The sequence below is a fragment of the Pimephales promelas genome, chromosome 5 (genome assembly GCF_988280905.1).
Source record: "Pimephales promelas chromosome 5, fPimPro1.hap1.1, whole genome shotgun sequence".
NCBI lineage: Eukaryota > Metazoa > Chordata > Actinopteri > Cypriniformes > Leuciscidae > Pimephales > Pimephales promelas.
The window spans coordinates 36,920,212-37,208,569 of record NC_142773.1 but is presented as its reverse complement, the minus strand read 5'-3'; the positions used below and the strand labels follow the sequence as shown (position 1 = coordinate 37,208,569).

General features: G+C 38.9%; 3 protein-coding genes across 13 annotated transcripts; all 3 read right to left on the bottom strand.

The window, feature by feature from the left end:
* Nucleotides 1–78,593: 78,593 nt before the first annotated feature.
* Nucleotides 78,594–115,297, bottom strand: prkag2b (protein kinase, AMP-activated, gamma 2 non-catalytic subunit b). 4 transcript variants are annotated; one of them, XM_089131425.1, is made up of 16 exons: nucleotides 114,909–115,297; nucleotides 111,640–111,711; nucleotides 108,188–108,434; nucleotides 89,809–90,020; nucleotides 87,638–87,689; nucleotides 87,066–87,175; nucleotides 85,464–85,545; nucleotides 84,838–84,896; nucleotides 83,870–83,915; nucleotides 83,555–83,609; nucleotides 83,163–83,289; nucleotides 82,908–83,073; nucleotides 82,754–82,791; nucleotides 81,657–81,803; nucleotides 80,708–80,801; nucleotides 78,594–79,430 (listed from the first exon to the last, which is right to left on the bottom strand). In XM_089131425.1, exons 1-16 carry the CDS (start codon nucleotides 115,029–115,031, stop codon nucleotides 79,399–79,401), a joined length of 1,662 nt encoding a protein of 553 aa, XP_088987551.1. In that variant the 5' UTR covers nucleotides 115,032–115,297; the 3' UTR covers nucleotides 78,594–79,398. The 4 variants fall into 4 exon arrangements, with proteins under 4 accessions (XP_088987551.1, XP_039533193.1, XP_088987552.1 ...); XM_039677259.2 differs by having other exon boundaries at nucleotides 114,945–115,294; XM_089131426.1 differs by lacking the exon at nucleotides 114,909–115,297 and adding an exon at nucleotides 114,395–114,484 and having other exon boundaries at nucleotides 78,595–79,430.
* A 4,611-nt stretch (nucleotides 115,298–119,908) lies between these two features.
* Nucleotides 119,909–238,820, bottom strand: kmt2cb (lysine (K)-specific methyltransferase 2Cb). Of its 8 annotated transcripts, none has more exons than XM_039677731.2 (61): nucleotides 238,021–238,820; nucleotides 235,147–235,329; nucleotides 220,015–220,103; nucleotides 215,578–215,731; nucleotides 207,953–208,138; nucleotides 202,017–202,114; nucleotides 200,916–201,025; nucleotides 195,627–195,789; nucleotides 193,814–193,985; nucleotides 192,840–192,954; nucleotides 191,963–192,135; nucleotides 191,431–191,711; nucleotides 185,935–186,021; nucleotides 182,759–183,453; nucleotides 179,382–179,501; nucleotides 174,545–174,661; nucleotides 174,332–174,436; nucleotides 174,121–174,225; nucleotides 171,181–171,362; nucleotides 170,726–170,890; nucleotides 168,506–168,615; nucleotides 168,326–168,409; nucleotides 165,733–165,945; nucleotides 165,083–165,205; nucleotides 162,831–162,944; nucleotides 162,495–162,637; nucleotides 158,584–158,749; nucleotides 156,245–156,349; nucleotides 154,625–154,672; nucleotides 152,302–152,439; nucleotides 152,179–152,211; nucleotides 151,947–152,096; nucleotides 150,291–150,435; nucleotides 149,909–150,141; nucleotides 149,601–149,674; nucleotides 148,766–148,969; nucleotides 145,290–147,143; nucleotides 144,850–145,166; nucleotides 143,069–144,744; nucleotides 142,513–142,615; nucleotides 142,332–142,398; nucleotides 142,083–142,146; nucleotides 141,643–141,875; nucleotides 138,720–140,279; nucleotides 138,446–138,637; nucleotides 136,923–137,087; nucleotides 136,609–136,750; nucleotides 136,166–136,307; nucleotides 135,266–135,438; nucleotides 135,005–135,141; nucleotides 134,452–134,662; nucleotides 133,890–134,020; nucleotides 131,580–131,681; nucleotides 130,301–131,444; nucleotides 128,224–128,360; nucleotides 127,430–127,560; nucleotides 125,279–125,450; nucleotides 123,535–123,651; nucleotides 123,359–123,432; nucleotides 122,046–122,154; nucleotides 119,909–121,765 (listed from the first exon to the last, which is right to left on the bottom strand). In XM_039677731.2, exons 2-61 carry the CDS (start codon nucleotides 235,326–235,328, stop codon nucleotides 121,673–121,675), a joined length of 14,628 nt encoding a protein of 4,875 aa, XP_039533665.2. In that variant the 5' UTR covers nucleotide 235,329; nucleotides 238,021–238,820; the 3' UTR covers nucleotides 119,909–121,672. The 8 variants fall into 8 exon arrangements, with proteins under 8 accessions (XP_039533665.2, XP_088987546.1, XP_039533661.2 ...); XM_089131420.1 differs by having other exon boundaries at nucleotides 165,083–165,208; nucleotides 238,021–238,819; XM_039677727.2 differs by having other exon boundaries at nucleotides 136,923–137,090; nucleotides 165,083–165,208; nucleotides 238,021–238,818.
* Nucleotides 238,821–263,675: 24,855 nt separating this feature from the next.
* On the bottom strand, nucleotides 263,676–271,898 carry LOC120466726 (uncharacterized). Its single transcript, XM_089131419.1, has 4 exons — nucleotides 271,025–271,898; nucleotides 270,749–270,822; nucleotides 270,468–270,540; nucleotides 263,676–270,261 (listed from the first exon to the last, which is right to left on the bottom strand). Exon 4 carries the CDS (start codon nucleotides 269,749–269,751, stop codon nucleotides 265,585–265,587), a length of 4,167 nt encoding a protein of 1,388 aa, XP_088987545.1. The 5' UTR covers nucleotides 269,752–270,261; nucleotides 270,468–270,540; nucleotides 270,749–270,822; nucleotides 271,025–271,898; the 3' UTR covers nucleotides 263,676–265,584.
* Nucleotides 271,899–288,358: the final 16,460 nt, after the last annotated feature.

Genomic DNA, 288,358 nt, shown 5'->3' with positions numbered 1-288,358 from the left:
CATGCTATTGAAAATACGATATTTTCCACTTGTGAACTGGTATTTACCAATGTGTTGCGTTCAAGTGCTTTTGTTGTCGTAATGTGGTAAAAAGATGGAGATCCAGACCTGTTATTTAGCTAAAACTGTTTTAGATCCGTTACAGCAAGAAAATGATTTAGCAAAACTCAAACAGTAAATAATATGCTGTACTGTAGGTCTATATTTTCTAGATCATGAATAGTACATATTTTTCGCGTTGGTATTTGGTATTTACCATAATTACCATAGCACGTGAATGCACCATTAATTTCATGTAGTCACTGTTTCTGTAGCGGTATGGAAACCCATATTGAAGCTTTATTATCCCTCTTACATCCTACCTGGAGAGGCCATTAAAATGTATTCTGCTATTGTATTTTTATTAGTGAGAAGTCAATTTTAACATGTCAACATAACATCTTTGGAGAAAATTCATGAAACTTGGATTGGAAATGTTACTAGAGAAGCAAATGTAAGATATTAAAATGATATTCGCACAGTTTTTCTTGTAAACATCATTCAATTGTTAAATGATTTATTCTTACAGTCGCACAATTTTTCTTGTAAACATTTAACAATTTAACGAGGGTTGTTTAAACAAGAAACAATTAACCATATGAAGAGTTCAGATGCAAAAGCCTCTAAATGATTTGAAATTTTCTTCTTTAATGATGATTTTTATCAAACTTGTGTATTTAAGTTCAGTAATTTCACTTAAATGGAAATGATAATTACCTATTAATTCTTATTTAAGTGAAATTACTGAACTTAAATATACAAGTTTGATAAAAATCATCATTAAAGAAGAAAATTTCAAATGGCATTTAGAGGCTTTTGCATCTGAACTCTTCATATCCACAATATATATTCTAAAAAAAGTCTTAAAATCGTACACAGTTTTGCTTCTCAAGTAAATATCTTGTTTTATGAATTGGGCAATATTTTACTGGGAAACGCAACAATATAATGATTAATAAAATGATTTTTCAATCTTTTAATCATAAACTTCAGTGCTACAAGTATGCTAATAGGTTTCAAAAGTCTCATTTCAGATCATGGTTAAATGTTTTTCATTAATTAAATCTGTTCATGTCTCATAAATTTAAATTCAGCTTTGTTTATCTCAACTAAAACCGTCATGTTAAAATTGAGCTTTTGCTTGAGAAAATACTACGTCTTTGGAACATGCCTTTTATTTTGATGTTTGGAAAGCTATGTAATTTATATATAAATATATAAATATATAATATGTATAGTATAAACTGACTTTTCTTTGCACTATTATATTTGAGTGCACTGAAGAAATTTATATTAGTCTATTAACGAATGCATCATTCACTTGACCAAGGTTTCTCAAGTCTGGGCCTCGAGGTCCACTTTCCTGCAGAGTTTTGCTCCAACCCTAATGAAACGCACACAAAGAAGCTGATCAATGTCAGGATTACTAGACACTCACAAATTGATCCAGTGTGGAGATAAAAATCTGCAGGAAAGTGGACGTCGATGATCAGACTTGAGAGCCCCCGCACTAGACTGTACTGAACGTTAGGTGACATCTTTCATGAGCTCTTTCTGAGCAACACATAATTATAAACATTCAAAAATAAAGGTGAAAAAGGTCACAATGTAAAGTAGACACAAACTATATGTCTGTTTCTGAATGATCCTGTGTTGTGTTGTTGTTAACGTACACCTGGAGCAATTTCACTCTGAAGAAAAGCTGCTATACTTTATGTGATAGCGATGCACAGGACACACAAAGTCACCGTGCTGTTGTGTATGATCATGTGTCACTGCTTGAATAAGCTACTAGAGTCCTTCTGTTCCTGCCAAAACAAATCAAGATTCAATAAAACAAATTTAAGACGCCATTGCCTCCGTGAAATGACTGATTTATGGTGATATTTCTGTGAGTTGATTCAAACCGACATAAGGCGGCAGTGTGTTGCAGTCGGTTATTTACACGAAGATACACTACGGTAGGTAAGATGGCCACGAGCCACTGGGGGTGTTATGTATTCACCGTGTCCCCTAAACTTCAAAGACACATCTCCAATCCATCATATCCCACTAAATGCCATGCGTGTAAAAATGACTCCCGCAGGCCAGCTTTCACTTCGCACTCAATCTCTCTCCTCACACGCTCTTTCTTTTTCTTCAGCTCATGGCGTTCTTCAAAAAGACACCACTGAATCTGTGAAAAGCATGAACGAATGGCGACTGAGAGAGCGCGACACACACACACACACACAGACAGACAGAGGGAGAGAGAGAGTTCCCCGATGAGTGAGTTCATCCCGCTTGAACCGCCTTCCGTCCCCAGAGCGCTGTCTCTCTCTTTCTCTCTGTCTTCATGCATATGGAATACACGACATGCTTTGACTGGAAAATCAACGGCAAATGAGCGTGTGAGCGACATGCTAATAGTTGTGTGCTAGTTTTTTTTCCGTTCAAAGTGTTGTTTTGGACCCCATTGACTTTCATTGTATGGGCAAAAACAGTGAATACACAATTTTTCATTCATTTTTAAAATGATACTTTGATACAGTGCCCTCCACAATTATTGGCACCCCTGTTTAAGATGTGGTCGAGGACTTTTAAAAATTCTCCCTTTTTTTAAACAACATAGAACCCAAATGCAAAAAAAGAGAAAAATCCAACCTTTTATTTAAGTACATTACTTTGGTGGTAAAAAAAAAAATTAAATTTAAAAAAATAAAAACTTCAAATCACGTGTGCCACAATTATTGGCACCCCTGATGTTAATACTTTGTACAACCCCCTTTTGCCAACAAGACAGCACTTAATCTCCTCCTATAACATTTCACAAGATTGGAGAACACAGAGAGAGGGATCTTTGACCATTCTTCTTTGAAAAATCTTTCTAGATCATCCAGAATCCTGGGCCCTCTCTTGTGCACTCTCCTCTTTAGCTCACCCCACAGGTTTTCGATTGGATTGAGGTCTGGGGACTGAGATGGCCATGGGAGGACCTTGAGTTTGTGACTGAACCATTTTTGTGTAGATTTTGCCACACGTTTTGGATCATTATCCTGCTGAAAGACCCAATGACGACCCATCTTCAGCTTTCTGGCAGAGGCCATCAGGTTTTTATTTAAAATGTCCTGGTAGTTCAAAGCGTTCATAATGCCATGCACCCTAACAAGGTTCCCAGGGCCTTTGGAAGAGAAACAGGCCCACAGCATCACAGATCCTCCACCATACTTCACGGTGGGCATGAGGTACTTTTCGGCATACTCATCTTTTGTTTTACACCAGATCCACTTAGAGTGTTTGTTGCCAAAAAGCTCAATATAGTCTCATCCGACCAAAGCACACGATCCCAGATGAAGTCCCAGTGCCGCTTGGCAAACTCCAGACGTTTACGTTTGTCAGTGTTAGTGAGAAAAGGCTTTTTCCTAGCATGCCTCCCAAACATCTTGTTGGCATGTAGAGAGCGTCTGATGGTTGTTTTGGAGATTTTGTGACCCCAAGATGCCACTATTTGATGCAATTCTGTGACAGTGAGCTTAGGACTTTTTTTTTACTTTTCTTAGCATCCTCCTCACTGTGCGTTGTGGCAAGATAAACTTGGGACCTCTTTCAGCCTTGTTTGTCACTGTTCCAGTTGTTTTAAACTTCTTAATGATTCCTCTAACTTTAGATACGGGCAAGATAAGGTGAGTGGCTATTTTCTTGTAGCCATTGCCTGACTTATAAAGGTCAACACACATCTGCCTTACTTGAATGGTGTGTTCTCTTGTCTTTGCCATGTTGACAAATGGGTAAGAGAATTAGGCCTCTGTGTCATGTCATATTTATACCCCAGGGAAATAGGAAGTCATGAATTACTAATTAAAAGTTGCTAGATATCCTGACCAACATTAGCAACTACAGAAAATATATTTTTTTTAAAATCAATTAAATTTTTTAGCGGAATTGTTAGGGGTGCCAATAATTGTGGGACACATGATTTGAAGTTTTTATTTTTCTAAATTTTTACATTTTTTTTACCACCAAAGTAATGTACTTAAATAAAAGGTTGGATTTTTCTCTTTTTTTGCATTTGGGTTCTATGTTGTTTAAAAAAAAGGGAGAATTTTTAAAAGTCCTCGACCACATCTTAAACAGGTGTGCCAATAATTGTGGAGGGCACTGTATGCAATTGTGCAAAAAGTGTTATTCTTCCACAAGAAGATCTAGCGACTGCCCGACTTGGTGATATGGTGAACAGGTCATATCTGTAGGCTAACTATCATGGGATAAGAGTTGGACCCCAATTGTTCCTTCAGCTCTTAACACTCAGTAAAGTTCAAGGTCATGGGTTTGATTCCCAGGGAGTGCATTTTAAAAAAACAAATGAAATAAAATACATAAATATTAATGTCTTACCAATTAACATCGAGGACTGGAATTTTACAAATGATGTTGTAGCCACCAGCCTCATCTGAATCTGTATCTGAATAAAGGCAAAAAATAAATCTTTAAAAAAAAAAGAGTCTGGAATCTGTTTTAAAATTTAAAAAATTGTAAAATAATTTGACAAGAAATGGAATGGAAGAGAAATTCGGCACATACAAAGTTCCGTGATGAAAATCTAGATGGCGCAGGCTAATATGTCCTTAAAGTCAAGTGAGACTTGATCTCGTGTCTCCATTGCAGGTTTTGCTCCACACATCTGTGTACAGCCTCGAACCAGGATCCTCCCGACAGGGGAGAACACGCTCAAACCACTGTGCCACTTGTACTTCCGCATTTTTGGGTGCATGTCATTTTTATTTAGACAAAACCATTGAAACTGAAGCATTATAACACAAAGAGTGAGATTCAAACCCAAATCCTCCACATGATGGAGCAACACTCAAACCACTGAGCCACTGGAGCTTCCACTCTTAATGCTCTTTATTTTGGGGGCATGTCTTTTTTATTTGGACAAAACCATTCAAATAAAACATTTTAACACAAGGAGTGGGATTCGAACCCAAATCCTCCACATGATGGAGCAACACTCAAACCACTGAGCCACTGGAGCTTCCAATCTTACTCTTTATTTTGGGGACATGTCTTTTTTATTTGGACAAAACCATTCAAAATAAAACATTTTAATGCAAAGAGTGGGCTTTGAACTCAAATCCTCCACATGATGGGACAACACTCAAACCACTGAGCCATTGGAGCTTCCACTTCTACACCTCTTTATTTTTGGGTAATGTTTTTTTTTATTTGAACAAAACCATTCAAAATAAAGAATTTTAATGCAAAGAGTGGGATTTAAACCCAAATCCTTCACATTATGGAGCAACACTCAAACCACTGAGCCACTGGAGCTTCCACTGTTGATCCTCTTTTTTCCCCCTCTTTTTCATGTGTTTTTTTTGAGAATACCACATAAAACCATGTGTCCACGAACATACTATGTGTCCAATAACCCACTATTTTTGAAAAGTACTAACCCCGGCCTTCCTGCAATAAACTGCAAGTGGACAGAATCCCACCTGCAATCTATTGAAGGGAGATTCAGACAGTTTATTTGATGGACATTTTAAAGGGTTAGTTCACCCAAAAATGAAAATTAAGTCATTAATTACTCACCCCCATGCTGTACCAACGCTGTAAGACCTTCGTTCATCTTCGGAACACAAATAAAGATATTTTTGATTGAATCTGAGAGCTGGATCACTCCTACATAGAATGCCTAAGGGACTGGCTCTTGACGGCGCATAAAGTCATTAAAGAAAAGGTTTAAATATTCCATGTGCCTACAATTATAAGTTTATCGAGCGACGAGACTACTTTTTGTGGGAAAAAAACATAAATAACGACTTAATTCGACTATTCTATTTAAGTTCCTGTCATGATGAAAACCATGTATCTCCACTCAGCTGGGGCCCCTGAGTCCGTAGCACCAAGCGCCATCCCATAATTCCACCGTCCACGAACCCACTATTTTTATAATAGCATAAATGCTACGTGGGATCTCAATATCTCAGCTCTGGAAGGGTCTAGAGCCTCCATTTTTGCACTCAGGTCTAAGTCTCATGGCCCTCTATCAGAATCCAGAGTTTCAAAAAGATCAGAGAAACACAAAATTTCAGAAGTTTTTGAGAAGATTGGAGAAACGTAATTTTTCGCCCGAAAAAAAAAAAAAAACGAAAGGGGTACCACTGTCGTTTTTTTTTGGGTCGAATATTTGAGTTTCGATATCTCAGCTCTGGAAGGGTCTAGAGCCTCCATTTTTGCACTCAGGTTTAAGTCTCATGACCCTCTATCAGAATCCAGAGTTTTGAGAAGATTGGAAAAACTTAATTTTTCGCCCAAAAAAAAAAAAGAACCGAAAGCTCTGGAAAGCTCGATATCTCAGCTCTGGAAGGGTCTAGAGCCTCCATTTTTGGACTCAGGACTAAGTCTCATGGCCCTCTATCAGAATCCAGAGTTTTGAGAAGATTGGGGTAACTTGATTTTTCGCCCCCCCAAAAAAAACGTAAGGGGTACCACTGTCGTTTTTTTTTCGGGTCGAAATTTTGAGTTTCGATATCTCAGCTCTGGAAGGGTCTAGAGCCTCCATTTTTGCACTCACGACTAAGTCTCATTGCCCTCTATCAGAATCCAGAGTTTTGAGAAGATTGGGGATACTTAATTTTTCGCCCGAAAAAAAAAACGTAAGGGGTACCACTGTCGTTTTTTTTTTCGGGTCGAAATTTTGAGTTTTGATATCTCAGCTCTGGAAGGGTTTAGAGCCTCCATTTTTGCACTCAGGACTAAGTCTCATTGCCCTCTATCAGAATCCAGAGTTTTGAGAAGATTGGGGAAACTTAATTTTTCGCCAACCCCCCCCAAAAAAAACGTAAGGGGTACCACTGTCGTTTTTTTTTCGGGTCGAAATTTTGAGTTTCGATATCTCAGCTCTGGAAGGGTCTAGAGCCTCCATTTTTGCACTCACGACTAAGTCTCATTGCCCTCTATCAGAATCCAGAGTTTTGAGAAGATTGGGGATACTTAATTTTTCGCCCAAAAAAAAAAAACGTAAGGGGTACCACTGTCGTTTTTTTTTTCGGGTCGAAATTTTGAGTTTTGATATCTCAGCTCTGGAAGGGTTTAGAGCCTCCATTTTTGCACTCAGGACTTAGTCTCATTGCCCTCTATCAGAATCCAGAGTTTTGAGAAGATTGGGGATACTTAATTTTTCGCCCGAAAAAAAAAAAGTAAGGGGTACCACTGTCGTTTTTTTTTTCGGGTCGAAATTTTGAGTTTCAATATCTCAGCTCTGGAAGGGTCTAGAGCCTCCATTTTTGCACTCAGGTCTAAGTCTCATGGCCCTCTATCAGAATCCAGAGTTTTGAGAAGATTGGGGATACTTAATTTTTTGCCCCCCCCTAAAAAAACGTAAGGGGTACCACTGTCGTTTTTTTTTTCGGGTCGAAATTTTGAGTTTCAATATGTCAGCTCTGGAAGGGTCTAGAGCCTCCATTTTTGCACTCAGGACTTAGTCTCATTGCCCTCTATCAGAATCCAGCGTTTTGAGAAGATTGGGGAAACTTAATTTTTCGCCCCCCCCCCAAAAAAAACGTAAGGGGTACCACTGTCGTTTTTTTTTCGGGTCGAAATTTTGAGTTTCTATATCTCAGCTCTGGAAGGGTCTAGAGCCTCCATTTTTGCACTCAGGACTTAGTCTCATTGCCCTCTATCAGAATCCAGAGTTTTGAGAAAATTGGGGAAACTTAATTTTTCGCCCCCCCCCAAAAAAAACGTAAGGGGTACCACTGTCGTTTTTTTTCGGGTCGAAATTTTGAGTTTCAATATCTCAGCTCTGGAAGGGTCTAGAGCCTCCATTTTTGCACTCAGGTCTAAGTCTCATGGCCCTCTATCTGAATCCAGAGTTTTGAGAAGATTGGGGATACTTAATTTTTCGCCTGAAAAAAACCAACGAATGGGGTACCACTGTCGTTTTTTTTTCAGGTCAAAATTTTGAGCTTCGATATCTCAGCTCTGGAAGGGTCTAGAGCCTCCGTTTTTGAACTCAGGACTAAGTCTCATTGCCCTCTATCAGAATCCAGAGTTTTGAGAAGATTGGGGAAACTTAATTTTTCGCCCCCCCAAAAAAAACGTAAGGGGTACCACTGTCGTTTTTTTTTCGAGTCGAAATTTTGAGTTTCGATATCTCAGCTCTGGAAGGGTCTAGAGCCTCAATTTTTGCACTCAGGACTAAGTCTCATTGCCCTCTATCAGAATCCAGAGTTTTGAGAAGATTGGGGAAACTTAATTTTTCGCCCCCCCCCCCAAAAAAAACGTAAGGGGTACCACTGTCGTTTTTTTTTTTCGGGTCGAAATTTTGAGTTTTGATATCTCAGCTCTGGAAGGGTCTAGAGCCTCCATTTTTGCACTCAGGACTTAGTCTCATTGCCCTCTATCAGAATCCAGAGTTTTGAGAAAATTGGGGAAACTTAATTTTTCACCCCCCCCCAAAAAAACGTAAGGGGTACCACTGTCGTTTTTTTTCGGGTCGAAATTTTGAGTTTCAATATCTCAGCTCTGGAAGGGTCTAGAGCCTCCATTTTTGCACTCAGGTCTAAGTCTCATGGCCCTCTATCAGAATCCAGAGTTTTGAGAAGATTGGGGATACTTAATTTTTCGCCCGAAAAAAAACAACGAATGGGGTACCACTGTCGTTTTTTTTTCAGGTCAAAATTTTGAGCTTCGATATCTCAGCTCTGGAAGGGTCTAGAGCCTCCGTTTTTGAACTCAGGACTAAGTCTCATTGCCCTCTATCAGAATCCAGAGTTTTGAGAAGATTGGGGAAACTTAATTTTTCGCCCCCCCAAAAAAAACGTAAGGGGTACCACTGTCGTTTTTTTTTCGAGTCGAAATTTTGAGTTTCGATATCTCAGCTCTGGAAGGGTCTAGAGCCTCAATTTTTGCACTCAGGACTAAGTCTCATTGCCCTCTATCAGAATCCAGAGTTTTGAGAAGATTGGGGAAACTTAATTCTTCGCCCCCCCCCCAAAAAAACGTAAGGGGTACCACTGTCGTTTTTTTTTTCGGGTCGAAATTTTGAGTTTTGATATCTCAGCTCTGGAAGGGTCTAGAGCCTCCATTTTTGCACTCAGGACTAAGTCTCATGGCCCTCTATCAGAATCCAGAGTTTTGAGAAGATTGGGGAAACTTAATTTTTCGCCCTCCCAAAAAAAACGTAAGGGGTACCACTGTCGTTTTTTTTTTTCAGGTCAAAATTTTGAGTTTCGATATCTCAGCTCTGGAAGGGTCTAGAGCCTCCATTTTTGCACTCAGGACTAAGTCTCATTGCCCTCTATCAGAATCCAGAGTTTTGAGAAGATTGGGGAAACTTAATTTTTCGCCCCCCCCCCCCAAAAAAAAACGTAAGGGGTACCACTGTCGGTTTTTTTTTTCGGGTCAAAATTCTGAGTTTCAATATCTTAGCTCTGGAAGGGTCTAGAGCCTCCATTTTTGCACTCAGGACTTAGTCTCATGGCCCTCTATCAGAATCCAGAGTTTTCAGAAGATTGGGGAAACTTAATTTTTCGCCCCCCCCAAAAAAAAGTAAGGGGTACCACTGTGGGGTTTTTTTCAAATCGAAATTTTGAGTTTCGATGTCTCAGCTCTGGAAGGGTCTAGAGCCTCGCTTTTTGCACTTAGGTCTAATTCTCATTGTCCTCTATCAGAATCCAGAGTTTTGAGAAGATTGGGGAAACTGAATTTTTCGCCCCCCCAAAAAAACGTAAGGGGTACCACTGTCGTTTTTTTTTCGGGTCGAAATTTTGAGTTTCGATATTTCAACTCTGGAAGGGTCTAGAGCCTCGCTTTTTGCACTCAGGTCTAAGTCTCATGGCCCTCTATCAGAATCCAGAGTTTTGAGAAGATTGGGGATACTTAATTTTTCGCCCGAAAAAAAACAAACGAAAGGGGTACCACTGTCGTTTTTTTTTTCGGGTCGAAATTTTGAGTTTCGATATCTCAGCTCTGGAAGGGTCTAGAGCCTCCATTTTTGCACTCAGGACTAAGTCTCATTGCCCTCTATCAGAATCCAGAGTTTTGAGAAGATTGGGGATACTTAATTTTTCGCCCGAAAAAAAAAAAACGTAAGGGGTACCACTGTCGTTTTTTTTATCGGGTCGAAATTTTGAGTTTCGATATTTCAGCTCTGGAAGGGTGTAGAGCCTCGCTTTTTGCACTCAGGTCTAATCTCATGGCCCTCTATCAGACTCCAGAGTTTTGAGAAGATTGGGGAAACTTAATTTTTCGCCCCCCCCCCCCCCCAAAAAACGTAAGGGGTACCACTGTCGTTTTTTTCAGGTCAAAATTTTGAGTTTCGATATCTCAGCTCTGGAAGGGTCTAGAGCCTCCATTTTTGCACTCAGGACTAAGTCTCATTGCCCTCTATCAGAATCCAGAGTTTTGAGAAGATTGGGGAAACTTAATTTTTCGACCCCCAAAAAAAACGTAAGGGGTACCACTGTCGTTTTTTTTTCGGGTCAAAATTTTGAGTTTCATTATCTCAGCTCTGGAAGGGTCTAGAGACTCCATTTTTGCACTCAGGACTTAGTCTCATTGCCCTCTATCAGAATTCAGAGTTTTGAGAAGATTGGGGAAACTTAATTTTTCGCCCCCCCCAAAAAAAACGGAAGGGGTACCACTGTGGTTTTTTTTTCGGGTCGAAATTTTGAGTTTCAATATCTCAGCTCTGTAAGGGTCTAGAGCCTCCATTTTTGCACTCAAGTCTAAATCTCATGGCCCTCTATCAGAATCCAGAGTTTTGAGAAGATTGGGGAAACTTAATTTTTCGCCCCCCCAAAAAAAACGTAAGGGGTACCACTGTCGTTTTTTTTTCGGCTCGAAATTTTGAGTTTCAATATCTCAGCTCTGGAAGGGTCTAGAGCCTCCATTTTTGCACTCAGGACTAAGTCTCATTGCCCTCTATCAGAATCCAGAGTTTTGAGAAGATTGGGGATACTTAATTTTTCGCCCGAAAAAAAAAAAACGTAAGGGGTACCACTGTCGTTTTTTTTATCGGGTCGAAATTTTGAGTTTCGATATTTCAGCTCTGGAAGGGTGTAGAGCCTTGCTTTTTGCACTCAGGTCTAATCTCATGGCCCTCTATCAGACTCCAGAGTTTTGAGAAGATTGGGGAAACTTAATTTTTCGCCCCCCCCCCCCCAAAAAACGTAAGGGGTACCACTGTCGTTTTTTTCAGGTCAAAATTTTGAGTTTCGATATCTCAGCTCTGGAAGGGTCTAGAGCCTCCATTTTTGCACTCAGGACTAAGTCTCATTGCCCTCTATCAGAATCCAGAGTTTTGAGAAGATTGGGGAAACTTAATTTTTCGACCCCCAAAAAAAACGTAAGGGGTACCACTGTCGTTTTTTTTTCGGGTCAAAATTTTGAGTTTCATTATCTCAGCTCTGGAAGGGTCTAGAGACTCCATTTTTGCACTCAGGACTTAGTCTCATTGCCCTCTATCAGAATCCAGAGTTTTGAGAAGATTGGGGAAACTTAATTTTTCGCCCCCCCCAAAAAAAACGGAAGGGGTACCACTGTGGTTTTTTTTTCGGGTCGAAATTTTGAGTTTCAATATCTCAGCTCTGTAAGGGTCTAGAGCCTCCATTTTTGCACTCAAGTCTAAATCTCATGGCCCTCTATCAGAATCCAGAGTTTTGAGAAGATTGGGGAAACTTAATTTTTCGCCCCCCCAAAAAAAACGTAAGGGGTACCACTGTCGTTTTTTTTTCGGCTCGAAATTTTGAGTTTCAATATCTCAGCTCTGGAAGGGTCTAGAGCCTCCATTTTTGCACTCAGGTCTAAGTCTCATGGCCCTCTACCAGAATCCAGAGTTTTGAGAAGATTGGGGATACTTAATTTTTCGCCCGAAAAAAAACAAACGAAAGGGGTACCACTGTCGTTTTTTTTTCGGGTCGAAATTTTGAGTTTCGATATCTCAGCTCTGGAAGGGTCTAGAGCCTCCATTTTTGCACTCAGGACTAAGTCTCATTGCCCTCTATCAGAATCCAGAGTTTTGAGAAGATTGAGGAAACTTAATTTTTCGCCCCCCCCCCCAAAAAAAACGTAAGGGGTACCACTGTCGGTTTTTTTTCAGGTCAAAATTTTGAGCTTCGCTATCTCAGCTCTGGAAGGATCTAGAGCCTCCGTTTTTGCACTCAGGACTAAGTCTCATTGCCCTCTATCAGAATCCAGAGTTTTAAAAAGATTGGGGAAACTTAATTTTTCGCCCCCCCCAAAAAAACGTAAGGGGTACCACTGTCGTTTTTTTTTCGGGTCGAAATTTTGAGTTTCGATATCTCAGCTCTGGAAGGGTCTAGAGCCTCCATTTTTGCACTCAAGTCTAAGTCTCATGGCCCTCTATCAGAATCCAGAGTTTTGAGAAGATTGGGGAAACTTAATTTTTCGCCCCCCCCCAAAAAAAACGTAAGGGGTACCACTGTCGTTTTTTTTTCCGGTCGAAATTTTGAGTTTCAATATCTCAGCTCTGGAAGGGTCTAGAGCCTCCATTTTTGCACTCAGGTCTAAGTCTCATGGCCCTCTATCAGAATCCAGAGTTTTGAGAAGATTGGGGAAACTTAATTTTTCGCCCCCCCCAAAAAAACGTAAGGGGTACCACTGTCGTTTTTTTTTCAGGTCAAAATTTTGAGCTTCGATATCTCAGCTCTGGAAGGGTCTAGAGCCTCCGTTTTTGCACTCAGGACTAAGTCTCATTGCCCTCTATCAGAATCCAGAGTTTTGAGAAGATTGGGGAAACTTAATTTTTCGCCCCCCCCAAAAAAACGTAAGGGGTACCACTGTCGTTTTTTTTTCGAGTCGAAATTTTGAGTTTCGATATCTCAGCTCTGGAAGGGTCTAGAGCCTCAATTTTTGCACTCAGGACTAAGTCTCATTGCCCTCTATCAGAATCCAGAGTTTTGAGAAGATTGGGGAAACTTAATTTTTTGCCCGAAAAAAAAAACGTAAGGGGTACCACTGTCGTTTTTTTTTTCGAGTCGAAATTTTGAGTTTCGATATCTCAGCTCTGGAAGGGTCTAGAGCCTCCATTTTTGCACTCAGGACTTAGTCTCATGGCCCTCTATCAGAATCCAGAGTTTTGAGAAGATTGGGGAAACTTAATTTTTCGCCCCCCCCCCCCAAAAAAAACGTAAGGGGTACCACTGTGGGGGTTTTTTCGAGTCGAAATTTTGAGTTTCGATATCTCAGCTCTGGAAGGGTCTAGAGCCTCCATTTTTGCACTCAGGACTAAGTCTCATTGCCCTCTATCAGAATCCAGAGTTTTGAGAAGATTGGGGATACTTAATTTTTCCCCCGAAAAAAAAAATGTAAGGGGTACCACTGTCGTTTTTTTTTTCGGGTCGAAATTTTGAGTTTCGATATTTCAGCTCTGGAAGGGACTAGAGCCTCGCTTTTTGCACTCAGGTCTAAGTCTCATGGCCCTCTATCAGAATCCAGAGTTTTGAGAAGATTGGGGAAACTTAATTTTTCGCCCCCCCCCAAAAAAACGTAAGGGGTACCACTGTCGTTTTTTTTCAGGTCAAAGTTTTGAGTTTCGATATCTCAGCTCTGGAAGGGTCTAGAGCCTCGCTTTTTGCACTTAGGTCTAAGTCTCATTGCCCTCTATCAGAATCCAGAGTTTTGAGAAGATTGGGGATACTTAATTTTTCGCCCGAAAAAAAAAAACGTAAGGGGTACCACTGTCGTTTTTTTTTTTCGGGTCGAAATTTTGAGTTTCAATATGTCAGCTCTGGAAGGGTCTAGAGCCTCCATTTTTGCACTCAGGACTTAGTCTCATTGCCCTCTATCAGAATCCAGAGTTTTGAGAAGATTGGGGAAACTTAATTTTTCGCCCCCCCCAAAAAAAACGTAAGGGGTACCACTGTCGTTTTTTTTTCGGGTCGAAATTTTGAGTTTCAATATCTCAGCTCTGGAAGGGTCTAGAGCCTCCATTTTTGCACTCAGGTCTAAGTCTCATGGCCCTCTATCAGAATCCAGAGTTTTGAGAAGATTGGGGATACTTAATTTTTCGCCCGAAAAAAAACAAACGAAAGGGGTACCACTGATGTTTTTTTTTTTCGGGTCGAAATTTTGAGTTTCGATATCTCAGCTCTGGAAGGGTCTAGAGCCTCCATTTTTGCACTCAGGACTAAGTCTCATTGCCCTCTATCAGAATCCAGAGTTTTGAGAAGATTGGGGATACTTAATTTTTCGCCCGAAAAAAAAAACGTAAGGGGTACCACTGTCGTTTTTTTTTTCGGGTCGAAATTTTGAGTTTCGATATTTCAGCTCTGGAAGGGTCTAGAGCCTCGCTTTTTGCACTCAGGTCTAAGTCTCATGGCCCTCTATCAGACTCCAGAGTTTTGAGAAGATTGGGGAAACTTAATTTTTCGCCCCCCCTCCAAAAAACGTAAGGGGTACCACTGTCGTTTTTTTTCAGGTCAAAATTTTGAGTTTCGATATCTCAGCTCTGGAAGGGTCTAGAGCCTCCATTTTTGCACTCAGGACTAAGTCTCATTGCCCTCTATCAGAATCCAGAGTTTTGAGAAGATTGGGGAAACTTAATTTTTCGACCCCCCAAAAAAACGTAAGGGGTACCACTGTCGTTTTTTTTTCGGGTCGAAATTTTGAGTTTCGATATCTCAGCTCTGGAAGGGTCTAGAGCCTCGCTTTTTGCACTTAGGTCTAAGTCTCATTGCCCTCTATCAGAATCCAGAGTTTTGAGAAGATTGGGGATACTTAATTTTTCGCCCGAAAAAAAAAACGTAAGGGGTACCACTGTCGTTTTTTTTTCGGGTCGAAATTTTGAGTTTCATTATCTCAGCTCTGGAAGGGTCTAGAGCCTCCATTTTTGCACTCAGGTCTAAGTCTCATGGCCCCCTATCAGAATCCAGAGTTTTGAGAAGATTGGGGATACTTAATTTTTCGCCCCCCCAAAAAAAAGGTAAGGGGTACCACTGTCGTTTTTTTTTTCGGGTCGAAATTTTGAGTTTCAATATCTCAGCTCTGGAAGGGTCTAGAGCCTCCATTTTTGCACTCAGGTCTAAGTCTCATGGCCCTCTATCAGAATCCAGAGCTTTGAGAAGATTGGGGATACTTAATTTTTCGCCCGAAAAAAAAAAACAAACGAAAGGGGTACAACTGTCGGTTTTTTTTCAGGTCAAAATTTTGAGCTTCGATATCTCAGCTCTGGAAGCGTCTAGAGCCTCCGTTTTTGCACTCAGGACTAAGTCTCATTGCCCTCTATCAGAATCCAGAGTTTTGAGAAGATTGGGGATACTTAATTTTTCGCCCGAAAAAAAAAAACGTAAGGGGTACCACTGTCGTTTTTTTTTTCGGGTCGAAATTTTGAGTTTCGATATTTCAGCTCTGGAAGGGATTAGAGCCTCGCTTTTTGCACTCAGGTCTAAGTCTCATGGCCCTCTATCAGAATCCAGAGTTTTGAGAAGATTGGGGAAACTTAATTTTTCGCTCCCCCCAAAAAAACTTAAGGGGTACCACTGTCGTTTTTTTTCAGGTCAAAGTTTTGAGTTTCGATATCTCAGCTCTGGAAGGGTCTAGAGCCTCGCTTTTTGCACTTAGGTCTAAGTCTCATTGCCCTCTATCAGAATCCAGAGTTTTGAGAAGATTGGGGATACTTAATTTTTCACCCGAAAAAAAAAAAACGTAAGGGGTACCACTGTCGTTTTTTTTTCGGGTCGAAATTTTGAGTTTCATTATCTCAGCTCTGGAAGGGTCTAGAGCCTCCGTTTTTGCACTCAGGTCTAAGTCTCATGGCCCTCTATCAGAATCCAGAGTTTCGAGAAGATTGGAGAAACTTAATTTTTCGCCCCCCCAAAAAAAACGTAAGGGGTACCACTGTCGGTTTTTTTTTCAGGTCAAAATTTTGAGCTTCGATATCTCAGCTCTGGAAGGGTCTAGAGCCTCCGTTTTTGCACTCAGGACTAAGTCTCATTGCCCTCTATCAGAATCCAGAGTTTTGAGAAGATTGGGGATACTTAATTTTTCGCCCCCCCCCCCCCCAAAAAAAAACGTAAGGGGTACCACTGTCGTTTTTTTTTCGGGTCGAAATTTTGAGTTTCGATATCTCAGCTCTGGAAGGGTCTAGAGCCTCCATTTTTGCACTCAGGACTAAGTCTCATTGCCCTCTATCAGAATCCAGAGTTTTGAGAAGATTGGGGATACTTAATTTTTCGCCCGAAAAAAAACAAACGAAAGGGGTACCACTGATGTTTTTTTTTTTCGGGTCGAAATTTTGAGTTTCGATATCTCAGCTCTGGAAGGGTCTAGAGCCTCCATTTTTGCACTCAGGACTAAGTCTCATTGCCCTCTATCAGAATCCAGAGTTTTGAGAAGATTGGGGATACTTAATTTTTCGCCCGAAAAAAAAAACGTAAGGGGTACCACTGTCGTTTTTTTTTTCGGGTCGAAATTTTGAGTTTCGATATTTCAGCTCTGGAAGGGTCTAGAGCCTCGCTTTTTGCACTCAGGTCTAAGTCTCATGGCCCTCTATCAGACTCCAGAGTTTTGAGAAGATTGGGGAAACTTAATTTTTCGCCCCCCCTCCAAAAAACGTAAGGGGTACCACTGTCGTTTTTTTTCAGGTCAAAATTTTGAGTTTCGATATCTCAGCTCTGGAAGGGTCTAGAGCCTCCATTTTTGCACTCAGGACTAAGTCTCATTGCCCTCTATCAGAATCCAGAGTTTTGAGAAGATTGGGGAAACTTAATTTTTCGACCCCCCAAAAAAACGTAAGGGGTACCACTGTCGTTTTTTTTTCGGGTCGAAATTTTGAGTTTCGATATCTCAGCTCTGGAAGGGTCTAGAGCCTCGCTTTTTGCACTTAGGTCTAAGTCTCATTGCCCTCTATCAGAATCCAGAGTTTTGAGAAGATTGGGGATACTTAATTTTTCGCCCGAAAAAAAAAACGTAAGGGGTACCACTGTCGTTTTTTTTTCGGGTCGAAATTTTGAGTTTCATTATCTCAGCTCTGGAAGGGTCTAGAGCCTCCATTTTTGCACTCAGGTCTAAGTCTCATGGCCCCCTATCAGAATCCAGAGTTTTGAGAAGATTGGGGATACTTAATTTTTCGCCCCCCCAAAAAAAAGGTAAGGGGTACCACTGTCGTTTTTTTTTTCGGGTCGAAATTTTGAGTTTCAATATCTCAGCTCTGGAAGGGTCTAGAGCCTCCATTTTTGCACTCAGGTCTAAGTCTCATGGCCCTCTATCAGAATCCAGAGCTTTGAGAAGATTGGGGATACTTAATTTTTCGCCCGAAAAAAAAAACAAACGAAAGGGGTACAACTGTCGGTTTTTTTTCAGGTCAAAATTTTGAGCTTCGATATCTCAGCTCTGGAAGCGTCTAGAGCCTCCGTTTTTGCACTCAGGACTAAGTCTCATTGCCCTCTATCAGAATCCAGAGTTTTGAGAAGATTGGGGATACTTAATTTTTCGCCCGAAAAAAAAAAACGTAAGGGGTACCACTGTCGTTTTTTTTTTCGGGTCGAAATTTTGAGTTTCGATATTTCAGCTCTGGAAGGGATTAGAGCCTCGCTTTTTGCACTCAGGTCTAAGTCTCATGGCCCTCTATCAGAATCCAGAGTTTTGAGAAGATTGGGGAAACTTAATTTTTCGCTCCCCCCAAAAAAACTTAAGGGGTACCACTGTCGTTTTTTTTCAGGTCAAAGTTTTGAGTTTCGATATCTCAGCTCTGGAAGGGTCTAGAGCCTCGCTTTTTGCACTTAGGTCTAAGTCTCATTGCCCTCTATCAGAATCCAGAGTTTTGAGAAGATTGGGGATACTTAATTTTTCACCCGAAAAAAAAAAAACGTAAGGGGTACCACTGTCGTTTTTTTTTCGGGTCGAAATTTTGAGTTTCATTATCTCAGCTCTGGAAGGGTCTAGAGCCTCCGTTTTTGCACTCAGGTCTAAGTCTCATGGCCCTCTATCAGAATCCAGAGTTTTGAGAAGATTGGAGAAACTTAATTTTTCGCCCCCCCAAAAAAAACGTAAGGGGTACCACTGTCGGTTTTTTTTTCAGGTCAAAATTTTGAGCTTCGATATCTCAGCTCTGGAAGGGTCTAGAGCCTCCGTTTTTGCACTCAGGACTAAGTCTCATTGCCCTCTATCAGAATCCAGAGTTTTGAGAAGATTGGGGATACTTAATTTTTCGCCCCCCCCCCCAAAAAAAAAAACGTAAGGGGTACCACTGTCGTTTTTTTTTCGGGTCGAAATTTTGAGTTTCGATATCTCAGCTCTGGAAGGGCCTAGAGCCTCCATTTTTGCACTCAGGACTAAGTCTCATTGCCCTCTATCAGAATCTAGAGTTTTGAGAAGATTGGGGAAACTTAATTTTTCGCCCCCCCCCCAAAAAACGTAAGGGGTACCACTGTCGTTTTTTTTTCAGGTCAAAATTTTGAGCTTCGATATCTCATTTCTGGAAGGGTCTAGAGCCTCCGTTTTTGCACTCAGGACTAAGTCTCATTGCCCTCTATCAGAATCCAGAGTTTTGAGAAGATTGGGGATACTTAATTTTTCGCCCGAAAAAAAAAACGTAAGGGGTACCACTGTCGTTTTTTTTTTCGGGTCGAAATTTTGAGTTTCGATATTTCAGCTCTGGAAGGGACTAGAGCCTCGCTTTTTGCACTCAGGTCTAAGTCTCATGGCCCTCTATCAGAATCCAGAGTTTTGAGAAGATTGGGGAAGCTTAATTTTTCGCCCCCCCCCAAAAAAACGTAAGGGGTACCACTGTCGTTTTTTTTCAGGTCAAAGTTTTGAGTTTCGATATCTCAGCTCTGGAAGGGTCTAGAGCCTCGCTTTTTGCACTTATGTCTAAGTCTCATTGCCCTCTATCAGAATCCAGAGTTTTGAGAAGATTGGGGAAACTTCATTTTTCACCCGAAAAAAAAAAACGTAAGGGGTACCACTGTCGTTTTTTTTTCGGGTCGAAATTTTGAGTTTCATTATCTCAGCTCTGGAAGGGTCTAGAGCCTCAATTTTTGCACTCAGGTCTAAGTCTCATGGCCCTCTATCAGAATCCAGAGTTTTGAGAAGATTGGGGAAACTTAATTTTTCGCCCCCCCAAAAAAAACGTAAGGGGTACCACTGTCGTTTTTTTTTCGAGTCGAAATTTTGAGTTTCGATATCTCAGCTCTGGAAGGGTCTAGAGCCTCCATTTTTGCACTCAGGACTAAGTCTCATTGCCCTCTATCAGAATCCAGAGTTTTGAGAAGATTGGGGATACTTAATTTTTCGTCCCCCCCAAAAAAATTGTAAGGGGTACCACTGTCGTTTTTTTTTCAGGTCAAAATTTTGAGCTTCTATATCTCATTTCTGGAAGGGTCTAGAGCCTCCGTTTTTGCACTCAGGACTAAGTCTCATTGCCCTCTATCAGAATCCAGAGTTTTGAGAAGATTGGGGATACTTAATTTTTCACCCGAAAAAAAAAAAAAAACGTAAGGGGTACCACTGTCGTTTTTTTTTCGAGTCGAAATTTTGAGTTTCGATATCTCAGCTCTGGAAGGGTCTAGAGCCTCCATTTTTGCACTCAGGACTAAGTCTCATTGCCCTCTATCAGAATCCAGAGTTTTGAGAAGATTTGGGAAACTTAATTTTTCGCCCCCCCCAAAAAAACGTAAGGGGTACCACTGTCGTTTTTTTTTCAGGTCAAAATTTTGAGCTTCTATATCTCATTTCTGGAAGGGTCTAGAGCCTCCGTTTTTGCACTCAGCACTAAGTCTCATTGCCCTCTATCAGAATCCAGAGTTTTGAGAAGATTGGGGAAACTTAATTTTTCGCCCCCCCAAAAAAAACGTAAGGGGTACCACTGTCGTTTTTTTTTCGAGTCGAAATTTTGAGTTTCGATATCTCAGCTCTGGAAGGGTCTAGAGCCTCAATTTTTGCACTCAGGACTAAGTCTCATTGCCCTCTATCAGAATCCAGAGTTTTGAGAAGATTGGGGAAACTTAATTTTTTGCCCGAAAAAAAAAACGTAAGGGGTACCACTGTCGTTTTTTTTTCGAGTCGAAATTTTGAGTTTCGATATCTCAGCTCTGGAAGGGTCTAGAGCCTCCATTTTTGCACTCAGGACTTAGTCTCATGGCCCTCTATCAGAATCCAGAGTTTTGAGAAGATTGGGGAAACCTAATTTTTCGATCCCCCCCCAAAAAACGTAAGGGGTACCACTGTGGGGTTTTTTTCGAGTCGAAATTTTGAGTTTCGATATCTCAGCTCTGGAAGGGTCTAGAGCCTCCATTTTTGCACTCAGGACTAAGTCTCATTGCCCTCTATCAGAATCCAGAGTTTTGAGAAGATTGGGGATACTTAATTTTTCGCCCGAAAAAAAAAACGTAAGGGGTACCACTGTCGTTTTTTTTTTCGGGTCGAAATTTTGAGTTTCGATATTTCAGCTCTGGAAGGGTCTAGAGCCTCGCTTTTTGCACTCAGGTCTAAGTCTCATGGCCCTCTATCAGACTCCAGAGTTTTGAGAAGATTGGGGAAACTTAATTTTTCGCCCCCCCTCCAAAAAACGTAAGGGGTACCACTGTCGTTTTTTTTCAGGTCAAAATTTTGAGTTTCGATATCTCAGCTCTGGAAGGGTCTAGAGCCTCCATTTTTGCACTCAGGACTAAGTCTCATTGCCCTCTATCAGAATCCAGAGTTTTGAGAAGATTGGGGAAACTTAATTTTTCGACCCCCCAAAAAAACGTAAGGGGTACCACTGTCGTTTTTTTTTCGGGTCGAAATTTTGAGTTTCGATATCTCAGCTCTGGAAGGGTCTAGAGCCTCGCTTTTTGCACTTAGGTCTAAGTCTCATTGCCCTCTATCAGAATCCAGAGTTTTGAGAAGATTGGGGATACTTAATTTTTCGCCCGAAAAAAAAAACGTAAGGGGTACCACTGTCGTTTTTTTTTCGGGTCGAAATTTTGAGTTTCATTATCTCAGCTCTGGAAGGGTCTAGAGCCTCCATTTTTGCACTCAGGTCTAAGTCTCATGGCCCCCTATCAGAATCCAGAGTTTTGAGAAGATTGGGGATACTTAATTTTTCGCCCCCCCAAAAAAAAGGTAAGGGGTACCACTGTCGTTTTTTTTTTCGGGTCGAAATTTTGAGTTTCAATATCTCAGCTCTGGAAGGGTCTAGAGCCTCCATTTTTGCACTCAGGTCTAAGTCTCATGGCCCTCTATCAGAATCCAGAGCTTTGAGAAGATTGGGGATACTTAATTTTTCGCCCGAAAAAAAAAAACAAACGAAAGGGGTACAACTGTCGGTTTTTTTTCAGGTCAAAATTTTGAGCTTCGATATCTCAGCTCTGGAAGCGTCTAGAGCCTCCGTTTTTGCACTCAGGACTAAGTCTCATTGCCCTCTATCAGAATCCAGAGTTTTGAGAAGATTGGGGATACTTAATTTTTCGCCCGAAAAAAAAAAACGTAAGGGGTACCACTGTCGTTTTTTTTTTCGGGTCGAAATTTTGAGTTTCGATATTTCAGCTCTGGAAGGGATTAGAGCCTCGCTTTTTGCACTCAGATCTAAGTCTCATGGCCCTCTATCAGAATCCAGAGTTTTGAGAAGATTGGGGAAACTTAATTTTTCGCTCCCCCCAAAAAAACTTAAGGGGTACCACTGTCGTTTTTTTTCAGGTCAAAGTTTTGAGTTTCGATATCTCAGCTCTGGAAGGGTCTAGAGCCTCGCTTTTTGCACTTAGGTCTAAGTCTCATTGCCCTCTATCAGAATCCAGAGTTTTGAGAAGATTGGGGATACTTAATTTTTCACCCGAAAAAAAAAAAACGTAAGGGGTACCACTGTCGTTTTTTTTTCGGGTCGAAATTTTGAGTTTCATTATCTCAGCTCTGGAAGGGTCTAGAGCCTCCGTTTTTGCACTCAGGTCTAAGTCTCATGGCCCTCTATCAGAATCCAGAGTTTTGAGAAGATTGGAGAAACTTAATTTTTCGCCCCCCCAAAAAAAACGTAAGGGGTACCACTGTCGGTTTTTTTTTCAGGTCAAAATTTTGAGCTTCGATATCTCAGCTCTGGAAGGGTCTAGAGCCTCCGTTTTTGCACTCAGGACTAAGTCTCATTGCCCTCTATCAGAATCCAGAGTTTTGAGAAGATTGGGGATACTTAATTTTTCGCCCCCCCCCCCCCCAAAAAAAAACGTAAGGGGTACCACTGTCGTTTTTTTTTCGGGTCGAAATTTTGAGTTTCGATATCTCAGCTCTGGAAGGGCCTAGAGCCTCCATTTTTGCACTCAGGACTAAGTCTCATTGCCCTCTATCAGAATCTAGAGTTTTGAGAAGATTGGGGAAACTTAATTTTTCGCCCCCCCCCCAAAAACGTAAGGGGTACCACTGTCGTTTTTTTTTCAGGTCAAAATTTTGAGCTTCGATATCTCATTTCTGGAAGGGTCTAGAGCCTCCGTTTTTGCACTCAGGACTAAGTCTCATTGCCCTCTATCAGAATCCAGAGTTTTGAGAAGATTGGGGATACTTAATTTTTCGCCCGAAAAAAAAAAACGTAAGGGGTACCACTGTCGTTTTTTTTTTCGGGTCGAAATTTTGAGTTTCGATATTTCAGCTCTGGAAGGGACTAGAGCCTCGCTTTTTGCACTCAGGTCTAAGTCTCATGGCCCTCTATCAGAATCCAGAGTTTTGAGAAGATTGGGGAAGCTTAATTTTTCGCCCCCCCCCAAAAAAACGTAAGGGGTACCACTGTCGTTTTTTTTCAGGTCAAAGTTTTGAGTTTCGATATCTCAGCTCTGGAAGGGTCTAGAGCCTCGCTTTTTGCACTTATGTCTAAGTCTCATTGCCCTCTATCAGAATCCAGAGTTTTGAGAAGATTGGGGAAACTTCATTTTTCACCCGAAAAAAAAAAAACGTAAGGGGTACCACTGTCGTTTTTTTTTCGGGTCGAAATTTTGAGTTTCATTATCTCAGCTCTGGAAGGGTCTAGAGCCTCAATTTTTGCACTCAGGTCTAAGTCTCATGGCCCTCTATCAGAATCCAGAGTTTTGAGAAGATTGGGGAAACTTAATTTTTCGCCCCCCCAAAAAAAACGTAAGGGGTACCACTGTCGTTTTTTTTTCGAGTCGAAATTTTGAGTTTCGATATCTCAGCTCTGGAAGGGTCTAGAGCCTCCATTTTTGCACTCAGGACTAAGTCTCATTGCCCTCTATCAGAATCCAGAGTTTTGAGAAGATTGGGGATACTTAATTTTTCGTCCCCCCCAAAAAAAACGTAAGGGGTACCACTGTCGTTTTTTTTTCAGGTCAAAATTTTGAGCTTCTATATCTCATTTCTGGAAGGGTCTAGAGCCTCCGTTTTTGCACTCAGGACTAAGTCTCATTGCCCTCTATCAGAATCCAGAGTTTTGAGAAGATTGGGGATACTTAATTTTTCACCCGAAAAAAAAAAAAAAACGTAAGGGGTACCACTGTCGTTTTTTTTTCGAGTCGAAATTTTGAGTTTCGATATCTCAGCTCTGGAAGGGTCTAGAGCCTCCATTTTTGCACTCAGGACTAAGTCTCATTGCCCTCTATCAGAATCCAGAGTTTTGAGAAGATTTGGGAAACTTAATTTTTCGCCCCCCCCAAAAAAACGTAAGGGGTACCACTGTCGTTTTTTTTTCAGGTCAAAATTTTGAGCTTCTATATCTCATTTCTGGAAGGGTCTAGAGCCTCCGTTTTTGCACTCAGCACTAAGTCTCATTGCCCTCTATCAGAATCCAGAGTTTTGAGAAGATTGGGGAAACTTAATTTTTCGCCCCCCCAAAAAAAACGTAAGGGGTACCACTGTCGTTTTTTTTTCGAGTCGAAATTTTGAGTTTCGATATCTCAGCTCTGGAAGGGTCTAGAGCCTCAATTTTTGCACTCAGGACTAAGTCTCATTGCCCTCTATCAGAATCCAGAGTTTTGAGAAGATTGGGGAAACTTAATTTTTTGCCCGAAAAAAAAAACGTAAGGGGTACCACTGTCGTTTTTTTTTCGAGTCGAAATTTTGAGTTTCGATATCTCAGCTCTGGAAGGGTCTAGAGCCTCCATTTTTGCACTCAGGACTTAGTCTCATGGCCCTCTATCAGAATCCAGAGTTTTGAGAAGATTGGGGAAACCTAATTTTTCGATCCCCCCCCAAAAAACGTAAGGGGTACCACTGTGGGGTTTTTTTCGAGTCGAAATTTTGAGTTTCGATATCTCAGCTCTGGAAGGGTCTAGAGCCTCCATTTTTGCACTCAGGACTAAGTCTCATTGCCCTCTATCAGAATCCAGAGTTTTGAGAAGATTGGGGAAACTTAATTTTTCGACCCCCCAAAAAAACGTAAGGGGTACCACTGTCGTTTTTTTTTCGGGTCGAAATTTTGAGTTTTGATATCTCAGCTCTGGAAGGGTCTAGAGCCTCCATTTTTGCACTCAGGACTTAGTCTCATTGCCCTCTATCAGAATCCAGAGTTTTGAGAAAATTGGGGAAACTTAATTTTTCACCCCCCCCCAAAAAAACGTAAGGGGTACCACTGTCGTTTTTTTTCGGGTCGAAATTTTGAGTTTCAATATCTCAGCTCTGGAAGGGTCTAGAGCCTCCATTTTTGCACTCAGGTCTAAGTCTCATGGCCCTCTATCAGAATCCAGAGTTTTGAGAAGATTGGGGATACTTAATTTTTCGCCCGAAAAAAAACAACGAATGGGGTACCACTGTCGTTTTTTTTTCAGGTCAAAATTTTGAGCTTCGATATCTCAGCTCTGGAAGGGTCTAGAGCCTCCGTTTTTGAACTCAGGACTAAGTCTCATTGCCCTCTATCAGAATCCAGAGTTTTGAGAAGATTGGGGAAACTTAATTTTTCGCCCCCCCAAAAAAAACGTAAGGGGTACCACTGTCGTTTTTTTTTCGAGTCGAAATTTTGAGTTTCGATATCTCAGCTCTGGAAGGGTCTAGAGCCTCAATTTTTGCACTCAGGACTAAGTCTCATTGCCCTCTATCAGAATCCAGAGTTTTGAGAAGATTGGGGAAACTTAATTCTTCGCCCCCCCCCCAAAAAAACGTAAGGGGTACCACTGTCGTTTTTTTTTTCGGGTCGAAATTTTGAGTTTTGATATCTCAGCTCTGGAAGGGTCTAGAGCCTCCATTTTTGCACTCAGGACTAAGTCTCATGGCCCTCTATCAGAATCCAGAGTTTTGAGAAGATTGGGGAAACTTAATTTTTCGCCCTCCCAAAAAAAACGTAAGGGGTACCACTGTCGTTTTTTTTTTTCAGGTCAAAATTTTGAGTTTCGATATCTCAGCTCTGGAAGGGTCTAGAGCCTCCATTTTTGCACTCAGGACTAAGTCTCATTGCCCTCTATCAGAATCCAGAGTTTTGAGAAGATTGGGGAAACTTAATTTTTCGCCCCCCCCCCCCAAAAAAAACGTAAGGGGTACCACTGTCGGTTTTTTTTTTCGGGTCAAAATTCTGAGTTTCAATATCTTAGCTCTGGAAGGGTCTAGAGCCTCCATTTTTGCACTCAGGACTTAGTCTCATGGCCCTCTATCAGAATCCAGAGTTTTCAGAAGATTGGGGAAACTTAATTTTTCGCCCCCCCCAAAAAAAAGTAAGGGGTACCACTGTGGGTTTTTTTTCGAGTCGAAATTTTGAGTTTCGATGTCTCAGCTCTGGAAGGGTCTAGAGCCTCGCTTTTTGCACTTAGGTCTAATTCTCATTGTCCTCTATCAGAATCCAGAGTTTTGAGAAGATTGGGGAAACTGAATTTTTCGCCCCCCCAAAAAAACGTAAGGGGTACCACTGTCGTTTTTTTTTCGGGTCGAAATTTTGAGTTTCGATATTTCAACTCTGGAAGGGTCTAGAGCCTCGCTTTTTGCACTCAGGTCTAAGTCTCATGGCCCTCTATCAGAATCCAGAGTTTTGAGAAGATTGGGGATACTTAATTTTTCGCCCGAAAAAAAACAAACGAAAGGGGTACCACTGTCGTTTTTTTTTTCGGGTCGAAATTTTGAGTTTCGATATCTCAGCTCTGGAAGGGTCTAGAGCCTCCATTTTTGCACTCAGGACTAAGTCTCATTGCCCTCTATCAGAATCCAGAGTTTTGAGAAGATTGGGGATACTTAATTTTTCGCCCGAAAAAAAAAAAACGTAAGGGGTACCACTGTCGTTTTTTTTATCGGGTCGAAATTTTGAGTTTCGATATTTCAGCTCTGGAAGGGTGTAGAGCCTCGCTTTTTGCACTCAGGTCTAATCTCATTGCCCTCTATCAGAATCCAGAGTTTTGAGAAGATTGGGGATACTTAATTTTTCGCCCGAAAAAAAAAAACGTAAGGGGTACCACTGTCGTTTTTTTTTTCGGGTCGAAATTTTGAGTTTCGATATTTCAGCTCTGGAAGGGATTAGAGCCTCGCTTTTTGCACTCAGGTCTAAGTCTCATGGCCCTCTATCAGAATCCAGAGTTTTGAGAAGATTGGGGAAACTTAATTTTTCGCTCCCCCCAAAAAAACTTAAGGGGTACCACTGTCGTTTTTTTTCAGGTCAAAGTTTTGAGTTTCGATATCTCAGCTCTGGAAGGGTCTAGAGCCTCGCTTTTTGCACTTAGGTCTAAGTCTCATTGCCCTCTATCAGAATCCAGAGTTTTGAGAAGATTGGGGATACTTAATTTTTCACCCGAAAAAAAAAAAACGTAAGGGGTACCACTGTCGTTTTTTTTTCGGGTCGAAATTTTGAGTTTCATTATCTCAGCTCTGGAAGGGTCTAGAGCCTCCGTTTTTGCACTCAGGTCTAAGTCTCATGGCCCTCTATCAGAATCCAGAGTTTTGAGAAGATTGGAGAAACTTAATTTTTCGCCCCCCCAAAAAAAACGTAAGGGGTACCACTGTCGGTTTTTTTTTCAGGTCAAAATTTTGAGCTTCGATATCTCAGCTCTGGAAGGGTCTAGAGCCTCCGTTTTTGCACTCAGGACTAAGTCTCATTGCCCTCTATCAGAATCCAGAGTTTTGAGAAGATTGGGGATACTTAATTTTTCGCCCCCCCCCCCCCAAAAAAAAAACGTAAGGGGTACCACTGTCGTTTTTTTTTCGGGTCGAAATTTTGAGTTTCGATATCTCAGCTCTGGAAGGGCCTAGAGCCTCCATTTTTGCACTCAGGACTAAGTCTCATTGCCCTCTATCAGAATCTAGAGTTTTGAGAAGATTGGGGAAACTTAATTTTTCGCCCCCCCCCCAAAAACGTAAGGGGTACCACTGTCGTTTTTTTTTCAGGTCAAAATTTTGAGCTTCGATATCTCATTTCTGGAAGGGTCTAGAGCCTCCGTTTTTGCACTCAGGACTAAGTCTCATTGCCCTCTATCAGAATCCAGAGTTTTGAGAAGATTGGGGATACTTAATTTTTCGCCCGAAAAAAAAAAACGTAAGGGGTACCACTGTCGTTTTTTTTTTCGGGTCGAAATTTTGAGTTTCGATATTTCAGCTCTGGAAGGGACTAGAGCCTCGCTTTTTGCACTCAGGTCTAAGTCTCATGGCCCTCTATCAGAATCCAGAGTTTTGAGAAGATTGGGGAAGCTTAATTTTTCGCCCCCCCCCAAAAAAACGTAAGGGGTACCACTGTCGTTTTTTTTCAGGTCAAAGTTTTGAGTTTCGATATCTCAGCTCTGGAAGGGTCTAGAGCCTCGCTTTTTGCACTTATGTCTAAGTCTCATTGCCCTCTATCAGAATCCAGAGTTTTGAGAAGATTGGGGAAACTTCATTTTTCACCCGAAAAAAAAAAAACGTAAGGGGTACCACTGTCGTTTTTTTTTCGGGTCGAAATTTTGAGTTTCATTATCTCAGCTCTGGAAGGGTCTAGAGCCTCAATTTTTGCACTCAGGTCTAAGTCTCATGGCCCTCTATCAGAATCCAGAGTTTTGAGAAGATTGGGGAAACTTAATTTTTCGCCCCCCCAAAAAAAACGTAAGGGGTACCACTGTCGTTTTTTTTTCGAGTCGAAATTTTGAGTTTCGATATCTCAGCTCTGGAAGGGTCTAGAGCCTCCATTTTTGCACTCAGGACTAAGTCTCATTGCCCTCTATCAGAATCCAGAGTTTTGAGAAGATTGGGGATACTTAATTTTTCGTCCCCCCCAAAAAAAACGTAAGGGGTACCACTGTCGTTTTTTTTTCAGGTCAAAATTTTGAGCTTCTATATCTCATTTCTGGAAGGGTCTAGAGCCTCCGTTTTTGCACTCAGGACTAAGTCTCATTGCCCTCTATCAGAATCCAGAGTTTTGAGAAGATTGGGGATACTTAATTTTTCACCCGAAAAAAAAAAAAAAAACGTAAGGGGTACCACTGTCGTTTTTTTTTCGAGTCGAAATTTTGAGTTTCGATATCTCAGCTCTGGAAGGGTCTAGAGCCTCCATTTTTGCACTCAGGACTAAGTCTCATTGCCCTCTATCAGAATCCAGAGTTTTGAGAAGATTTGGGAAACTTAATTTTTCGCCCCCCCCAAAAAAACGTAAGGGGTACCACTGTCGTTTTTTTTTCAGGTCAAAATTTTGAGCTTCTATATCTCATTTCTGGAAGGGTCTAGAGCCTCCGTTTTTGCACTCAGCACTAAGTCTCATTGCCCTCTATCAGAATCCAGAGTTTTGAGAAGATTGGGGAAACTTAATTTTTCGCCCCCCCAAAAAAAACGTAAGGGGTACCACTGTCGTTTTTTTTTCGAGTCGAAATTTTGAGTTTCGATATCTCAGCTCTGGAAGGGTCTAGAGCCTCAATTTTTGCACTCAGGACTAAGTCTCATTGCCCTCTATCAGAATCCAGAGTTTTGAGAAGATTGGGGAAACTTAATTTTTTGCCCGAAAAAAAAAACGTAAGGGGTACCACTGTCGTTTTTTTTTCGAGTCGAAATTTTGAGTTTCGATATCTCAGCTCTGGAAGGGTCTAGAGCCTCCATTTTTGCACTCAGGACTTAGTCTCATGGCCCTCTATCAGAATCCAGAGTTTTGAGAAGATTGGGGAAACCTAATTTTTCGATCCCCCCCCAAAAAACGTAAGGGGTACCACTGTGGGGTTTTTTTCGAGTCGAAATTTTGAGTTTCGATATCTCAGCTCTGGAAGGGTCTAGAGCCTCCATTTTTGCACTCAGGACTAAGTCTCATTGCCCTCTATCAGAATCCAGAGTTTTGAGAAGATTGGGGAAACTTAATTTTTCGACCCCCCAAAAAAACGTAAGGGGTACCACTGTCGTTTTTTTTTCGGGTCGAAATTTTGAGTTTTGATATCTCAGCTCTGGAAGGGTCTAGAGCCTCCATTTTTGCACTCAGGACTTAGTCTCATTGCCCTCTATCAGAATCCAGAGTTTTGAGAAAATTGGGGAAACTTAATTTTTCACCCCCCCCCAAAAAAACGTAAGGGGTACCACTGTCGTTTTTTTTCGGGTCGAAATTTTGAGTTTCAATATCTCAGCTCTGGAAGGGTCTAGAGCCTCCATTTTTGCACTCAGGTCTAAGTCTCATGGCCCTCTATCAGAATCCAGAGTTTTGAGAAGATTGGGGATACTTAATTTTTCGCCCGAAAAAAAACAACGAATGGGGTACCACTGTCGTTTTTTTTTCAGGTCAAAATTTTGAGCTTCGATATCTCAGCTCTGGAAGGGTCTAGAGCCTCCGTTTTTGAACTCAGGACTAAGTCTCATTGCCCTCTATCAGAATCCAGAGTTTTGAGAAGATTGGGGAAACTTAATTTTTCGCCCCCCCAAAAAAAACGTAAGGGGTACCACTGTCGTTTTTTTTTCGAGTCGAAATTTTGAGTTTCGATATCTCAGCTCTGGAAGGGTCTAGAGCCTCAATTTTTGCACTCAGGACTAAGTCTCATTGCCCTCTATCAGAATCCAGAGTTTTGAGAAGATTGGGGAAACTTAATTCTTCGCCCCCCCCCCAAAAAAACGTAAGGGGTACCACTGTCGTTTTTTTTTTCGGGTCGAAATTTTGAGTTTTGATATCTCAGCTCTGGAAGGGTCTAGAGCCTCCATTTTTGCACTCAGGACTAAGTCTCATGGCCCTCTATCAGAATCCAGAGTTTTGAGAAGATTGGGGAAACTTAATTTTTCGCCCTCCCAAAAAAAACGTAAGGGGTACCACTGTCGTTTTTTTTTTTCAGGTCAAAATTTTGAGTTTCGATATCTCAGCTCTGGAAGGGTCTAGAGCCTCCATTTTTGCACTCAGGACTAAGTCTCATTGCCCTCTATCAGAATCCAGAGTTTTGAGAAGATTGGGGAAACTTAATTTTTCGCCCCCCCCCCCCCCAAAAAAAAACGTAAGGGGTACCACTGTCGGTTTTTTTTTTCGGGTCAAAATTCTGAGTTTCAATATCTTAGCTCTGGAAGGGTCTAGAGCCTCCATTTTTGCACTCAGGACTTAGTCTCATGGCCCTCTATCAGAATCCAGAGTTTTCAGAAGATTGGGGAAACTTAATTTTTCGCCCCCCCCAAAAAAAAGTAAGGGGTACCACTGTGGGGTTTTTTTCGAGTCGAAATTTTGAGTTTCGATGTCTCAGCTCTGGAAGGGTCTAGAGCCTCGCTTTTTGCACTTAGGTCTAATTCTCATTGTCCTCTATCAGAATCCAGAGTTTTGAGAAGATTGGGGAAACTGAATTTTTCGCCCCCCCAAAAAAACGTAAGGGGTACCACTGTCGTTTTTTTTTCGGGTCGAAATTTTGAGTTTCGATATTTCAACTCTGGAAGGGTCTAGAGCCTCGCTTTTTGCACTCAGGTCTAAGTCTCATGGCCCTCTATCAGAATCCAGAGTTTTGAGAAGATTGGGGATACTTAATTTTTCGCCCGAAAAAAAACAAACGAAAGGGGTACCACTGTCGTTTTTTTTTTCGGGTCGAAATTTTGAGTTTCGATATCTCAGCTCTGGAAGGGTCTAGAGCCTCCATTTTTGCACTCAGGACTAAGTCTCATTGCCCTCTATCAGAATCCAGAGTTTTGAGAAGATTGGGGATACTTAATTTTTCGCCCGAAAAAAAAAAAACGTAAGGGGTACCACTGTCGTTTTTTTTATCGGGTCGAAATTTTGAGTTTCGATATTTCAGCTCTGGAAGGGTGTAGAGCCTCGCTTTTTGCACTCAGGTCTAATCTCATGGCCCTCTATCAGACTCCAGAGTTTTGAGAAGATTGGGGAAACTTAATTTTTCGCCCCCCCCCCCCCAAAAAAACGTAAGGGGTACCACTGTCGTTTTTTTCAGGTCAAAATTTTGAGTTTCGATATCTCAGCTCTGGAAGGGTCTAGAGCCTCCATTTTTGCACTCAGGACTAAGTCTCATTGCCCTCTATCAGAATCCAGAGTTTTGAGAAGATTGGGGAAACTTAATTTTTCGACCCCCAAAAAAAACGTAAGGGGTACCACTGTCGTTTTTTTTTCGGGTCAAAATTTTGAGTTTCATTATCTCAGCTCTGGAAGGGTCTAGAGACTCCATTTTTGCACTCAGGACTTAGTCTCATTGCCCTCTATCAGAATTCAGAGTTTTGAGAAGATTGGGGAAACTTAATTTTTCGCCCCCCCCCAAAAAAACGGAAGGGGTACCACTGTGGTTTTTTTTTCGGGTCGAAATTTTGAGTTTCAATATCTCAGCTCTGTAAGGGTCTAGAGCCTCCATTTTTGCACTCAAGTCTAAATCTCATGGCCCTCTATCAGAATCCAGAGTTTTGAGAAGATTGGGGAAACTTAATTTTTCGCCCCCCCAAAAAAAACGTAAGGGGTACCACTGTCGTTTTTTTTTCGGCTCGAAATTTTGAGTTTCAATATCTCAGCTCTGGAAGGGTCTAGAGCCTCCATTTTTGCACTCAGGACTAAGTCTCATTGCCCTCTATCAGAATCCAGAGTTTTGAGAAGATTGGGGATACTTAATTTTTCGCCCGAAAAAAAAAAAACGTAAGGGGTACCACTGTCGTTTTTTTTATCGGGTCGAAATTTTGAGTTTCGATATTTCAGCTCTGGAAGGGTGTAGAGCCTCGCTTTTTGCACTCAGGTCTAATCTCATGGCCCTCTATCAGACTCCAGAGTTTTGAGAAGATTGGGGAAACTTAATTTTTCGCCCCCCCCCCCCCCCAAAAAACGTAAGGGGTACCACTGTCGTTTTTTTCAGGTCAAAATTTTGAGTTTCGATATCTCAGCTCTGGAAGGGTCTAGAGCCTCCATTTTTGCACTCAGGACTAAGTCTCATTGCCCTCTATCAGAATCCAGAGTTTTGAGAAGATTGGGGAAACTTAATTTTTCGACCCCCAAAAAAAACGTAAGGGGTACCACTGTCGTTTTTTTTTCGGGTCAAAATTTTGAGTTTCATTATCTCAGCTCTGGAAGGGTCTAGAGACTCCATTTTTGCACTCAGGACTTAGTCTCATTGCCCTCTATCAGAATCCAGAGTTTTGAGAAGATTGGGGAAACTTAATTTTTCGCCCCCCCCAAAAAAAACGGAAGGGGTACCACTGTGGTTTTTTTTTCGGGTCGAAATTTTGAGTTTCAATATCTCAGCTCTGTAAGGGTCTAGAGCCTCCATTTTTGCACTCAAGTCTAAATCTCATGGCCCTCTATCAGAATCCAGAGTTTTGAGAAGATTGGGGAAACTTAATTTTTCGCCCCCCCAAAAAAAACGTAAGGGGTACCACTGTCGTTTTTTTTTCGGCTCGAAATTTTGAGTTTCAATATCTCAGCTCTGGAAGGGTCTAGAGCCTCCATTTTTGCACTCAGGTCTAAGTCTCATGGCCCTCTATCAGAATCCAGAGTTTTGAGAAGATTGGGGATACTTAATTTTTCGCCCGAAAAAAAACAAACGAAAGGGGTACCACTGTCGTTTTTTTTTCGGGTCGAAATTTTGAGTTTCGATATCTCAGCTCTGGAAGGGTCTAGAGCCTCCATTTTTGCACTCAGGACTAAGTCTCATTGCCCTCTATCAGAATCCAGAGTTTTGAGAAGATTGAGGAAACTTAATTTTTCGCCCCCCCCCCAAAAAAAACGTAAGGGGTACCACTGTCGGTTTTTTTTCAGGTCAAAATTTTGAGCTTCGCTATCTCAGCTCTGGAAGGATCTAGAGCCTCCGTTTTTGCACTCAGGACTAAGTCTCATTGCCCTCTATCAGAATCCAGAGTTTTAAAAAGATTGGGGAAACTTAATTTTTCGCCCCCCCCAAAAAAACGTAAGGGGTACCACTGTCGTTTTTTTTTCGGGTCGAAATTTTGAGTTTCGATATCTCAGCTCTGGAAGGGTCTAGAGCCTCCATTTTTGCACTCAAGTCTAAGTCTCATGGCCCTCTATCAGAATCCAGAGTTTTGAGAAGATTGGGGAAACTTAATTTTTCGCCCCCCCCAAAAAAAAACGTAAGGGGTACCACTGTCGTTTTTTTTTCCGGTCGAAATTTTGAGTTTCAATATCTCAGCTCTGGAAGGGTCTAGAGCCTCCATTTTTGCACTCAGGTCTAAGTCTCATGGCCCTCTATCAGAATCCAGAGTTTTGAGAAGATTGGGGAAACTTAATTTTTCGCCCCCCCCAAAAAAACGTAAGGGGTACCACTGTCGTTTTTTTTTCAGGTCAAAATTTTGAGCTTCGATATCTCAGCTCTGGAAGGGTCTAGAGCCTCCGTTTTTGCACTCAGGACTAAGTCTCATTGCCCTCTATCAGAATCCAGAGTTTTGAGAAGATTGGGGAAACTTAATTTTTCGCCCCCCCCAAAAAAACGTAAGGGGTACCACTGTCGTTTTTTTTTCGAGTCGAAATTTTGAGTTTCGATATCTCAGCTCTGGAAGGGTCTAGAGCCTCAATTTTTGCACTCAGGACTAAGTCTCATTGCCCTCTATCAGAATCCAGAGTTTTGAGAAGATTGGGGAAACTTAATTTTTTGCCCGAAAAAAAAAACGTAAGGGGTACCACTGTCGTTTTTTTTTTCGAGTCGAAATTTTGAGTTTCGATATCTCAGCTCTGGAAGGGTCTAGAGCCTCCATTTTTGCACTCAGGACTTAGTCTCATGGCCCTCTATCAGAATCCAGAGTTTTGAGAAGATTGGGGAAACTTAATTTTTCGCCCCCCCCCCCCCAAAAAAAACGTAAGGGGTACCACTGTGGGGGTTTTTTCGAGTCGAAATTTTGAGTTTCGATATCTCAGCTCTGGAAGGGTCTAGAGCCTCCATTTTTGCACTCAGGACTAAGTCTCATTGCCCTCTATCAGAATCCAGAGTTTTGAGAAGATTGGGGATACTTAATTTTTCGCCCGAAAAAAAAAATGTAAGGGGTACCACTGTCGTTTTTTTTTTCGGGTCGAAATTTTGAGTTTCGATATTTCAGCTCTGGAAGGGACTAGAGCCTCGCTTTTTGCACTCAGGTCTAAGTCTCATGGCCCTCTATCAGAATCCAGAGTTTTGAGAAGATTGGGGAAACTTAATTTTTCGCCCCCCCCCAAAAAAACGTAAGGGGTACCACTGTCGTTTTTTTTCAGGTCAAAGTTTTGAGTTTCGATATCTCAGCTCTGGAAGGGTCTAGAGCCTCGCTTTTTGCACTTAGGTCTAAGTCTCATTGCCCTCTATCAGAATCCAGAGTTTTGAGAAGATTGGGGATACTTAATTTTTCGCCCGAAAAAAAAAAACGTAAGGGGTACCACTGTCGTTTTTTTTTTTCGGGTCGAAATTTTGAGTTTCAATATGTCAGCTCTGGAAGGGTCTAGAGCCTCCATTTTTGCACTCAGGACTTAGTCTCATTGCCCTCTATCAGAATCCAGAGTTTTGAGAAGATTGGGGAAACTTAATTTTTCGCCCCCCCCCAAAAAAAACGTAAGGGGTACCACTGTCGTTTTTTTTCGGGTCGAAATTTTGAGTTTCAATATCTCAGCTCTGGAAGGGTCTAGAGCCTCCATTTTTGCACTCAGGTCTAAGTCTCATGGCCCTCTATCAGAATCCAGAGTTTTGAGAAGATTGGGGATACTTAATTTTTCGCCCGAAAAAAAACAAACGAAAGGGGTACCACTGATGTTTTTTTTTTCGGGTCGAAATTTTGAGTTTCGATATCTCAGCTCTGGAAGGGTCTAGAGCCTCCATTTTTGCACTCAGGACTAAGTCTCATTGCCCTCTATCAGAATCCAGAGTTTTGAGAAGATTGGGGATACTTAATTTTTCGCCCGAAAAAAAAAACGTAAGGGGTACCACTGTCGTTTTTTTTTTCGGGTCGAAATTTTGAGTTTCGATATTTCAGCTCTGGAAGGGTCTAGAGCCTCGCTTTTTGCACTCAGGTCTAAGTCTCATGGCCCTCTATCAGACTCCAGAGTTTTGAGAAGATTGGGGAAACTTAATTTTTCGCCCCCCCTCCAAAAAACGTAAGGGGTACCACTGTCGTTTTTTTTCAGGTCAAAATTTTGAGTTTCGATATCTCAGCTCTGGAAGGGTCTAGAGCCTCCATTTTTGCACTCAGGACTAAGTCTCATTGCCCTCTATCAGAATCCAGAGTTTTGAGAAGATTGGGGAAACTTAATTTTTCGACCCCCCAAAAAAACGTAAGGGGTACCACTGTCGTTTTTTTTTCGGGTCGAAATTTTGAGTTTCGATATCTCAGCTCTGGAAGGGTCTAGAGCCTCGCTTTTTGCACTTAGGTCTAAGTCTCATTGCCCTCTATCAGAATCCAGAGTTTTGAGAAGATTGGGGATACTTAATTTTTCGCCCGAAAAAAAAAACGTAAGGGGTACCACTGTCGTTTTTTTTTCGGGTCGAAATTTTGAGTTTCATTATCTCAGCTCTGGAAGGGTCTAGAGCCTCCATTTTTGCACTCAGGTCTAAGTCTCATGGCCCCCTATCAGAATCCAGAGTTTTGAGAAGATTGGGGATACTTAATTTTTCGCCCCCCCAAAAAAAAGGTAAGGGGTACCACTGTCGTTTTTTTTTTCGGGTCGAAATTTTGAGTTTCAATATCTCAGCTCTGGAAGGGTCTAGAGCCTCCATTTTTGCACTCAGGTCTAAGTCTCATGGCCCTCTATCAGAATCCAGAGCTTTGAGAAGATTGGGGATACTTAATTTTTCGCCCGAAAAAAAAAAACAAACGAAAGGGGTACAACTGTCGGTTTTTTTTCAGGTCAAAATTTTGAGCTTCGATATCTCAGCTCTGGAAGCGTCTAGAGCCTCCGTTTTTGCACTCAGGACTAAGTCTCATTGCCCTCTATCAGAATCCAGAGTTTTGAGAAGATTGGGGATACTTAATTTTTCGCCCGAAAAAAAAAAAACGTAAGGGGTACCACTGTCGTTTTTTTTTTCGGGTCGAAATTTTGAGTTTCGATATTTCAGCTCTGGAAGGGATTAGAGCCTCGCTTTTTGCACTCAGGTCTAAGTCTCATGGCCCTCTATCAGAATCCAGAGTTTTGAGAAGATTGGGGAAACTTAATTTTTCGCTCCCCCCAAAAAAACTTAAGGGGTACCACTGTCGTTTTTTTTCAGGTCAAAGTTTTGAGTTTCGATATCTCAGCTCTGGAAGGGTCTAGAGCCTCGCTTTTTGCACTTAGGTCTAAGTCTCATTGCCCTCTATCAGAATCCAGAGTTTTGAGAAGATTGGGGATACTTAATTTTTCACCCGAAAAAAAAAAAACGTAAGGGGTACCACTGTCGTTTTTTTTTCGGGTCGAAATTTTGAGTTTCATTATCTCAGCTCTGGAAGGGTCTAGAGCCTCCGTTTTTGCACTCAGGTCTAAGTCTCATGGCCCTCTATCAGAATCCAGAGTTTCGAGAAGATTGGAGAAACTTAATTTTTCGCCCCCCCAAAAAAAACGTAAGGGGTACCACTGTCGGTTTTTTTTTCAGGTCAAAATTTTGAGCTTCGATATCTCAGCTCTGGAAGGGTCTAGAGCCTCCGTTTTTGCACTCAGGACTAAGTCTCATTGCCCTCTATCAGAATCCAGAGTTTTGAGAAGATTGGGGATACTTAATTTTTCGCCCCCCCCCCCCCAAAAAAAAAACGTAAGGGGTACCACTGTCGTTTTTTTTTCGGGTCGAAATTTTGAGTTTCGATATCTCAGCTCTGGAAGGGTCTAGAGCCTCCATTTTTGCACTCAGGACTAAGTCTCATTGCCCTCTATCAGAATCCAGAGTTTTGAGAAGATTGGGGATACTTAATTTTTCGCCCGAAAAAAAACAAACGAAAGGGGTACCACTGATGTTTTTTTTTTTCGGGTCGAAATTTTGAGTTTCGATATCTCAGCTCTGGAAGGGTCTAGAGCCTCCATTTTTGCACTCAGGACTAAGTCTCATTGCCCTCTATCAGAATCCAGAGTTTTGAGAAGATTGGGGATACTTAATTTTTCGCCCGAAAAAAAAAACGTAAGGGGTACCACTGTCGTTTTTTTTTTCGGGTCGAAATTTTGAGTTTCGATATTTCAGCTCTGGAAGGGTCTAGAGCCTCGCTTTTTGCACTCAGGTCTAAGTCTCATGGCCCTCTATCAGACTCCAGAGTTTTGAGAAGATTGGGGAAACTTAATTTTTCGCCCCCCCTCCAAAAAACGTAAGGGGTACCACTGTCGTTTTTTTTCAGGTCAAAATTTTGAGTTTCGATATCTCAGCTCTGGAAGGGTCTAGAGCCTCCATTTTTGCACTCAGGACTAAGTCTCATTGCCCTCTATCAGAATCCAGAGTTTTGAGAAGATTGGGGAAACTTAATTTTTCGACCCCCCAAAAAAACGTAAGGGGTACCACTGTCGTTTTTTTTTCGGGTCGAAATTTTGAGTTTCGATATCTCAGCTCTGGAAGGGTCTAGAGCCTCGCTTTTTGCACTTAGGTCTAAGTCTCATTGCCCTCTATCAGAATCCAGAGTTTTGAGAAGATTGGGGATACTTAATTTTTCGCCCGAAAAAAAAAACGTAAGGGGTACCACTGTCGTTTTTTTTTCGGGTCGAAATTTTGAGTTTCATTATCTCAGCTCTGGAAGGGTCTAGAGCCTCCATTTTTGCACTCAGGTCTAAGTCTCATGGCCCCCTATCAGAATCCAGAGTTTTGAGAAGATTGGGGATACTTAATTTTTCGCCCCCCCAAAAAAAAGGTAAGGGGTACCACTGTCGTTTTTTTTTTCGGGTCAAAATTTTGAGTTTCAATATCTCAGCTCTGGAAGGGTCTAGAGCCTCCATTTTTGCACTCAGGTCTAAGTCTCATGGCCCTCTATCAGAATCCAGAGCTTTGAGAAGATTGGGGATACTTAATTTTTCGCCCGAAAAAAACAAACAAACGAAAGGGGTACAACTGTCGGTTTTTTTTCAGGTCAAAATTTTGAGCTTCGATATCTCAGCTCTGGAAGCGTCTAGAGCCTCCGTTTTTGCACTCAGGACTAAGTCTCATTGCCCTCTATCAGAATCCAGAGTTTTGAGAAGATTGGGGATACTTAATTTTTCGCCCGAAAAAAAAAAACGTAAGGGGTACCACTGTCGTTTTTTTTTTCGGGTCGAAATTTTGAGTTTCGATATTTCAGCTCTGGAAGGGATTAGAGCCTCGCTTTTTGCACTCAGGTCTAAGTCTCATGGCCCTCTATCAGAATCCAGAGTTTTGAGAAGATTGGGGAAACTTAATTTTTCGCTCCCCCCAAAAAAACTTAAGGGGTACCACTGTCGTTTTTTTTCAGGTCAAAGTTTTGAGTTTCGATATCTCAGCTCTGGAAGGGTCTAGAGCCTCGCTTTTTGCACTTAGGTCTAAGTCTCATTGCCCTCTATCAGAATCCAGAGTTTTGAGAAGATTGGGGATACTTAATTTTTCACCCGAAAAAAAAAAAACGTAAGGGGTACCACTGTCGTTTTTTTTTCGGGTCGAAATTTTGAGTTTCATTATCTCAGCTCTGGAAGGGTCTAGAGCCTCCGTTTTTGCACTCAGGTCTAAGTCTCATGGCCCTCTATCAGAATCCAGAGTTTTGAGAAGATTGGAGAAACTTAATTTTTCGCCCCCCCAAAAAAAACGTAAGGGGTACCACTGTCGGTTTTTTTTTCAGGTCAAAATTTTGAGCTTCGATATCTCAGCTCTGGAAGGGTCTAGAGCCTCCGTTTTTGCACTCAGGACTAAGTCTCATTGCCCTCTATCAGAATCCAGAGTTTTGAGAAGATTGGGGATACTTAATTTTTCGCCCCCCCCCCCCAAAAAAAAACGTAAGGGGTACCACTGTCGTTTTTTTTTCGGGTCGAAATTTTGAGTTTCGATATCTCAGCTCTGGAAGGGCCTAGAGCCTCCATTTTTGCACTCAGGACTAAGTCTCATTGCCCTCTATCAGAATCTAGAGTTTTGAGAAGATTGGGGAAACTTAATTTTTCGCCCCCCCCCAAAAAACGTAAGGGGTACCACTGTCGTTTTTTTTTCAGGTCAAAATTTTGAGCTTCGATATCTCATTTCTGGAAGGGTCTAGAGCCTCCGTTTTTGCACTCAGGACTAAGTCTCATTGCCCTCTATCAGAATCCAGAGTTTTGAGAAGATTGGGGATACTTAATTTTTCGCCCGAAAAAAAAAAACGTAAGGGGTACCACTGTCGTTTTTTTTTTCGGGTCGAAATTTTGAGTTTCGATATTTCAGCTCTGGAAGGGACTAGAGCCTCGCTTTTTGCACTCAGGTCTAAGTCTCATGGCCCTCTATCAGAATCCAGAGTTTTGAGAAGATTGGGGAAGCTTAATTTTTCGCCCCCCCCCAAAAAAACGTAAGGGGTACCACTGTCGTTTTTTTTCAGGTCAAAGTTTTGAGTTTCGATATCTCAGCTCTGGAAGGGTCTAGAGCCTCGCTTTTTGCACTTATGTCTAAGTCTCATTGCCCTCTATCAGAATCCAGAGTTTTGAGAAGATTGGGGAAACTTCATTTTTCACCCGAAAAAAAAAAAACGTAAGGGGTACCACTGTCGTTTTTTTTTCGGGTCGAAATTTTGAGTTTCATTATCTCAGCTCTGGAAGGGTCTAGAGCCTCAATTTTTGCACTCAGGTCTAAGTCTCATGGCCCTCTATCAGAATCCAGAGTTTTGAGAAGATTGGGGAAACTTAATTTTTCGCCCCCCCAAAAAAAACGTAAGGGGTACCACTGTCGTTTTTTTTTCGAGTCGAAATTTTGAGTTTCGATATCTCAGCTCTGGAAGGGTCTAGAGCCTCCATTTTTGCACTCAGGACTAAGTCTCATTGCCCTCTATCAGAATCCAGAGTTTTGAGAAGATTGGGGATACTTAATTTTTCGTCCCCCCCAAAAAAAACGTAAGGGGTACCACTGTCGTTTTTTTTTCAGGTCAAAATTTTGAGCTTCTATATCTCATTTCTGGAAGGGTCTAGAGCCTCCGTTTTTGCACTCAGGACTAAGTCTCATTGCCCTCTATCAGAATCCAGAGTTTTGAGAAGATTGGGGATACTTAATTTTTCACCCGAAAAAAAAAAAAAAACGTAAGGGGTACCACTGTCGTTTTTTTTTCGAGTCGAAATTTTGAGTTTCGATATCTCAGCTCTGGAAGGGTCTAGAGCCTCCATTTTTGCACTCAGGACTAAGTCTCATTGCCCTCTATCAGAATCCAGAGTTTTGAGAAGATTTGGGAAACTTAATTTTTCGCCCCCCCCAAAAAAACGTAAGGGGTACCACTGTCGTTTTTTTTTTTTCAGGTCGAAATTTTGAGTTTCGATATCTCAGCTCTGGAAGGGTCTAGAGCCTCCATTTTTGCACTTGGGACTAAGTCTCATGGCCCTCTATCAGAATCCAGAGTTTTGAGAAGATTGGGGAAACTTAATTTTTCGCCCCCCCCAAAAAAACGTAAGGGGTACCACTGTCGTTTTTTTTTCAGGTCAAAATTTTGAGCTTCTATATCTCATTTCTGGAAGGGTCTAGAGCCTCCGTTTTTGCACTCAGCACTAAGTCTCATTGCCCTCTATCAGAATCCAGAGTTTTGAGAAGATTGGGGAAACTTAATTTTTCGCCCCCCCAAAAAAAACGTAAGGGGTACCACTGTCGTTTTTTTTTCGAGTCGAAATTTTGAGTTTCGATATCTCAGCTCTGGAAGGGTCTAGAGCCTCAATTTTTGCACTCAGGACTAAGTCTCATTGCCCTCTATCAGAATCCAGAGTTTTGAGAAGATTGGGGAAACTTAATTTTTTGCCCGAAAAAAAAAACGTAAGGGGTACCACTGTCGTTTTTTTTTCGAGTCGAAATTTTGAGTTTCGATATCTCAGCTCTGGAAGGGTCTAGAGCCTCCATTTTTGCACTCAGGACTTAGTCTCATGGCCCTCTATCAGAATCCAGAGTTTTGAGAAGATTGGGGAAACCTAATTTTTCGATCCCCCCCCAAAAAACGTAAGGGGTACCACTGTGGGGTTTTTTTCGAGTCGAAATTTTGAGTTTCGATATCTCAGCTCTGGAAGGGTCTAGAGCCTCCATTTTTGCACTCAGGACTAAGTCTCATTGCCCTCTATCAGAATCCAGAGTTTTGAGAAGATTGGGGATACTTAATTTTTCGCCCGAAAAAAAAAACGTAAGGGGTACCACTGTCGGTTTTTTTTTCGGGTCGAAATTTTGAGTTTCGATATTTCAGCTCTGGAAGGGTCTAGAGCCTCGCTTTTTGCACTCAGGTCTAAGTCTCATGGCCCTCTATCAGACTCCAGAGTTTTGAGAAGATTGGGGAAACTTAATTTTTCGCCCCCCCTCCAAAAAACGTAAGGGGTACCACTGTCGTTTTTTTTCAGGTCAAAATTTTGAGTTTCGATATCTCAGCTCTGGAAGGGTCTAGAGCCTCCATTTTTGCACTCAGGACTAAGTCTCATTGCCCTCTATCAGAATCCAGAGTTTTGAGAAGATTGGGGAAACTTAATTTTTCGACCCCCCAAAAAAACGTAAGGGGTACCACTGTCGTTTTTTTTTCGGGTCGAAATTTTGAGTTTCGATATCTCAGCTCTGGAAGGGTCTAGAGCCTCGCTTTTTGCACTTAGGTCTAAGTCTCATTGCCCTCTATCAGAATCCAGAGTTTTGAGAAGATTGGGGATACTTAATTTTTCGCCCGAAAAAAAAAACGTAAGGGGTACCACTGTCGTTTTTTTTTCGGGTCGAAATTTTGAGTTTCATTATCTCAGCTCTGGAAGGGTCTAGAGCCTCCATTTTTGCACTCAGGTCTAAGTCTCATGGCCCCCTATCAGAATCCAGAGTTTTGAGAAGATTGGGGATACTTAATTTTTCGCCCCCCCAAAAAAAAGGTAAGGGGTACCACTGTCGTTTTTTTTTTCGGGTCGAAATTTTGAGTTTCAATATCTCAGCTCTGGAAGGGTCTAGAGCCTCCATTTTTGCACTCAGGTCTAAGTCTCATGGCCCTCTATCAGAATCCAGAGCTTTGAGAAGATTGGGGATACTTAATTTTTCGCCCGAAAAAAAAAAACAAACGAAAGGGGTACAACTGTCGGTTTTTTTTCAGGTCAAAATTTTGAGCTTCGATATCTCAGCTCTGGAAGCGTCTAGAGCCTCCGTTTTTGCACTCAGGACTAAGTCTCATTGCCCTCTATCAGAATCCAGAGTTTTGAGAAGATTGGGGATACTTAATTTTTCGCCCGAAAAAAAAAAACGTAAGGGGTACCACTGTCGTTTTTTTTTTCGGGTCGAAATTTTGAGTTTCGATATTTCAGCTCTGGAAGGGATTAGAGCCTCGCTTTTTGCACTCAGGTCTAAGTCTCATGGCCCTCTATCAGAATCCAGAGTTTTGAGAAGATTGGGGAAACTTAATTTTTCGCTCCCCCCAAAAAAACTTAAGGGGTACCACTGTCGTTTTTTTTCAGGTCAAAGTTTTGAGTTTCGATATCTCAGCTCTGGAAGGGTCTAGAGCCTCGCTTTTTGCACTTAGGTCTAAGTCTCATTGCCCTCTATCAGAATCCAGAGTTTTGAGAAGATTGGGGATACTTAATTTTTCACCCGAAAAAAAAAAAACGTAAGGGGTACCACTGTCGTTTTTTTTTCGGGTCGAAATTTTGAGTTTCATTATCTCAGCTCTGGAAGGGTCTAGAGCCTCCGTTTTTGCACTCAGGTCTAAGTCTCATGGCCCTCTATCAGAATCCAGAGTTTTGAGAAGATTGGAGAAACTTAATTTTTCGCCCCCCCAAAAAAAACGTAAGGGGTACCACTGTCGGTTTTTTTTTCAGGTCAAAATTTTGAGCTTCGATATCTCAGCTCTGGAAGGGTCTAGAGCCTCCGTTTTTGCACTCAGGACTAAGTCTCATTGCCCTCTATCAGAATCCAGAGTTTTGAGAAGATTGGGGATACTTAATTTTTCGCCCCCCCCCCCCAAAAAAAAACGTAAGGGGTACCACTGTCGTTTTTTTTTCGGGTCGAAATTTTGAGTTTCGATATCTCAGCTCTGGAAGGGCCTAGAGCCTCCATTTTTGCACTCAGGACTAAGTCTCATTGCCCTCTATCAGAATCTAGAGTTTTGAGAAGATTGGGGAAACTTAATTTTTCGCCCCCCCCCAAAAAACGTAAGGGGTACCACTGTCGTTTTTTTTTCAGGTCAAAATTTTGAGCTTCGATATCTCATTTCTGGAAGGGTCTAGAGCCTCCGTTTTTGCACTCAGGACTAAGTCTCATTGCCCTCTATCAGAATCCAGAGTTTTGAGAAGATTGGGGATACTTAATTTTTCGCCCGAAAAAAAAAAACGTAAGGGGTACCACTGTCGTTTTTTTTTTCGGGTCGAAATTTTGAGTTTCGATATTTCAGCTCTGGAAGGGACTAGAGCCTCGCTTTTTGCACTCAGGTCTAAGTCTCATGGCCCTCTATCAGAATCCAGAGTTTTGAGAAGATTGGGGAAGCTTAATTTTTCGCCCCCCCCAAAAAAAACGTAAGGGGTACCACTGTCGTTTTTTTTCAGGTCAAAGTTTTGAGTTTCGATATCTCAGCTCTGGAAGGGTCTAGAGCCTCGCTTTTTGCACTTATGTCTAAGTCTCATTGCCCTCTATCAGAATCCAGAGTTTTGAGAAGATTGGGGAAACTTCATTTTTCACCCGAAAAAAAAAAAACGTAAGGGGTACCACTGTCGTTTTTTTTTCGGGTCGAAATTTTGAGTTTCATTATCTCAGCTCTGGAAGGGTCTAGAGCCTCAATTTTTGCACTCAGGTCTAAGTCTCATGGCCCTCTATCAGAATCCAGAGTTTTGAGAAGATTGGGGAAACTTAATTTTTCGCCCCCCCAAAAAAAACGTAAGGGGTACCACTGTCGTTTTTTTTTCGAGTCGAAATTTTGAGTTTCGATATCTCAGCTCTGGAAGGGTCTAGAGCCTCCATTTTTGCACTCAGGACTAAGTCTCATTGCCCTCTATCAGAATCCAGAGTTTTGAGAAGATTGGGGATACTTAATTTTTCGTCCCCCCCCAAAAAAACGTAAGGGGTACCACTGTCGTTTTTTTTTCAGGTCAAAATTTTGAGCTTCTATATCTCATTTCTGGAAGGGTCTAGAGCCTCCGTTTTTGCACTCAGGACTAAGTCTCATTGCCCTCTATCAGAATCCAGAGTTTTGAGAAGATTGGGGATACTTAATTTTTCACCCGAAAAAAAAAAAAAAAACGTAAGGGGTACCACTGTCGTTTTTTTTTCGAGTCGAAATTTTGAGTTTCGATATCTCAGCTCTGGAAGGGTCTAGAGCCTCCATTTTTGCACTCAGGACTAAGTCTCATTGCCCTCTATCAGAATCCAGAGTTTTGAGAAGATTTGGGAAACTTAATTTTTCGCCCCCCCCAAAAAAACGTAAGGGGTACCACTGTCGTTTTTTTTTCAGGTCAAAATTTTGAGCTTCTATATCTCATTTCTGGAAGGGTCTAGAGCCTCCGTTTTTGCACTCAGCACTAAGTCTCATTGCCCTCTATCAGAATCCAGAGTTTTGAGAAGATTGGGGAAACTTAATTTTTCGCCCCCCCAAAAAAAACGTAAGGGGTACCACTGTCGTTTTTTTTTCGAGTCGAAATTTTGAGTTTCGATATCTCAGCTCTGGAAGGGTCTAGAGCCTCAATTTTTGCACTCAGGACTAAGTCTCATTGCCCTCTATCAGAATCCAGAGTTTTGAGAAGATTGGGGAAACTTAATTTTTTGCCCGAAAAAAAAAACGTAAGGGGTACCACTGTCGTTTTTTTTTCGAGTCGAAATTTTGAGTTTCGATATCTCAGCTCTGGAAGGGTCTAGAGCCTCCATTTTTGCACTCAGGACTTAGTCTCATGGCCCTCTATCAGAATCCAGAGTTTTGAGAAGATTGGGGAAACCTAATTTTTCGATCCCCCCCCAAAAAACGTAAGGGGTACCACTGTGGGGTTTTTTTCGAGTCGAAATTTTGAGTTTCGATATCTCAGCTCTGGAAGGGTCTAGAGCCTCCATTTTTGCACTCAGGACTAAGTCTCATTGCCCTCTATCAGAATCCAGAGTTTTGAGAAGATTGGGGATACTTAATTTTTCGCCCGAAAAAAAAAACGTAAGGGGTACAACTGTCGTTTTTTTTTTCGGGTCGAAATTTTGAGTTTCGATATTTCAGCTCTGGAAGGGACTAGAGCCTCGCTTTTTGCACTCAGGTCTAAGTCTCATGGCCCTCTATCAGAATCCAGAGTTTTGAGAAGATTGGGGAAGCTTAATTTTTCGCCGCCCCCCCAAAAAAACGTAAGGGGTACCACTGTCGTTTTTTTTCAGGTCAAAGTTTTGAGTTTCGATATCTCAGCTCTGGAAGGGTCTAGAGCCTCGCTTTTTGCACTTAGGTCTAAGTCTCATTGCCCTCTATCAGAATCCAGAGTTTTGAGAAGATTGGGGATACTTCATTTTTCGCCCGAAAAAAAAAAACGTAAGGGGTACCACTGTCGTTTTTTTTCGGGTCGAAATTTTGAGTTTCATTATCTCAGCTCTGGGAGGGTCTAGAGCCTCCATTTTTGCACTCAGGTCTAAGTCTCATGGCCCTCTATCAGAATCCAGAGTTTTGAGAAGATTGGGAAAACTTAATTTTTCGCCCCCCCAAAAAAAACGTAAGGGGTACCACTGTCGGGTTTTTTTTCAGGTCAAAATTTTGAGCTTCGATATCTCAGCTCTGGAAGGGTCTAGAGCTTCCGTTTTTGCACTCAGGACTAAGTCTCATTGCCCTCTATCAGAATCTAGAGTTTTGAGAAGATTGGGGAAACTTAATTTTTCGCCCCCCAAAAAAAACCGTAAGGGGTACCACTGTCGTTTTTTTTTCGAGTCGAAATTTTGAGTTTCGATATCTCAGCTCTGGAAGGGTCTAGAGCCTCAATTTTTGCACTCAGGACTAAGTCTCATTGCCCTCTATCAGAATCCAGAGTTTTGAGAAGATTGGGGAAACTTAATTTTTCGCCCCCCCCAAAAAAAACGTAAGGGGTACCACTGTCGTTTTTTTTTCGGGTCGAAATTTTGAGTTTCGATATCTCAGCTCTGGAAGGGTATAGAGCCTCCATTTTTGCACTCAAGTCTAAGTCTCATGGCCCTCTATCAGAATCCAGAGTTTTGAGAAGATTGGGGATACTTCATTTTTCGCCCGAAAAAAAAAAACGTAAGGGGTACCACTGTCATTTTTTTTTCGGGTCGAAATTTTGAGTTTCAATATCTCAGCTCTGGAAGGGTCTAGAGCCTCCATTTTTGCACTCAGGTCTAAGTCTCATGGCCCTCTATCAGAATCCAGAGTTTTGAGAAGATTGGGGATACTTAATTTTTCGCCCCCCCCCAAAAAAAAACGTAAGGGGTACCACTGTCGTTTTTTTTCGGGTCGAAATTTTGAGTTTCAATATCTCAGCTCTGGAAGGGTCTAGAGCCTCCATTTTTGCACTCAGGACTAAGTCTCATTGCCCTCCATCAAAATCCAGAGTTTTGAGAAGATTGGGGTAACTTAATTTTTCGCCCCCCCCCCCCAAAAAAACGTAAGGGGTACCACTGTCGTTTTTTTTTCTGGTCGAAATTTTGAGTTTCAATATCTCAGCTCTGGAAGGGTCTAGAGCCTCCATTTTTGCACTCAGGTCTAAGTCTCATTGCCCTCCATCAGAATCCAGAGTTTTGAGAAGATTGGGGAAACTTAATTTTTCGCCCCCCCCCCAAAAAAACGTAATGGGGTACCACTGTCGTTTTTTTTTCGGGTCGAAATTTTGAGTTTCAATATCTCAGCTCTGGAAGGGTCTAGAGCCTCCATTTTTGCACTCAGGACTTAGTATCATTGCCCTCTATCAGAATCCAGAGTTTTGAGAAGATTGGGGAAACTTAATTTTTCGCCCCCCCAAGAAAACGTAAGGGGTACCACTGTCGTTTTTTTTTCGGGTCGAAATTTTGAGTTTCAATATCTCAGATCTGGAAGGGTCTAGAGCCTCCATTTTTGCACTCAGGTCTAAGTCTCATGGCCCTCTATCAGAATCCAGAGTTTTGAGAAGATTGGGGAAACTTAATTTTTTGCCCGAAAAAAAAAACGTAAGGGGTACCACTGTCGTTTTTTTTTTCGAGTCGAAATTTTGAGTTTCGATATCTCAGCTCTGGAAGGGTCTAGAGCCTCGATTTTTGCACTCAGGACTAAGTCTCATTGCCCTCTATCAGAATCCAGAGTTTTGAGAAGATTGGGGATACTTAATTTTTCGCCCGAAAAAAAAAAATGTAAGGGGTACCACTGTCGGTTTTTTTTTCGGGTCGAAATTTTGAGTTTCGATATTTCAGCTCTGGAAGGGACTAGAGCCTCGCTTTTTGCACTCAGGTCTAAGTCTCATGGCCCTCTATCAGAATCCAGAGTTTTGAGAAGATTGGGGAAACTTAATTTTTCGCCCCCCCCCAAAAAAACGTAAGGGGTACCACTGTCGTTTTTTTTCAGGTCAAAGTTTTGAGTTTCGATATCTCAGCTCTGGAAGGGTCTAGAGCCTCGCTTTTTGCACTTAGGTCTAAGTCTCATTGCCCTCTATCAGAATCCAGAGTTTTGAGAAGATTGGGGATACTTAATTTTTCGCCCGAAAAAAAAAAACGTAAGGGGTACCACTGTCGTTTTTTTTTTTCGGGTCGAAATTTTGAGTTTCAATATGTCAGCTCTGGAAGGGTCTAGAGCCTCCATTTTTGCACTCAGGACTTAGTCTCATTGCCCTCTATCAGAATCCAGAGTTTTGAGAAGATTGGGGAAACTTAATTTTTCGCCTCCCCCCCCCCCCAAAAAAAAACGTAAGGGGTACCACTGTCGTTTTTTTTTCGGGTCGAAATTTTGAGTTTCTATATCTCAGCTCTGGGAGGGTCTAGAGCCTCCATTTTTGCACTCAGGACTTAGTCTCATTGCCCTCTATCAGAATCCAGAGTTTTGAGAAGATTGGGGAAACTTAATTTTTCGCCCCCCCCCAAAAAAACGTAAGGGGTACCACTGTCGTTTTTTTTCGGGTCGAAATTTTGAGTTTCAATATCTCAGCTCTGGAAGGGTCTAGAGCCTCCATTTTTGCACTCAGGTCTAAGTCTCATGGCCCCCTATCAGAATCCAGAGTTTTGAGAAGATTGGGGATACTTAATTTTTCGCCCCCCCAAAAAAAAGGTAAGGGGTACCACTGTCGTTTTTTTTTTCGGGTCGAAATTTTGAGTTTCAATATCTCAGCTCTGGAAGGGTCTAGAGCCTCCATTTTTGCACTCAGGTCTAAGTCTCATGGCCCTCTATCAGAATCCAGAGCTTTGAGAAGATTGGGGATACTTAATTTTTCGCCCGAAAAAAAAAAACAAACGAAAGGGGTACAACTGTCGGTTTTTTTTCAGGTCAAAATTTTGAGCTTCGATATCTCAGCTCTGGAAGCGTCTAGAGCCTCCGTTTTTGCACTCAGGACTAAGTCTCATTGCCCTCTATCAGAATCCAGAGTTTTGAGAAGATTGGGGATACTTAATTTTTCGCCCGAAAAAAAAAAACGTAAGGGGTACCACTGTCGTTTTTTTTTTCGGGTCGAAATTTTGAGTTTCGATATTTCAGCTCTGGAAGGGATTAGAGCCTCGCTTTTTGCACTCAGGTCTAAGTCTCATGGCCCTCTATCAGAATCCAGAGTTTTGAGAAGATTGGGGAAACTTAATTTTTCGCTCCCCCCAAAAAAACTTAAGGGGTACCACTGTCGTTTTTTTTCAGGTCAAAGTTTTGAGTTTCGATATCTCAGCTCTGGAAGGGTCTAGAGCCTCGCTTTTTGCACTTAGGTCTAAGTCTCATTGCCCTCTATCAGAATCCAGAGTTTTGAGAAGATTGGGGATACTTAATTTTTCACCCGAAAAAAAAAAACGTAAGGGGTACCACTGTCGTTTTTTTTTCGGGTCGAAATTTTGAGTTTCATTATCTCAGCTCTGGAAGGGTCTAGAGCCTCCGTTTTTGCACTCAGGTCTAAGTCTCATGGCCCTCTATCAGAATCCAGAGTTTTGAGAAGATTGGAGAAACTTAATTTTTCGCCCCCCCAAAAAAAACGTAAGGGGTACCACTGTCGGTTTTTTTTCAGGTCAAAATTTTGAGCTTCGATATCTCAGCTCTGGAAGGGTCTAGAGCCTCCGTTTTTGCACTCAGGACTAAGTCTCATTGCCCTCTATCAGAATCCAGAGTTTTGAGAAGATTGGGGATACTTAATTTTTCGCCCCCCCCCCCCAAAAAAAAACGTAAGGGGTACCACTGTCGTTTTTTTTTCGGGTCGAAATTTTGAGTTTCGATATCTCAGCTCTGGAAGGGTCTAGAGCCTCCATTTTTGCACTCAGGACTAAGTCTCATTGCCCTCTATCAGAATCTAGAGTTTTGAGAAGATTGGGGAAACTTAATTTTTCGCCCCCCCCCCCAAAAAACGTAAGGGGTACCACTGTCGTTTTTTTTTCAGGTCAAAATTTTGAGCTTCGATATCTCATTTCTGGAAGGGTCTAGAGCCTCCGTTTTTGCACTCAGGACTAAGTCTCATTGCCCTCTATCAGAATCCAGAGTTTTGAGAAGATTGGGGATACTTAATTTTTCGCCCGAAAAAAAAAAACGTAAGGGGTACCACTGTCGTTTTTTTTTTCGGGTCGAAATTTTGAGTTTCGATATTTCAGCTCTGGAAGGGACTAGAGCCTCGCTTTTTGCACTCAGGTCTAAGTCTCATGGCCCTCTATCAGAATCCAGAGTTTTGAGAAGATTGGGGAAGCTTAATTTTTCGCCCCCCCCCAAAAAAACGTAAGGGGTACCACTGTCGTTTTTTTTCAGGTCAAAGTTTTGAGTTTCGATATCTCAGCTCTGGAAGGGTCTAGAGCCTCGCTTTTTGCACTTATGTCTAAGTCTCATTGCCCTCTATCAGAATCCAGAGTTTTGAGAAGATTGGGGAAACTTCATTTTTCACCCGAAAAAAAAAAAACGTAAGGGGTACCACTGTCGTTTTTTTTTCGGGTCGAAATTTTGAGTTTCATTATCTCAGCTCTGGAAGGGTCTAGAGCCTCAATTTTTGCACTCAGGTCTAAGTCTCATGGCCCTCTATCAGAATCCAGAGTTTTGAGAAGATTGGGGAAACTTAATTTTTCGCCCCCCCAAAAAAAACGTAAGGGGTACCACTGTCGTTTTTTTTTCGAGTCGAAATTTTGAGTTTCGATATCTCAGCTCTGGAAGGGTCTAGAGCCTCCATTTTTGCACTCAGGACTAAGTCTCATTGCCCTCTATCAGAATCCAGAGTTTTGAGAAGATTGGGGATACTTAATTTTTCGTCCCCCCCAAAAAAAACGTAAGGGGTACCACTGTCGTTTTTTTTTCAGGTCAAAATTTTGAGCTTCTATATCTCATTTCTGGAAGGGTCTAGAGCCTCCGTTTTTGCACTCAGGACTAAGTCTCATTGCCCTCTATCAGAATCCAGAGTTTTGAGAAGATTGGGGATACTTCATTTTTCACCCGAAAAAAAAAAAACCGTAAGGGGTACCACTGTCGTTTTTTTTTCGAGTCGAAATTTTGAGTTTCGATATCTCAGCTCTGGAAGGGTCTAGAGCCTCCATTTTTGCACTCAGGACTAAGTCTCATTGCCCTCTATCAGAATCCAGAGTTTTGAGAAGATTTGGGAAACTTAATTTTTCGCCCCCCCCAAAAAAACGTAAGGGGTACCACTGTCGTTTTTTTTTCAGGTCAAAATTTTGAGCTTCTATATCTCATTTCTGGAAGGGTCTAGAGCCTCCGTTTTTGCACTCAGCACTAAGTCTCATTGCCCTCTATCAGAATCCAGAGTTTTGAGAAGATTGGGGAAACTTAATTTTTCGCCCCCCCAAAAAAAACGTAAGGGGTACCACTGTCGTTTTTTTTTCGAGTCGAAATTTTGAGTTTCGATATCTCAGCTCTGGAAGGGTCTAGAGCCTCCATTTTTGCACTCAGGACTAAGTCTCATTGCCCTCTATCAGAATCCAGAGTTTTGAGAAGATTGGGGAAACTTAATTTTTCGCGCCCCAAAAAAAACATAAGGGGTACCACTGTCGTTTTTTTTTTCGAGTCGAAATTTTGAGTTTCGATATCTCAGCTCTGGAAGGGTTTAGAGCCTCCATTTTTGCACTCAGGACTAAGTATCATTGCCCTCTATCAGAATCCAGAGCTTTGAGAAGATTGGGGATACTTAATTTTTTGCCCGAAAAAAAAAACGTAAGGGGTACCACTGTCGTTTTTTTTCTGGTCTTAATTTTGAGTTTCGATATCTCAGCTCTGGAAGGGTATAGAGCCTCCATTTTTGCACTCAGGACTAAGTGTCATGGCCCTCTATCAGAATCCAGAGTTTTGAGAAGATTGGGGAAACTTAATTTTTTGCCCGAAAAAAAAAACGTAAGGGGTACCACTGTCGTTTTTTTTTTCGAGTCGAAATTTTGAGTTTCGATATCTCAGCTCTGGAAGGGTCTAGAGCCTCCATTTTTGCACTCAGGACTTAGTCTCATTGCCCTCTATCAGAATCCAGAGTTTTGAGAAGATTGGGGAAACTTAATTTTTCGCCTCCCCCCCCCCCAAAAAAAAACGTAAGGGGTACCACTGTCGTTTTTTTTTCGGGTCGAAATTTTGAGTTTCTATATCTCAGCTCTGGGAGGGTCTAGAGCCTCCATTTTTGCACTCAGGACTTAGTCTCATTGCCCTCTATCAGAATCCAGAGTTTTGAGAAGATTGGGGAAACTTAATTTTTCGCCCCCCCCCAAAAAAACGTAAGGGGTACCACTGTCGTTTTTTTTCGGGTCGAAATTTTGAGTTTCAATATCTCAGCTCTGGAAGGGTCTAGAGCCTCCATTTTTGCACTCAGGTCTAAGTCTCATGGCCCTCTATCAGAATCCAGAGTTTTGAGAAGATTGGGGATACTTAATTTTTCGCCCGAAAAAAAACAAACGAAAGGGGTACCACTGATGTTTTTTTTTTCGGGTCGAAATTTTGAGTTTCGATATCTCAGCTCTGGAAGGGTCTAGAGCCTCCATTTTTGCACTCAGGACTAAGTCTCATTGCCCTCTATCAGAATCCAGAGTTTTGAGAAGATTGGGGATACTTAATTTTTCGCCCGAAAAAAAAAACGTAAGGGGTACCACTGTCGTTTTTTTTTTCGGGTCGAAATTTTGAGTTTCGATATTTCAGCTCTGGAAGGGTCTAGAGCCTCGCTTTTTGCACTCAGGTCTAAGTCTCATGGCCCTCTATCAGACTCCAGAGTTTTGAGAAGATTGGGGAAACTTAATTTTTCGCCCCCCCTCCAAAAAACGTAAGGGGTACCACTGTCGTTTTTTTTCAGGTCAAAATTTTGAGTTTCGATATCTCAGCTCTGGAAGGGTCTAGAGCCTCCATTTTTGCACTCAGGACTAAGTCTCATTGCCCTCTATCAGAATCCAGAGTTTTGAGAAGATTGGGGAAACTTAATTTTTCGACCCCCCAAAAAAACGTAAGGGGTACCACTGTCGTTTTTTTTTCGGGTCGAAATTTTGAGTTTCGATATCTCAGCTCTGGAAGGGTCTAGAGCCTCGCTTTTTGCACTTAGGTCTAAGTCTCATTGCCCTCTATCAGAATCCAGAGTTTTGAGAAGATTGGGGATACTTAATTTTTCGCCCGAAAAAAAAAACGTAAGGGGTACCACTGTCGTTTTTTTTTCGGGTCGAAATTTTGAGTTTCATTATCTCAGCTCTGGAAGGGTCTAGAGCCTCCATTTTTGCACTCAGGTCTAAGTCTCATGGCCCCCTATCAGAATCCAGAGTTTTGAGAAGATTGGGGATACTTAATTTTTCGCCCCCCCAAAAAAAAGGTAAGGGGTACCACTGTCGTTTTTTTTTTCGGGTCGAAATTTTGAGTTTCAATATCTCAGCTCTGGAAGGGTCTAGAGCCTCCATTTTTGCACTCAGGTCTAAGTCTCATGGCCCTCTATCAGAATCCAGAGCTTTGAGAAGATTGGGGATACTTAATTTTTCGCCCGAAAAAAAAAACAAACGAAAGGGGTACAACTGTCGGTTTTTTTTCAGGTCAAAATTTTGAGCTTCGATATCTCAGCTCTGGAAGCGTCTAGAGCCTCCGTTTTTGCACTCAGGACTAAGTCTCATTGCCCTCTATCAGAATCCAGAGTTTTGAGAAGATTGGGGATACTTAATTTTTCGCCCGAAAAAAAAAAACGTAAGGGGTACCACTGTCGTTTTTTTTTTCGGGTCGAAATTTTGAGTTTCGATATTTCAGCTCTGGAAGGGATTAGAGCCTCGCTTTTTGCACTCAGGTCTAAGTCTCATGGCCCTCTATCAGAATCCAGAGTTTTGAGAAGATTGGGGAAACTTAATTTTTCGCTCCCCCCAAAAAAACTTAAGGGGTACCACTGTCGTTTTTTTTCAGGTCAAAGTTTTGAGTTTCGATATCTCAGCTCTGGAAGGGTCTAGAGCCTCGCTTTTTGCACTTAGGTCTAAGTCTCATTGCCCTCTATCAGAATCCAGAGTTTTGAGAAGATTGGGGATACTTAATTTTTCACCCGAAAAAAAAAAACGTAAGGGGTACCACTGTCGTTTTTTTTTCGGGTCGAAATTTTGAGTTTCATTATCTCAGCTCTGGAAGGGTCTAGAGCCTCCGTTTTTGCACTCAGGTCTAAGTCTCATGGCCCTCTATCAGAATCCAGAGTTTTGAGAAGATTGGAGAAACTTAATTTTTCGCCCCCCCAAAAAAAACGTAAGGGGTACCACTGTCGGTTTTTTTTCAGGTCAAAATTTTGAGCTTCGATATCTCAGCTCTGGAAGGGTCTAGAGCCTCCGTTTTTGCACTCAGGACTAAGTCTCATTGCCCTCTATCAGAATCCAGAGTTTTGAGAAGATTGGGGATACTTAATTTTTCGCCCCCCCCCCCCAAAAAAAAACGTAAGGGGTACCACTGTCGTTTTTTTTTCGGGTCGAAATTTTGAGTTTCGATATCTCAGCTCTGGAAGGGTCTAGAGCCTCCATTTTTGCACTCAGGACTAAGTCTCATTGCCCTCTATCAGAATCTAGAGTTTTGAGAAGATTGGGGAAACTTAATTTTTCGCCCCCCCCCCCAAAAAACGTAAGGGGTACCACTGTCGTTTTTTTTTCAGGTCAAAATTTTGAGCTTCGATATCTCATTTCTGGAAGGGTCTAGAGCCTCCGTTTTTGCACTCAGGACTAAGTCTCATTGCCCTCTATCAGAATCCAGAGTTTTGAGAAGATTGGGGATACTTAATTTTTCGCCCGAAAAAAAAAAACGTAAGGGGTACCACTGTCGTTTTTTTTTTCGGGTCGAAATTTTGAGTTTCGATATTTCAGCTCTGGAAGGGACTAGAGCCTCGCTTTTTGCACTCAGGTCTAAGTCTCATGGCCCTCTATCAGAATCCAGAGTTTTGAGAAGATTGGGGAAGCTTAATTTTTCGCCCCCCCCCAAAAAAACGTAAGGGGTACCACTGTCGTTTTTTTTCAGGTCAAAGTTTTGAGTTTCGATATCTCAGCTCTGGAAGGGTCTAGAGCCTCGCTTTTTGCACTTATGTCTAAGTCTCATTGCCCTCTATCAGAATCCAGAGTTTTGAGAAGATTGGGGAAACTTCATTTTTCACCCGAAAAAAAAAAAACGTAAGGGGTACCACTGTCGTTTTTTTTTCGGGTCGAAATTTTGAGTTTCATTATCTCAGCTCTGGAAGGGTCTAGAGCCTCAATTTTTGCACTCAGGTCTAAGTCTCATGGCCCTCTATCAGAATCCAGAGTTTTGAGAAGATTGGGGAAACTTAATTTTTCGCCCCCCCAAAAAAAACGTAAGGGGTACCACTGTCGTTTTTTTTTCGAGTCGAAATTTTGAGTTTCGATATCTCAGCTCTGGAAGGGTCTAGAGCCTCCATTTTTGCACTCAGGACTAAGTCTCATTGCCCTCTATCAGAATCCAGAGTTTTGAGAAGATTGGGGATACTTAATTTTTCGTCCCCCCCAAAAAAAACGTAAGGGGTACCACTGTCGTTTTTTTTTCAGGTCAAAATTTTGAGCTTCTATATCTCATTTCTGGAAGGGTCTAGAGCCTCCGTTTTTGCACTCAGGACTAAGTCTCATTGCCCTCTATCAGAATCCAGAGTTTTGAGAAGATTGGGGATACTTCATTTTTCACCCGAAAAAAAAAAAAACCGTAAGGGGTACCACTGTCGTTTTTTTTTCGAGTCGAAATTTTGAGTTTCGATATCTCAGCTCTGGAAGGGTCTAGAGCCTCCATTTTTGCACTCAGGACTAAGTCTCATTGCCCTCTATCAGAATCCAGAGCTTTGAGAAGATTGGGGATACTTAATTTTTTGCCCGAAAAAAAAAACGTAAGGGGTACCACTGTCGTTTTTTTTCTGGTCTTAATTTTGAGTTTCGATATCTCAGCTCTGGAAGGGTATAGAGCCTCCATTTTTGCACTCAGGACTAAGTGTCATGGCCCTCTATCAGAATCCAGAGTTTTGAGAAGATTGGGGAAACTTAATTTTTTGCCCGAAAAAAAAAACGTAAGGGGTACCACTGTCGTTTTTTTTTTCGAGTCGAAATTTTGAGTTTCGATATCTCAGCTCTGGAAGGGTCTAGAGCCTCCATTTTTGCACTCAGGACTTAGTCTCATGGCCCTCTATCAGAATCCAGAGTTTTGAGAAGATTGGGGAAACCTAATTTTTCGATCCCCCCCCAAAAAACGTAAGGGGTACCACTGTGGGGTTTTTTTCGAGTCGAAATTTTGAGTTTCGATATCTCAGCTCTGGAAGGGTCTAGAGCCTCCATTTTTGCACTCAGGACTAAGTCTCATTGCCCTCTATCAGAATCCAGAGTTTTGAGAAGATTGGGGATACTTAATTTTTCGCCCGAAAAAAAAACCGTAAGGGGTACAACTGTCGTTTTTTTTTTCGGGTCGAAATTTTGAGTTTCGATATTTCAGCTCTGGAAGGGACTAGAGCCTCGCTTTTTGCACTCAGGTCTAAGTCTCATGGCCCTCTATCAGAATCCAGAGTTTTGAGAAGATTGGGGAAGCTTAATTTTTCGCCCCCCCCCCAAAAAAACGTAAGGGGTACCACTGTCGTTTTTTTTCAGGTCAAAGTTTTGAGTTTCGATATCTCAGCTCTGGAAGGGTCTAGAGCCTCGCTTTTTGCACTTAGGTCTAAGTCTCATTGCCCTCTATCAGAATCCAGAGTTTTGAGAAGATTGGGGATACTTCATTTTTCGCCCGAAAAAAAAAAAACGTAAGGGGTACCACTGTCGTTTTTTTTCGGGTCGAAATTTTGAGTTTCATTATCTCAGCTCTGGAAGGGTCTAGAGCCTCCATTTTTGCACTCAGGTCTAAGTCTCATGGCCCTCTATCAGAATCCAGAGTTTTGAGAAGATTGGGAAAACTTAATTTTTCGCCCCCCCAAAAAAAACGTAAGGGGTACCACTGTCGGGTTTTTTTTCAGGTCAAAATTTTGAGCTTCGATATCTCAGCTCTGGAAGGGTCTAGAGCCTCCGTTTTTGCACTCAGGACTAAGTCTCATTGCCCTCTATCAGAATCTAGAGTTTTGAGAAGATTGGGGAAACTTAATTTTTCGCCCCCCAAAAAAAACCGTAAGGGGTACCACTGTCGTTTTTTTTTCGAGTCGAAATTTTGAGTTTCGATATCTCAGCTCTGGAAGGGTCTAGAGCCTCAATTTTTGCACTCAGGACTAAGTCTCATTGCCCTCTATCAGAATCCAGAGTTTTGAGAAGATTGGGGAAACTTAATTTTTCGCCCCCCCCAAAAAAAACGTAAGGGGTACCACTGTCGTTTTTTTTTCGGGTCGAAATTTTGAGTTTCGATATCTCAGCTCTGGAAGGGTATAGAGCCTCCATTTTTGCACTCAAGTCTAAGTCTCATGGCCCTCTATCAGAATCCAGAGTTTTGAGAAGATTGGGGATACTTCATTTTTCGCCAGAAAAAAAAAAACGTAAGGGGTACCACTGTCATTTTTTTTTCGGGTCGAAATTTTGAGTTTCAATATCTCAGCTCTGGAAGGGTCTAGAGCCTCCATTTTTGCACTCAGGTCTAAGTCTCATGGCCCTCTATCAGAATCCAGAGTTTTGAGAAGATTGGGGATACTTAATTTTTCGCCCCCCCCAAAAAAAAAACGTAAGGGGTACCACTGTCGTTTTTTTTCGGGTCGAAATTTTGAGTTTCAATATCTCAGCTCTGGAAGGGTCTAGAGCCTCCATTTTTGCACTCAGGACTAAGTCTCATTGCCCTCCATCAGAATCCAGAGTTTTGAGAAGATTGGGGTAACTTAATTTTTCGCCCCCCCCCCCCCAAAAAAAACGTAAGGGGTACCACTGTCGTTTTTTTTTCGGGTCGAAATTTTGAGTTTCAATATCTCAGCTCTGGAAGGGTCTAGAGCCTCCATTTTTGCACTCAGGTCTAAGTCTCATGGCCCTCTATCAGAATCCAGAGTTTTGAGAAGATTGGGGAAACTTAATTTTTCGCCCCCCCCCCCCAAAAAAACGTAAGGGGTACCACTGTCGTTTTTTTTTCAGGTCAAAATTTTGAGTTTCGATATCTCAGCTCTGGAAGGGTCTAGAGCCTCCATTTTTGCACTCAGGACTAAGTCTCATTGCCCTCCATCAGAATCCAGAGTTTTGAGAAGATTGGGGAAACTTAATTTTTCGCCCCCCCCCCAAAAAAACGTAATGGGGTACCACTGTCGTTTTTTTTTCGGGTCGAAATTTTGAGTTTCAATATCTCAGCTCTGGAAGGGTCTAGAGCCTCCATTTTTGCACTCAGGACTTAGTATCATTGCCCTCTATCAGAATCCAGAGTTTTGAGAAGATTGGGGAAACTTAATTTTTCGCCCCCCCAAGAAAACGTAAGGGGTACCACTGTCGTTTTTTTTTCGGGTCGAAATTTTGAGTTTCAATATCTCAGATCTGGAAGGGTCTAGAGCCTCCATTTTTGCACTCAGGTCTAAGTCTCATGGCCCTCTATCAGAATCCAGAGTTTTGAGAAGATTGGGGAAACTTAATTTTTGGCCCCCCCCCAAAAAAAAACGTAAGGGGTACCACTGTCGTTTTTTTTCAGGTCAAAATTTTGAGTTTCGATATCTCAGCTCTGGAAGGGTCTAGAGCCTCCATTTTTGCACTCAGGAGTAAGTCTCATTGCCCTCTATCAGAATCCAGAGTTTTGAGAAGATTGGGGAAACTTAATTTTTCACCCCCCCCCCCCAAAAAAAAATGTAAGGGGTACCACTGTCGTTTTTTTTTCTGGTCGAAATTTTGAGTTTTGAGCTGAAATATCGAAACTCAAAATTTCGACCTGAAAAAAAAAAACGACAGTGGTACCCCTTACGTTTTTTTTGGGGGGCGAAAAATTAAGTTTCCCCAATCTTCTCAAAACTCTGGATTCTGATAGAGGGCAATGAGACTTAGTCCTGAGTGCAAAAATGGAGGCTCTAGACCCTTCCAGAGCTGAGATATCGAAACTCAAAATTTCGACCAGAAAAAAAAACGACAGTGGTACCCCTTACGTTTTTTTTGGGGGGCGAAAAATTAAGTTTCCCCAATCTTATCAAAACTCTGGATTCTGGTAGAGGGCAATGAGACTTAGTCCTGAGTGCAAAAACGGAGGCTCTAGACCGTTCCAGAGCTGAGATATCGAAGCTCAAAATTTCGACCAGAAAAAAAAAACGACAGTGGTACCCCTTACGTTTTTTTTGGGGGGCGAAAAATTAAGTTTCCCCAATCTTCTCAAAACTCTGGATTCTGATAGAGGGCAATGAGACTTAGTCCTGAGTGCAAAAATGGAGGCTCTAGACCCTTCCAGAGCTGAGATATCGAAGCTCAAAATTTTGACCTGAAAAAAAAAACGACAGTGGTACCCCTTACGTTTTTTTTGGGGGGGCGAAAAATTAAGTTCCCCAATCTTCTCAAAACTCTGGATTCTGATAGAGGGCAATGAGACTTAGTCCTGAGTGCAAAAATGGAGGCTCTAGACCCTTCCAGAGCTAAGATATCGAAATTCAAAATTTCGACCCGAAAAAAAAAAGACAGTGGTACCCCTTACGTTTTTTTTGGCGGGGCCAAAAATTAAGTTTCCCCAATCTTCTCAAAACTCTGGATTCTGATATAGGGCCATGAGACTTAGTCCCGAGTGCAAAAATGGAGGCTCTAGACCCTTCCAGATTTGAGATATCGAAACTCAAAATTTCGACCCGAAAAAAAAACGACAGTGGTACCCCTTACGTTTTTTTTGGGGGGGCCAAAAATTAAGTTTCCCCAATCTTCTCAAAACTCTGGATTCTGATAGAGGGCCATGAGACTTAGTCCTGAGTGCAAAAACGGAGGCTCTAGACCCTTCCAGAGCTGAGATATCGAAGCTCAAAATTTTGACCTGAAAAAAAAAACGACAGTGGTACCCCTTACGTTTTTTTTGGGGGGCGAAAAATTAAGTTTCCCCAATCTTCTCAAAACTCTGGATTCTGATAGAGGGCAATGAGACTTAGTCCTGAGTGCAAAAATGGAGGCTCTAGACCCTTCCAGAGCTGAGATATCGAAACTCAAAATTTCGACCAGAAAAAAAAACGACAGTGGTACCCCTTACGTTTTTTTTGGGGGGCGAAAAATTAAGTTTCCCCAATCTTATCAAAACTCTGGATTCTGGTAGAGGGCAATGAGACTTAGTCCTGAGTGCAAAAACGGAGGCTCTAGACCCTTCCAGAGCTGAGATATCGAAGCTCAAAATTTTGACCTGAAAAAAAAAACGACAGTGGTACCCCTTACGTTTTTTTTGGGGGGGCGAAAAATTAAGTTTCCCCAATCTGCTCAAAACTCTGGATTCTGAGAGAGGGCAATGAGACTTAGTCCTGAGTGCAAAAACGGAGGCTCTAGACCCTTCCAGAGCTGAGATATCGAAGCTCAAAATTTTGACCTGAAAAAAAAAACGACAGTGGTACCCCTTACGTTTTTTTTGGGGGGGGCGAAAAATTAAGTTTCCCCAATCTTCTCAAAACTCTGGATTCTGATAGAGGGCAATGAGACTTAGTCCTGAGTGCAAAAATGGAGGCTCTAGACCCTTCCAGAGCTGAGATATCGAAACTCAAAATTTCGACCAGAAAAAAAAACGACAGTGGTACCCCTTACGTTTTTTTGGGGGGGCGAAAAATTAAGTTTCCCCAATCTTCTCAAAACTCTGGATTCTGATAGAGGGCCATGAGACTTAGTCCTGAGTGCAAAAATGGAGGCTCTAGACCCTTCCAGAGCTGAGATATCGAAACTCAAAATTTCAACCCGAAAAAAAAACGACAGTGGTACCACTTACGGTTTTTTTTTTCGGGCGAAAAATTAAGTATCCCCAATCTTCTCAAAACTCTGGATTCTGATAGAGGGCCATGAGACTTAGTCCCAAGTGCAAAAATGGAGGCTCTAGACCCTTCCAGAGCTGATATATCGAAACTCAAAATTTCGACCTGAAAAAAAAAAAACGACAGTGGTACCCCTTACGTTTTTTTGGGGGGGGCCAAAAATTAAGTTTCCCCAATCTTCTCAAAACTCTGGATTCTGATAGAGGGCCATGAGACTTAGTCCTGAGTGCAAAAATGGAGGCTCTAGACCCTTCCAGAGCTGAGATATCGAAACTCAAAATTTCAACCCGAAAAAAAAACGACAGTGGTACCCCTTACGGTTTTTTTTTTCGGGCGAAAAATTAAGTATCCCCAATCTTCTCAAAACTCTGGATTCTGATAGAGGGCAATGAGACTTAGTCCTGAGTGCAAAAACGGAGGCTCTAGACCCTTCCAGAGCTGAGATATCGAAGCTCAAAATTTTGACCTGAAAAAAAAAACGACAGTGGTACCCCTTACGTTTTTTTTGGGGGGGGCGAAAAATTAAGTTTCCCCAATCTTCTCAAAACTCTGGATTCTGATAGAGGGCAATGAGACTTAGTCCTGAGTGCAAAAATGGAGGCTCTAGACCCTTCCAGAGCTGAGATATCGAAACTCAAAATTTCGACCAGAAAAAAAAACGACAGTGGTACCCCTTACGTTTTTTTGGGGGGGCGAAAAATTAAGTTTCCCCAATCTTCTCAAAACTCTGGATTCTGGTAGAGGGCAATGAGACTTAGTCCTGAGTGCAAAAATGGAGGCTCTAGACCCTTCCAGAGCTGAGATATCGAAGCTCAAAATTTTGACCTGAAAAAAAAAACGACAGTGGTACCCCTTACGTTTTTTTTGGGGGGGCGAAAAATTAAGTTCCCCAATCTTCTCAAAACTCTGGATTCTGATAGAGGGCAATGAGACTTAGTCCTGAGTGCAAAAATGGAGGCTCTAGACCCTTCCAGAGCTAAGATATCGAAACTCAAAATTTCGACCCGAAAAAAAAAAGACAGTGGTACCCCTTACGTTTTTTTTGGCGGAGCCAAAAATTAAGTTTCCCCAATCTTCTCAAAACTCTGGATTCTGATATAGGGCCATGAGACTTAGTCCCGACTGCAAAAATGGAGGCTCTAGACCCTTCCAGAGCTGAGATATCGAAACTCAAAATTTTGACCCGAAAAAAAACCCGACAGTGGTACCCCTTACGTTTTTTTTGGGGGGGCCAAAAATTAAGTTTCCCCAATCTTCTCAAAACTCTGGATTCTGATAGAGGGCCATGAGACTTAGTCCTGAGTGCAAAAACGGAGGCTCTAGACCCTTCCAGAGCTGAGATATCGAAGCTCAAAATTTTGACCTGAAAAACAAAACGACAGTGGTACCCCTTACGTTTTTTTTGGGGGGGCCAAAAATTAAGTTCCCCCAATCTTCTCAAAACTCTGGATTCTTATAGAGGGCAATGAGACTTAGTCCTGAGTGCAAAAATGGAGGCTCTAAACCCTTCCAGAGCTGAGATATCGAAACTCAAAATTTCGACCCGAAAAAAAAACGACAGTGGTACCCCTTACGTTTTTTTTTGGGGGGGCCAAAAATTAAGTTTCCCCAATCTTCTCAAAACTCTGGATTCTGATAGAGGGCCATGAGACTTAGTCCCAAGTGCAAAAATGGAGGCTCTAGACCCTTCCAGAGCTGAGATATCGAAACTCAAAATTTCGACCTGAAAAAAAAAAAACGACAGTGGTACCCCTTACGTTTTTTTGGGGGGGGCCAAAAATTAAGTTTCCCCAATCTTCTCAAAACTCTGGATTCTGATAGAGGGCAATGAGACTTAGTCCTGAGTGCAAAAATGGAGGCTCTAGACCCTTCCAGAGCTGAGATATCGAAACTCAAAATTTGACCAGAAAAAAAAACCGACAGTGGTACCCCTTACGTTTTTTTTGGGGGGGCGAAAAATTAAGTTTCCCCAATCTTTTTACAACTCTGGATTCTGATAGAGGGCAATGAGACTTAGTCCTGAGTGCAAAAATGGAGGCTCTAGACCCTTCCAGAGCTGAGATATCGAAACTCAAAATTTCCACCAGAAAAAAAAAACGACAGTGGTACCCCTTACGTTTTTTTTTTCGGGCGAAAAATTAAGTATCCCCAATCTTCTCAAAACTCTGGATTCTGATAGAGGGCAATGAGACTTAGTCCTGAGTGCAAAAATGGAGGCTCTAGACCCTTCCAGAGCTGAGATGTCGAAACTCAAAATTTCGACCCGAAAAAAAAACGACAGTGGTACCCCTTACGTTTTTTTTGGGGGGATGAAAAATTAAGTTTCCCCAATCTTCTCAAAACTCTGGATTCTGATAAAGGGCCATGAGACTTAGTCCTGAGTGCAAAAATGGAGGCTCTAGACCCTTCCAGAGCTGAGATATCGAAACTCAAAATTTCGACCCGAAAAAAAAAACGACAGTGGTACCCCTTACTTTTTTTCGGGGGGGGCGAAAAATTAAGTTTCCCCAATCTTCTCAAACCTCTGGATTCTGATAGAGGGCCATGACACTTAGTCCTGAGTGCAAAAATGGAGGCTCTAAACCCTTCCAGAGCTGAGATATCGAAACTCAAAATTTCGACTCGAAAAAAAAACGACAGTGGTACCCCTTACGTTTTTTTTGGGGGAGCGAAAAATTAAGTTTCCCCAATCTTCTCAAAACTCTGGATTCTGATAGAGGGCCATGAGACTTAGTCCTGAGTGCAAAAATGGAGGCTCTAGACCCTTCCAGAGCTGAGATATCAAAACTCAAAATTAAGACCAGAAAAAAAACGACAGTGGTACCCCTTACGTTTTTTTTTTCGGGCAAAACATTAAGTTTCCCCAATCTTCTCAAAACTCTGGATTCTGATAGAGGGCCATGGGACTTAGTCCTGAGTGCAAAAATGGAGGCTCTAGACCCTTCCAGAGCTGAGATACCGAAACTCAAAATTTCGACCCGAAAAAAAAACGACAGTGGTACCCCTTATGTTTTTTTTGGGGGGGGGTGAAAAATTAAGTTTCCCCAATCTTCTCAAAACGCTGGATTCTGATAGAGGGCCATGACACTTAGTCCTGAGTGCAAAAATGGAGGCTCTATACCCTTCCAGAGCTGAGATATCGAAACTCAAAATTAAGACCAGAAAAAAAACGACAGTGGTACCCCTTACGTTTTTTTTTTCGGGCAAAAAATTAAGTATCCCCAATCTTCTCAAAACTCTGGATTCTGATAGAGGGCAATGAGACTTAGTCCTGAGTGCAAAAATGGAGGCTCTAGACGCTTCCAGAGCTGAGATATCGAAACTCAAAATTTCGACCCGAAAGAAAAAAAACGACAGTGGTACCCCTTATGTTTTTTTTTTGGGGGGGCGAAAAATTAAGTTTCTCCAATCTTTTCAAAACTCTGGATTCTAATAGAGGACCATGAGACTTAGACCTGAGTGCAAAAATGGAGGCTCTAGACCCTTCCAGAGCTGAGATATGGAAACTCAAAATTTCGACTCGAAAAAAAAACGACAGTGGTACCCCTTACGTTTTTTTTGGGGGGCGAAAAATTAAGTTTCCCCAATCTTCTCAAAACTCTGGATTCTGGTAGAGGGCAATGAGACTTAGTCCTGAGTGCAAAAACGGAGGCTCTAGACCCTTCCAGAGCTGAGATATCGAAGCTCAAAATTTTGACCTGAAAAAAAAACGACTGTTTTTTTTTGGGGGGGCGAAAAATTAAGTTTCCCCAATCTTCTCAAAACTCTGGATTCTGATAGAGGGCAATGAGACTTAGTCCTGAGTGCAAAAATGGAGGCTCTAGACCCTTCCAGAGCTGAGATATCAAAACTCAAAATTTCGACCAGAAAAAAAAAACGACAGTGGTACCCCTTACGTTTTTTTTTTTCGGGCGAAAAATTAAGTATCCCCAATCTTCTCAAAACACTGGATTCTGATAGAGGGCCATGAGACTTAGTCCTGAGTGCAAAAATGGAGGCTCTAGACCCTTCCAGAGCTGAGATGTCGAAACTCAAAATTTCGACCCGAAAAAAAAACCGACAGTGGTACCCCTTACGTTTTTTTTGGGTGGATGAAAAATTAAGTTTCCCCAATCTTCTGAAAACTCTGGATTCTGATAGAGGGCCATGAGACTAAGTCCTGAGTGCAAAAATGGAGGCTCTAGACCCTTCCAGAACTAAGATATCGAAACTCAAAATTTCGACCCGAAAAAAAACCGACAGTGGTACCCCTTACGTTTTTTTTTTTTGGGGGGGGGGGGGGGGGGGGCGAAAAATTAAGTTTCCCCAATCTTCTCAAAACTCTGGATTCTGATAGAGGGCCATGAGACTTAGTCCTGAGTGCAAAAATGGAGGCTCTATACCCTTCCAGAGCTGAGATATCGAAACTCAAAATTAAGACCAGAAAAAAAAACGACAGTGGTACCCCTCACGTTTTTTTTGGGGGGGCGAAAAATTAAGTTTCCCCAATCTTCTCAAAACTCTGGATTCTGATAGAGGGCCATGAGACTTAGTCCTGAGTGCAAAAATGGAGGCTCTAGACCCTTCCAGAGCTGAGATATCAAAACTCAAAATTAAGACCAGAAAAAAAAACGACAGTGGTACCCCTTACGTTTTTTTTTCGGGCAAAAAATTAAGTTTCCCCAATCTTCTCAAAACTCTGGATTCTGATAGAGGGCCATGAGACTTAGTCCTGAGTGCAAAAATGGAGGCTCTAGACCCTTCCAGAGCTGAGATACCGAAACTCAAAATTTCGACCCGAAAAAAAAACGACAGTGGTACCCCTTATGTTTTTTTTGGGGGGGGCGAAAAATTAAGTTTCCCCAATCTTCTCAAAACTCTGGATTCTGATAGAGGGCCATGACACTTAGTCCTGAGTGCAAAAATGGAGGCTCTATACCCTTCCAGAGCTGAGATATCGAAACTCAAAATTAAGACCAGAAAAAAAACGACAGTGGTACCCCTTACGTTTTTTTTTTCGGGCAAAAAATTAAGTATCCCCAATCTTCTCAAAACTCTGGATTCTCATAGAGGGCAATAATACTTAGTCCTGAGTGCAAAAATGGAGGCTCTAAACCCTTCCAGAGCTGAGATATCGAAACTCAAAATTTCGACCAGAAAAAAAAAACGACAGTGGTACCCCTTACGTTTTTTTGGGGGGGCGAAAAATTAAGTTTCCCCAATCATCTCAAAACTCTGGATTCTGGTAGAGGGCAATGAGACTTAGTCCTGAGTGCAAAAACGGAGGCTCTAGACCCTTCCAGAGCTGAGATATCGAAACTCAAAATTTCGACCCGAAAAAAAAATGACAGTGGTACCCCTTACGTTTTCTTGGGGGGGCAAAAAATTAAGTTTCCCCAATCTTCTCAAAACTCTGGATTCTTATAGAGGGCAATGAGACTTAGTCCTGAGTGCAAAAATGGAGGCTCTAGACCCTTCCAGAGCTGAGATATCAAAACTCAAAATTTCGACCCGAAAAAAAAACGACAGTGGTACCCCTTACGGTTTTTTTTTTCGGGCGAAAAATTAAGTATCCCCAATCTTCTCAAAACTCTGGATTCTGATAGAGGGCAATGAGACTTAGTCCTGAGTGCAAAAATGGAGGCTCTAGACCCTTCCAGAGCTGAGATATCAAAACTCAAAATTTCGACCAGAAAAAAAAAACGACAGTGGTACCCCTTACGTTTTTTTTTTTCGGGCGAAAAATTAAGTATCCCCAATCTTCTCAAAACTCTGGATTCTGATAGAGGGCCATGAGACTTAGTCCTGAGTGCAAAAATGGAGGCTCTAGACCCTTCCAGAGCTGAGATGTCGAAACTCAAAATTTCGACCCGAAAAAAAAACCGACAGTGGTACCCCTTACGTTTTTTTTGGGGGGATGAAAAATTAAGTTTCCCCAATCTTCTGAAAACTCTGGATTCTGATAGAGGGCCATGAGACTAAGTCCTGAGTGCAAAAATGGAGGCTCTAGACCCTTCCAGAACTAAGATATCGAAACTCAAAATTTCGACCCGAAAAAAACCCGACAGTGGTACCCCTTACGTTTTTTTTTTTTGGGGGGGGGGGGGGGGCGAAAAATTAAGTTTCCCCAATCTTCTCAAAACTCTGGATTCTGATAGAGGGCCATGAGACTTAGTCCTGAGTGCAAAAATGGAGGCTCTATACCCTTCCAGAGCTGAGATATCGAAACTCAAAATTAAGACCAGAAAAAAAAACGACAGTGGTACCCCTTACGTTTTTTTTGGGGGGGCGAAAAATTAAGTTTCCCCAATCTTCTCAAAACTCTGGATTCTGATAGAGGGCCATGAGACTTAGTCCTGAGTGCAAAAATGGAGGCTCTAGACCCTTCCAGAGCTGAGATATCAAAACTCAAAATTAAGACCAGAAAAAAAAACGACAGTGGTACCCCTTACGTTTTTTTTTCGGGCAAAAAATTAAGTTTCCCCAATCTTCTCAAAACTCTGGATTCTGATAGAGGGCCATGAGACTTAGTCCTGAGTGCAAAAATGGAGGCTCTAGACCCTTCCAGAGCTGAGATACCGAAACTCAAAATTTCGACCCGAAAAAAAAACGACAGTGGTACCCCTTATGTTTTTTTTGGGGGGGGCGAAAAATTAAGTTTCCCCAATCTTCTCAAAACTCTGGATTCTGATAGAGGGCCATGACACTTAGTCCTGAGTGCAAAAATGGAGGCTCTATACCCTTCCAGAGCTGAGATATCGAAACTCAAAATTAAGACCAGAAAAAAAACGACAGTGGTACCCCTTACGTTTTTTTTTTCGGGCAAAAAATTAAGTATCCCCAATCTTCTCAAAACTCTGGATTCTGATAGAGGGCAATAATACTTAGTCCTGAGTGCAAAAATGGAGGCTCTAAACCCTTCCAGAGCTGAGATATCGAAACTCAAAATTTCGACTCGAAAAAAAAACGACAGTGGTACCCCTTATGTTTTTTTTGGGGCGCGAAAAATTAAGTTTCCCCAATCTTCTCAAAACTCTGGATTCTGATAGAGGGCAATGAGATTTAGTCCTGAGTGCAAAAATGGAGGCTCTAGACCCTTCCAGAGCTGAGATATCGAAACTCAAAATTTCGACCAGAAAAAAAAAACGACAGTGGTACCCCTTACGTTTTTTTGGGGGGGCGAAAAATTAAGTTTCCCCAATCATCTCAAAACTCTGGATTCTGGTAGAGGGCAATGAGACTTAGTCCTGAGTGCAAAAACGGAGGCTCTAGACCCTTCCAGAGCTGAGATATCGAAACTCAAAATTTCGACCTGAAAAAAAAACGACAGTGGTACCCCTTACGTTTTCTTGGGGGGGCAAAAAATTAAGTTTCCCCAATCTTCTCAAAACTCTGGATTCTTATAGAGGGCAATGAGACTTAGTCCTGAGTGCAAAAATGGAGGCTCTAGACCCTTCCAGAGCTGAGATATCAAAACTCAAAATTTCGACCCGAAAAAAAACGACAGTGGTACCCCTTACGGTTTTTTTTTTCGGGCGAAAAATTAAGTATCCCCAATCTTCTCAAAACTCTGGATTCTGATAAAGGGCAATGAGACTTAGTCCTCAGTGCAAAAATGGAGGCTCTAGACCCTTCCAGAGCTGAGATATCGAAACTCAGAATTTTGACCCGAAAAAAAAAACGACAGTGGTACCCCTTACGTTTTCTTGGGGGGCAAAAAATTAAGTTTCCCCAATCTTCTCAAAACTCTGGATTCTTATAGAGGGCAATGAGACTTAGTCCTGAGTGCAAAAATGGAGGCTCTAGACCCTTCCAGAGCTGAGATATCGAAACTCAAAATTTTGACCTGAAAAAAAAAACGACAGTGGTACCCCTTACGTTTTTTTTTTTTTTGGGGGGGGGGGGGGCGAAAAATTAAGTTTCCCCAATCTTCTCAAAACTCTGGATTCTTATAGAGGGCCATGAGACTTAGTCCTGAGTGCAAAAATGGAGGCTCTAGACCCTTCCAGAGCTGAGATATCAAAACTCAAAATTAAGACCAGAAAAAAAAACGACAGTGGTACCCCTTACGTTTTTTTTTCGGGCAAAAAATTAAGTTTCCCCAATCTTCTCAAAACTCTGGATTCTGATAGAGGGCCATGAGACTTAGTCCTGAGTGCAAAAATGGAGGCTCTAGACCCTTCCAGAGCTGAGATACCGAAACTCAAAATTTCGACCCGAAAAAAAAAACGACAGTGGTACCCCTTATGTTTTTTTTGGGGGGGGCGAAAAATTAAGTTTCCCCAATCTTCTCAAAACTCTGGATTCTGATAGAGGGCCATGACACTTAGTCCTGAGTGCAAAAATGGAGGCTCTATACCCTTCCAGAGCTGAGATATCGAAACTCAAAATTAAGACCAGAAAAAAAACGACAGTGGTACCCCTTACGTTTTTTTTTTCGGGCAAAAAATTAAGTATCCCCAATCTTCTCAAAGCTCTGGATTCTGATAGAGGGCAATGATACTTAGTCCTGAGTGCAAAAATGGAGGCTCTAAACCCTTCCAGAGCTGAGATATCGAAACTCAAAATTTCGACTCGAAAAAAAAAACGACAGTGGTACCCCTTATGTTTTTTTTGGGGCGCGAAAAATTAAGTTTCCCCAATCTTCTCAAAACTCTGGATTCTGATAGAGGGCAATGAGACTTAGTCCTGAGTGCAAAAATGGAGGCTCTAGACCCTTCCAGAGCTGAGATATCGAAACTCAAAATTTCGACCAGAAAAAAAAAACGACAGTGGTACCCCTTACGTTTTTTTGGGGGGGCGAAAAATTAAGTTTCCCCAATCATCTCAAAACTCTGGATTCTGGTAGAGGGCAATGAGACTTAGTCCTGAGTGCAAAAACGGAGGCTCTAGACCCTTCCAGAGCTGAGATATCGAAACTCAAAATTTCGACCCGAAAAAAAATTGACAGTGGTACCCCTTACGTTTTCTTGGGGGGGCAAAAAATTAAGTTTCCCCAATCTTCTCAAAACTCTGGATTCTTATAGAGGGCAATCAGACTTAGTCCTGAGTGCAAAAATGGAGGCTCTAGACCCTTCCAGAGCTGAGATATCAAAACTCAAAATTTCGACCCGAAAAAAAAACGACAGTGGTACCCCTTACGGTTTTTTTTTTCGGGCGAAAAATTAAGTATCCCCAATCTTCTCAAAACTCTGGATTCTGATAAAGGGCAATGAGACTTAGTCCTCAGTGCAAAAATGGAGGCTCTAGACCCTTCCAGAGCTGAGATATCGAAACTCAGAATTTTGACCCGAAAAAAAAAAACGACAGTGGTACCCCTTACGTTTTCTAGGGGGGGCAAAAAATTAAGTTTCCCCAATCTTCTCAAAACTCTGGATTCTTATAGAGGGCAATGAGACTTAGTCCTGAGTGCAAAAATGGAGGCTCTAGACCCTTCCAGAGCTGAGATATCGAAACTCAAAATTTTGACCTGAAAAAAAAAACGACAGTGGTACCCCTTACATTTTTTTTTGGGGGGGGGGGGGGGGGGGGGAGAAAAATTAAGTTTCCCCAATCTTCTCAAAACTCTGGATTCTGATAGACGGCCATGGGACTTAGACCTGAGTGCAAAAATGAATGCTCTAGATCCTGCCAGGGCTGAAATATTGAGATCCCACACAGCATTTATGCCATTATAAAAATAGTGGGTTTGTGGAAGGTGGAATTTTAGAACGGCGCTTGGTGGTACGGACCCCGGGGGGCCTGCTGAATGCAGTAAAATAGTTTTTATCACGACAGGAACTTTAGTTAAAATGTCTATCAAATATTCTACCCGAAACCCAATTCAATAGATTGCAGGCGGGACGGTGTCAATTGCAGCATGTTTCATGGCAAGTGAGCATACATGCACTCTGAAATTTGAATGGCTATAACTCTGTGACCAAGCTGCCCAGATGCACCAAACTCGGGTCAAAGTAGGGTCCCTCTCCAACGGGCCTCAGCCCGAGGCACCCCCAAGGGCCGAGATATGGGGCCCAACATGAAAGGGGTCACTTCAGAAGGAAGGTTTCCAGAACCTCTGGACTCTGGGGTCTGAGAAGGCCCCTAGGGGCCACTCACCACCCCAAAGGACGATCCGCTGGGACTTGTCATTTCTGAGATATTGACCATTTTGTCCATTGTGAAGTGCTCCAGCAGTTAAAAAAATGGGACTGACATGTGATGTCCATTGTAATGGACACAGGGTCTGAATGGGTTAAAGTCAAGTGAGACTTGATCTCATGTTTCTGCAATGGATCTGCTTTTGCTCCACACATCCACACTTCTGTCTCCAGCCTCAAACCAAGATCCTCCCGACAGAGGAGAACACGCTCAAACCACTGAGCCACTGGCACTTCCACATGAAGATGTCTTTTTTTGGGTGCATGTCATTTTTATTTGGACAAAACCAGTGAAACTAAACCATTATAACACAAAGAGTGAGATTCAAACCCAAATCCTCCACATGATGGAGCAATGCTCAAACCACTGAGCCACTTTAGCTTCCGTTCTTAACCTTCTTTATTTTGGTGGCATGTCTTTTTTATTTGGACAAAACCGTTCAAAATAAAACATTTTAATGCAAAGAGTGGGATTTGAACCCAAATCCTCCACATGATGGAGCAACACTCAAACCACTGAACCACTGGAGCTTCCACTCTTACTCCTCTTTATTTTGGGGCCTTGTCTTTTTTATTTGGACAAAACCATTCAAAATATAGCATTTTATGCAAAGAGTGGGTTTTGAACCCAAATGCTCCACGTGAGAGAGCAACTCTCAAACCACTGAGCCACTAGAGCTTCCACTGGTGCTGATCTTTTTTGAGGGCCATGTCTTTTTTATTTGGACAACACTGTTAAAAATAAAGCATTTTAATGCAAAGATCAGGATTTGAAACCAAATCCTCCACATGATGGAAAATCACTCAAACCACTGATCCACTGGAGCTTCCTCTGTTACTCTTCTTTATTTTTGGGGACATGTTTTTTTTTATCTGGACAACACCTGTGAAAATAAAGCATTTTAACATAAAGTAGGATTCAAACCCAGACCCTCCACATGATGGAGCAACACTCAAACCACTGAGCCACTGGAGCTTCCACTCACACTCGTCTTTATTTTGGGGCCATGTCTTTTTTATTTGGACAAAACCATTCAAAATATAGCATTTTAACGCAAAGAACAGGATTTGAACCCAAATTCTCCACATGAGGGAGCAACACTCAAACCACTGAGCCACTAGAGCTTCCACTCTTATTCCTCTTTATTTTGGGGCCATGTCTTTTTTATTTGGACAAAACCATTCAAAATAAAGCATTTTAATGCAAAGAGTGGGATTTGAACCCAAATCCTCCACATGATTGGGCAACACTCAAACCACTGAGCCACTGGAGCTTCCTCTCCTACTCTTCTTTATTTTTGGGGACATGTTTTTTTTTTATCTGGACAACACCTGTGAAAATAAAGCATTTTAACGTAAAGTGGGATTCAAACCTAGACCCTCTACATGATGGAGCAACACTCAAACCACTGAGCCACTGGAGCTTCCACTCATATTCGTCTTTATTTTGGGGCCATGTCTTTTTTATTTGGACAAAACCATTCAAAATAAAGCATTTTAATGCAAAGAACAGGATTTTAACCCAAATTCTCCATATGAGGGAGCAACACTCAAACCACTGAGCCACTAGAGCTTCCACTCTTATTCCTCTTTATTTTGGGGCCATGTCTTTTTTATTTGGAGAAAACCATTCAAAATAAAGCATTTTAATGCAAAGAGTGGGATTTAAACCCAAATCCTCCACATGATGGAGCAACGCTCGAACCACTGAGTCACCGGAGCTTCCACTTTTGCTCCTCTTTTTTTGGGTGCATGTCTTTTTATTTGGACAAAAATGTTCAAAATAAAGCATTTTAATGCAAAGAGTGGGATTTGAACCCAAATCCTCCACATGATGGAGCAACACTCAAAGCACTGAGCCACTGGAGCTTCCACTGTTGAGTCTCTTTTTTCCCCTCTTTTTTATGTTTTTTTTTTTTTAGAAAACCACAAAAGCACGTGTCCACGAACATACTATGTGTCCAATAACCCACTATTTTTGAAAAGTACTAACCCCGGCCTTCCTGCAATAAACTGCAAGTGGACAGAATCCCACCTGCAATCTATTGAGTGGTGATTCAGACAGTTTTTTTTTTTGATGGACATTTTAATTAAAGTTCCTGTCATGATGAAAACCATGTATCTGCACTCAGCTGGGGCCCCTGAGTCCGTGGCACCAATCACCATTCCATAATTTCACTGTCCACAAACCCACTATTTGTCCAATAACCCACTATATTTGAAAAGTACTAACCCCGGCCTTCATGCAATAAACTGCAAGTGGACACAATCCCGCCTGCAATCTATTGAATAGAGATTCAGACAGTTTATTTGATGGACATTTTAATTAAAGTTCCTGTCATGATGAAAACCATGTATCTCCACTCAGCTGGGCCCCCTGAGTCTGAAGCACCAAGCGCCATCCCATAATTCCACCGTCCACGAACACACTATTTTTATAATGGCATAAATGCTACGTGGGATCTCAATATCTCAGCTCTGGAAGGGTCTAGAGCCTCCATTTTTGCACAGAGGTCTACGTCCCATGGCCCTCTATCAGAATCCAGAGTTTCAAGAAGATCAGAGAAACTCAAAATTTCGACCCCCCCCCCAAAAAAAACGACAGTGGTACCCCTTTCATTTTTTTTTTTTTTGGTGCGAAAAAATAAGTTTCTCCTATCTTCTTGAAACTCTGGATTCTGATAGAGGGCCATGGGACTTAGACCTGAGTGCAAAAATGAATGCTCTAGATCCTGCCAGAGCTGAGATATTGAGATCCCACACAGCATTTATGCCATTATAAAAATAGTGGGTTCGCGGACAGTGGAAATTTGGGACGGCGCTTGGTGGTACGGACCCCGGGGGGCCTGCTGAATGCAGTAAAATAGTTTTTATCACGACAGGAACTTTAGTTAAAATGTCTATCAAATATTCTACCCGAAACCCAATTCAATAGATTGCAGGCGGGACGGTGTCAATTGCAGCATGTTTCATGGCAAGTGAGCATACATGCACTCTGAAATTTGAACGGCTATAACTCTGGGACCAAGCTGCCCAGATGCACCAAACTCGGGTCAAAGTAGGGTCCCTCTCCAACGGGCCCTAGCCCGAGGCACCCCCAAGGGCTGAGATATGGGGCCCAACAGGAAAGGGGTCACTTCAGAAGGAAGGTTCCCAGAACCTCTGGACTCTGGGGTCTGAGAAGGCCCCTAGGGGCCACTCACCACCCCAAAGGACGATCCGCTGGGACTCGTCATTTCTGAGATATTTACCGTTTTGTCCATTGTGAAGTGCTCCAGAAGTTAAAAAAAGGGGACTGACATGTGATGTCCATTGTAATGGACACAGGGTCTGAATGGGTTAACTCAATCTGCTTGCAGTCCAAGGGGGTAATCCATCGACCTGAAGTTGAAGCCTCGCGGGAGCTGCCATCTTGTAGCAGAACTTCACTTCCGTTAGCATTTCCATTGACTCAGTCCTATTCATTTTGACGTCACTTTGACAGCAAGTAACTTTACATCTGAGGCGTTTGAAGACCCCATTTGTCCTTTATTTATTTCTAAAGAAACACGACAATGTATAAAATGCTACCTTGTAGCTTATGATATGGCCCCGTAGAAGCAGTTTTTTGTAAAAGTAGGTTAACGATTGCATTATATCCACGCGACTCTCTGTCGCACAGTATCTCTGAGAGATTACCATATGGATAGGAGGAGAAGCTCGCGGGCAATCGGGGAAACGTGAAGGCAAAATGACAAAATAATTAATCAGAATATCGAGCCAAAGTTTCTCCTGCTAGCTCATTTGAATGAATGAGACATTGTATCGCGGCTGCGCGCATCCAACAAATCGCAATAATCTTTGTCCTTGTTACTATTGATATGAAACAAAGTCTCAATTTTCAAATTACGTCCATTTTCTTTAGAAATTCAAAAACATAAATAGCGTTTTGCCGTTTTGGCGCTGTGGCGTGAGATCGCTCTGGCGCAGCTCCAGAGAAGCAGCAGCGCTGATCTCTCTTCCGGGTTAATAATACAAGCTACAGCGCGAAATAAACATGAATGAGCATCTGAAAGTGTGTTAAAAGATAGAGTACAACTTATCTAAATCCCTATCATTTCACATTGATTCGCTCAATCTGCGTTTCAACCGTGGAAAGACGTCAGGTAAACAGCTTGTAATCAATGTCATGTAGGCCTATCGTCATATTTACCTCAGAAAACCCACATAAACTCTAGTCCACCCTCGTTAGTGTTCTTCAATATTTAATGCATATTTGAATAAATCTGGCAAGTTTTTATAACAGCCACCATTTAAATGTTTATATTTCATATAATCTTTATTATAAAAATAAATAAAAGTGTAATTTAAGTGTTTGTATAGCTACAAAACAGTTAATTATTACCTTCATATTAGGCCAATGAAGCCTAGTAGGCCACAATAGACTATAGACCATAGTTTACAGCATTTAAGAGATTTGATTCCCTTGAGAAAAATTGCCATTTATTGTAACTGATATCCAAAATAATCGATATTGAATCGAATCGTAATCGAAATCGAATCGAATTGCAAGCTTGTGAATCGAAATCGAATCGAATTGTGAAATTTGTCTCAATACCCAGCCCTATTGACAGGCATGTGCAATTTGCAGCCATATAGTCAAACATTGAAATGTATGGACATTTTGCTTATTTTTGTGCAATTTTGTTACTGTGTTTGGTTTGATACTAGGTCACTCATTATTTAATGTGCAAAGCACAGAAGAAACAGTCAAAAACTGCAAAAAAACTGAAAGTGCTAAAATATTTACATTATATGAAAAACTAAAGAAATAAATTATATATTTACAATTCTCTAAGAAGTGAGGCACTGCACCATGTGCATGTCAAACAGCAGAGGACAGCGTCCCCTAGTGGACATCCCAAATAAACCTTTACATGGCCATTTCAAAAGAACAGTGCTTCCCAAACTTTTCTGCCAGGCTCCCCTGTTGTAGAGAAAAATATTTTCAAGCCCCCAAAACCTAAACACACAAATTTGTTTATATATATAAGTTTATATCTTATCCACATATATCTTTATTTTACTATCTGTTCTGTTGTGGCTTCTTCTGTCACCAAAACAAATTCCTTGTGTGTAAACATACTTGGAAAAAAGCTCTTTCTGATTCAGATTCTTGTTGCTTATCATACGTTCCCCTTATTTATTTTAGTGTTGCAAAATCATAATTGTGTTATAAAAGCCTATTGCTTTTTTTATTACATTTGACGTAACTCATTTGACTTCATGTAACATTGATTTGAATAGAATAATCAATAGCATCTTAATATATAGTTGTCCCACTCTTTGTTATCAAAGATTTTTGTATCCTGGTTGTTGTTAAGTGTTATCTCATTAAAATTTTCAGAATCTGTCTGTGAATGATAGTATCTCAGGGGATACTTGCCCTTTTAGAGGTATAAAAATAGACTCTGCGGTCTGTAAACTTTATACTGGCCTGTTTTAGAAAATCATTTCACAAGCTGATACTCTGAAATTAAAAATGATATTCAATCATCTAGACATTAATCATTTAGTTAGCCATTTTGAATTCATAGGTCAACAACTTATTTTTTTTTTTTCTGTCAACAATTTCAGTGTGTCCATCCGGGGCTTTATAAAAACAAAAAAAAAACAACAAAAAAAAAAAACATACACAACAAAATGATTAGAACGGTAGGATTTTTAAAAATTATTTAAAAAAAAGTCTCTTCTGCTCATCAAGGCTAATTTATTTGATCCAAAATACAGCAAAAACAGTAATATTGTGAAATATGTTTACAATTTAAAATAACTCTTTTCCACTTGAATATATTTTAAAATATATGCCCAATTTATTCCTGTCTTCAAAGCGGAATTTTCATCATCATTACTCCAGTCTTCAGTGTCACATGATCCTTCAGAAATCTATCTAATATGATGATTTGATATGATTATTTTTTTCAGGACCCTTTTGATGAATAGAAAGTTCAAAAGAACAGTATTTATCTGAAATAGAAAGCTTTTGCAACATAACAACTGTCTATACTGTCACTTCTGATCAATTTAACGCATCCTTTCAGAATAAAATACATTTCTTTTTCTTTCCAAAACAACAACAACAAAAAACCTCTTACGGACCCCAAACTTTTGAACGGTAGCGATAATTTTACAAAAGATTTTTATATCAGCTTTATCATCACAGAAATAAATTGCATTTTAAAATATATTCAAATGGAAAATAGTTATTTTAAACTGTATATTTCACAATATTACTGTTTTTGGATCAAATAAATGAAGCCTAGTGAGCAGAAGAGAAATAACTTACTTAAATAACTTACTTAAACTGGACAAGACAGCTGTGTTGCATTCATTTCCATTTATCACGATAAAGATGTGCGCTGTTTTTCCCAAAAGCATTGTAAGCACAAGAAGTGCTATTGGCACCAATGACCTCTGCAATCAACTTCAAGCAGTCACTGAAAGACACCACTCATGCACAGACTGTAACGCTAAACACAAAAGCATTAAAAAAATCATCAAATAAAAAATATGTATATAAAAAGTGCTCCAGTGACAAGAACAAACAAGCCACAAAATCAATCAAACATTAGTGACATGACAAAATAAATCCCAGACAAATATTAATGCATTATCAATATATTTTAGCTCAACCACATAAAAAATAGTGTCATTTCTGTGTACAAATATGTACATTTCTTTCTTTCAGGACAGAACAGTCTTGAATTTTGACAGCAGTAATAATAATGAAAAAAATGCAATCAAAATAATACATGATTTCTCAGTTTAGAACCCATTACATGACATGTTGTATTTACAGTAGCTCAGCGTATCACTGGGGTGCAAAGGCTTTGACATTCATGCTCTTTTAGTGCATAAGACAGGTAGTGCTCATGGTTTTCCACACAAATATAGATACATTTCACCCTAAAATTTAGAGAAATGTTATAGAGGACTATTTTTGAGGACCAAAGTTGTTGTTTTTTGCTCGTTACAAAATTCTCATGACAATTAAGTGCATTTCCCTGCTATTTTATTTGTTATCTTAAAGGAGTAGTTCACTTTTCAAAAAACTTTTGCTGATAATTTACTCACCCCCATGTCATCCAAGATGTCCATGTCATTCTTTCTTCAGTCGAAAAGAAATTAAGGTTTTTGATGAAGACATTCCAGGATTTTTCTCCATATAATGCACTTCAATGGGAACCAAACGGTGCAAGGTCCAAAAGACAGCTTCGGTGCAAACTGCAAACTGTTCAAAGGGCTTTAAACGATTCCAGACGATAAACAAGGGTCTTTTCAAGCGAAACGATCGATCATTTAAAAAAAGTAACAAAGTTTAAGTTTTATAAGCTCAAATGGTCGCCTTGCTCTGTTCTGTGAAGCGTGACTCTCCTATTCGAACTCGTTCATCAAAATGAACGAAACTTTTCCAGAGTCAACTCGTTCATTTCGTTTGTTGAATGAACCAAATGACATGAAAAAAGATTTGTTCATTTTGATGAACGAGTTTGAACAGGAGAGACATGACAGAACAGAAAACTTAAAACTTTGTTACTTTTTTTTTTAAAATGATCGATCGTTTCGCTTGATAAGAACCTTATTTATCGTCTGGAATCGTTTAAAGCCCTTTGAACAGTTTGCACTAAAACTGTCTTTTGGACCTTGAACCGTTTGGTTCCCATTGAAGTCCATTATATGAAGAAAAATCCTGGAATGTTTTCATCAAAAACCTTCATTTCTTTTCGACTGAAGAAAGAATGACATGGATATCTCGGATGACATGGGGGTGAGTAAATTATCAGCAAAAGTTTTTTGAAAAGTGAACTACTCTTTTAACTGTACACTTTGAATTGTATATTGTTTAAATAAACATGAATGTATTATACTATTTGTTCTATTGCCTGTTATTTCTGCAAAAATTAAAAAGACAAGAACTTACTGCTTTTTGACTTTCTAATGAGAATTCTGAAAATTATTTTTTGGTATTACATACCTGTTATGAAAATAATTATTCACTCACAATCTCTCACACACACACACTCTTTGAGGTGAAATATAATGGCCACATGTCTAATCAGTCTACATTTGCACCAATTTACTAGCAGGTACTCTGAACCAACAGGGATGTTTGCCTATTGCTCAAGAATCTGCTTTTACACTACATGCACATCTATGGGTCTCCGCTAACCTATACAATCAACACTCACTGAGGTCTTCATTTAAGGCAAATTTCCATGTCAAACACTCAGCCAGGAGTGGATTTCAGTGCCTGGTGATATAACGCAGACCCAGCTAGAACACAATGTCTGATATAGCACTGTCAGTGAAGGCCAGCATTTAAAGCAGTGTACAGTACAGCAGCACATTCTCAACATGGCTCACCATAAACATGTCCAGTAACGTGTGCATTATGATCACATGTCCATTCCCTCAGCTTCAGATTCAAACGCTTTCAGAATTTCAGTCCTTCAGTGAGGATGTAAAATGCTTTCAGCTGTCCTCCTCTCTGTATCTGGACTTTTTTGGTTTGTTTCTTGAATTTCTCTTTCGCCTCCAAAAATGTTGCATGTCTTGTCATTCTGTCACACTGTCCATTCTGCGTCTACCTGTGAGGCAAATAATATGAAATTCAGTGAATGAAACTTAAGTCTGTCAATCCATAGTCTTTCAAAAACACACACTCCTCAGAAAGTCAAGTTTTTAAAAAAGATGAGCATGTTTTGAACCCTCTCAGCAACAAATGGAAGTGCAAACACAAACAAGCTCAAAACTATCAATGGGTTATATGGTTTCTGCACAAATCATTTCGGTGACACGTCCAATAACTAATGACATTTTCATTTTTAATAATCACTGAACTTTTATATATATATATATATATATATATATAATTTTAGTGAATAACTGATTTTTGATTCTAGCCTATTAAATATTTTATAATAAAAATGTAAATTCAATAAATACATTTCCATGACTTACTGTAAGATTTCAGGGAATTATGATTTAAATTTTTCTGAACTTTCCTACAACTTTAAGATTTTATTAATGACTTTACTTGCTTTACTTTTTTTTTTTTTTTTTTTTACAATTTTAACAATTTCCTTCAATTCTCTCACTTTTATGATAGTATTGATTTCCAAGACTTCCCAGTGACTTTTTACAAATTCCCATTCATTTTCATAATTTCCATGAATTTTCTTTAATTGTTTACATTAGTATCATGACTTTTTCCAGGACCGTTTACAATTGTATTTGACTTTTTATGACTTTAAGGTTTTTTATTTCTATGATTTTCAACGGCTTTAAAAGTTTTTATTAGGATTTGTATTGCCATGGCTTATGATTTCCATAACCTTTCCTGGCCTGGAAATCAGATTTTTACTTGCTCTCACATTTCTTATTTCTTAGCTTTCAAAAGAGTGTTGCTTCCAGCAGCTCAAGACATTAAAGACATCATGCTGAGGAGCATGTGAGCGTTTCATGCAGTTTTCCCAGCAGGCTTCACAAGGGTGCTGTTCCACATGCTCTATTCCAATCAGTATTGAACCAGACAGCTATTTCTGTCTCATATTGATTAGTTTGCCATTGACAGAGTCTGTCAGGTCAACTTGCAGTCATATACAAGCGGTCTGCATTATAAAAGAAATGCTTGTAACGATGCCATCACGACGTGTATTATATTAAAAATACACACCTACATCCAGCACAATGAAACAAGCCAATCGGAACCCAGCCTGTGTGGCTGTACCTGTGGTCAGGGGGTCAGAGAGGGACACTCGAGTGGCAGATGTCCGAGGAGAGGAAGGTTGTGTCCGGGGAAGAGTGGAGAGGAGATAAGGAAAGTGAAATGGAGGGTTGGATTAGGAATTCTGTGCGTCTATACCTGCGGGGGTGAGTACCAGCGCCTGCAGGATGTCAGACAGAGAGATGATGCCCTCGATGCTGGAGTTCTCATCCACCACTACCAGCCTGTGCACCTGCAGATTACAAACACAATCAGGCGCCGTTCAGCTGGAGCACCGGGATTTTACAACGCTGTCATGTGTGACAGTAACACACAAAGATGTTCACAGAAAAACTACAATGTAGTCAAATTAACTCCAAATGAAATGGTTTTGAGCTTGGCATTTTAAGTGGAAGTTGCAATAGCCTTTTTTGCTTTTCATATATCTGATTCAAACAGCTTCTCAGACTAGAAAAAAAAAAGTAAGGCAGGACTTGATTTTGCTAATGGGGAATTGAATGGATGGTTGTGGTTTGCTATTGCTGTGATGTCATTTGAGTGACAGGTTGTCCCGCCCTCGGGCCTGTAAACACGTCATCGGAGAAGAGAAGAGATGCTACAAGAGGGAGGGGAAATTATTTTGATTAACAATTAAGAGGGCACATTAAATAATAAAATAAAAAAAGATGATGAGCATGGATAAAACATTTATACTGCAATATTCCATAAGAAAAAAAGAATGGTCGATTTTGATTTCATGTTGACTTTAATGAAGTATTTAAATAGATTATTTTCAATAGAGTGAGTCTGTGGCATGCCGTTGATTACCACGTAAAATATTTTTAAAATGTGCCATATGTAGACTGCAAAAACCCTAACATTTAAAGTAATGCACCCATAATGGAAGCAGACTTGAGGGTTTAAAAGCACAAATGTTAGTTCTTTATCATTAAAAAATATATATGTTACTCCGAGGAGTAAAGCATCTAAACGGTCCATCGCAAGTGGGATTTCATTTCTAGTGGGGACGTAACTCCTGTGGGTAGCGTTTGCTCTCTGTAAACAGTTTTTCTTCCCATGGGTGATGTGTGCATTGAGTAATTCTCACCTCAGCTTTGACAATCCTGTCCACTATAGTGTCCAGGGTCTCATGTCGATAACACTTCATAACACCCTCGAAGTACTGTGAGCGATGCAGCAGAGCCTGAGTCACGGTGATGTCCAGATTATTGTAGGTCTTCTCAGCAGCCAGATTCTACACACACACACACACACACACACACACACAGAAAGCGACGCTATTGAACCTCCACATACAGCTGAACTATACACTACTACACATCACTAGTCATTACTAATCAATCCTAATGAGTAAACATACATGTGATGCAGCATCACATATTTATTGTACGGAAATACATATTTGACACACTTTGTTTAAACAGCTTCAGGTGACTTACATTTACTTTATTGTACCCAATCGACCTTATTCAGGTCAAGCAGAATTCATTTCAATGTAAACTAGATTCAATGGATACAAATGGATTTGAAGGGACATATGAATAGATACATGACATGTATTAAAGAAATGAATACATTTATTCAGCCAGGATGCATTAAATTCATCAAAGTGACTGACAAAATACATTTACTATGTTACATAAGTTTTATATTACAAATAAATGCCGTTCTTTTTAACATTAAAATCTATTATGGTTTCATTAAAGTATTAAGCTGCACAAATGTTTTGAACATTGATAATAATAAGAAAGCAAATCAGCATATTAGAAAGATTTCTGAAGGATCATGTGACACTGAAGACTTGAATAATGATGCTTTGCATCACTAATATAGGAATATAGGAAACACTTCTTTTAAATGATTTCTTTTACTTTATTTAATCAAATCAAAGCAGGTTAAACTTTTTAACGGTAATGGTAGTGTTTTTGTGTAGAGATTTCTGACAGAATATTTTAAAATTGAGAACTAGAAAAAAATATATATTCAATTTAGAAATATCCATGACTTTCCAACAAAAACACAATTCTAATTTTCTCTGTCAAGTGTATTTATATAGCGCTTTTCACAATAGGATATGTGATCCTTGTATAATTTTTACAACTAATATTTTATTTTATTTTATTAATATTATTCTTTAAGTAGTTATTCTTCAACTTAAAGTAGTATATTAAAAGCACAACTTACAATGACATCAAATTTGGAGTAAATGTCCACAACCTTTCCTTTGGGAGGAAAACGATGGAAAGCAAATATGAGACATTCACATATCTGTACAGTGAAAATGTGTTTCTAAGAAAGGCTTGACAGAATAACTGTTAGAAAAGCAGTGTGTTGTTACCCGTAACATCCACCACTGGCAAGGCAGACACTCTCCTGTCCACAAACATGCCCAGCGCTTTAATAATGGGTGTATCCGGGTGAATGAAAGCAATGTTGCTGTACGTGCCAATGCCCAGCTCCTCCAGACTCTGCCTCATGAAGGCTGCTTTGGGCATCTCACACACCTACAACAACACACACACACATACTAGTTTGTATGATAATAATTGTATGCATAAAAGATCAGTAAGCCTAAAGGAAGTGGTGTACTCACAAAAAGCTGCAGAAACTTGAGGATTCTCTTGTGTGTGAGGATATACAGGGCGTTTCCTGTGACTGGATCGATCACTGGCAAGCGATGGATCTTATTTTTGATGAGTGAGTAAACAGCATCAAATATACTGGGGGGAGGGAAACAGCAAAACAACGATTGTCTTTAGATGCTTTGGTCACTTGTGAGGCTGTGTGTATGATTAAGGACTGACTACTGAATGCACATCAAATATGTACAAACTTTCAGCACCAAACAGCATGTTCTCAATAAAGAATCCTTCTGAAGATACACCAGAGTCTCCTGGTCTTCACTTCAGAGTTTCCTACAGGTTCATGCATCATGCAATAAAAATGTTAAAACAAGGTATAGAAAAATATGACCCAGTGTCTCACCTTGCATCTGGAGATATGTTGACTAAGGGTTTAAAAGTTTCTTGCAAGTAAAGCTCTGTTGATGCAAGCAGAAATGAAAAGAATCAAAGCACATTAAAGTTAACCAAGAAAGAAAATAAATCAAAATAGTGTGTTATTTACAAAAAGACAAATTTCCAAACATGGGTGTGAGTAAATAACATGATTTTCATGATCGGGTGTATCCCGATATCCCTTCAGTGAATAATAATAATAAAAAAATCTACATAAATGCCTATTGTGTGACAGTTACATAGCAAATGAGTGTAAGCAGTGGTGAACTGAAAACATATTTACCTCTCCAAGTCTCAATTTTATGCTCCTCCAGCTCATATATTTGTACCTGAGGCATATGTTACAGAATATGACTTAAAATGGAAAAACAAACAGCATTTATTAAAGGAGTGGTTCACTTTAAAAAAAAACTTTTGCTGAAAATTTACTCATCCCCCATGTCATCCAAGATGTCCATGTCGAAAAGAAATGAAGGTCTTTGATGAAAACATTCCAGGATTTTTCTCCATTAAATGGACTTCAATGGGAACCAAACGGTTCAAGGTCCAAAAGACAGTTTCAGTGCAAATTGTTCAAAGGGCTTTAAACGATTCCAGACGATGAATAAGGGTCTTATCAAGCGAAACGATTAAATAAAAAAGTTTAAGTTTTATAAGCTCAAATGGTCGCCTTGCTCTGTTCTGTGATGCGGGTTCGTGACTCTCCTGTTCGAACTCGTTTATCAAAACGAACAAATCTTTTCTCGTGTCATTTGGTTCATTCAACAAACAAAATGAATGAGTTGACTCTGGAAAAGATTCGAAGAGGATAGTCACGAACGCGCATCACAGAACAGAGCAAGGCGACCATTTGAGCTTATAAAACTTTTTATTTATTTATTTTTTTAAATGAGCGATCGTTTCACTTGATAAGAAAGCCCTTTAAAGCCCTTTGAACAGTTTGCAGTTTGTACTGAAACTGTCTTTTGGACCTTGAACCATTTGGTTTCCATTGAAGTCCATTATATGGAGAAAAATCCTGGAATGTTTTACTCAAAAACCTTAATTTCTTTTTGACTGAAGAAAGAATGACATGGATAGCTTGGATGACATGGGGGTGAGTAAATGAAAAGTTTTTTAAAAGTGAACTACTCATTTAAGTGAATACATGCAGTAGAAATGGCACGGCAAAAATGTTTTTCTTCAGATATGGCACTTCTACTTGTAGATCTGAACAAACCAGCACCGTTTCTGTGATGTGTGAATCCTTACCAGCGGGGATTTGTAGTATCTGTGCAGTATGATGATGAAATCTGTGATGGTTAACATTCCTATTGAGAAAACACACCATCATTAGAGTACAACCTCCGGTTAGCAGCATGCTGACTTATCTGCCTGAAGAATTCACCCATTATTTACAAAGTTCTATACATGACCTTTGATAATGAATAATTTGATGATTTCAGCGTCTAACAAGAGTGAACACATTTGACCATGTTTAAATCCACTTTATCCCAAAATATCAGCACAGAAAATGTGAAAAACACCAGCAAATTCCATCTGGACTGGCTGGCTTATATCTAACTGCAGTTCAAAACAATCCAGACAGGAAGTAAAGAGCAATGAATTTCAACCAATTTACATATTATTGTTAGCTTGCCAATCTAAGCATGTCCAATTATGTAACAGGTGAGCAAAAAATGTCCTGAAGCAATGTTTTAATTTCATTATTAATTATTTTTGACAATACAGGAGGTGTTATGGACTAGCAGGTTAAACATTTTCTGTCTGTATGGCTGAAAAAAAGACATAACTCTAGTGAAAAGAACGACAGAAATGCAGGTGAGAGCATGGGCACATGTCTGTGTGTCTCTGTGTGTGTATGTGTCCTTGCTCACCCACAAAGCTTTGCTTTTTGGTTTCCCATAATGGGGCAGCTCGAACTCCATTAGCAACCAAGGCAAAGAAAGCTTTCTTTACCTAGCAGAGAACAAAGGATTCATAAAACAATGCTTTTCTTTTAGATGCCTTTAAAAACACTTCTGGAGAAACTGGTCATGTGAGCCAAAAATCACAGGAGACACAATGAGTAAGTGCAACAAGGGCTCAAAAACATTTACACACCTGACAATAAAATTTGGCCTTAAAAAAATCTTACCGATTGTATTATGTGTTGATTAAAACATATTTTCCCCTATGACAACAGGATTATTACGATGTTTCCCCGCAAAGCAACAAACAGCACCAGTCCCTTGCAGTCATAGAAGATAAACATACAGTATTGCTTATTTATTGAAAAGCAACCTTGAGCTTGGGAAAGGAGCTTTATGAATAAAAACTTTTATTAAGAATAGTCAATATGTTAGGCATCATAGAACAAGACGACAATGTTAGAAGTCTATAAAATGTCAGTTTCTATATTTCACTTACTGTACATCAGCCAGTGGTTCATTCTTCATTTTACCAATAAAGCCATCAGTCCACTAGTGTGTAAGGTTTTATTTACTCACCAATGCCATTCTTTACTCACATTTGCCACATTTTTGGGCCCTTGGTGCAACATTTCTAACACAAATAGTCTCCGGCTCAGCTATCCATTAAAAATTAACTTGGAATTCATTATAGAAGCCTTTTCAAAATATGGCCCATAAACACAGCATTTTTATATGTTCACAATGCAAACAGGCATAACACTTCCTCATTTCATTTCGGAAAAGTCAGAAAGAAGTATGACTATCATGTCACTCCCCCAAACATAAAGTCCAGGCATTAAACTGCACTGATCTCCTCTTCTCTAAGCCTTTAATATTTCAAACGGGCCCTCAGCCAGCGGAAAGTCAACGAGGTCAATGGGTTATAAGGATGTGTTAGCCCAAAATCTAATAACAGCACATACCTGCACATGATTACTGATTAACCATAACAAACTAGCTTTACGACCGCTTCACATACACTTCAAAGAGACCGTGTCCATTTCAGTCATCACCACCTCAAGATTGATTTACTTATGAAACATTAACCACAACGATTTAAACAATACGTGTTTAAACTGTGAATCAAAACTGAAAGACAGTAACTATGACTTATACTAAAGCAAGTATCAGAAAAGCATAATAACAAACTGCACTCAATATGCAATTTTCTGCATTTATAGAACACCAGAATTGCAAATCAAGCGAACTGCATGGAATATTATATCCCAGAATTCAATATGCCCAATTTTACCATTTGCAGTGTGATGAATGTACCAGGTGCAATTACAGCTGTGATTTTTGACACACAGAATGAAGAGGAAATGTGTATTGTATAATTCCCAAGTTTCATGAACTATTTCTACAATAGAAGGCAGCATAGAGTGTTAACAGAACAATATGCAGGAATTAATAAGATACTTTCCTATTCTAAACATAACCCAAAACACCATAACCAAATCTTTTCTCTTTCTGTTCTAATACTGGACAACAGAAGACATTCAAGAACTACAAGATTCAAGTAGTTACCTCTAGTGTAGTGTCAAAAACCACTAGTTTGGAACTGGTGGGGATGAGGTCATAGCACTTGTGGGATTTCATAAAGCGCATGTAAATATCACTGTCTGGCTCTTCAGCAGCTGGAAGAAAAAAAAAGAAGAAATCATCAGAATCACCACCTAACTCTAATACAATTCACCCATAAATTAAATTTGTCATAATTTTCTCACCCTCAAGTTGTTGCAAAACTGTATGAATTTGTTTCTTCTGCTGATTACTTTTTTTTTTTTAAATATCTAATTTTGTGTTCAGCAGAAGAAAGAAACTACTAACTACAGGCTTGGAACAACTTGAGGGTGAGTAATAAATGATTACAGAATTTTCATTTTTGTGTCAAGTATTCCTTTTACTATAACTCAATTATACTGTATAATTAAATCAATGTACAGTGAAATTACGTTATGAATAAAAAGCACATTTTTCCCCACAATGCCATGCAAAAACTACATCCAACACACATAAGAAGAACAGATGAAAATTTAATTTAGGCTGTATAGACATAAAATAAGCAAACAATACAGAGCACGAGTGTAATCCTTTACCTTCATCGTCAAGTTCAAGTTTTTCCAGCATGCCTTCCGCAAGTACACCGCTCTAAAACACAAATACACGGGCGGATGACTTCATCAATAATCACTACCTCAAGACAAGTTAGTAGCAATACCCTGTTAGACATTATGGAATGGTAGCGTCCATTTTTAAATCTGTTCCTCCTCAAACAAGTGGTCTGCTTAAAGATAAAATAACACACAACACAGCAGTCTGCAGTCTGTTCACCACATTGAAGAGTGGTCTTATGTGCATAATGTTTTCCAGGCACAGGTTTCAGTTAGAGATTCATTACGCGCTGTGGTGAAATGACGGTCTTCCCCGCAGAGGTGACAGTGGAACAGTCCGATTATATTGTTTTTCTTTTAACGTCTGTATTCTGCCGTCAGACCAAACGAGTCGGCACATGTAGAGTAGGCAGCCTACTTCATTTTTAGCGTATAATGTCAACTCTGCATCTGAACTGAAGCGATCATTTTGCCCTAATAGTTTAAGCACTGAAGCGAACGCATCCAAACAACGCAATGCGAATTCATTGGTCATGCATAAATTAAAATGACCCACTGTGGCTTCGTCTCAAACCCTGGCGACTGAGCCGCCTACATAGTCAACATTTTAACCATCCTGAGTGCGTGACCCAATACATTGACTCCTCTTGGCAGTCGCTGCAAAAAAGTACACGACGAGGAAATAAGGTAGCCTACATACTTTAAGATATTAGTGAATCTTCCAAAAATCTTAAGGAAGCCTGGCTGTTCCAGCCACAAACACTAATAAAAAGCTTATTCAAAATTTCATCAACAATGTCACGATAGAAAATCTCTTACGACCGTTTTTTTTTAAACCTTTAAGACCTTACTTTATTTTTGTTTTCTTTGCCCATCACGTTTTCCGTTTCATCTCCACGTTGTCTCCTTGGTAAACAATTACACAAACTTTTGAATAATCTTTACAAAATTGTTGGTCATTATGCAAATGACAACACCACAACTGGGATACAATTTTATTTGGTGTAAATAATTTAAAATAAAAAATAAAATAGATTTGTTTATTCACAGTTTGTTTAGGTTATTATAGATTTAAAAATGCAATAATAAAATGTGATGGATTTCCATAATTTTAAGATTACATTCGAGTCTGCAACAGGTGTAAAACAATAATATACGTAAAGGGCACATAAAAAGTAGCAACAATAAATTAAGGGCAGCATGGTTAAACAAAGTTCTTTCTACTCAACAAAACGAAAAAAGTGTCCTTTTAAATATTTTTTAAATAATTTTTTAAACAGTTTTTTTTTTAAAATCAACCCAACATGTATGCAGTGGAAGAAACCCAATAAAAGTAAAACGTTTCGTATAATTGTGAATTTGCAACTTTATTTCTCATATTTGCTATGCAGTGCCTAACTTTTCAATTTCATAAAATGTGAATGTGCCAATTTTAAAATCATGTTCATATGGTTCGTGATTCAGGGTAAAAAAAAACATTAAAAGTGTAACTCGTTAATATTTTCTCATGTTTGTGTCATTTCATTATCTTAGGACTATATCCCACAGTCGCAAAGTTGCATTAACTCAATAATAAATGCTTTGCAGTGAACTTCATAACACACTGTCCAGCACATACTTTACAAGTAATTTTCCCAATATCTTCACAGATTACATTCATTATAGATATGCAAGTGAAGCAGACTATGCAGTGGATGACCTTTTGCTAATGATAAATACGAATATGAAATAATCAGACAATCATCATCAAATTATCAAGAACGCCTGTGCTTGAGCTCAGCTGCACCAGCAGGAGCACAAACACATTGCTGACACAAATATCAATCCCTATGACATTAACTGTCCATAAATATTTGATGCTTGAGCTACTAACATTTCTAAACAAGAAAAAGCGTTTGCCCAACAGCTTGTTGATATTAAAAGATACATCAAACTTTATATGTTCGGTGTAGAAGATTAGCAAACTCTGTTTTTCTTTTCAATAAATATGCCATTAGTTGGTTGAAGGTCCCTGCTCAAATTGATCAAGCCATTCAAACATACAGATTGCAATTCCATCTGGTGCCACTAGTGGTGCACAAATGACTTGCTTCACTACGGGAAAACGGGTAAACTACAGTAAAGCCCAGAAAGCACATGTGAAGATGTTCACTCACCTGGCGTGAGGTAGAGTTAAAGGTGTGCAAGGCGATAGGGGGTTTGGTGGTGGCGGTGCTCAGGCTGAAGCGCTGACCTGTGTCAGGGGGAGACGAGAGAGAGCGGGAACGCCGTTCCTCCACACGCTCCGTGGGACTGGGGGTCTCCGTAGGGAAGACCGGGGGAACTGGACTCTGCGTCGGGGTGGTGGGGGGAGTCAAAAGCCCAGAGCCTGTGAGACGCATCAATATAGAAGAAAATGTAATCTGTGGCATCATAGGAAAGGAAGGTGTTCCTACAACAACATTACGCAGTTTTTAAAAGAAGTTTCACCAAGGCTGCATTTATTCAATCAGTAAAAACAGCAATACTACAGTAATAACTGTTTTGTATTTCAAGTTATTTTAAAAGGGAGGGCGTTCTCACATTTAGCTCCTAAACTCTGGAATAGCCTTCCTGATATTGTTCAAGGCTCAGACTCACAGTTTAAAACTATAAAGATGCATCTCTTTAGCTAAGCATTCACATAGTGATTACCTTATACCACTGTTGAATCAGATCGAATGCATTAATATTATGAACAGCAGCTATACTAATTATTTCCCATATGCTTTTCTGCTGTTATCTCGGGACACTAGTCCCGAGGTAAATAGCGTTCGTCAGCTCCAGTTTGTCTCCAGCCTCTCACGGAGACCTCAGATGCACCAACACCTGCGGCGAGATGACTAAACGCCTGTGAAGAGACGACCCAATGCCGGCAATGTTATTCCCTAAATTAACTAACTGGATTTTTTCTATGTACATTTCTGAAATGCACTTTTTCTAAAGTTGCTTTGAAACAATGTGTATTGTGAAAAGCACTATACAAATAAATTTGAATTGAATTGAATGTGGGGTTAACACTGCAAAAGCTGGTTTCATAGTCCCAGGTCAAAAGCGATGCTAACCCCGCTTCTAAAGTGTAAAACTGGGTTTAATACAACTTTAGCCCAGAGTTAAGCGTAGTTTGAAAAGGAAAAACTTTTCTGAAAAACTGTTATTGGCTACTCATTTTTCAAAATATGTTCTTATGTGTTCCACAGAAAAAAAAGTCCTTTTGGGGTAAACTATCCCTTTAAGATCGCCTGTTCCTAGACCTCCAGGGCAGCGTCACTTCTGTCTCTAAACCAGAGGTGTCCAATCCTGCTCTTGGAGGGCAATCTTCTGTGGAGTTTAGCTCCAATTTTGAAGCCTGGACTTACAATTACTGCCGCATACGCATGTCTGTTAAGTCCATGAAACCATAGGTTTTCCCATATGTCATTTTAGGTTTATGAAGGGTGCTCGAGAGTACCCCCCTTTGTGGCCCTCGATGTGCACTTTTGCCGAGCCCACACTGAAGCGAGCTCCACAAACAGACTTCTTCCCGACAGTTGGGGTTACATCACAAAGGTGCGGCTTTCTGTAGGGATGGGCAACGATTAATCGCATCCAAAATAAAAGTTTGTGTTTACATAATATATGTGTGTGTAGTGTGTATAATTAATTTGTATATATAAATACACACACACGCATGAAATATTTGCATGTATATACTTTATATATATTTACACATAATTAATATTATATATACATATTTGATATATTAATAACACATTTTTCTTAAATATACACATACATGTGTGGGTATTTATATATACAAATTAATTATACACACTGCACACACATATATTATGTAAACACAAACTTTTATTTTGGATGCGATTAATCGCGATTAATCGTTGCCCATCCCGAGTGTTTAGGGTGCCATTTGAGACAGAGCTTTTCAGTCCCAGTAGTCCCATTTACCCACTTGTAAGCAATTGCCTTTTTCAAAACAAGTAAAAGCTTTAAAATATCAGGAGGGGGTATTACTGATGTATCTATGCCACAATAAACCCAAAGCGCTTGCGATAACCACAGACCATATTTATGTAATTTAACCAAAACCACTTCAAAATACCCACTGACCTCAGGTTGATGGAACTGGAAGTAAAAAAAAAAACATGCTAACTTGTTTCTGGGTTTTGGCCTACAAACTATTTTTTTTTTTTTTTACATTTTTTATCCTTGCAGCACACATTGACAATGGACCTTTTTGCCTGACCACATCTTAAAGGGTTAGTTCACCCAAAAATGAAAATTAAGTCATTAATTACTCACCCCCATGCTGTACCAACCCCGTAAGACCTTCGTTCGTCTTCAGAACACAAATGAAGATATTTTTGATTAAATTTGAGAGCTGTATAACTACCACATTGGCTCCTAAAGGACTGCCTCTTGACGGCCCAGAAAGTCAAGAAAAGTCATGAAGAAAATGTTTAAATATCCCAAGTGACTACCGTGGCTCAACTATATGTTTATCAAGCGACGCGAATACTTTTTGTGCGAAAAAACAAACAAAAATAACGACTTTATTCGACTATTTAAGAGAATTGCAATCTGCTCGAGAATTGCGAGAATTGCGAAATTGCGATCTGCTCACACCAGCTTACACTACTTCAGATCGCAATTCTCGCGCATGCGTCGTGGAAATCTAAGGAAGTCTCGTTCTGGCCTACAAGGAAGAAAAGAAATAGTCGAATAAACTCGTTATTTTTGTTTGTTTTTTCGCACAAAAAGTATTCGCGTCGCTTGATAAACATATAGTTGAGCCACGGTAGTCACTTGGGATATTTAAACATTTTCTTCATTGACTTTCTGGGCCGTCAAGAGGCAGTCCTTTAGGAGCCAATGTGGTAGTTATACAGCTCTCAAATTTAATCAAAAATATCTTCATTTGTGTTCCGAAGACGAACGAAGGCTTACGGGGTTGGTACAGCATGGGGGTGAGTAATTAATGACTTAATTTTCATTTTTGGGTGAACTAACCCTTTAAGGGCCAATCCCAATTCTACCCCTTACCCCTTCACTTTCCCCTTCCCCTCCGTTTTGCGCGTCCACGTGAAGGGGTAGGGCTGTCCCAATTCTCTTTTGGTTGGAGGGGGAGGGCTAGGGTGAAGGGCCAGATAGCCCTTCAAACGAAGATTTTTCGGGAGCACACTTCAAACGAAGGGGTATGAGAAGTGTCACTGCTAACCCAGACTGGCTGCCCAAGCGACAAAGGAGACCCATAAATTTAAGTATTTGTGGCTTTAATAAGTATTATAACGACAAATAATGATTTGCTTTATGTTACATTCAATATTGTGTTCATATTTACGGTCAGTTTCTTCACAGAAACGTTTGTAAAAAAATCGCTAAAATTACTGTAGTTTGCTAACGATAGTCCCGCAACATATTTTCGTCGTCTCCGTTGTTTCCTTCGAACTTCACAAGATGCAAGAAAATAGCTGTAACCCACGCAACTGAGATAACTGCAGCTGTCGACGGGATCTTGGAAGTTGTGATAAACATCGCCGCATATCCTGTGACGTAGGCGCTAGCGACGACTTATAATGACGTTTAACGGAGGCGTAGTGGTGTCCCATTTCTTAGGGGAATATTTTCACCCCTACGCATTGCCACTCTGTTTCTAGGGGTCAAGGGGAAGGCGAAGGGGTAGGGCTAGGGGAAAGGGAAGGGGTAAGGGGTAGAATTGGGATTGGCCCTAAGTCTTCGTCATAACAGCCTCTCCATCCTATCCATTCAGGCCTTTTCCTCCAGCATGGCTAGGTGGTTGCATGAAATACAATACAAGTTTTCTCTGTCACCCCTTGATTTATGTCGGTAAATGTGAGGAGCTTATAAGAACAGTTTTGCTGAGATCCGCGCTGTATCACTGATGCCACACTAGTAGTAACGCTAACGCACACTGAAGGATGCTTGTTAGATGAAGGTACACTACAGTAAATCCCCAATATCATTCTATTGAGCTTGGACCCAAACTACTGTACACTTCTCATAAAGCATATGTGGGCCGTAAAAGCCATTATGCGTGCACATGAACATGAGTTTGTGTTCCTATCTATCTCCTGACATTTAGCCACATTCTCCCAGCTGGCTTAGACCTGTTTGGTGTGTTGCTGCGTTAGCTTCTTATTTTAGCCTTGCCACTGCTACACATTCCACAAGGGCAGATAACACTCACTCACAGCAAAGGGTCAGACCTCTAGTGTGTATGCTGGCATGCTGATCTCAGACCAGTTCGACTTCTTTCCATGGTAATGTTAGAGAATTGTTTAAATGAGGGATTTTGGTTTGATGGCACCATTTACTGCGAGACCTAAGGATGACTACACATCTTAATTCAGTTCAACAATAATGATATAGTTTGAAATATGGCCACATAGCCTTTGACCCATTTGGAGAAATGAGTGTCATCTAATCTAATTGTGTACATGCCGTTTACATTATGTTTTCTTCCTTGTCAGTAATTTGAATTACTGTCGTGGTACATAACTATATTGAGCAAGAAGACTATTTGTCATGCTTTCAACAGTTGCAACTTGAGAAACAGAGGCCAACGCTTTCAGACACTTCAATGGCTCTTATTCAGCAAATGATAGTCAGTCAGGAAACATACTGCCTCTGAAAATCAATCTTCAAACTAATCCTAATCTACATTATATCCTAAGCCTAAACCTAATTCAAATTTTGTGGTGAGGCAACCTGAGCCTGTTTGGTTTGCGTCAGGAACACTATTTCATGTGATACACAGTAGGACACCACTGCGACTCTAATACAACTCTCCAGTCAGGCTGATATAATGTGACCCATCATATGATATGATTCAGGTCATTTGTACACGTAACCAGACATACTGGACATGTAGTAGCCCTCAAACCGTGTTCATTTTATAGCCCCTAATCCTGTAATTGTGGGCAAATGTGGGCACATAGGACCCAGGTGTGATCCTAATTTTTATTTATTATAAATGTTATATCACTGTCTTCGATAAAGTTTTGTCTATCCATTTATGGTGTTTTTTTTTATTTTGGGGGTATCTTTGAATTTATTTACTTCAAAAAGTACCATATTTTCTATGTAAATTATGCTTATTTTTATGTTTTATTTTTATTTTATTTTTTTAACTACATTAAAATATCATTCCAATAAGTTCTTAGAGCTAAAACCTAAAGATGAAGTGACTTTGCTGTTTTTGAATGGGAAAATTTTTTCCCATTCATTTCTATGGGCATCCATTTTTGACCCAAATACAAGATTAAGGAGTTTTTTTTCACCCACTTAACATTGTAGAATTGAGTAAAAAAAAAAGTGTGTGTGTTCAGGAGGCAAACTTAGGAAAAGTAGCCAAGTCTTGTACCGCTCAGATCAAGGGAAGTATTTTTTAAAAATAAATTTGCCCACATTTGTCCAGAATACGGTTTTAGGGTTAAAAGGTGTTCTTTAAACGTGTTTCATTTCTACACTACTAGCAGTGTCGTACAGTATTTCAAAAATATTGGCTTTCCAAATAGATTTACCAAACACTACCCTCATCTTCAATTGCTCAGCCAATAGATATTCCCACCCCAAACCCATGCCATTGGTTGAGCTAATATTGCTATCATTATGTTGGTCTGTTAAGAACACCCAAAACAAGCAAGATAATGTGTTTATACTTTTAGATAAAATCAATTTACAGCTTAACCTCATAGGGGATTATCACGCTTCCGGGTTTCATGGGCGGGATTTGTCAACTTTGTGCATGTCCACTGCCGACGCAGTTCAACAATGGCTGAGACGAATGCTATTTATGTCACTGCTCTGTTCCACTTTGTAAATCTAACCAACAATGCCAACCCTACGTAAGTTTTCATGGACTAAATTGAGTATAAGGAAGAAGTGGATTAAAACTTTAAAATAAAACAAGGTAGCACGTTTGTTTGCAGCCGGCACTTTAGTGAATCAATTTACCAGGGATGCCGTATAAATAAACTTAAGTGTAATCCGTCATCAGTTCACCAGCGAGATCAGTGATTCAACGGAAGTGGCAGTGCACAAAGATCACAGAATCCGGAAGTACTATGTATCAGCGTGATAATCCCCTATTGGAACAGCTTACTTAGTTGTTTCAAGCATATTGAAAATATTTTAACAATCGAAAAATTACAATCCCCTCAAAGTCTGTCCAAAGTCAAGTTTTACATCTCCATATATAGTATGCATTTCGATATAATATAGTATGCAATAGCAAAACATATGAGTTTTATTTCCCACTTCAATTTAAGTTTAGTAAGTTTTACTCCTAATGGAACACACAGCCACATTTGTGTTTGCATCACTGTGACGAAGGCATCAGCTGACGGTTTCGGGGTAGACCCTGAACCAAATTAGCTCTGAAAAGAGTTTCCCTTCCAATTGATTAATAAAGATATACATAATACACAGGCTCAATGTGGACCATGCAGACCAACTGTACACTGGAATGTCTATTAGTAGCCAAGTCAGCAGATCATAAATGATTGATCAAGTTCAAACAACAATATGTGTCATGGCACTTTATACAACATACAAATATGACCAATTGACGAACAACACAGCCAATCCCTGCCTCATAATAGCACAAGGCTGTAACATTCCACTGCCAGGCAAATATCAATACTGTTATGTCTAGCTGAAGGCTCTATACAGAGACACATCCTGATTAGTACCGTACCAGACGGACATTCCAACTCCGACTGGCGTCTCCCGGTGAGCAGCTCGTCGTCCTTGCGCCTCTTTGTCCGACGCAAACTGCCAAACCTCTTCATGGGAACCAGCAGGCCTCACGTCCGACCTGATGATCGACCATACCCTCCTAATGCACAACACAGAGATCCTGTTCGGATAGCAGAGAAGCTAAAGCAAATGTCCTGGATTCCAGAAGAGGTTCTCGTTCGTAATGAAACCACCAGTTCTAGATGATGGAGCCAAACTAGTGCCTTCAGAAGTGTCTCTTATGCCAGTCTCTTTGTGTTTTCGGTCTGATCTTTACAGTTGTCACATGTCCCAGCAGTCCACTTGTAATGCTTTAGTACCCTTTGTAGAAATGAAATCCCGGCATTGGCTGTATCCCAGTGCTATTGATCCCCTGTCTCCATGGAGCATGTGCAGTCCGTCACTCTGCTTACTGTGTCAGTTGAGCAGACCCTGCTGACGAAAGGCAGACATGCTAAGGACCCCCAGTGTCGCAGATTGTCTCAGAAGTGATGCCTCTCTTCACTCATCCGCCTGCTCTCTCTCTCCTCTCGCTTTTCTCTTCTCCTCCTCCCTCTCTCTCTCACTCTCTGTTCGTGGAGCGTGCAGTCCTGCCCTCTCTGCAGGAAATTGTCAGGTGCAGCTGTGTGTCTTTAAAATAGCATACATGGCAGGAAGCTGCTGTAAAATGAGACCATGCAACACAAGCTATAGCCACACTATTTGCTTGGCCACTGAATTTGCATACAGATACTACATTTCTTTTACTCTGCTAATGTATTTTTTTGGTTTGTTTTTTTGGTCTTTGTGTCACCCTCCCACGTTCCTCTTGATGTTCCTATTTCTAAAACTTTCAGTTTTGCTATGCCATTTGACTTCCCCTTAAATAAATAAAATTCTTAAATTGAATTACTACAGTAAATATATGAATGCAATATATGAATGTCATCAAAATGTCATTTATGTGAAATTACTGAACTTTAATATACAAGCTTAATAAAAAATTATTATTCTAGAAGAAAATTTCAAATGGCACTTAGAGGCTTTTGCATCTGAACTCTTCGTGTATAATAGGCTATTATTATTATTAATAATAATATTTTGATGCTTCAAAAAGTTAATATTGAGACTGTAAAGCGAATACATTTGAATCTGTGGTTTAGTCCAAATTTTCTGAAGAGACACAATTTATTTTATATGATGAACAGAGCGTGAGAACAAACCTCATTGGTTCTTGCAGAAGCTCAAATTTGCCACATAACACGAGAATGAACCTCATTGGTTCCTGAGGAAGCTCAAACGTGCTGCATAACACACGAGAATGAACCTCATTGGTTCTTGAGGAAGCTCAAACGTGATGCGTAACACAAGAATGAACCTCATTGGTTCTTGAGGAAGCTCAAATGTGATGCGTAACACGAGAATGAACCTCATTGGTTCTTGAGGAAGCTCAAACGTGATGCGTAACACGAGAATGAACCTCATTGGTTCTTGAGGAAGCTCAAATGTGATGCGTAACACGAGAATGAACCTCATTGGTTCTTGAGGAAGCTCAAACGTGCTGCGTAACACGAGAATGAACCTCATTGGTTCTTGAGGAAGCTCAAATGTGATGCGTAACACGAGAATGAACCTCATTGGTTCTTGCTGAAGCTCAAAAGTGCTGCATAACACACGAGAATGAACCTCATTGGTTCTTGCTGAAGCTCAAAAGTGCTGCATAACACACGAGAATGAACCTCATTGGCTCTTGAGGAAGCTCAAACGTGATGCGTAACACAAGAATGAACCTCATTGGTTCTTGAGGAAGCTCAAACGTGATGCGTAACATGAGAATTAACCTCATTGGTTCTTGAGGAAGCTCAAACGTGATGCGTAACACAAGAATGAACCTCATTGGTTCTTGAGGAAGCTCAAACGTGATGCGTAACACGAGAATGAACCTCATTGGTTCTTGAGGAAGCTCAAACGTGATGCGTAACATGAGAATGAACCTCATTGGTTCTTGAGGAAGCTCAAACGTGATGCGTAACACGAGAATGAACCTCATTGGTTCTTGAGGAAGCTCAAACGTGATGCGTAACACGAGAATGAACCTCATTGGTTCTTGAGGAAGCTCAAACGTGATGCGTAACATGAGAATGAACCTCATTGGTTCTTGAGGAAGCTCAAACGTGATGCGTAACATGAGAATGAACCTCATTGGTTCTTGAGGAAGCTCAAACGTGCTGCGTAACACGAGAATGAACCTCATTGGTTCTTGAGGAAGCTCAAACGTGATGCGTAACACGAGAATGAACCTCATTGGTTCTTGAGGAAGCTCAAACGTGATGCGTAACACGAGAATGAACCTCATTGGTTCTTGAGGAAGCTCAAACGTGATGCGTAACACGAGAATGAACCTCATTGGTTCTTGAGGAAGCTCAAACGTGATGCGTAACATGAGAATGAACCTCATTGGTTCTTGAGGAAGCTCAAACGTGATGCGTAACATGAGAATGAACCTCATTGGTTCTTGAGGAAGCTCAAACGTGCTGCGTAACACGAGAATGAACCTCATTGGTTCTTGAGGAAGCTCAAACGTGATGCGTAACACGAGAATGAACCTCATTGGTTCTTGAGGAAGCTCAAACGTGCTGCGTAACACGAGAATGAACCTCATTGGTTCTTGAGGAAGCTCAAACGTGATGCGTAACATGAGAATGAACCTCATTGGTTCTTGAGGAAGCTCAAACGTGATGCGTAACACGAGAATGAACCTCATTGGTTCTTGAGGAAGCTCAAACGTGCTGCGTAACACGAGAATGAACCTCATTGGTTCTTGAGGAAGCTCAAACGTGATGCGTAATACGAGAATGAACCTCATTGGTTCTTGAGGAAGCTCAAACGTGCTGCGTAACACGAGAATGAACCTCATTGGTTCTTGAGGAAGCTCAAACGTGCTGCGTAACATGAGAATGAACCTCATTGGTTCTTGAGGAAGCTCAAACGTGATGCGTAACACGAGAATGAACCTCGTTGGTTCTTGAGGAAGCTCAAACGTGATGCGTAACACGAGAATGAACCTCGTTGGTTCTTGAGGAAGCTGAAAAGTGATGCGTAACACAAGAATGAACCTCATTGGTTCTTGAGGAAGCTAAAACGTGATGCGTAACACGAGAATGAACCTCATTGGTTCTTGAGGAAGCTCAAAAGTGATGCGTAACACAAGAATGAACCTCATTGGTTCTTGAGGAAGCTAAAACGTGATGCGTAACACGAGAATGAACCTCATTGGTTCTTGAGGAAGCTCAAACGTGATGCGTAACATGAGAATGAACCTCATTGGTTCTTGAGGAAGCTCAAACGTGATGCGTAACATGAGAATGAACCTCATTGGTTCTTGAGGAAGCTCAAACGTGCTGCGTAACACGAGAATGAACCTCATTGGTTCTTGAGGAAGCTCAAACGTGATGCGTAACACGAGAATGAACCTCATTGGTTCTTGAGGAAGCTCAAACGTGCTGCGTAACACGAGAATGAACCTCATTGGTTCTTGAGGAAGCTCAAACGTGATGCGTAACATGAGAATGAACCTCATTGGTTCTTGAGGAAGCTCAAACGTGATGCGTAACACGAGAATGAACCTCATTGGTTCTTGAGGAAGCTCAAACGTGATGCGTAACACGAGAATGAACCTCGTTGGTTCTTGAGGAAGCTCAAAAGTGATGCGTAACACAAGAATGAACCTCATTGGTTCTTGAGGAAGCTAAAACGTGATGCGTAACACGAGAATGAACCTCATTGGTTCTTGAGGAAGCTCAAAAGTGATGCGTAACACAAGAATGAACCTCATTGGTTCTTGAGGAAGCTAAAACGTGATGCGTAACACGAGAATGAACCTCATTGGTTCTTGAGGAAGCTCAAACGTGATGCGTAACACGAGAATGAACCTCATTGGTTCTTGAGGAAGCTCAAACGTGATGCGTAACATGAGAATGAACCTCATTGGTTCTTGAGGAAGCTCAAACGTGCTGCGTAACACGAGAATGAACCTCATTGGTTCTTGAGGAAGCTCAAACGTGCTGCGTAACACGAGAATGAACCTCATTGGTTCTTGAGGAAGCTCAAACGTGCTGCGTAACACGAGAATGAACCTCATTGGTTCTTGAGGAAGCTCAAACGTGATGCGTAACATGAGAATGAACCTCATTGGTTCTTGAGGAAGCTCAAACGTGATGCGTAACACGAGAATGAACCTCATTGGTTCTTGAGGAAGCTCAAACGTGATGCGTAACACGAGAATGAACCTCGTTGGTTCTTGAGGAAGCTCAAAAGTGATGCGTAACACAAGAATGAACCTCATTGGTTCTTGAGGAAGCTAAAACGTGATGCGTAACACGAGAATGAACCTCATTGGTTCTTGAGGAAGCTCAAAAGTGATGCGTAACACAAGAATGAACCTCATTGGTTCTTGAGGAAGCTAAAACGTGATGCGTAACACGAGAATGAACCTCATTGGTTCTTGAGGAAGCTCAAACGTGATGCGTAACATGAGAATGAACCTCATTGGTTCTTGAGGAAGCTCAAACGTGATGCGTAACATGAGAATGAACCTCATTGGTTCTTGAGGAAGCTCAAACGTGCTGCGTAACACGAGAATGAACCTCATTGGTTCTTGAGGAAGCTCAAACGTGATGCGTAACACGAGAATGAACCTCATTGGTTCTTGAGGAAGCTCAAATGTGATGCGTAACACGAGAATGAACCTCATTGGTTCTTGAGGAAGCTCAAACGTGCTGCGTAACACGAGAATGAACCTCATTGGTTCTTGAGGAAGCTCAAATGTGATGCGTAACACGAGAATGAACCTCATTGGTTCTTGTTGAAGCTCAAAAGTGCTGCATAACACACGAGAATGAACCTCATTGGTTCTTGCTGAAGCTCAAAAGTGCTGCATAACACACGAGAATGAACCTCATTGGCTCTTGAGGAAGCTCAAACGTGATGCGTAACACGAGAATGAACCTCATTGGTTCTTGAGGAAGCTCAAACGTGATGCGTAACACAAGAATGAACCTCATTGGTTCTTGAGGAAGCTCAAACGTGATGCGTAACACGAGAATGAACCTCATTGGTTCTTGAGGAAGCTCAAACGTGATGCGTAACATGAGAATGAACCTCATTGGTTCTTGAGGAAGCTCAAACGTGATGCGTAACATGAGAATGAACCTCATTGGTTCTTGAGGAAGCTCAAACGTGCTGCGTAACACGAGAATGAACCTCATTGGTTCTTGAGGAAGCTCAAACGTGCTGCGTAACACGAGAATGAACCTCATTGGTTCTTGAGGAAGCTCAAACGTGCTGCGTAACACGAGAATGAACCTCATTGGTTCTTGAGGAAGCTCAAACGTGATGCGTAACATGAGAATGAACCTCATTGGTTCTTGAGGAAGCTCAAACGTGATGCGTAACACGAGAATGAACCTCATTGGTTCTTGAGGAAGCTCAAACGTGATGCGTAACACGAGAATGAACCTCATTGGTTCTTGAGGAAGCTCAAAAGTGATGCGTAACACAAGAATGAACCTCATTGGTTCTTGAGGAAGCTAAAACGTGATGCGTAACACGAGAATGAACCTCATTGGTTCTTGAGGAAGCTCAAAAGTGATGCGTAACACAAGAATGAACCTCATTGGTTCTTGAGGAAGCTAAAACGTGATGCGTAACACGAGAATGAACCTCATTGGTTCTTGAGGAAGCTCAAAAGTGATGCGTAACACAAGAATGAACCTCATTGGTTCTTGAGGAAGCTAAAACGTGATGCGTAACACGAGAATGAACCTCATTGGTTCTCACATGTCAAGTTTCCGTTTTTCCATTTACCATAACTGATGTGCAAATTGATGAATGTTTATATGCGAATAACTACCCTATCTCACGACGTCTATCTCACGTACAAATTCGTACGAGTGATTAAAAAGTGACTAATTCGTACTAATTCATCACTCGTACGCATTCGTATACGATTTGTCTAAACCCACGTGATGGTTGGGTTTAGGGGCGGGGTCAGGGGTAGGCCATTCGTACGAATTGGCCAAATCGTAAAATTTGTACGGTTTAGCAAAAATCGTAATTCGTATGAGTGAGGTCATATGAATTGTTACGAATTAGCCACCTCGTTGAATTCGTACGAATTCCCGTGAGATCGGGTTGGAATAAAAGCCTAAGTTAAATCTGTTCAACATATAGAGCAATCATGTCTCTTTCAGAAAATGTAGACTGAACCGCTCAATTATGAATTAGTTTTACGATATCTTTATGCATCAAAGAAGTAGTTGTGTAAAGTGTCAGTGGAGGGATAGAAAGCTGTAAGATTTCATTAAAACATCTTCAATTGTGTATCAGCTTTGGAACGACTTGAGGGTGAATAAATGATGACAACATTTTTGGGTGAATTAACCCTTTAATATTAACAAGAGCAACTGAACAGCTGTTTGTGATCTCAATCCTATAGTTTAACTTCTGCAGTTTAAAATCCCATCTCTTCCTGATTGTTCAGTACTGCCTTCTCTTCCAGGGCAGACAATAATATAGAGCCGTTACAGCAGTGACCTTAAAAAAGTGCTGATCCTGAGAGCTCTGTCTTTGTGAGCCTGCAACTCATGTGATTCCTGGTGTTAACACCCTGCCACAAAACGCTTCAGTCCAATAAAGAGAATAAATCCTTCTAAACATGTTCAGAGTGAAACGGAAAGATTGAGTGGTCAATCAAAACAGACTATATTATTCTTTGAGATCAATGTCTGACTCACTATAACTGAACACAACTGTGTTCAATCAAAGCTCGTAAGGAGTGATGTACAGTATGTCAGGGGAAACAGCAACTACATAACCTATGTACTTTGTTTGAAGTATGAATTATCATCTAACTCCTCAAACTGTGATGAATGTTTGACTCACAGTGCCTCCTGCTGGGAAGTAAAGGAGATAGCTGACACGTTTGAGGCCTTGTTTTGAGTCCAAGGCCTAGTTTACACCAGGCATTAAAATGTGTTTTGATTGATCAAATCACAAGTAGACGAGGGAGATACATTCCCGTTTACACCTGGTGTTTTAATCCTTCTTTTTTGTCTACTTTTAACCACTTCTGTCCTGACTTCTTCGAGGGGAGGGTCTATGGGCAGGAAAATGTGTGATCTAATGGACATTATTTACAATTGACATTTTAACACGACTGGAAATGCCAGAAAATCATACGGAGAGCAGCAACTTCAGTTTCTGCTCTGACAGCCGCAAGACCAAACTCTGTGAGCGTTAGAAATCAGGAATGGTAAGAGAACATTGTGCTTGGTCAGTTTTTCCTCTTCAAACCAAACTTAGTTCTTCAGCCAGCAGAGTTTAAAACCGTCTGGGTTGCGCGCTTCCCATTATGTTTACGCATCAGGTGAGTATGGAGAGTAGATGGTCTTTTGTGGCTCTTCAAACATTGACCACATGAGCGTTTACACTACCAAAGCAATCTGGTTGAATGCATTTTCGATTACCTCTGGAAGTGGTGGAAAGTGGACAAGCTCAAAGCTCGTTTTAGAAGCCGTTTACATCTGTATTAGCATTGTCCACTTGTGATCAGACTGATGATAACGCCGTTTAATACCAGGCGAGTGCAGGTCAGAATCAATTTATTTACCATATAATATTGTAGGGTTGAAAATAATCAAAGAAATTTGGAAATGAACCCTTTCAACTACAAATAATGTGCAAGTGCAAACGAGTTTTGATTTGGTATTCACTTTGAAGTGCTACCTATTGCAGTACAATATCGTCAAATAGCAAAGCTCTCCCACATACTGTATTTAGCTATAGTAACTGCGCTTATTTACATTGTTGGTCTAAGTAGCAGTGGGTGGCAATGTACAGTTTTCTACAATCTTGCTGATAACGTTTCTTTAGTCATTTGGCAGTCCTGCAGCGTGAACCACTGTAGGCAAACCACTCTTGCAATATATACGTACTTTTGATTTAACAAAAGTGGAGGAGGTCAAACAGATGAATCGGGATCTCAGTGCATGTAAATGCTCAGGTTTTATATTATTCAAATAAAGTGTACCCAAAATGTGCCACCACAATCATCAGCATGAGCCCATAAAAAAGAGCTCTTAAAACTGAACTTGCAATCTGAAAATTGCTCTAAAAGCTTTTCGTCAATGGAGACGTTCCCGTGACCCGCCTGAGACAAACGGGCTTCAGAAGAGTCCTCTTATTGAAGAACAATTTAGAAACATGGCCAGCACCCAGAATTGTTTAGGTGTATTCATTTAGATTCAGTGAGGAACATAGTCTTCCCACTCCCATCTCTATTGCTGGACACATTTATGGAATATTCTTCATACTGAGATGAAACAAACCTCTTCACACAGGGTAGAATGACTCACTGCTCGTAATGTGTCTTGTTATGTCTTGAACACATTTTAACTATAAATTATAGCTGCAGTTTACAGATAATGGAGTATCTCTGAAGTTCAGCTATGTCTGTTTTTTCTTTCAGCTGTGAATAACGGCTTATGAGTTCACATTCTCAAAAATACTGTTTACTGTATTTATACAATAGCATATATATATATATATATATATATATATATGAAGAGTTCAGATGCAAAAGCCTCTAAGTGCCATTTGAAATTTTCTTCTAGAATGATCATTTTTATCAAGCTTGTATATTTAAGTTCAGTGATTTCACTTAAATGGCAATGATAATTACCTATTAATTGTTATTTAAGTGAAATTACTGAACTTAAATTTACAAGTTTTACAAAAATCATCATTAAAGAAGAAAATTTCAAATGGCACTTAGAGGCTTTTGCATCTGAACTCTTCATATATACATATATATACAGTATATATATATATATATATATATATATATATATATATATACACTCACCGGCCACTTTATTAGGTACACCTGTCCAACTGCTCGTTAACACTTAATTTCTAAGCAGCCAATCACATGGCGGCAACTCAGTGCATTTAGGCATGTAGACATGGTCAAGACAATCTCCTGCAGTTCAAACCGAGCATCAGTATGGGGAAGAAAGGTGATTTGAGTGACTTTGAATGTGGCATGATTGTTGGTGCCAGAAGGGCTGGTCTGAGTATTTCAGAAACTGCTAATCTACGGGGATTTTCACGCACAACCATCTCTAGGGTTTACAGAGAATGGTCCGAAAAAGAAAAAACATCCAGTGAGCGGCAGTTCTGTGGGCGGAAATGCCTTGTTGATGCCAGAGGTCAGAGGAGAATGGCCAGACTGGTTCGAGCTGATAGAAGGGCAACAGTGACTCAAATAACCACCCGTTACAACCAAGGTGGGCAGAAGAGCATCTCTGAACGCACAGTACGTCGAACTTTGAGGCAGATGGGCTACAGCAGCAGAAGACCACACCGGGTGCCACTCCTTTCAGCTAAGAACAGGAAACTGAGTCTACAATTTGCACAAGCTCATCGAAATTGGACAATAGAAGATTGGAAAAACGTTGCCTGGTCTGATGAGTCTCGATTTCTGCTGCGACATTCGGATGGTAGGGTCAGAATTTGGCGTCTACAACATGAAAGCATGGATCCATCCTGCCTTGTATCAACGGTTCAGGCTGGTGGTGGTGGTGTCATGGTGTGGGGAATATTTTCTTGGCACTCTTTGGGCCCCTTGGTACCAATTGAGCATCGTTGCAACGCCACAGCCTACCTGAGTATTGTTGCTGACCATGTCCATCCCTTTATGACCACAATGTACCCAACTTCTGATAGCTACTTTCAGCAGGATAATGCGCCATGTCATAAAGCTGGAATCATCTCAGACTGGTTTCTTGAACATGACAATGAGTTCGCTGTACTCAAATGGCCTCCACAGTCACCAGATCTCAATCCAATAGAGCATCTTTGGGATGTGGTGGAACGGGAGATTCACATCATGGATGTGCAGCCGACAAATCTACAGCAACTGTGTGATGCCATCATGTCAATATGGACCAAACTCCCTAAGGAATGCTTCCAGCACCTTGTTGAATCTATGCCACGAATAATTGAGCCAGTTCTGAAGGCAAAAGGGGGTCCAACCCGTTACTAGCATGGGGTACCTAATAAAGTGGCCGGTGAGTGTATATATATATATTGTATTTACCATAACATTTTGGTTGCATACTTCTTCAGTGTTATCATTATCAATATACTTAAAATGAGATGAGATCTGATATTGTGCAGCAATATAAAAGCTTTTAAATGCAGAAAGCAGAGCTATCATTAATTAAAAAAAACAATCCAGTCATTCTTCTTCATTATTAGAGCTGTGGGGGGATTCTCAAACTAAAACCTTCAAAAAACAGAGAGGGAGATTTGTCAGTCCTAGGCTCACGAATATATGGCTATCTAATTTAATACCAGTATAACTAGCTCATGTTTCAAATTTAGAGAAGATCAATGGCATAAACCACATCACATAATACATCCCCTATTACAGACCTATTATCAGTGATTTAGTAGGGTATTTTTATTTTTTTTTAACACCCAGATTCATGGTTAAGAAAATAATTGTGCACAGCACATACAGTATTCACTGTCAGCATGCAGGTTTTTGGAACTAACACTTGAAACAAGACTGAGAAGGTGCTGTGTTTTTTTTTTCTGCCACACTATTATATAATTATATTTACTATTATATAATTTACTATTATATAATTCACTATTATATAATTTATTATACTATTATATTAATTATAATTATTCGTGTCTTTCTTTCTTATTAAATTAAAGGGATACTCCACTTTTTTTTGGAAATAGGCTCATTTTACAACTCCCCCAGAGTTAAACAGTTGAGTTTTACCATTTTCGAATCCATTCAGACGATTTTCTGATACTTAGAAGAATATCAGTAACCAGACAGTTTCTGGTCCCATTGACTTCCATTGTAGGAAAAAAAAATATATACTGTACAATGAAAGTCAATGGGACCAGAAACTGTCTGGTTACTGAAGTCGGCGAATGGACTGTGGGCCTGATTCTGGCCTTTAAATACTGTAACAACCCCTCACTCAATTCATTTCCAGACCACAAAATGACTCTGACTTGAGAAACAGTGATGTGTGCCCATGTCTGTTATCTATTATCTAAGAAACTGCTTAATGGGCATATTCATTCTGCACAATTTGGCCTAACAGCATGTGCTCAAAAATCAAAGGCTAGAAAACCCAAATCATGATCTAACCACTTCCTGCTCGGGTGTTTTTGAAAGCAGGTTAACAGGAAGTCAAACTCTTGTTAAAATTCCCCATTGACACTGATGCACGATCAGCTTCCCCAAAACCATTATAATAAAAGAAGACAGGTCTATGATCAGTATACAGATAAAATCGACTACTGAGGAATTTGCTGTTTGAATTCTTACCATGCTGATTTAGTTTTTGGGTTACACTTTATTTCGATTGTCCACTTGATATCAAAAATGAAAATACTGTGAAAACAAAGACACCTACATCTTGGATGCCCTTGAGGTAAGCTAAAACATATCAAAAATGTATTTTAAAATGAACTATCCCTTTAAGCCTGTTGATTTTTGTCCATGGTACAGTATTAAGCCACAAGTAAATGTTTTGCAATAAGACTTAGAATATATGTGAATAATATAATTGCCTCAAGTACAGCTAAGTTCATCAGCTAAAGCCTGGAATATGCAGTTTTTTTTATTAATGGAAAATAATATAGGTTCAAATCAATTGAAAATATTAAATGAGTAGACTTGGGTCTCACTTTTTCTAGATCTGGAGAAGAGCTTGATGCTGGCAGGGGCTGAGCTGGACGAGGAGCGGAAGATACCACTTAAACTGAGACGGCGAGGAGATTTGGGAGGTGAGTCCAGGTGAGAAGATAGTGGACGTGTGAAGATGGTTTTAGGAGATCCAGGACTGGTCTTGGGAAAAATGGGGGCTGAAACTGGGGTACAGGGCTGACTGGCAGGAGACCTCAAACATGGGGTAGCTGAGTCACTTCTGTCACCCTGTGGGCAAAATATGTGTTATTGAACTTTTAAGAGAAAATAGATTGTAGTTATGTCCCAAATGACGCAATATACACCATACACTTATACTTATATTACACTTCCCCCTCCCTCCGCTTCTGCTATGTAAGGAAAGCTGTGACAATTGAGCGCATGAAGTGTCCGACATTCCACGCTTCATTTTGTTTATAACCTGGAATGTAATCTCCTGAAACATCAGCTGTATCTGCCCAGTAGTTTGAGACTTTTGAACAGAGAGCTTTGCCATGAAGTTGAAGCGAGAATGAAGTGCTTCAATGCATTGATGTGATACCAGGCCAAACAGGATGAGAATATCACTACATCAGCATACTACTTGAAAAGAGCAAGACGAAGCCAAAACATTGCACAACACACGTTGAAGGAGAAATATTTTCAACAAGAATTGGAGAAGAGATGTAGTGACCTCAAGGCTTCAAAACAATCTTGCAATATTAAATGTACTGACTTAATATGAAGAGTTCAGATGCAAAAGCCTCTTGAAATTTTCTTCTAGAATGATCATTTTTATCAAGCTTGTATAATTAAGTTCAGTGGTTTCACTTAAATGGCAATGATAATTACCTATTAATTGTTATTTAAGTGAAATTACTGAACTTAAATATACAAGTTTGATAAAAATCATCATTAAAGAAGAAAATTTCAAATGGCATTTAGAGGCTTTTGCATCTGAACTCTTCATATATTCATTTATTAACTATCCTTTGGCAAATTTGGCAATATTTCTTAAGTTGCCAAAGTATAGCTAATAAATGAACTTTAGATCAGCCTCACAGAACAGCTAAACTTTGAAATAGTTAATATACACTGATATTTGCATAGTTTTGTTTGGTTTGCTTTTACTTTCCTAATTCTCACAAAATTATATACAGTATTTGCATTTCAGCATTTATACACATTTGCAATTTTGTGAGAATTAAGAAAGTAAAAATAAAACAATGTACTATTTCAAAGTTTAGCTGTTCTGTGTGGCTGATCTGAGTACAACCTGAAAACAAGCATGTTTTCTCAAACCTCATTGCACAATGAACAATCAGTTTCAAGTTAAGCCGGCAGTGCGTCTAGCGCCCTAAATGGTTAGTATTTCAAAGTACTACTGACCTTCAACTCTTTGGCAAACACTTTTTTGTTTATTTGCTAATGTGCCCATTCACTAGGCTGCGGTTGCTTCACAGGCTGTTTTCATTGGCTCAGCTTTGCTTGGCCTTTGATTATAAGGGGAAGGGTAGGCGTCACCTTCAAGCTTAGCTCTGAGTGGGTGAGATATAAATATTAGATGTTGTAATTAAAATAATAAAACGTGAAAATGTCCAAGGCGGGCTGAATCATTTTTATAGACACTGTATATTTGGCACAGTTAGTTTACAATTAGACATGGATTATATCAACAAGGTAAATAAATATAAAAATATATAAAGAGTTAGCTGTAAGTAACTTGTGCATGACCAGTTCACTCTGACCTATTACAAATACCGCCATTTATATACTTCACTTAGTAATTCTGGCACATTTAAAGGAGTGGTTCACTTAAAAAAAAAAAAAACTTTTGCTGATAATTTACTCAACCCCATGTCATCCAAGATATCCATTTCTTTCTTTCGTCAGTCGAAAAGAAATTAAGGTTTTTGATGAAAACATTCCAGCATTTTTCTCCATATAATGGACTTCACTGGGAACCAAACGGTTCAAGGTTACATGACATGGACATCTTGGATGACAAAAAGTGCTGGAATAATTTTTCCCCTTACTGTGCAAAATCATCATCCATAGCCATAGACGGAGACAGCATTTCAATTGTTGAGTATGAAATAGGCAAAACAGCATGTGAAAAGAAAGTTTGCCTAGCCTCTTATTCATGAGCAGGTTTCCCTAACGTTTCAGGTCAACCGGTCTATGCCAGTCTAACAACAAAACTAGTGTGGGCAACACCGGCACAAATTTTTTTTTTTTTTTTTTTTACCACCAAAGTACACGTTTGGACAAGTCAGTCCTATTTATGTGTAATATAACCAGTGTTGGGAGTAACACATTACAAAAGTAATACATTACTGTAACATATTACTTTTTGCTGTAACGCAGTAGTGTAAGGCATTACTAATCAATTTTCAGTAATATTTTACTCGTTACATGTTCAGTGAGGCTTGTATTACAGTGTATTGTCTGCTTTTACTTCTTAAAGGCAACAGACTATGTGAAAGTTTTAAAGCAGTCTTTTAGTGCCAGTTCAGAGCGGTCGCGTCTGTAACATTGTTTTTTCCTCATAAATGCGAACACGAAAACTAAAATAAAATGAATATTTTAAGTTCTATGCAGACTGGAGAGCCAACCTTTCCTCATCCGATTTGCCCAGTGTAATTAACAGAATTACAAAAAATATATTTTGCCTCCTATTTTTTTTGTCACGCATGAATGTGTGTCTTTTCCCTAATATTAAAAATAAAACATAGACTGATATTTGTCTAATGTCTGGAGTCCTTTAAGGAAGTAGCCTATATACGTTTCAATACATGTATTTTCTGAGAATTTTTATTTCAAGTTTTGACTGCAAATGTCATGTCCATAATGCTGGACTTCCCCAATTTTCAATAATTTATCCTCAACTAGTTTTGTGGTTAACTTCAAATGTTAACTTCAAATAATAGTAATAGCCTAATTTAAAGATAAGGCAGCATTGGATCTGGACGGTAAGGAGAATAATGCTGGGAGTTGGAAGAGGTGTGTCGCGATTCTGTAGGTTCGTGAATCTGAGTCGTGTGGCGAATGGCGATTTCGGTTTCATTTCGTTACAGCCCAAAAGTTAAGTTCTACTTAGTTATTTTGGTGAAAGTAACTCAAAAGTAATACATGAGTATAATGTAACGCATTACAATTCTGAGACAGTAATATTGTATGGTAATGAATTACTTTTAAATAAAAGTAACAAGTAATACCTAATGTATTACAGTTTGGAAGTAACTTGCACAACACTGAATATAACTCATCAATCATCATGTAACAATCCATATATAATTCCTTCAAATCGCACATGCAAAGGCTCTGTTTTGCTCTCTACTCTACACATACAGTACAGCAGCTTTATACAGTTAGGTAGCATACTGAAATTAATGATTTGGAACGCTCTACGTGGACAAAAACTGGTGAAAGATTGCCATTTTGTGTATTTTACCTTTTGTATTTTATCTTTGTCTGATCTGTCAGTCTCACCGTCCATAAGAGAGGATGCAAATGTGCTCAAATCCTGTTAAAAGAAAAAAACATCAGAGTTAACGATAAAAGCCAAACCATATGACTCAAAACATGGCCTTTTAAAGATAATTTTTTTTCAGAAAATAGTGAATGAATGAAGAAACAATCATTGAAGCTTAACAGAATCAATATTTATGAATCATTATTAAGCAGATGATGTTAGATAATGAAGAAAATTAGGATTAATCAGCCATTTAAGATGGTGTTATGGTGTATAGTATATTTTTTTCCTACTATGGAAGTCAATGAGACCAGAAACTGTCTGCTTACTGATATTCTTCTAAATATCAGAAAATCGGCTGAATGGATTCAAAAACGGTAAAACCAAACTGTTTAACTCTGGGGGAGTTGTAAAATGAGCCTATTTCCAAAAAAAGTGGAGTATCCCTTTAAGAGTAACTTCTTTCCCCAACACTGTTAATAACCTTAACTCAACAGTAAGTTACGGGTACTCCAACTTGCCAAAAGTTGCCAAGGCTACGTTAAATTGATAGCACACGATGACACATTTACATTCTCAATATAATATTCAATTCATTATCAGTTCACAATACTTACTACTCCTCCTGTCCAACTAGTTTAACCAACTCTTATAAGGTCCAGACCAAACCTCTTACAGTAATGCATAGTATACTGACATTTTTCAAATAAAAATGATAACTATTGTAACTATATTGTTACGCTAACCTCAATTTCACTTTTTGACATTGCATTGATAAACTACTTCCTTTACTGCAGTGCTTAACATGTCATCTATGAAAGATGTGTATTATATTTACATAATGAATATACTGGAATTGCAGAACGCTATTGCACCAAATGATGAACTGTTCTACTAATCCATTTTTGACATGATGCTATTGCTATTGCTTGCCATCCTCAACAAGTTGTATTAACAAGTACCAGAAATAAACATAGCAACCGCTGACAAGTAGGAATTTTGTCTTCCCAGACAATGACCAGAACCAATTTACCAAACGCTACATACCAATCATAGTCAAAACACGCCTCTGACAATAGCAAAATATTACATTCCAGACTGTCTGAAGCGTTCTACCTGAGGTTATACGTTAACGTGCAGTTACTAATATTTTTATTCGGGTACCAGGGATTTTATGGTTTTGTCTTAAGGCCAAGATTTTATATTTCTTACTTTCCAACCCCCTCCCAAACGGCAGCATTTGAACAGAGAGTCCTTTATGAGCGGAGCCAGGACACACCTCTCATATGGACAGAGATGTTATGAATATAGAGGCAGATGAATAAATGGAAAACCCACATCTTAAAACAGTGGTCATTATTGTAAAAACAAACAAACAAACAAAAGAGCTATAGTTTGTATTTCCCAAAGGGACTTTTCATGATATACAAACATTAAGTGATATTTAGGCTACAGTACAGGTACAGGAATATAATTAAAAAATGTGTTGTTTCTAGACAAATAAATTATCAGCATGCTAAAAGCGTGTTTAAACTAAACCGAAACTAAACATGAAACTGTAGATAAACTGTAAGATAGAGCAGGCGGTGATATTTGTTGTTCATGTTATCATTTGATAGCTTTGGAAGGTGCCAATTGAAGACCTTTGCTTTATGGACCACAATCAAATATGTAAGACAGACCTACATGATATGATATTTACACTAGCATAATAGGTGTTTTTATAATGAGAAACTCAAGCCATTCTGCTGCACTGGAAGAGGAAAGTTTTTTGCAGTGTTCAGATACACAACAACAACAAACAGCTTTAAAGAGTAGGTCATTTTAAAGGAACAACTCAAATCACCTCAGTCAGTATTTACTCCTGCGTATGTTGTACCAAACCTGTGTAGCCTACTGTAATGTATTCAGTGAAACAAAAAAGGATAAGCAAGTTATAATGAAATGGAATTTCACCCCGTATATTTCTTAAATGCATGCATGTTTCATTTTTAAATAAGGTTCATCTGCCTCCACTTTTGAAAACAATTTAAACATCTTAAAATCCACTCATCAGTTTTCTGTCTGATACACGTCACAACAAGGAAGATTCACCACAACTTTAAAGGGAGGATTTTTTTGTCATTATCTAAAGTTAACTGCTAGGTCCAATAAAATGCCCATAAAAATAGTCCATAAAACTTTGTATTATATCCTTAAGCTTCTGTAGCTAATGACACTAACAGTATTCTTTATGCTGAATCTTTCATTTGTGTTTAAAACCGGTGCGTCAGCGTTACAGTTTTGACATCACTGAAGCCAAACCTCTCATGCCCTCTCATGCGTCATGACCAAGCATTAATCACTAAGAAAAATCTTGGAAAAGAGCTGTGTGAATATTCTTTAAATTTATTTTATTGTTCCACTGGGAAAAATAATCAAATATGGACCATGGGCAGTAAATAAAGATTGAAACAATATATTAGCAGCATGGTTGAAAATAGCTAGATATGCAATAGATGATGTTGCATACAAAGCATGCAATATCACTTGGACAAAGAACGCAAGGTGCCATGGCTTCAGTACTAAACTTAATATCTCCAAGTCAAGAAAGACAGCATATATTTATCATATCATAATTTCCCCTTATCTTCGTTTTGAGAGAGAGAGAGAGAGAGATTGCACGCATTTTCTGATTTTCTGCATGCAACGCTATGATGAGTCACGACTCTCTTGCAGCTGTTTGCCTCCTTACTTCCTCTTTCAGCTTTCTAAACAGCCAGGCTCATGGAACAGCATGACGTAGCAAACCATGTACAGTAATATTTAAAGCGTATTTCAGGCAATATTCTCGAAAACGTAATACACTAGCGCGTGCGCTCTGTTTTGTTGTCGTACGCAAACAAACGTAGGCCTGTTCAACACACGCGACACGCGTTGCGTTCGCATCGGGGCGGGGGAGGTTCCTTGCAACTCATGTTTTGACAGCTCTGAATAGCTCAAGCAGAACTGATTTCATACTAAAATATAATATATACTTTTCGCGCGGTTGTAATTAGATAAATAGCGCAGGAGTAATAAAGAAACTCAAAACACATCGACTGAAATGTTAACTTAATAAGTTGCAATTATAACTTATTGCATGATAAAATGTAACATTAAGACGTTCTGAAAACAAAACCTTTAGCATTCCAAAACTGCATCAGAACGTTTAAATGTAAACAATGAGATGATAACAGTAGACAGTTCCAGGCGCCTACGCAACTCACGCGGAATTGTCGAAGCACATGCGAAAATAAACTCACTGGCATGTTTAGGTGCAGAGATCGCTTTTTCTTTGAGGATTTCTTTGTACAATCCTTTTTCTTGGAGTCCATCACTGTACTTCCCATTTTTCTGCAGTTATAAATCTTCTTTTAATATGAAGGGCACACGCTCTCCACTCGCGAATTGATCCACTCCAGTTTACCGATTAGCCTAAGTACGTAGTCGTCCGTAATGTGGAGATTTAGCAAAAGCTCGTCTGACTTAAAACGAGCACATCCCGACACTCCAGTTCCTTATCAGTGTCAGCGCGCCGTTCAGGACATCCGCATTCAACTCCGCTTCTGTCATGGGTTCGATTCCCGCACCGAGCAGTCGATTCGCCCGGAGTTGCGCACACCCTTCCACTGCATGGTGAAGTGCTGTAAAGTCGTAGTAGAATAAAACTGTTGTTACAAAGAGAGTTTTATTTACCTCAGTTAGAGACATAAGTTCGTCTGTCTGCAGCGAATTGTGAAAGTGTCAGCTGACGGAGTTCCACTGAGTCACTCTCCATTCATATTCATTCAAATAGCTACAGTCATATGCCACTATTATTAAATATTTACAAAGACCACTCGTATTAATTCAATTTCAAGCGTATGTATGTGGCTATTTTTAAATATAGGGCCCCTAGCCTATATTTTAAACAACCAACATAATGGAAAGAAAAACGTCGTCTGGTCGTTGTCGCATGAAAATAGATAGTACATTTTTAAGGATAAAATGTTGCCATAGTTTAGTAGAACTGAAGCCTGACTGAATCCAAATGATTCTCTTGCAAGACCCGTATCCATAAACTAGTCCTACCTATCATGTCAAGGCAAAGATAATAGGAGAAAATTCAATAAGCGTTTCACATTTGTTATTAAATGTATTTGATTTATGTTGTGCAAGTATTTGTGACAAAGTAGTTTATATGCTCCACATACCCTAACATAAATTTTAAGCTTAATTAATAGATAACAAATCTGGTCTTCAAATATGAACAATGTCTGTAGTTCAAAGTTTTATAGAACAGTCAGTGGAGTTGCATAATAAAGCCTTTAGGGGGCGCTAATGTACCATAAAACAACAACTTTATTCAGTATTGAATGTGTGCAAACAACATATTACCCACATTCCACTTCCCCAGTGGTCTTAGTACATGTAAAAGCTATTTGATGGGAGCACTTATTCTTACAGAGACCCTAAAATTGGCTTATTTCGCGAACATATTATACATCACTTTTGTTTCATCATCTATCTGACACATTTTCTTTTGTGAAACACCAAAAGATATGTAAAGGAAATGAAAAAAACAAAAAATCATGCATTTAAAAGACTTAAACAGCCTAATTTTGGAGCCACTGTATCAAAGAGATTTCTACATAACAATAAAATAAAGTGGGGTTTTTTTTGTTTGTTTGTTTGCTTGAATGGTAAACAATATAATATTATTAGTAGGGCTGTCAAGAGACTAATCGCGATTAATTGCATCCAAAATAAAAGTTTTTTACTTAATATATGTGGGGGCACTGTGTATAATTATTTTGTATATATATAAATACACACACGTGCATGTATGTTTAAGAAAAAAATATTATTTATATATAAAATATTTATGTCTATATAATTTAAATTATATATACAGTATATACATGAAAATATTTCTTAAATATATACAATATTTGTGTGTGTGTATTTATATATCTAAAATAATTATAGTGCACCCACATAAATTATGTAAACACAAACTTTAATTTTGGATGCGATTAATCGTTTGACAACCCTAATTATTAGATTATGTTAACTTAATTTGTTTTGTGGTGACACTCAGTAGTAGTTTTATAGATCTATGGAGTCTAGATGCATAATAACAACATTAAAAGGCAAATTCGCAGTAAAACACTCGTTGCTTTTAGTATTTTACATAAACTTAAAAATATCGCATTTGAATAATTACATAGAGGCTGGACATCTGCTCAGATTTATTAATGTTTAGATCTGGTGATTCGGGAGGCCTTTGGAGGTGTCTGATTTCTTCCTGGCATTTGTATTTGTGTAGCAGTGTGTGTGAAGACATTATCATCCTGGAATACGGGATCATCATAATGGAGCAGTGTCTGAATATGGGGTGCAGCTGGTACTGCAAAATGGACTCAAATTGCTTGGCTGTAATAGGACTCTGTAGAGCAATCAACAGACCTAATGACTCCTGTGTCATTATGGATTCTCTGCCAGGTTTAATACTTGGAAGCAGATATTGTTTTGATTTGCAACACAAAAATTGCTTTAAAACATCACATCACACTTTCGGTGCTAAAATCAGTTTGATAATTATCACATTCCTGCATTGTCATGTGTCTGACGATATGCTAGATTGATAAGTCAATTCGATCTTCATTATGGATCCAAATGTAGAGCAAACTGAGTAATTTAGTGCACTCGGACAATGACTCTTATGTGATAATTTCTTCTAGTTCATCATTATGTAATATTGCCCTTCAGAGAAGTCCAAATCAAACATGATTTAATGACTCGTAAATGTAATGTAATGTAAGTGCCCGCGCCCTCAGAGTACTTGGACGTGACTGTGGTTACAAGAGGTAAAAACGATATAAATACTGTTCATTTTCTCACACAAACTGCTAATTTCGTGTCTTGGGCCATCAATATGTACTTACATTTATGAGTCATTAAATCATGTTTGATTTGGACTTCTCTGTGCATGCTCTTTGAGGTGGTGACCATAGACCTCCATTATATGACTGACAGACAAGAACGGGTTGACCTAAAAATATCAAAATTGAAAATACTGCGGAAAAAAAGACACCTACCTATCTTGGATGCCCTTGAGGTAAGCTAAAACATATCAAAAATTAATTTCAAAGTGAACTATCCCTTTAAGTAGACACAAGTAATCTGTTTTTTTATTGGCTACAGTGTTACCATATCTATATAACTTGGCCCAGTTATGTTTTATATTTTCGTTCCTCTTTCATTGCAGTTATTTGTAATTTCTCAAACTCTCTCATTTTATTTTATGTTTACCAGCAGGTGGCGCCTTTTATTAATGATTCCACATGTTAACCCAGTGAGGCTTTGTCTTAATTAAGAAAAGCTGAAGTACTATAATCCTTTATTATTTGCAGAGACGTCAACCTCAAGTTAAACATGAAGAACTTTAATTGAGCTAATTGCCTCAGTTTGTAACCTATAGTGTGTTGTAATGATCCACATGACAAAGGTTACCATTAACGATTGTATATAAAAATCAGATTAGCTTGAAGAAGACTTGATTAATTTATGTATAACCGACAAATGTAAATAACATTAAGTTTATTAGTTTATTTTAAAACCGTGTCATCTAAATGGATGGAAATATTATGCAATTTAAATACATAAACCTTAAATTTATGCCCAAATGTTTTTTTATATTGTCATTTTACATGTCATTCAGACTTTCTTCCTGTCTAAATGTGCAGTTCCTGGCCAAAATAAGCTACATCATGGTATCAGAAAGTATAATAATAAAAAATAAATAAAAAAAACCCAGACCTTTGTATTGGGGTGTAGCCTATATCGTTTAACACCACTGTATTTAAATGCACATGGTATTAGATCCATTTGTTGGTATTATTTGTTGATGTTGATATTAAAAGCAAGCAAATTAAAACAACAATAATCAAGTACCATATTATTAATAAAAAAAAGTGAAAACAGTACCAAAGACTATAACATGGAACATGAAATAAGACTAGTTCATCAGTGTCAGATCAGGGTGTGACATGGACCTTGTAATGGTTGAAGAACACAGTCAGTATAACATGAGTTTCCAGAGGCCTCAGGGTGTGCTATAGTGTCCCAGGAAGTTCGAGAGGGTCTTTTAACATCATATACTTACATACGGCCCCTTCCCTGAGATTAAATGAAGATCTGTTGTTAAGTGAATGATTGTCCCCCGCTGTCAAAAGCTCCTCTGTTTTGCAGTTAGGTGCGAAAATGCCTTTAATGCACAGAATAAATTATTGTTATTACATCTTGCACAGCTTGCATACCTCCAAAAATATCAACACATCACAGTTATAATTAACTAAAACTAAAAATATGGCCCTCAAACCGTATTCACTTTATAGCCCCTAATCCTTTAATTGTGGACAAATGTGGGCACAGAGGACTCAGGTGTGATCCTAATTTTTATTTATTATAAATGTTATATCACTGTCTTCGATAAAGTTTTGTCTATCCATTTATGGTGTTTATTTTTTATTTTGGGGGTATTTTTGAATTTATTTACTTCAAAAAGTGCCATATTTTCTATGTAAATTATGCTTATGTTTATGTTTTATTTTTTTAACTACATTAAAACATCAGTCCAATAAGTTCTTAGAGCTAAAACCTAAAGATGAAGTGACTTTGCTGTCACCTGGTGTCTTATTTTGGCTTATTTTAGAATGCTAAATTACATTTTCCCATTCATTTCTATGGGTGCCCATTTTTGACCCAAATACAAGATTAAGGAGTTTCTTTTTTCACCCACTTAACATTGTAGAATTGAGTGTGTGTTCAGGAGGCAAACTTAGGAAAAGTAGCCAAGTCTTGTACCGCTCAGATCAAGGGAAGTATTTTTTAAAAATAAATCAAAACTATTTTGCCCACATTTGTCCAGAATACAGTTTTAGGTTTAATATAAAATAAATTTGAACTGAAAAAAAAAAAAAAAAACACTTTAAATTTATTTTATTTCAGCTAATTGCAACATTTCTCGTTTTCATTTAATTTAAGTGGATGTACTAAAATAATTAAAATGAAATAATAATTAATAAAAACTATAGACATACCTGTACAAATGAAACCCAATAAACCCAATAAACTTTAAAAAATAAAATGAAAACAGAAAACACAATAATAAAAAATAAAATAAATAATACAAAATCGCAATAAAACAGCAACAAATTTCCAGAAAAAATAAGTTATGCATCAATTAATGATGTAAAATATTTTATTATTTTTTTTGTAAATGTAAATTCAATTCCTCAAATACCAAACCCTATATCGCTCTGTGTACTTCAAAAAAGCTTCAGTTTCCAAAACAATTTAGACTACTATACAGAGCAAAAAAACAAAACAAAACAAAACAAACAAAAAAAACACTAGGAAATTGATGTATTTTACAAGACAAGGAAAATATCCATGAAACAATTTTGTTACAGCTGTTCATCGAGAAAAAAATATATACAACGGACTCTTTTGAAAAAATTCATGCCCAGTACAATACAAAGTCTAAACTGTCCATTTTTCAACGTGAAATTGTGCACACAGAAACTCCCAAATTGAAATAACAAGGCATGTGAAGTGTGGAAAAACAGTTTTTGGCTACAAAATGAATAGCGCTCTCTTAACAGATGCTTCACTTCAATCAATAAAACTAATACAAGCATATGTTTCTCGTATGTACACATTTTTCAGAGATTTACGCTGACCCTTCCCTCCCACCGATTACACACAAAGCGTCCGACGGCAACGCTGCGTGTTTATAAAATCCATACGACAGCCTTTATATATAAAAAGTGAGCATGATCTACTTGTGCCTGTACAGGTTACGCTTGTGACCTCATAATCGGTTTGTGAGGTTTAAAGTTCATTTCACAGTTATCCCTACATCTACAATCCCACCTGATTTACTAGAACGTCTCTCGTTTCCAATTCCGTGTCGCCGCTATCCGTAACATAAAATGGAATAAAATGAAATGGAAACCAACGAAATGGTCAGCAATAATGAATAAACCACAAAGTCACTACAAATACCACATCCTAAGCACAGAGAAAATACTTTTCTTGTGAAATCACCTTTGTAATTCTGTACAGTTTCGTAATTACACGTGTACACGTGGTATCGTGATGTGTCTTTGTTAAATAATTCCGGAAAGGAAAATAAAGGAGAAAAGAAAAGAAAAACAGAACAAGCACATCTAAAATATGTGAATATCGATATGAATAAGGTAGTGAATAAGGTCGTATTTGGTCAATCATTCTGATATTTCTCTATATTTACACGGTATTTACAGATGTAACAGAATCTCAAACTGCGTGCAAGAATCGCAGTCGGGCATCCTTTTTATCGGCATAAAACCGCTTTTAAAAATAGGCCCCATTCATTCACTCACACAGTAATAAATACAAAACACCTTTATTTTCTTACACTAAACAATGAGAGATATCTAGGATAAAACTGACTCATGGAATCAAGTATTTTTTTCGTGAGTTCATTTCTTTTTTTTTTTTTTCCTTTTCTTTTTTTTTAGTGCAACATGTTTTTCCCTTTGCGGAAGTCAATTCCGTACATTCTCCATTCAGTGATGTTCTACATTGATTTCTACGGTACAGATCACGTCATACAGATGGGCCTGCCCCCTCCATCGACCTATAAGGCATACCCGGCACAGTGCTCTCGCTCATTCTCCGTCCTCATTCGCTGGTGAAATCTGCCCTGTGTGACGCACACGCATTCGAACTGGCGAACAAACACTCACACACGCACACACACACACGCACACACTCATGGCACATGCACATAACGGAACCTTTTCCTTTCAAGTCAAGAAAATGATACGAATGGCTCTCACACAATGCTGTATTTCAGCGCTGTGTTTTCCTCTTAGTTTTGCACGTTTTAAGAAATGATCGCCCGCTAAAACAACTTCCAGGATTGGCTGTTTCCTCTGGTAAATTGGCACCTCAGAGTTGTTCAGTTTATCCACTTGCGGCAGTTGGCGGCTCCACAGTGACATGGGATCTTGCTCTGATCGTCAACCGGGGTGAGCTTGTAATCGTAGCAGAGCTGCAACAAAATCATTCATAAGGTGGTTCAAATCTCTAATCGTATTAAGCTCTGCAGATCGTTTTTATGAGACACTCTAAAAATCACATGATTGAGGAGAGCATTATAGAGGCAGGCCGATAATATCGGCCGATATTAGGCATTTTCCAAACTATCGGTATCGGCAGTTATAATGAATATTGATAAATGAATATTTCAAAAATACGGACGAAACGCGCTTAAACCATGTCATGAGTGTTGGAGTTGTATAGTTTGTCCACCAGAGGGCACTCTGTCTTACCTCTTCTCCCCTCTCAATCCTGCGGGCGGCACTGATGATAATCTTGTAGCCCCGCTCAAACGCGACAACCTCAGCCACGCAATTTGGAGAGCATGAATGATTGATGTATCTAAGGGAAACATCCAATTCAAATGAATTATAACTTCATTTCTTCTTGCATCCAAGAGCACGCTTTGAATTTTTCCAACAGCATTTTTTGTCATTCACTAGGCAAAACTGTGATTCAAATTTCAGAGAAAAGCAATGACACACTAAGTTTATACGTTTATACGCTTGTTCTGATTCAGTACAATTGTTTCCTGAGCATCAAATCAGGATTTTCCTGAAAAATCATTGACAACGAAGACTGGAGTTCTGAAAATCCAGTTTTTGCATCACAGGTATAAATTACATTTTTAAATATATTTAAACAGAAAACAGTTATTTTGAATGCTATTAATATTTCACAATATTACAGTTTTTACTGTATTTTTGATTAAATAAATTCAGTCTTCTTTCAAAATCCCTCAAACTTTGAATATTAGTGCTTCAAACAGTAATCGTAAAACAGCAATATTAAACATTGAGTTCACAGGTGTTCTGAATTGTGCAAAATGTGACTAAAAATGACAGTAATATGTCAGGTTTGACATTGCACATAACCAGTGTTGTGTGTAATGTGTAACAGTAACGTAACTACTTTTTCGGGTAAAAAGTAGTGTAACGTGTTACTACTGAAAATTTGGTAATGAAACTTAGTTCCTTTTTCAATTTGGCACAACGTTACTTTTCCCAGAGACAGATTTGACAACGATCTCCGTCATTTGACAGATTTGACAACGATCTCCGTCATTTGACAGATCTGACAGCGAATGCCATCTCCGTGTACGCCTAGAAATGCACATAATGGATTACATAATCAGAGAGTAGCCTATTTCTTTTCGTTTTGAATTTTTTCGTTTAAAGACATTTCAAGCTTTCTATATATAGATATATTTATCATGGCATTTCATCATAAATATTAAAAATTTGGATAAATGCATTTTGCATTATATATGACATTATGTATAGTAGAACTTTGTAGGCCTACAGATTTAGGAACAGATATTGGGTTCTGCCCAAAGTCGAGCAACATAAAAGTAGCGTAAAAGTAACGAGTAAGTTACTTTCCATATAGGGTAACTAAGTAAAATAACGGATTACTTTTTAAAAAAGTAACGATAAACGACTTACACTACTTTTTAAAAGTAACTTCCCCATCACTTCCCATAACGCATCATCAAGTAATGTACACATCTGAAAGCTGAAATTACACGTCAAGTTCATTTTTGTACCTTGCAGGGCTTCCAGAGTTGGTTGCGTCTATAACTCGGTCACTGCTGATGCGGAACATGTACGCTGGGCGGTTCTGTTGGAGAAATCCACACAGATTTAGACAAACGCATTTAGACGGCATGTCAAGGTAACATTATTCCCAGCACTATTCCTTCATTGGTTGAGCGAGCTTTACCTTAGCCTTGTACAGCAGCTCTTTCCTCATGGCCACTTCAGAGCGCAGAATATCCCCCATGTATTCAATCACCATGGTCTGCTTCTCAATGTCACGTGCTGCAAACAGCCCAAGACCCTGCAGACACAAGACGCATTAGAGATGCATCCTCACCCAAGGCTACTAAGATCACTCTCTCATGCACACACACACACTGGGGAATGTTCCATAGACATCTATTGTGTTTATATACAGCTATATACAAATACTATTTAACCCTAACTAAAAACTTTCTGCATTTTTGCAATTTACTTTATGTTTATATTGATTTTTACACATGAGGACATCCCTAAAATAAGGTTTTGTCAGGTTTAGCTCACTTCTGAGTATGAGTATTTGTATTAGCTCGAGCTATTTCATGCAGGTTTACTTGGGACATTCAGTACACTTGTATTGTTTTTGTACAGCTAATTATCATTACTATAAACCCAACCCAAACCCACACCCTAACAGAAAACTTTCTGCATTTTTAGATTTTAAAAAATATTTTTATACCATTTTTTTATAAAGAGAAAAGGAAGGTTTGAGGCATTTCTGGATACTACTTGTTTCCCTGAAAATGATTGTACCCGTTTTCTCAATTAATAATTGAATAAATAAATTGCATAAACCCTTTATGCTGGAGGCAAAAACAAGGGCCGTGACGTCGCCCGGCATGGCGCAGCCGGGACCCTACCCTGGAGCCAGGCCCGGGGTTGGGGCTCAAATGCGAGCGCCTGGTGGCCCGGGCCTCCTCCCTGGGGCCAGGCCGGGCTCAGCCTAAATGAGCGATATGGGGCCTCGACACGGAAACTAGCTTTAGGGACGTGGAACGTCACCTCGCTGGTGGAAGGAGCCTGAGATTGTGCGTGAGGTTAAGAGGTACTGACTAGAGAGGATGGACTCTACCACTCTGGAGTTGCCATGTACATCGATTAGCATACACAGGTTTGTACAGCTAACTGAATGAGACATCAAAAATGTCTCAGTGATTTATCTGGTTGTATGCCTGTGTGGTTTTAAAAAGCTTGGCAGGGAACTAGATGAGACACTGGATCAGCTGTGGCTCTTTTAGATGACCACACAACCATGCCAGAGGGAGGAATGCCAATAACACAAGCTTAAAAGAGACATTTTTTCATTAAGATGCTCTTAGAGGAACAACAGAAACTGTAGTCATTCAAGGCACACTCAAGTTCACTTTTTAAAAAAAAACTTTTGCTGATAATTTACTCACTCCCATGTCATCCAAAATATCCATGTCATTCTTTCTTCAGTCGAAAAGAAATTAAGGTTTTTGATGAAAACATTCCAGGATTTTTCTCCATTTAATGCACTTTACTGGTAACCAATCGGTTCAAGGTCCAAAAGACAGTTTCAGTGCAAACTGCAAACTGTTCAAAGAGCTTTAAACGATTCCAGACGATGAATAAGGGTCTTATCAAGCGAAACGATCGTTTATGATAACAAAGTTTAAGTTTTCAATCAAAAACCTTAATTTCTTTTCGACTGAAGAAAGAAAGACATGGACATCTTGGATGACATGGGGGTGAGTAAATTATCAGCAAAAGTTTTTTTTTAAAGTGAACTACTCCTTTAAGGCTTCCCCGAGTTCAATCCAGCGAGGAATCCCTTTAAAACTTTACATTTTCAAAGGATCAGATGAACCTGGAAATTTCAGCCAGCTTTTTCAAATATGCATCAGATGTTCAGTGAACGGACTCACCTGGATGAGGGAGTGTGCCAGATACACATTAGTCTTCCAGTCGCTGGTCAGCCGGCGGTACTGAGATGACTTAGAGTGCACAAAGTGTTTGCTGTGAGATGATCCACTCTCCGGCATGGAGGAGTTCTGAATGCAGCGAGATGTTCTGTCCCACACCGAGAGGATCTTTAACCTGTGTGATTATATACGAGATTGTCGGTGTGTATAAGAGAACATGGCAGAAACAGAGAAAGAAAACAGCCTTTTTTTAATACTGCTTTTCCAACGAACACAAAATATAAAGGTGCGGTCACATTTAAAGGGATACTCCACTTTTTTTTTTTGGAAATAGGCTCATTTTACCACTCCCCCAGAGTTAAACAGTTGAGTTTCACCGTTTTCAAATGCATTTGGCCGATATTCTGATATTTAGAAGAATATCAGTAACCAGACAGTTTCTGGTCTCATTGACTTCCATAGTAGGAAAAAATATATACTATGGAAGTCAATGAGACTAGAAACTGTCTGGTTACTGATATTCTTCTAAATATCAGAAAATCGGCTGTATGGATTCGAAAACGGTAAAACTCAACAGTTTAACTCTGGGGGAGTGGTAAAATGAGCCTATTTCCAAAAAAAGTGGAGTATCCCTTTACAGGGTTAGTTCACCCATAAATGAAAATTCTGTCAGTAATTACTCAGCCTCATGTCGTTCCAAACCCGTAATACTTCGTTCATCTTTGGAACACAAATGAAAATATTTTTAAAGAAATCCGAGAGCTTTACGAGAGATGTGTTGCGAAGATGAACGAAGGTCTTACAGGTTTGGAATGGCTTCACACTCAGTCGCATGAACGCAGTGTTGTAGTCGAGACCACCTCACTCGAGTCCGAGTCGACACCGAGACCAGAGAGAGTCGAGTCCGAGTCAAGACCGAGTCCATAGAGAGTCGAGTCCGAGTCGAGTCCGAGACCAGAGACGGTCGAGTCCAAGTCGAGACCGAGACCATTGAGGGTTGATTACCTAATTTACTTTTATTTACTTAGAGAAATCCTTTTTTTTTTTTTTTACTGAATTTACTTAGAGTTTAAAAATATGATCAGTTTAGGGTAAAAAGGCCACATAGTAGGTGGTGTTAAAAGTAGTTTTATTACAATTTGTCATGCGCAGTTGTGCACTAGAAAATCACCAATCACTGGACGTGTCAATCAATTTAAAGAAATATTTTATTAACATACATTAATAATCATGAAAAATATTTTGAATTTAACTCGAGTGGACTCGGGAATAATTCCGAGTCCTAAAAAAAAAATGTTCGAGTACGAGTCAATTCCGAGTCCAAATGCACACGAGTCCATGACAAGACCAAGACCATTAAAATATGGTCTCGAGACCGAGTCCGAGTCTCGAGTACTACAACACTGCATGAACGTATGTGACTTTCGGAAAGTGGAGTGCGGCAAGATGGAAAGGAAGTTAAAGGGGTCATGAATTGGCTTTTTAAATTTTATTATATTGTTGTCTGAGGTCAACTTATGACATTTGCTTGGTTTATACATTCAGAAACATCTAAATGAATAAGTAAGCCTAGCTTAAGCCTAGCTCAAAAACGCTCCGTTTTTATGGGCGTCTCGCACTGAAGACTTGAAAGTAAACGCCCACTGCTGTGAGTGGATAACAGTTTTGCATATTATAATGAGTTTCGACTCACTCGTCGAAGCACGTGGGGGAAACTGTTTTGAAAACGTCCAATGTTGTAAAATGGCGACCGGAATGATTCGCCCACACATGTTCGACCCAGAGTCCGTGTGTTGCACCGTTCCTGTCGGATCCAATATAGACGGCACAGCACCATTCTTTACTCTTTACTCTTAATCGGTCTGCAAATCCAGTCTCGAACGTGTCTTGTTTACAAAACAATCCTCAGTGAAATTGTGCGAGTGGGAGTTTCGTGTGAACATAGAAAAATTGGCCGTTTAAATTGGCCAGGCAAATATCCATTCACCGCACTGACCAACAGTGAAAGCTGCCTGGCTTGAAGGTGATTTCTGTGTGAGCTGTGCGTCATACATCTCTACGCTAATGACAATGGACAATGAAGCTGTTCTTGAATGCAAAATTTCACTTAATTTTCATTAATGTGACCACACCATAATTTATCAAAATACTGACCTCTCATGATGGGGGAACGTCTGCAACTCAGAACGAGCGCTGCCTGATGGATTGATCGACAATGGAAGCACCAACATGGGATTACGGCCATAGCGGAATCGATACCTTGAGCACGCCTCCACACCCGGCAGCTATAACAGTGACATTTGACAAAATGAGCGCATCGTAACAAACTGTACATAACTGGGTACATAATATACAGTGAGTGATATGTAAGGCCAATTTATACTTCTGCGTAGGGTGCGCGCGGTAGGTACGGCGTAGCATACGCACAGGCGCGTCCCATAACGTGTACCCTTCGCCGTAGCCTGACGCGCACCTCTTCAAAAATGTAACTACACGTCGTGACGACGCGGACCGCAAGATCGGTGATTGGTCGGCTTGGTAGCATCGCATTTCCTCCTACGCATTTCCGCACGTACCTTCTCACGCATTTCCACACGTACCATCTCCTCCGACGTCTTCTCTCATTTCTGCCTTTCAGTTTTAGTAATTTCACTAAAATTAACTGTTTTTCCACCTCAATAAGCTCCAACTCCAACATGATCTGCTCTCTTTCAGTCGCTAATGCTTGTAGTAACCTAGCCGCGAGGAATCTAAACACAGTGGAACATTAAAACCCTCCGCCGCCAACTAGCGTTTCGGAGCAGTACTGCAGAGCAACCAATACCTGAACGCAGAAGTATAAATGCTCAAAACGGTGTCGCCTACGTGCGTAGCCAACGCCGTACACTACGGCATACCCTCGACGCAGAAGTATAAATTGGCCTTAAGGTTGTTATTATTGTAAATACCGATTCGGCGATGCGGGTAACTGCTGAGATGGTAAGCCCAAACAGGTCCTCTCCCTTCAGATAGACAGGGAAGAGTCTCAGCATGCCCGTCTCAGCCCTCCTCTCAGCCACGGGCCCAAGAACCTTGTCCCAGACTCCTAGAACACATGGGTGAGAATTAGCACACAAGCAAATAAAAAAACATCACACTGCTGTCTGTCAGGCAGCAGGACCGACGAGATTATTTGAAACTGTTTTTAAATGTGGTTTACACAAATAATCGCATTGAAATTTAAATCATTATATGGCATAGTGCAATTATTGAACCTCAAAAAGCTGGAACTGAAATTGTTTAAATAAATATGAGGTCCCTAGGCATATTGGGGCAGCTTTGTTTTGTCCTCTACTACACATTCAAAGCAAATGTGGGGCTCATAATAGCTTTTTCTCCTTTTTTTTTCTCCCCATTTTTTGTGGTCTCAGGGTGATTGGCAATATGTGCACAATAAAAGACATCTGAGTCCACTTGTCAGTTCAGTTACAATGTGAATGCACAAAGAACTGGGTCCTTTTACACTAATTGAAAGTGCTTTGATTTGGATCTTTGTATTGGCAGCAGATTGTGGGCAAAACATGACTTGGTTTGGAGACAAAAGACAATGCTTGCAAGTTTTTTTTTTACACCCCTGTGAACATGAAAGCTGCTGTTTCAATGGGATTTCATGTCTTGTTATTCTTTTGGTTTTGTTATTTTAACTGTTGTTTTAGGTTGAATGTTTATCATTTCAAGCTTTTTAAAAGAGAACTCCGGCGCAAAATGAACGGTAGCATATTCAGTATTCAACTATGTAAGTGTACAGACAGTTTAATAAGAAGATACGTTATAAAGACAGGTGTATAGAGACAGGAGTCATCTTGGGAAAACATTCTCGATAAGTCAATCCCCGAACGCCGTTCATACAGTACAGAAGTTCGCTGAACTTCATACAGTTCAGCTCAATTGGCACGTCGTTCGTGGTTCGACTTGTCGAGACTGTTTTCCCAAGATGGCTCCTGTCTGTATACCCGAAGTGAACTGTCTTTATAACGCATCTTTCTTATTAGACGGTCTGTACACTTACAAAGTTCTCAATGCTTCGTTTTGCATGTAGGGACCCAGAATATGCTACCTGTTGGGCTATTTTTAGCCTTGATAGTAGTATTAACCAAGCAGCAACGTTCTAATCTGAAAGATGAAGCCGACCCGGAAGTGCGATAAACTGCAATACATCTCAAATCCGCTAGAGCCCGGTCCCAAAAGGGAGCAAATATCCATAGACGTCATGTTATAACATGACGTCTATGGATATTTGCTGTAAACATATGAATTTATGCTGTGATAATGTCCGTTTTCACAGCATAAATTCATATGTTTACAGTTTGGTCCCATAGACTTTAATTGTAATCTTCAATATGTTCCGCGTGCCTGACAACTGTGAGGGGGGTGAATTTTTTTCTAACTCGTTAGTTTAGATCATATTTAGATATAAAACGTATGACAAATAAGGGCGTTAACTTTGATTGACAGCTGATAACGGGCTGCGCCGAGTGAATTTGACGTCTCGGCCATGATCTGACGCAACACATCCTCACCACCTCTGTATCCTTTCTGAAACTTTTGTATTTTCCAAGATTTTCCAGTATGGTGCCGCCCATACCGCCCATAAACAGCTTCAAACCCGTTCTTCAGAGAGTCTATGGGTGACGTCACAGACGCTTTGTCCATATTTTTTACAGTCTATGGTATTAACTAGCGATTTTTATTTTCATTTCTCTATGCCCCATATACTCGCATTATAATCTAAACAGTTTTTAGAGATAAAACGCTTTACATTCGATAATCATGGAAACAAATCTCAGAGAACGGTTGACTATGTACCAATGTGTAATTAGGCCAAAGGTTCATTTTGCGCCACAGTTCTCCTTTAAATAAAATGTAGGACTTTTGAAGATGTTATTGCCCAAAGACCTGCCCAAACACTGTATGTCCAAACAGTACCTGCGCTAACCCTGTCTGCTATTATATCAGTGTATGTGAAGGAGACTGTGTCAGCTGTACCTTTAGCAGTGGTGTCTGTTAGCACCAGATCCTCATAGCCCTGCTCGATCACTCGGATGCTGAATTCGGGACGCCCCTCATGCTCTTCAACCGAGCAGACGTACCGGCAGCGCTTCTGACCGTGCCGCATGCTCCAGTAGAGACGACTTGCCTCATAGCCTGGTGGATAGATGGCCGTAGACGAGTGGAAGGTGGGCAGCAGGGCAGGTGGCAGCTGACCCATCGCATGGAAAAGCAAGCTCCCCACACGGAAAGTATGTCCGCGCTCCGGCTGCTGCACGGCCGACGCTAACTGTCGCAGTTCATCGCGCTGTACGAAGACGCGGCGGAACACAGAGAAGCAGCGCAGCTGATGTTCTAAGTGCAAGCCGGCTGCAGCACCTGCTCCCCGTGGCCGGTGCTGGTGGCACAGCATCGTCTTATCCTTAAAAAACGTACAGCCAGCCTGCAGGGCGCAGGTGAAGTGGTAGATGTTGAGGCAACGCAACCGATGGCAGCCACTAGTGGCGCCTAAGCGCTGGCAAAACGCACAAACCACCGTTTGACCACGCTGACGCGCCAGCTCCACATTGATCAGGGCGCCGGCTTGAGTCTCATAGACTTCAGAGGACCAAAGGGCACAGTTGAGGTGCACCCAGGTGTCCAAGTCCAAGTTGAGCAGCCTGGCGGGGCCATCCGTCATCCCATCGCCAATCTGTTGGCAAAAACAGCAGCGGCGCCAGTCACGGGTGGTTGAGCATGGCCGCAGAGATGAGTTGAGCTGCTGCAAGTACTCCTCGACTTCCGACTCTTGGGTGGCAACTTTCGGTACTGCAATGTGTATTGTCCATTTTCGCCAGCGTAGGCCTTTCCACCGTTTGCCATGATGCCACGGTTTGTCTTCCACGTGGCCCTCTGAACGCGGTTTCAGCTTAACCGTCACTTTAAGATGGCTCTCCGATATGCTTTCAGGTTTGGATTCTGTCTTGATCGCTTGACCAGCTGGGTTAAAAGCCGCGTGAAGGTTCGGAGAGGGAGGGGACGGCTTGCGCTGGAGTTGGGCCAGGCAGTGGACATCCAGAGAGGACATGTTGTTGCTATACTGGTGCTGGACTTTAGAAGGACTCTGTTTCAAAGCACTTTCAGAAAGTAGAGCAACAGATGTCTGGAAATACAATACAGAAACGTGAAACATATGCATGGCTTTCATCAAACGTAATCAAGAGGAAACGGTTCAATAAAATCAGCCGTGCTCAGTTTCAAAGCTGTTTGCATATGGATTATGACTGAGAAAACAAACCTTGGTGTCGGTGTTCCCATTGGACTGAGTGGATGATGAGTGCAGAATGAGACAGCTATGACTGCAGAACACCAAACCCCCATCAGAACATAACTGGGACTCCTGGGACAAATCAGAGGATGAGATTCGCCTCTAAAACAACTTTCCTGCTGATGTCATCAAGGCCATTCATTCTATTGGTTAATGTTAACCAATAGCAAAATAACTATTTAGGCATCAGCATTAGTCTGGCTTCGTTCTGACATAGAACATCCACAATGATCCAATCAATTCCCAATCAATCAAATTAAGTCACGCTTTACATTTCACGTGGAAATATGTCAAATTTTACAAATAAAATGGGTTGCAAATACCTTTTTGAACACATTAAGGGCAAACAATCAGCGGTAGGGTTGGGTATCGTTTGAATTTGAACGATTCTGATTCCGATTCCGATTCCTTGTTTCGATTCCGGTTCCTAACGATTCTCGATTCCGATTCTTTTAAGCTAACCTTGCTAACCAACGGTCTTTCTGAAGGAATTACTCCTTCTGTCACAAACACTCCTTTTGTCACAAATTTTGCATTTTGCCGAGATTTCGTTATTTTTAGAAAAGTGAAGCCACACTTTGGATCGCCGACGTAAGCTACTCATGTTCGACTCGCGCGGTTATGCCAACACTTCCGGTAGACGCTTCTTCGTTGGTGTTGTTCAGCGTTTTCTTATTCCGCTCGGCGGACTGTGAATATCGAAACTAGGAATCGAAATTTTAACTTTTGAACGATTCCGGGAAAAACGAAAAGTTAGTCCCGGTTCCAAACGATACTCGATTCTCGATACCCAAGCCTAATCAGCGGACATCTGATTGAGTCCTCTGATGTCTTTGATTGTTTTACTGTTTATTCATTCTGATGTTCTTATTTTGTTTTACAAATTGTAGGGATGCACCGATATGAAAATTTTGGCCGATAGCGATAACCGATAATTTGAAACCGATATTTGAAAGCCGATAACCGATATATCGGCCGATAAACTCAAATCTAAATATGCATCTAATTTTAGAGCCTGATTACAAAAACAAAAGTCTTACAATTAAATCCATGTCCCAAGCGCACAATTATAATGATGTTCTCATTAAAGTGTTGTATAGCCGATATGACAGATATGCGCTGCACATGTTGTACCGAACCGTATTTTCATTTTTTTGAAGAGATTTCAATCCTATTTCAAGAAATTCAAAAACATAAAAACAGTGCTCAACAAGTGTCTCAGCTGAAGGGAATAATACATTATTTATCGGCTTTAATATATCGGCCACGTTTTCTTACCAGGCCGATAACGATAACATTAAAAATGAACATATATCGGCCGATATCGATATGCTGACCGATATAACGTGCATTCCTAAAGCCTAGTTCACACTACATGATTTTGAAATGTCGGGCTGAACTGTGCAGTTTACACTACATGACTTGCTCTCAGTGAAATCATGAGTGTTCAAGTTGTTAGCTGTTCACACCACACAACACAGCGTGATTGATCCACAACAGGAGGTAACTCACTACACGAGTTAACAACGCACTACATAGAGATACAACCACGATCACATGATAAGAGCATATCATTTGTGACTCAATGAGAGCTGTTTCAGTACTATAGTACGGTCTAAATCCTGAAAATAATCAAACAAATAACGAGTTGACAACAACACGATTCTATCTGGTCTAGAAACCATGTTTTGTCACGAAAAACCACGCAATAAAACGAACCAGAAATGACGCGAAACTGCAGAGAAGAACACAACACGCGAATATGGACGTCAGACAGAAACTAGTGCTGCACACTGTTTGCTCGACGATATGCTCTGAGAAAAAAAAAATGCATAAAAGAAAAAGTAAGATTTACCTGGTGTCCTCAACCCATGCGTTGCTATGATTGGCTGTACTCATGACATCACTGAGATTGAGTCGCGCGACTGCTCGAGATATCTAGCATGCTAGATATTTTTCTGAGCTCGGTGACCTGTCTGCGAGCTGTCTGCGAGCTGTCTTTGATGCGTTGTTGGCTCTTTCACACTATCGGATTGGCGAGCGTTAATCGTCCGCTAATCGCCCGCGATTTGCACGCGATAACACCCTGACTTGTCGGCGACTCAACGATTTGCAAATCGGGCTTAAATCGGGCTTAAAATCACGTAGTGTGAACTAGGCTTTAAAAATTGTTTTGTATGTTTTGAGTCTTCTGTGCAGCACTTTGGTAACTTTGTGTTTGTAAAATGTGCTATAGAAATAAAGTGGATTGGATTGGAAACGAAAATCACATATTCCTACCTGTGCTTTGCCCTGCCCATCTTTGGTCATTTTCCTCACGCCATTGCCCAGGACCACCACTTTACATTGTTGACACCATTGTTGCCTCTGTCCTGGGCTGCCCCGTCCCTTCTTATACTGCTCTCTGCCACCTGAAAGAGACCCACAGTTGTCAAGAAACAGAAGTTCCTCCTACCAGCTCTGATTAGCATAAAAACAGCAATTACACAACAATAAACGAGAGTGGTGTCATTTCCCTGCGATGAATGAGATGTAATCTTGTACTGATGCTTTTAATCTGATTCAGTACATTCATTAAGTGAGTATCTGACACAGATGAGCAGACTTCAATAGGATAGTTCAGGCCAAGATCACTACTGTGTTTAAGTAGCTTCCCCAATCGTTCACAAAATCAATAGTGATTTTCCGTCAGTAGCTGAGCCAGACACAGACATAATACTGCACACTTAATACTGCAACTGATGGAGAAACAATTAGATCACAATGATTTCTGAAAGATCATGTGAGACTAAGAGGTAATTATGATATAAGACCAGAGTATGGATAAGCAGGCATTCCTCACCTTTGTTATGGTTGTGCTGTAACTGCAGGTGGTAAGGCGGTTGCCGTGTGGCCCGTGGTCCATTCGGCTCGTGAAGTGCAGAGGCTAGACGTTGGGCGTCCACGGAGGTCTTGATGGCCCCCATAGAGCCCGGGCCACTGCTGACCTCATAGCTGCTGGGGATCTTCACACGGATCAGGTCAGCAATGGCTGCCACGACGTCAGTGATGTTCTGAAAGAGCAAAGGAAACCAGACAATGAGAAAAGAGACAGCGCTATAGATATGTGTTTGCTGATGCAAGCAACACTATTCTTAGTACACCTACTTCAAAAACAACTCACATTTTGTTCAGAAAATATTCAAATCTAGTTATTTTGTACCATTTATTTTGTACTCACTCCAATCCTACTGACTTCTTGTTCTGGGAATTTAATTTAACTATCAAATCTTGTGTCAAAGACACCCATCTTTGCACCCATTCTGTAGTATGGAAATTGTTGTACTTGTTATTCCATGTTTTGTTGTACTGTGTTGTTTTAGAGATTTCTCTAACAAACCAACACTGTTTCTCACCTCAGCAGCAGCTGGCTTCAGTGTGATGGCGATGGACACCAGCCCAGTGTTGGAACCATTTTGCACCGATCCAAATGGAGAGCCGAAGAACACAGATGAAGGCTCTGTCTTGACCTCTCGGAACCTGACCTCTGAGCCTAGAAAATAAGAGGAAGAAATAAAAATGGCTTAATCGATCAAATCCACCGTGGGCACTCAGCAGCACCCAGCACATTCATAATGTACAGTAAGTGTAGGCACAAAAGGGTATGAGCTGGTTACCTTTGCCCCTAAAGACAGGAAACATTGGAATGACTGGAGACAGGGCTGGAGAAGGAGGTTCCTCCTTGACCAATGAGAGATCAGGATAGCGACTGATTTCCATGCCAACGACACTCTCTGGGGAAGAAGATGGGACAAAGCTGTCTGGGGTGTCTCGGTCTTCACAGTGTCCCCTGTGTGTACGAGAGAGTAACCAATATTTAAACTGAGAAACTGAAAACAGATTAATGTGTAGAAATGAGAAAATACATAATTCAAGATATTTTTGTGCCATGTTTATACACATTTCATACACAATTTACACACATTTCAAAGTACTGTCCTGTCCACCATTACCTTTTTGATAGCTTTGGAAAATTAAACTCCTTGAAAAAGTTTTCATCTGTGTTAAAACAAGATCTGATCAAAGTAGATTTTGGTGTAATGATGATGATTAAATTTAACTGATTCTAACACTAAATTTAATATAGAGGGAAATTAAAAGGTCTGGGTAAAAGACAAGCTAAAAAATAGAGAAATGTCAACTTTAAACACTGCCTTTAATTAAAAGTATATATATATATATATATATATATATATATTTTTTTTTTTTTTCTGGTCTCAGTTTTCAGTTTTATTGACTTCCATAGTAGGAAAAAAATATACTATGGAAGTCAATAAAACCAGAAAATGTCTGGTTATTGATATTCTTCTAAATATCAAAAAATCGGCTAAAAACATTAGAAAACGTTAAAAGCCAACTGTTTAACTCTGGGGGAGTGGTAAAATGAGCCGATTTCCAAAAAAAAAGCGGAGTATCCCTTTAATACTAACACTTTTTATTTCTATTCTATGTATTTTTTCTATTCGTTAAAAAAAGACCAGTTCTGTAATCCCAGTTCTCGGCATCCGTGTACTGACCTGAGCTCTTCCTGGTTGTTATGAGGTGGGGTGGGAAGAGAGGCCGGCACATTCACAGTTTTGGGCCCCTGAGCCAGTGCTCGAGCCAGCAGCTCCTCCTCAGCCTTAAACTGCAGCGGTCGAGAAAGCAACCCTTTGGTGACTGAAACAAAAAAAAACAACCAATGTCAGTAGTGTATTTTTATTAGCTCCCATTGTGCATTAGAAATATTATGTTGTGTGATCTGAATGTAACTTTATTTTGGGCTATTACTATAAACTGCTAAGTTTCTAAATGGCGGTGTTTTTTGGTAGACTCAACATTGACCAAAAATAAAATAAATAAATATGCGGTTAATGCTAAAAAAAGCATTGGCCAAACCCGAGTAAACAGTTCATTGGCCTGTCCATATCTAGTCAAAATGATCACTATCATCAACATCCAATTCAAAGTTGCCACTCACCATCATGTCCAACAATTCCACCACCTTTGCTGACAAGCTCTTCAGTTGTGGCAAAGCCATTGAGCAACTTCTGCCGTGCCACTGGAGGTGGTGTCGGGGGCAGGGAGGCAGGAGGGGTGGGTGGGTTGCTCAGGTTATTCTGCTGTAGAGAGATACAAATATGAGTGACCATCTGCACATCTCATAAATGAAATCTAATAAGTGAAGTTTACTGCTGATATCACAAGACTTGATGCAAGTAATAAAAGTGATCGCTTGATGCTTCAGTAGCAAATGTACAGTCATGGAGTATTTTATTAGCTATTCTTAATTACCTTGTAAATCAGTTGGGAGTAATAGTCTGAGACACCGTCCAATGAGGCGCTTCCAAATGTGCCCGAGAGACGGCTCTCTCCATCCAGCTGTCCACCTCCATAGGGCATGAAATGGGCAAAGTTCACCCCCACAAGAGGCTCCATTAGGGGCAAGAGAGAGAGCTGCTGCTGCAATGAAACAATGAGACGAAAAGAGCAACATATGGGAAATGGGAGATAAAGGTTATGTTTTAAAAAAGCATTAGAAGAGAGAAACTTGTGCTACTGAGGTCCTATGTATATGTAAAAAACCTGTCAGAAACCTGACAACTTCTTAAGTGATGAGTATTATAATAAAAGATAATTATTATAATAATATTTTATCAAAAATAGTATAGTTTTTGTTAAGTGGATAGTTACATCACACAAAATATGGGTGGACAGAAATAAATATGTTGTCAAGTATGTGCTCATCAAGGCTGTATTTATTCAATCAAAAATACAGTAAAAACAGCAATTATATATATAATATATATATATATATTTTCAATAGACATTGTTCACTAAACATTCCTGATTATTATCAATGTTGAAAACAGCTTAAATTTATTTTTTGTGTAAATATAAATTTTCTGTCAACTCTTGATGAAAATAAAAAGTTAAGGAGAACAGCATTTATATGAAAAAGAACTCTTTTAAAACTGTTTAAATGTCTTTACTGTCATTTCTAAATGACGTGTGTCCTTTTTAGATCTTTTAGTTTTTAAATAAAAGTATTGATTCCTGATTTTTATTTATCCATCTTCCTTTCGTCATGATTTAATTAAGCACAGGCTCTCTGTAATCATGTCTGCAAACATGCTAGACTACGGAGCCCCCCTAGTCCCACTTTGGCAAAAAAAATTAATTATAACTTCTTGTGGTCTCAAGATACTAACTCGTGGCCTCAAGATAGTAACTCGTGGCCTCAAGATACTAACTCATGGCCACGAGTTAGTATCTTGAGGCCACGAGTTAGTATCTTGAGGCCACAAGATAGTTATAGTTAATTTTTTTTGCCAAAGTGGGACTAGGGGGGCTCCGTACTAGACTCATTAGCATAACTAAAAAAAGTTTTTGTTACTGCAAAAAAATAACTTTTTAATACGCATTTAGAACCCCCCCCCCCCCCCCCCCCAAATAAAGCTAGATGTCCTTGATAATAAAACTTACAAGAACACACAATGTTTTTTTCAGCAAAGACACTTCAGCAAAGAGCCTTCAAATTGAACAAGTGACAGTAAAGTAAAGTAAAGTAAAGTTATAATGTTACAAAATACTTCAGTTTCAAAGAGATGATGTTCTTTTGAATTTACATCAAAGAAGTATATAAAAAAAATCATGGTTTCCACAAAAAATATTAAGTAGCACAACTGTTCAATAAGAAATTTGCTTAATATAATGATTTCTGAAGGATCATGTGACACTGAAGACTGGTAATGATGCTGATGAAAATTCAGCCATCACATCGCTAAAAATGCTAAATCATAACAGTATAAAATTACCTGTTTTAATTGGGTCATTACAGTCTCAGTCGAGGAATACACTGCTTGACTCTCATCCTCCTCTTTCTTCCTCTTTTTACAGCGGGGGGCGGGTCTGTCTCCGCTCTTGGGTGCCCTCTTGTTCCTCTGTTTCTTCTTGTCCTCAGGAAGTAAGGGTCCAGGGAAATCAGGGTGGTTTGAATCCGAGAACGTCTGTGGGGAAGGGAAAATCACACGTAAACATTAAGTGTTTACATGTTTTGTAAATGAAAATGAAGCATTCTCAATCACTCACCCCAGAGCTATCCATGGAGCACTGTCGCAGAAATGCTTTGCTGTCCGTGGATCCCTCTTCCTCTGACCTCAGGCTGTCTTCAGACCTCTGGTGCGGTGGAGTCCTCTTATTCTTTAGGAGGTGTTTGAGGAGTTCATTCCCAGCTTCTCCTTTCAAGCTGTTGGCTGGACTTTGAACCGCATGATGAAGCATCATTCCTTCCCTCTCTCCTTCTACCTTGACCATGCCTATTCCTATTTCCATTTCCATTCCCTTATGTCCATGACAGTCACTCGCCTCCACCTTCTCCAATTTGATGTTGGAGAGGATCCTGTCATGCATCTCCTGATGGCTCATGGTCATCTCTGGCCCTCCACCACAGCTGCCTTCAGAGAGCTGGCGCTCCAGCTCAGAGTGTGGCTGGCTGCTCATGGAGCCCGGCGTGGACGATCCGGGTTGGGACATCTCGCAGAACTCGTGGTCGCCGAAGACCATTGGGTTCCTTGTCGGTGTAGATGACGTATCTGACACGCAGGGTGTTAACGGGGCCGTCAGGTCAGAGTGAGGTGTAGAAGGAGCTCTCAGTGACTCACAATCATCATCTTTCTTCTTCTTGCGGTTCCTTTTCTTCTTACCCTTCTCCTCCGGGATGATGTTGGAGTACAGCTGGATAAGTGATGGACCGGGAACTGGAAAGTTTGGAGGCAAGGGCGTGGGTCCATCCATTGGAAACGGATGCCCTTGAGCTGCATTTTGAGGCATCATATTTGGCCCAGGGTATCTCTGAGGTCTAGTTTGTGCCTGGACAAAGTTGGGCCCATGGGGTGCTAGGTTCTCAGAAACAAATCCCGGTCCCATTTCCTGAGGGAATGGACCGTTACCCATCATTGGTCTGGAAGGTCCTCCAATGAACCCTGGTTGCATGCCTTGTTGCTGTGGAAATGGCTGCCCATGCATCTGCTGCTGCATTCTGGGTGGCTGCATGAAGTCCTGTGGTAGGTCCTGGTTGTAAAAAGGCATCTGGGACAGGGCCCTCATGGTACCATCTTGGCAGTTAGGAACCTGCTGTTGCTCCATGCAGTGTTTCACACGCTGCCTTTCCACCTCCTTCATGAGCTGAACTCTTTGCCTCTCCTGCTGCTCCCGTAGTCTCTCCTTGCGCTCACGCTCCTGGAAACTCTCGCTAAATGGGTTGGTATCATCGAAATTCACGTGAGGAGACTCGCCACCTGCCTGCCCCTGACTGGGTCTAGCCACTGTCGGCGGTGGAGGCTGTGTCTGCACTACTTGAGGGGGCATTACTCCCGGCATTTGAGGTCCTCCACTAGGAACAGGTGCACCAGGGTGCCAGCCTGCAGTGTTGGACACATTAGCTGCATCTGGTTGGCCAGGGTGAAGCTGAATGGGCATCATGGGACCCATCATAGGTTGGTTCATGGGGGGCCCAACTGGCATCATGCCAGCATGAGGCTGCATTGGTGGCATTCCAGGGAGCACTGGGGGTTGCATGCCACCCTGTTGCTGCTGTTTAACTCTGTACTCCTCTATCAGCTCTGCATGCTCTTTCTGCTGCTTTCGAATCTAGAGAAAGCAGAGAAAAATCATTTTAAATTAGACTGAAACATTTACAACATGTACGTGTCCCATTCATTCCAAATGAACTTACAAGAAAATGTCACAAAAATTGAGGCAAATTTGAAAGAACTGGAATCGAAGGGGTCCCACTTTATATTAAGTGGCTTTAAGTACTATATACTGACATTGAAATTAATAATTTGATACAATGGACTTATTGTGTACATACATGTTTTTACATTGTACTTATATTTTCAAAAATACCAGCATTTTATTACAGCTATAATTACTTTATGTAATTACATTTGTAATTACACAGTTGACCCTCCCCTTACACCTTAACCTACCCTGAAACCAACCCATACCACCACACCTGTCCCTAACCTTACCCGTATCACACCTAAATAACAGCAAAAGTGTTTTACAATACAACAGGAACACAATAATACATTGTACTTATTGTTCAATGTAAGTACATAGTACGTAAAGCCACTTAATATAAAGTGGGACAGATGGAAGATTTAAGAATGTCCTTGTTTCAAGGATTCAACACAATTTATCCGAAAGTTGAATTCACATGACATCTAAACTAATATAATGTCAAAAACTGTATATTAGATATAATACTACTACTCTTCATTAGACATTCATTCTTTGTAAATGTATTTCTTGCATCAGAAAATGTTTTTTTTTCATAGAATCCTACTTTTTCAAATTGTAAAGACCATAGCTGAACCACAGATTAAAATTATTTATTTTTTTGGAACATGTTCTGTCCTTGATTACTGCAAAAAATCTTACTACATTAAAATTCTTTATTTGACTATTACAAAGGGAAATAGTCCTACAAATATTTAAGGATTCAAGGAATTTGTATTCACTTATTAAAACATTCGGAAAAACTACTGAAGGGTGCGATGATTAAAGGCCTGTTCACACCAAGGACGATAACTATAACTATATCTATAACTATAACGTTTTAATAATGGTTCTAATTCTATGATAATAGGGAAGTCCACACAACCACTATTACAATATTGACCATTGAACATTTTTTTTTTCCATCTGATGAAAAATAAAAACATTGATGGCTAATCAGAATCCACCTTACTTTAAAATGCTTGAACATTTAAATTGGCAGGTTATCATGCATTAGCTAGGATGCTAATATTTTTGATCATTATAGTTGTCTTCATAGATGAACGGGCCTTAAATCAAATGACAAAGTGAATAGTTCTTTGTTAAAGGGGCAATCATGAAATGTATTTTAATAGGTTTAGTTTTCAGAAAGAGAGGCCAGAGACACATTTAAACAAATCAGCTCCTGAAGATAAAACCATGGATGATTGAGATAATGTGTGTGCTTTACCTGTTCCAGCTGTTTCTGCACAACCCCCTGCTGCTCGGTCACATGTTTCAGCTGCTCTGCGTCTTCTTCAGGAAACTCCCGTCCTGCTTTCTTGGCAGTTCTCTGCTTGGCTGACAGGGCCTTTTTTGACTTTCTGTGGGCCCCAATCTGCTCCTCCAAATATTTCTGCTGCATCTGAAGCAGCTGCTGGGTTTCCCTGAGCCAGTCCTCATACTGAACCTTCTGTGTGTCATCTTAAAGGGGGAAAGGTTGGAATTATTAATCACTGGTTTAAAGAGTGCATTTTTTGTGATTAAAGTTAAAATAACATTTAAATATGTTCAGTAAATGCTTAATCTGGAATTGCATTGCACATTATACATATTCAGAATATTTGCCCTATAACTGGAAGATAATCAATATGGACTATATAATGAGAGCAATGATTATTGAAAACTTACGGGCAAATCCTGTTCCAAAATTTGGGGGATTGGGTAGTGCCATTTGAGGAGCAAGTTTGCCATCCTAAATGTGAGATTTACAACAATCATTATGGACTTGATCTGCACACCTTTAATTCATTGATTAAGGAAGAAATTATGAGAAATGCATTGAAACTACAGCTGAGAATATTACACTCAAAATATTTAAAAAGCAAACACAAAAGGGGTGGAGGATATGTAGACCAGACAATCAGCAAAGAGTCTCACCTGTCCAGTCAACTGCATCGGAGATACAACTTCTTCAGGGCCTGGTAGCGCCTGCCCTGTCTGGACACTAATTGGGATTTTGTAAAAGAGGAATAATGGATGAGCCATTAGAGCACATGCACATACACACTGAAATAAATCGAATAATATTTCAGTTCAACAAACAAGACTATTAACTCACTTGTTAATAGTCATTCCCATGTTGTTCTGAACCATCATTTTATTGATTCCTTTCAATGCAACCATCTTTGCCTTCATTATGGGATCAGTGATTGCATCAAAATCTGAATAAATCATTGAAAAAAGTATAGTCACATGTTTATAGCCAAAATATGTTTCTTACAAAAAATAATGTACAAATTATTTAGCTTGGTTTATGATATACATCACAAAAACGCATTTCACAGTAAACATCAGGTCTAGAACATTGTGCTGGAATAACACTGAACACTGTACTTTGTGTTATTTTAGTTTCATATATGTAATGATGACATGAAAAATGTTATTTAATCAAAATTACAAATGTAAATACCAAAAGATTCAAGTTCAAAGCTGAATTTGGCAGTTTGCAAGTAAGTAGTTCTATGTGTACACTGAAAAGTCAAATATTGTACAATGAGTTTCTTATCTTTTCAGTTTTTGACCAGCTGTTTACATAAAGTAAAAATGAGAAAAGCCTAATCTTGAGGCATTAAGGAAGAACTAAAGTGCATCTTTTTATATGATCTAAACCTTACCTATGTTGGGGAAGAATGAGTCACTGGAACGTTGTCTTATCATCGCTTGCATTTGCTTCTGCTGTTGTTGCTCCTGTCTTTCCTGATCCAGGAGATCTTGGAGAAGAAGTGGCTGCTCCTCCAGAAGGAGTGGTCTGTTCAGAAGACCTTGCTGTGACAACATTGCCTGTTGTGTAAGAATACTTTGTTGTTCCCCTGAGAGCACAGCATCTTTTTGATCCATGCCGAAAATATGGCTTTGTTGCTGTTCCTGAATGGAGCCCGGGACTTCCAATTCACTTTCGCCATGAGAAGACGCCAACGATTGGCCAATACTGAGGCCAGAATCCATCCCCTGCACTGAGAAGTTTCCTTGCCCCAGCATAGAACTACTGAGTGACATTGTAGCTTCCTGATTTGGAGAGTTGCTTTGTGCCGCTGACTGACCACAGTGTTCCTGCTTTAGTGATTCACCTTCTGGTTGTACATTGACCAGCATACTTGAAAGCACTGGAGTAGCATCAGGGTGAATTCCAGTCTTTGAAACCTGTAAACTGGCATCAATATCACTTTCAAAGCCCGCTTGATTAATGGCAGCACCACTTTCATTTATCTGATTCTTACAAGAAGTGTTTTGGGACAAGCAATCTTTATTTCCATTTTTGCCATCCTCTGTTTTCGGAGAAACCGACACCTGATCCTGAGGAACCTCTTTACTGATGTGACCTTGAGACTGGGCAGTTTTGTCCACCACTTCGCCACTTGTAGAACATGATGATGAGGATGCGTCATCAAAACTTTCAGTCTTTTTCTCAGCTTGGGTCTTTTGGACATCAGACGTCTCAGGGTGGTCTTCCATGGGATCATTGAGATCCAAGTCCTCACTAAGATCTAAATCAGCATCAGCATAAGCAATAATATCAAATTTACCAGATGTTAAGAAGTCATCTAGATGCAGGTCATTTGTTTCAAGATCCAAGTCCTTTCCGTCGTCTGCGTCAAGATTTAGGTTCTCTAAATCGGCATCTACAAGGTCCTTCACCTCAACATCTTCAAGGTCCTTCACAGCAGATTCATCAGCATCAATTTTCTCCTCGGGAACTTCATTTGAGGATAAAGGGACCTCCTCATTTTGCCCAGCAGATGTAGCAATATTTGTGAGTAAAGGAGCACTGAGACTCTCATTGGAAGCAGGTTGGCTAATAGACCTTGTCAGGGGGATTTGTGGATGTCCAGCTCTCAGAGGAATATTGGCCTGCTGTAAATTCCCCAAGCTCAGAGATGCCTGCATCTGTGTAACAGCTACCTGAGACTGATTCATTGTTGTGTTCATTGTCTTTGGAACCTGATTGAAGGGGAATCCCATTTCTTGGCCCACCAAGAAACCTGGGGGTCGTTGGTGTGAGGGTGATTCCATTCGGTTTCCATGCATAACAGGTGGTCCAAAGGGAAGCCGCAGTCTGTTATCTGGTGCTCTGTGTCTCAGTTCTATGAAAGCCCCCATAATGTTATGCTGTTGCATGTGCATGCCACGAGGCGGCAAATGTGAGGTTACTAAAGGGCTGCCACCTATTGATTTCCCCAAGTCCATAGACATGGATCTTCTCATCTGTGGATGAGCTTCGACTGTTGAGTCCTGCATCTGATGAGGTCTTGGAGCTCCCATATGACCTTGGACACTAGAAGAGAGGGGCATCCTAAAATCAACAAAAGAAGATTACCATTTTTGCATTTTTGAAAAAAATTGAATCCCTTGATTAATGCAAAGTGCTACAAGTTTGGTAGTAAGCAAATTCACCCACCTTGGCCCAAGCTGCCTTATATTTGAGTCGGCATCCCCAGGAAATTGTGGTCTAGGAAAGTGGCCTTCAGGGAAATGCCCCTGCTGATCCCCTGGGTATGGCCCATGAAATCTCTGAGGGGCTCTTACAACTCCTGGACCAGGATATGGTGGTGGTGGGCGATTAAAAATTTCATTCTGTTGGCCTGTAGACTCCTGACTCCAGTGTTGAGGAGTTCCTGGAGGCATGGACAGTGGATGATCCTGTACACCCTTGTCTTGACGTATGGCACTTTTCTGCTGTTGCTGTTTGAGGATTAGCTCTCGAATACGCTGACGCTGTGAAAAATGTAATGGTATGTGTTAATTGGTGTTGTACAAATTATACATTGTAACTGATATAATGCACCTCATTAGAAATACAACCATCTTAAATAGAGTAGCAATAAAATAAAACAACACCTGTCTGAGTCTTTCCTCAGCTTCAGCAAGTGGTACTGTTTGAACTCCGGTGCTGGGCTGCCCCATGGTGTGGGAACTGATACTCTGTACTAATCCTTGTTGCTCCTTATGTTCTCCACACTGAGAATGGGGAATTATGGCGGCCTGCTCAAAGGGGTCATGGATGGGAGTCTGATTAGGTTGACTGGATAGCTGCTGAGATCTCGTATCATCTGTCATACCTAGATGTTTGAGGGTCTGAGGACCAAGTTTTTTTGGACTGGCAAATGTGTCTTGCATCAGCACTTGAGGAGGGGAGAATGGATCTTGATTGGACATGGGCCCAGGTCCCAATCCCTGTCCGACACCTCCAGGGTGAGGTGTTTGTGTAAGATGTGCACATGAATCATTAGGTAATAGTTGGGACCTTCCCATTGACTGATCGGGCCCTAGCAAACGTGGTAGTACAGGAGATTGACTAAAAGGATCAGCAGACCTTTGGTGACTTGGAGACTTGGGGAACCGGTCTGCCATTCCTGAGCGTGGGGTCCCAGGGGGTTGTGCGTAAGGGTCCATTGACATAGGGGACATTATGGGGTTTAGAGTCTGCTGCTGAGAGGGTTGATTCATCATGACTGGATGGCGAGATGCAGGCTGCTGAGTGTAAGGTTCAGGGTCATGTGGTCTAGGTGTGCCTGGCATTCTGGCGTAGGGGTTAGAAAACGGAGATTGGGCAAAAGGGTCACTCGAAGGTCGTGGTGTAGCAGGTTGTTGTCCATAGGGATCGCACTGAGAATAGTCTGGTCGAGGAGTAGATGGTGCTCGAGCATATGGGTTACAGGAAGGCTGGCGTGCAATTGTTCCAGACTGAGGAAATGGGAGGGTTTGGGGCTGCCGTAAAACCCTCTGATTTGCATAGCCGTCACTTACTGCCGGACGTGGAGTGAGCGGAGGCTGTGCATAAGGATCATTATGTTGATTCTGAGAGAATCCCTCAGAGGAACGAGGGGGCATCATTGATCTTTCAAAAGGATCCCCACTTGCTCTCCGTGCATGCATACCTGCATACTGTTCCTGAGCCTGAGGAGGTGGCATTGGGGTTTTAAAGACCTGGACGGACCCCGATTCATTGCTGCCTGGGATAGGAGTGAGTAAAGGACGAGCATAAGGGTCTGAGAGTATCATCCTGCCTTGAGGCATCCTCTGGTAGGCTTCCTTTCTCACAGACACCCTAGAGAAAGGATCATGGCCAGGGGAGCCAACAAGATGTCTTCCTTCCAAAGTTTGATTTGCTCTAGGAGGGCACATAGGCTTGAGAAAAGGATCTGTAGCTCCTGCCGGCCTCGGAGTGTCTGGGGGCTTGGCATAGGGATCATTACATATGGCTGTTGGGGAGCCAATTGGCTCCGAAAGACCCCTGGGAGATTTCCCTGATTCCGAGTTACGGCGTGGAGTTCCCTGGCCAGTTGGTGGTGGTCTGGGTGTGCCTACCATTTTGGTGTAGGGATCCCAGGGTGAGGATGGTCTAGAGCCTGATGAGCTTGGGGAGAACATCTGAGGGGATTGAGGCTGAGATCCCGAAGATGGGGGTGGAGGATGAGGGCGCAAAAATACATCATCAGGGGAACATGATGTAGGCGTGCCAGGCAGCTGTGACTTTGAAACCCCATTCTTTGAACTGAGCTGCTTGGGAGACATGTTCTCATTGTTAGAATGGACGGAGAGAGGACTCTTCAGGCCGCTGCAAGAGTCTTCCTCAGATTGGCTGATTGATGGGAGTTGTTGCTGCTGCTGTTGAAGTTGTTCATTCTTCACCTGCTCCAGTTTCTGTGTAGCTTCAATCTTAGCTTGCTGCTTACTTTTCTGTCTCATTTGCTGCAACAATAAGCGAAAATATATATATTCTAATGATTAAATAGTAAGAAGATGTACAATTTATGATTCATTTAAAATACACAATGGAGCACAGTAATAGTAAAAATCATGGAATAGTAATTAGCATTTTAGAGTTAATAAAGTTTTTATTTTAGAGTTCAAAACAACTATATTAATCTATAATATGGCTGTGCCATTAATCGAAATAGATTTTCAACGCTTTTAACGAGATAATTGAGGTAAAGGGATTATTGTGCCGCTGCCACATTCTGACCAGTGCATTATACTTTCCTTCACAGACGTGCACGTTCGTTCCACCCTAAGCCAAACTTCTTCAAATCATTAAAATCAGCTGAAAAAGTGAGAGTTGAAATACGCTGTTGCTAAACTGTGGGACATATTTTAATGTATTAATATATATATATATATATATATATATATATATATATATACTATATATATATATATATATATATATATATATATATATATATATATATATATAATGTGTACAGTGAAGGCTATGTAGAGTTACTTTACATTTGATTTTTCAATTTCTGTTGTAGGCTATTACTTATCCGTTATTACTACTGTTAGTACATCTTCATGAAAAACTTAAAGCACTGTTTATTTAATTTGTATTTTTGTTCGGTTGTATTTATTTGAACACTGCAATTTTGTTTGTAACTGGTTTCTTTGTTCTAATTGTATTTCTGACAGTTTACTTCTTTTTGTAACTGTTTTGAGGACCTTTTACTTAGCTACATTACTTAACTAACAGGTTTTGCTGAAGTAGCCTATTGAAAATTGAGAAATTTTACTGATTTACTAAAATTACTCATATCATGAAATAACCATTGATCATATCGCCCACCAATAATTGGATCCTACTATGAAAGTCAATGGGACCAGAAACTGTCTGGTCACTGATATTCTTCTAAATATCAGAAAATTGGCTGAATGGATTCGAAAACGGTAAAACTCAACTGTTTAACTCTGGGGGAATTGTAAAATGAGCATATTTCAAAAAAAAAAAAAAGTGGAGTATCCCTTTAAATAATCGTGATTTCAATATTGACCATAATATTTGTAATTATGATTTTTGCCCGATAACCGAGCAGCCTATATTTTTTTACGTCATTTGACCAGTTTATTTATTTCTAGGCAAAAGAGAACATGGATGTAGTTCATTTGAAGTTATGACGAGATCTTGTGTGAATTTATGTTTGAAGAACATGACATTTCAAAAAAATGTTCATATTCTTTTCTGCCCGCTGAAATAAATGCTGTGGTAGAGTTTATTTTGAAGGTCGCTTCTGCAAACATTTCAACAAGATTAAAAATTGTAGCTCACTGTAAATGCAGCTGAAAATGTGTTGCAAACAGTTTAAAATATATATATAATATATTATTTTGCAGTCCACAAGAAGAACAGGCATACAGATTTGTAACAACATGAGGGTGAGTAAATTAACATTTTTATTTTTGGGTAAACTATTCCTTTAATTTCTGAAAATCTACCATGACAAACCCAATTTCAGGACATCAGGGTCCGGTGGTATGTTTAGTTTGTTGAGATGTCATTTAGCCATTTTCCAAACACATTCCAATATTAGACTTACCTGTCTGAACTTCCATTCTTGTTCATGTTCTGATTCCTTGTGCTTTAGTGGATCTTTGAACAGTAACTCTGGGTCCAGGGGTGGAATAGCAGGATCAAACTCTTCTAGAGGCTGCTGGGGCAGGGTCGGCTGCCGCTTAATGGTCTCGTTGGACATTTGGACCTTGTTAATGCGTAGGGCTGCCCTGTTATCTCTGGCCTTTTGCTGTGAATGGTAGAGTAGTCATGCAGGTTTGATTAAGTCATGCAGGTTGCATTCATTTGCTAAAACTACATGGTTTTAAGATTAATTATCTAAAAGCTTTTTTATTGTTATATTAAGTAGGCCTAGACTCCTTCATGTCAAGGTAATGTTCCCTTTAATCATATCTTTTTTTATTTTTTATTTCTCTCTTTTAGACTGTAATGAGCTCCTTGGGCCCAGTTTATTCTTTTGACTTTGAGAAACACTAAAGTGTCCCTATACCCTGCTGAAATAAATTCCATGCTAATTTATGCTGCTTAGTAGTGGTCTGATGCTGATCTAGTGGGTAGACCATCATAGCCATGTTATTAACCAGCAAAATTTAGCAAGTGAAGCTAGTCGACAAGCATTCAAAACACTGCATGTGCTGGTTCACCAGCAAACCAGCTTTCCAAAACACAAAAACAATATACAGTATGCTGCTCTTTTCTGTAATTTATCCCAAAATTTCTATCTACATTTTGTAGGCCCTTAAATAGCCGAGGAGAGAGGCATTTTACAGTGTTGCTAAACTACAAAGTACTTTTTGTCATAGCATAATAATGTGATGATGATGTCCTCGTTGTATTACAGCTGATACGGTCCAACTTACCACATATGGAGCCCGGTCCTGTGAACTTGCTTTTCTCCACAGTTTTGCGATTTGTTTTACTCGTGTTGACCAATCTGTAAGGTTATAACATAAAAATAAAATGATCTATTAGAAGAATAACATTGAGAGACATTAAGATGAGACGGTGTCCTTTAAGGTCAATATGTAAATCAAAACAGATCTTATTTACTTCAATATATAATTTGTCAGATTACACATTGAATAAATAAAGTAAAATGGGCTGCTAACGGAAATTCATGTTTTTCAAAGCTGCATTTGACCGATCACTTTAAATTCTCTTCGCACACCTGGATATTCCTCCTTGAGGTTTGGGAAGTTGACATTAGTGTACAGGACGGGTGCAACAGTGGCAAGCTCTCCGAGCATTTCCTCTTTCTCCCACTTCAGAGTGCTTTTCTGTGCAGTGGACATGGAGTCTCCCTCCACTTCCGAGGCAGCGGCTGGAGCAGATGCAGAAGATGAGCCTGTAGCGGACCACGGACCAGCAGTCTCCTGCGCTATCAGATTGAACTTCCTGTCCCTTCACAGTGGATATAACGACAGATATGATTTTATCTAACTAGGCCACAATATTTTTAAATACTGAACAAGAACATTTTACTGCAATTTAGATATGTGTGTGTGTGTGTGTGTGTGCATTTGTCTGAAACAAATATACTCATAACTGACCTAAGATTGTCTGAGAAAGGCATGCGCTGGATTGAGGGTATATTTCGAGCCATTTCAGGCCCTGATCCAGGACCAATCGAGGACTGTGAAAACTCCTGTTTGGGTTCCATCAAACCATTCATCACTGGTATTCGTGAAGACATTCCTGTACAAAAACATATCAATACAACTGACCAACAGTGCAGAAAACAATGCCTGGCCTTCAAGATTTATCACAACGTATTGTGACAGTTTGGTTCATCTGAGAATGAAAATCTTCAGAAAAAAAACGTGTTTACAGTAATGCACTTGAGGGATTATTCAAAATGCCACAGATTCCAGCAACTGAGTTGGTACAAAACCCAGAGTATTCTGTTAAAACTACACTGTGTAACTTTTAGTTTATTCTTAGCTAAAAACACTTCTTTCAAAAACATGTGTGCTCATTAATGTTTATTTACTTCGTTCAAGTAATAAAGTATTTTCGTACGAAATCGGAATTGAGAGGAACAGAAACTAATATTCCCTGGATGGTCATATACCTTTTCACCGCTAGATGGCGGTAAAAATCACACAGTGTAGCTTTAAAGGTGAAATGTGTGATTTTTGCACAACTACCACCCCCAACAAATTACAAAAACTATAACTGTTGTCAATCAAACAGGTTTCTTGAATCCATTTTTGATTCATTCACAGGTTCACAATTACATCGCTCTCTCAAAACAGTGCTTTTATTCTCTTGACAAACTAAAAGATGTAGAATGTAATTTGTACATACATATATATATATATATATATATGTGTGTGTGTGTGTGTGTGTGTGTGTGAAATGAACAATAAAGATTGTACTGCATGTTTGCTTGCTTATTAGTCCACATTAACCACAACAATAAAAACTTTGCGTAATCAAAAACTTAAACACATGTTGAGAGCAGTAGTTCCTTTCCAAACTTTCCAATGCTGTTTGCGAATATTCATTGGAACCATGGATTGGGGAATCACTTCATTCATCATTGGCAGGGCTAAATCCGATGGGCGGGATAAACTCTCTATAAAGAGAATTCTCTCTGCACGCAATTGGATAGCGCTACAACCAATCAGAGCAACGAAGAAGGTGACGACTGAGTCCCAAGTTGATATATTAAACTTTTACCGTATCCAGTCGGCAAAACTCCGAACACATCTTTTTTTTTTTTTTAATGACTCAAGTGCTGTTCTTTGTTCTGGTTTCAAATAAAAGCTTAAGTTCGAATCATCCAGAGTAGCGGTAAAAGCCAAATCGAAAGCCATTCTTTGTTTTCACGTAGCAGTGAACCATCGCAACTCTGTCGTCATTATGTTAAGCCCGCCCGCCGACTCTATACGCGATGTGATTGGCCAGACCAGAGTTTGTTTTTTCCAGCTAAAAAGTCTATGGAGAGTTGCTAGAGCACACTGGCTGCGAAATAACTTCTGCTGCCGCTAGGGTGCGTCTAGATTTCAAGGCTAGGAATCACTTTTAGAAGCCAACTTATGAATGTCACATTTATAGTTGTCTGTGCAAATTCAAATCAATATGGGAATGTTTTAACATGGAAAAGATGACACACATCACCTTTAAATTTACATAGACGAACATTACTTTCAGTCTCAACCATATCACTCAAGCATAACATTGATTATTTTCCAGCAACAAACCTGAGTTTGGTTGGGAGGGATGTAAACCATGGCCCGGGGGACCATGCAGGGTTTGAGCTCCCTGGATCTGTTGATGCATCTGAGGAGGTTGGCTGGTGCTGGGACTCAGGACAGCTGAGAAGAGATCCTCCACATCCTTCCCACCAAGCTCTGCAAGGAAATAGGTCTGTTGTTAACAACCCAACGAATTAACATTCCCTCTGGCAGTTGGTGCTTTGAGTATATAACCTACCTGGTATTTTGTAGAGTCTGCTGAGTATTGATTCTGTACGGCAGAAAGATTCAGTGTTTACATTTAGATGCGTCAGGACCGAACATTACTATTCAACAATGAATACATTTGTTATATACAGACCATCAGTGACCATCTTGTCCAGTTCAGGGCTTAAGATGCCATCCAGTGGCTCCTCGGGCACCTGACGCGAGTAAGTTCGGCCTAGGTGAGTTTGAGATGAGGCAGCTGCATCTTCTGTTAAAGGAGCAACGTCCAGACCTATACAAACATACAGAAAAACACAGAAATACGGTCACGCTCATCTCAACATGTCACTGGACCCTGATGTCCTGAAATTGGGAAATTGTCACGGTGGATCTTCAAAAACGTAAGGAATAGTTTACCCTAAAATAAAAATGTTAATTTACTCACCCTCATTTTGTATTGTTTTCTTCCATTTAACAAAAGTCAGTGGGGTCCAATGTTATTTTAGTTCACATTGATTTCCATTTTACAAAAAAAAAACAGTTTAAGCATTCTTCAAATATATAAATTGTGTTCTCTATAAGAAAACACTTTACTTGAAGGGGAGTGCATAAGATTGACATGACACCTTCATAACCATGACATGACATTTGTCTTGAATATAAAGTCTTTCGACATTTTGAATGCAAATATGACATTGTTTAAGATGTCTTTGTTATGACATCTTGACATAAACCATAACGTCATAACCTGTCAGTGTCATAAAATTAAGTTAAATTGTCATGTGGTTGGCTTTGACATTGGATAACTGTGTCATGGATATTTTTCGTGACCTCAACAGTGGTACAAATTTAATTTGTCATTAAAGAGTTATAATGGCTTCATGACAGCCAATGTCAAAACCAACCTGACAGTTTAATGTAATGTTAACCAATAAAGCTAAATGGTTTCTTAAGTTTGATAATGAATCTGCTATGTCATGTTTATGACAGGTTGTGTTGTCTTAGTAATGTCAAGTTGTCAAGACAAAGACACTGACAGGTTATGATGTATTGGTTTATATCAAGTTATCATAACAAAGACATCTTAAACTCTCATCCCTTACGAAAATTAACCATGATTTTTTTGTAGTAACTATGTTTTTTTTTATAGTAACCATGGTTTAACTGTGGTTTTTGTAGTAAAACCATAGTAACTACAAAATGAACCATAGTTTAACCATGGTTTTTGTAGTAAAACCATATTAACTACAAAATGAACCATAGTATAACTATGGTTTCTACAGTAAAACCATAGTAACTACAATCAAACCATGGTTTTTACTACAATAACCTTGGTTTAACCATGGTTTTTGTAGTTAAACCATAGTAACTATAAAATGAACCTTGATTTTTGTAGTAAAACCATAGTAACCATAAAATGAACCATGGTTTTTGTAGTAAAACCATGAAAATGTTTTTTCATACAGTAACCATTATATATAATATAGTTTTGTATAAGAAAACCATGCTCTTAATAGAATAATCTTAAGGTCATAAATAATTGTATTATTATAGTTATATAGTACATGTGTGTGAATATAATATATATATATATATATATATATATATATTTGCATTAAAAATGTCATAAATGATGACACTTGTCACAAACATGCATAAACCTTCCTTCATATTCATAACATACGTCATGTCATGATTATGAAGGTGTCATGTTAGTCTTACGCACACCCCTTCAAGTAAAGTGTCACTGAAAATTATACAGGTTTAGAATGACAATAAATGAGAGTGAGTAGGTGATGACATAACTTTTCAGGTAAACTATCCCTGAAACTGAAACTAATCAGCAAAATTGGACAGGAGCAGTTTGTGGATCTTGTTATCTGCCATTATATCTGACATATGGACAAAACTGAATAAACAACTTAGTGCTGCAAAAAATTCAACTAGAAATATAACTGTAGGCTTTGTGGGAGGTCAGGCCACCTCGTCCTCCAAGGCTGTTTTTACAGCAGGGATGATAGCTCAACATCTTTCACAAATTACTGAGTTGGTTCCTTTTCATCAAACCAAGGACTAGGTGGATCTCAGAGGAACAGAGCACCCATTTTTCACTTATATATTCAGAAAGAGGCCCTGGCTGTTCTTCATGGGAGGAAGGCCATTCATCAGTGTCTTCGGTTTTCTGAAATGCCGGTCTATAGAACATCTCAGTTCTGTACGGGTACAAGAGAAGCGTCCTTGACCACATTCTGTTAATCTAGCACTGGATTGCTGCTGTCCATTATGGGAAGTTTTACTTAGTGAAACTAAATAGACTGCAGACACATAATGGTTGGATTCAGGTGCAGTAAACATTGTGAGTGATGTGTCAACAATCAAGCAGTAATGTGCCAATATAAACCAAGCAAAAGGGTGTGAGAGAATAGAAGAAAAAGAAAATAATAATAATAAAAAAAAACATGATCATGAGCTCTTACCAAATGGTGAAGGAGAGTACTCAACTTGGAAAGGGCAAAAATCAAGACCTACAAAGACCCAAACCAAACACAATGAGGGATCAGCACAGTGAAGAGAAAAAGAAAGATTTTGCAGATGATTCATACACAATGTAAATCAAAATGAGCTAAAAATGAAATATGCAAATGCCAAAAAAATTAACAAAATGAAAAGACAATCTCTTATAGGTTATTAAATATTTAGATTAAAAAAAATGTTATTATATATTTCAAACAAAGTTTATTTTGTGATATGAACTTCTGACCGTACACTATAATACATTAGAGGTGTATTTCTGCTGTAGAGTCTCACAAATAAAATATTATATATTTCTCAATCTGCAATAAACTCATGGGAAACGCGTACAGAAATTGCAAATGTGCAATCATGGACTAAAACTATTTTATACACACTTTATGGACAAAATTCTACATGTGTACAGTTGTTTTTGCCGCTGACCTGTTCACATTTAAGGGATAGTTCACTTTGAAATGATTTTTCCAAGATGTAGGTGTCTTTGTTTCCACAGTATTTTCAATTTTGATATTTTTAGGTCAAACCGTTCTTGTCTGTCAGTCATATAATGGAGGTCTATGGTCACCACCTCAAAGAGCATGCACAAAGAAGTCCAAATTAAACATGATTTAATGACTCATAAATGTAAGTACACATTGATGGCCTAAGACACGAAACGAGCGGTTTGTGTGAGAATACGAGCAGTATTTATATTGTTTTTACCTCTTGTTGTTACCACAGATCATTTGGACGTGGCTGTGGTAACAACAAGAGGTAAAAACGTAAATAAATGAATAAATGAATAAATAAATAAATGTGTACTTACATTTACGAGTCATTAAATCATGTTTAATTTGGACTTCTCTGTGCATGCTCTTTGAGGTGGTGACCATAGACCTCCATTATATGACTGACAGACAAGAACGGTTTGACCTAAAAATATCAAAATTGAAAATACTGTGGAAACAAAGACACCTACATCTTGGATGCCCTTGAGGTAAGCTAAAACACACCAAAAATTCATTTCAAAGTGCAAGAATAACAGTGTTTACCATGTTTATAGTAATAAAGTTCCACCATACAATGCAAATTACTTTTGTTAAACACCCCCATTTGGGTTTGATTTATAATTAAATTAAACGCAAGTCTTTCTCCATTTACCGAGAAATGCATACTGCGCTTTATTGTACGCGTGTATTGAAGGGCGATGTTTAAAAATTACACCGAATAAATTAAGAGTTACGCGTTAATGTGCTAACGGCGTCAAAAATAATTAACGCTGCTAAATAGATTGCATGTGCCAACGTGCTACGTTTGACAACCCCAAAAAACGTAACCTTTAGGCTATATGAACATTCATTAACAGGCATACTTTATATCTGTCATCTAAGCACATGCCTTTATATCACAGGGTTTTTAAGATTACGAGAACATGATGAACTTATGAAGTTCCCATTTCAAAGCAGATTCCCAGACACTGACAATATTAAGAGTTAGAGCTGGACCCCATTGAAGGGGCTCATCAGAACAGCAAAGATGTGCTGTCATTTCTTCTCAAATGTTTAGAGACAGTCATAATGGCCTACCGGGCTCCTCTGTTTGCTTTCCATTGTTATCAGAAAACATTCCCAGCAGCTCTGTGTCTGATTTCAGCTCTTCGGAGAGGTCCACTAGAGGCTCCACAGAGTTTTCTGTGGATGCGGATAAAGCAGGAAGTAATTATAAGGGCCTAATGATTGTAGTCACGTGTGTGGTACGAAGCGCACGACGCAGGACATTCAGAGAAATAAACAGTCTTCAAATAACCCATAAATACAGGAAGAAATTTAGGAGAACACAACTAAGTTAAACCATAGACTATACCGGAAAAAGAACTAAAGGGCTTAAAGGAGTAGTTCACTTTGCTGATAATTTACTCGCCCCCATGCAGTGGTGGAGGAAGTACTGAATCTCAGTACTTAAGTAAAAGTACAAATACCCAGATAAATATTTACTTTAGTAAAAGTAGAAGTAACACAATGACAACCATACTTAAGTAAAGAGTAAAAAGTACTTTATTTTAAATGTACTTTTAGTATTAAAAGTAAAAGTACTTGCATAACAATTTATTATCTTAATGTCTATTTTCTAATGATTAATAAAACATTTAATTCTAACTCATTCAACCTAATAGCCTACTCCTATAATGATGTTCAATAATGATGGAAAAAACGTCACCATTTCTGAAACAAGCTTGCAATTAGGCAATATCATGCTTATCCTTACTATATGTTAATATGTTTGGCAGTAAACGCGATTCATTTATGGTGTAATTCTGAACCTCTTGGCTTGCCATAATCCTAACCAAACCAAACATATATTACACACGGTGTGTTTCCTATGCACGTAAAAACAAATTTTCGCGTATGAGTTGCACGATAAACACACTGCGTGCGAGACGCATTTAGTGTGACCGGCCGTGCTGTTGATATACTGCCGGGTTGATATACTGTATCCATGGCAACCAAACGTCACTGGTGTAAGGGTTAGACCACTAGGGCGCCATCTACCCAAATATATCTGCGTCTCATTTCACGTTAAAGGGTGCCATGTGCGTTGGATATAAGCTTTTGCAAAAGCGTCCGATATGGCGCTTTAGGATGAGAACGGGCTCGACGGTCAGATTACGTTTTGGCAGGGGAAAAACTGATCAGAAAATGTAACGAAAATGTAACAGAAGTTGTAGAAATGTAGTGGAGTAGAAAGTATAATAATTGCTGCAAAATGCAACGAAGTAAAAGTAAAAAGTAGGCACTATTTATTGTACTTAAGTAAAGTAAAGATACGTGAAAAATGTACTTAAGTAAAGTAACGAAGTATTTGTACTTCGTTACATTCCACCACTGCCCCCATGTCATCCAAGATGTCCATGTCTTTCTTTCTTCAGTCGAAAAGAAATGAAGGTTTTTGATGAAAACATTCCAGGATTTTTCTCCATATAATGGACTTCATTGGGAACCAAACGGTTCAAGGTCCAAATGAGAGTTTCAGTGCAGCTTCAAAGGGCTTTAAACGACACCAGACCATGAATAAAGGTCTTATCAAACGAAACAATCTGTAATTCAAAAAATAAATAAAAAAGTTTGAGTTTTATAACTTATAAGCAAAATTGCTCACCTTGCTCTGTTCTGTGATGCGCGTTCATGACTCTCCTGTTCGAACTCGTTCATCAAAATGAAAAAATCGTTTTTCGAGTCATTTTTTAAATGAGTGATCGTTTCGCTAGATAAGACCCTTATTCATCGTCTGGTGTCGTTTAAAGCCATTTGAAGCTGCACCGAAACTCTCATTTGGACATTGAACCATTTGGTTCCCAATTAAGTTCATTAAAAACCTGGAATGTTTTCATCAAAAACCTTAATTTATTTTCGAATGAAGAAAGAAAGACATGGACATCTTGGATGACATGGGGGTGAGTAAATTATCAGCAAAAGTTTTTTTTTTAATGAACTACTCCTTTAAATACCCAGGGAGGGCTAATTTACAGGAAAAGAAATTAAGGATTAATCAGAAACTAATGAGCAAGGAACGCAGGGCAAAACTAAACCAAATTATGATTAATCTAAACAGACATAGACATAACCCTGACTTTTGTACTCCAGGAAAATGGTCTAAATTGTTTAGACAAATTTAAAGTCAACATGAAATTGCACTCTCAACCCATTTTACTTATGGAGTCAGTGAATCCGCCGGCACCCATTCCAGCAATGTGTGTAAAGAAAGTAAATGGGGTCTATTTAATATTCCTATCGACTTCAAGGGAAATATATTTATGAATCAGACTGGGTTTGGATGTCAAATGGAAAAAAAAAAGACACAAACAGAAAGAGACAAAAAGGCTGCAACATGTGTGTGTGATTGCACCAGCAAGCTCTGAGAAACGTACGTGCTGCTACTGCTTTACTGGGCAGCGGTGCTGATGATGCGTTTGACAATGGCTTCATCTGATTGGCCGTGAGCTGTTTCCTGTCTCGGTCATCTTCTAGCAGCCGTGTGGTTTCCTGCCTGCTCTGTTTGCTCTTGTCCAGCAGGTCTTTCCCAAAAAAGGCCTCCTGAAAGAGAAGAGATTGGAGTGGGCATCCTTCAGCATAAAATAAGCAAGGTGACTGATTTGTCCATCTAGTAAAGATGATAAATGGGTTTTAAAAAATTATGGCTTTCATAAATTGAGCAATAACTGTTCAGACTAGTGGTCAACCATTATGGGTTTTTTAATGCCAATATTAGAGAGCATCTCATGGCCCATAAAATGCAGATACAGCATATAATACAATTTAATGATAATAAAAGGTGTATACACAAAAACGTAACAAGTCAGTAATCCATTATACTACAGAATATTTCAAAAAGGAAAATGTTTATTACCCATGACCTACTTATGTTAATCAAACAAGTTATTTTTTGTTTTGTTTAAAACATTCAAATTCAGACCAATTTGTTAATGAATCATTGATCGAATCAGTCTGATTCACTGATTCAAGCCTTTAATTACAAGAAATTAATAATTTCATTCATGAAGGATGCACTAAATTAGTCAAAAAAAATCAAAGACATTGAGTAATGATGCTGAAAACTCAAATAAATGAAAATAGATAAATAAAAATAGATTATTTATTATTTCACAATATTGCTGTTTTTATTGTACTTCTGAACAAATAAATGCAGCCTTGTTGAGCATAGAAGACTTTGCCTAGTATTAACATTTAATATACATATATTTTTAAGTATTAAGTGTCATATTTTGGGAAAACACAATGTCAAAGACAACAGTCCTGCCCTTCGGATGATCCTGACATTCAGAGCGAATCTTCTGAAGAGGAATACTCGAATTGTGCTGTTATCATTTGTTATGAAAGCATTGTTGATAGAGTATCTTTCAGAGGAGATTTTCCAGATGGCTCTGTGTTTGTCTGAGCTGACTGTCACGTTATGGGACCCCCTCAAATGAGCTCATGTTTCATCCTGCCTCGTATCCCGCAGGACGCACAATCCACAAAGACACGCCGCTGCACGTGTGCAAGCATGAAAACAACATGCGTGCTGTATCGGCCGTAATATGACTTGCCTGTTCTGTCATTTCAGTTCAGCTAACCTGACAGCCTCCAGCTCTCAGGAACCTGCCTGGCTGAGACATTAAAAGCCTCCATTTTCAATAATTGATTTGAAGTGGCTCTTCTGAGAAGCACCTTTAGGCTGGATTTTCTCAGTGTTGATGCAGGAGCTAGCATTAGCTCAACCATCCAATTACGTCATTCCCATCTCATCCGTTCTAGGTTTCTTGAGCTGGTCCATACGATGGTGTAATACAACGTGTGACGGAATTAAATCTTTTATACAGTGGTAAATACATTTGTGCAGCTATCAGTGTGCGGACCTGCTTTGTGCATGGTCAAACATGAAGTTATATGAAAATACAAGGCTGGATGTATTAAAGGGTGTTGATAAGAACAGCAGAAGTTGACTTGTTTTTACATGCGCCGCATTAATAGAGAATTCAACTGATGTGTGACTTTGAAAGTGGCTCCTTTAATTCAAATGTAGAGTCAGAATTACTGTATTTGCTTCATAATAGTTTTACTGATTTGAATCTTTTTTTTTTACTTGAACAATGGTGAGTGGTTTATTATTCATGTTCATAATTTATTTTTATTTTTTTTTGAAGCATCATCATCCAGATATAAATAGGAAATGATCTGACAAGATGATGTGCCTTTCGTTAATATTTACACAACTGATCAAGTGTTTGGGGTCGGTAACATTTTGTAAAAAAAAAAATGTTTTTGAAAGAAGTACGTTCACCAAGTTTGCATTTATTTGAAATACAAAAATACAGTAAAACCTGTAGTGTGAAAAAAAAAGTTTAATCCTGTGATGTCAAATCATTACTCCAGTCTTCAGTGTCACATGATCCTTCAGAAATCATTCTAATATGATGATTTGATGCTCAAGAAACATTTCTTCTTATTATTATCAATGTTGAAAACATTTGTGCTGCTTTCTATTTTTATGAAAGGATTCCTTCATAAATAGAAGGTAAAGTAAATTTTTTAACATTACAAATGTCTTTACCGCCACTTTTCATCAATTTGATGCATCCTTAGTGTGATGCACAGCATCTCAAAATAGGCTTCCACATGATTAATATACCAATGTCCAGCAGAAAATACTGTATGATGCTTTACAGATTGACTCATATGATATAGGGCTAAAATTTTTGTCATAAGTTATGCTTAGTGACATACATTTATAAGTATGCAAGTGAGTGCAAAAGGACAAAGCCTTAAGATTAAAAAAAATCAATCTGTTGTAGCTTTCAAACATCAGTTTTGAGCTGGGTAAATGACATCACCTCCCTAAGAGTCCACATGCCAAACTCGGCTAGACAAGCTCCCAGATCACCTAGCAGAGTGCTCTAAAGTCCACTAAAAGCAGTGGCATCTCCCTGTACATCTGTAGCAGTTGCCCAGTGACATCCCTGGAATTTACTGCTGAAAAGTTTCTATTGATTCCAGAAGACTGAGGCTTAGAAATGATCTCATGTCATGTGGCTTGTTTTGGAGAGATGTGCTATAGCTTTTCTAAGCAGATGTAACTTATTTACGAACAACACCCCACAAACTTACACTGAATGACCCATATTCTTCTTAAATGAAAGTGTAATTTAGCCAGTCGGTGTTCTGTCATGAGCCGCTTGCGCGATTTACTGTGACTAAATACGCAATCAAAGATTCCCAGTGATGAACTGTAATAAATCCAAACATAGATCTCGACTATATTGTTTTGCGATTGCGGTTGCTGAATTTACGGTTGTTTTAATGGAAAAACGTGGAATAATTGGAATTACTTTTAGGAATTTAACTGTTTAATATTTGTTAAAGTTTCTTGTTTTACTAGTTTTCATAATGTAGACAGAGAGTGTTCATTTAAATGATGAAATGATGGAACAAGATGCGTATGAGATTTGTGATAATAGGTTAAAATTAGGGCTGTGCAAAAATTAGTTGCATTTAATCACATCCAAAATAAAAGTCTGTGTTTACATAATATATTTGTGTGTACTGTATACAATTTTTTTGTATATATAAATACACACACATGCATGTATATTTAAGAAAATGTGTTATTCATATATAAAATATTTATATTTATATAATATAGATTATGTATATATATATATATATATATATACAGAATTTAAGTGCAAATAATTCTTAAATATATACATGCATGTGTGTGTATTTATATATACAAAATAATTATATACAGCACACACAAATATATTATGTAAACACAGACTTTTATTTTGGATGCGATTAATCGCAATTAATTTTTGCACAGCCCTAATTAAAATGCAATAATTCTGATAAAATTCTCAAATGACAACAATCATTGCAATTAATTTTGAGCAAAATAATCATTATTACCAGTTTAACCATTATGCAGCACGATGAAAATGTGACTATGTTTTCATTGACTAAAATGCCCAGACATGTATACCCCGTATCACAGAGTAGGCTTAAGCATAGTCTTAACTGAGCTGGTTTAACTGAAAGCAACTTGCACTGACAAATATATCAGTACCTTTGTTTTTTTGTTTTTTCTAAGGCTACTTAAATGTCTTAATTGAACTAAGAGCTAATCCATGCTTAATCTAAGCCCTGTCTGTGAAACCAGACCTTAGTTGTCTAAAAATAGACTAAACAAAAACAGGACAAAGTTGACTAAATATGATAAAAACTAAAAAGTATATTTGACAAGACTTAAAAATAATAACAAATAGCTGAATAAATCCATTACCTGTAGGTAAGTGGGAAAAGCCTCCTCCAGTTTGGTCTTCTTTTTCCTATAGCGTTTCCGTATTTTAACCTCAGGATTGTCGTGAAAATCCGACAAAGGAGGTTTTTCATCAATCGGAGTGTCAGGCGCTTGGTCACCCCAGCCTATCAGGACAGAAAAGAGAAACCATATTAATTCTTTACATCAAAATCGTATATAATCCCAAAATTATGCAGGTGAGTTTTACATCTACATCAACGCAATATATTTTTGTTGTAATAATAACTTTTATCTATATCAATCAATAGATGAGTCTATAGCAAAGTCATCTTACTCAAAGTGTTGAATGATACTCACCCTCGTCTTTGCCTTGCAGGGTCTCAGAACCAGTGGAGTCCTTCCTGACCAAGGCAGGTTTGGTTCTACCCGGACCCATCCGGTTCCTCTGTCTGACCATGAAACCTCCAATACCTGAGTAAAAGCAGAAACTCCTCAATATTGTTTAAAGCTACACTGTGTAACTCTTTTAGTTTATTCTTAGCTAAAAACACTTAGTTCTTTCAAAAATATATGTGCTCATTAATATACATTTACTTCGTTCAAGTAATAAAGTATTCTTGTGAGTGTATAATATGCCATTGAAAATACATACGGGTAAGGGGATCTAATGTCGGTCGCCATGTTGCCCCTCCATCTTGAAAGTACATTAGCCAAAGAGGGACATACCCGTTAATTCAAGCTTCGCCTTTCGCGTTTACGTTTGAGTTAACACTCATGGACGTGGTCGAACTGGAAGCCATGTTAATCTTGGACTACATTGGCCACCGTAGGAGTTAAAACGAAATCGGAATTGAGAGGAACAGAAACTAATATTCCCTGGATGGTCATATACCTTTTCACCGCTAGATGGGCGTAAAAATCACACAGTGTAGCTTTAACATTTCAAATGAAGTCCTTCATCACATCTGCTCAAATTATCAGCATTTTGAATCAAATTTCGATTCGCTATATGCATAGATTTGATTCTAGTTTACTGTTTTGTGTTACTTTTTCATACTGATTCATTAATCTTACTGTAAATTAACTGTAAAACTTGAAATGTGTTTTTTCTTCCCCATTTTAGTCAACCCAGAATATTATTACTAGGTTTATTTAACATGTCTTAAGAAATACTACAGAAACTGAATAATCAAATGTAAAAATAAGACACGGTGTAGTCTTCACTGTATAGAATATAAAATGATTGAGTCTTCTGTGTTAAAAATAAATTGATTCATTATGAAGATACAAAAGTGATTAAGTCAAAAGCAGTGTTTTCTGTTTTGCTTTTTGATTAAATGAACAAAACAGACATCAACAGTTTATTAGGCTGCTGTCCCTTTAAGAACAAATTCACGGATCTAATACACTGTTACGGTGCATTTTTTACATTGTGTGTGTATTTGACCATTCAAGCGCAATAAGCTGCGAAAGAGAACTGAATTAGGGATCGCATGCATCTGTGTTCCACACCGAGTCCTTATTTGCGGCATATTGTGATCAATAACACTCTACGCGTCAATAACTTTGAGTAGCACCAGTAGCGGTTTTAGGCACGGGCGAACCGGGCAGTCGCCCGGGGCGGCATTTCTTCATGTCACATGGGGGGCGGCACGAGCAGTTAAAAAAAATCCTCTGTGCCGCGAAGGTTTTCTATTTTTTATCATTTCGATTCAATTATTGGCAATTGCGCCCTGCTTGCTGAGAAGGTGCCGTGCGCAGAAGCGAGGGGATCAAGGGGATCTCCTGATTAGTTCACGTATCGCGTCTTTTGCGCGCTCGTGGTCGTTATTTCAAATCCTCTATGATTCAAATAGGCGCACGGGAAGCGCGCTCATAAACTTTTCAGTATGGGAGTGCACGTGCACCCAAACACTTGGGTGTTTTTTTCTGTTCTCCGTAAATAAATCTTTTAGCAGAGCTACAGCAAGCGTTTTTCTGTGGTGGAAATACATAAGCTACTAAAACTTCTTTGTCGTTGGAGAGCGCAGTGTAATGAGTGCATGGTTCTATAGCAACGACAGCCATGGGAAAATTGGTACGAATTTTACTATTAATAATAAAAGATAAGCTGTGCATTATAAATGTCAGGAATGTATCTTTATTGACTCATTCTTTTTATAGAGATGATTTAAATGCTGAAATATGAGGTTTATCTTTATATAAAACCTTTTTTGTGTTAACCTTTTTTAAAGTTTAGTAGGTAAGATGAAAGACACTCCTTTAAAACAAATCTTTAATGTTATTAACTTGGTGAATTGACACTGTGTATTAGGCTTTTTGAACAAGATTCTGTAATCATTTTGGTCACTATATTCTATATTATTTAATACTTTTCATAATGATCAACTAAAATCAACTTTAATTATGAGTTTTTACAGTAGCCTATAATATGCAAAGTATTTTTTTTTTCAGGGGGGCGCTCGAAGGGGGTCTCGCCCTGGGTGTAATTCAAAGTAGAACCGCCACTGAGTAGCACAGCGAAGTTAAAGATACATAAACTGATGTTTGAAATTTGTGATCGATGCGAATCAGCAGAAGATCGAATCGCGATTCATCAAGTCTCTCACCTGGGCGGTAGGGCTTCCTCTTTCTCTTCTTGCAAGCATCCGTGTCTTTAGAGTCATCTTCTGCTGTGGCCTCTCTTTCAGGACTTGAATCTGACTTCCCCTCACCATCCACCATCTCCACTTCTGCTGCAAAACACACACAGGCAAACAAATACACAAAGCTGTCAGGAATCACACACAGGTAAGCAAACTTCACCCTGCGAGAAGAGTATCTGAATATGAGACACTTTTATACAGTATGTTTTACACAACATGTTCAGCAAACTGCAGTCCATTTGTGTTAAAAAACTACATTTTAAATCACTATAATGAGCAGCCTGGCTAGATAACTAGTTTTCTGGTCTCACAGGTGCACTCCCCATGTGAAGGCTGCTTGATATTGTAGATAGAAAAATGATGCTACCTTTTGCGATACCTAATTTTCCTCACAATTGGAGGCACAATGGATAAATCCACAATGCTTTGTCATGCCAACTCCCCAAAACATTTAAAATATGATATATTTTATATGATATAATATGCATGACCCTTTTATTTAAAAACTAACTTCAAGATTTGAATGTATAAAGATTTTTATTTTTGTGAACCCCTCAATACTGCATCTATTATTTATTATTATATGTAAACGGTGGAGATGTAGGAAGCAGTACTTTTGATGTCGTCAATGTCTCCATCTCTGGAGAGTTCAGTCTGTGGGTCTGGAGGAGTCTGCAGCACGGCCACACTGTTCTGGTTTATGATCTTCAGTTTGAGTTTGGGTTTGGAGCGTCTCCGGCGAGAGGCTGCATTGGCGAGACTTTGTAGCTGGGACAGACCCGACTCCGTGAGACAAACACCGTCCTGGGTGTACGTCCTCGACAGGTCTGTGGAGCAGAAACATTAAGGAACCTCATCGGTATGACAAAGAATCGACTCGAAAGAACAATTTCATTAAATGGAGAACATTTTACAATGAACAATATCTAGTTGATGAAATATTTCATAGCAAAGCATAACCAGAAGCATTTATGTTCAATATAGAAATTTCGGCAACATTAGAATCCATTAGTTAACATTAGCTATTGCTTTAACTAACAAGAAGCAATTCCTTTTGTTAACGTTAGTTAACAAATACAACTCTTCATTGTTCATTCATGTTAGTTCAGGTCCGTTAAATACAATTATTACACGGCTCTGTGGAATACTTGATTCTGATAACAACCTGTCACTGAAGTCGACGCTTTTCTTTTGCTAGGAGCGTTTTTTCCTCGTTAGCCGAGCTAATAAAATATTAAAACTGAAATCAATATTTTGTGTACAGTTATTTAATTATATCATCCGGTATCACACACTCGCTCTCTCTTGTTTCATAAAAAAAAATCGTTTTGTATTGGATTATAAGATAACAAACAGGCACAATTTTAAAACAGTTTAATCTCAAATCAATATCTCTTATCCCCATAATTATTTGTGTTGTGAAATACCGTGTAATAAGTGGTATGATTGTATACCGCCCAGATAGCAAACTGACATTGAATCAACGTGGAAATATGACATCGAAACAACGTTGATCTGACATTGTTTTGCTCATCGAATTAACGTTGAACCAACGTCAGACGCGTCATTCTTTCAAAACTAACGGAAAATCAACTTGAAATCAACGCGTTGTTTCAATGTTATGAAAGCAAACCAATTTTCGATTTTCATTTAGCCTTGAAGAATGCCGCGTCTGACGTTGGTTCAACGTTAATTCGATGAGCAAAATCAACGTTGTTTCAATGTCATGAGAGACGTCGTTTCCACGTTGATTCAATGTCAGTTTGCTGTCTGGGCGTATACCTTAAATGGCGTCTAGTTTGAACTAGCCGCTTGCTAGCAACTGCTCTCTCCATGGAAGCTTTGCGTTTAACAAGCTAATAACATTTTTTGACTCGGATCAATATTTAATGTCTAATTATTTACTGTGTGGCAAGTTTATGTAGCCGTGTAATAAGTGGGGTCCTGATCACAACCAGATACAACTATTGATTTTAATAATGTATTAGTATTAGTAAATGTCTGACTTGTAGTCAAGACCACCTAAACCGAGACCAAGACACTACCAAGCCCGAGACCGAGAACAAGTCGAGACCGAGACCGAGACCGGAGGAGAAAAAACAGACTAGTGTTGTTGAAGCTAAGCAATAACTTGTAAAATTTTGTTTTGCATAGCCTCCCTTTCTCTGCCCATTTCGAAGTCTCCAAATGAATCCATTTTGCAACTTTTAAAATACATAATTATATTTAAAAAAACCCCCCCGAAATTATAAGCTAAAGTGCAGGATCCGAAAGTTGGTCGTTTTGTCACTATGGTTACACACACACACACACACTGTTATTGGCGGTCATCTGTCAGTTGTGCAGTTACCCAAAATCTCCTAAATGAAGTCAAAACCAATTATGTCACTGATTTGTGTTTTACTAAATATTAATACATCAAAAACTGTACATGATATGTGTTTTTTAAATCAAGTGATCAAAGTGCTTGTTGCCGCTGCGATCAGTGGTGCGGATACGGTGTTTTCCCATGTTGTTCGCGCAAACTGCACTGTCTTCACTCGAGCGCGCGCTTCAATCCGTTGCGGATATCGTCGTGGATATTGTAGTATTGTATTGCTAAATCCCTCAACATTTCTTTTTTTGGACTCAGACTTATTCCCGAGTCCACTCGAGTTCAATACAAAATATTTTTCATGATTTTTAAAGTATGTTAATAAAATAATAGATTGACACGGCCAGTGATTGGTGATTTTCTAGTGCGCAACTGCGCATGACAAATTGTAATAAAATCACTTTTAACACCACCTACTATGTGGCCTTTTTACCCTAAACTGATCATATTTTTTAAACTCTAAGTAAATTCAGTAAAAAAAAAAAAAAAGGATTTCTCTAAGTAAATAAAAGTAAATTAGGTAATCAACCCTCACTGGTCTCGGTCTCGACTCGGACTCGACTGTCTCTGGTCTCGGACTCGACTTGGACTCGGTCTCGACTCGGACTCGAGTGAGGTGGTCTCGACTGCAACACTGCATAAATCACTAGTAAATGTTGAAATTAACATTACCTAAGATTAAGACTAAGATTTTTCTTTGTTACTTCATGTTAGCTAAACATTTTTGTAATATTTTAATTGAAATACCATTACTTTTAATTATCATAATCTGACATTTTTTTATAATTCTGTAAAAAAAAAAAAACGTTTTTGTAAAATGACATCAGATTTACCAGGATCTCTTGTTTTTGTGAATCTCTGTGGTAGGAGAACCGACTCGACAAAATCCAAACTGGACTTGGCCGGCGTTCCAGGCGCTGTGTAATGAACACACAAATACACAATGTCAACCAAAAAAAAAAAAAAAATTATAAATGTAAAACAGACAGTTCTAAAGCAGTGCTTATGTGTACCCGGAGAGAGAGGGGTCTGGCCTTGGCACAGACTGCAGTCAAAGCTGGTCTCTGCGATCTTCTCCACCTCCTCCTCCGAACAGATCCCCTGACACGAGGCGTGCATCCACCTGCAGACACGGGAACAGCACGTTTGTGCTACGGATATCAATGATGCCTCAAACTGTGTACGTATTGAGGATAGCCGTGCTATTACTAGTCTACTTTTCATCATGTTCAACTATTAAGACTTACAATTGACCCTTTGCTAAGCCCCGCCCTCCCTAGTTACTGTTGCTACGCCTGTCAAGCTTTCACGCCTGGCACGTCTATTTCAGTATGTATGCACCGGTGTCAGACATTCCCAAGGAGATAATTACTCATTTTTGGTGAACATGTGAAATATCTGAGAGAGCAAGACTAAAGGGACCACAGTATGCATTCGAGGGATATATTCACGACACAATATGCAATCGAGTATAGAATAATTTCATAAAAAATTACGCTAAAGCCTATCGCCCCCGCCGCCTCATACGCTGACCGCTCAACTGGGAAACACAAATTGAGGAACAGCTGTGTTCGTGCACAGCAGGGTATGTGAAATGTGATAATAATCCTAATAATTATAAATCAAACAACTTATCCATAAATCTTGTGGAATAACACTAACACCAGGAGAGCCACGATCGGATTGGGTTAAAGTTAGTCAGGAGTAGGGCATCGATTAACAAAATGCTGAAATATATTTTAAAGTATGTTAGTGAGCATCCGTCTTGTCTTTAATCGTTTTATTTTACTTAAAATAGATGCATTATGAACAAACAACCGTCATTATTTTCAAGCTAGGAGTTTTTGTTAATCCTGTCTTCATTTAGTTGTGAATGGGGTCTCCAACTGCTTGATCACGTCCATCATTTCTCCCCTTGCCTTTAAAGGAGTAGTTCACTTTTAAAAAAACTTTTGCTGATAATTCACTTACCCCCATGTAGGGTTGGGTATCGTTTGAATTTGAACGATTCTGATTGCGATTCCTTGTTTCGATTCCGGTTCCTAACGATTCTCGATTCCGATTCTTTTAAGAGGCAGGGTCAAAAAAGTTTAGCTAACCTTGCTAACCAACGGCCTTTCTGAAGGAAATACTCCTTCTGTAAAAATACTCCTTTTGTCACATATTTTGCATTTTGCCGAGATTTCGTTATTTTTAGAAAAGTGAAGCCACACTTTGGATCGCCGACGTAAGGTACTCATGTTCGACTCGCGTGGTTATGCCAACACTTCCGGTAGACGCTTCTTCGTTGGTGTTGTTCAGCGGTTTCTTCTTCCGCTCGGCGGACTGTGAATATCGAAACTAGGAATCGAAATTTTAACTTTTGAACGATTCCGGGAAAAACTACCCAACCCTACCCCCATGTCATCCAAGATGTCCATGTCATTCTTTCTTCAGTCGAAAATAAATTAAGGTTTTTGATGAAAAGGGTTCTATCAAGCAAAACGATCGCTCTTTTAATAAATAAATAAAAAAAATTAAGTTTTATAAGCTCAAATACTCACCTTGCTCTGTTCTGTGACGCACGTTTGTGACTCTCCTGTTCAAACTCGTTCATCAAAATGAACAAATCTTTTTCGAAGTCTTTCGTTTCGTTCGTTGAATGAACCAAATGACTCGAAAAAGATTTGTTCATTTTGATAAACAAGTTCGTCACAAACGTGCGTCATCAAAAACCTTAATTTCTTTTCGACTGAAGAAAGAATGACATGGACATCTTGGATGACATGGGGGTGAGTAAATTATCAGCAAAGGTTTTTTCAAAAGTGAACTACTCCTTTAAGATTTCCGGGAAGGAAAAAAATCCACTCCCCCATCCAAACTTTGAGGATACGGGGTATCAGATTCGCACAATCCATACACACAACGCTTTGGCATGTTTCCCTCGCTCGAAAGCTTGCCAGACCTCCCGCACCTATTTACGGTTGCTAAACCATGATTGGCCAGTTGCGGTTTTCGGGCGTGGCTTAGTGAAGGGTCAATTGTATTGTGCAATAAACAGGCAAAAATCCCATTGATTTATGTTGAAGGAGGAATACGAGTTCAGAAAATCATTGGGCCACTTTTAACTTGGGCCAGTAACATTGCAGTAACTGCATATAGTTTGATGGCAGCGAATGCTATGTTGAAGGGAATCCAAGCACACCAGCAGGTTCAGGCACAGCCCAGACCCAGAGTGCTGGACCGCAGCTCACCTGTCACACTGGCGGCACTGCAGGATGATCTCCTCCTCATTGTAGTCCTGCTGGCACAGTGGGCATGATGCCAGGCTGGCGCAAGGGGCACACTGAGTGTAATTATTCTGCCACTCACACCTCAGACCCGCAGACGTGGCGCCGCACTGCGTACAGGACACACACCTGTGGGAGGCCCAAGCAGGCACAATGACATTAATCACACACCACACGGCTCCACCAATTTTACCACCCGCTCGTATCAATACATGACAAGTAAAATACTTCTCATTAATACGTCTTTAGAAAATTGTTAATAAAAGGTCCTCTGGTAACCTTAAATGAACCGCAAAGTATAAAAACAAAAACAACATTTGAAGCAGTTTTCAAAGCACAGTTGAAGTACGGTAATTTTCTAAACATGAAAATATGTATTTTAAAGAGAAAAGTGTCAATTGTGAAACAATGTGGAATACCATTTGCATTTCCAGCTCCCATTGGGCACATTCTGCAGGGGCGGGTCTAAGCAGTAGGTGTGGTAGCTGATGTCACAATCGTCACAGAGCAGCAGACGTCCCGGGTCGCTGGCCTGACCACACGCCTCGCACACGGTACACTCCAAACACCGCCAGCCTTTACTCAACACCACCTTAGTGATCTGACAACCAATACATATCATTTAACATGAGGCAGCATGCATGTGAAGACTTTCCAAAAAACAGAAAAACACAGTAGCTTTCAGTATCGTTTTTTTTTAAAGACCACTTCTTTTTGTTTCACAAAAAAGCTGAATTTTTTAGCATCATTATTACTCTTCATACATTAGTCTTCAGTGTCACATGATCTTTTAGAAATCATTCTAATATGATGATTTGATGCTCAAGAAACATTTCTTGTTATTATCAATGTGGTGCTGCTTAATATTTTTTTGTGGAAACATTGTTTTTTTTAGGATTTTTTGATGAATAAAGGTCAAAATAACTTTGAAATAGAAATCTTTTACATTATAAATGTCTTTACTCTCAATTCAATGCAAGTGTTCTGCAATGTGCTTATTGCGCTTAAAGGATTAGTTCACTTTTGAAAAAACTTTTCGATCAACGATCGGTTATTTCAATGCTTATTCCAAAAATTTTACTTTTCAAAGGACAAATGCTAGCCTTTCTCCATTCTGTGAGCCGCGTTTGCAACGTCGCGTAATACGTAATTACGTTCAAAAGGTCATGGGCGACGTAGCCGGAAGTACAGAGTCAGTGTTTACAAGTTGAACGCATAGGTTGAACGTGCAAACTAGCTCAAACGCCGTTTACAAAAAAGGAATTAAAAGGTAAAACAACGATGTCGGACGATTTTGGTTCTGTACTTCCGGCTACGTCGCCCGTGACCTTTTGAACGTAATTACGTATTACGTGACGTTGCAAACGCGCCTCACAATATATTACAAGGCTAGCATTTGTCCTTAGAAAAGTTACATTTTTGGAATAAGCTTTGAAATAACCAATCGTTTCGCATGATAAGACCCTTATTCATCGTCTGGTGTCGTTTAAAGACATTTGAAGCTGCATCTGAAACTGTTATTAACTGTCGTTTGGACCTCGGTTGGACCTGGTTCCCATTGAAGTCCATTATAAGGAGAAAAATCCTGGAATGTTTTCATCAAAAACCTAAATTTCTTTTCGACTGAGGAAAGAAAGACATTGACATCTTGGATGACATGGGGGTAAGTAATTTATCAGCAAACGTTTTTTCAAAAGTGAACTAATCCTTTAAATGGTCAAATAGAGTAAATGTCAAGTATTAAGTTAAAGGGATACTCCACTTTTTTTGGAAATAGGCTCATTTTACCACTCTCCCAGAGTTGAACAGTTGAGTTTTACCGTTTTCAAATCCATTCAGCCGATTTTCTGATATTTAGAAGAATATCAGTAACCAGACAGTTTCTGGTCTCATTGACTTCCATAGTAGGAAAAAATATACTGTGGAAATCAATGAGACCAGAAACTGTCTGGTTACTGATATTCTTCTAAATATCAAAAAAACCGGCTGAATACATTCGAAAACGGTAAAACCCAACTGTTTAACTCTGCGGGAGTGGTAAAATGAGCCTATTAAAAAAAAAAAACAGTATTTGGTACATAAAAAACAATACTGTTGTGTAACAGTATATTTGATCTGTGCATAAGCTCTTAAAGTGACAGCAATCTAATATTCCTGCTGCTGTCATGTTAATCAAAGAACAAAAGACAAAGAAAATCACTCTGCTCTTGAATGAATAACTTTTGTAACTTTAGTTTGAAGTATTAATTAATTAATTATTTTTTTAGAATAAAAACGATCAACGATGAATTACATTTGATTACTTTCATTTCTGTAGTATTTCTCACCTGAATATTGTTAAACACACCTGAAAAACTTAAAGCCACGCTTATTTCAGTTGTCTCTTTATTCTATTGTATTTATTTGTCTAAATAGGCCTATGTCACGAAAAAATTAAAGACCGGAAGTATGTCTTTTAGTAGGGATACGGCTCTTCCGGTTAGCTTTTTACAATGGTGGAGTCCGATAGATAGAGCTGGACCAAATCTCTCCCCAACCTGCCTGAAGCAACATATGACGATGTGGTTCGGATGGTAAATATAAACTCTCTAGTGGGAAAGCGTGAAAGCGTGAAGCTACCAGAGCAACCCGGTACACTTCAACAACAGCTGTGGGTAGCTCTAGCCGTTTGCCAGTAAGGTAAACGTTTCTATGGTAACAGCAAGTTAAACCAATCAGCAGACGTTGCTGCTACGCTTAGGATTGTGGGTAGTGTAGTTTTTTCATAAGATCACGGATAAAACATGTTTTTCTGTTTTATTTGATTTCATACAAACTTATAGCTTCAACAGGAGCAAAATCCTTCGTTTCACAACCTCATAGCTCGTGGTCAGTCTACCTCGGATAGTTTAGACAATAGGGCTGATAATCTAAATCCTTATCGAAAAATACTGTTGACCGGAAGTTGTGTGTCCCTACTACACGATCCGGAAGCAGGAAGTGTGACATAGGCCTATTTGTGGTTATTTGTTCATATTTTATTACTGACTGTTTACTTGACTTTTTTTTGTAAAAAAACAAACAAAGCTATTCTGTGACCTAAATTCTCTATAAAAATAAAAACATGAGATAATACCAAATGATCTGTATGGTGCCACAGTTTTTCCCAAATATTTTTCACGGTATCGTATCGAGCATGGAAATTCCAGTATCATGACAACACTACTATATATGTCTCCTTAAGTAATTTCAGTATTTTTTTCCCATTATTTAATTTTCTTACCAGGTCCAGTACCATCTAAGTTTTTTTTTCCAGTCATAATTAACGCTACAATCATCACCTCAAAGGGAAGGATATAATGGCGTTGAAAAGCGCTCACCTTTATGTTAACACAGAAAGGATGGTAACACTGTCCACACTGAGCACACGCCAGGAGTCGACCCTCCACACCCTGTCCAAAACTTCCACACACCACGCACATATCCTAAGGAAAAGAACACAAACACCGACACGTACCCCTGTAAGAGAGCAGCAGACTCCACACATACGGCTGTAAGCAGCACCGACTGCTCGGAAACATTCACTTTTACCTGTTTCAGAGTGAACGTGTCTGTACTAGAGAAAATCACCACTGTACTGTGCATGGCGCTTTCCTCCTCTTCCTTGAATACGCACATTGGTTCCATGATGTTGACCTGCAGAGATACAGACCATGCAAATAAATTGAAAAACAGTCACGCTATAGGTATATATCCACATATCAGAACAAACAAAAGTGTTAGCTGTCAGTTAATGTGACATACTCCTGGTATTGGGATTGGAGGGACTCCATTTTTCATTCTGGCACGGCCACGTCCTCCCCGTCCTGTGACACCCGAACCCCTGGGCCGCCTCCTGCCGGGGAAGCCAGATCCTCTGCCCTGGTGACACAACAGAGATACCATCAGGGTCGTCCTCTCCGGGATCGAGATGATGGGGCGAAAGGATTTTGTTAATGCATTGGCTTCTACTTTGCCCACCGGGAGCTAGTAATAGCGTTATAACTGTGATAAATTACACTAAAATTCAATTGCATGTGCTTATACATATGTAATAACAACATAAATGTTTGCGGTCAGTAAAAAATTAAATAAAATCAATGAAATTAAGAATAAACTGAAAAAAATGCCATCATTTTGATATTTCAATTCATCAAAGAAATCCTGGGGAAACAGATGTATGGTTTCCACAAAAATATTCAACATTGATGATAATAATAATAAATGTTTCTTGAGCAGCAAATCGTCACATTATCATTACGTGGAGTAATGATGCTGAAAATTCAGCTTTACCATCATAGGAATACATTACATTTTAAAAATATATCAAAATAGAAAACAGTTATTTTAAATTATAATAAAATTTCACAATATTACTGATTTACTATATTTTTAAATCAAATAAATGCAGCCTTGACCCCAAACCTTTTTTTTTTTACTAAATACTTTACAGCTTAGCAGAAGTAAAAAAAAAAATCGAAAGACTACTATAGAAATGTCCATTCTTTTGTATTAATTTGCATAACATATCCAACTAAAGTGCATTATTTAATGACATGAGAGTGGGATGAAGGTGGGAACTCTATGAAGAGGATTTCTACAAAGCAAAGAACAGATTTTCAAGTACATGACAGTATATGATCAAAAAAAAATACTAAGTACTTTGTTAAACGATTAGACTAGATTAACAAACATGTCTGACTTGTGATTAAATCGAGCGATAAAAGAAGGGCACATCATTTAATGGTCCGACCAGTGTAGCCTTCAACTACTTTTCCTGTCATCTCGAAGTTGGTCAAACAAAGGAGAAGACTAACTTCTCTACATACCACTTCAAATAGCCTTTTTCAAACACTCTTGGCAATTTAGGTCTTTTGTACTGACAGGACTGAAGCAATTTTAACTCGTAAAGTTAAAGTTTTCTTTTCTATTTAATGAACGGCCTACCAGCTCAACTTTAATGCACTGTGATCAAATAACCAACCAGAAACAAACACGACTCTCCTTCAATTTAACTAGCTGTCATAGTGGAGCAACATTCCCCATAATGACACCAATTTTGGAGAGACTGTGACACTGTGTGTGAGATGGCATCTGAGGGAGCTGCCAACACGGCTATCAGGCTGTTGAGAAGCCCCGGCCGTGTTATTCTAGCGATTTCACTTCTATTACGCTGTCAGCACGTTTCCTTTCCTCCGGGGCCGACATTCTGACTGACACAATGAAAACCCTTTCCAAGAATTACACTCCCTCCCCCATCTACTGTTCTTCTCGCTGGACCGTAATTTCACTCGTTCTTTCAACTTCTGCCTCTGCCACTCAGACTTGATGCTTTTTAAATTGGTCTTTACATCATCTCTTATTCTACCTGACTTTACAAAAAAAGACTGTGGGGGTACCATTGTACAGTGATGGTATACTGGATAGTAATGCCACTGTACTGAGATGTAGCTTTACACTGAATTAGGGCTGGGTGATGCGCCGGTTTCATTATTTTTCAGCTTCTGTTGCATCGTATTTGAGATCAAGATTTCACTTTCACCTTTATTTTTTTATTAATTTTAAAACTATATTGCAATGTATAAAACAAAAACAAAAACTGATAAAATAAATAAATGAATGAGGGATTTTTTTTATTGAAAAAATTTTATTACATGAAAAATATTAAATTTTGTAGTAATGTAGTTACAGGAAAAAAATACATATCATGTAATCATTTTATTATAATTTATTTATTATTATATGGAGAAACAAAAAGTGATAAAATAAATAAATGAATAAGGGATTTATTAGTTGAAAAAATTTAATTAAATGAAAAATATAAAATTTCGTAGTAATGTAGTTACAGAAAAAAATATACATCATGTTATCATTTTATTATAATTTATTTATTATTATATGGAAAAACAAAAACTGATAAAATAAATAAATGAATAAGGGATTTTTTAATAGACATTTTTTTATTAAATTAAAAATATTAAATTTAATAGTAATGTAGTTACCGACTTTTTTTATCATGTTATAATTTTATTATAATTTATTTATTATTATATGGAAAAACAAAAAATGATAAAATAAATAAATGTAAATAAGTGATTTTTTTATTGAAAAAAAAATTAAATGAACAAAATATTAAATTTTGTAGTAATATAGTTACAGAAATATATATATATAATGTTATAATTTTATTATAATTTATATATTATTATATATATTTATATATTATTATATTATATTATTTAGGTATTTAAATACATTTAAAATATATTTTTATATTTATTTCTGTAATATTTAATGACACCTTATTTCACAGTGTCCTCGTTACATGTATTTGCAATAGTAATTACAGTAAAATATACTATAAACCAAACCCTATAGTACATCTTAATTGACATTACTCAGTATTACTCAGTATATAAATCATCAGTTAGTTTGTACTTAGAATGATTATGAATTTACAAAAAAAGGTTTTATGCACAAATATATGCATATGTTTATTTAACGAATGAGGCCCATTATTGCTACATTTCATCACAAGAAAAATACTGCAAATATATTGTGAATAATCACTCGCTCCAGTAAAGACATATAATTACCACCATATGCCAATGCCATTGTACTTTTAAGTAAGTGTTTCCTTTCCATTAAATCCTATTCCCATTTCCCTGCTTCCTCAGAGTAGATCATAGCACCTCACAGTAGATGCTATTTTCTTTAGGTGACCCTTGGCAAATGGGCAAATACTACCCAACACGCTCGTTGTCAAGACATGATAATAGGACCTGGTCTGGCCCCGTGCCCAGATGATTATGATGGCTCCAGCGGCTCAGGAACAGATGGACCTGTAGGCCAGCGAGACCCCTACCAGAGCCAACATGGCCACTGCGAGACCCCTACCAGAGCCAACATGGCCACTGCGAAGCCCCTGACCCCTCAACACGCAGCACATCTGCTCCTACCCACGGGCTACGGCTCACGACGTGAAGACATTCAGAACTCATTTTCATTCATTAGCCCAAGTCAAGCCAGGTCATAGAAAGAAAAGCACTGTGCATGCTGGGAAAAAAAAAATCGGTTAGATACAGACCATGTTAGTGACAATCATAAAGTGCTGCGGCTGTTTCTGACATGAAAGATGCAACATAGAATTTGTCTAGTCAAAATCCAAATCCATTGTTATGACTACCTCTTCAATGTGTTGACCCTGCAGCGACTCTCATATGCATATATCCATATGAACTCAAGACTGTCTGCACTGGAAGTCCAATTTTATACAGACCAATTTCTGATGGCACTATAAACTTGATGTTAGATTCCTGCCACAGTAAAATGGTTAAATAACTATATTGTTTATTTTATTATATTTAAAAAACATAAAAAAAATCTTAATTATTCCAAACTTTTCAATTCAGTGTGTGTGTATATATATATGCATCTATATGTATATATATATTAGGGCTGTGCAAAATTAATTGCAATTAATCGCATCCAAAATAAAAGTTTGTGTTTACATAATATATGTGTGTGCTGTGTATAATTATTTTGTATATATAAATACAGTACATATGCATGCATGTATATATTTAAGAATTATTTGCACGTAAATAATGTATATATATATAAATACATCATCTATATTATATATAAATATTTTATATATGAATAACACATTTTCTTAAATATATACATGCATGTGTGTGTATTTATATATACAAAATAATTATACACAGCACACACACATATTATATAAACACAAACTTTTATTTTAGATGCGATTAATCACAATTAATCTTTGCACAGCCCTAATATGTATATCATAACTTTACTAATTCAATGCTAAATTACTATTATTAATATATATATATATATATATATATAGGTATAAAAATGTAATTTCTATACATAATGTACACTATATTATTTATAATTTACATTATTAAATAAAATAAAGTAAATTTTTATTATTTAATTTTAAAACTATATTGCAATGTATAAAAGAAAAAATAATAAAAAAAAACTAAAAAAATGAATAAGTGATTTTTATTGAAAAAAACATCTTAACTATTCAAATTGTTTCCCCCCAGAGTGTATATATACTAAAATGTATAAAGAAAAAAATAATCAAAAAAAGAAAAGAAACTGAAATGTATTATTTTATTTATTTATATATTTATTTATTTATTATTTATATATTTTATTTATTTATTTATTTATGTATATTTATTTTACTTAATTATTCCAAACTTTTCACCCCAGTGTGTGTTGTGTGTGTGTGTGTGTGTGTATATATATATATATATATATATATATATATATATATATATATATATATATATATATGTATATATAATTGGTAATTTTGTATTATTTAATTTATAAAAATTTAACTAAAATGTATAAAAGAAAGGAAATACAAGATCAAATAAATCAAACAAAAACTGTAAATATAAATAAAGGAGGGAAATCCATCAGCTGAAGGTGTGCGGACTCGGCTATTTCCAGTGTAGACAGCTTTATTGACTGACCATAATGAGAACTATTAAGTATCGTCATGTCGTCCAACTCCCAACTGAGGGTCTGTGTAATATTTAGCTGTATTTACCACACGGATTATCCAGGCGGCCATGCTGTGGGGCTGCCTGCTCTTTGGCCCGTCCCAGCCCTCAGTCGGGTCAAGGGACCATGAGGGGGAGCTCGGTCTGCGGGAGGCGCTCCATGCTCCCTGAAGATGGGGTGGGTTAGAGAGAAAGAGGAGGAGGAGGAGATGTGGGCGAGAACATGCAACAACTTAAATACAGCCAGCAAAGAAACATACAGATACATGCATGTACGAACAGACATGGTTAACAGAGAATGTGAATGAACAAACAAATAAAAAATGACATTTGAGACATTGAAGCATTTCCTGAAAAAAATACATCTGATTAAATTGCTCTCAAGCATGCAAACAAAAAAACGTCCTTTGAATTAGAAGTATTGCTTCTAGGGCAAGACTGTTTTCTGAAAGACTGCATGCGCAAATGATGGAAAGGACCAGCGAAACAGAATCCTCTGCTCTAGGAAGATGTGACGTGTTTTTTTTTTAAATGTCATCAGTGCCTTAACAGACGGTCAAGGTCAAGTGTGTCCAAACACAGTCTTTGTGGGTCAGTAAAAATGTCTAATTTTGTTTAAATGTCTTTTGTTTTGAACTTGTCATTCATTTTAGACTCCTGGAATCCACATCTTTTTCAACACTGATAATAATAATAAATGTTTCTTCTATCAAATCATCATCTTAGAATGATTTCTGAAGGATCATGTGACACTAAAAACTGGAGTAATGATGCTGAAGATTTAATATAATAAATTATATTAAAATAGAAATAAGTTATTTTAAATTTCAATAATGTTTCTTTTTACTGTATTTTAAAAGCAGCATTGGTGAGCAAATAAGACTTGTCACTTTTGATCAATTTATTAAATAAATAATGTATAATGAAATAAATAACAAATAAAAGTAGTAATTTCTTTAAATGCACTGACCCACATTGTCTTTATTTGCATTATTGTTATAATTTTCTTAGAATTGACTTAGAAATGTCTCTTAATTTACATCATTTACTCTTGATTTGATAACTCTTAACTCATAGATGAATTATTTATATTAGGGCTGTCAAATGATTAATCGTGATTAATCGCATTCAAAACAAAAGTTTGCGTTTACATAATATATGTGGGTTCACTGTGTATAATTATTTATATACAGTATATAAATACACACACATGCTTGTATATATTTAAGAAATATTTTCATGCATATACTGTATATAGATTTATATATAATTTATATTATATATAAATATAAATATTTTATATATTTAAATAATATTTTTTCTTACATATACATGCATGTGTGTGTGTATTTATATATATATACAAAATAATTATACACAGTGCACCAACATATATCATTTAAACACAAATTTAATTTATATGTAATAATATTTAATTGTACATACATGCACATTTAATTAATAATTAATTCATATTGAAATATTAAAAATTTTGAATAAAGGTGAGTTGCACACTGGAATGACTTTGACTTTTCTTGCTGTCAATAGAGCATTCGTCTGCGATTCATTTCACTGTTGCTTGCGAACAGGCCTATACTGTTATAGAGAGGCCTGGCATCAGAATGCCTGTGCTACCTTAGTTGCCATGACAACAGAGAAACTCTCCGTCTTGTTTACAAACGCATGTGATTATGCCAGAACGACAACACATGACTCGAGCACACAAAGGGTGCAAAAGAGCAGGCCTCTTACAGCCGCCTAATTCCTCTAATTAATCCGTTTGTGGCTATAAAGTTAATTAATACTTAGCGATCATCCGGAAATCACGATGATGGCTGCGACTTAAGACTTGCTCAATTAAAACGTAAAGCTGCCTGAAGTGAAATTAACACGTCTGTTTTTAAACAAATATGCAAATGTGTGTGTGCGCTTGTTGGAATTAAGTTGCTCTGAGCATTCTGGGTGCAGCTTTCGCCATGTCAGGAGAAACGCTATACGTTGGAAGGTTAACAGGAAAACACAATCATAGACAGGATGTGATGCATGAATGATGATCTGATGGCTGAGTATGACATGTATGTGAGAAGTCTGATGCCGAGATAATTCCCTTTGAATTGATATTTGAAGCCTGTGTCATATCTCATAAAATGTTCAATTTATCACACGTATTGTCTATAATCAGGCTTACAAGCACAGAAGTTTACATTTCCCCATGAGCAGCACAAAATTTAACTTTTACATTCACAAATCACCAATATTTCCAGTGGAGAGCATATCTGAGGGTTTAGACTAAAACATATCGAAACATGCTAAAGAGTGAAATGAAACGGCTAATCACAATTGTGAGGTATAGTGTAGCATTTACAAGCAATAGTCACAATTATGAAAAAATATGCAATTGTGAAAAAAATGTCACAATTATTTGAAATAGCTTCACAATTGTGGGATATATTGTCACGTTTAAAAGAAATAAAGTACGGTCACAATTACAGGAAACTAGGGCTGTGAAACGATTAATCGCCATTAATCTCATCCAAAATAAAAGTTTGTGTTTACATAGTATATGTGTGTATAATTATTTTGTATAAATAAATACACCCACATGCATGTATACATTTAAGAAATGTATATATATTCATACAAAATTAATATTATACATAAATAGATATATTTGATATATTAATAACACATTTTTCTTAAATATATACATGCATGTGTGTGTATTTATATATACAAAATAATTATACACACTACACACACATATATTATGTAAAAATAAACTTTTATTTTGGATGCGATTAATCTCGATTAATCGTTTCACAGCCCTACAGGAAACATCTTTGCAGTTGTTGTGAGATACCATATCGAGAAAAAGTCGCAATTACGAGAAATAGTCACACAAATGCGAGATATATTGTCTCAATTACAGGAAACAAGTCGCAATTGTGAGATACAACATCATATTGAGATAAAAGTCCCAATTACGAGAAATAACATTGCAATTACGAGAAATAAAGTCACAATTACAGGAAAAATTCCATAATTGTGAGATACGTCATATTGACTATACGATTGCAATTATAAGAAATAACGTTACAGTTACGAGAGTTATAACTACGAGAAATACTTTTAAAATTGTGAGATTTAAAATCAAATGATGAGTTATAAACATTTCATGAGATACAAAGTCACATTGTTGGATATACAGTCACAATTACAAGAAGTTAAGTCGCAGTTGTGGCTTTGATTTTATTTGCTGTCGAGATCCCAAATAACGAATCAGAATCGGACACGGCAACAACACAGATTTGAACCGAACTGAATTGAATTGTCTGTCTGAACAGAATGCTATGCTATCTACAAAAAAATAAATAAAATAATAAATCTGCATAATAATGAATTGATCATAAAGTATATGACTGACCTGCTTGACTCTGGGCCTTCCAGGTGAGAACTTTCTCTTCGAGATGGCCGGCTTGCCCATGCCGATTTTTGGAGTGAATGGTATGAAGGTGGATGAAGGCACATTGCTAATGGCTTCTCCTGAGACAGCCTGGACCAGGGCATGGAGCTGGGACGACCCCTGCCCTAACGAGGGCAACCCCTCAGGCTGCCTGCATGGAGTTTGCTGTAAAGACGTCCTCTCCTCCACCAGTGAGCTCAGCTTGGCCAAGCATCGCTGATCAACATCCATAGAGATGTCCAATTCCTCCGTGCGCCTCTCAGGAATGACGTCGTGCTGCCGCGACATAACATCCAAATCCTCCTGGCTCTGAACTACTGGCGTAGTCTTGTCAGCACTGACCTCAGGCTCTACAGTAACTCCATGCGCCTTTGAGGAAGGTTCCTCTGTGAAGGAAACCTCCATGGGTTCTTCCTCATGGGAAGTACAGGCTGGAGTTGGCTCTTTGGTGGGTGATGGGTTGGATTTCTGCTCCTCCAGGCAGGGTTTGCTGTCATCCTCACTTTTGGAAATGTTTTCCGTGAGCGTAGCTGAAGTCTCTGGAAGCTCCTCTGTTTCAAATGACGTCACAAGCTGCTTCGTCTCTGGAGCCGAATCCAGTTTCTGCTCGTGCGGCTCTGAATCTTCAGGATCTGTTGTCTTTTGAGGAGATGGAACTGCAACATGGAACATTCCAAAATCAACATTCAAAATGACTTGCAAAGATTTCAAAAACTACACAGGGATTTTCCATCGCGGGTCACACGGTAAAATTGAACCATAATGGAATTTTTATAACAATACTGACCATTATTGTTAGAATTGCATTAAGAAGCAGGCCATTTGAACTTATTTTATGACATAGACCTGATCCGGATGCCACTCTTAGAAGAAATGGTTCTATTTAGAACCAAAAATGGTTCCATCCCCCGCTTCATATATGGAACTCCAAAATGGTTCTATATAGAACCATTTTTTTGGGTAAAAGGTTCTATTGGCCATGTATGGAACCACAGGGTTCTATATAGAACCCAGAGGAACCCTTTTTTTAAGAGTGTATAGAACCTTTTGGGGTTCCAAATACGTAGCGCTGATAGAACCTTTTAAGGTTCTATTTAGAACCTTTTCTTCTAAGAGTGTGGTATAAATGGTATATAATGGTATAGAGCAGTGTTTCTCAAACTCGGTCCTGGAGGGCCACTGTCCTGCAGAGTTTAGCTCCAACCCTGCCCCATCAAAGACACCTACCTGTGAGTTTCCAGTGATCCTAAAGACCTTGATTTGCTTGCTCAGGTGTGTTTGATCAGGGTTGGAGCTAAACTCGGCAGGACAATAGCCCTCCAGGACCGAGTTTGAGAAACCCTGGTATAGAGGGCATGCACGTGATGTCACCGTCGGCCGGAGTGCCTGCAGTGAATCACAGTGAGTGGCAAAAAGACTGAGCGGCTGTATTTGTTTTCAGCGTGAATGCCGGGAAAAACACACACAACACATATAAAGTGGGAAAGAGCTTTGCCTTTGACTGTACAACTAGATTTGACAAAAAAATCGGAGATATATTTTTACAGGCTGCTTTAGAAAGAGGAGCAAATGGATCGCTGCAATTCACAGAAACAACTGGACTAAGTCAGCGAAAGGTGGATTTGCAGTTATCATTTTGTGTCAATATGCTGAATTTAGCTGTAAAACCATACCCATATATTTTTTATTGGTATATATATTAACAACTCATCGATGAAATATTTATCATTGCATATTCTGCATTATTGGATGTTTTTTAATAAACACTGACCCAAAAAAAATAAAAAAAACTATAAAGTTTTAGGGCTGGACGATATGATGATATACAGTATATAGGCTTTATGTAACACTGATATAAGTCATCACCCGGATTTAGACCTACCTATATTGAATTTATACAAAGCGTTCACAGGCAAATTTGCTTTATGTTTAGGTCTATATTGCCTGGTGTCGAAATCAGGCAAACATAAATGTCAGGCAACACGATTCCATGGGTCAATATCCATGGATCACTGGATCTTTTAGTAAGTTCTAAGGAACACTATATTGAGTCCAAAATTTAGTTTAAATTGCTAAAATTGTTCGTTTTAGTCGCATTTTCGCAGTTTCCCCTATTAAATCCAGTCACGCAGCAGATCTTTTGCCACTCAGGGGTTGTTCCGGCAGGAAAGTGACATCAATGCATTCCCTTTCATGACAGGTTAAAAAAAAAATATTAATTGAGAGAGTTAATGGATTATTTGTACATTAGACAGTACAATATCATTAAAAATGGTCTTGTAAATGTAACCTGGTAAATAGAAATGGAGGAAAAGAAAAGAAATGGCAACCTTACACGCTTGGTCAGATACATTAAAATGTATTTTGTTGGCATGTGAAAGCAAAGTGGACTATTTAGCATTAGAGAAAATGTTATGCATTTAAATATATGCAATAAAATTGTTAATGTTCCATTAAGTCAACCTTAAATTAAATGTACATTTATTTATTCAGGAGATGTGTTTATCCAAAGTGGAAACCATACAGGAGCCATTAAAAACATAATAATTATAATACTAAAGCAAGGCGGTACACTACACAGCAAGAGATTTGTTTTCGTTCCAATTTAACGTTTGTAATTGTTTATATATTTATTTGTATTTTATTTATTGTTAAAGACTACTTGGACCAAACAAAAGAAGAACGTTTTTTCTTCATAATCTTTATCAAAATGTATATTTATCAACCTTTCTGATATGCAACATCCACTTTTCACAACTGAATCGCAATGCACAAAATCACATCCGTCCGATTACATTTTCTCTCGGTGAATATCCTGCCCTGAAAATGTCAGATTACATAAATACAATGGGATGTGAATGCTGTTTTATGCTGACTTCAATTTTTATTTCAGAATTTATGGTTATGGACTAGCTAATTGCTTGTGGAAGACGAGTGTCTTCGGATGTTATCGTCAAATGTTCATTTAACCGTCAAAGGATTTCTGAATATTTCAACAAATTCATTCTCAACCACTTGTTTTGAATAACTAACATGTACAGGATCTTGGTTATGGTGAAGATAAGGACATCTACAGTAATATTAAATGTAAGTGTGCGTCACTGAAAGCAAACATATTAGATGAAGCAATGAAGTACCTGAAGTCCTTTCTTTTTCTGTGCTGTGGTGTGAGGTCTCGCTGGACTCTGGCTTGAGTAAATCGCCACTAGCGTCTGCACCAATTTCTAGAGGGGGGGAATCAATAGAGAGACCCGACTTATGTTATGTAATACAAACTGCTCTAAGCACTAGTGGAAATAATTACAGGACTGGAAAAACAACTCAACAGGATAGAAAAGTGCAGGGGAAAGAAAGTGTGAACGCAGGCACATATGGCATGTGTGTTTTTCAGAAAACACTGCTCAAGAGAATACAATGGCTTTGAGCAGTGCACAAATACTGACGGCAATCTTCACCTCCTATTAGGACAATTTATCTAGTGTCTTTGTGCCTCTGACTACACTATAGCATGCTTTATTGTCCTCTTACTGTCTATAACATTGCTCTCTTCTGTTCAGTGTATGTCTGGAACAACACATTTCCACCTCAGGCACTTTAAGTCATTGATCCTGAGGGCCTTATCAGATCAATCACCTCGTATCTCCACTAGGAACAGATAACCAGCCATTACAGACATCACATAATCACAGAAGACTAAATGACTATTGTGCGGAGCGGCTGACATTAGCCGAGCGCCATCTGAAGTAATTAGAGGGCAGGTTTCTTTCTAATCAGAAGAGCAGTAGATGGAGATCATGATTCTGATCTGGACATGTGACCGCTCGAATAGAGAGAAGATACAGGCATACAATAATGACTCATGCTTTCGGTAATTCAGCACATCTTTTAATTACGGGAAGAAGTGATACTTAATACTTATGGGTTGTTATGTCAGATGAAGTCGGTTTTGGGAAATAGATGATGGTTATACAGCCAATTCCTTCAATTTCAATGTCAATGTCAAGTTAAAAGGCCATTTCATGTATTTTTGTTGTTATATATATATATATATATATATATATTTTTTTTTTCTTGAGTTAGAAATTCACAATAGGTACTATATAGGTTAATGACCGGTTTTAGAGCTGTTTTTAATTTTTTTGGCATCAGACATTATTGGATATTTAATTACTCATTTCCTCTATTTTTACATTTAGATTGCCTGTACAATTTACCCGTCAGTTTGCCTTTAAAAACATTTAATAAGAAAGCTGTTCATTAATAAGTTAAAGTAATTAAAAAATTACTAAATAAACTATAATGTTTATTTCATGGAAGGTTTACTTCTGACATCTCTTATTCTGTTAGAGAGAGAAAGAGAGTAAAAGAAAAGAGAATGACGAGTCACACTGGACCAAGAGCAATTGGGCATCATCTACAAAGGTGAACAAGGTTAACTCTATGCTGAAAACAAGCCACTCTCAAATCAATGTGAGGGTCAAAGACCAATGAGCAGAAGTCTTGAAGTCTTTAAAAAGCTAGTTGCGGTAAAGGCATCATCTTCATCCAGCATCATCACCTATGACCATGTAACAAATTTCAAAATACAAAAAATATATTCTTATAATATATATATATAATATAACATTATATATCATAAAGTAGATGGGCGATAAATCGATATTGAAATGTATCAACAAAAATTAGCCTAATCCACAATATCGATTGTAAACATTTGACAACAACATGCCAACTAACCACCAAAGTTAAAGTTTGGTTTAGCTTGAAGAAATTATAACAGAAATAAATTACTATTGTATAGTAAAAAGTTCTCAAAGTAAAAATAATAATGATCAACGTAGTAATCTTTAAATATATTGTATTATTATTTTAAAGGATTACCATAAAATTCAAGATATTTTACTTTATAAATGTTTTATGTCTGTATTATGTCATTAATACATGTATGTCATTGTGTCAGTATATAAGTTCTGTAGTGCAGCACTGTATTTGACGAAAAATAACAATATGTTTTAAATGAATTGTTATATTTTCATTTGACTACATTTTTAAAACATTGATTAAAATCTTAATTTTTTTATGAATTCATTTCATTAAACACAATTTCTGATGATATTTGTATTAAATAACTAAACATAGAATTCATGGCCTGATTCAGATCAGTTGGACGTGGCTGTGGTTACACGAGGTAAAAACTATATAAATATTGTTTTTTTTCTCACACAAACCGCTCGTTTCGTGTCTTAAGCCATCAATGAGTCATTAAATCATGTTTAAGTTTGACCTCTCTGTGCATGCTCTTTGACGTGGACCCCCATACCTGCATTATATGACTGACAGACAACAACGGTTTGACCGAAAAAAAAAGTCAAAATTGAAAATACTGTGGAAACAAAGACACCTACATCTTGGATCCCCTTGAGATAAGCTAAAACATATCAAAAATTTATTTCAAAGTGAACTATCCCTTTAAGAGGTGTAAAAAGCCATCATCTGAAGCCCAAAGTGTATTTGAAAAGGGTCTCTGTTGTTCATTCGATAATGAACTGCAATGCAAGTAGCATTTACTGTATGTTGTATAAGCATTATACAAGCACGCATATTCAGGTCGCCCTGTGGCACCCTAAATAACCATGAACCCAGCGTGGGATGAGGCCAGATCTCTCACCTCTACACCTAGAGATTTGCACCAGGACGAATAATGCTGTAAAAGGCCTGTGGGCAGCTGCTCTCCTAAAGGTTGAGGAATTGAGTTACTTACACTGTGCTGAGCATTTGTACAGTGACAGCGGGGTGTTAATGTACCGCACACCAAAAGCTGGTTAAACGCAAAGCTGTGATGGAATATTACACATGGAGGAGATTAGTAAAACTTCCTGCAGGTCTGTAAAGTGAGACGGTCTTCAGTATATAGGTGGAAAATTGAACTGCGTGCCATGGAAGACACACGGGTTTGGAAGGTGACGACAAACTGTCATTTTTTATTTAATAATGAGCTATTTCAATGGAAATAGACTTTCTCTGGATTTTTGAAAGCACATAAGCAGAAAATATCACATAAGCAATACTTCCATGGAGTCTAAGCCCTCCCCAGGCAAAGTAGGCCCAGGCAAGTTTCAAATAGCCCTTTCCTCAAGACCAGTCCAGACTAATCCAGACAGATCTGAGGCATGTGGGCCTATGGGATGCTTTGGTCTACTCTTCCACTTCAGCAACTTCTGGCCTGAAGGACTCAGGGTGCTTCAAAGAGCAAGCTCAGTCTTCAAGTTTCAAAGACTCCCAGCTGAACTCCCAGTTACTGGACCAACGTGAAAGTAAGTGAACGGTAAAAAGACAACACCAAACCAATAAGACACAAAAATCGAATAAAAACGTTAAAGATTTCCAAAACCACAAAACGTTTCTCAGAAGCCAAGCCAATAAAAATCCTTAACAAAAACAATTCATTTAAATGTTTCATGCTAAAGGCCTGTTCACACCGGGACGAATTTCGCGTGCGTTATTCGTCAACATCGCCCCGTGCCAATGAGAGTGTGCACACCGGCGCGTAAAAGCGTCATTTTTAATGACGGGTTTTAATGCATTTTTATTTTAATGCCTCGGGTTCATTTTTTTAGTTTGAAAACTATCCGACCAATGAGATTGGCGCTTTTGCTCATGTGTTTGGAGCTTCTGAAGTTACAGTAAAACACAACTTGGGGGCGCTCAAACACAAAACGGTCTTGCCGAACACACATATGCAACGGCGAAGAAGATATGCGCCAAGCAGCGTCGCCGTCTACACAGCCAGGAAGAAATAAGACGAGGAAGATGCAAGGCAAGATGAATGTAGACCTGCTGTTCTTGGTGCTAGAACATAAAGAACTATATGACAAACGCGACAGGGACTACAAACATCTTGATAAAAGAAAACTGATATGGAGTATGGTATTGCAGAGCAAACTGGCACCATCTAATGTCAGGGAATGAAATCGCATGTTCACTCGGCTCATCGTCAGCGAAAATCGCTTGGGTGTGAACACAAAAAACGCTGACGAATAACACGCACTGATATTCGTCCTGGCCTTAAAGCTTAAAACTAGATTTGTTGGGCCATTTAAGAAGTACATTTAAACAACACATACTCAGGGAATTTTTTTTTACAAATGCTATCACTGGGGTAGTACTCTATCAAAAGGTATTAAAATATAATATTTATGCACTAATGATATGGATTTGACTGCACTGACGCTATCGGATGAGAACCATGGTTGGGAACCTTTCAACTGTGTGTATTTAACCGTTTAATGCTACGTTCACACCGGACGCGAATAGCGCGTCAGGCGCGAATGATTTCAATGTTAAGTCAATGCAAAGACGCTTTACGCGCGTGAAAAATTCCTGCAGCGCGAATGAGGCGTGGAGCGAGGCGCGGAAGACGCGAATACGCCTCATTCGCGCGTCAAGTTCGCGCGAAAGGCGCGAATTGAGCGTCTAGCGCGTTACGCGCGAATGATTCAGTAAGTGCCATTTGTGCATTCACGCGTTTGACGCGAATTCGCGTCTGCCGCCCGAGTTGAAAAATTTGAACTTTGCCGTGAATTCGCGCCGCGTTAACCAATCAGGAGCCTAGCTGCTTGCTCACGTGGTGAAGTGTCTGGATGCTTCAATAAATTATTTTGTTAATATGACTAAATGCATGGTGGGATTATGCACAACAAAGCAAATGTTTTATCACTTAAAACATTATTTCTATATACGAGACATGTTCATTTTGTATTGAATGTTATTCATTCCATAGCTAGATTATATGAAATAGTATTATGTTGTAAAGACAATCAACATATGTGCATAAATTCGTGTCTGGACGTGAGAGAGAAAAAAATCACAGGACAGGTTAATAACTTTTGAAGGCTGGCTCTATTTATCATCAAAACAAAAAATAAATGACAGCTAGATTAGATGGATGAGGGCGAGGGTGATCCTCGCTCCGATGCGGGACAACATGTCATCAAACTGGGCGCGGGACAGGCGGAAGTACCGCTGACAGCGGCCGTCATCCAGCGCAGCTCCTGGAGCGAGCAAATGGTGAAACTCGCCAAACGGTTCGGCTCTGAAGGGTCCGGTGGACACAAATATACGGCGACGATGATCCCCACGCCGCTGTTCTGCTCTCCAGAGTAAATACAGAGCGGTAACTCTCTGGATGAATGCTCGGTCGACATAAAAACAATGGCCGCCAACGGATTTCGATTCTGACGCGCGTCACGCGCGTAAATTTCGCTTCAAACTTTTGTTTTTACGCGCGGCAGTTTCGCTCTTGACACGCGAATTAACACAAAGTGGTCAAGCGTCAAACTAGGCGCGAATTTGACGCGCGATTCGCGTCCGGTGTGAACGTAGCATAAGCATGCAACCGAAGACTTGACTTGTATACTTTAGGGCAAGGGTGTCTAATCCTGCTCCTAGAGGGCCAGCATCCAGCAAAGCTTATCTCTAAACCCAATTAATCACGGCTGCATCAGCTAATCAATACCTCCAGGAATACTAGAAACGTCCAGGCAAATGTGTTGGAGGTAAACTGGCAGGAAAGAAAATGATAACTGCAAGATGTACCAATGCTCATTACATCAAGACACTTAAGCTGGTCTCACCCGTAATTTGTTTTTCGTCCATTTGCTTCTCTTCACTCGGCACCTCGCTGACAGGCTGATGAGGTTCTACGTCTTGAACTTTGGCAGGCTCAGGATCGTTGTTTGATGGAACTAGCTGTGCGTCTTCCTCAACGTCCACATGTGATTGAGTCTCCGCCTGGTTTCCTTCTGCATCCGTGCGCACAGGATCTGATTCAAAGCCGGCGTTTCTACAGCTGGAACATATGTGATCTTCTTTGGGCTGGGCATTTGCGTGACCTTCACACTCTGGGTGGAACCACCTGAAAAAAAAAAAAAGAGGGAGCCAATGATTCACATTTTCACTGCATCCCAAATCAGGTTCCAGATATGGAAAATCTTTGGATCTGCTTAAAGCAGGGGTGTCCAATCCTGCTCCAACTCCAATTAAACATACCTGAACTAGCTAATCAAGGTTTTCCGAGGCACACTTGGAGCTAAACACTTCAGGAGCAGGTTTGGACACCATTGGCTTAATCCTTTTCCAGAGTACAGATCTTTAAAGTAAATGTACCTTTTGCACTGATGGCAAGAAAGCAGGTCTTTGTGGGCTTCGGGATCTACGTCGCTGGGACATGAGCAGGGGAGGGTAGTGTCCTGTTGATCACCACAGTTTTGGCAGAGTAGGTTGTTGTGGTGCCATTGTTCACTGCTCCGGGTGCCACACTCAACACACATCCGGCAGTTCTACAAAACACACAGCTATGATTAGCTATTAGAGCCCGACTGATAAAGGATTTTGAAGGCAGATACCGATACAAATATTTTTGGCTTTTAAAATCCGATATTCCGATATATCGGCCGATATTTTGTTTTTTTATTAAATATTGTTGTATTTCACACACGTGTAAAAGAAAAGCTAACTTTTCTGCACAAGATACGTTTGATACTTTTTCTCTATGTCTAAATGTTCACTCCTCGCAAGTATAACTCACATTTTACAATGCAGGGACTGTAACTAGAGATACTGTATGATAGTAATAAATACAGTAATCATTACTTTATTTAGGCAGAAAAAGTTCATTGTGGTTTCCAAGCTCATTAATGTTAACGTTAGCGGTCTTCCACTGATGATACTAGTGGCATTAGCTAGCTTTGTGGTTAGCTAGTCTATGATGAGCCATAATTTAGCAATAGATGACATCATACTGCAAATTATAAAACATACATTTTCAATATAACAGGCCCAGGAGAGATGATTGAAGCGTGTTTCATCCGTTTTTATTTTTTAAATATTCATTTATCGGCCATTATATTTTGGAAAATGCCTAATATCGGCCGATAATGTTGGCCGGCCGATATATCGGTCTGGATCTATTAGTTAAACTGCATTAAAGAAATGGGACATATTTTGTCATGACAAAAACTAAGTCTACCAGAGCCGCCCATACCTTACACCTCCAGCCGTTGGTGGGGATAGAGTCCATAGCCGGCTGCATGCAGAAAGTGTGATAGCCTTTGTCGCACATATCGCACACTAACATTTTAGTGTCCTCTCCAGGCTCCCTGAAAAATACAAGTAGACAGTTAATTCTGTACAACTGATTCCATTGGCTCATCATTTCTTAAATCAATGAATCTCCATGGCTGTGTCTACATTAATCCAAATACATCTGAAAACGCTTTTTAAAGACGCTCTCCCACATGGATACATTTAAAAACGTAGTTTTTTGCATTGTAATGTGGACTGGGGTATTCCACAATGACATCTATGACACCAATAGATATCTATGGTTATACCATGGTGCTATATTCACTTGCATGTTGCTTAATCTTCATATTACATTTCTGCAAAGATGACATTTACTCGCAACTGTTGTCCTACTTCAAAACTTGGGGGTAATTGCGTTTTCAACCATACATAGAATGGCGATTGAGTGTGACCTGGATTCAACAGTAAGTGGTGGGATATGTTTTGCTAGTAAAATGATTGTGCCAGAAAAATAGCATGAGAACTTTATTACATCTGGTCTTTCTGTATCATATGACTCAGTGAGCTTTTATTACATTTTACACATATGCTGTAAGATGATTTAAGCATTTTCCAACATAGATTAGAAGATTAGCTTTTGGAAAACGACAGATGTCTCCACTTTCCAGTTTAACGTAGGCATAGCCTATGTCACCCATCAGATTTTTATACAGCATTTAATTGAATGTGTCTCATTAGGGGCTGTAAATTAAGAAGACCATATAAGACAAGAAGAGAAGGTGTCTGTTTATTCCACTGAAAAGCAAAACTACTGCAAGGATATATGAACAAATAAAGGTGAGCTATTGAGGATTCATCTTCAGGAATGAGTAACAGCGCAGGCACGCCATACAGACGGAGGAGAATAAAAGGCAAAGCTAGGCTGCAACTCACTTGCATGTCTGACAGACTTTACACTCGGGGCACTGCCAGCCTGCCCTCTTCAGAGGAGTGACGCTGATGTCCAGACACATGCCGTGGTAGTGCAACCCACAGCTGGTGCAAAAAAACTGGTCCAGGAGATCCCCGGGGCTGTCGCACAATATACAGTTCGACTCCTCTTCATCTGAGAGAGACAGAGACATGAACCCTATTTACCATCTAAATCCAAGCTTTTAGTCTAATTTTGCACTATATAGTGCACATTAAGCTCACTTTACCTAATCGAATCCAATTGACAATCATTTATACAATTACATTAAATATTTAATTATATTACATATCCAATTAAATATCCCATATTGACTGATACGAATAATTAAAAACGATGTAATATTGTCCGATAACCAATATGGTATAGTGCGTTCCTACTACTGTTGTCTGGTCACCAATGAGATCCTATGGGATTTCTGATGAAAACAACAGAAACATCTAGAATGTTCAGGCAAATTAGATTTCTTTGGCCACAAAAAAGCTAAATTAATGAGTATCAAATTAAATGTGGCCAGTAAGATTTTTTTTATTATTATTAAGAAATCAATACTTTCATTCAGCAAGGATGAATTAAATTGACCAAAAGGGATGATGTGATAAAGACTTTTTATAATGTCACAAAAGGCATTTTCAAAATGCTTTTGTTCCGAGCTTTCTATTCATCCGAGAATCCTGAAAAAAATCTATCACAGATTCCACAAAAACATTAAATAACTGTTTTCAACACTGATAATAATAGGAAATATTTATTGAACATCAAATGAATGATTTCCGAAGAAAATTCAGGTTTGGCATCACAGAAATACATTACATTTTAAAATATATTAAAATAGTAAACAACAATATTTCACAATATTACCATTTTTACTGTATTTTTAATCAAATAAATCCAGCCTTGAAGCATAAGAGACTTTCTTCAAAATCTAAAAATGAGTGCCGTCCATCGATTAAAAAAAAAACGAATTAATCACAGATTTTCTGTAATTAATCGCAAATTATTCACACCTAAGTATTTAATATATTTTTATGTTGTAATACTTTCACATTGAATCTCCAAAAAAATGTAGAAGTGTCTTAAAGATATTAGAAGACAGAATATTTAAAATGTTAGTTTGATGGCATCTTTTTACTATATATGATATGGAATAATTGAAAGTTATAATTTTTAAACATTTAATAGGCTTTAAAAAACATAACAACTTTAATCTTCAAATAAACCTATTGAAATAAATGTCACATTTAGTGGTGGCTTTAATATATAAGGGCTCAAATCTCTAATATAAATATCAGATTTTTACTTGTCTTGCTTTTTTTTTTCCCCTCATACCTTAGAAACAGTGCTTTAAGATTTCCAGGTAGGTGAGGTCTAACAGATAAATATAATAAAAAGAAATATAATATTTTCTGTATCTGCACACTGCAGTCTTCACTGCATAAATTATAAATTAAATATACATTAATCCATTTTAAAGCTACAAAACTTATTCAGTCAAGAGTGATTTTCTTTTGTTCTTTGATTAAAATTGATGACAGACAGCAGCAGGTTCATTAGGCTGCTGTCACTTTACGACCTGACGCGGATCTGACTATTTACGTTCATTTAACACTTTTTTACTAATTTAAGACAGTGGATACTCGAGGAATACAAAACAGGAATTGTGACATAATTTTGTCCAAATATTTATGTAATGAAAATTACAACATGTTTTTATATTACATCAAGGCGTTGCTGTACAAGAGTGCATAAATGAATAGTAATAAAGACAGCTCTCACATTTGCTGACGGCCAACTCTATGTGCTCTGTGCACAGGACAGAGCGCCTCCTGAAGTCCTGAAAGGTGCCGGCAGCCCCCGCGCAGGGGTAATGGTACGAGCGATCACACCCCTCCTCACAGCACTTGATGGATGCTCCAAGGCGCTTACAATATGCACAATGCTATAAAAGATGAGACATAATTGATGAGACACTGACAATGCAGACTCCAGTTTTGATGCTAAAACATGTTAAAAGAGGGGGCACAAATTATTTTAACACAGTCTATAGTCCTTAATTGAAACCTTACATGCATAAACTGCTCATCACAAATCAACATTCAAGCTTTCATTTCTGGGAACTAATATTAAACCAAACAAATCTATACAATGAGACATGAAAGCTGACAGTTTAATGCCTGCGGTCAGACTAACAGCTAGCGAGAGCTGTGACAAACCACATCGATGACAGACTGACTGAGGTGTAATTATCCTATTATGCCTGTAATCTCCCACAGACCACAGAGGAGAGGGACCAATTCACTAAACAGTTGCGTAGCTATTGTGTCCAGTATCTCAGAGGCCTGCGTATTGAAATGAAGTCACTTTGATTTAGATGTGCAGTAAGACAAGTGCACTGCCTTTTAAAGAGCTGATTCTGGTGTCGAAATGAGAGTGGTGCAGCTGTATAGACCATTTCACAAGATGAAAACAGCACTGGTCCAGAAGCACTTCCTGTTTCAGCTTTTTAACACTACATAAAAGCTGGGATAAAATACAACCAACAGAACATTTAAAACTGAATCAAAAAGTTAAACAAACATCTTTAAGATGTTTTCTTTACATGTGAAATAAAGAAAACAGTTACACACTGAAACAGGAAGTGCTTCTGGACCAGTGTTGTTTACATCTTGTGAAATGGTCTATACAGTCAGAGCAAAGTATGGCAGATTGCAGTAGCCTGCTGTATCCTCCACAGAAATCTGCTTAACAGCCTGGAAGACTGTTGCAATTAGCTATCACAACTTAAAATTTAGCATTAGAATAACTTGAGATAACTAAGTCACTTAAAGGGTTAGTTCACCAAAAAAAAAAACCCCGTAAGACCTTCGTTCATCTTCGGAACACATATTAAGATATTTAAGATATTAAGATCGCTCCTGCATACAGTCCATAGGCTTCTTGAGGGACTGGCTCTTGCTGTCCCCGAAAAGTCATTAAAGACATCGTTAAAATAGTCCAAGTGACTACAGGGGCTCAATCTTAAGTTTATCAAACGACGAGAACACTTTTGTGCGCAAAAAAACAACAAAAATAACGACTTTATTTCAACTATTCACTTCCTTCTCCATGAGCCTGTAAGTCAGTTAACGTAGTGTGATTGCGTAGAGCTACGTCACACGTAGGCTCACTATTGGCCGACGCTGGTCATGTGTGTGTGATGCGTGTGACGTACAATAACAGAAGCTTACGCTATTAAACTAGTAACCTGACTCGCGCAGAGGGAGAAATAAACGAATAGTTGAAATAAAGTCGTTATTTTTGTTGTTTTTTTGCGCACAAAAGTGTTCTCGTCGTTTGATAAAGTTAAGATTGAGCCCCTGTAGTCACTTGGACTATTTTAACGATGTCTTTAATGACTTTTCGAGGACAGCAAGAGCCAGTCCCTCAAGAAGCCTATGGACTGTATGCAGGAGCGATCTTAATATCTTAAATATCTTAATTTGTGTTCCGAAGATGAACGAAGGTCTTACGGGGTTGGAACAACATGAGGGTGAGTAAATACTGACAGAATTTTCATTTTTGGGTGAACTAACCCTTTAATACAAATGTCACATTTCAAGTTGATAACCTTTTTTTAAAAAGATGAAACAACAAATTATCTTTTACAATGCGACGAGCAAATCGGGGCATTTACTGGATTTGCATAATGCCGTTAGTGAACTGGGAGAACCGCTGTAGTCAATACTTGTATCCCTTAAAACTCATTTTTTATCACCAAAATGGCATATTTGAAAGTTTTTTTTCCTGTGAAAAAAAAATTCGACATGCCTTAAAATAAATTGAATGTAACTCTACACCCTTGCATCATAAAGTATATGTGGATATATGAATATGCTAATTAGCCCATTCACTCACACCTCACAACTCAGGTAAATGCTGCACAATGGTATCGCTATTCACAAGTCGGACACATAACGGTAATTCATAAGATTAGCCTTTTGCTTGACTATGTTATCAAATAGCTAATAATGTGTTGCTAATGTTACACAAACCATTTTCCCGTTCGACAGCTGCCTTCTAACAATCATCAGAAACGCTCTGAACAACTCGGAACATCAGTGGAGAAACACATATAGTTCATCATAACATCGTAATACATAATACACCCTCTATATTTATAAAAATGTACCCGATTTTTCATGTCAACAGAAAAATAACCTGTCTTCGCTGTTAATGACATGCCAAATTCCGCCGGCACTGACCTGATTGGTTACAAGGTCATTTGTGATGTCAGAAACACCAGATATTTTTGAGACTGTCTTTGGTTCACCGCAGTTTTAAAGAGAAAATACTCAGCAATGGTGTTAACTTATGAATTTTTGCATGGTTTGTATTAAAGCATATTAAAAACATCACACAGGCATATAAACAACATCAAAAACTTGATTTTCACCACAGGAGGACTTTAAACAACGCAGTCAGTATGTATGAATAAATCAGCCATGATTTTTCCATACTTTTATCATACGTAAACTATTATCATACTTAATGTATGCTCTTAATATGGGGTTTAGTAAAGTAAATGATGACAAAAATGTTCATTGGCTCAATCATATTTATCACCATAAAAAAAAAAATTCTCATCATATTTATATTCTCTCCATACGTTTCACCACACTTGTCAAACTCTCGGTATTAGTGTTATCAAAAATACTGGAATTTTTCATTTTGATATTATACCTTGAAAAATATACAATTTCGGAACCACAGGGAAAAATTGCCACAACACAGCATCTACATTAATTATATATATATATATATATATATATATATATATGAAGAGTTCAGATGCAAAAGCCTCTAAGTGCCATTTGAAATTTTCTTCTAGAATGATCATTTTTATCAAGCTTGTATATTTAAGTTCAGTGATTTCACTGAAATGGCAATGAAGATTACCTATTAATTGTTATTTAAGTGAAATTACTGAACTTAAATATACAAGTTTGATAAAAATCATCATTAAAGAACATTTCAAATGGCATTTAGAGGATTTTGCATCTGAACTCTTCATATATATATATATATATATATATATACATATTTACTTAAAGTAAATATATATATTTACTTTAAATGCTTATATTTAAAGTATTTTCCAATCTAAGTGGAATTATAAAGTAGTAATAATAATGATCATATTGTTATTTTTTTATAATACAGAAATAAGTAATATTTTGAATACAAATAAATTCCAAAATAAACAACAATCCCCACATCTACCCTCATTAAGCGCCTGCAGCACTCAACAACCACTGGCAAAAACCAGCAGCTGGAGCATGCAAGACCTCAGACAACACAAGAATGGTGAAATGATAATGGCTGTTTACAAAAACAATTGTCACTGTGGCCTCGCTGCGAATTACATAACCTTTCGAACCTTTACTATGAGAGCGGTTAGACGATTCCTAATAAATATTCAGGGGGAGCAAAAGAGTATAATTCCTTAGAGGTCACACATCTCAGCTCTACGGTGACATTTCATTAACTCCAGCCGACACTGCAGGTTGTTTCATGGGTTGGGTGACCCAAGTGTACTCTTCTCAAATGTTAGGTTCCAATTTGCATAAACTACAACTGTAACCTATAACATCGTCCAGAAAACACTTACGTATTTCCCTCTGAAAACCAACACTAGGCCAATGTTCCTTTTTTTCTATTTGAATCGATCTGTTCGGCGTCTCTGTCCATCGTCCTGCTTAATGAGCTCCTCGGAAACCAGATGTACGCTAAAAGTCAACCAACACTGCGAGATGAGTCCAGACCTGACATGTCCTCAGCCATCATGTTTACAAGCCGCTCTCCGCGTCTTGTTAACTGTGCATTTTGTTTCACACCTCAAGTTATTCAGCACCCACAGCAAATGGATTTTGATAAGACATGCCTTCGCGATTTATGCACATCCATCTAAGGGGGATTCCACTTAAGCATGTCAATCTGGCGAGCCACCCATACAAACGTCCAAATCACACACACCTATTAATTGAGCTCTCCGCTGGCATTTACCACTAAATGCAGCATTGCTGTAAATTCACAAGATTAAATGGCAGAGCTCTATTAAGGAATGTGATTCGAGGGGTTGCTGCATGGGGGGTGTTAAGTGATGAAGCTGATGACGCCGCCGCCCCTTTGAGTGCCGTGACCTTTTCTATTTCACAGCTGATCAGCCGTTGACCTTTAGCAGCCAGTTAGATCCCTCATTCAGCTCTAGCCTTTCACAGAAACGCAGCAGCATGGCCATAAGAGTCGTATATGAAGAACTCGAACAGGTGTCATTAGAGTGATATTAAACAAGAACAGAGAAAGAGAATGCAGAAAGAGCGAGAAATAGTCAAGTCTGCAAACTGTGGATTATATTGGAACTAATTCTTTGGTTTGTGTCCATAAAATAATACATTTAATTAGTTGAATATTAAATGAACTGGATTATCAATAAACAGTAATTATGAAATAATTAATTTAGACAAAAATCATTTAATTACTATAAATCGTTATTCTTTACTAAAACCATTAAAATTGTTTTTGGTAACTGGGATAAAGCTGAAATAAAATAAAATATGAAAATCAGAAAAGTTGCCCTGACAACTAAGTCAAATATAAAAGAAATAAGTTGAATAAATAAATAAATAAATAAATAAATAAATAAATAAAATAAGCTGAAACACTAAAATCAATTGAAATAAAAATAAAGCTAAACAGAAATTTATTAAAAATAAAATAAAAAATAAATAAAAAGCAGATAATAGGGGCCAGAATCAAAAACCCTACATAATCTGATGTCCAGCTTTGCTGGAAGCCATTAAGGAAAGATAGCTGTCATGAATAAAATTAAAATACAGGCACATTATGCTCAATCAATAAAAGAAGGGGGAAAAAACACCATTACGAGAGAGCTGAGCATTTTAACCTTCATTTGCATAACCTTTCAAGTACTCCAGTGAGGTGATGTAATATCTGCATGAAGTTTACAGTCATTATTTTATTCACGAGTTCTTGCATGCTGAACATGAAAGAGTTATCCCAGCATACCTCTGTGCTCCCTGAGTGGATGGCTTTGTCCACGTTTAGCAGTGATTGATCCTCCGCTTGACACACAAAATTTGACCACAACGCGCAGCTTTGATGGGCCCAGCACTGACCTGCAGCACAAGAAAGTTGGACAAAGAATTATAAATTTCATAATTTACTCATGTCTTTTCAAATGTTATTATATTCGTTTATCTGTGAAACACAAAAGGAGTTTTTTAGTTATAGTTATAAATCCTGATTTCAAATCGCTTGAGAGAAACCTTGGTTTCTTTATAGACCCCTTTTGCGCCGACGTCACAGTTACATCACGCCGCTAGCTGGAGGCAAAACAAAGTGAAAACTGGAGGCGGCCAGTACAAACCAGCACAGATTCGGCTACATAATAAGGAGCTTAAATAATTGTTACTTACTATTATTAAATGTCATCTTATTGTGTTGTTTGGTGCAAGAATCGATGAAAAATGAATATGCTGTAACTGGAATTTTTATTTCTAGAAAATATTCACAATGATTAAAATCGCACCGTAATGTCACTCTTTACATGTTGTGGTCTCGGCGCTGGCTCGGCAGAACTGCGGATCGTACACACAAGTCTTGTACAGGACCATATAGGCATCTAAAGATTTATATGCCCTCAGTTTCTCTTTACGATCGGTTACTTTATAAGGTAGGTGTAGAAGTCAGGCCACTCAACCGAGGTAACGTACTTTAATCCTGTTAGATCGTCCAAGCAATAAATGAGCGTGTAGGCGGCTACGGGTCGGCCAATCTGGTTCCGTCCGTTAAAATTAACTTTTGAAAATAACAATCGCGGTCCTGGACAGTGAGTGATCTTACACATTAAAATAAAATCTGGTTTTCTCCAGTCATTGTTAAAAAACAAGCTAATAAAACTTGCTAACTAACGTTACTGAAGCGGCCAGAGGGATTGTTCTGCCTCCGCCTAAGCTCCGCCCACATAAAAACGTCACCATGTTTATAGAAACTACACTTTCTTCAATAAATTCTTTATTACTTAAAAGTAACACTCAAAATTTAAGTCTAGGCAACATGCTTTATACAGTTTGCTTTTCTCTGAATGTGCCTTGGTGAAGTGCTTACCTGACTCCTCAAAGAGTGTTCGGACGTCAATGCCGTCTGGCAGGCCGACGTGGCGGAGCTCATCCCAGAATCTGCCTCCTGCTTCCTCTGCCCCGACACTGAAGACAGACACAGAGTGATTAGTGGTGATCAGGTTTTATAGTCTTACACCAATTCATAACCATGATTATCTGTTTGTCCAACCAATGGAAGACAGCTAAATCTCCAACCTCAGGGGAATCACCTGTTTTAAACAAACGCCGAACAGAGGAGAGTCTGCTGGCAAAAAAAAAAAAAAAAAGCGCAACAAAGCTCGTAATAAAACAAGAATCCACATTGGCTTGCAGGGCTCCAGACCAACATTTGAGAGCATTACCACCGGTGCCACTAAGTTCTACCAATGGTGGCACCAGCACCTGATTTGGCAGTGCTGAATCCACAAATGTACTCGCACTGCCAAGAAAAAGTGTTGCAAAACCATTGGTTGCACTCTGGAGCCCTGGCTTGCCTTTTTGAAGGTGGCTTTTATTTTTGGTGAGTAAAGTATTTTATTGAATAAGCACAACCAAAACAATGTTCTTCCACAAAATGCAAACAGTTTTGTTTTTTTAACGGATAGAGGGCCAAAAGTTACTTAGTGCATTTTTAAGACATTTCATCTTAATATGTTGACCAATATTTTGGACCAATGAGATTTCACTGTGGACTGGCTTCCCAGAAAGATGCGACTAAAATGGAAACCATCCGAATGTTCCATTGCTAAAATGTTTGTCACAGTTGTAGCTGGTTTGGACAAAAACTCAAGGTGCACTTTGTTTTGTCATGCCTTGTTGGGACATGGTATCAGAAGAGAAGGAAGAGCAAATGAAGATGTGTCAAACCAACGATGGAGTTAATGAAAAGATCAAATGTTATATCAAGGAGCAATAAAAAATGGACAATTTCTGTAATAACATTTAATAATAGTGAAACCACACTGCCACAGAAAACAAGTAGCATTAAACGTGGAACATTTACAGAACCATTATTGGTAGGGCACCAGCTTATTTGCAAAATATGCTAGTACACTTTCAGAAAAAAGGTACACAAGCGGTCACTAGGGCTGTACCTTTTCAAAAGGTACCCTTTTGTATCTAAAGGCTGCATATTGGTACCTTAGTGGTACATATTAGCACCTGAAATGTACATATTAGGACCTAAAATGTACATATGAGCACCTAAAATGTACATATTAACATCTAAAATGTACATATGAGCACCTTAAATGTATTAACATCTAAAATGTACATATTACCACCTAAAATGTACATATTAACATCTAAAATGTACATATTACCACCTTAAATTTACACACTAGCTCGTGAAATGGACATATTAGCACCTATGTACATATTAGCACCTAAAATGGACATATTAGGACCTAAAATGGACATATTAGCTCCTGAATGGACATTTAGCACCTAAAATGTACATACTAGCTCATGAAATGGACATATTAGCACCTAAAATGTACATATTAGCACCTAAAATGTACATATTAACATCTAAAATGTACATATAAGCACCTAAAAATGTACATATTACCACCTAAAATGTACACACTAGCTCATGAAATGGACATATTAGCACCTATGTACATATTAGCACCTAAAACGTACATATTAGCACCTAAAATGTACATATTAGCTCCTGAAATGTACATATTAGCACCTAAAATTTACATGCCTAAAATGTACATATTAGCTCCTGAAATGTTTATATATAAGCACCTAAAATGGACAAAAGTTTACCTTTTGAAAAGGTACAGCCCCAGTGACAGCTTTTGTACCTTTTTTTTCTGAGAGTGTACTATGTCACTCTGCCAAATATTAAATTAGATCACCTGCATCTAAATCCAAATATTCCCCAAACAATCTGTCTCTGGCTGCTCTGCCACGCACTTACGATGGAATAAGCAGCAACATTTGCATTTCTACATTAGCTTTTACCAACACCTGCATATCACTAAGTCACTGTACAGTGTTATAGAAATAAAATATTATATATAAGCCACTTTTTATTTGATATTAGTTAAACAGCACATCATACTGTACTAAATTCAATTAAAAAGTGTCACAGCCCTAATTTCTATAGACCATATATAGAGTGAGGTGAATGTGTACATGATCTCTAACTGCTGGCCATCATGAAACACTGGCACAAGGAGAGTGTTAATTTATTCTTGACATTAAGGGACTGGAGGGGTTTGACTCACAGCCATTTTAATTTCGGTATTGGGGGGGGGGGGGGGTGTTGCGTGGGATGGTGCTGATTGATTAACCACTTACACAGAAATGACTCATCGTAAACACATCATGGGGCAAAAATGCATTCATCACAGCTCGGAGCATCTCATTATACCCCTCCCCTATCCACCTGCTGGGACGGCTGACATATACGAGGGGTCAACTGTGATTTCAAACGCAGAGTGTGCTGCTGACTGACATTCTATGTAATCCCATGACAATAGATGAGGGTGAAACGAAATATAATTTCTGAGTGCCGTATTATTTTACCTAGTAGTGTTCATACTGTAAATACAAATGGGGTTTCAGGCTATATTACATAACCCAACAACGCAATTAAGGCAAAATCAATAGCATGAGCATGGAAACCAACACAAACAAACAGGTTTCCATAAATAACACTTTAGCTACCATGCAGTGGTGAAAATTTATAAAAGATCTAAATGTGACCTGCTATGGTTTTTTTCTTTGCACCACAGTGACACAAAACGGAAGTGGGATGTGCCCGAATAAAGTTTTCGGCTTCAGGCACATACCTATAAATGATTATAATGTGTGTCAAAAGGGGGGAAAAAAACAGTGGGCACAATATTACAAATTTCTACAGAAAAAAAAGAGACTAATTGACATAATAAATAAATAAATGTCATAATGGAATAAAAAAAAAACATGCTGCTGTAAATGAAGCAAAAAAATCTCTTTAAATTGTGTTTTTCCACCATTCCGACTAGCACATTCAGACCCGCTGCTGGATACTGCGGGCCACAGATGACAAAGCTCAGCAGGGCTGGCTAACCGCCAACATCAGACTGGCAGCACATTACGTCACACGTGCCCCTGGGAGACGGCTGATTGGCTCCAAAGAGCCAAGACAAATTAGGCAGCTGTGCGAGAGAGCAGGGAGAGGGCCCTTTGTTGGACTGAGCGCATGCTGGGGCCGGCGTCTCACATCTCGCTCTGTGACTCCCAATAGCTGCGGGGTAATGATCAGCTAGGGGAGTGCGCTCGCAGAGAGCCACATATGAAAAGCAAATAGCCAACAGCCATGTGTGTGTTTATACCTTTCTGAATGAAGCACAGGCCGCGGGATTTAGATCTATCCGGGTAACGTCATACTATAGCACTATGTCTTTAAATGTAAATCAAGCATGACAGACGTTTGCTTACATGCACGCGTGATACAAGCTTGATTTTTTTTTTAATTTATGCCAATAATCTTTTATATACACCTACAGTGACCCTAATAATTGCTGATGAAAATTCAGCTTTGCCATCATGAGAATAATAAAATATATTAAAATGGTAAACGGTTCTTTTAATTTTTCAGAAAATTACTGGTTTAACTGTATTTATCCATTAAATATATTACATCATTTGTGCCGAGGAGCATTCAATTACTTAATGAATCATCTATGGGCACATTAACGTGCATTATTGAATATATATCTATTTATTGATTCCTTTAAGCTGCTGAACATTTTAGAGGTGTGTTATTGAATACATATTTATCTATTGATTCCTTAAGTTGTCAAACTGATAATTCTATGTCACTTTTTGCTTTTTATTTTTAGGTTTATTCTATGTTTTGTTGTGGTTATGTTTATTGTGGTTCCCTGAGTGTAAAACAAATTCCCCCTTGGGGCAATAAAGGTTTCATTCATTCATTCATTCATTCAAATATGCAATTGATAACATACAGTCAGTTGGTCAATTTCGCAAAGTAAATAAATGGGCAAGCTCCAATTTCTAAATGACAACTTGCACATTTATGATATTAATTTAATTACTCAATTATACACTGTGCTGATAATTTACTCACCCCCCATGTCATCCAAGATGTCCACGTCTTTCTTTCTTCAGTTGAAAAGAAATTTTCGAAAAGAAGGATTTTCTCCATATAATGGACTTCAATGGGAACCAAACGGTTCAAGGTCCAAATGAGAGTTTCAGTGCAGCTTCAAAGGGCTTTAAACAACACCAGACCATGAATAAGGGTCTTATCTAGGACCCTTCGAGTCATGACTCAAAAAAAGATTCGTTCATTTTGATAAACGAGTTTGAACAGGAGAGTCACGAACGCTCATCACAGAACAGAGCAAGGCGAGAATTTGTGCTTATTTTTATTTATTTTTTAAATGGCCGATCGTTTCGCTAGGTAAGACCCTTATCCATCGTCTTGTGTCGTTTAAAGCCATTTGAAGCTGCACTGAAACTCTCATTGGGACCTTGGACCGTTTGGTTCCCATTGAAGTCCATTATATGGAGAAAAATCCTGGAATGTTTTCATCAAAAACCTTAATTTCTTTTCGACTGAAGAAAGAAAGACATGGACATCTTGGATGACATGGGGGTGAGTAAATTATCAGCAAAAGTTTTTTTAAAAGTGAACTACTCCTTTAAGTTTCAGGGCTGAGAAAAATAGTATGTTTTTTGCTAGCACTGCTCTATGTTACAGAGAAATACTAAACCATAGCATTTAATATGTAAATTAATCGCTGTTGAGAAAAAAAAAAGAAAAAAAGGAGACCATCTGAACATTTTAATATCTTATTAATAAACTAGTGTTTCAGCTGCAAAGATGAATTTGATGACACTGACTTGCCATCTTCCGCAGTTTAGTGCATGCACCTAGAGAGAAACGCACATCAGTAGGTGAAGTACTAATTTCGGTTATTTAGGTTCAGGTTTCAAAAGAAAAAACATTTTTGAGGTTGATGAATAATAGGCGAACGTTTGGATTTCCTGGCCGACATAATTACCACATGGACCAGCCCTGTTAATGATCTGTCCGTCACGGACTGCGTGACTTTGCCACTTCCTGTTGAGTTTTTATCTGCATCCTACCGACTAATTAAAATTTGACTAGGCCTCTTCTCATCGATTAAAGTTTAGTCGACTATTAAGGGGCAGCCTTAATTTCTGAAGAATCATGTGACACTGAAGACTGGAGTGATGGCTGCTAAAAATTCAGCTTGGACACCACAGTAATAAATGACATTTTAAAATGTATTAAAAAAGAAAACAATGGTTACAATAGTTACATTTCACGATATTATTGGTTTTACTGTATTTTTGATCAAATAAATTTAAAAACATCTTACCAACCCTAAACTTGTGAAAGCCAGTATACACTCCTACTAGAAACATAGCATGGCTTTAAGTGACAATGAACAGATACAATGTGCTTTAAATCAAAGAATGTGGGATAAATAAGCATTTGCGAAGACGACACAAAGGGTCACTTTAGGACGAATACTGTTTGCTTCCCATGAGTCTGTCTCCAGGATATTAAGCAAAAACACACACAAACTAGAGCAATGAGTGCAATTTTCAACTGGAATGATCCGTATTCAGTCTCTGCCTGAAATTTCATCCAGATGAGGGTGATTCAACCAGTGACGTCAGGTATGCCTGTAACAGCCCTACCGTTCAGAACAGCCCTTACATACACCGTCACAGAGAGTGCAAAACACACACACACACACACGCACATCCTTTGCCTCGTGTGACACTTTCCTCTCTCTGACAACGGCCAATACCATCTGATCTATTTCACAGGCGCCGACCGACAAGAAGAAACGTAAGATTTAGCTGAGCTCATTTAAACATTACACTACACATCACAGCTGATATCAAATGACAAGCCCCACTCGCCCCAGCCAATCAGCTTACCTCTCTGGGCCCCTGTGTCTCCCTGATTGGCTGGCAGCCCCACTCTTGTCATCATGGTCATGGCCCTCTTCTGTGGAGGATTGTCGGAGTGGAGGGTCGTATCCGGGCGTGACCCTGAATGGCTTCAGATCCCCCTGGCCCAACAGGCTTCGACCACCACAGTAACAGAAGGCACAGAGCTGTTCGCTGTGAGGAGATGAGAGGAATGCGGTTAGCCAATGAAACGAGATTCCTTTAAGACCCACTGTAGCAAAATTGCAACACTTTGTTTAAAACAACAAATATTCACTCAATGTTTAACATAGAAACTATATATAACAGCAGCTCACACTTCGGCAGGAACATATTTACAACTGACCCAATTGACTCCAACACCCTCGGTCAGTGCTTATTCAGACTAGCTTTACAGAACATCCCATAGGAGTGAATCTGTGGAAAGGATGTGCTCATAAACTTGAGTTTAATGGATATTATTTTTAGTTGGGTTGAAATTAATTGTGACATTGCAAACCATTCTATTCTAACCAATCTGCCATTTCTATTTAAAGAAATTTCACAATAACATTATTAAAAACTCAGTATAGGTATTGAATCAAATGTATCTCACTGTCAACCGAAAATTTGAGTAAATGTATCTTTGGAATGAGCATTGATACATTGCAGATAAGAATAAAAAATAAAATAATAATAATAATAAAAAAGTTATATCCTTTCCAGGTATCTTGTACCTATGAAAGCTTGTTTCCGCCACTGAATAAAAAAAACAATAATAATAATTGTCTCACAATTGCGAGATATGAAGTCAGAATTGTGATAAAGTTGCAATTGTGAGAAATAAAAGACAGAATTGACACTTTTTTTCTCACAATTGCGAGTTTACATCTCGCAATTCTGACTTTATAACACATAATTGCGAGTTTATATCTCAAAATTCTGACATCTTTTCTGAAAACTGTAAGATATAAACTCACAATTGTGATTTATCAGGCCAATTGTAAGGGGGAAAAAAAAAACCTTTCCCCCCTCAGAATAGTTCACAATTCTGAATTTATAACACGCAATTTCGACTTTATATCAATCAATTCTGACAATGTCTCGCAATTCTGACTTTATATCTCACAATTCTGACTTTATATCTCGCAATTCTGACTTTATATCACACAATTCTGACTTTATATCTCGCAATTCTGACTATATCACGCAATTCTGACTTTATCTCGCAATTCTGACTATTTCACACAATTCTGACTTTATATCTCGCAATTCTGACTTTATCTCGCAATTCTGACTATTTCACACAATTCTGACTTTATATCACGCAATTCTGACTTTATATTACGCAATTCTGACTTTATATTACGCAATTCTGACTTTATATCTCGCAATTCTGACTTTATATCTCGCAATTCTGACTTTATATCTCGCAATTCTGACTATATCACGCAATTCTGACTTTATATTACGCAATTCTGACTATATCACGCAATTCTGATTTTAAATCTTGCAATTCTGACTTTATATCTCGCAATTCTGACTATATCACACAATTCTGACTTTATATCTCGCAATTCTGACTATATCACGCAATTCTGACTTTATCTCGCAATTCTGACTTTATATCTCGCAATTCTGACTTTATATCTCGCAATTCTGACTTTATATCACACAATTCTGACTTTATATCTCGCAATTCTGACTATATCACGCAATTCTGACTTTATCTCGCAATTCTGACTTTATATCACGCAATTCTGACTTTATATTACGCAATTCTGACTTTATATCACGCAATTCTGACTTTATATCACGCAATTCTGACTTTATATTACGCAATTCTGACTTTATATCTCGCAATTCTGACTTTATATCTCGCAATTCTGACTTTATATTTCGCAATTCTGATTTTAAATCTTGCAATTCTGACTTTATATCTCGCAATTCTGACTTTATATCACACAATTCTGACTTTATATCTCGCAATTCTGACTATATCACGCAATTCTGATTTTAAATCTTGCAATTCTGACTTCATATCTCGCAATTCTGACTTTATATCACGCAATTCTGACTTTATATTACGCAATTCTGACTTTATATCACGCAATTCTGACTTTATATCACGCAATTCTGACTTTATATTACGCAATTCTGACTTTATATCTCGCAATTCTGACTTTATATCTCGCAATTCTGACTTTATATCTCGCAATTCTGACTTTATATCTCGCAATTCTGATTTTAAATCTCGCAATTCTGACTTTATATCTCGCAATTCTGACTTTATATCACACAATTCTGACTTTATATCTCGCAATTCTGACTATATCACGCAATTCTGATTTTAAATCTTGCAATTCTGACTTCATATCTCGCAATTCTGACTTTATATCTCGCAATTCTGACTATATCACGCAATTCTGACTTTATCTCGCAATTCTGACTATTTCACACAATTCTGACTTTATATCTCGCAATTCTGACTTTATATCACGCGATAGTGACTTTATATCACGCAATTCTGACTTTATATCTCGCAATTCTGACTTTATATCACACAATTCTGACTTTATATCTCGCAATTCTGACTATATCACGCAATTCTGACTTTATCTCGCAATTCTGACTATTTCACACAATTCTGACTTTATATCTCGCAATTCTGACTACTTAACGCAATTCTGACTTTATAACAAGCAATTCTGACTTTATAACACAAATGACTTTATCTCAGAATTGCGTGATATAAAGTCGCAATTGTGTGTTATAAAGTCAGAATTGTGAGATGTAAACTCGCAGTTTTGAGGAAAAAAAGTCAGAATTGTGAGATAAAAAGTCGCATTCTATGGCGGAAACAAGCATTCCATATGTACCAGTGTTATATTATTATATGTTACATTATTATATTTTAGTTGATTTCCATAAAATTGCTCTTAAAAATTCCCAAACACAAAGATGTACCATGCATTAGAAATGAACACAAGCTCGTCCATGAAAAAGTTTTTAGAAAGGACAGGTATTTGATCTGTAATAAATCCAAATATTTTATTTAATAAAGCAAAAACTGCTGTGAAACCATGGCTGAAGGCCGTTGTCAGACTTGATTGTGTTTAAAGATGAACGTAATGGGCTGTTAATAACTACAATGATATATTTCTGTCATTCAACTCTTGGGAGATTAGTATAGTAATAGAGATTGGCATGTATATGTCAATGTTAATGTATTTGGTCTTGGTCCATGATAATGTTCTGTTTGCTTTAAATGCTCAAGCTCTTAATACACTGTTGGATTCTGATTGGCTGTCAATGTTTTTATCATTTAACTGGGATTTTTTTTTTTTTTTAATTGCTGTGAAGGTGATTTCTACAGTATTGTCTATCGTTGTCATTCTTCTAATTTATAACGATTTTTAATTCAGATAGTTTGGATTCAGAACAACATGAACAACATTTGTTCTAAAACAAAATATGTATAAAGTTAATTTTTTATAACTTGTGGCTTTCTAAAAACAACATTTAAGGAAGAATATCAACAATAACAATAAAATATTTGATATATTTAAATTTGCACCATACATTTTTAATGAATGAAATACACTGCAATAGATTCATATCTACCTGAACACAAAGGAGAAAAAAGTTGCAAAACCAAAGTTTCTAATACTAAGAAGTATGTGGGAGTGTTAGAATTCACACATGCTGTGTCTAACTGAAAATGAGGGAAAAAAATCAACAATTAAACCAGAACTGCACTATATCCTCACTGGAATAAAAGTGAGGAGACAGCTTTGCAAAATATAGCTATATCACATTTAGACACAACAGATTCGACAGTGAAATCACGGCCAGCAATACGAGTAATTCCTATTTTACACCTTTCAGATGAAAATGATCACATCATCATGACACTAAAAAACTGCCACAATGTAAAAACAAGCTATAGCCTGATGGACAAAACATGATTTTTGCCACATCGAATTTCTGTGTAAAAAGGGTCACTGCAATAATCCTCAAAACTCTGTAGTTTTGTCATTGAGGCTTGTTGTGTTGAGCAGCCCTCAGATATAAAATTGTCTCTCATGGACAGGACAGTCCATCCTAAAAAGCCATCTTTCAGTCTGTTAGCAACCTTTCATGGACTGAAGCCTGGGAGACCTGCGACCGTGGTGAGTTCACTATTTGGACAGGGGTTTGTGTGTTTATGTATGTTTGTGCGTGTGTGGCAGGGGAACCTTAAATTTCTAGTGTAGCATCAACATTGAGGCACATTCAGCTGAGAGCATAAACAAACAGACACGGCGCATACATACCAACAAACCCAGAGACGGGACTCCAAGAAAAAGATCTGTCCAGAATTAAATATGTTTAACAGCATACTAATATATTACACTTGCCAAAATGTGGAGTATGCATCAGCACATATGGTATCCCATAATGCAATGCGCTTGACTTGACCATTGATTTCAATTGAATATAAAAAAGTAATTTCAGCTCTCTGTCTCTTTTTTTCCTCATGATTTGACAAAGACCATTTTAAATGGGTCGCGGAATCAAGAAAAAAATAGAAAGAAACGTAATTCTATGTTTTTCTGATGCAAGACCTTTATTTTGAAAGACGTGTGAGAAAGCTGTTGACTCTTCTGTCAGACAGTTTAAGCAAAGAGTGCCTGAGAAAAAAAACACGGTTATCCTGATTCAGAATCTGTGGTCAAGATGTTGTCAGGCTACTGTATATGTAAGAGTCACTATTCTAAAGCTCTTTTCTTTCCTGTCATGTCAGACGTTATATTGTATTTGTTGAGTGCACTCTTCAATTGTTGCGTTTTGTGTTATTTTGTATATTTTTAAATGACTGCGGTGGCTCATACATACCAACTTACGTATTGTATTAACAAAAACTAGTTTGGGACAGCTATTTAATAGTCCAAAGTATACTTTGGCCGTCAACGTACAAATACTTTCCGTATGACGTAATTGTTCTCATCAGTAGGGTAAGCGGACGTCCCACACCCCGTCTGCATGCAGCCCAATTTTCGTGACCATACGCACAGTGCATATACAACAGAGCATGTGCGAGTGACTTGAGCGCTTGAAAAAACAAAACAAGTATATAGGTCTCTCCATGGAGAGTAATAAGAGTTAGCAGATCAGTGGGCGGGGCCATAAACAGAGAGACGTTTTCGCCCACAAATTTAACACCCACAAATTTATAAACGCCCATTTTTCCCGCAGAGATCCCATACTACAAAAAAAAACAACAACAACAACTAGATAGTGTGCATGCGCGTAAAAAAAATTCTGCAATTCTGACTATACAGTATCGCGCAATTCTGACTTTAAATCTTGCAATTCTGACTTTATATCACGCAATACTGACTTTATATCACGCAATACTGACTTTATATCTCGCAATTCTGACTATTTCACACAATTCTGACTTTATATCACGCAATACTGACTTTATATCACGCAATACTGACTTTATATCTCGCAATTCTGACTTTATATCTCGCAATTCTGACTATTTCACGCAATTCTGACTTTATATCTCGCAATTCTGACTATTTCACGCAATTCTGACTTTATATCTCGCAATTCTGACTATTTCACGCAATTCTGACTTTATATCTCGCAATTCTGACTATTTCACGCAATTCTGACTTTATATCTCGCAATTCTGACTATTTCACACAATTCTGACTTTATATCTCGCAATTCTGACTATTTCACGCAATTCTGACTTTATATCTCGCAATTCTGACTATTTCACACAATTCTGACTTTATATCTCGCAATTCTGACTATTTCACACAATTCTGACTTTATATCTCGCAATTCTGACTATTTCACACAATTCTGACTTTATATCTCGCAATTCTGACTATTTCACGCAATTCTGACTTTATATCTCGCAATTCTGACTATTTCACACAATTCTGACTTTATATCTCGCAATTCTGACTATTTCACGCAATTCTGACTTTATATCTCGCAATTCTGACTATTTCACACAATTCTGACTTTATATCTCGCAATTCTGACTATATCTCGCAATTCTGACTATTTCACACAATTCTGACTTTATATCTCGCAATTCTGACTATTTCACGCAATTCTGACTTTATATCTCGCAATTCTGACTACTTAACGCAATTCTGACTTTATAAGTTAATAAAGTTAATGATGCCCTTCTCCAAATCTGTGACTTAGGCACCTAATTTGCCCAAGTCACAGATTTGGAGAAGGGCATCATTTCCATTGCATGATTTATTAACACCCACAAACGCCCATTTTTCCCGCAGAGACCCCATACTAGAAAAAAAACAACAACAACTAGATAGTGTGCATGTGCGTAAAAAAAGGGGGTCATGGCTTAGTGGCCATGGGAAATGTGGGTCCCTTGATCAAACCTGTTGTAACGTCTGTGATCAGACCCACTGATGTAACGTCTGTTTGAAATATTTATCGTCCACAATGCCTACTGTTTCTATGCAAAAAATAATAGTCATACGTAGTAAGCAACTATTCTGTTCTGAACAATAATTGAATGAAGTATTCCACTTATAGCCAGTGATGCTAAAAATAGTCAATATTACTTCTCAGTAGAGCACGACCGATAAAGGATTTTGAAGGCCGATACAAATATTTTTGGGTTTTGAAATCCGATATATCGGCCGATATTTTTTTTTATTGATAAATATTGTTGTATTTCACACACGTGTAAAAGAAAAGCTAACTTTTCTGCACAAGATACGTTTGATACTTTTTCTTTATGTCTAAATGTTGTTCACTCCTCGCAAGTATAACTTACATTTTACAATGCAGGGACTGTAACTAGAGATACGCTAGTTATAAATACAGTAATCATTACTTTATTTAGGCAGAAAAAGTTCATTGTGGTTTCCAAGCTCATTAATGTTAACGTTAGCGGTCTTCCACTGATGATAGTGGCATTAGCCTGCTTTGTGGTTAGCTAGTCTATACTATGATGAGCCATAATTTAGCAATAGATAACATCATACTGCAAATTGTAAAACATACATTGGCCAAGGAGAGATGATTGAAGCGTGTTTCGTCCATTTTTATTTTATTTTTTCAATATTCATTCATCAGCCATTATAACTGCCAATACCGATATTATGGAAAATGCCAAATATCGTCCGGCCGATATATCGGTCTGGGTCTACTTCTCAGTCATGTCACACTAGAAATTAGAGGTCAAATTGAGTAACGGGAAACATTTTAGGAATGTAAACAGAAAATTTGCATGAATGCGGAAGTTGGCCTAATGTAGCTCCTTTCTGTTCTTTGTGCTCTTAGCTACACAGTGAACTCTCTGAGCTGGAGGGCTCTTCCTGCACTGCAGTCTTCTTTACCCGGGGTGCTCTTTTATTAAGCTGATCATGTGCCCATCCCCCACGTAAAGACAGAACGGTAGCCAACAGCAACACACACTTCAGCACACGTGTGCTATCGTTTGACCTTCCATTTTGAGATCTTGGTGGAAAGGCGCAACAGTCAAAAAGGCTTAAAAAACGAAGCCATTCACAAACATTCACACACGTCCACAAGCGCGCGCTTCCCACGCCCGGCGGTGACTCAGCCTGGCGAGAGGATGCTGCTCTGACCTGCTTTTAGCTTCTCCAGAGGCTGATGATGTTTGTGCCGCCCCCGTCTCAGAGCTCGCAGGAAGAGGGGATGACGGCTGCTCCTCTTCCTCCCCCTCTGCTGAAACTGCCACGGCAGAGGCGTCCTCCGTCTCCTCCTGCTGCCCTTTAGTGACTAACAAGAGACACAGAAAGAGAGATGCATCCATGTTAATCAAAGCTGCACCAATAGCGATATTTGGGCTAAAACTGATCATTAAATGCATGATCGTTTCGCCAACTGAATTAATTTAATAGAAATGAAACTACACACTACAGGTGATGGTGTAAAACTGTCAAGGCAAAAATAAAGTATTTTTGTATATTTTTTACTTGTCATTTATAATAGAATGTGGTTCTACATTGGGGAAAATAACGAAATCCTGTTAAAAACAAACTTTGCATAATTTATTTATGTTGCCAATCACTATTTCGCGCAAGTTCTCAAACACAAACAGCATCAAAGAACAAGGATCGCTAATTGCAGTCTGATACTCTGTTGGGTGGAAGAGATGGAGCAAGTTCAAAGTCCTTTTAGGCAACTTAGTTCATTCAGCAGCCATCTTGTTTACGCTCTCAGGCAGAAAATCACTTCAGAATAAAAATGAATGATCATTTTATTGGTAAAAACAAAACAAAATACTGATATGAAAGGCAGTTATGGTCTTTTTATGGTCACTTTCGCTTCAGGATATGGGTAAGGTTAGGGCAGGTTTGGTGGTAGGGTTAAATTTAATGTTGTGTTTACGAATGTAATTATGAATTCCCAAAGTAAAAGTGCATTAGATCAAATTATTCATTTAAATGTTAGTTGAGTTATATACACTTAATATAAGTTATGACTCATTAAATGTAACAAATAATAAACTGATAAATAATTATTGAAATTGCATAAAACAATTGCATAAATATAGATTAATGTAGTATTTTGTGACATTTAACTAACATTTTAAACATTAATCAGTTTTAAATATGTCTATTTATGTCCATTTTATAAGTGATTTATTAATGTATTATATTATTATTATCTATTTAGCCTATTTTGTCAATTTGAAAAGTTATTCACTTATTTATTATTAATTTATTTATAGACAGAAATCATCTTTACCTCAAATTACACCAAATCACAGTACAGTATGTTTTAGGTTGGTCAAGCTAATGCGTTTTGGAGTAAACAAACAGACGATGCATCTATCAAAAAGACAACTGAGCGGTGAGATTTACAAGTCAATCTAAGTGTTGCATTGCTCAAAAGGAATGTCACAGAGACTGACACAGTGACAAGCCATTGTGACCTCTGACTGAGTACTTTTGTCTCAAATTAATTTTCATCCATGAAATGTTTATTCAGTTTGAACCATGGTAATTGTTTCCAGTAAACCAGCCTTTCAGATCCAGGCCAATATCCTTCATTTTTAAAGATCCCGAATGACGTGTGAACAATGGCTGAATTTGTGTAATGTCAACAGCAGCCTGCTAAGCAAAAGTGTAGAAAGAAGACCCAGGATCTTTGGTTTCCCTGTTCGAAAAAAACAAACACGTACCCCTATCCATTTTGATTGATGGGGAAATATGCAGAGCACATGTGCCATGTGTTAATAAAAGAGAAACTGGGAAAACAGTTGTCTCAGAACGTACACAATGTGAACAATTAGAGGTGTGAGTCACCTGTGACTAAGAGCGCCTAGTGAGCCGAGATCTAGTTGTGGTCTAAAATAGACCGCATTCGACCACAGCTGCAGTCAACCACCTCCTGTAGGCTACTCACTTCATCCAGTGCAGTCTAATCTTACAGAGCTTCAGTGGAACTACAACAGACACCACAAATTAGGGTCAATTTGGAAAGAAAACAAGGTACTGGTGCTTCTTAAGGCAACATTAGCATTGAGTTAGCTCATATTTACTGTTAGGGATATTTATGTTCAAGCCCAACTCTTGTATTAAACTTGCAGCAGCTCATTGCATAATGATTGTACCTAAGAAGACAATCAATCTCCATGTGGCAGGTGATAAAAATAGATGAATAATCCACAAAAACTGAATAGCAACATGCTCACCATAGCAGCTAAACTGCAACATGCTAAAAACAACAACAAAACACAACAAACACTAAATTAAAATATGCTTCATACACTCAGAACATCCTAGACATGGTGGGAACATGCGAAAAACACTTCATTCACCTCAAAGTGCTAAAACACACCATAAAAAAGTTGAATCCCAACATGCTAAAACCCTCAGCAACTAAATAGCAAACTGCTAAGACATAGCGACATGCTAATAAATTCTACCTTAGCATCTGAACTGTAATATGCTACACAAACTCAGAACACCCTAGTACGTGCTAAAACACCCTATAAACTGAGTAGCAACATGCTAAAACACTCAGAACAAAACAGCAATGCCCTGGAAACCGTCTGCAACATTCTAGCATTGAGTCAGTGAGTCTTGCGCAGGCAAACATCACTCAAACTTTCTTTAGAAAATGTAAAAATGTAGTGGACTTATAAGCTTCTGACAGACAGCTTCCTCCAAGAAGCAGCACTTTAGTAGTGTAACAGTTCTTGAAGGGTCTTTCATAATTACGCTGCCATTTACTTCAGTGGAGACCTTGACACAAAGGTTATTTCTTAGGTTCAGGAAGCTAATCAGTTACTGACAGCACCTTTAATGATGCTAGCTCATATTATTGACTGTGAGGGAGTGTTCCAGCCTCCAAGGTGAAAGTGACTTGACATTCAAAGCCAGCGACAGTTCTCCTGCAGTCAAGACAATTGATCTGGTTATCACAGCTCCATGTATGCTTCACAGAACGAATGAAGAAACTACTATGACGCTTTCAACTAATTTAACTATGAATAATGACCTATAACCTACTGCAAAAAAAAACAACAACAATAAGAGATTCTTACACTACAGTGTTGCTACTTTAACTTTTAGGTGAGTAAAATACCATGCAAAACCCTGCCAGACAGTGTGTGTATTGTGTAGCTTCTCCAGTAACAAAATACTTTTTCTGCACTGTAAAAAATATTTTCAAGATTTGTTATCACAACATATTTTCTTTTGTCAAATGAACTTTATAATAATTTATTTAGTTGAGATAACTTATTATTTTGAGTTTCTGATGGTTAAATTCATCTACTTCATTGTATTAACTCACTTTTTCCAGTTCAATCAACTTAAAATTTTAAGGCAACCCAGGTTACTTACTTTTTTAAGTTAAACCAACACATTTTTTTTTACATTGTAGTAATCACAACATTTTTTCTTTTGTCAAATCAACTTAAATAATTTATTTAGTTCAGATAACATATAATTTTGAGTTTCTGGTGATTAAATCATCCTCCTTCATTGTATTAACTCACTTTTTCCAGTTCAATGAACTTGAAATTTTAAGGCAACCAGGTTACTTACATTTTTAAGTTAAACCATCAATTTTTTTACAGGTAGTTTTTTACACGTTAGTCAACTTTTTAGCTCTTCAAATAATTCTTTTTTGTTCTTTTATTCATCAAAGCTCACTGAAATGTTTTTATCACTGTTTCCACAAAAAATATTAAGCAGCACAACTGTATACAACATTGACAATAATAAGAAATGTTTCTCGAGCATCAAATCATCATATTAGAATGATTTCTGAAGGATCATGTGACACCGAAGACTAGAGTAATGATGATGAAAGTTCAGCTTTGCATAACAGGAATGAAAATATGAATAATATTTTGTTTTCAACAAAAACTATCCCAAACTTTTTAACAGTGATATAAATTTGGTAATTTGTAAAAGTTGTTTGCAGGGAGTAATTACAGTATACCGAATCACATCATACCTCCAACAGAACACAAGCAGGCAAAAGGGCCGAGAAAATGAGGGCAAAATGGACAAGATGAGATTTTAAAAGGCTTTCAGTGGGCATTAGCTTCCACCGGCTGCTGCGAACCTCAATCACATGCTTTGAAAGGTGGTGGGGACGGGGGAGACTCCAGAGCAGAAAGACTGTGGCTAGAGTCAAATCCTTTCAATTAGAGCTAGAGAGCGGAGCCATGTGGAGACGGGCGAAAATCTCATCAATCCTGCTCAAGGAGTGTGGACGGCCGAGCCTCTTGAAAGCTCCTCCTCGGCCGGCCAAGGTTTGAGTTAGATTGACTGCACAGCTGGGAAAGAAAATCAATTCAGGGCTCCACATTGTGATTTTGTTTATCATTGGAACTGCCTCAGAGGAGAAGTAGCCTCGCTCTCTGACTCTTGAGGAAGGGGGATGTGACGGCTGAAAAGAAAAGACTGACACAGGAAACCCAGAGCGGTGGGAAAAGACGTTTAAAGAGGGGGAGGAGAGAAGAAAAGAGAGGAAAGAGTGGGAGAGGAAGCCAGAAGAAAAGGGTGAAAGTAAGAAAAGGAAAAGAGGGCTGCAGTTACCTGTCTCCTGTGTGCTTCCTGTTTCTGCGGTCTCCATTCCATCTGTGCTGTCTTCATCCTCCACCAGAGCTTTTCCTCGCCCCCGATTCCTGAGAAAGAGACGTTTATTATTGCCACGCTAGATTCAGGGAAGACTGGTTGATCACGAATAGAGTGCAACGTTCGTACCGGAAGTAAAAACTCATCAATTTTCTCCATAGGGACATTGAATTTCGAACTATAATTTACACAGCTCAAAGATTTAGATGTATAATTTACACATGACATCTCATCTAATTGATTGTTTATAAGGCATAAGACATCTGTTCGTATTATTTCAATTCAAATGATATTTTTTTCAATAAAATGATTACATTTAAACTACATTACATTAATGTGCATTATTTTAAATTAAAGAGTTGCTTCACCGCCGGCAAAATGGGCTTTCAATGAAACTTGGCTGCCTATACAGTAGATAGGTGATTATATTTATTTATTTGGTGATAACTGACTAGAAAAAAACTAAGAATAAAGGCTGATGTCTTCCATTTTGTCAAATAGGTTGGGAAACTTCAACACCCATAATGCACTGGGGATGTTGCCGTCCAAGGCCACTCCCTTCAGTGTATTATCCATACGTAGGGATGGGCAATGATTAATTGCGATCAATCGCATGCAAAATAAAAGTTTGTGTTTACATAATATATGTGTATGTAGTGTGTATAATTAATTTGTATATAAATACACACACATGCATGTATACATTTAAGAAATATTTGCATATATATACTTTATATGTATTTATACATAATTATTATTATATATAAATATAAATATTTGATATATTAATAACAAATATATTATTATTTATATTATTATTATTATTTTTATATTTATATTATTATATATATTATTATTTATATTTATTATATATTATTTTTATAATATATTTATTTTCTTAAATATATACATGCATGTGTGGGTTTTTATATATTTTCAAATTAATTATACACACTGACTACACACACATATATTATGTAAACACAAACTTTTATTTTGGATGCGATTAATCGCGATTAATCGTTGCCCACCCCTATCCATACGCTTAACCAGAGTCAAATACCGCTTTGCTTTAGTAGGAAATACTTCTTTGCAAACTATGGGTGTATTCACACCAGGAAAGTCCGCTAGTCCACTTGCTTTGGTCCGGCCCAAATACAATGTTGATTTTTGAAAATTAAAAATTAGCAAAGTAACGCTGTAATAGTGAAAATTAACTATTACAGAAAATTAATAGTTAAAAATTAGCAAAGTTAAACTGTAATAGTTTTATGTTTCACCATCGTTTTTAATTTGATAATGTCATTCGCAATGCTTCGTGGGATTGTAGTTCTTTCCCCTCATCCACCTTTCAAATGCTTTTTTGCTTTCAATAAAAATGTGTAATGTTGTAATTCACCTTCTAACTTACTGGCTTGGATCAATGCTTTAAATAAACGTTTTAAATCCATATGGGACAAAAGAATGGAAAAAATACCAATACAGCTGAAGAAGTGGATTGACTCTAATGCACGATATTATTTAAATACAGTACCAGCATTTGTCTCTGGTTCCCAACTGAGTGTTCGTGGCCCTGAGCAAGGGTGGGACGGCCATGTGAAAACGGTGTTTGTGTTCGGGCACATTTGTTTACATGCACTGAGGGGGAAGTAACGGGTGCGATAGCTCTCATTAAAGCTTCCGCTCAATATAGGAGCATCATGAAGATGACATTTCCTCATTTTCTCAGAAGCCCTGAGGGCGGACACACAACCCTGCTCTGGTGTCGCCACTCAAACCTAGATTACACACTGAACAGGGTTTCATCTTCTTGGTGACTCATTCGCACGAGCAGTGTCCAGTCAGATCAGGTTTTGATCACTGCATTTCATCTAATTTGTGCAAATGTGGTATGTGTGATTTGTTATTTGACATTGATTAGCCTTTTATTTAAAGCATACTAGATTTTTTTTTCATTTAGCCTAGATATTAAAAGCTTTGCCAGTTACATGTGTCTCGAAAGGAAAATAGCCATCCAACCAGAAAAGTGAAAAGTGGTCTCTCTCTATATGACAGGTGATTGGAGGGGATGAGATGAAAAATAAGAGGGCTTAGAGACTTTGGGTGAAAAGGAAATTCAGTGAGACTTACTGTAAAGAATATAAAAAATATAGTCACTTTGCAAGATACAAAATCCCCTTATAAATCTGCAATTACAATATCTTTAAAAAAATTGTTTTTGTTTGTCTAATTCTCGACAAGGCTGAATTTATTTAATATGCTGATTTGGTGCTCAGTTAACATAAACATCTATTACTATTCTACTATGATGGACAAGTTTAACACACTGCTTAATTTTTTCGTAATCATGCATTTTCTTTGATGGACAGAAAGTTCAAAAGAGCAGCACTTTATATATATATATATATATATATATATATATATATTAAAAATGTAAAATATTTTACTGTCACTATTTATCAATTTAATGCATCCTAGTCAACAAAATGTATTAAAAAAATCGTACTGACACAAAACTGTACCTTTTATTTATCATTATCATTACTTTTATTCATCTGGAGGCAAAAACGGACTTCCATAGAATTGTGCACAACAAGACCAAAGAACATATATTTAAAAAAATGGATTTTTATTTTTATTTAAACCGAATTTAACCAGCAAGATTTCCTTAGGGGCCATTCACACAGAACACATTTTTGCAGTTTAAATATATATGCTCCTATATACACTCACCGGCCACTTTATTAGGTACCCCATGCTAGTAACGGGTTGGACCCCCTTTTGTCTTCAGAACTGCCTCAATTCTTTGTGCATAGATTCAACAAGGTGCTGGAAGCATTCCTCAGGGAGTTTGGTCCATATTGACATGATGGCATCACACAGTTGCCGCAGATTTGTCGGCTGCACATCCATGATGCGAATCTCCCGTTCCACCACATCCCAAAGATGCTCTATTGGATTGAGATCTGGTGACTGTGGAGGCCATTTGAGTACAGCGAACTCATTGTCATGTTCAAGAAACCAGTCTGAGATGATTCCAGCTTTATGACATGGCGCATTATCCTGCTGAAAGTAGCCATCAGAAGTTGGGTACATTGTGGTCATAAAGGGATGGACATGGTCAGCAACAATACTCAGGTAGGCTGTGGCGTTGCAACGATGATCAATTGGTACCAAGGGGCCCAAAGAGTGCCAAGAAAATATTCCCCACACCATGACACCACCACCACCAGCCTGAACCGTTGATACAAGGCAGGATGGATCCATGCTTTCATGTTGTAGACGCCAAATTCTGACCCTACCATCCGAATGTCGCAGCAGAAATTGAGACTCATCAGACCAGGCAACGTTTTTCCAATCTTCTATTGTCCAATTTCGATGAGCTTGTGCAAACTGTAGCCTCAGTTTCCTGTTCTTAGCTGAAAGGAGTGGCACCCGGTGTGGTCTTCTGCTGCTGTAGCCCATCTGCCTCAAAGTTCAACGTACTGTGCGTTCAGAGATGCTCTTCTGCCCACCTTGGTTGTAACGGGTGGTTATTTGAGTCACTGTTGCCCTTCTATCAGCTCGAACCAGTCTGGCCATTCTCCTCTGACCTCTGGCATCAACAAGGCATTTCCGCCCACAGAACTGCCGCTCACTGGATGTTTTTTCTTTTTCGGACCATTCTCTGTAAACCCTAGAGATGGTTGTGCGTGAAAATCCCAGTAGATTAGCAGTTTCTGAAATACTCAGACCAGCCCTTCTGGCACCAACAATCATGCCACGTTCAAAGTCACTCAAATCACCTTTCTTCCCCATACTGATGCTCGGTTTGAACTGCAGGAGATTGTCTTGACCATGTCTACATGCCTAAATGCACTGAGTTGCCGCCATGTGATTGGCTGCTTAGAAATTAAGTGTTAACGAGCAGTTGGACAGGTGTACCTAATAAAGTGGCCGGTGAGTGTATATATATATATATATATATATATATATATATATATATATAAAACAATATAAAATACTTTTACTTTTATCAATTTAATGCATCCTAGTCGACTAAATGTAATATACCAATGAGGTTCATTCTTGTGTTACGGAGCACGTTTGAGCTTCCTCAAGAACCAATGAGGTTCATTCTTGTGTTACGCAGCACGTTTTCAGCTTCAGCAAGAACCAATGAGGTTAATCCTCACGTTACTTGTTTGAGCTTCAGGTGTCAGGCAGGTTCGTTGGGCTTCTGTTTATGTCCGCTGATCAATGTTTTAATGTGAATAAAAGCCTAAATTCAATCTAATCATCATTTAAAGCAATTGAGTCTATTCAGAAAATTTGGACTAAACTGCTCAATTCATATGGATTAGTTCCCTTTATCAACTTTTTAAAGCGTCAAAGTTGTAGTAGAGTATCCGTCAATGGAGGGACTGAAAGCTTTCAGATTTAAAGACTTTTTAAAAAAAAAAAAAACACTGCAAAAGCAGCGTTCAAATACATCCATCCAGTGTGTTTTTCATAGGATAAATTATTGAAAAGTAGCACAGTGGAATGTAAAAACTAAATCTGTGTGTACGTCCCCTCAGTCAACCTACTTCACCAGCTGCATTTTGCTGATAAACTGCATAAGTCCACAAGTTAAAACATTTTTTTTTTTTTTAAGGTTTGATTGGCTAAGGATCTGTCTGGAACTGTGGATATTAGGAGAACTTAACCACAACTAATACTGGGACTATTTTTACTGTCTTCTGTGTTGTGTCTTTTAGAAAAGCTCATTTTTCTCTATTGTATGATGTTATTGGCTCCTGTTTATTTTCAGAAAGAAAAGATAAAAAATGCAAATCTCATTACCTTTATTGAAGCCAATAAAATATTCTCTTTTTCCCTCAGCCTTTCAATGGATTCGGTGTCAAAGAAGTGCATGACAGGCTGCCAGTCACATGAGTTTGGCCTCAGAGAGAGCCCAGCCTACAGCTGTTGCTATGGTGCTACGTGACGCTCTAGTCTTTCAGAACACGCAGTACTCAGAGAACAGTATCTGATGTACAGTATGAACTCCTTGGCAAAGAAAATGGGCCAAGTCCAAAATGGCTAAACGCTAAGCTTTTAACTGTCTTAACCAAATATTATTGGTCAGGAAATTAGCAAAATGTAAGCAAATGCAGTACTTAAAAAGCCAAACATCAAAGACAGCATTCAGTTTTTTGGCAGAATATGGGAAATAAACATTTACCTAAAGGATTATTAGGAAAACCATATAGTGTGTTTGACCCCCTTTCACCTTCAGAACTGCCTTAATTCTACGTGGCATTGATTCAACAAGGTGCTGAAAGCATTCTTTAGAAATGTTGGCCCATATTGATAGGATAGTATCTTGATGGAAATTTGTGGGATGCACATCCAGGGCACGAAGCTCCCGTTCCACCACATCCCAAAGAGGCTCTATTGGGTTGAGATCTGGTGACTGTGGGGGCCATTTTAGTACAGTGAACTCATTGTCATGTTCAAGAAACCAATTTTAAATGATTCAAGCTTTATGACATGGTGCATTATCCTGCTGGAAGTAACCATTAGAGAATGGGTACATGGTGTCCATAAAGGGATGGACATGGCCAGAAACGATGCTTAGGTGGGCCGTGGGATTTAAACGATGTCCAATTGGCACTAAGGGGCCTAAAGTGGGCCAAGAAAACATCCCCCACACCATTACACCACCACCACCACCAGCCTGCACAGTGGTAACAAGCCATGATGGAACCATGTTCTCATTCTGTTTACTTGTTACACTCACCTAAAGGATTATTAGGTGTTCCTAATAATCCTTTATGTGAATGTATATAATTGTGTTTTTTCGAGTAATGAATCACAATTATACATGAGTTGGATGGTGATGCTCCAAAGCGGTGTCTAGGAAAATCTGCAGAGAAATATAATAATAAATGCATCTCTACCAAAGTTTGGTAGTTAAACAACTCTACCAAGTTGTTTGGAGTACAGGAGAATATTGCAGAACGGCTTGCTTCCCACAATTAAAAAGATGCTATCTAAAGAGGAATGATCAGATGTTATTTCTCAACAAGAAAATGCTATTTCCCAAACTGCAAAGACAACCAAGAAGTTTGTTTTGGCCAGGTCAGAGTCCAGATTTAAACCCTATAGTGAATGTTTGGTCTAACATTTAACAAACTGGGAGACATTTTTCAACAACTAATGAACAGTTGAACAGCCATTATCATTGAGTGGAACAACTTCTTCCTGTAAAAAGCCGTCTGCAAGTTGGCCATGTTACTTTATCTACAGTATTTGTGCAATTCTTGCTAATTTCCTGACCAGTGATTTGGGAGTAAAGGCCACTTAATATTTAGCATTTTTTGCCCACTTTCATCCTTACTTTTCTCTAAAAAAATCATTAATTTCCCTTCAAATCACATTGTACGAATTCACATGAAATCGGCAACTCATGAAATGGTTACGTTTTCTGATGAGTTCAGGTTCGGTGGTCCAATGGCTCACAGACAGCTACAATTTAACAATGGGTGAAACCTGAACCTGGTTATACGTGTCTATATGCAACTTCCCTATAACATTTAGAAACCCTTAGCACATACATTCTGTTAGTTCCTCTTTGTGTTTACAGTAATAGTAAACCTTCCCTGTCAGACGTCAAAATCCTTCAACAGGAAGACATTCATACATTCGGCAGCCATCTTGGTTACAACCCCCAGCAGCTATTTCCAGCCATGCAAGTACAGCTACTATTTATTTGAATGGAAAGACTGAAATCTCAAGGTATATTTTAACAGGGACGTCACTGAGGGGGTTAAATGTAGTGACAATTCAAGGGGCCCCCAGCTGTAGGGGTCCCTCGGTGATTTTACAGAGGCTGAAGATATGCATAATCTACAGCATGTTAAAAAATGCAAAAATGATGGTGTAATGCTACGTGTGTGTGTGTGTGTGTGTGTGTGTGTGTGTGTGTGTGGATAGTATTATTTTACTCCAAATTTGACAAAGATGACTGCATTGCAGTTTTGAGAATCAAAGAAAATCATCATTGATAATTATGGGAATCGCAAAAAAACTCTCAAAAGTAAAATGCTTTCTCTAAATCTATTATTCATTTATTTTATATTGAGGTGATATATGAGCTAGACATGTTTACATGAGATTTATCTATATATATATATAAAATCAGCATATAAATAAGGTAAATATACTGTAAAAAATATTGATGGTTTAACTTAAAAAATTAAGTAACCTGGTTGCCTTAAAATTTTAAGTTCATTGAACTGGAAAAAGTGAGTTAATACAATGGAGGAGGATGATTTAATCATCAGAAACTCAAAATTATATGTTATCTGAACTAAATAAATTATTTAAGTTGATTTGACAAAAGAAAAAAATGTTGTGATTACTACAATGTAAAAAAATATTGTTGGTTTAACTTAAAAAAGTAAGTAACCTGGGTTGCCTTCAAATTTTAAGTTGATTGAACTGGAAAAAGTGAGTTAATACAATGAAGGAGATTAATTTAATCATCAGAAACTCAAAATAATAAGTTATCTCAACTAAATAAATTATTATAAAGTTAATTTGACAAAAGAAAAATTATGTTGTGATAACAAATCTTGAAAATATTTTTTTACAGTGTACAATTTATGAATGTTGTCAAGTCTTTCAAATGTACACTTTCAAACGCTGATATTAGACAATGTAAAGTTTGAAAAACAGCATCGCAAAATTTACTGTGGACTAACAGGGAGGAAAAATCAGTTTATAGTTTATAAATAAACTAGTTACTTAAGTTACATTAATCATTTAAACCATGACTGTGACATTTGTTTAGCTCATTAAAACACAGTAATGTGTGCAAAACCACATGACAGCTACACAAACAACAACAAGATGTACAATAAAAAAAAGCAATTTCTAACACTATTGCTATAGGAGTAATTTGTGAGAAATGGTTACATGGCTAATTTAGTTGAAGATGCCATTCTAGCATTCAGGATTCACCAGACTGCCACAAACAAGGTGTACCTGTGAACAGTTATTGGCTTCATTGCATTTTCCTCCACCCAAAAAGAGAACCCTCTAGTTCAAACTCAAGTGTGTGAAATCACTTTGACACTTCCTTTTGGCCATGTTGCCCAATTTGTTGTGTTTGTGAACTTGTAGAGGCTTTGTTATTTCAAATGTTGTATGATGCTGTGATCCAACTGCATAATACTAATACCCCCATTAATAAACGTTTATTTTTATGGATGTAAAATATTATTCTTTAAATATTATTATTATTCATTTTTTATTAACCAAATTACAAGTCTGTAAACTGCAAGTCTGTAAATATCTGTGGTTTCTAAAAGCTTGGTCACACCAACACGAACACTCTTGGCATGTGACTAAACGCACACATCCTACTGGTTGGGCAGTGTTCTTCGCAATGTGATGGAAAAGGAAATTACGTCTGACGTAATGCAAATGTTTGTGTGCATTCATTCCGATTAAAATGATTATCATCACAGCAAATTGTTCATTGTCAAATTTCATCTTGATGTGAACAGGTCATAACTGTGTCAATGGCAAGTAGTTTCTGTTTGTAAGTCATTCCAAATTTCCAAGAAACTCTATATCTTATTCTCAGTTCACACCCCTTACAATCCTATAACATATACATACGGCATAGCATTATCATTTTCCCCTATAGAGAGCCTAAGTCCCGCCCCTCCGCTTCCGGCTCATGGGACCTTATTTCGGAAAAAATATGAATGGTAGTCAATGGCGAGAGGCAACTTATCTTTTTATTCCGTCTGAACTGTGCCCTCAATTACACATATGATGTTGGTCAATTTAAAAGATAATTCTGAAAGTCAAAAACGTCGCAGTTTGTCATAAAACAGAAGAGTAACATTTAGTTTTATGTGAAAATCGCTCTGTGAACTACATCTCCCGGGAAGCGCAACGAGATCCGCTGCTCGTGTGTGTGCAGTCTAGTACAAAACACTCAGGTATGACGGCGTAACGTTACGATTATAACGCAAGACTATAGAAACAATGACAGACAGCCTCAGTAAAGTTAGCTTCATTCATTGAGAGAAAATGTGCGCCTTTGGGGTTTGTAGTCTTTGTAATTACGTATTTTCACAGTCTTATACCTCAACGGTTTTACACCAAACTGCGACTTTCTTTACTTTAAAATGTATCTTTTAAATTGACAAACATCATATGTGTAATTCAGGGCACAATTCAAACGGGATCAAAATATTTGTTGTCTCTCGCCATTGACTACCATACAATATTTTTCCGAAATAAGTTCCCATGGTGGTCGACCGGAAGGGGAGGGACGTCACTCTGTAGACCAAAACGCGGAAGAGAGTAAGCATTTTAGCACTCCTGGTCCTCGCTCTTCTAAAGTCTATGGGATTTTTGAATTGGTTTTTGCTAAATGGCCTGAAATAAGGTCTATGGTGAAAAAAGCCTCTAAATATTTTCACGTTTTGATCTATGACATAAAACACACAGTTATAACCTGCTTGTGGTTTTTTAAACTTTATTGTGTTTTTAAAAAAACTTTATATAGGCTTCAAAATGTATACATTTTGGATTAACTTGTAAAGATTATCTTGATAGACAAAACGTGTAAGGGTCACAACTCTTTGTTAAACACACATCTTTTTTTTTTTTGCGATTTTCCAAAAGTCTATGGGGAAAATGCATTGCTTTCGATCGAGGGAACCCATGCTCCGCCAGCTTCCGAGTTGTCCTACAAAGTGACGTCATCACTTCGGCACTCTATTGTCAACGAACCTAACAAAACAGACCTGTGACCCATTCTGGATCATCATCCACCAGTTGAGAACCAACAAAACAAGCACGCATCCATCTACAGCCAAACATCCATTTGCGTTTCTACACATCCACCCCACAAATGCGCAGTGAAGATCCGTGGCTGTCAGATTCCCACGGGGGCTCTTCTTGTCTGATCTATGTATCACTTCACCAGGGTGATAATTGTTAGGCATTCAAATTAAAGTCACACAATTTGAAGACGGAGGAGGTACAGTAAGCAGAGTTGAAAGGGAAGCCAGCCCCTCTCTAGGGTTGCCGTAAGGAGGGAGTTGTGAGGGATGGATGGGTAATTACCAGTGCCACTGGAGAGAGAAATCGCAGTCTGTCCCCTGCCAAAAATGACTCCTCCCTGCAAATGACTTCCTATACCAGACAGTTAACAAGGCTGAATGCTGACAAACGGGAGGGATTTCACCCTAGAGGTCATAGAGACACATGCAGCAAAACCTTCAGAACCATAGACCACATGTCCGGGTTTACGAAGCTAGTTGAAGCTATCAGGTGAATGATCACGACATCTAGAGAACATGTAAAGACAAAAATAAAGATTTCATCATCAATGATTTAATTTAACAGCTGTGATCATTTTTTTTATTTGGAATATGTATATATATGGATCATTTTATCACTTGTTAGGCACCAAGGTAGCCAGTCATTAATGGACTGGTCATTAATCTGTCATTCATAATGCACTTTTGGATCGGTTTGGTATGTGTACCTTTAGAGTAAATCTCTTACTGCTATTCAAATCGTTTGGATGGAGGTACCATAGGAATGAATTGTGTAAATGCCCAACCCCAAGATGACTTAGTAGGCCTCTGTTACAGTAGTAGACAGAGAATTAAATATGCATCACAATTCCCAGACAGCCAAACATCATCTCCGTCTGGATGAGGGAACATGAAAATGTCCTATCTAAACGAACGGAGCAATAAAGTCAACAGGAAAAGCCATTCGGAAACAATATTACTTCCGTACTTCCATATGTGAAACAGCAAATTCAACTAGACAAAAGATTTGATTAAAATATGACAACATGACAATGCTGATGCAATTCATGTAGGTACAAATTCATAAACCTCATTTAGGACCGACAGCTGTGATGTCATCTAGTATCCACATGCAATAGCGAGTCATGTGTCACTACGCAATGCTGATGTCGTTTGCTTTAAAATCCTGTATTGGCTCTGCAAATCATCTAATGTCACAGGTAAAATAAAAATCAACCTGCAACACACGTTTAAGATTAAGTACATTTGTGTAAATGTGCATACACATTGGTATTGGTCTATGCTTTTGAAAAAAAAAAAAAAAAAAAAAAAAAAAGATAACATAGAAACTGCATGGTCCATTTAGGCACGCTCTGCACCCAACCCCCAAGCCCAGAAACCTATAACTTATCCCCATGATCCCACCAGAGAGTGTGTGTGTGTGTGTGTGAGAGAGAGAGAGAGAGAGAGAGAGAGAGAGAGAGAGAGAGAGAGAGAGAGAGAGAGAGAGAGAGAGAGAGAGAGTGCGTGTGTGTAACTGTTTTGGAAAGTAGAGCCAACACACAAGTACAGTATAATACCTGGAGTGGAGTTTCATGCAATGGATTTCAAAGACTGGATTCTGTGAAGCAAACCAATCCGATGGTTTCCTTTCAAAAATATGGGACCGAATTCAATTAAATCCTTAGAGGACCACTAAACTGAAGTACACAACAAAAGAAAATGGAAAACAATCAACTGAAGAATTCCTTTACTTGCGGTGTTTGCCAAGGCAAGCCTCGCTATTTCTATTAGGATTTGAACAAACCAAAAACATTTGTCCTGCACTGTTTGTGGTAGAGAGACATGGATGACACCTCTAAATATGCGGTTTGTTGCGCTATTATAGTGGTCAGAGTTCTTGGTGGACGAGTGAAAAACCCCATAGACTTACATTGAATGTGGAATTTTATTCTTTAGGGTTGGATCTGTTGTCTTGGGCTAGTAAGCAAAGCATCAGCCTTGTATTACCTTAGCAACTGCATAGTAACCACCTACAATACCATAGCATCATGGTGGCAGCTTTTTCTCAGGTATAGGGGGTGGGTGGTATGACTGAAACATTATGGCAAAGCAATTTTATATAAGTTAAGGTATATATAACTAGTCACTGAATTTTGTTGGAAATGTAACCCATTTTTTAGGTATTACATAACCATGAATTATAATTTATTTTTAAGTGATCTATTATACTTTGCAAAGCATTATAGCCATGTTTTTCCTCCAGGTCCTGATGCCCAATGCGCTTTTCAATGACGTACGGTTTCTGAGCGTGGAAAATGCTACATATACACACCTCACTTACAAATAAAATGTCCTTATTTTAAATAAATTTCAAGTTTCTTTTATTTGGAAGTTTATGGACATCGAGCACAAGTTTGACATCTTCACATTTCTGAAAGACTTTCACAAAAAAAAATAATATTTATGAACATGAAATTATCCATATTTAAATGTCGATGTAAAATAGCTGGCATAAGCACAACTGTGATGATGTGACCACATGAATTTTATATTAATACACCTCCATTTAAAAAAATTGTAGCAGAAAATGATAAGTAACTGGAATAAGTTCAATTTTAAAATCTATTAACGTAGAAAAACAGTATTTCTCTTTTTACTGTATTTTGTTCAAATAAATGCATCCTCAGTCAATCGTATCAACCCCAATTTACGATTGAATGGTAGTGCATGTCCTCAAGTTGTGACGTTGGCCAACCATAAACAACCAAAAAATACACGAACGGACAACTATGATGCACAACACTAGCAATGTCTTCAGAAAAAAGCAAAAATCTTGTTATTTCAACTGTTTTATGCAAGAACCATAGCAAAAGAACAGATTGCAGACATTTGAATGGTATGTATTAGGAGATTTCTTCTTTTTAAAGGGATACTCCACTTTTTTTTTGGAAATAGGCTCATTTTACCACTCCCCCAGAGTTAAACAGTTGAGTTTTACCGTTTTCGAATCCATTCAGACGATTTTCTGATATTTAGAAGAATATCAGTAACCAGACAGTTTCTGGTCTCATTGACTTCCATAGTAGGAAAAAATATATACTATGGTAGTCAGTGAGACCAGAAACTGTCTGGTTACTGATATTCTAAATATCAGAAAATCGGCTGAATGGATTCGAAAAATGGTAAAACTCGACTGTTTAACTCTGGGGGAGTGGTAAAATGAGCCTATTTCCCCAAAAAAGTGGAGTATCCCTTTAAGAAGATGATTTTGTGAGATACATTAATGAAAGCACCTTGCATCAGACTGTCCCACTGACATTCACAACTTACACAGTCATAGTAAAGCTCCTAAGCTGACAGAGGCACCTGTGCTTTTCATTTCAAAGACTACTATATAATTAATCCCCTCAGGAAAAATGCCAAGCACCTCCCCTCCATTTAGACTGTTATCTGAGTCAAGAAAGATGCACCTACTCTTCTCAAATGCAGTTGTGAAACAGAGGAAGTCTGCCAGGATTACCGTTCAAAAACTGCTTCGGTACATTCAATGGATTCTGGTTAGCCTAAAGTCCCATCCTGGATCAAGATGCCAGTCAGGCAAACAGGTGCTTCTCTTTAATGTGTTTTATGGGTAAATAGCTGAAGGGCTCAGAGGGGTTAATTGAACGCACCGTCATTTAAAGCGGCCTGTCAGAGAGAGCTATCAGAGCAGATGTGTCCATGAAGCTAAAGAAGGAGGGCTTTTCATGAATCAAAATTTAACACCATGCCTACACTGGACATAAGCGGTGCATCAAAACTAGAATGTTCCCATTATAAATCAACAAAGACGTCTATCATGGATAGCGCCCATCGTGGCGTAAAACGTGCATTCTATGCGAAGTGCTGCACTGCTAAACCTTCTATGTTATTTGTAGCATACATCTGAAATAAAATGTGTAATGTTTTTAGGTATTCAGACTATGCACCGATTTTGAGAATCTGGCTAATAGCAATTAGCTAAAAATAAAAAATAAGCACACACAAAATTAGTCCATTTAAAGGGGTGATGAACTGAGAAATCAAATTTTCCTTGAGCTTTTGACATCTAAGAGGTCATCATATAATAAAGAATGTCATGTAAGTTTCAGAACTGAAAACGTCCTGGGGTGCGTTTCCAGAAAGCATCGTTAGCCAACTATGGTCCCAAGTTCCATCGTTAACAATAGAGTTCAATGGAAATTGCGACCAACTTCGGGAAACGCACCCCTGGTTAGTCCAATAAAAGCTTTTATTGACACCAGGCTCAGCAAATGACTCGTTTTTCAAAGTGAGGAACTATGACGTCAAAGAGGATAAAACACCACCCCCGCAGAAGAAGATCAACGCCTACTTCAACACGGCCAGTTTAGCCCCGCCCACCGATTCGTGCATTACACACATAGGTAAATAACATAGGCCTACCTCGTGATGACAAACCGGGTCGAGAGTGAAACTCATTATAATATGCAAAACTGTTATCCACTCACAGCAGTGGGCGTTTACTTCCAAGTCTTCAGTGCGAGACGCCCATAAAAACCAAGCGTTTTTTGAGCTAGGCTCAAAACTAGGGTAGAAAATAGCCTATTATTCATTTTGATGTTTTTTAATGTAAAAACCTAGCGAACGTCATACGTTGACCTCAGAAAGCAATATAAAAAAAATTAAAAAGCCAGTTCATGACCCCTTTAAATGCTACAAGTGAATTTAGGCAACACAAAATTAAGTACAGAATGAAAATGTCTTTGTTTTGTGATTAGTTTTAACAGTATTATTGAATTATTGGCGTTTATCACAGATTTTAAGTTTAAGTCATCATTAGTTGACGGAAAGGTCATCTTAATGGAAAAATAATAATTCAATAAAAAATAATGTCAGCAATGTTTTGCCTTTCAACCACCTTGCTCCATGCTGAAACATAACACACACTTTTTATGATTTTTGATAATTTTTTTTTTACTTAAAAAAATAACCTATTTTATTTTTACACCAACAGATTTCCTTTTTTTTTTTTTAATGAGACACACAAACTCAAAACTGATTGGTCCGTAGTTGATAAAAAAGTGACACGCAGCCTAAATGCCATTAATGTTGACAGCCAAGTTTACGTTGCTTCCAGCAGACATAGAGTTAGACCAACTGGATGAATTTCATAAGATCCGTATCTTATATGACCAATAATCAACATTTCTTTGTAAAGACATTTAGATCGCTATTCAGATGAATAAAAACAGCACCTCAGAAGTTTAATTAAACTTACTTCTTTCTCTGTCTGGGCACAGATGGAAGTGTTGTTGCCGTGGATAATGCGTCCTTACGAGGGCGGCCCCGGGGCCGCTTATCCGTGGGGGCCGGACTTCCAGTGGGAGTGGCCCCAGAGCTGCTAGGAGGTGGCGAGGGTCCTTTGTCAGAGGGGTCCAGACTTTTCTCCTCTGATGACATTCTGTGAAAGAGATGTGAACACATACTACATTATTTTCACAAATAAGCATATCACATCATAAATGTATGTTATCCTATAGGCTGAAAAAAATTGTACATTTCCAGAAAAGCTTTCAACATAGCACGTTTTCCAGCTCAGCAGCAGATTTACACCTTCAAAAGACAACATTCTCCAACCAGTGAGGTTTTATTTCTGATTATATATAAAAAAAAACTGGTAATGCAGGAGAAAATAATCCCTGAAGTTAATACTAAACCTATATTTTAATAAGCTTGTATAATTTGTTCATAGTGTGGACCGTGCAGTCTAACTCACAACTCCGCAAAAGTTCCATTAAAATTCAAAACAAGTGTTAGCACACTTTATTAATTCCAATAAAATCAATTCACACAATCCTATTAAGTTTTTTGCTACGCTAGACACATTTTTAGCACACATTTCCACCTATATTTAAGAGTGGCAAATATTATTTTTTAAATCATTATCAGTTATGCCATTTTTAAAGGGAAAGTTTAGCTTAAAAAAAAACATCTATCTCCTTAATGTTTTTGACTAGCATTGGACTTCACAATCCGATAAAAAGCAACCAGTTGAAAGCGACAGACTGACAGACCAATGTTTCGGTCATGTTGTTGTATTCTTTCTGAATGTTGTGCATATTGTTAGTTGTTGCTCTGCCGGATCCCCAGTGCTGACCCTTGTGCCTGCTCTGCGTGGTGCTTCTGCCAACCTGTCCACTCAGCTGACAAGGCATATTGCCAACGGGATGCTGTCTTTTCCGGGAACTACGTGGGATCCCTCCCTTGGTTGCGCTCATTGTATCCTGCCTTGAGTAAACAATTAGACCTCACATGGTTGAGTCAAGCCTTCAGTGAGGCCGTGCGCATTACCATTAGGGTGTACACACACATTGTCTGTGGTGGTGGCCATTTAAAAACCTTGTGGCAAGTGATTATTTTTTTATATAGATTTCGGATTTAAACTGGAAGCTGGGGGAGGGCATATTGAAGAAAACATCCCCTAATTGCAAACAGCCAATAGGCTTTAGTTTAAGTCACAGCTGAGAAGCATTATTTGCTATTGCTAGCCAAGTGTAGGCAATATTAGGGGAGGAATATTATCATTCCAGAGTGCATTTGATTGGACACACATTTGGATACACCCTTGTGTGCAAAATGACTCATCAATACTTTTTCACAGAAGAAAAACACTAGAAATGCATACATCTGCTAAATGTTTATTTGGTCAACTTGAAGCAAATGAGAAAGAAAAGAAAGTATCAACATATGGATCTAAAGGGCCGAGTCCATAGTCGACATCAGCCCACGGTTAACATCTGCAAGGATTTTTCTTAAGCTTCCAGGACAGAGTATGATGGAGGTAATACAAGGAAATTATAAAAGAGTACAAAAAAGAGAGAATTAAACCACAGCTGTATTAATGTCTTTAAGATTCATTTTGAGAATTGTAGTTTACAAATGCATCTCTACATGCAAATTAAAGTTTTCTGTTAATTAGACGCAAGGATAATGAACAGGTGTTTCTGACACACAACATGGTAGCAGCACCAGCTAATGCATTCACATGTGCATTATATTTGGGTCATATAACTGCATTAATGTATGCTGTTGTTTACACTTGATACTCCTGCATATTATGCAATTTCTCACCAGGGTTAATCTACATAAACTATAGCGTAAGCATTTCCCTAAAAATGTTATTGATGTGGTAACATCTAATCTAACTAGTTAAATTCAAGCAAAAAAAATATTTTATATGACTCAACCAACTTGACTACACTGTTACACCAACAATAGTCATTTTAAGTGTGAGATAAGGAAAAACAAATAGCCACAATCTATCTAAAAAAAATTCTAAGCCTATAGAGGACTTCTTTTAAAGTTATATAGAGTAGGCCTATATATATATATATGAGGAAATTATTAAATAACACAACACATACAGGAACCAGGGGATAGCCGTACTGAAACAACAGAAGCACACAAAGCAAGTGCTTCTTCACATGAGGGGGCATGTCCAGCTTTTTGCCTTTGTTCAGTTGTCTCCAGAGCTTTGTGTTTCAGAGCCTTACATACACAGGGTGCCAATAATACCATCGTGCCATGAAATACAAAGTACGTTGTCCCTACTTAATACTTTTTTTTATAGAATGGGCAAAAACAAGGACAAGCCGGCGACTTTAAATGAGAGAGGCGGATTTGCACTCTTCAGGGTAGTCCAAAGGCTAAACCTACCTGCATACAAAGTATCGGTGATGTCCAAAAATGCTCGCTCGGAAGATGATCATCGCGTGCAATGTAGTGTCAACTTAGATGTGATAGTGTTACAGAGGAAAGATGACTGTAAATGCGCCAGAAAGGCTATTTTGGATACAGTAGAGGCCTTGCAGCCCGGCTGATTAACTTGGAAACATTACTCAAGCTTGGAGAGTCACATCCATGCGGGAATCATGTAACGGGCCATTAAAGGCAGTGGACAGTAAAGATGCAGGACGTTTTTAAACACCTTTTGAATGATTTTAGAGTTAATGTAGTGGCTAGTGAGAGTACAAGCTGCACACTCGGTCGAAATCAAGTGTTCGCATGCAGAAAGGCGACAGAAACGACAAAAGCACTCGCAAATGGTGACGAGAAACACACACAACACACTCGTCGAACGATATTTACTTACCTTTTCGACCCTAGCAATTTTTATTTATTTCCTTCATGACAAGAACCGTCATATACGTGACATATAGTACTTTTGTTTAGTGTTTGTGGATGGCGCTGGGGGGGTTGGGTAGGAATACACCACTATTCCTCTGGAAAATAAGCCAGCGTGACAAAGCGATATCTTCGGCGATATTGAACACGTATTCCAGTAAAATCCACAGAAAAACTCTAATGTTTAATCCATAGGCAGAACGCATCCGATTTCCTTCGGTTTGAACGGATCACTTTTCTTTATTCCGCTTCATCCCACATCGCCAAATCCTCGCGGGTTACATCCCTCATCCGAAAACAAGCCATACCGACCGCTATCTGAGCTCCTGCGAGGCGATGACAGGAGCCGATCTCTGGACACATTCGGAGAAATACAGCCCAAAAATATCCCCAATTGGGGGAAAACCGAAAGCAGATTTCGCTTTCAATCCTGACGATTTCGATCAGCTCGCGGAGCAAGCTGCAAATTTCGAGCTATACTTTATTAACGCTAAACCCATCGAGATGGTATCCTTGCCTGGGTATTTACAATTTGTAGACGTACAAGACGACAATTACACGCGGCTGTAGATCGGGGAATGAAGTAAAACGTTACATTTCTGCATTAGTACAAATATTAAAGTTGTAGCTTGCACTCCATGGTAGCCATATTTGAGTGTAACGAATCACGCACTGTGAGCGACACCATGCTAAATAGTGCCACAACATTAGGCACGGCACTCAAAGGAACGACATCTTCTCATTTAGAAGTGCACATAATTATCATCCATAATAGCGTTAGAATGTATTTTTAAATAATATATTAGCCTGTTTACAAACGCCAGTGTAAAATAAAAATAATATAAACTGACCCTGCGGAGTGATATGTTGGAGCGCTCAGCAGGTGAGGCGACTTTTCTTTTTTTCTTTTTTTTAACACGCACAGAATTTCTGCAAAACGCGGAATGGACTATAGTAGGCTACTGGGACCGGTCGGCTGGTCTACACGGTCTCCTTTCGGGCCATGGGGTCATGTGGTTGTGTTCGACTGACTTAAGATGTATGGGTTTTTTTAAATAACAGTTTTAGCCTTCATTATGTATTTTCTTTCGACAGCTTTGTGGTTGACTCTAGGACGGACCAATGTTTAGATATTACTATATAATTACAACTTTGACTCCTATATGAGGTTTTCAGTCAAGTCAAAGTTTTTCAGAAATGTTTTTGCCTGAAACCTATTCAAAAACTTTAGAATATGGATAATAAGTATGTTCTCCAGCGAAAATTCTCATATATTTTCTATGACCTGTTTTCCTGTTTTTTTTTTTTCATGGCTTTTTTACTATATTCAGTATAAAGATTTTCAGTTATACTGCAGGTTCCCATTATTTTTGAGCAAAGTGACAAAGCTTAAATGCCTTTTTTGTAGCTTTTGTTGACTTTTTAAAAAGAAATCGTGAGAATTATTCACTGTGTATGACAACAAACCATGGTTTCCCTTATTAATTAATATATTAAAAATATTAATATTAATATTAAAAAATATCAGCTCATATTACAATAGGCTACTATGTTTATTTTCTTGTGTAAATGCTGCCCTTCCAGTTGCATTTGCAAATTGCTTAACAATAATTTGCTACCTAAACATGGCGACCTGAGAACAAATAGATCAGGCCAAATTACAGTGATTGGAAATATTTTTAAAAACAAAATGTTAAACATTTTGAAGTGACATGCAGCTTAAATTCCATAAATGTTGACTGCCAGTTTACGTGCTTTTAGCATAGACCAACTGGATGCATTTCACAAGGTTATTATCTTATAGGCCCATTACTTTCTACATTTGGGAGCAAAAACACTCCTTAAATCCAAAGTTTAATTTATCTTTTCCTTGTGCAAATACTAAAATCTTACAAATGAATCTTAAAAATGTGCATTACTTTGAATTAAAAATATACCATCATAAATTCAGATACATATTTATTATATTTACAATGGTGTGAAAGAGATCAAATATTAACAACCTTCAATTCCACATTTTCTCTGGTCAAGTCATTTTTTAACAAGTTGTTGACAGAAAACAGTTAATATGGAGCTCCACACTAGTTTTAAGACACTTTTAAAGTGCACTATACTCACCCATATGTAATAGAAAACATATTTTGTAATAAGAGAATACAACAGCCTGAATTACAACATTAGATTATATTTTTTTTAGATCAAAATTTTCTCTTTTTATCAGGTTATTTTCATGCATGGTTTTTGCCTCTTTACATACAGTATTGTATGTGTCTGACTTTAGATCTCAGTAGACAAGGTGATGCATGTTTCAGATTCTCACCAGAGAGGAAGGCTAATGCTGCATAATTATACCACAAAACAGACAAGTTCTCCCGTTTTGATTATTGTTTTTATTTAAGCTTTTTACAACAGGTTATAAGCAATGCAGTCCAATTTTAGATTACATCAATCAAAATGCAAACTGCAGAATAAATGGAAACCCAAAAGGCTAAATTTAATTTTATTTTGCAATGTGTTTTTATATCGTAGGCTATTTAAGTCCTCACAATTACTTTTTTTTTTTTTACTCCGAAGCGAAAATGAGCTTTCATATATGGTAATAGGGTGTATTGTGGTTTAAATAACTTCCTTCCTAAAGTGTCTGTCAGGGCTTAGTTTTTGCTCTGTGTTTCTGTAGGACTTTGAGGGTACATTTTACACGATAACGATGGAAGTGTTTCCTTTCCGTTTTTCACGTAAAGATGACAACGTTGTCATTTGTCAAAATGATCCCCGTTCACGCGGATTAGTGAAAAAGACTGGTGTATTCTGCTGCCAGGCCGGTAGTTGGCAAACTTTGTAAAGAAAAACGACATGTTTTTCACAAACTACATGCGCATGACTTTGCCGTTTTCACAAATTCACTTTTCTGTGCACTGTGACTATAACAGTAGGCTATCTTTTTCAAAAACTTGCACTTTGATACCCGTTTTTAAAATATTCGTTTTTAGGCAACCAAAATGCCATTGTCGTGTAAATGAACAGCCAAAACACTCCAAAAAAATAAAAATAAAATAACGTTCTCCGGTTTTAGTTGAAAATGGTGTGGTGTAAACAGAACCCGAGTTGGTTTGTCGTTGTTCATTGTTGGAGTTGTTATCCTATCAGTTTCCTTTGTATAATGTGTTCATTAGTTACCATGGTTTTGGCCATTTCCCTCATGTGTCGCACCTGTTTAATTAGTTAGCCTACCTGTTTGTTTCTATTAGTGTTTTCCCATGTGTAAATAAATCCCAGTTTGTTCAGTTCTTCATCTTGAATTGTTTATGCTGCCATGTGGTTTTCCCCTATGATTTTCTTCAGTTTGGATTATCTTTGTTTTTGTTTAATATTAAAGTGTTGCAAGGGCCATAGGGGGCCCTCAGAGCCATTGGGCCCTAGAATCTACACCACCTTTCACCCCTTCAGCGACAGCCCTGAGTGCTGAAATTAGATCCCCTTTCTTGTTTTGACTGACCTGCACAGCTTTTTTTTAATCCAAAAACATGATAAAAAAAAAACTTTCGATTAAGCTAAAAATGTGTCTACAAGGTGTCTATAAAGAAGATTAGCCCACAGATGCAAAATTGGCATGCAACTATAAAAATTAAACATTGGTAAATATAAAAACATAAAAATTTGAATTGACATAGAACAGATATATGGTTGTGAAATATGTTGATAAGAGCCTTTTTGCAAAGTTATTACCACCTTACTTGGCCAGGGGGCAGTGTGACACTGTATACTATTTCTTGAATGTGATGGAGGAGAAAACTTTCTGCATTTGTAGATTTTCAAAAAATGTATTTGATTTATAAGCAGTTTAGTTCATGGACATGGCCACAGACACGGACACTCGGGCACGCACACACACACACACACACACACACACACACACACACACATCTGTTTAAAAGAAGTTGTATAAACTGTGCTGTGAAATGTAATTAAATGTTTTTAAGTGATCTCTCTTTGAAAAATATAAAATATGGTTTCAAAGAGAAAACATTCAAGTATTGTATTGCAGTTGATTACATCAATGTTATTGTGGTACTGTGCTTAATCAGCCTGATGTTAGAGTTGACAATCATTTGTTCGTCTGTCACAGTAAAAACAGCATGTCATTATAAATGTTTGACAAAGCAGACAGGGACTGTATCTAAACGGCAGATGTTAAACATCAAATTTCCAACTTAAATTGTTATAAATCTTGAATAATTTGGAGCACAGACTTAAGTGTGGCAGACTTGGCAGATGTGCTAAAACAAAGTGTGTTAAGAGGTTAAGTATTGGGATGATTTTAGAAAAGCTGTATTATATTCAGGGGGCTGTATTACAGAAACATCTTGTCAGGGGTTGATGAAGACATGGGGTGAGGAACATGAGGTGAGGACATTTTACTTGATGAAAAAAACATTTTTGAGCTTGAGTGGCCTCCTGGTCAGGCTATGGGGTAAGAGCGGACTCTGGTTATTGACTGGGCTCTGGGGCTGGAGTGGACTCTGGAGCAGGCTCATGGCTTATGTGTCTGTTCCAGAGTCCAGACACATAATTGCTGCAATTTCTAGTGAAAGGACCCCATCTTCGATCATGCCCAAACTGACAGGAAGAGCTTGCTCTTGAACTCTCTTTGGGATTTCACTCACTGGATTGGAATCGACTCAGAAATTTTACTCACTGGAACAGACTCAGGGATTTCAGTCCCTGGAACAGACTAGGAGATTTCACTCACTGGATAGACATAATTTTATTATAGACTTTGTAGTACTGGTATTCAAATTGTCAGTGTGGGTTTTGTTGTGATTCCTGTCTTGTGTAGACTTTTGTTATTTCCTGTTCTGTGCCGTGTTTGTAGTCCTTTGTAGTTTTTCTTGTTTATTAGTCTTCCCAGGTGTTTCTGATTAGCCATGCCCCCTTGTTGTCTTGTTTAGCTTGTTTGCCTTTGTTTTTAAGCCCTGTGTCTAGTTCAGTCTTTGTGAGTTCTATGTTGAATGTTGACGAATCCAGTTATTCGAACCCTTGAATCCTTGTTGACGAACCCTATAGTCTGAATCTTTGTCTAGTTCAAGTTTATTTCATAAACACTGCTGCACGTGGATCCTGCTTCCTGCTTCTGCATCTGCTTCAGCCGCAGCGTAACACAAATGTTCACATCCAGTGAGAATAGGACCACATGAATCCATTGAGAATGCACCCTCAGTAAAGAGCCCAATCTGTGAGCATGAAGCCAATGCTTATCATCAAACACCAGGAGGCAGAAGATGCTGTAAAATTGGGTTGGTTTTCTGTCCTTTACTAAACAACCAAAATATGAAGCCTCTTCGCCTCAGAAGAATAAAGGTGGAAATGTTTTCTAGTGGATAAAGACTGGATTTGCTTCCAGATTTTACATTAGACCTCAAGTGGAAACCACCATTTCGCTCTGGAGCAGAAAGTAATTGAAAAATATTTCCTTTTTCTAAAGATAAATAAAAGTCTCGACTATATCACTGGCAACATACTATAATCAAGGCAATTAAGTTCTATCTTCTTTAGCCGCGTTTCCACCAAAATTACCCGGAACTTATTTCCACTCAGACCTCTTTTCCACCGGGGTCTAAAGTAGCTACCGTGGAGATTAGGCAAATTAGTCCGGAGATGTATGGATGTGCGCTACTTCACAGATTTCATTGTCTGAATTTAAATTGAATGAAGCCTGAACCTATTTTTTTTTTCATTCCATCGGCCATATTTTTTAAACTCCATTGTTGATTTGAATAGTAAACAACTATTCCAACGCCCCGCAACCGATAAAAAAAAAAAAATCGTGGTTGAAATAAAATGCTGCTAGAGTCTACCAATCAGCATGTTCAGCGCCCAAGTCCCACCCCTTAAATTTCCTGAGCTTTGAAAAAGTACTACCTCGCAAGCTCCCTCAGACTTTTGGAGAGGAAAATATTTACCCAAAACTTCATTTAGACCCTGCTTCCTGCGGTGGAAACGCGGCTTATGATATTTAATATGTCTTTATAACCTACAATCTATAGGCTACCACACCTGTGGAAACACTAGCAATAGTCCCAAGGTTGTAAACGACTTAAGGCTGGCCGGTGGCCCTCACTTCTCTTGTAATGAAAAGCTTGTGAAGATAGAGCTGGCAAGGCAAACTGAGCAAGCACGCAATATGCAATTTGCCTTGGGCACACAGAGGAGTTGAGTTTAAACACCTAGAAGGGAGTAAAACTCATGCTAGACTGTTGTTTATTGACTTTCCCTCTGCCTTTAACACTAGCCAACCTCACATTTTAGCCATGAGACTGACGGAGCATTTTGAGTTCAGTCACAATTTGGTGGGTAGGATATTGGATTTTCTGACAAACAGAAGAGAGCGAGAGTAAAATATGTGCCAAAGTAAGCATAAGAATAGGACTAAATTGAAATTTGCAGTTTGAAATTTGAGCCCATCCTCTGCATCCATCCTCTTCATTCTTGACTGTGCTATATGTGACCATACGTTACACCGTGTTGCATGTTGGGATAGCGGCACCATCTTGTGAGGATCACTCGCTGCTACTGTTACTTAAATTGATACTGATACCTGCTGCTTATATTTTGTTTTGTTTGCTCATATGTCATTGAAATCTGGAGGGAGAAAGAATGATATGGACTTACCAGCTAAATGCCAGTACTAAGCAATGGTAATGGTAATTATTCAACCAAACAAAATAATGGAAAAAAAAAACCCTTTAATAAACGATCCACTATATGGTTATTTTATTGAATTATAATCCATTTCATTGCATTATTAATAGAAAACATTTGCTATGATCTTGAACCCTGGACCAACTTGTAGCATGCAGATGTTTAGGATTTGGTTATGATGAGTAGAAATTGATGGAAACAAGTCAGACTAAGAGAAAGGTAGCGGTCAAGCCCCTCTTAGCCATGGACTGCTCTGCGTTGCATTTAAACCTTCAATCGTTCAGCTATCAACCCAAACCGCAGCCACAGTGAGAGGGACACACAAAGCAGAACTGCTATGAATACCTTTGAGAGTTTGAACACTGGGCCTTGGGTTCGCTCTGAGCTGTCACATCCTCTGGGCCTTGAATATGGAATTTGCAGCCTTGTCAGGTTCAAAGACTCCATCCTTCTTCTGTTCCACCTCTCATTATAATTCACACAAGTGGTTCCACCAATAACACTGATTACAGCTCTCATATCTGCCTTTTACAGAGCAGAAGTATAAATATTTCAAGAAATTCTATAGAAATAAAAAGATATTGTATGATAATGTACAACAAGTGCAAATGTATGGGTTTTTCTTTTATTAAATAAAAGCATTTAAAAAAACTGTTTTAGGGATATGATTTTTTTTAAATTATATTAAAATGCTGTCAGTTAAATTTGTTAATGTAATATTGTTTATGACAAATAGTGCTGGGTCTAGGCCCTCTTTAATGATCTACAGTGCTTTTGCCTGTAAGCTGAAATAATTAGATATTATTCAGTTATAAATTGAATAAGATGACGATGAACTCATGAGGACGTCGGTAAACAATAATAATTATACGGACCTGAAATGACATGCATTTCAGATTTCCCCAGCTTTCAAACATTTGAGGTTGTTATTGTTCAATGACAAAATTGTACACCAGACAAAAACATCTGTATTGCTGAGAAAATTTCTGGATTCCTCCAGAGAGAAAACACAGGATTGTAAACAGATGGCCTCATGTAATGAGATTGAGACAAAAAGTTTTTGACGAGACAGTGGTGTTTTTGGGGGATGAAAAAAAGATAACTACATGAGTGAAAGCACCCTTAGTTGCAGGCTTCATTCAAATAGCTTTTTGTTGTACCAAAAAATGTCTGTTTTTGATTTTCCTCCTCTGTGTAAAGGTGTAAGTGAGGTGTTGGTCTCAACCCAGCACCTTTTTCTTATCATAGTTTGCTCACATTTTACCCAGGCGAATCTGGCACCATCTCCAGGCCCAAAGCTTGAAGCATCTGCCAGGTCTTTCCACCGCAGGGCGAAACATCACAGATCTCCGCTCTCTGCACCAGAGAGACCTCTGCATGATTTCTTGTTTAGTATAAAACTGGGGCAAAGAAAAAACCCTTTCAGTAGATTGTTGCATTAATAATGCATGGTCTTGCTGTTTATTGATATTTAAATTGTTTTCTGAAAAAGGCTTAATATTGCATTCAGAGTTGTTGTTTTTTCCAAAATGGTGGAAAAGTAATTAGAAAAAGCTCATACCTGGCAACGCATTCTCACCCCAAGGCGTCACCTTTGACCATGCTTCAATATTTGACGTTTTAGGCGCCCTTTAGCGTCACTTACATGACGCGATCCTACGGCGTCATCTAACTGACGCTAAAGGAAAGCGTCAGTAAGAGGACTCGGTTAGGTTTAGGTGTGGGGTGGGGGTAGGGTACACGCGATCCTACGGCGTCATCTAACTGACGCTAAAGGAAAGCGTCGGTTAGAGGACGCGGTTAGGTTTAGGTGTGGGGTGGGGGTAGGGTACACGCGATTCTAGGGCGTCATCTAACTGACGCTAAAGGGCGCCTAAAGCGTCAGATATTGAAGCATGTCCAAATGCTTTCCAAGGCGTCAGTTAACAAACATGTAATTTAATCAACTGCCGCTTCTAGCTGAAATGTGCCAGTAAAACAGCAACTTTTTTTCCTTTTCACACAAATTATGATTATAGGGGCAATTATCGATTAATAATTAACTAACTATGTTATGAATTGACTTGACTTGTCTTATGAGCTCCTAACACGTTTACCATAGTGCATGATTTGTGAACAAATACATTTTAACATAATTTTGGTTTTCCTGCATGGTGTAGTAAATTTGTTTGGAAGCTCACCTGGTCCAGCATTGCACTTTGCTTGTTGGCTTTCTCAGACACAGCATGCGACTACTAGACTTATTTCAAATTGTGAGAAATTACCATTTTAATTAAATCCAGAGGGTTAACCATAAAAGTCACCTCTTGTAAGTTAGCCATTTTTTTGTCCTCCTTGTCCCATTAATCCTCAACATCCATTTTAAGTCTATGGATGTTTACAAGAAAAATTTGCTTATCTATTTATCTCTGCAAAGCATCTGATTTTGAGAAATTTTTGAAAATGAGCTCAACCAAACCCATTTGATCCCCGATCCCCATGCTTTTCATGCTGTTTCGTTAGAAAGTGGATTCTAATGTGAACCAGCTGAATCAGAAAGTTAGAGGCCTATTGGTGGGCATAACTGAAACTTTAATATCAAGACCATAATAGTTTGCTCGAACAGAAGGCGTTGAACATGCCAAAGAGGAGGACTATGTTTTGGGATTTAGAAATCTGTGCTTTAGCTGCAGGCCATGAAAATGCTTGAATGTGTGGAGGATCGATGTCCCCCCCCTCCTCTCATTCAGGCTCACTAACCTCAGGTTGTTTCCCCAGTTGGACTGTCCTCATTTAGAGATTATTACTGCAGCTAGAATGGTTTAAAATCCCTTAATGACTTCCTACAACTATTACATTGTCCCTTTGTTTTTTTTTCCTTCGGAGATCAGCGAGCTATCAAATACACAACACAGCTAACGAGACAGTACTAATGACTTTATTTTGATGATTATATCTTGCATGTAATGATCTTATAATCCCTCAAGGTGACAACAGATGCATTATGATTTCTTTACTTAGAGAATGTTGTGCATGGTCTATTGCAAAAACAAAAACAAAACGTAGAGACCATTAACTGGCTGAACAAGATTTAATGCTAGAAATGCTTTAATGGATATATGATGCAAGCCCTTGATAATATAATTCTATAACGATTATACTGAATAATCAAAATGCATAAAGATGCCAGCAAATTGAAAAAAATGCCCCCCAAAATCAAGATAAGGAGGCAAATAAAACTAAATTTATCATGATTGTCAAGATTAAGGTGAAATGTGAAAAATAATGAAAAGTGTCTTTTGTGGCATTACATTTGGATCTTTTCACATTGCATAACTTTTCTTTTTATGTGCGTGTGTGTTTAGCTGAGAGATGTTTATATCACTGCCGAAAACACACTGAGACTGAATTCTCTCAAATTCTCTCATCTTAAACACAAATTGCAGATTCGGTGTAAAAAAGAGATTGATTTTGCAGTGTATCTTCATGACCTGCTTCAGGGATAGGGAACTTTCTTTGATCACTTTCTGTATACAATTTATTCCAATATAAATCTCTGTTTTTTTTTAATTAAATATAACCAATTTGAAGTATTTATTTTCTAATGCTTAAAGCAATCCATAAACGGTTCTTTGTTTTATCTGTGTTGTCAGAATATGATGTGCTGTTTCCCCTAACACAAAATATTTCTTTAAGTATTTTATTGCAACGCATGTTTATTAATCAGCAGCCCATTCTCACTCCCAAGGCGTCACCTAACTGACGCCTTGGGAAGCATTTGGACATGCTTCAATATCTGACGCTTTAGGCGCCCTTTAGCGTCAGTTAGATGACGCCCTAGGATCGCGTGTACCCTACCCCCACCCCACACCTAAACCTAACCGCGTCCTCTACTGACGCTTTCCTTTAGCGTCAGTTAGATGACGCCGTAGGATCGCGTCATGTAAGTGACGCTAAAGGGCGCCTAAAACGTCAAATATTGAAGCATGGTCAAAGGTGACGCCTTGGGGTGAGAATGCGTTGCAATCAGCATTAATAGTCATTGTTATAATATCAAGGGCAATAATCGACAATGATGGCCTTTGCTTTGTCATAATATTGCAGTCCTGTAATGATTTCCTGTGTTTTAATTTGATAATTTATATTCACTCCTACTGAACAGCTAGCACTTGAGCGTTTGGAGATGGTCTTTTCTCGTTTGAAGAACAACAACCTCAAGTTGGCTCCGAAAAAGTGCTAAAGCTCAGAGAGGAAGGAAACCTAAGAAAAAGTCCTGCAGTCCTGTGAAGCTCACGCCAGAAGACTGGACCCCCGAGTGTCAGGATTCCTTTGATACTTTAAAGCATGATCTGTTACACACTGTGACGTTAGCCCATCCTGACTTTGGGAAGCCATTCATCCTGGCAGTAGACGCTTCGTTTGATGGGATTGGTGCGGTCATCTCCCAGCTTCAGCCTGGTGAAGAGGTTGCAAGGCCAGTAGCCTTTGCTAGCAAAACACTGTCACATGCCCAATTGAACTACCCAGCGCATCGATTAGAATTCCTTGCCTTGAAGTGGGCTATATGTGATAAGTTCTCCCACTGGCTAAAAGGTGTGCACTTCACTGCATGGTCTGACAACAACCCTTTGACATACATTCTAACGAAATCCAGGTTAGATGCATGTGAGCAGAGGTGGGTGGCGAAACTAGCTGCATATGACTTTGATTTGAAGTATGTCCCAGGACCGAAGAATACCGTTGCAGATGCCCTAAGCCGCGAACCTTTTGTCCAGTCCTGTGTGAGTCATCGTTTGATGAAACAGCCTTACTTGTCTCTGTTGAATGAAGTCAATGGAGTTGTCACCGGCACAGTGCAAGATGCTTTTCGGATGACTACCAATTGTCAAGCTGTTCAGACTACCGATGACCATGTTGATGAAGTCCTGAGTCCCGAACCGGATCCCTGTTTGCCTTTTGGAGGTGCGATCAGTGCTGAGGAGGTGTCAGCAGTCATGGATGCCCATCGCACTGGGGGGGTCTCTCAGCTGTTTTGCACAGGCCCAGAGTCACTGCAACTGCCTGGGGAAGATCCATCCATTGCCATTCCACTCAGCCAATTGCACAATCTACAACAGCAAGATGCTGTAGTCAGCAGAGTCCTCTTGTATGTACAGCGGCATAGGAAGCCAAATGGTCGCGAGAGAGCAGGTGAGCCGAGCCCAGTACTCAGGCTGTTGAAACACTGGAAGAAGTTGAGGGTGCGCAATGGACTCCTCTACAGAGTGAAGAGGGACCGTCACATGGACAGGAAGATCTTTCAGTTTGTCACCCCAGAAGCTTTGAAACAACAAGTGCTTCATGGAGTTCATGATATAGCTGGTCACCAGGGCCGCTCAAGAACACTCTCTCTGGCCAGTGAACGATTTTTTTGGACAGGCATGCAGAGAGATATTGTGAGTTATGTGAAGCACTGTCAGAGATGTATCTTAGGGAAAACTCCTGAGCCAGACGCCCGAGCTCCTCTCGAGAATATCCGTACCTCAGCTCCCATGGAACTGATTTGCATCGATTTTTGGACAGCGGAATTGGGTGACAAGAAGACTACTGATGTTCTTGTTGTCACAGACCATTTCTCAAAGCTAGCTCTTGCTTTCCCCTGTCGCAACCAGTCTGCAAAACAAGTTGCCCGATGCCTTTGGGATAAATTTTTCTGCATCTATGGGTTCCCAAAAAGAATCCATTCAGATCAAGGAGCTAACTTTGAGAGCCGGCTTCTTAAAGATCTACTGGAGATGGCAGGTGTGCACAAATCCCATACGACTCCGTATCATCCCATGGGCAATGGCATTGCGGAAAGGTTCAACAGAACTCTTGGAGGCATGATAAGAGCCCTTCCTCCAAAGTGCAAGTCCAGGTGGCCACAGATGCTCCAAATGCTGACCTTCTGTTATAATTGCACGGTGCATGAGACGACAGGCTTTGCACCGTTTTTCCTGATGTTTGGGCGGATCCCACGCTTGCCTGTTGATATCATGTTTCACCAGTGGTGGAGGAAGTACTGAATCTCAGTACTTAAGTAAAAGTACAAATACCCAGATAAATATTTACTTTAGTAAAAGTAGAAGTAACACAATGACAACCATACTTAAGTAAAAAGTAAAAAGTACTTTATTTTAAATGTACTTTAAGTATTAAAAGTAAAAGTACTTGCATAACAATTTATTATCTTAATGTCTATTTTCTAATGATTAATAAAACATTTAATTCCAACTCATTCAACCTAATAGCCTACTCCTATAATGATGTTCAATAATGATGGAAAAAAAATGTCACCATTTCTGAAACAAGCTTGCAATTAGGCAATATACACATCATGCTTATCCTTACTATATGTTAATAACTATGTTTGGCAGTAAACGAGATTAATTTATGGTGTAATTCTGAACCTCTTGGCTTGCCATAATCCTAACCAAACCAAACATATATTACACAAGGTGTGTTTCCTATGCACGTAAAAACAAATTTTCGCGTATGAGTTGCACGATAAACACACTGCGTGTGAGACGCATTTAGTGTGACCGGGTTGATATACTGTATCTATGGCAACCAAACGTCACTGGTGAGACAAACGTGCAACGAACGGACGGTCAGATTACGTTTTGGCAGGGGAAAAACTGATCAGAAAATGTAACGAAAATGTAACAGAAGTTGTAGAAATGTAGTGGAGTAGAAAGTATAATAATTGCTGCAAAATGTAACGAAGTAAAAGTAAAAAGTAGGCACTATTCATTGTACTTAAGTAAAGTAAAGATACGTGAAAAATGTACTTAAGTGAAGTAACGAAGTATTTGTACTTCGTTACATTCCACCACTGTGTTTCACCATGTTCTGGAGGACGCCAATGTTGTCAGCCACCATGAGTTCGTGCACAACCTTAAGAGGGATTTATCTGAAGCAGCGCGGATTGCCCAAAAGAATGCAACAGGAGAACAAGCCCGTCATGCCAAAATATACAACCGAAAGGTCAGAGGAATACCGTTGGCTCTGGGCGACCGCGTATTGCTGGCCAAACGTGGCGAGAAAGGAAAGAGGAAAGTCGCAGACAGGTGGGACTCAACTCCTTACGATGTGGTGTCTGTGAGATCCACAGTCAATGTGTACCGAATCAGAGATACTGTCACAGGGAAGGAAAAAGTCGTACACAGAAACCTGCTGCTCCCTGTAGATTTCCTGACATTCCCTGGACAGGAAGGGAACCTGGAATCCCTTGAGGAGTCACAGTCTGATAACTGTTGTGCTGGTGCACAGGGCTCTGTGGAAGAGGCTGATAAGGAGGATTCTCAGACGCGCACCATGAACTGGCTCATGCAGTCGCCGGTCTTAGCGGAAGTGGAGAGTGAGAGTGTTTCTGAGGAAGACGTTGAGAAGGCCTTATCCGCAGATGCCTCTGGAGATGATCAGTCAGATATACAGCAGGACATTGTTCTTGAAGACTCTGTATCTGACCAAATCACTCATGAACACACTGACAAGTCACCAGACCTAGTATACGACATTGCACACTTACCTGTTGATAGATCTGTTGCCCTTAGTGACACTTCTCATCTAGTGGAGGTTAGACCAGACCAAGTTGTTTGTGCGCACCCTCCTAACACACAAGCCCCTTCAGTTGTCACCAGATGTGGAAGACGTGTTAGGAATCCAAATAGGCTTATTTGTGAGATGTCAGGCCAAAGATTGTTGGGGAATACTGAACCCATTTTAGGGTCTGCATTTAGTTTCATTGCAGTGTCGATGGGAGTTTAGTATGTTCAATTAGACTTTGCTCTTGTTTTTTTTTTTTTTCCTTTCCCTCATTGTCAGCCTGATCTGTGATCCGTGATTATTTCCTGACATTATCCAAACTGTAAGGGCAAAGTTATGTACAACACTGTGAGGTGTAGATGGCATCTCTGTTTCTCTGTGATAAATACGGGGTTTGGTACCACCCTGTGTTTACGCACTTCTTATGGAAGGATTTTTGATATTGAGATTTTGTTACATCAGTGCTCGGGATACACATTTTTTTTATTTTGTTTTTGGTCCTTTCCTTTCTTTCTGTCTACCAGATTTTCATGGATGTTGCCCAATTTTAACATTTAAGGGGGGTGTATGTAACGGAGTAAAAAGAGTTGCTAGTTAAATTATATTAAAAGTGATGCAACTACGCCATCTGGGGGCAGTTTGATTCAGTATGACTGTGGAAATCGCGTTGTACTTACCCACACTGTATATGAAGAGATAATGGGTAAGTCACGCAATTTGGGAGGTCTGGGACAATCAATGTTTTCTTATAATTCTAAGTACATATGTCTCGTATTTTGTCACACAATGTACTTATAATGATTTCAGTTAACCATTTTGAGTTTATTTGATGATTTATGTGTCGTGTAAAGCCATGTTTTAGAGATTTGCGACCAAGCAAATTTACACGTGAACTAGCGTGCTAATTGTCACTTGCTTTACATGCTATTTAGATTGTTGTCCCGAGATCTAATTGCTGAACCAAGATTCAACACTGTCATACTGTGTTTCAGGTAATAATCTAATGTTGTGTAAACGATTTTATTGTCATGTTATTTGTTGTATGCAAATCGAGTTTAGTTATCTTGCAGACCAGCGTGGTAGTTTTGAGATTAGTCGAACATGTGCTCGACTGCTGTGTTTGCAATGATAATGTTCCTTATTTTGTTATTTCAATATAATATAAAATGGATCAAGCAGTTTCATGATTGTAATGCTGAAATGTACTGTATGTAGTATGTAGGGATTATAATTCAGCCTAAATATTCTAAAACCACTATACGATCACACAGTTTTATTTTATTTCATAGACATGCAAGTCTATGCATTTTTGTTGTCATATGTTTGATATCTAATTTGGTTTATACCCCATTAGAAGTATCATATACATTTGTAACTAGCACAAATACATTCCTGTATCTGTATAGCATTTAACCCACACTGTATATGAAGAGATAATGGATTGTTGTCCCGAGATCTAATTGCTGAACCAAGATTCAACACTGTCATACTGTGTTTCAGCAATAAAGAAACCTGATCCAAGAGATTGTCCGTGGTGATGTGTAGCAGCAACAGTAGAATGGAGTGACCCGTCACACATATATATATATATATATATATATATATATATATATATATATACACTGTAAAAATGAATATTCTTTATCTAATCAATAAAATTGTGGCAACAGATTACAAGCAATATTATTTATTAAATTGAACAAATTAGAATTGAGTAATAGTTAATCAAATTAACATTCTAATCAATTCTAATTTGTACAATTTAATTAATAATATTGCTTGTAATTAGCTTAGATAATATGATTAGATAAAGCATATTATTTTTTTCAGTGTATATATATAAAAGGATGAAGAAAATTTTACTTTTTAATCATCATGATTCATCTTTGAATCAGGTGCCCAATTTACTGGCAGCCTGTTGTCGTTTCATTAAAAGCTTTTTGAGGTTTAAAGTTTAAGATAAGAGAACATGCTGGATTATCTTGCGGCCTTGTCCTGTTAATGACACTGTGTGTGTCATGATCCCTGCACTCAGACTGCTCCCAAACTCATTTGGGTTAGGTGAGAAGAGATGTTCGAGACATGTCTCTACACTTTTGCACCTGTCCTGAATCTGTCATTAGTTTAAATCAGTTCATCCAGAGTTCCCATTAGTTGCAGTGAGGTTTACAGAAGGGTCAGACACTTTTTGGCAGTGGTGAACGGGACTGAAAAACACACGGGATATTGTTCAAAATGTGACTAGATTGAAGCATACAGACGCTAGCAAATAACTGTGTCCAAACAACATAAAGAGAATCAGGTTTCATGTAAAGCAATTATGTGGCAACCCTTCAGTCTGGAAAAATGTGTCAGGCAAAGATTAAACCCTTGTCAACATCTTCACTGATCTGATCTGCAGTTCATAATGAGGACATTGATGTAGCGTATCAGATTTATACCTGCTTATTCGTATGCCCTTTTACACCAAGGTCTGTCGATACATTTACAGTGCTGTGTCTCCTGAGGTAAACTAAGAATTTCAGCAGTCATTAACAAAAGTTATGATAATAATCAGATCAGAAGAAAATCTTATACAATTCAAGAGAAAATTGCTAGTTGCATAACAGGGTAGTCATGGATTTTGATTTAATATTGAATTATTCCGCTTTTGCAATTCCTGTAATTTGATACTGTTTAAGATATCTGTGTGTGTGTGTGTGAGTGAGCGGGTGAAAAGAGCGTGCTGAAATCTACCTTTATCCACTGTCTTCACTGGCCATATGTATTCCTCTACGCTGCCATCCACAAAATTTAAAGAAGACAATTACACAAATCAGTTAGTTAATTAAAAAAAACAACTTAATAAGTCAATAATTCATATATTTGAGACTAATAAAGATTAAAATGCTTTGTAATGCAAAGAGGACTCAACAGCAAACTTGCAGTATAAGGGTTAGGACATGAAAAACAGAATAAAAAGAAACTTTATTAACATTTAAGTAGACATCATAAAAAAAATCTTTATCACCCATTTAAATGACCATGCTACGGCTGCACAGTTGTATCTGTTTCTGTCATGAAACTTGCCTAATGAGAAGTAATGATATTCAACAAGAGCCAATAGACTGTATCCTCCAAAAATATTGCCATCTGCTTAAGCTTTTGGAAAAATTTTGAACAAGCTTTTTACATTTTCTGAATAGCCGTGTTTGCTCATGCAGAATTTGCCACAATGGGTAATGTGGTTGGTTACCAGGGTGTTGCTAGACAGTTGCTAAGGGATTATTGGTGGTTTATTAAAATTAAGAATATAAAGGAGAGTATTATTATGCAATAATATTAATATTATTGCTTGCTGAAGCATGTTTGCTGGTGTTCTTGAACAGGGCTCCTTCCCCCTCTTTCTCTTGCTCTCTCATTGGCTATAGACCTTATGTAGCCCCGCCCCTTTTCAGCGTTGAGCGTTGCGCTCGTTTGTCTTTTGTCTTCCGGTCTGTATTTTCCCAGCGATCTTGCTTATAAGCCTACGAATGAACGGCTCGTTTTAAAATCTTCCCGGTCTACTGACATTTGTTAAGACAATTGCTTTAAACATTACAACCCTCATGATAACTTTCGTTAACTTCACAATAAGTAAATCCACTTCAAAGCGAAACTCCTGGACAGCAATGCCATAGAGATATGCAAAACCGGAAGTTCAAAGACAATATTCTAAAGATGGCGACGCCCACGTTTCTCTGGTTGTCGGCAAAGTAATTTCCAGTCAAAACACATTTTACAATGCATGATGACTCTGAGTTGCAGACATGCCCAGATATTTAGTGTGCTAATCAATTAATGGGCATCTGCAACACATTGGCGTTTCAGTCAGATTGCGTCTTTGATCATACACAATACACTGTAGTGTTACTCATATGAACGGGAACCAAATTGCCTCCGATTTGCCAATTTGCCGCGTTGTCAGCAAGTAAATATCAGGGCTAAAATGTGCAGTGTGCACTTGTCATAAGATTTTTAAAAAATTGTTTTAAGTTAGTTGTTTGATCAATGAGCAATAGTATTAATGCTTGCCTTAACAAACACAACTAATAGTTTCTAACAAAAATTCTCCCCTTTTACGTTTAGAAAGATGATTTCATGGCTCAACATGACTGTCATTGTGACACCAGATGCAGAAAAACATGAGCATTTATTAGGGTCCAGCAGTGTGTAGCACACCCTTACAACATTCATCCATTATAGATAAGTACATAGTCACACTACCCTGATCCCATGTTTTGTGTCTGGCCATGCATATTTAACGTACTCACAGGTTGGTGCCTCCACCGTAACCCCAATGATGACCCAAAATAACAAAACAAGTGTCACAGCAGGTCTTGACAGTCGAGAAAGACATAAAGGCCACTTTTAAATGAAAAAATAACTAATTGAGGATATTTGTCTTTGATTGTCAAATTCTGTTCAAATTCAGTTTTCTTCACTTAGTATATGGCTTACATGAACATTGAAATCTTATTGACATATCTTTTAAGCTCCGTTTGCGAATAGTAGAAAAAAACTTTAGAGAGAAATGCACATGGAAACCCACCTGCAACAACACATCAGAACATGCTAAGGGAAGAGAAAGAAACTTCAGTAAGATGACCGCACTACTTAGTCGTTCTACAAAATATAATTTTTTTAATAAAACAACTTGAGCAGAAAAAATATTTATTATTATTTTTTAAGCATTAATCACTCAATTTTGTTGGAATTCAATGCAGTGATCCACATGGATGATTGAGTTGAGTTTGAGGATCAGTCTATGGTCTCTGGATCAACAGATTCATCCAAAATGAAGCCAGCTTTGAAGAAAGATTTGTTAATGATTTTGCCTGATAGAGAGAGAATGAAGGGCGGCAAGTGTCACTTTGAGTGATTTATTGCCCCCCATAAAAATAAGCCCCGCCCCTTTTTTACCCCTCCCGCTCACTTCCGGTCTGACCGCGTGATCGTGGGAAAATTCCCACGGTCTCCCCTCCTCTTCCCACCCACCAACACCCCTTCACCACCACCTCCACTTCTGTACTGGTCACGTGATCGTGGGAAAATTTTCCCACGATACGGAACCCCTCACCACCACCAACTCCGCTTCTGGAGAGGTCATGTGAACCACATTTGATGATGTACTTTTACACAATTACACACCGTTTAAAAGTATTAAATAATATTGATTATAATAATAATTATCGATATTCAAACACTAAAATGTTAAATTGTTTAGACGTAAAATAAATAATTAATAAACGTTATCAAAATGTGTATTAAAACAGCGTGTATTTAAATTACATCAAACAATTATTAAAGGATATCAAAACTTAAAAACATAAAAACTGACTTACGCTCTGTTTTGTTGGTGAAAGAAGAACAAAATTATCCCGTTTAAAGATTAATCAGCTCCAAAGATTTATCCGGGTTTAAAGATCCATCAGCAAAGATATATCCAACAGCAAGGATTATCCCAAAGGTATATATCCAAAACTTTAGATAATTCCAAAAGTTATCCGGTTCAAAGTTGTGTAAATGTAATCCCGGGAGCCCAAGAAAGCACGTCCTAACAGGCCGAAGTCAGAGAGAGCAATGACATATCCATCCTCTGTAGTCTGACCAGACGTAAGCTCCACCCCTAGAACCCTCCCACAACACGTGATGAAGAGGGGCGTGAAAATAGAAAGTTCCCACGCCTCTTCATACAGGACAGAAGGAGGAGCATCCTTGTAGCTCCTCCCAATTCTACAACCATTAATACCATCCCACGCAGTCATTCTATCTCAAAACACTCAACATGTCTCAAGAGGATATCACCTCACCAATCCCCCCTTCCGGATCTGTTGGTGGATATGCTACAAACGGATACCCCCACCAAAGCATCGACTGGCTAAATAAATTTTGTACGGAACTTGGATTTCACAATCTCGCATTCCTCACGAGCTACGGGGCAGGCGTTTGTGCTGCCGCTGCTGCTGCAGCTACTGTTGCAGCCGAGACTCCTGGCACCACACCTAGTGACGAGCTGGACGGGTGCCTTGGTGATACTGGGCACAGGATTATTAAAGCAGTCGTTACCATCATACTGGAATATCTGATTGATAAGCAAATGAAGAAGGATTGCGCTGGATGTACCGTAGACCATCCGTCCCAAACAAGACATTCGTGCCTGTTTGAGCCTACACCATATTATTTTTACAATTGTTTTGACGAAATCAGTCTGAAACTCCTCAAACCTGAGCTGAAAACTATCTTAGCTCAGGCTTTGAATCTGTACGGGGCTACCCCACACCTGCAAAGAATTCAGGGAGCTGTGGAGACCATTTTGTTTGAGCTCAAAGATGAGATGTACATTGTGGAGCATCTGGCATCTATCAGGCAGAAGCTAGTCGACGAAAGCTGTGAACAGATCGTATACAACGCTGTTGACAACTGGAAACACGTTGATGCTGAAAACCTTGATTCTACCTCAGTTTGAAGATGGGAAACTGCTGCACCTCCTGGATAGCCAAACATTTCTTTAAATCATATGTAAAACGTGTGATATCAAACTTGCTGTACAAGATTATCGATGATAATCATGCAACAGGTGATAACGTTACTATGGTTGATAAACGTCTGACAAATTTATCGAATCAGATGAACGCTGTAAGGGGAATATCAAATCAATGGAATAATATGATAAACATGTCCGTCAAACACATACCTTGCACGACTATCAACAACATTCTTGAACTGATGCCTGAATGCAAGGAATCTCTTAGAATAGGAAATATATTATGTCTTTGTACGTATGTGACTGATGTTTGTAAATTGTCAAGGAATGAATACCCCGATGTTTGTAAAATGATTGATATTTTAGTTGAATACATGTTGGAGAAAAATTTTGAAACGTGTGTAAATTTTATTTTGATGTTCGGATGATCCGTGTAGATATCTGAAATAAAAATCTGTGTGACATCAAGACAACGGGTCATTATTTTATGAAGAGTGATAGAGATAGTAACATGTCAGAGCTAATGAAAAAAGTTTACTATAACCCCTCAAGCCCCGGAGCTTTTGGCGGTAAGGACAGATTAAAACAGGCTGTGTTACAGGAATACGGCGTAAAATTAAATGATAAGGATATTAACGAATGGTTGTCCAAACAGGACGTATATACGTTACACAAGACTGCACCAATAAATTATAAACGGAACCGTGTAGTCGTATACGGTAAGGATCATCAATTCCAGGCTGACTTGGTCGATATGACCGCATACTCAAAAGAGAACGATAAAATTAAATTTATTCTTACAGTTATCGATGTGTTCAGCAAGTACTCATGGACACGCGCATTGAAAAATAAGACGGGTCCGGAGGTGACTAAAGCTTTCGAATCTATCTTGAAAGAAGGACGCATACCGATAAAGTTGCAAACAGATAAGGGGACAGAGTTTTTCAATAAACATTTTCAACTACTGATGAAAAAATATGGCATACATCATTTTGCCACAGCAACCGATTTAAAAGCGTGTGTAGTCGAGAGGTTTAATAGAACTCTAAAAGGACGGATGTGGAAGTTTTTAACGGCTGTAAACTCCAAACGTTACTGCGATATACTGCAAGACCTGACAGAGGGTTATAATTGTAGTTATCACAAATCCATCAAAATGCGCCCACTGGATGTTCATAAAGAAAATGAGACGGTGGTGTTTAATAATTTATACGGTAAAATACGTAAAGAGAGACACGTCTTTAAATACTCTGTAGGGGACGTTGTTAGAGTCTCTAAAGTCCGAGGTATATTTACTAAGGGGTATGAGCAGAATTATACGGAGGAATACTTCACCATAACCGCCTGCATTCCGCGTGTCCCTCCCGTATACCGGTTACAAGACTTAGATGGTGAAATCATCGATGGATGTTTTTATGAGGAAGAACTACAGAAAATTATTGTTAGTGATGATAAAACATTTAAGATTGAGAAGATTTTGCATAAACAAAAACGTGGAAAAGTCACGTACGTCCTAGTCAAATGGTGGGGTTGGCCCTCCAAATTTAACAGTTGGATAGCTGAAAAAGAGGTGATGGATCTACAGGGTCCGTTAAAGCCTTAGTGAATTCATGACAGACGTCATTAAATAATTACCATGGCCGAGGAAGGATTCTACGTCACGCTTCCGTGCAACGCTTCGATGAACATCTACCCTGATAACAAAATATCTAATTACAGAACTAGATTGGCTAGAAGTATAAATTTAAAAGGTCTGTGGGAGGTGGCATTGGTTGAATTTGAATATCCATTGACGTGGTATACATTTAATGAGGATGACTCTGTTTTTATTATTGTCTGTGATCAACGTCTACTACAGAATAACCACGAACTGAGCGATGTAAGAGGCGATGCGTTTCAGATTGCTCTAAAATTATCAACGAGCCGGAATACGTTAAAATGTGGGTATTTTGAGGATGTACCCATTTTGCTCAGGGATATAAATGTCACTCTCCCCCAGAGGGTACGTCTCGCCTACGACCGTATAAAGAATAAGGTATTTCTCAAAGCGCCCCCAGGGACTTCGTTGACATTTTATGGCAAACTAGCAATCATCCTAGGTTTAAAACCAGGGGTTTCTATAGAAACTGTAAACAGTTCGGGTGAACATCAAGACACGTACATCACATATGCGCCATTCCAGGCTGATATAAATGCCGGATTCTACACGCTATATGTATACACGGACATAATCGACTATCAAGCGGTTGGGGATGCCTATGTACCTTTATTAGCAACTGTATATATAGATGGTGAGACTAACAAAACAGTCAGTGTCAGATACGACAAAGCTCATTACGTACGTGTTAATAAGAGTTGCATCTCAGAGATCTCTGTTGATGTAAAAGACGATTTAAACCAGGACGTACGTTTCACCTACGGAAAGGTTGTTACCAAACTACATTTTAGACCTGTGAAACACCAACCGTTTTAAAATGGCTCATCACGCACCGTACAAAGTGGATCCCGAACGCTACATATCATACTACAGGGCTCAGGCAGGTAACGGCCTTCCGGGTTACGCAGGGGGCGGAGTTATGTACGGCTCCGGTTTTGCTTCAGGAATCGGTGGTCTTTTTAAAGGCCTTTTTCGAATGGCAATGCCTTTTTTTAGAAGGGGGATCAGTATAGCAAAACCACATCTAAAGTCAGCCGCTAAAAACATAATGAGTGATGTTGTCACCAGTGCTCTAACAAAGTCTTATAATAATAATGATGATGAAAATGGACAGGAAGGCCATGGCCTGATGGTGATGTCACGTAAACCACCGGGTACCCGTATGAGAAGAGGGCGTGTCCTTGCTGTAAAGAAGACCAGCCGTTCTAGCAAAACACGCTCAGTTACAAAAAGCAAGCGAAGAACTAGCACGAAACGGGTGAAAAGATCTGCAGATTTAAAAAGACGGGGTATCACTATTTTCTAAAAATGTCTCTGCTACACTGTATGTCTGATGAGTGCATTAAATCAGAGCTGGATCTGTTTACGGTCCCTTTGACACAAACAGCTATTGAAAAAAATATGTATGTGGAGATAAGCCCCGTGTCAGCTTTAACAGACGCATCACCCATCGAATTCTTTATAGCGGGGGCCGGTGAAGATTACACAGATCTGAATAACACGTTGCTATATACGCGCGTCAAAATAACCCTACCGAACGGAAATGACATTCCTGACGGAGCGCCTGTGGCTTTAATTAATTACCCTGGATCGACGATTTTCTCACAGGTTGACGTCTCTTTAGCTGACCGGCTCGTCAGTAACAGTAGTAATACGCATCCCTACAGGTGTCTCTTTGAGGCCCTCGTTAATTATGGAAAAGACACTCTCGAGAGTAACTTTTCAGCGGGTTTATTCTACAAAGATTCTTCGGCTCACATAGATGCTACGGATCCTGGAGGGGCGAACGCGGGATTAACAAAGAGAGCAGCGTTCACAAATGCCAGTAGTGTTGTAGAACTACTAGCTCCAATTCACAGCGACATCTTCTTTCAGTCTAAATTATTATTGAACGGAGTGGATATACGGATTCGGTTAACTCGTGCGAAAGACGAGTTCTGTCTGATACGTAGTGACGCCATCAATTATAAGCTTAATATACTGTCGGCTTCACTTTTTGTGAAAAGAGTCACCGTATCCCCTGCAGTGCGTTTGGGACATGCGCAAGCTCTTCTCTCGACCACAGCTAAATATCCCATAGATAGAGTCTGTGTGAAAAATTTCTCCGTACCGGCAGGAGCACGTGTATCTAACCATGAAAATCTCTTCCTCGGGCCGCTACCGAAATCCATCATTTTGGCCATGACGGAAAACACCGCCTTTTCTGGTGCTTATGACAGGAATCCTTTTGCCTTTAAACATTTTGACCTTGAATATTTGAGTCTGACCTGTGACGGGACCCAGGTCCCTTCGCGTCCCTTTCAACCAGAATATAATAACGGGTCTGCCGTGAGAGAGTTTTATCAACTAGTGACAGCCACGGGTCGGCATCTAAAGAATCAGTCTATGATCATAGATCGTGAAGATTTCCTACACGGATACACTCTCTATGCCTTTAATCTGACACCCGACGAGGAATGTGGTCAACACGTTTCATTGATTAGATCAGGAAATATTAGATTAGAAGCACGCTTCAGAGTACCCCTCGCACAACCAATTAACATTTTAATATATTCAGTCTTTGACTCTATTATAGAGATATCAAATCGGAGACAGGTGTTCGCAGAGCACTACTGAATACAGCTGTAATGAATACTGTGCAACTGACGGGACTGATGGATAAAATTTCCTGTAACACAAATTTTTTAGGTGTACTACCGTGCGATTACCTACCCGAAGACCCTTTAAAGGATACCCCTTGCATGCTAATTTCGAATACACAATCTTCAGACGAACCGGGGGAACACTGGATTGCCATATACATACGTCGAGATGGCGTCGCCTGTTTTTTTGACAGCTTTGGTAACGCACCGGATGCAGATTGCTTTCCTGCATCTTTTCATAACTTTCTAAAAAACAATTCTACGGTCGTTCAGTACTCGGGCAAACAAGTTCAAGATTATACTTCTGATACCTGCGGACAACATTGTGTGTTTTTTCTGTATTATATATCAAGAGGTTATGAATATGAGAATATTATAAAAATTTACCATAATGATTTGTTAAAAAATGATGTCATGGTCTCTCTCTTTGTGAAAAAATTGAAACCTAGTCTCTGTAATGGTAAAACATTTAAATGCATTCAGTGTGTACAGTCCGGTAAAACATTTCAGACGTATTAATGTGATGTATTGTTTATGTGTGTGATGAATAAATAAAATTGTAAAACAGATTAAACATTTTCTTTTTCTTTATTGGTATCAGACATTAGTATACAACTTAAAAATACACTTACATAATTATGATATACACAAATTTACATTCAATAATATTTGTAAAACAGATAAACATCTCCAATTATATCGATGCAAATAATTCTTAAAAATCTAGCCATTGTTTTGCATCTAATTTAGGTGACTTATCAGATGTGTCTGAAGAGGGACGTGGTGGTGTGTTACGATGTCTTCGTTTTTTCAAAGACCTTCTCGGTACATCTTCAAAACTATTCCCTGTTGTTTTTCTTTTAAGTGAATCAATCAAGCATTTAACATGATGGTTACTTATAGTTGAGTGAGGTATGTTTAAAGAGGAAAACGCTTCGAGAAATTCATTCCATCCTGTCGGTCTACGTTTGTCATGTATCGTTTGAGGCATTGTTACGCTTTTCAACAGATCAAGCATATGAGATCCTGCAATGATTTTCCCTTTATAAACAAATTCACCGGCGTCTGTCCATGAAGACAACTGTTTGGCCTTAGACATTTTATCCAAAATGTATTTTACATTTTTCAAGCTTCTCTGAGGGACGTTGTTTAGCACCTCTGATACGATTACGTCTTCAGTGACGGGTGCTTCTTCATTTTCGCCATCCTGACTCGGCACTGTTAACGTTAAAGCGTTGCTCTCCACATCGTTGTGCTTTGACACAGACAGAAATCTCTGTAACATTTGTGTGTATAGTTTTACTTTTTCATGCGGACCCAGGTCATGTCTCTGTAATATCTCCCTTATAGATGAATCCAGGTTTTCCTCCACGGACGTATTGATATTTTCACGTGGCGGCGCATTCCTTAGTCTATCCAATTGATGCTTTGGTACAAGATACAATTTTTCAGTATGCTGCATTTTTTCTCTTCAGATTCAGTTTCTAGTTATCAGGCTAGTTATGAAAGGTAAGGCTATGCTTAGGAGAGGTAGTAAAAAGCCACCTTTTTGGTTAATCATACGTCTTTTTCTTGCAATATTGATCTTTTTATTAGCAACGTATTTTATTTCGGTCTTTCTCCTTTTTAAAGATCCGAGCTGTTTTGCAGTTAGAGGGATCTTGCCGTGAAGAATATTGAGGGCCACTTCACACAGAGCCAGTATGAGTTCGTCAGGGGCTGAATGCAAAATAACCTTCCGTTGTTTGGGCGAGCTCTTGTATAATAACTTTAAAAGGTAAAGATTTCTGGAAAGTCTCGAACTCATTTTAAACTCCCTTCTGGACGTAGACCACAGGATAGTCAGACAGTAAATCTGTTCTGAGCCGAAATCTTTCAGGAGTCTGTGTTTTATAATCTATTAGCAGATAGCTGAAAGGAAGACTAGTTGCATCCTGGTAAGCTTCAATAAAAAACTTTGTATTACCGGGAAACATCTGACGACCCAAAACACCTATCTGTTGCTTATCTCGGGGGTTTTTAAATATTATTAAATAATTTGCGTTAAGTCCTATTGTTCTGGTAGATTTTCCCTGGAAAAATAGATTCTGTATCAGTAGCAAACAACTCATATTTTTATGATGGACGTATTGCGTAAATATCTTCTCGACTTCAGAATTGGACGCTGCTTGACCCATAACGTCGTCCAGAATTAATAGGGATCTTTTACCAGGTGGGAATAATGAATCATCATCCAATTTCTTTGGGATGTTTTCAATGAATTTAATATCAAAAGCATGTAACAGTTCATCATATAAAGGCTGCCAGCATGTATAAATGTACACATAATTATCAAACTTCACAGAACACATTTTGTCCGAATTGTACATTAGAGTCTTTACAAAAAAAGTCTTCCCACTATTGCTTGGGCCGCTAATAACAGCTGAAAACGGGTGTTGCAGTCTGCAGTCAAAAACATCTGTTTCACACATTTTCAAAGTATTGTTAAAACCCGTAAGGCAAGGTCGTATAATCTGGTTGGAGTACTCGCTTATTGTACACAAGTCTGAAACTTTTCACAATTGATCTGTTGTGCAATGTGAAGGTCCTCTTATTACGTGTAATGGTCTCTGTGCGGGGGAACAGCTCCTGAGTGTCACCGGTCTCTACATACGCACAGACTAACCCTATCAGACTCTGTAGTGTGACTATCTGTGCATTATTTGCGTTAAGTGTAATACCCTTCGCTTTGAGACACGTATGTCCGTTTGCCGTTCTAAACCCATATGACTTGGGACCTGATGATGCAAACTCAACCACAGTGTCGCCTGTCGCTAATTCGCTCGTTAATTGACCGAGATAAGATCCTGTCTCGGGAATCCAGTCGCCGTTTTTTGACACAAAGATCACAGAATCTGTATCTGCGTACAACACACGTTCGCCTAATTTATCCAAAAGATTATACAGCTCGAGTCGCGCGTAAGCTGTGGTGAAAGCGCCAATAAAGACATTAACGTCTCGTGTCGGGCACGGATCGCGTTCTGCATAGGACCACTGAATCAATGCCACTGAATCAGATACAAACGAAAAGTGTTTTATAATTCGGCCGGCACCTCCAAAAAGACACTGTGTGAATTCTTCAGGCTCTGTCAAAAGCTCTGTGGTAGGCAGATGAGTCCTGAGAGAGAAGCGGCCCCACAAAGTGTTCAAAATAAGCTTGCTTATAGATCGTTTTGCGGGGTTATGGGCTATATTAGCGATGTCTAGCTGAACGCCCTGTTTATCCAGATAATCATCGACATAAGACTGTTTGTCCGCATCTGTCACTACATGTGAGGGGAAGCCTGACGCCTCCTGTTTGGATTTTAGGAATGTTTTGACGTAATCGGTAAACAATGTATCAGTCGACTGCGAAAAATGCCAGACCTCGTGTATTTTGATCACATGATACCCGTGTTGAATAGCTCGTTGTAATTCAACGCTGACCCATGTAGCAGTGATACTTCTGTCGACATCAGTATGACTGCATTGGGGGTCCTGAATCTGATTCTCTGCACAAGTCCTGCATAAAGGAAACATTAGTTTACCACCGCATCGATAAGGCAGAACAGGATGAAATAGCTTACGAGGCGGTAGCACTGTCGCTTTAATTAACCCAAAATAATTATCTATTTCTTCAAAATCCTCAAAAATAATCTTCGGGTGTCCGATAGGATAAGTCTTACTCGACTGTACGTACGGGTAGAGCGATGTGAAATCATAATAATCCACTCGTTCATCATCAGCTGTTTTGTGGTACAACTTATACGCATTCGTACGTCCACCAAATAATGCATCCCGGGGTCTGAGCCTCTCAGGTGCTTCGTAAGATTCCATAAACTGAATGACATCATGATTTGTTTGTTTAGCATGATCCCATTCGCATTCCCAGATAGTAATCACTCGTAAGGAATACACTTTACGAAGTGTTTCTATCTTTTCATCCGATTGCCTTCTGAGAGTACCAAACGATACTTTTGATAAAGGCTGAATTTCTTCCGGCTTAAATCGACAATCGTGTCCATGGTAAAAACAGCCCAAGAACTCCAAGGCTGTTTTTACCCCATCAACAGACTCATAATAACCATCAACATGATAAGGTCCGAAGGCTTGCTCTCCGTGGTTTAAGGCATGCTGCACGGGTACACAGTCCTTACTTTTAATAAATTCTAACCACTGAATTGACGCGTTGGAGTACGTTTTGTATTGATTAATGTATGCGTGACTATGTGTAAGTGCAACTGTATCCCGACTCAAAAAGTTTGTTTTGAATACTTTCATGCATGTTCCGGCCAATGTCACAGATTTAAACGGATCAATGTTTGTACATTCGATGAATTCTTTGCGATATTTTATACAGGCCTCTCGAAGGATCACAACGTCATTCCGACAGTAAAAAGCAAGCTCTTTTTCGAAGTCAAAGACATCGTTCAATACACATGTGTACCACGAGTCAAATCTGACACGTTCGATTTCGCTCATCGTTTCATAACCGTAAAGCTCTTTTGCAGGATAGGGACCCACATAATTTGCATTCTCTAATCTGTTGAAATGATGTGGAAAAAAACCCTTATCATTCACCGTCAGGTTTAATGCAGCCGGGACCTTTTTAAGCGAAAAAGGGAGAAACTGGAAACTGTCCACGTATCTTTGTCTAAACGCCGCATCGTACATATGTAATATTCTACACCCCTGCATAATAACCTTTGGAGTTATGCCTTCGCTGCTAAAATACTGTAACAGAATGTAGGAATCAAACCCCGAAGCATTGTGAGCTATGAATGTGTAATCATTGTATTTTGGACGTCTGAAATGTTTAATCAGACGTGCCACACAATCTGTGCCTCCAGCTTCAAACGTCTCGCCTGTCTGAGTCATTGCACATACAAAATTAGCCACATGTTTATCATCCTGGTACATAGTCTCAAAGTCGTAATAAATGTATTTTTCATCACACATTTCAGACTTTAGAGGCTGAATGTAACATTCGTGACTACCTTCGCTTGTCAAAATCTCGTTGCAATGTACACAGCTCTCTGGAGAGCACTTGTGTGGTTTGGTTTTATCACCAGATCTTGCAACCCTATACAATTTTTGACATTTAGTGCAGTATTTTATAGTGTCACATTGCGATTTTTCAACGGATGTACGCTCTTGTTTATGTGCTTCGTAACAAAAGGTGTTTCTGCAGTATCTGAGGCAGTCTGGGCAGTGTTTATAGTTTGTGACATGTGTGCGACATTCGCTTGTACAGCAAATATTACAGACATATTTGCATTTATGCAGTCTCCTATCGTTGAATCCGCGGTAACAAAATTGACAGACATAACTAGTGCCTAAGAAACCTTTCAAATTTTTGATCAGATAGTAATGCGATTCATGAATGTATAAATTTGCGGTCTTTGGATGTATTTCATCTGTGTTTTTGTAGACCTGTACCTTTCCAGTGCAGTCTCTGTGAAAAACTACAATTTTTAAATTTAATTTTCTCTCGAAAATGTTCAGATCATGAAATCCTATTTTATCGTGCGGTGCAAATCCACACGATGTGTGTATGTCCATTGCTGATTTTTGCAACTGTTGATCTGTGAATGTTGGATTCAAAAAGTATGTCAGACAATAACTAAGACACATGTTGTCGTTCAAATTCATCGGACAAAATAAATGCATTTTATTTCGTTTGATAGTGTCACTGATGGCCATGTCTGTGATTTTCCTACGTGCGCCGCCACCCCCCTGATGATCCATAGCTACAGAAACTCTTAGAGATAAAGAGTTGTCTGTTGACACATCTCTGTTGCTTTGTGCAGCGCGTTCAATTTGGTCAATGAATAATGATGGATCATGATTGCTTTCTGGTGTTAACACAGCATTTATAGACGTAGGTAAGCTGTCACCAGTTAGTGCTATATTCACATAGCCCGTATCGCCGGCCGTCAGTTGAGAAAAATGCACAATCTCGTTTAAAATATTGTGTAGACGATGATTAAAATCAGCCAAATCGTTTGTATCTATTTCACGGAGATTCAGTGTCCTTTGGATTTCAAGTCCGTTGAAACGTGGTCGAGGGGTTATTACGAAGTCGCCTACACGTCCTCCCTCAGTCGTCAGCGTATGAATTTCGTCCTGACTAAGGCCCATATTAGGGAGCTGATGATTATAATTCGAAAACCCATTACCGGACTGGATGGTTTCATGATCATCATCATCCCCGTCTAGCCAGGATCGCTGTTCGGCGATAAGATTTTGCAATCTTTCCCTAACTGAAAGTCCCGTAGTGTCCAGTGCGTTTAATTGTTCACTTATTAAACAACGCAATTGTTCATTATTTCCATCATGTCTCGACATGATACGTTCGTCAGAGTCGATATTAGGAATGTGGTGATGATGATTCGAAAACCCATTATCGGAGTGGATGGATTCATCATCACCCATGTCTAGCCAGGATCGTTGTTCGGCTATAACATTTTGCAATCTCTCCCTTACTGAAAGTCCTGTAGTGTCAATTGCTCTTAACTGTTCACGTATTAAACGTTGCAATAGTTCATTAGTACTGAGATGCCTCGATCTTATGTGTTCTACATCTTCGTCTGAGTCTGACTGCATATCAGTGTAAGATCTTTTAGAAGCCATTTTGTTTTAATGTGTTACTAGTAGACTATAAACGAATACTCCAACACCATCACCATTCATAGATAATAGTAATAGCTGATGGGTAATGTTTAACAACAAACCATAGCAGTATTACAAATAACAGTCAAATTAATAAAAACAAATAAAAAGTAATCATCAAATATGAAAACTAGAGAATGTAAGATTTCAAATGATATGTAGTTTGTCAAGATTAGTCTAGGTAATGGTTTTTGGGGATCCCACCGCTGGGGTTGGTGACGCTGAAGAGATTTTAATAACAACAACCCATACTATTATTACAAATAACAACTGTAAAATAACAGTCAAATGAATAAAAATAATAACAATCAAATTAATAAAAAGAAATCAGTAATTATGATATATTGCATAACTTGCGTTGTGTCTTTTCCATTGATAATCTGGATAACATTCATTTAAAAGGTGCTTTGTTACCAATATTAGTTGCTGTCAGGGGTTTCACGGTTGTCCTTCAGCGCGGTTAACAACAACCTGTTATAGAAATAACATTCAAATTAATAAAAACTAATAAAAAGTAATCATCAAATATTAAAACTAGAGATAGTGAGATTTCAGATGATATGTAGTTTGGACTTAGAATACATTATTACTGAATATAAAGGTAATCTACAGTCCGTACCAATAATACAACAGTCAGGTGAATAAAGTCAAATCAATATTTGTATAATATTTGTTACCTTATCAGCTCAGCTGTTGTTCATGATGTATTTCACGATTCCCCTCTGGTGTTAAGGATAACAACAGTTCACGCTGTAATAGAAATAACAGTCAAAAAACAATCAAACAAATAAAAAGTAATCATCAAATATTAAAACTAGAGATAGTGAGATTTCAGATGATATGTAGTTTGGATTTAGAATACACTATTACTGAATTTAAAGGTAATCTACAGTCCGTATAATAAAAATAACAGTCAGGTGAATAAAGTCAAATCAATATTTGTATAAATATTTGTTACCTTTATCAGCTCAGCTGTTGTTCATGATGTATTTCACGATTCCCCTCTGGTGTTAAGGATAACAACAGGTTATGCTGTAATAGAAATAACAGGCAAAAAACAATCACACAAATAAAAACTAATTATCAAATATTAAAACTAGAGATTGTGAGATTTCAGATGATATGTTGTTTGGACTTAGAATACACTATTACTGAATTTAAAGGTAATCTACAGACCGTACCAATAATAAAAAACAGTCAGATGAATAAAGTCAAATCAATATTTGTATATTACCTTATCAGATGTTGTCCAGAACGCTTTTTCACGATTATCCTCCCGTGTTTAAAAACCGTTACAAGTTCTCTGTTTACATCCACTTAACGTTGCGCACCCTGTTGAAATTATAAGACTTCATGTCTCGGATTTCCTTGTGGTGAATGCATGATATTCCACAAATGCCGAAACGACATAATCCTCAAAATCCAATGAGCTGTTTTCGTGATTCAGAATGAACAAACCTGATGATAAATCCACATATTTCCTCGCGCTGGAGAGGACACTGATAAAACACCCAATGACACGTTTTGTGGATCAGACGCTATGATTGAACAGATCGGTGATAAAGCACATAATCCAATGAGCAGTGCGATGAGGAGATAATTGATAAATTCTCATATTTCCACAGGTGTACCCAGCGTTGATAAAACACATAATCCTTACTGTTGTGATGAATGCATGATATTCCACAAGAAACGGCATAATCCTCAAAACCCAATGAACTGTTTTCGCGATTCAGAATGAACAAACATGATGATAAATCCACATATTTCCACACGCTGAACAATGTTGATAATCCGATGAACTCCACTTTTAAATTAAGCTCCCAAATTAACACAATAATAAATCCGTATAGATCCAAAATTCAATCCGCGGACCTGATCCTTAAAATCCACACTGTCTGCACTCAGTCTGTGAGCTCATGGTCTTTTAAAACGGACGCGGCCAGAGTATGGGAGGAGTTTACGTGCGAGTGTGTGTATGTGTGGACCAATCTGTCGCTCGTACAGGTAGTGAATAGAGCGTAGACCAATCCACCGTGCGCGCGTCATCTAGGGCGTGCAAGGAGGAGGAGTCAACCCCTGGGCCCGTGTGCTCTGTTCAGCGGTTGCATTTCGGACAGCTCTTCAAGGCGAGTGGTCGCTTTTCTCAGAGCTAGCGCTGACATGTGCTGTGATTTTTCTCACACCTCTTGTTTGGGAGGGATCTAAGAGGCGGAGCTTGAACCAGGTCACAGTAGAGATGTTGGATATGTCATTGCTCTCTCTGACTTCGGCCTGTTAGGACGTGCTTTCTTGGGCTCCCGGGATTACATTTACACAACTTTGAACCGGATAACTTTTGGAATTATCTAAAGTTTTGGATACCTTTTGGATAAAGCGTTGCAGCCGGATATACCTTTTGGATAACCGCTGCTGTTGGATATATCTTTGGAGGTGATTAATCTTTAAACGGGATAATTTTGTTCTTCTTTCACCAACAAAACAGAACGTAAGTCAGTTTTTATGTTTTTAAGTTTTGATATCCTTTAATAATTGTTTGATGTAATTTAAATACACGCTGTTTTAATACACATTTTGATAACATTTATTAATTATTTATTTTACGTCTAAACAATTTAACATTTTAGTGTTTGAACATCGATAATTATTATTATAATCAATATTATTTAATACTTTTAAACGGTGTGTAATTGTGTAAAAGTACAACTTTTGCTCCAAAATGTTATTTTTGTGAATGAAAACTTTTTTAAAACAGATGTTTTATTTAAAAATGGAGTAATTTACTAAATAACGTGTAAAGGAAAAGACCTGTACTGCGTTTTAATGATATAAATTGACTAAATGGTTTTAAACAATGCGTGTAAAAGGACCATTGTTTAATAAATAATAAAAACATAACCTATATCTGTTTTCTGTCATCATTAAAGTTTGAAAATGTATTGTTTTTCCATCATTTTGAACATTTTTACATTGAACAAGACAGGTGTAACAGGTGTACAGTCTGGTACCGCATCAGATGGGGTTCCGTATCGTGGGAAAATTTTCCCACGATCACGTGACCAGTCCAGAAGTGGAGGTGGTGGTGAAGGGGTGTTGGTGGGTGGGAAGAGGAGGGGAGACCGTGGAAATTTTCCCACGATCACGCGTTCAGACCGGAAGTGAGCGGGAGGGGTAAAAAAGGGGCGGGGCTTATTTTTATGGGGGGCAATAAATCACTCAAAGTGACACTTGCCGCCCTTCATTCTCTCTCCTGATCCAGTTGTTAGATTCAGCTTACCCATTTATAATGATCTGGTTCTTCAGTTATAGCTCACTAAAGGGGAAGGTCATCAGAGAAAAAGGCTATTATCTACTATTATCCTTGTTGTATATTATCTATTGCATATTATCTACTGTTGCATATTATCTACTATTATCCTTGAGACATTCTCATATACACACAACACAATTTAAAATGTTCTGTGAACTCTTCTTTAAAGATGTTTGGATACAAAACATGACCAAAAAAATTATAATTCAAGAAAAAATATATATATTTTGCATTAACAAAGCAAGTTGGACTTTTCTTTGAATACAAATTAAAGCTTAGAGGGATATTGAACAGACCTGCAGTTACCTGCAATGAGATCCTGTGCTCGTTTGAGAGAGAAGAATTACATCTTTGATTCATCTGTATCAGAATGAACTGGGGACACAGACTGGCTTGACCATCTAATGCATCTGTCCTTAAGCAGACATCTAAATTACTCAACTCCTTGGTTTGAATGCAGCTTCTAATGGATTTTATTGGTTTGGTCTTCTCAGGTGTTGTTGTTTTAAAGGTCTCTTGGGCTGATGTGCATTTATTACATTCTGTCTAAATATTAGCAGCAGAACATTCATCACTTCTCCCACCAGTTTATTTGCTTTACGTAACATGAGGAATCTTCAGCGCCATTAAAACAGACAACCCATTTTTAAAAGAGACAAAACATTCAAGACTTTTCACACACTGTTGGATATTGATGTTCCTAGATCAACTGGAATGGCCTATCATGGATTCAGTAGATTGATATTCCATTCTTTATTAACACTTTATTTAGGGTCCAATTCTCACTATTAAGTAGTTGCTTATTATATATTACTGGGATGTTGGATATTTATTAGAACTTAAAGCACATTGTAATTGGGTTCGTTGTAATGGGAAGAATAATAAAATATTTTAATAAAATAAATAATTGGCGTTTTAAAAATACGATAGCTGGAGTAAAACAATGCACAAAAATGTACAAAATCCAAAGCAATAGCGATTATGTTCTTACTAATGGGAAATATGCAGAATTGGATGCAAATGAAATTCGATGTATGAATTTTGAGATGTAAACAATCAGACCAATGTAAAAGTCTGTAGATAAATGTAAGCCAGTGAAGTTCTTGCATAATATACAGAGAGCTAGACCTTTCTCATCCCAAGGCGTCATCTAAATGACTTGACCATGCATCAACATCAAAAAAAAAACAAAAAAAACATCCAACGCACGTGGCACCTTTAGCATCATTAGGCCTATGAAACGCGCCTCCTAGTGGTCTAACCCTAAACCTACCCGCGTCATTTAACTGACGCTAAAGGTTGCCATGTGCGTCGGATTTAGACGCATGGTCAAAAGTGTAATGACACCCAAGGACGAGAATGTGTTGTTTATAATAAAAAACACAGGTCACAGTGATCAGCTCTTTAACGAACCAACTGTACCATTAAAGCTGGACAAATAAACAAATAAATTAGTTACATGTTCCATGCAGTAATGACTATCAGTGCAAGCAGCAACTGCTTGGTCTGCAGTTATACAGTTTAAATTTGAAACATCCTGTTTGCTGAAGAAATTTACGGAAAAAAGTGATCTATGTGGATAACTGATCTCACCCACTGAATGAAGTGAATAGGAAATTGGATGCTTTGTACTTCATTTGTGTCAGCAAAAATGGGCAGTCGATATCCAGACAACAACGCTGCCTAGGCAATTTTTCATACGCTGCCTGAAAAAAATCGAAATGAATTTATTTTTTACTTATTGCTTGATGGACTCGTGGAGTCGTCAGCGTGGTACAGTTTAAGATGAGACGCACTAAGTAAACAGCCCTTCTTTTTGCATGACTAAAGTGAAGATGGAGTGACTACATCACAGTCACATTAAGGTGAATGGATAATTAATGCAATGCATATTTTCTTTTTTTCCCAAGTGAAGGAATCTCATTTCTTTTTAAAATGCATGGAATAAATAATACAATCTCTCTTTTTATGAAGTGATGTCAAAGACTGTTTTAAAATATTCCTCATTATTGTATGTTTATAGTGCCATGCTTAGATGAAGACAGCGTGCAATAACTCCTCTCAAACGCAGCCTTGACCTTTGCAGTGGTCACATTAATAATGAATACACTTGGCACACATGGAGACAGTTCTTTGCATTTAATAGACTAAATAAAAATGCTCTATAAATTCTGTACATAACCTCAGTGGAATTTACTAAAGCAGCCAGCGAATAAAAATCTATTACATATGTAGAGTTACTGGAAAAGTGGATAAATCCAAAGGGTTCACATACTTTTTCCTTCCCAGATGAGCTGAATTCTGCTGAAATCACAAACGGCATTTTCAACTATGAAAGTGAAGTATAAGGGATCTGTGATGGTGCAGCAAGGGAACTGAATAATATTCCAGAAAATAATGCATAAAAGTACACACTAAATATGGATTTAGGCAGAAATAACCGAAGGAATTCAAACGAGGAACTTCATGCTGTCTGAAGCTGCTGATCAGACCGGCACAGCAGGAGACGTTGTTGTTTCATTTCTTTTCAAACCTCTTCAGTATGTGTATATTTTTGTAGTGTTCAATGGGACTAAAGTCAGCCTGTTTCTTGAATATTCATCAATGTAATGTTGCAAGATCTGCATTATTTATTCATTTTAGATCATAGAAATACATCATGATCCTCTGCTGTATAGAATTTCCTGAGGCTTTTCCAATCAGTGTTTCAATTCACTGGTGTCTTCAATGGACAAAATTGTAATCCTGCTGTATAGTGCATCCCCATGGCTGTCACGGATGGAACAGGAGTCAGACAGGTGGTAAGTGAAATAGTGTTTACCAGCCCATTCTCACTCCCAAGGCGTCACCTAACTGACGCCTTGGGAAGCATTTGACCATGCTTCAATATCTGACGCTTTAGGCGCCCTTTAGCGTCAGTTAGATGACGCCCTAGGATCGCGTGTACCCTACCCCCACCCCATACCTAAACCTAACCGCGTCCTCTAACTGACGCTTTCCTTTAGCGTCAGTTAGATGACGCCGTAGGATCGCGTCATGTAAGTGACGCTAAAGGGCGCCTAAAACGTCAAATATTGAAGCATGGTCAAAGGTGACGCCTTGGGGTAAGAATGTTTTGCGTTTACAGGTTGCAGATCCAGACAGAGATATGGTGAGTATGCAAGCAGATGATATACAAGATGGAACTAAGCTGAAGGATAACCAGAGTCTTTGTTTACAGAGAGTCACTGCGGAACAGGCTGATGACCGGAGACTGGACTTCCGTGTGAAGGTTAGCAGGTGATCAATGGATGGAACTCTGGTTGGTAGAGGGTAAGTTGCAGGTAAGTAGCATTGAGTGTGTGAAGAGGAGTTGAATATATACAGGGAGGTGAACTGATGATTAAAGGGTAACTAAACACCAAAACAACTTTTTTTAGTTAATGATCTGTAAGAATGGAGCTTCATAAATGCTGTTCATTGATTCGAGTACATTTTTTGACAATTGAGTATAAAGTGTTTTGATTTTCAAATATATGGTGTAAAAACGTCTGAGTGCTGCCCTCTTCAGGTTAAACGGAAAGCTCCTGCAGTAGGGGTACTTGCTGACGTAGCGAACTCTCAGACGCACTCTGTCACACCCTTGGTGCGAGCTCACCACGCCCTTGGCAACCCCTGGTATAAAAGCATCTGGTTCCGTCAAAACTACTGTAGCGAGTCAGGAGTTGGATTTATGAGTATTGAAAACGATCAGGATACTATAGCATATAATAGCATCTAGTTAGCATAGCATTTATATAGTTATTTAGATTATTTTTGAAAACGACCAGGATAGAGTATTGTTGCATCTATTTAGCATAGCATTATATAGATAATTTAGATTATTTTGTGTAGCTAGTAGCATAGTACAGTTAGGATAGCTTCAAGTTAGCATAGATTTATCAGTGTTTAGTACAGTGATCAGGATAGTAACGGAGGTGGACATGGGCTTCTCCACACGCAGTGCCAAACACTGCTCGTCCTGCATGGACTCCTCCACCGCAGCGGCGTCTTGATGTGAGTGATCATGGATATTTTAATCACAATTTATGGTTAGGATAAAGTTAATCCTCTAGGGTCGACAAACGAGCCGGTGCATTTTGCTGGATTTTTTCATATAGCTGGCATAATATCAATAGCGTGCGCTATTGAGATCAACTCGACGACATAACTCATCAGATGCCGGTCGCGATGCGGGAGTTAAGACCGCAGTTTGAGCCAGCAGCTCGAATGGATTTGGCCCTGTGTATACATACAATTCACCCTCATCCACTTCAGGTGAAGGTGAAGGTGAGGGAGAAAAGTCATCGACTTCAAATGGCCGCTCTGTTGCAAAGGCAGCTATTGAGTCACTCCAGACTAGTCTCGCTCTATTTTAGAGTCTGACAGCAGCTGTCACTCACGGCGGGTCTCAGGTGCACGCCCCCTAGCCCCGCTGGGGTCTGCCCATTTTTTCAGCATTTTTCAAATATTGCTAGTGGGTGGAGTCAGGCTCTGACCAGGGGTTTAGTTACCCTTTAAAACTGTGAACTGTGAACGAGTGGGAGGAGTGAGTGAAGCTGGTGGAATACTGACAATGGCATTACAATTTCTTACATAACTTTAAGCAGGTCGACTAAAGCTTGATTTTTTCCAGAAGTATTTGGTGTTATTTAAGGTTTGGTAGAATGTAACTTTTTTTTTCAACTGTATGTGTTGCACTCTGAACAGGACTGCAGTCACACAGTAGGGCATTTAGATAACTTTCAGCCTTACAAAAGAGTTACCTTTTTTTTAGTTTTAATCTTCTCTGTCTTTCTTTTGAAATCCATGAGCATTTCTTTTTTATCAGGTCTCAATGCTCTAAAACAGAATATTGAAGTGCAGGAATCCAAAATGGCACTGCAGGAGGTTCACTCTTTTATATATATATATATATATATATATATATATATATATATATATATATATATATATATATATATATATTCACTCACACAGCTTTTTAGTCTGCTTGTTCATTATATTTAGTGCCATTTTATGTGTGTGAATGTCAGAGATCATATAGTCAGCTGGTCATTATCATGAGCTAAACGCTGACCGGGATCAGGATCAGGTCTTGTATCGCCCTGAAGGGCTATATTTTGTGATAATGAGCAGCTGGATGCTTTATTCTGCTTATTTCACAGCTACATGCCACTTTCTATGAAAACAGTACTCTGGTGTTACATTTTTTTCCATTAGCATTAGAGACAAAAACTCAATGTTTTTATTTTGATAACAACTGCATATATAAACTATTATCCAACCCTTAACGCCCACTGTCACAAATATGCTACAAACCGTTTGACTCAGTCAACCAGCCGAGATCTGCATTCCCCCAATGCCGGTTAGTGCAAATTCGCTACGGACCTAGGACCTTCGACAAGTACTTGTTTCTAGTGGGACCGCAAAGTGACGGACTTATTTCCTGTTTACGCACGAGAATTACTCTGGTCAGGAACATTTGCAACATACCAAATTGACCATTATGCCCGCTGTTGCAGATTTGCAACATACCAAAATTTAGATTTTTTTTTGTTGTGCAAAAGTGAAATTGATAATCTCAACATTATTTACCATCTACTTAAAGGCAAAAACACACATAAAACATTTTTTTTTATATATACAGCTATATAAATTCAGGGGTTCAAGTAATAGTTTTAAAACCATCCTTAATTTTGACCCATTTCATAACAGAGGTCTTGATATTTGTTTACTGTTTAACCATTAAAATCATAATCTTTTGAACTTGTTGTAATAAAAAGATTGTAGTAATAAAAATTTGATAAAATTAATCGCTACTTTTTAATTTACATACATACATTAGTCTATTTCATTTAATTGCACTTGTTACTGTATGGCAGAGGCTTTGTTTTTTATAAACTAAATAAATTGGTTTAAATTAAAGTCAAAATTTATTGCTTGATTGATTGAATAAAAAAAAATAAGGCCCTTTTGGCACATGCCAATGCCACCGGATGTGCCAATAAGCATAGTGACGTGCCATTGGCTTCTGCGTCAGATGCCATGTCACTTAATGTTAAAACTGCTACTGGAGAGTTGGGGAAATTGCCACTTAAAAAAATAGGAGACTGCAAAGTGACACTGCAATCAACCAGTGAGATTCTGTTATTTCAGAGAGCCATGTAATATAGCCTACTTGCTGAGGAGGCAAGGTCTACATTTGAATCTACTTTGAATTTGGCGTTCTTCCAATCACACGTCTGATGTGAAACATCTGGGACATCACTAACAGTAGTTATGCAACAATTACATGAAACTATACTGCAGCAATCCAATTTATTATATAAGTGCCTCTTGAGCTCATAAAGTTTCAGTAAATGAAGTGAAGTTAGCTTCTAATAGGTTGATTAGGTTGATTATTTTGACAGTGAAAGGTGACCTTTAAAAGTTCAGATGAAAATTTCATATTAATGTAAGAAGGCAAGCATCTATGCACGATCACACAAAAGAAAAGAACGTATGTGACAAGAAAAGAAAGACTCAGATGGATATTAGGATGTGCACTGCAGATACCGAGGGGATAATAGGCTGTACTCAGTTCTTTTGAAATGCAACTACTGAGGAAATTTTGGAGAACATTCTCTGTGGGTCAAACCAGAACCCACAGTAAAGCCCACAGCATAGAGGGGTAAACATATTCAAGCTGTAGTGTGAAAGTGTTCAGCAGATGAGCTACACTCAGCACAAGCCAATGAGCTAAACTCATATACCGGTATATGAGGCTCTGCCACTTCAGAGTCTTTTTCCTATGACTGTGGATGAACTGCGTCCCTTCATCAAGGGTGCCAGTTATGCCATGCCTATGGCTCCATCTACCCCAGCATGTTAGAGAATATCCAGCTTTATTATAAAACTGAGCTAAAAAAAAAAAAAAAAACGATATCTGGCTTTTATTTGCATGTAAACTGGAAACTGAGGCATGCTGAGTGTGCATTTGAACCCTTATTATATGTATTTCTTAAAATACCAAATATGAGCCCCCCCCCCCCCCAAAAAAAAAAAAAAAAAGGGAAGCTGAAACTTGAGCTACTTGAAACTTTAAAATAGTGACTGTTTCATAAATTTTTCTTTAGAGAATCTGTTTGAATGCCACTTTTTTTGGAAACCCTGTAAATTGTGTAATAAAAAGAGGCGGTGTTCCCCTTCTGGAAAGATGTGGCTAGGTGTCGAACACGGCGCGAATACTCTTGTCGACTGGCGAGCCATCATGGCCACAGAGTCCATTTCTATTCCTAGAAAGGAAATTGACTGACTGAGCAGTAATGAGCTCTTGGTCCAGTTGACCGTGAGACCCAAGCTTTTCAAATAGTTCTATGAGATACGAGTTTTATCTCCAAATGCTAAAATCAGCCAATCGTACAAATAGTTGAAATCGCATGCCCTGATTTCTCACTGGGGCAAGAGCCACATCCATGCACTCCGTGGACATATGGGGTGCTAGGGACAGGCCAAACGGGAGGACGGTGTACTGATATACCTGCGAATCTCAAGAACAGCCTGTGACGGGGTATAATCTGAATCTGAAAATAAGCGTCTTTCAGATCGATAGATTAACCAGTCCCTCAGGCGATTTGTCTGGTTGTAATAATTTTGAACGGTCTTTTCATGAGAGCTTTGTTCAAAAGCTTCAGATTCAAGATAGGAAGATGGGTACAAGGAATACGTATATGCAATACGAGAGAACCTCTCATTAGAAAACAAAAAGGGTTCATGTTACAGTAAAGTGGTGAGGTAAGGTGTAGTAAAGGGAGGGAATCAACAACCAGTCTTTGAAGTCTCACAAGAGAAATTCTGAGTTCAATTTCTTTGCAGCTATACAGAAGCCTTTTGGAAAGACCAATTTGGTCCTGGCTGAAAGCTCAGAGGAAAATGTCTTGTGAGTGTTTATGGCTATGGAAGCTGCTTTCTTGGTATCAGAATTCACTACAGAATCAGTTTTATTTTTACAATTTGTGTTTTTTAAATGAATAAATATCAATAGTGAAACTATTCAATAAAGGGTTCTTCTAAAAAAAAAAAAATCTGCATTATCACCCGGTTTTTTTCCCACCAAAATATCACAATTATTTTTCAATTCAGAAATTGAAGCATGTTCATCATAGAATTAGTTTATTTAAAACATTCTTTGTATGTTTTTTTTAAAAATAAATTTATGTATTTGCAAATTAATTAACGGAACCAGACAAAAATAGCATCGACCCCAATAACCCAAGCACAAACCGAAGACACAGAGAAATCAATACTTGTCTGGAATTATAATCATTTCACGTGAAACCCATTTCCATACAGTATTACTTCCGATACATGACCACGATTGGAGATATAGCTCATATATCCTCCTTGAAAACTGTACTCCAATTACAATATAGCTGGGAGGGAGGCATAGTATCAGACTTGATTCAGCATCTGGAATACAATGGCTCAAGGAAGTAAATAAAACACATATATTTCCTCAAAACAGTTCTATCAATGTTTCTTATAAACAACGATGTTGCACATGAGGATTCAAGACAGGCACATATGGAACTCCTTAGATTTTGGTCCCTTGAATAATCATGTGCTCTCTATGTTGTGGCTGCTCAAGGCTGATCTTCCTTTCCTTTCTTCTTTTTAATCTCTCTGTTTTCACTCTAAGGCAATAAACTTAAGAAAGTTCCACTGAGAATGTAGAATGTGAAACTGTAGCATTACCGTTATCATCAATAAATTGCCAAATTAATTCAAAACCAAAAACCAAACCAGTGTTAATAGTAATAGTAAAATACAAAGTGAGAAAGATTCGTAAGCTTGAAAGAACTTGATACACTAGCTCGGATCCTGTGTAGATACACTTTGCTACACGTTTGAAATCGATGGGGCAAGTTAATGATTTTTTTTATCATACATTCTTAGAGTAGGCTACTAGACCAGAACCAGTGATGCGCGGGTCAATGTATAAACAACCCGCAACCGACCGACGTTTTCAACTACCCGCCCGCAACTCGGACCGCAAAAAAAAGTAAAAAAAATATTGTACCCGACCCGCTTCCTGACCGCATTTTTTAAAAGTAGTAAATGCTCATCGGAGCGTTATTGGGACATCTCGTGTAACAACACAGCATCGCAAGAAGAGGCCTACACATAACAAAGGCAAAGCCAGCACTTTGGTCATCATCTTTCATTATTTCAGCAAATGTCTCCCACACTTTTACTCTTTCTATTTGTGTATTTGCGGAGCTTCCACTCCCCAGTCTTCACCTTTTCTCTTGCCACCTCCATCTCTCTGCTCTGCTGTAGTGATCACATGGCCGGTTCGTCTACGAATCGTTCTTTTGAACCGGTTCTTTTTAGTGAACCGGTCGAACCAGTGCACTAAATAGAACTGAATCGTTCGAAACAGTTCGCGTCTTGCGTCAGCGCTGATCCACAAGTTACTAAGGTTACTCACTTTCAGTTTCAGACATGCCTGACAGTCCCTCCGAATCGAAATAAATCAATATCCCGAATTATATTTTACTCCAGTAACTCCAACAGTTCACTGAACCGAGACATGTTGGTGCCACTGTTGAGAGAAGTGATGAGCACGAGCAGCTGATACTGCGCATACGTACTACCGAACGCACAGGGACAGTGGCAGTTTCGTGCCAGTTATTCAGCCAATAATGTGTAGGGCTGTAGGCTATATTTCATCAAAAGTTTGTGTCTAGTACTATATTAATACAAATGTTTAATTGGCATCTTTTTTTCAAACGACCCGACCGACCGCGACCCGAATATCATTAAAAACATTTTTGGATGACCCGTAACTGCGGGTAACCGCGGGTGACCGCAGGCACCCGCTCATTTCGGATCAACCCGCGCATCACTGACCAGAACTATTTCATTGAATCTAATATTATAGAGGTCAAGAAGTGTCAATAGATTTGAATAACAGCGAGTGATCAATGTAAGCCATTTGAATACGACAGTTACATTTTTCAGAGTTTCCGGAGTTTCCTCCTGGTGTTAGTCAGAATGTTAATTACAGACAGACTTGATCTGGGATAGCTGAAGCCCTGCTGGGGATCTGTGTGTGAGAAACATTATCTGGCAAAAGTAAGACTTTCCTCGGCTATCTCCTATCACAGGAAGTGGTTTGTCACACTATCACCTAGGCTCTTATTTTTGAACAACATTATACTGTTTCATTGACGCAAGAACATGTCCGCTGTACAACCCTTGCAATCAATACAAACCACATCTCATGTCTCATACCTATGATGTTTTCAATGATACACATGTGTCGAATGTCTGAAAAAAATTCTTTAGTTTATGTCTCAGTTGAATCTTTTTATGTGGATACATATTTACACAGAAGAAGTTTTCTAGGAAAAGCAGTTGAAATGCTAGGATTTTTTTTTTTTTTTTGCTGAGTACTTATAGATTTAAAACTTAAAGGGATACTCCACTTTTTTTGGGGAAATAGGTTCATTTTACAACTCCCCCAGAGCTAAACAGTTGAGTTTTACCATTTTCAAATCCATTCAGCTGATTTTCTGATATTTAGAAGAATAGAATAACAGTAACCAGACAGTTTCTGGTCTCATTGACTTCCATAGTAGGGGAAAAAAAAAACTAGACCAGAAACTGTCTTCTAAATATCAGAAAATCAGCTGAATGGATTCAAAAACAGTAAAACTCAACTGTTTATGTCATGAGTTGGAAGGATGAACCCAATTGCAGACAGCAAGTAACTCAAAAAAAAAGGTTTTATTAATGGCAAAAACAGAAAACAAAACCCACGATGGGGCAAAACAAGAACAGGTAGCAAACACTAAACTAAGACTCAGATAATAAACTCACAGACAAGACTAGATACACACTTCTTACAAGATGATCAACAGAGAACTTACAGCTAGACTCACACGAGGTTTGACAAGGTAAGGAAGACAATGTACCGACACAGGACAGCAAACACAAGAGGATTAAATAGGGAGAAACTAATGAGGGAAACAGCTGACACTAACAGGGCAATAATGAATAAACAAGGATAACAAGGGGGCGGGGTTATGAGACAAGACAACGCAAGCACACAGCCCAAACAAATGGCCATGTGCTTACACAGAAAACATGGTTCTGCCATGATCCTGCCACAAGACTAGGAAAAATAAGCGATGTGATGGCAGAATCATGACAGTTTAACTCAAAAAAAAAAAAGTGGAGTATCCCTTTAAGTACTACTGTGTGACTAGGAGCTCTTAACTATATGTACAAAGATTGACAAATTGCAGTTGACAAATGTGAGTAGATTAACCTAAAGTAAGATAGTGAACCTGATATCAAATGATGGGAAAAAAAAGGTTAATTCATTAACACAGAAAGTTTTTAGAACACAGACTAATACCATTGGGACATGTGATGTGTTACAGTTTCCTTAGTGATATTTAAGGCTGCACCCTAACTGTAATATTACTGATGTGTTTTTTGCATATTTGTAGTGATTCTAATAATGCTGGAATGAATATAATATGCAGGTTGTTGTTGTTTTTTTACATAATATATGGCATATGTTATGTATCTTATGTAACAAACATAATTTGAATTTTGATTAAAGGATAGTTTAAAGGTTTCCATGAATTGGCTTAAACAGACATGTGCAATCTCGCATCGTGACTGAATCCCAGACCACACCAAGGAAAGTGGTCCTCTTTCATGGAGAAAGCACACTCTTCTTGGCATTGAGCCTCAACCCCAACATTTGCAGATGAGCGAGAACAATACCTCGGTGACCAGCCTGTTCTCATCCCACGACGTCATCTAACTGACGCTTTTGACCATACGTCAACATCCGACGTTTTAGGGCACCCTTTAACGTTAGTTAGATGACACTAACCCCAGACCTAAACCTACCCGCATCATCTAATTGGCGCTAACGGTAAAGCGTCAGTTAGATGACGCCCTAGGATAGCATCATCTTACTGACGTTAAAGGGTGCCCTAAAACATCGGATGTTGACGAATGGTCAAAAACATCAGTTAGATGACGTCTTGGGATGAAAATGTGATGAACCAGTAACTGCTCCAATTCCGCTAGAATCAGCCAGTTGTCTATGTAATTCAGAATGCGTATACCCTGCAGTCTAAGCGGGGGCAGAGCTGCATCTATGCACTTTGTGAATGTGCGGGGTGATAAAGCTAGACCGAATGGAAGTACCCAATACTGGTTTACTTTGCCCCCGAAAGAAAACCTCAGGAACCTCCTGTGCTGAGGGATCTATCGTGACAAACCAGTCCTCGGATCTGATTTGGGTCACGATCTGTTTGAGTGTAGGCATGATGAATTTGATTTTCTGTACTGAACGATTCAACATACGAAGTAAAATGGGACTCAACCCTCCATCCCTTTTTGGAACAATGAAATAATGGCTGTAAAAACCCGACTCTCTGTCGGATGAGTACACCTGTACTATAGCTTCCTTCTCTAACAGGGCCTTTACCTCTTGCTCCATTACCAGAGCCTGCTTGGGATGTACTACTGTGAACAACACCCCATTGTAGCTAGGGGTATATACAATATAACAATATATCATGCCACAATATATCGCAATACAAAAATTCAACAATACGTCTTCTTAGCCACGTGTGTATCACCCGGCCGTGACGCTCATTCTATCCATTGGGCTTCGGACGCATTCACGCTGGGGGCGTTCCCAAAGCATCGTTGATGCGTTGCGAGTTCCCTCGAAAGGGAAAATGATGAATTAGAAGAGTACTAGCTCTTCGATTGGCTGGTGTGAAATGATGTCACTTCTCAGGCAGAAAGCTCTTTTTTACTTAGAAAAAACTTATTGCTAACAGAAACTGAAATATCCTATACAGTGGTATGAATAAGTTTTGGCACCCATACTAAAGTTGCCTAAAAAGAGGAATAAAAAAATCATCTTTTGGATACTGATCTTAATGCCTTAATTAGAAAAATGAGGAAAACTCCAACCTTTAAGGACACAAATTTTCTTTGTGAATGAATAATGTATTATAAATAAATAAATGTTTTTCCTTAAAATACAGGGTGCATAAGTCTGGGCACCCATATGTTAAATTCCCATAGAGTCAGGCAGATTTTTATTTTTAAAAGCCAGTTATTTCATGGATCCAGGATAATATGCATCCTGATAAAGTTCCCTTGGCCTTTGGAATTAAAGTATCCCCACATCATCACACACCTTCCACCACACCTAGAGATTGGCATGGGGTACTTTCCATAAGATCATCTTTCAATGCAAATCAAACCAGCTATTAGGCTAACTGAAGTAAAACCATGCCAATCTCTAGGTGTGGTGTAAGGTGTGTGATGATGTGGGGATATTTTAACTCCAAAGGCCAAGGGAACTTTATCAGGATGCATATTATCCTGGATCCATGAAATAACTGGCTTTTAAAAATAAAAATCTGAATTTAACATAGGGGTGCCGTGACTTATGCACCCTGTATTTTAAGGAAAAACATTTATTTATTTATGATACATTATTCATTCACAAAGAAAATGTGTGTCCTTAAAGGTTGGAGTTTTCCTAATTTTTCTAATTAAGGCATTAAGATCAATATCCAAAAGATGATTTTTTTATTCCTCTTTTTAGGCACATTTAGCATAGGTGCCAAAACTTATTCATACCACTATATCAGTCAATTGCAGGTTATATGTCAAAACATTAGAGGTGCTCATGTCATGGCATCACATACAGTTTAGTGTTTTTTTCACCAGACAATGGAACACGTTGGCTAGGACTCAAAGAGTGTCTGGTGTTTGAGACGCGCACACAGATCGAATGTCTTTCATCCTCTCTGGGAGCATTGCTGTAATTGTCACTGTGTCTAATGAAAACAAGTCATGTAAAGAGATCTGGCCAGGGAGACTGAGTTAGGGCTGAACACAGGACAACAGGCTCATTCACAAAACCAAATAAAAGTGAACCCCTGTGGTTATGATGTAATTGTTTTATTCTGAAGATTCAACAGAAGCCCATTTCTAAAAGGCCCCTTTTGCCATAGACATTTAAGCCACACTTAAAAGTATAATGTATATCATTGCATTAGATAACAAAATCAAACCAAGTTTATTTATTTTAAAGAAAGACCGGACACTATACAAAAACTTAAGCTTGCATCTTTTGTTTGCATCGAATGCAATGCAATTTATATTTAAGTGACATTTAAGTATCAACTCTGGTCTCTCATCTCTAAAAACTGAGGCAAATAATTTTTAAACATTTTAATATGACAATTCGGCCAATGTTGTCAGCTTGAAGCTCTGAAAGAGTCACACTCAGCCTTGATTTCAGCACGATTGGATTGCTACAGCGATCCATTGCTGTGTGATCATTATCTGGTTGATGGACCAGAACTTGAACTCCATTATATCTGCAGAGTGATCTGATACTTCTCCGAGAGAAAAAAAGAACTACACATTAGTGTAGTTGTAATTTACTTGTGAGACATTCTAGTGCTGGCATGTGTGAAGTGTTCTTCACAAATCTGCAGTTAGAGAGAGACTGGATCAGGAAATTGAGATTTAAATGTGATAGAGTGGGAAAAATGTCACCGCATGCAAACCTACTTGAAACTTCTCAGAAAATATCTCCTGCAAAAAAAGAAAACATACATTGTTGATTAGTACAGATAAATTATTTATAATAGACCTATAGCAGTACAAAACATAATACATAATGCAGAAAAGTCTGCATAATTTCTTTATATTCCAAGTCCTTGAGTCATATGATGAATTTTTATCTTCAGTTGAATTGAATGCGCTATTACTCCTTACAGTATAAGGATGAAAAGAAATTGCTCACACTCTTTAATGTTTGTCATCTGTACTGTTTTGTCAGATTTGAATGTGCCAGGTTTGAAAACATGGAGCTTGGAGTAACTGGACTGCACTGGCTATTATTGTGTTTCAAAGGAGCCCAAAACTCCTTTTGGTTTTCCACGGAGGAATGTAATGTGTACACGTATGCCTTTCTTACTGTAAAGTGGATAGCAATCTATATAAAAATTAATTCTTATATGTTGATTTGAAAACAGTGTTGGTTGACTGGTTTGTCTCAGTGAGAAGTTGTTAAGTTTCTACTTGTACAATATTTGACAAGGTTACCTCTTAAAAATGACAAAGTCTGGCATTTGTGACTGATAATTCCTCTTTTCCTTTTTCTCCCCAGCATATCTGCGGCTTCAAATGCGT

What these genes read in the sequence shown, in the direction of transcription:
- LOC120466726 (XM_089131419.1), bottom strand. Translation starts at nt 269,751, where the DNA reads ATGGCTTCTAAAAGATCTTACACTGATATGCAGTCAGACTCAGACGAA.
- kmt2cb (XM_039677727.2), bottom strand. Translation starts at nt 235,328, where the DNA reads ATGTCATCAGAGGAGAAAAGTCTGGACCCCTCTGACAAAGGACCCTCG. An exon ending in CTCATTCTTCCCCAACATAG is followed by an intron (nt 142,616 to 143,068) that starts GTAAGGTTTAGA and finishes TGATTTATTCAG; the next exon opens with ATTTTGATGCAATCACTGAT. An exon ending in AACTCTGGAAGCCCTGCAAG is followed by an intron (nt 122,155 to 123,358) that starts GTACAAAAATGA and finishes TGTTTCCCTTAG; the next exon opens with ATACATCAATCATTCATGCT.
- prkag2b (XM_089131425.1), bottom strand. Translation starts at nt 115,031, where the DNA reads ATGGGAAGTACAGTGATGGACTCCAAGAAAAAGGATTGTACAAAGAAA. An exon ending in TTAACTCTACCTCACGCCAG is followed by an intron (nt 87,690 to 89,808) that starts GTGAGTGAACAT and finishes TTTGTGTTTTAG; the next exon opens with AGCGGTGTACTTGCGGAAGG. An exon ending in ACAGGATTGTCAAAGCTGAG is followed by an intron (nt 80,802 to 81,656) that starts GTGAGAATTACT and finishes TGTAATCTGCAG; the next exon opens with GTGCACAGGCTGGTAGTGGT.